Raw genomic sequence first — 275000 nt, forward strand, 5'->3', positions numbered from 1 at the left:
GGGAAGGGACTGCGTACACATGGGGGGCACTGGGGGAGGGACTGCGTATACACACGGGGGCACGGCATACACACACAGGGGCAACAGCATACACACAAGGGGCACCGGGGACGACGACAGTGTGCACACGGGGGCTACTGGGGGGGACAGCATACACACGGGGGCACAGGGTACAGCGTACACATGGGGGGACAGCATACACACGGGGGGCACAGGTACAGCGTACACATGGGGGGACAGCATACACAAGGGGGCACAGGGTACAACGTACACACGGGGTCACTTGGGGGCCGCATACGCACAGGGGCAGCATACACAGGGGCACTGGGGGGGCAGCATACACACGGGGGGCACTAGGGGGGGACAGCGTACACACGGGGGGCACTGGGGGGGGAGCGAACACACGGGGGAGGCACTGGGGAGACGACCGCGTACACACGGGGGGCACTATGGGGGGGGCGACAGCGTACACACGGGGGGCACTGGGGGGGACATCGTACACACGGGGGGCAATGGGGGGGCAGGGTACACACGGGGGTACAGCGTACACATGGGGGCAATGGTGGGGGCAGCATACACACGGGGGGCACAGGGTACAGCGTACACACAGGGGCACTGGGGGGGCAGCATACACACGGGGGCACGGAGGGGCAGCATACACACGGGGGCACTGGGGGGGGCAGCATACACACAGGGGCACTGGGGGGGCAGCACACAGGGGCACTGGGGGGGAAGCACACACACGGGGGGCAGCATACACACGGGGGGCACTGCGGGACAGCGTACACACGGGGGGGCACTGGGGAAGGGGACAGCGTACACACGGGGGGGGCACTGGGGGCGAAGGACAGCACACACGGGGGGCACTGGGGGGGCAGCGTACACACAGGGGGGAGACACTGGGGGGGCAGCGTACACACAGGGGGGGGCACTGGGAGGGGGGACAGCGTACACACAGGGGGGGGGGGCACTGGGGGGGGACAGCCTACACATGGGGGGGTACTGGGGGGGACAGCATACACACGGAGGGGGGGCACTGGGGGGGACAGCATACACACGGGGGTGCACTGGGTGGGACAGCATACACACGGGGGGAGGGGACTGAGGAGGACAGCGTAAACACAGGGGGGCACTAGGGGGACAGCATACACACGGGGGGCAGCGTACACACGGGGGGCACTGCGGGACAGCGTACACACGGGGGTGGGCACTGGGGAAGGGGACAGCGTACACACGGGGGGGCACTGGGGGGGGGAGGACAGCACACACGTGGGGGGGCACTGGGGGGGCAGCGTACACACAGGGGGGAGGCACTGGGGGGGGGGCAGCATACACACAGGGGGGGCACTGGGGGGGGCAGCGTACACACAGGGGGGGGGCACTGGGGGGGGACAGCCTACACATGGGGGGGCACTGGGGGGGACAGCATACACACGGAGGGGGGGCACTGGGAGGGGACAGCATACACACGGGGGTGCACTGGGGGGGGACAGCATACACACGGGGGGAGGGGACTGAGGAGGACAGCATAAACACAGGGGGGCACTAGGGGGACAGCATACACCTGGGGGGGACAGCGTACACACGGGGGTGACAGCGTACACACGGGGGGGACTGTTCATATGGGGGGCACTGGTGGGGACAGCGTACACACGGGTGCACTGGGGGGGAAGCGTACACTGAGGGGCACTGGGGGGACAGGGTACATACAGGGACAGTGGGGAGATGGAGTTACCTGAGTGCAGCTGCAGTACAGGGGGGGACAGAGTACACACGGAGGGCACTGGGGAGACAGCATACAAACGGCGGGCACTGGGGGGGACAGCGTACACACGCCGGGCAGTGGGGGGACAGGGTACATACAGGGACAGTGGGGGGGACAGGGTGTGCACAGGGATAGTGGGGATAGGGGACAGGGTACACACAGGGACAGTGGGGGGATGGATTTACCTGGGTGCAGCTGCTCCTCTGATGGCCCGGGTGGCTGCTTTCTGTCTTCTGGATGGCGGGGCTTCACCAGACAGTCTGGCCTGGGCTTCACCAGACTGTTAGGCCGCAGGCTGTGGAAGTGCCTGAACCTGGTCCCGACGAGTCCCGGCGGCAGCATGGTGAGGACAGAGTCTGGGCAGGAAATATAACAACAACAACAACAACATCAACAATGCGTACACACGGGGGGCACTGGGGGGGGGCAGTGTACACACGGGGGCCAATGGGGGGGGCGGGACTGCGTACGCACTGGGGGCGGGACAGCGTACACGGGGGGTACAGTGTACACATGGGGGAGCACTGGGGGGGGGGTTGGGGGACAGCGTACACACGGGGGGCACTGGGGGGGGCAGCGTACACACGGGGGGCACTGGAGGGGGACAGCGTATACACGGGGGCACAGCGTACACACGGGGGGGCCTTGGGGGGACAGTGGACACACGGGGGGGCACTGGGGGGACAGCGTACACACGGGGGGCACTGGGGGGACAGCGTATACACACGGGGGCACAGCGTGTACACACGGGGGGCACTGGGGGGACAGCTTATACACACGGGGGGCACTGGGGGGTCAGCTTATACACACGGGGGGCACTGGGGGGACAGCATACACACAGGGGGCACTGGGGGGGCAGCGTACACATGGGGGGCACAGCATACACACGGGGGGCACTGGCAGGGGAAAGCGTACACATGGGGGGGGCACTGGGGGGAAAGCGTACACACGGGGGGGGCACTGGGGTGAAAGCGTACACACGGGGGGGGCACTGGGGGGAAATCGTACACACGGGGGGGGGGCACTGGGGGGACAGCGCACACACAGGGGGGGCACTGGGGGGACAGCGTACACACGGGGGGGGGGGCACTAGGGGGACAGCGTACACACGGGGGGGGGCACTGGGGGGACAGCGTACACACGGGGGGGGCACTGGGGGGACAGCGTACACACGGGGGGGGGCACTGGGGGGACAGCGTACACACGGGGGGCACTGGGGGGACAGCGTACACACGGGGGGCACTGGGTGGACAGCGTACACACGGGGGCGGGTGGCACAGCGTACACACGGGGGGCACAGCGTACACACGGGGCACACGTACACACGGGGGGTACTGGGGGGACAGCATACACACAGGGGGGCACTGGAGAGATAGCGTACACACGGGGGGCGGCACTGGGGGACAGCGTACACATGGGGGGGGGCACTGGTGGGACAGCATATACACGGGGGCACTGAGGGGACAGCGTACACACGGAAGTGCACTGGGGGGGGACACAGTACACACGGGGGCACTGGGGGGACAGCGTACACATGGGGGGCACAGTGCACACGGGGGGCACAGCATTCACACGGGGGGGCACTGGGGGGACAGCGTACACACGGGGGCACTGGGGGACAGGGTACACACAGGGACAGTGGGGGGACGTATTTACCTGGGTGCAGCTGCTCCTCTGATGACCAGGGTGGCTTCTTTCTGCTTTCCCGGTGGCGGAGGCATCTCAAGGAAGCGCTTCAATCTGGTCCGCAGGCTGTGGAAGCGTCTCAGTCCCGGCGGTACCATGGGGTGGTTTAATATTAAAGGGCACAGTGTTCACACGAAGGGGGGCACAGCGTACACACGGAGGGGGGGCACAGCGTATACGGGAGGGGGCACAGCGTACACACAGGGGGCGAACAGCGTACATACGGGGGCACTGGGGGGCGAACAGCGTACCCACGGGGGCACTGGGGGGCGAACAGCGTACCCACGGGGGCACTGGGGGGGGGCGAACAGCGTACACACAGCGTACACACGGGGGCTAACAGCGTACACACGGGGGCTAACAGCGTACACACGGGGGCTAACAGCGTACACACGGGGGCTAACAGCGTACACACGGGGGCTAACAGCGTACACACGGGGGCTAACAGCGTACACACGGGGGCTAACAGCGTACACACGGGGGCTAACAGCGTACACACGGGGGCTAACAGCGTAACAGCGTACACACGGGGGCTAACAGCGTACACACGGGGGCTAACAGCGTACACACGGGGGCTAACAGCGTACACACGGGGGTTAACAGCGTACACACGGGGGTTAACAGCGTACACACGGGGGTTAACAGCGTACACACGGGGGTTAACAGCGTACACAGGGGGCACTGGGGGGGGGGGGCGAACAGCGTACACACAGGGGCACTGGGGGGCTAACAGCGTACACACGGGGGCTAACAGCGTACACACGGGGGCTAACAGCGTACACACGGGGGCTAACAGCGTACACACGGGGGCTAACAGCGTACACACGGGGGCTAACAGCGTACACACGGGGGCTAACAGCGTACACACGGGGGTTAACAGCGTACACACGGGGGTTAACAGCGTACACACGGGGGTTAACAGCGTACACACGGGGGCTAACAGCGTACACACGGGGGCTAACAGCGTACACACGGGGGCACTGGGGGCTAACAGCGTACACAGGGGGCACTGGGGGCGAACAGCATACACAGGGGGCGGACAGCGTACACAGGGGGGCGGACAGCGTACACAGGGGGGCGGACAGCGTACACAGGGGGGCGGACAGCGTACACAGGGGGGCGACAGCGTACACAGGGGGCGGACAGCGTACACAGGGGGGCGGACAGCGTACACAGGGGGGCGGACAGCGTACACAGGGGGGCGGACAGCGTACACAGGGGGGCGGACAGCGTACACAGGGGGCGGACAGCGTACACAGGGGGGCGGACAGCGTACACAGGGGGGCGGACAGCGTACACAGGGGGGCGGACAGCGTACACCACGGGGGCACAGCGTACACACGGGGGCACAGCGTACACACGGGGGCACAGCGTACACACGGGGGCACAGCGTACACACGGGGGCACAGCGTACACACGGGGGCACAGCGTACACACGGGGGGCGGGAACAACATACACACGGGGGGCGGGAACAGTGTACATGGGGGGGAGACAGCGTACACACACGGGGGGCACGGGGGCAGCGTACACACGGGGGCTAACAGCGTACACACGGGGGCTAACAGCGTACACACGGGGGCTAACAGCGTACACACGGGGGCTAACAGCGTACACACGGGGGCTAACAGCGTACACACGGGGGCTAACAGCGTACACACGGGGGCTAACAGCGTACACACGGGGGCTAACAGCGTACACACGGGGGCTAACAGCGTACACACGGGGGCTAACAGCGTACACACGGGGGTTAACAGCGTACACACGGGGGTTAACAGCGTACACACGGGGGTTAACAGCGTACACACGGGGGCTAACAGCGTACACACGGGGGCTAACAGCGTACACACGGGGGCTAACAGCGTACACACGGGGGCTAACAGCGTACACACGGGGGCTAACAGCGTACACACGGGGGCTAACAGCGTACACACGGGGGCTAACAGCGTACACACGGGGGCTAACAGCGTACACACGGGGGCTAACAGCGTACACACGGGTGCACTGGGGGGGGGGGACATCATTCACACGGGTGCACTGGGGGGGGGGGGGACATCATTCACACGGGTGCACTGGGGGGGGGACACAACGTACACACGGGTGCACTGGGGGGGACAACGTACACACGGGTGCACTGGGGGGGACAACGTACACACGGGTGCACTGGGGGGGGACAACGTACACACGGGTGCACTGGGGGGGACAACGTACACACGGGTGCACTGGGGGGGGACAACGTAACACACGGGTGCACTGGGGGGGGACAACGTACACACGGGTGCACTGGGGGGGGACAACGTACACACGGGTGCACTGGGGGGGGACAACGTACACACGGGTGCACTGGGGGGGGACAACGTACACACGGGTGCACTGGGGGGGGACAACGTACACACGGGTGCACTAGGGGGGACAACGTACACACGGGTGCACTGGGGGGGGACAACGTACACACGGGTGCACTGGGGGGGGACAACGTACACACTAGTGCACTGGGGGGGGACAACGTACACACTAGTGCACTGGGGGGGGACAACGTACACACGGATGCACTGGGGGTGACAACGTACACACGGGTGCACTGGGGGGGGACAACGTACACACGGGTGCACTGGGGGGGGGACAACGTACACACGGGTGCACTGGGGGGGGGGACAACGTACACACGGGTGCACTGGGGGGGGGACAACGTACACACGGGTGCACTGGGGGGGGGACAACGTACACACGGGTGCACTGGGGGGGGACAACGTACACACGGGTGCACTGGGGGGGGGGGACAACGTACACACGGGTGCACTGGGGGGGGGGACAACGTACAGTACACACGGGTGCACTGGGGGGGGACAACGTACACACGGGTGCACTGGGGGGGGACAACGTACACACGGGTGCACTGGGGGGGACAACGTACACACGGGTGCACTGGGGGGGGGGGGGGACATCATTCACACGGGTGCACTGGGGGGGGGGGGACATCATTCACACGGGTGCACTGGGGGGGGGACATCATTCACACGGGTGCACTGGGGGGGGGGACAACGTACACACGGGTGCACTGGGGGGGTACAACGTACACACGGGTGCACTGGGGGGGACAACGTACACACGGGTGCACTGGGGGGGGACAACGTACACACGGGTGCACTGGGGGGGGACAACGTACACACGGGTGCACTGGGGGGGGACAACGTACACACGGGTGCACTGGGGGGGACAACGTACACACGGGTGCACTGGGGGGGGACAATGTACACACTAGTGCACTGGGGGGGGACAACGTACACACTAGTGCACTGGGGGGGGACAACGTACACACGGATGCACTGGGGGTGACAACGTACACACGGGTGCACTGGGGGGGGGGGACAACGTACACACGGGTGCACTGGGGGGGGGACAACGTACACACGGGTGCACTGGGGGGGGGGGGACAACGTACACACGGGTGCACTGGGGGGGGGGGACAACGTACACACGGGTGCACTGGGGGGGGGGGACAACGTACACACGGGTGCACTGGAGGGGGGGACAACGTACACACGGGTGCACTGGAGGGGGGACAACGTACACACGGGTGCACTGGAGGGGGGGGACAACGTGCACACGGGTGCACTGGGGGACGGGGACAACGTGCACACGGGTGCACTGGGGGGACGGGGACAACGTGCACACGGGTGCACTGGGGGGACGGGGACAACGTGCACACGGGTGCACTGGGGGGACGGGGACAACGTGCACACGGGTGCACTGGGGGGACGGGGACAACGTGCACACGGGTGCACTGGGGGGACGGGGACAACGTGCACACGGGTGCACTGGGGGGACGGGGACAACGTGCACACGGGTGCACTGGGGGACGGGGACAACGTGCACACGGGTGCACTGGGGGGACGGGGACAACGTGCACACGGGTGCACTGGGGGGACGGGGACAACGTGCACACGGGTGCCCTGGGGGGACGGGGACAACGTGCACACGGGTGCCCTGGGGGGACGGGGACAACGTGCACACGGGTGCACTGGGGGGACGGGGACAACGTGCACACGGGTGCACTGGGGGGACGGGGACAACGTGCACACGGTGCACTGGGGGGACGGGGACAACGTGCACACGGGTGCACTGGGGGGACGGGGACAACGTGCACACGGGTGCACTGGGGGACGGGGACAACGTGCACACGGGTGCACTGGGGGGACGGGGACAACGTTCACACGGGTGCACGGGGGGGGGGGACAACGTACACGGGTGCACTGGGGGGGGACAACGTACACACGGGTGCACTGGGGGGGGACAACGTACACACGGGTGCACTGGGGGGGGACAACGTACACACGGGTGCACTGGGGGGGGACAACGTACACACGGGTGCACTGGGGGGGGGGACAACGTACACACGGGTGCACTGGGGGGGGGGGACAACGTACACACGGGTGCACTGGGGGGGGGGGGGACAACGTACACACGGGTGCACTGGGGGGGGGGACAACGTACACACGGGTGCACTGGGGGGGACAACGTACACACGGGTGCACTGGGGGGGGACAACGTACACACGGGTGCACTGGGGGGGGGGACAACGTACACACGGGTGCACTGGGGGGGGGGACAACGTACACACGGGTGCACTGGGGGGGGGGACAACGTACACACGGGTGAACTGGGGGGGGACGACGTACACACGGGTGCACTGGGGGGGGGGGACGACGTACACACGGGTGCACTGGGGGGGGGGGACAACGTACACACGGGTGCACTGGGGGGGGACAACGTACACACGGGTGCACTGGGGGGGGGGGACAACGTACACACGGGTGCACGGGGGGGGGGACAACATACACACGGGTGCACTGGGGGGGGGACAACGTACACACGGGTGCACTGGGGGGGGGAGACAACGTACACACGGGTGCACTGGGAGGGGGGGGAACGTACACACGGGTGCACTGGGGGGGGGCAACGTACTACACACGGTGGACGGGGACAACGTGCACACGGGTGCACTGGGGGGACGGGGACAACGTGCACACGGGTGCACTGGGGGGACGGGGACAACGTGCACACGGGTGCACTGGGGGGACGGGGACAACGTGCACACGGGTGCACTGGGGGGACGGGGACAACGTGCACACGGGTGCACTGGGGGGACGGGGACAACGTGCACACGGGTGCACTGGGGGGACGGGGACAACGTGCACACGGGTGCCCTGGGGGGACGGGGACAACGTGCACACGGGTGCACTGGGGGGACGGGGACAACGTGCACACGGGTGCACTGGGGGGACGGGGACAACGTGCACACGGGTGCACTGGGGGGACGGGGACAACGTGCACACGGGTGCACTGGGGGGACGGGGACAACGTGCACACGGGTGCACTGGGGGGACGGGGACAACGTGCACACGGGTGCACTGGGGGGACGGGGACAACGTGCACACGGGTGCACTGGGGGGACGGGGACAACGTGCACACGGGTGCACTGGGGGGACGGGGACAACGTGCACACGGGTGCACTGGGGGGACGGGGACAACGTGCACACGGGTGCACTGGGGGGACGGGGACAACGTGCACACGGGTGCACTGGGGGGACGGGGACAACGTGCACACGGGTGCACTGGGGGACGGGGACAACGTGCACACGGGTGCACTGGGGGACGGGGACAACGTGCACACGGGTGCACTGGGGGACGGGGACAACGTGCACACGGGTGCACTGGGGGGACGGGGACAACGTTCACACGGGTGCACTGGGGGCGGGGACAACGTACACGGGTGCACTGGGGGGGGGACAACGTACACACGGGTGCACTGGGGCGGGGGACAACGTACACACGGGTGCACTGGGGGGGGACAACGTACACACGGGTGCACTGGGGGGGGGGACAACGTACACACGGGTGCACTGGGGGGGGACAACGTACACACGGGTGCACTGGGGGGGGGACAACGTACACACGGGTGCACTGGGGGGGGGACAACGTACACACGGGTGCACTGGGGGGGGGACAACGTACACACGGGTGCACTGGGGGGGGACAACGTACACACGGGTGCACTGGGGGGGGACAACGTACACACGGGTGCACTGGGGGGGGGGACAACGTACACACGGGTGCACTGGGGGGGGGGGACAACGTACACACGGGTGCACTGGGGGGGGGGACAACGTACACACGGGTGCACTGGGGGGGGGGACAACGTACACACGGGTGAACTGGGGGGGGGACGACGTACACACGGGTGCACTGGGGGGGGGACAACGTACACACGGGTGCACTGGGGGGGGGGACAACGTACACACGGGTGCACTGGGGGGGGACAACGTACACACGGGTGCACTGGGGGGGGGGGACAACGTACACACGGGTGCACGGGGGGGGGGGACAACATACACACGGGTGCACTGGGGGGGGGACAACGTACACACGGGTGCACTGGGGGGGGACAACGTACACACGGGTGCACTGGGGGGGGACAACGTACACACGGGTGCACTGGGGGGGGACAACGTACACACGGGTGCACTGGGGGGGGACAACGTACACACGGGTGCACTGGGGGGGGACAACGTACACACGGGTGCACTGGGGGGGGGACAACGTACACACGGGTGCACTGGGGGGGGACAACGTACACACGGGTGCACTGGGGGGGGGGACAACGTACACACGGGTGCACTGGGGGGGGGGGACAACGTACACACGGGTGAACTGGGGGGGGGGGACGACGTACACACGGGTGCACTGGGGGGGGGGGACAACGTACACACGGGTGCACTGGGGGGGGGGGGACAACGTACACACGGGTGCACTGGGGGGGGACAACGTACACACGGGTGCACTGGGGGGGGGGACAACGTACACACGGGTGCACGGGGGGGGGGACAACATACACACGGGTGCACTGGGGGGGGGACAACGTACACACGGGTGCACTGGGGGGGGAGACAACGTACACACGGGTGCACTGGGGGGGGGAAACGTACACACGGGTGCACTGGGGGGGGGCAACGTACTACACACGGGTGCACTGGGGGGGGGGACAACGTACTACACACGGGTGCACTGGGGGGGGACAGCATACACACAGGGGGGGCACAGCATACACACAGGGGGGGCACAGCATACACACAGGGGGGGGCACAGCATACACACAGGGGGGGCACAGCATACACACAGGGGGGGCACAGCATACACACAGGGGGGGCACAGCATACACACAGGGGGGGTGGGGGCAAATCTTACACACGGGGAGGGGCACAGCGGGGGGAGGTGTATGGTTAGGGTGTATGTAGTAGCTACTAACCTGGCCCACTGTGCTTCAAAGGAGGCTGCTTTTGGGGGACACTCTGGATGATTCACCTCTCCGCAACTCTTCATTCATCCTGTCCGGACCTCTGCTTCCAGGTTCCCTGCAGTCTTCTTTCCCCTCCTCCGCTCTTCAGTGCACTCTCCTGAGCTTCATAACCTTCTGCTGCTGACACCGCACGGTTCTCCTCTTCTGCTCTCCTCCAGCAGCCAGCGCCGGGACTGGAACGGCACAGAGCAGCACACGTGTCCTGTGCAGAAGTAGAGACAATGAAGAAAGGGGGACACAGCATACACACAAGGGGGGGGGGGGGCGTACAGCGTACACATAGGAGGGGGCACAGCGCACACATAGGAGGGGGGCACAGCGTACACACGGGGGGACACACAGCGTACACGGGGGGGGGGGGGGACACAGGGTACAAACGGGGGGGGGGACACCCACGCACATATACACACCAGGGGCACACAGACACACCCACATACATGCCAGGGGTACACAGACACACCCACATACATGCCAGGGGTACACAGACACCCACATACATGCCAGGGGTACACAGACAAACCCATGCACTCATACATAGCAGGGACACAATGACACAAACATATATATATTGTACATATACAAGGGGTACACTGACAAACATATATATTATACATATACCAGGAGCTCTGGGACGCAGACATACTGTGTAACCCTTTCTGTCCCGCACGGAGAGTACCTGCACATTACTCATAAGCGTACACACGGGGGCACAACGTACACACGGGGGCACTGGGGGGGGGACAACGTACACACGGGTGCACTGGGGGGAGGGACAACGTACACACGGGTGCACTGGGGGGGGGGGGACAACGTACACACGGGTGCACTGGGGGGGGGGGACAACGTACACACGGGTGCACTGGGGGGGGGACAACGTACACACGGGTGCACTGGGGGGGGACAACGTACACACGGGTGCACTGGGGGGGGGACAACGTACACACGGGTGCACTGGGGGGGGACAACGTACACACGGGTGCACTGGGGGGGGGGGGACAACGTACACACGGGTGCACTGGGGGGGGGGACAACGTACACACGGGTGCACTGGGGGGGGGGGACAACGTACACACGGGTGCACTGGGGGGGGGGACAACGTACACATGGGTGCACTGGGACACACACACACACACACACACAGGGACAGTGAGGGGACGGACACACACACACATCGGGACAGTGAGGGGGACACGCACACACATCGGGACAGTGAGGGGGACACGCACACACATCGGGACAGTGAGGGGGACACGCACACACATCGGGACAGTGAGGGGGACACGCACACACATCGGGACAGTGAGGGGGACACGCACACACATCGGGACAGTGAGGGGGGGGGCACACACACACCGGACAGTGAGGGGCACACACACACCGGACAGTGAGGGGCACACACACACCGGACAGTGAGGGGCACGCACACCGGACAGTGAGGGGCACGCACACGGGACAGTGAGGGGCACGCACACGGGACAGTGAGGGGCACGCACACGGGACAGTGAGGGGCACGCACACGGGACAGTGAGGGGCATGCACACGGGACAGTGAGGGGCACGCACACGGGACAGTGAGGGGCACGCACACACATGGGGACAGTGAGGGGCACGCACACACATGGGGACAGTGAGGGGCACGCACACACATGGGGACGGTGAGGGGCACGCACACACATGGGGACAGTGAGGGGCACGCACACACATGGGGACAGTGAGGGGCACGCACACACATGGGGACAGTGAGGGGCACGCACACACATGGGGACAGTGAGGGGCACGCACACACATGGGGACAGTGAGGGGCACGCACACACATGGGGACAGTGAGGGGCACGCACACACATGGATACACACACAGGGACAGTGAGGACACACACACGGGGACAGTGAGGACACACACACGCGGCCCGGGTCAGGTGCTGCTGCTAGATAGACGTGCTGGTGCTGAGAATGCTGGGACTTGTAGTCCCGGCTCCCTCCCCCCTCCCGGTCTATGCGCCGCTCGCGCCCGCCCTCTCCCCCCTTCAGTGTCAGTGGTCCTGCTGCGCTGTGCGCGCCCAAACAAGGTGCCTCCCTCCGTCCCCTGGGGTGGCAATCCCCACACAGTAGGAGTGAGGCACCCGCTCTACACCGCCGCCAGCCGCCCCTCGCAATTCGCCCGGAGCACCGCACCGCACACACAACAGGGGGAGAGCGGGGCGGGTCGGCATAGCATGATGCGCAGTGCGCATCATGCTATGCCGACCCGCCCCCCTCTCCCCCCACTGTGTGTGTGCACTGCGCTGTGCGGCCCGGGTCAGGTGCTGCTGCTAGAGTGCTGGGACTTGTAGTCCCGGCTCCCTCCCCCCTCCCAGTCTATGCGCCGCTCGCTGCCCTGGCTGTCTGTCACTGAGAGTGACTGACTAAGCCGGGGCCCGAGACTCAGAGCACTGGGTGTCACCCTAGAGACTGGTGACACCCGGTGCGGCCCGCACCCCCCGCACCTGGGTAGGGACGCCACTGCCCCCACACACAGGCACCGGTAACCCACGCTGTGTGAGCCTGAGGTACTTACTTACGCAGCGCAGCGCCGCTCCTGCGCCCACTTCTCTCCTCAGCAGACCTTGCTCTGTCTGCACTCTGCACGACCTCCTCTGCGCCCCTTATATCAAGTCCTATTGGGCGGGAAAACTTTACTGCTCCTGTCTCGAGCGCACAACGTATTGATTGCCTGTCTGTGTACTCCCCCTGCTGCTGGCAACTATGTACTGCGCATGCGCAACAAGTTGGAGCTCCTATCTCTATAATGGGGCATGTTTCACTAAATTATAAAAAAACTGTACCTATCTGAAAATCCTCAACCCCAAAAGGCACTCCACTGGGACAATATCTACCTAATAAAACAAACCCCAAGTCTCAATTGTTCCTCTACCCTGAGTTATGCCTTCCCAAAAAAACACTCATAGACTAACATGGGTGACAAGTTGTCATTTCTGGAGTGTCAGAAAAAAACTGACAGTTGGAAGTTTAGATCGCTCCCAATTGGTCATTTTTTAATATTTCGCCCTGAAATTTGGCACGCAGCACCGGTTGACGATTCTACGCGTACGTGCCAAATTTCAGCTCAGTACGTCCAGTCATTTTTGAGGTGCAGTCCCTCAAACACCATGCCCCCATCCGAAAAGTTCCCTATGGGAAAAATCCGTTCGTTGGATTCAGCCTTAATATAAGGGCACGACCGTGCCCTTATAATATATAGGCATAGGCTCTGGCACTCACAATCCACACAAACATGCATACACACACACACACACACGAACATGCATACATGCACACACACACTTAGAACACAGACAGACACACATAGATGTAGTGCACACACTTACTCTGATAGGAGGGAGGAGAGCAGCTGTCATTGATGCCAGGTCTGGGCAGCAGCCTTCTTTAAGCCTCTGAGGCTCTGACCCATGGCTTAAAAATCGCGCAATTTGCAGGTCGATTGTGAGGGGGCAGGGCCAATATGACAAGATTAAATGACAAGTGTGTCACTTAGGCTCCACCCCCTCACCGCCGACCCGCGAATCACGGCAAACAGCCGCGAGGGGGCGGGGCTACAGAACCACGACTGTCTGCAGAGTGCAGACTGTCAGTGTAAAAATAAAACAATTGTTTGCCTAGGCCATCGGCTGGGCAGCACTGCAGTGCTGGGGACTCGGAGATGAGTAGCCGTGCGGGCAGCAGAGCTGGAGGGCGGAGCGACCGGGCAGCAGAGACTGCGGGGATGCGGTGACCGGCCAGGCAGCAGATCTGGGGGGCTGAGCGGCTGGCTTTGGGGCCCCTGAGATCATCGGGGCCCAGGACGACTGTCCCCCTTGACCCTCCCTGTCGCCGGCCATGCTGAGCTGACCTGTTGATGCTGATGATCATCAGGCTGAGGCCGACAGGGCAGGCGGGTGGGAGTGCCGTGCGCAGTGACATCTATGGAGGCGGGGCTGACCTTGGCAATGGAGCAGCACTGCAGGTCTGCCCCACTTCACCCGGCTGCCGCGGCTCTGTTTTGCCTTTGTATGTGGGCTGGAGGGCAGCGGCGGCGGGCAAGTAATACAGTCCTGACCACCGCTGCCTGGAACAGGGTGCTGCTGCGGGATTTTACATTAGATTACTACATTTTGCTCGCAATCGTGGGGGTCATTAGGAGGTGCCTGTGCACCCCCGGCACCCCCCGTGCGCACGCCTATGGTCACATATTAATACTGTACTGTATTCCATACACATTGTATAAAAAGACCAATGTTCAGGGTCGTTACTAGGTTTTTCGACTGCTCACTACAGACTCCTGCACTTGCTCCAATGTTCTGCAGAGTGCTAGATTGTGGACTGCATTTGGAAACCCCCTCTAGAAATCCTGTGTTTGCCACTGCACAGTGCAGAAACACGTATTTTACTATTAATGAGCTCAAAATATTATAGTGTACAATAGATTGGGAGTCACTTGCTGTCTCAAATTATATCTTGAATGATAATCTTTATCAGGTGAGCTTTTGCTTTGAAACTGGAAGCATACCCTGTTGTTTCTTTTAACGTTTTCTTAGTAAATAACCTAATACACAAAAATATTGCATTTTACAAAATCCCTAATGTTCACAATTCTATCACCCCATCCAACAGTCAGCAACTTCGGATTTGCATGTAGCAGGACGGCAATGGTGGCTTGCACGTAGGCAAAATTGGATTAATGGTGTGTGGTCCAGGGGCAGATCCAGGAGAAAATGACAGGGGGGGGGGGGGGGGGTGTTAGTGGTGCCAGTGTACATGCTCAGAGAGCGGTGAGAGAGAGGAGGAGAGCAGAGAGAGGGCGAGAATGGGATTAAAACTAGGCCCTGGCACTTAAAGTACACAGGCCCACCATGGCTTTGAAAGTGAAGGGTGTAGTTCTGCGTGCACCGAAGGTGCGCGCTCTGGAAAAGGGTGTGGCCACTGAAAAGGGAGTGTGTCCTTGAGTGTAGTGTACCACACCATATACCACTTCTACACATTATGCAACAAAATACTAGACCCCATTATACATGCCCCTTACACATGATGCCAAACTGATTGAGCCAAAATTCACATAATGCCACATGGATTGAGCCAAAATTCACATAATGCCCCACAGATTGAGCCAAAATTCACATCATGCCAAATGGATTGAGCCAAAATTCACATCATGCTACACGGATTGAGCCAAAATTCTCATAATGCTACACCGATTTAGCCAAAATTCACAATATTCTTAATAAACAGGGACATTGCATGCCGAATGTGCGCATCAAAAATTTACACCATAAATCCCATTACACGTTAAGCCTCACACCATAATGCCTATTAAAATTATGCTACATAAGTGCTGCTTACCTACATGCTCGTTGCCATGTCGGATTAAATGCTCGTTGCCAAGGAGGAATACATGCTTGTGGAAACTGGGGGACAGCCACTGCCGGGCAGAAGTGAAAGCGATTGACAGCCGGGCAGAGAGCAGGGGGCTGACGGCTGTATTCAGAGCACTGCAGGTCCCGGCTACTTGAAATATAATACCCCTTTCCCACCAGAAAATGCAGGGTCTTACCCGGGAATATGGTGGTCCCTGGATCATGCAGGGACATTCCCGGGCTGACCCATTTCCCACCAGCCTAGTCCCTGCATTATCTGGTGTTAGGAGGGAGAAAAAAACACCCCACCCCCACCCCGTCCCCTTTAACCAGGCTATAAATTTAGAACCAATTAACCCATTTACAACAGTCCCGTGAAACTGGGCTGTTTGGTTCCTGAGAAATCTGCCCAGAGAACATAAACAGCCATGAAACTACATTTCAGAAATAAAAAAATCGGTTTACCTGCAATAGTTCTGGAATCAATTGAACCACATGGACTAGCCTGATATCAGATTGAAGGCCTGGCTATTTGGGTTCGAATGAGATCAACCACAAACTTCTGTGATGCCGGGGGAGAGGGACCAGCAGCTGTCGGAACCAGATGCTCCCCCCTGAATCCGCCACTGGTGTTTGGGCAGAATTGTGAGCTATGCTGAATTGTGTACATGCAGAGATTTGTCCAATTTCAGGCACTTCTTTTTAACCAGGTACTGTACAGGGTTGGTACAAGTGTGCACTAATAATGATTATGGGCTATGGGAACAAGCTGATGGGTAGGGGCTGTGATGCCTCTGTAAAGCGCTGCGGAATATGTATGCGCTATATAAGAAACTGTTAATAAATAATGTTTTACAGACAAGTACAGTATGCAGACACACTGGCTCTGTGTATGTGGTGCAATTGCAATTACTGTCACCTAGATTGTGACAGTTTACAAATGTGTCATATGAAATACAGACAATGCTGATGTGAAAAGCAAACAAGCAATATTTTCAGATAAATGAAAACAAAGTGACATGTACTTTTGGCACTAACTGCTTCATATACTGTGGTGAGTATGACAAACCAGGCTTCTCTATGAGGGTTCTCTACATGTTGCTTAAAAATAAAATAGGTATGTCGTTTTAAAAAAAACACATCACTAATTCGGATAAGTATATAAACCATTCATCTGTATCTTATCACCATATTATTTGCTATATTGGATGTATATCTCCATTTATTTTTTATTTTTTTATATGCTTGCATATATCACCCCCTAGTGTTCTACAGGTTAACTACAAGATTAAACAGCACAAACACATTACATGTTAGTGACAACCCTGCACTTTGTTACTGCATGTATACAACATTCTGTAATAGTCCTACAACAATATGTAATAGTTATTATACCGGAAAACATCATTACCAGGTCCACTCAGGAGAAAAGCCCCCAGAAAGAATCTTCTCTTTTTAACTAGATAAATGGGAGCAATTCTCAACTCTTTTAACCTGCTGCAGTGTACGGGAGAAGACAAGTCAGCTTTGGGTTGGGATAATTTGGTCTACACCATGATGGTCGACACCATTGGGTCGACATGGGAAAAGGTCGAAAGGTCATTAGTTCGAAAGGTCGTTAGTTCGACAGGTCATTATTTCAACAATGGTCTAAGGCAGGCTTTCCCAACCACGGTCCTCAAGGCACACCAACAGTGAAGGTTTTAGTGATATCCAGGCTTTAGCACAGATGGTTTAATCAGAATCACTCAGGTACTAATTGAATCACCTGTGCTCAAGCCTGGATATCTACAAAACCTGCACTGTTGGTGTGCATTGAGGACCGTGGTTGGGAAAGCCTGGTCTAAGGGTACAAGGTGTAGAAATAATAGACGTTACCCCAAGGGGAGGGGACAGATTTAACCATTTGGGCAAAAAAGAAGCGTATTGGATTTTTGCTTTAAGCACATTGCACCCTGCTGGTTTAAATGAATGCATTGAATTGAATAATGTTTTTTGACTGGATTTACATATATGTTTTTCTTTATCTTTTTATTTATATTTTCCTTCATTATTATATGAAAAAAATAAAATACCCCCCCCCCCTCTTTTTTCCTATATGGAGGTGGGGTGGGTATGATAAGTTTGGGATGATTAGTAGAGAGGAATCTGAAAACCATATGAAAACAAGATTATTACACTACATATGGGAGGGTGGTAGGGTTACCACCTAGACCTAATTCCGGACACATGTTAATTACACAGGTTCTGTGGCAGTTTAAAATCAGGTGAAGTGGAGTCTTGAAGTCAGCCAGCCACAGAACCTGTGTAATTAATATGTGTCCGGAATTAAAGGGACTAGGTGGTAACCCTAGAGGGTGGGTACATAGGGAGGGGGGGGGAGGAGGTTAGGGTATAATTTGGTAGCAATTTGAGGTGAGGAGGCGTTCTGCCAAAAATTGATTATTCCTCCAAGCATAAATTATCAATTGAAATAATAAATACACTGTTTCTATCCCTTATAGAAATGTAGAGAGTTTTTTCATGTTACCCAAACTCTGAGGAGGAATGAGTTTTTATAAAAATCCCCAAAAATTTCCCTTTCATATGTACTACAATGTTTTGCATTCAATCAACATAGAAAATAAAAGATAAAAACAACTAAAATTATATCTCTTGTCCTTGCTGGACTAGAACCCACAGTGATGATGGATCTGTATAAACTCAAAGGCCAGCACCTTACCATCTGAGCCACAGCTCCCTATGTAATGGTAGAATAATTTGGTGTACTCATTCCTCCATGAGAGGTGGTTTAACACTAGTAGCGATGCCATTTCTTGTATATTTGTTCTCTTTTTAAATATCTGTTTATAAATATATGTATTATCTATAAAGTTTGTACATATTTTGTTTTGCATTATGAATTTATTATGTTTTGTACATTTATGCTATACTATAATTACCTTCAACTCCGTGGAGTTAAACACACATCTGTTCTCATTAATCTACTTTGGCAATTAAGCAATGTGAGTGGCCACAATGCTGTTTAAATACCAGAGTCTTTTCTCTATTACCATACTACATTCCTTCTGAAGAAACCGCCATCTGTTTGCAGCGGAGAAACGCGTCAAGGAACTTTTCTGGGCACCCACTACCCTAGCTCCCACTTGATACAACCTTTCACCACCCCAAGAGACCGCACAGAAGTGCCTACTATCTCCAGCACACAGCCGCACATCGCTTAACAACAAGCGCCTGCAGTTTCCGGAGCTGGACACGGAGGACCTGTTCACCATATACAGGTCAGTGAGGCTTGCGTCATACAGCTAGAGCCTGAGCAGGTAGAAGCGAGCTCACTTGCAATTATCTCCCAGGCTATTGCAGGTATTGTGCCATCTATATCTAAAGGAGACACCGCTGACTAAAAACGTAAATAGCGCAATAATCTCTTGGGTGTTTGAAAATTTGACCACTTTCCAAACTAACAGTGGATCCTGTCACTTATATCCTAAAGGGAATAGAAGGACAATTATTCCTTTCACCAACCCTAATTTCCCATACTTTGATGGATAGAGATCTTTTTTCATTGACTTTTTTTGACAACGGAAGGTCTGGTCCAGATCTATTAATTTTAAGTAGTCAAGTGACCCTGAGCAGGGTAGAAGTATTGTAAATTGTGTCACTGATAATTGTGTGATTTTTGCCCTCTAATTCATTTTCTCTTTATATTTGGCATGTCAATTATACATGTCCATTGTTTATCATTTTAAATATTTTAGATAATAAATTGATATCATTTTTTGCAGATGTGTGGTGCTCTCTTGTATCTTGATTTAGTGAAGCGCATATGCGCATAAACCTAGTTTCTACAGATTACCCACTATTATTTCAACAATGTCTAGGTTGACAGTGAAAAGGTCGACATGGGGTTCTCACAGTTTTTTTACCTGAATGTCAACACAGTCGACATGGACACAGTTTAACCCCTTCCCGACATTTGACGTACATTTACGTCATGGCCGGGATGTACTTCCCGACACATGGCATAAATGTACGTCATGACATTTAACTGTCACCGCGTCTATAGACGCGGTGACAGTTTAAACATGTCTGCTGTCCCTGACAGCAGACATGTCCCTGCATGCCCAGGGGGGGTGGCGATGCCTCCCCTCCGTCGGCGATCGCTGTGATTGGCTGTTCAAATGTGAACAGCCAATTACAGCGTTTTCTGTGTACCGGCGAATAACGTTCGCCGGTGACACAGGGATCGGTGGTGATTGGTGCTGTAAAGTACAGCACCAATCACCACGGGGTGTAAGGGTGACACTGGTGTCACCCCACCTCACCCAACCCGCCCCCAAAGGCCGTGATTGGTTCGCCGGACCGACGGACCAATCACAGCCATGGAGGGTGATTTAAACTAACGGTGACTGCACTGCAGACGCCATTCCTATCTGCCGTGATATACTGACCTGATCCTTGCAAAATACTTACCTGATCACCTGATCACTGCTTGTAGCGTGCTGGATGCTTCCTGGATCTGACTTCTTGTGACTTCCTGCTGCTGCTGCTGCAGTGTGATAGAGTTATAGATAGATAGATAGAGAGAGATAGAGAGAGATAGAGAGAGATAGTGACAGAGTGTGCTATATTTTGTGTCTACTACCCCCCCTTTTTGGGGGTGCAGGTTTTTTTTTTTTATATATATAACTGTCAGTGCTGCTGCTGCAGTGTCATAGAGTGATAGATAGTGATAGATAGTGAGAGATAGAGAGATAGAGAGAGATAGTGATAGAGAGTGCTATATTTTGTGTCTGCTACCCCCCCTTTTTGGGGGTGCAGGTTTTTTTTTATATATATAACTGTCAGTGCTGCTGCTGCAGTGTCATAGAGTGATAGATAGTGAGAGATAGAGAGATAGAGAGAGATAGTGACAGAGAGTGATAGAGAGTGCTATATTTTGTGTCTGCTACCCCCCCTTTTTGGGGGTGCAGGTTTTTTTTTATATATATAACTGTCAGTGCTGCTGCTGCAGTGTCATAGAGTGATAGATAGTGAGAGATAGAGAGATAGAGAGAGATAGTGACAGAGAGTGATAGAGAGTGCTATATTTTGTGTCTGCTACCCCCCCCCCTTTTGTGCTGATCAGTATATCTGTGCTGATCAGCAACTTTTTGGGGGTGCAGGGTTTTTTTTTTATATATATACCTGTCAGTTGCTGCCAGTTGCACTGTCAGTTGCACCAAAGGTTGTGCACCTGCTGCCCCTCACTGGTAATCAGTGTCGCATCACTGATCACCTTTTTTTTTTTTTGAGGGTGCTGTGGGGTCTTTTTTTAATTTTTTTTTTTACACACACTGTGATTTTGTGGGTGTCCTGTGGCCACTGTGCGCTGATCAGTGACGTACATCACTGATCAGCTTTTTCGGCACAGGGTTGATCTATTTTTTTTTTTTTTTATCAAATTCCTGTTGCCTTTGAGCGCTGTTCAGTGACGGACGTTACTGACTAACATCTGTGCTCAATTTTTGGCGCAGGACCTTTTTTTTTTTTTTTTTTTTTTAACCCCTTCAATTTTTTTTTTTTTTTATTGGGATCAAATTCCTGTATAAAGTATTTTTTTTTTCTGCACTACATACACACTACACACTACATACCCCCCATGTTGAAATAAAGTTTGTACCCCCCCTACACTATACACGTGTTGAAAAATTTCACTACCAGAAACACAAAAATAAAAATGGCATCCCAAATGTCATCCCAAATGTCATCCCAGTCATCCAGAAGAATGTATTCAGCGGAGGAGGCATATGCCATGCTTGCCTCTGACTCTGACACAGCCAGTGATGCAAGCGGGGAATTTGAAGGATTCATCTTAAGCTCCTCTTCCTCCTCTATTGATGAGGGACCCCCTCAAAGACGCCCCCGTAGAGCAGCTGAGACCCCCCCCCCCCAATAATTGATCTCGTATGGACCCCACCACCAGACAATTTTGAGCCCCAGGTTCCTGAGTTTTTGGCCATCCCAGGAATCCAATTTGATTCCACAGGTCTCAGAGAAATTGACTTTTTCAAATTATTTTTCTCTGATGATTTTATAAATTTAATGGTGGACCAAACTAATTTATATGCCCAGCAGTTTATTGCTCAAAACCCCACGTCATCATTTGCTAGGTGGACCCCTGTAGATGCAGTAGAGATGATGACGTTTTGGGGTCTGGTGTTTCATATGGGCATAGTAAAAAAGCCAGAAATTAGGCAATATTGGAGTACAGATGTTCTGTACAGCACCCCACTTTACCGTATGGCCATGACCCGGACTCGTTTTGAGTTAATCCTTAAATTTTTGCATTACAACGATAATGCACAGTACCCACCCAGAGATGATCCCACCTTTGACCGGCTATTCAAAGTCAGGCCGGTCATTGATCATTTCAGTGCCAAATTTCCAGAGATGTACATCCCAGATAAATTCATTTGCATAGACGAGTCCCTTATACATTTTAAAGGAAGGGTTAAATTCCGCCAGTACCTTCCCAGTAAGAGGGCAAGGTATGGCATAAAAATGTATAAGCTGTGTGAAAGCACCTCAGGGTACACTCACAGGTTTAGGGTATATGAAGGGAAGGATTCAAGAATTGAACCGCCAGAATGCCCCCCCTCCCTCGTAGGTGTTAGTGGAAAAATTGTCTGGGATTTAGTGCACCCCTTCCTGGATAAAGGTTATCACCTCTATGTGGATAACTTTTACACCAGCATCCCCCTGTTTAAGGCCCTTGGTTCAAGAGGTACAGCAGCTTGCGGTACTGTGCGCAAGAACCAAAGAGGCCTCCCAAAAACGCACATTGCCCAAGTAATGAGAAGGGGTGAAAGCAGGGCACAATCCACCGAAAATATGTTGTTGGTCAAATATAAGGACAAGAGGGATGTCCTTATACTGACAACAATTCACGGAGACAGTACCACCTCCGTCCCTGTACGAGGTACCAGTATCCACACCTCAAAACTTAATTGTATCCTGGATTACAATAAGTACATGGGCGGAGTGGATCTTTCAGATCAGGTACTGAAGCCGTACAGTGCCCTGCGGAAAACAAAAATCTGGTACAAGAAGCTGGCCGTGTATATCATCCAGATGGCACTGTATAACGCTTACATGCTATTCCGTTCTACCAGCCAGAGGGGGACATTTATGCACTTTCAAGAGGAAGTCATAAAGAGCCTAATATTTGGGAACCAGCAGGCAGAGGGCCCCAGTACTTCTAGTACTGGCCCCCGTATTGTACCAGGGCAGCATTTTCCTGATGAAATCCCCTCCACTGGAAAAAAGGGCAGGACACAAAAAAGGTGCAAAGTTTGTTATAAAAAGGGAATAAGAAAGCAAACTATTTTCCAGTGTGACACTTGCCCCGACAAACCCGGCCTATGTATAAAGGAGTGTTTTAAAATATACCACACATCTATGGATTATTAGGTTCATCATTTCACCGTGCTTCGGGGGTCTTGCTAATGCCACATAGCACCCACCATTCATTCCACCAGAATCTGAGCCGCAAAATCCAAAAATCACTCCTTCCCTTCTGAGTCCTGCCATGCACCCAACTGATATTTTTTAGTCACATGTGAGGCATTGCCGTACTCGGGAGAAATTGGGGCACAGATTTTGGGGTGCTTTTTCTCCTTCATACCTTATGAAAATGAAAAATTTTGAGCCAGAACTGCATTTTTGTGTAAAAAAATGTAATTTTTCATTTGCACAGCCCAGTTGTATCAAAATTGGTGAAACCCCTGGGGGTTTGAAATGTACACTGTACCCCTAGATGAATTCCCTGAGGGGTGTAGTTTGCAAAATGGGGTCACTTGTGGGGGGGTTCTGCTGTATTGGTGCTTTGGGGGTCTTGCTAATGCGACATAGCACCCACCAAAATTCCACCAGAATCTGTGCTGCAAAATCCAAATATCACTCCTTCCCTTCTGAGTCCTGCCATTTTTTGGTCACACATGAAGCATTGCCGTACTCGGGAGAAATTGGGGCACAGATTTTGGGGTGCTTTTTCTCCTTCATACCTTATGAAAATGAAAATTTTTAAACCAGAACTGCATTTTTGTGTAAAAAATGTAATTTTTCATTTTCACTGCCCAGTTGTACCACAATTGGTGAAACCCCTGGGGGTTTGAAATGTACATTAGGTACTCTTTACTTAGAAGGGCGCCCACGATTTTGATCGTGGGCATCGTTAGTAAAAAATCTCGGGCATCTCGGGCATTGAATGCACTAAAAAATCGGGTGCGATCAACCGACGAGATGCCCGCGATTTCCCATAGGGAACCATGTTAAATGTCTCAATTGACCCAATTTTCCTGTTCAATGCCTCAATTGACCCGATTTTTCCATAGGAAACAATGTTAAATGGGCCACAGAGGCCAAATAGGCACCCTGAAGTGTATAATGGCCACCCAAATTGTTAACGCCACCCCACGATCAACGTCAACCCGATGCGTGGCGAGCGCAGCGAGCCCGCGAGGGGCGGCGGTACGCGTCCTACGACCTTTTCATACCCCCACTATCCACGTCGGCGTGGAGTTGAGAATAGAAAGTGTGGCGAGCGCAGCGAGCCACCGAGCCCGAAGCGTGGCGAGCGCAGCGAGCCCCGCGAGGGTACGCGGACAGCTGTGAAGCCCGCGAGGGGACGCGGATACCTGTGAAGGTATCCGCGTCCCCTCGCGGGGCTCGCTGCGCTCGCCACGCTTCGGGCTCGGTGGCTCGCTGCGCTCGCCACACTTTCTATTCTCAACTCCACGCCGACGTGGATAGTGGGGGTATGAAAAGGTCGTAGGACGCGTACCGCCGCCCCTCGCGGGCTCGCTGCGCTCGCCACGCTTCGGGTTGACGTTGATCGTGGGGTGGCGTTAACAATTCGGGTGGCCATTATTCACTTCAGGGTGCCTATTTGTCCTCTGTGGCCCATTTAACATTGTTTCCTATGGAAAAATTGGGTCAATTGAGGCATTGAACAGGAAAATCGGGTCAATTGAGACATTTAACATTGTTCCCTATGGGAAATCTCGGGCATCTCGTCGGTCGCATCGCACCTGATTTTTTAGTGCATTCAATGCTCGAGATGGCCGAGATGGGCGCCCTTCTAAGTAAAGAGTACCGTACATTATACCCCTAGATGAATTCCCAGAGGGGTGTAGTTTGCAAAATGGGGTCACTTGTGGGGGGCTTCCACTGTATTGGTGCTTTGGGGGTCTTGCTAATGCGACATAGCACCCACCAAAATTCCACCAGAATCTGAGCTGCAAAATCCAAAAATCACTCCTTCCCTTCTGAGTCCTGCCATGCACCCAAATGGTATTTTTTGGTCACATGTGAGGCATTGCCGTACTCGGGAGAAATTGGGGCACAGATTTTGGGGTGCTTTGTCTCCTTCATTCCTTGTGAAAATGAAAAATTTTGAGCCAGAACTGCATTTTTGTGTAAAAAATGTAATTTTTCATTTTCACTGCCCAGTTGTACCACAATTGGTGAAACCCCTGGGGGTTTGAAATGCACATTATACCCCTAGATGAATTCCCAGAGGGGTGTAGTTTGCAAAATGGGGTCACTTGTGGGGGGCTTCCACTGTATTGGTGCTTTGGGGGTCTTGCTAATGCGACATAGCACCCACCAAAATTCCACCAGAATCTGAGCTGCAAAATACAAAAATCACTCCTTCCCTTCTGAGTCCTGCCATGCACCCAAATGGTATTTTTTGGTCACATGTGAGGCATTGCCGTACTCGGGAGAAATTGGGGCACAGATTTTGGTGTGCTTTGTCTCCTTCATTCCTTGTGAAAATGAAAAATTTTGAGCCAGAACTGCATTTTTGTGTAAAAAATTTAATTTTTCATTTTCACTGCCCAGTTGTACCACAATTGGTGAAACCCCGGGGGGTTTGAAATGTACATTATACCCCTAGATGAATTCCCTGAGGGGTGTAGTTTGCAAAATGGGGTCACTTGTGGGGAGCTTCCACTGTATTGGTGCTTCGGGGGTCTTGCTAATGCGACATAGCACCCACCAAAATTCCACCAGAATCTGAGCTGCAAAATACAAAAATCACTCCTTCCCTTCTGAGTCCTGCCATGCACCCAAATGGTATTTTTTGGTCACATGTGAGGCATTGCCATACTCGGGAGAAATTGGGGCACAGATTTTGGGGTGCTTTGTCTCCTTCATTCCTTGTGAAAATGAAAAATTTTGAGCCAGAACTGCATTTTTGTGTAAAAAAATGTAATTTTTCATTTGCACAGCCCAGTTGTATCAAAATTGGTGAAACCCCTGGGGGTTTGAAATGTACACTATACCCCTAGATGAATTCCCTGAGGGGTGTAGTTTGCAAAATGGGGTCACTTGTGGGGGCTTCCACTGTATTGGTGCTTCGGGGGTCTTGCTAATGCGACATAGCACCCACCAAAATTCCACCAGAATCTGAGCTGCAAAATACAAAAATCACTCCTTCCCTTCTGAGTCCTGCCATGCACCCAAATGGTATTTTTTGGTCACATGTGAGGCATTGCCATACTCGGGAGAAATTGGGGCACAGATTTTGGGGTGCTTTGTCTCCTTCATTCCTTGTGAAAATGAAAAATTTTGAGCCAGAACTGCATTTTTGTGTAAAAAAATGTAATTTTTCATTTGCACAGCCCAGTTGTATCAAAATTGGTGAAACCCCTGGGGGTTTGAAATGTACACTATACCCCTAGATGAATTCCCTGAGGGGTGTAGTTTGCAAAATGGGGTCACTTGTGGGGGCTTCCACTGTATTGGTGCTTCGGGGGTCTTGCTAATGCGACATAGCACCCACCAAAATTCCACCAGAATCTGAGCTGCAAAATACAAAAATCACTCCTTCCCTTCTGAGTCCTGCCATGCACCCAAATGGTATTTTTTGGTCACATGTGAGGCATTGCTGTACTCGGGAGAAATTGGGGCACAGATTTTGGGGTGCTTTGTCTCCTTCATTCCTTGTGAAAATGAAAAATTTTGAGCCAGAACTGCATTTTTGTGTAAAAAATGTAATTTTTCATTTTCACTGCCCAGTTGTACCACAATTGGTGAAACCCCTGGGGGTTTGAAATGTACATTATACCCCTAGATGAATTCCCTGAGGGGTGTAGTTTGCAAAATGGGGTCACTTGTGGGGGGGTTCCTAACTTTTAGCATCTTATGGTGCCTAGAAACCTACATGGTGCCTAAAAAATAATCTCATAAAAAGGAGGCTCCAAAATCAAGTAGGTGCTCCTTCTATTATGAAGCCTGTGGTTTGGTCAACGTGCACACTAGGGCCACATATAGGATATTTATGAAAACAAAAGAATTGGGGGAATCAATTTTTAGTCACATTTCTCTAGTAAAATCTACTGTGTTCCTTAGAAAAATGTATTAAAATTGCAAATCTGCAAAAAAAATGAAATTTTGAAATTTCACCTACACTTTGTTTTAATTCCTGTGAAACACCTAAAGGGTTAACAAACTTCCAAAATGCTGTTTTGAATACTGTGAGGGGTCCAGTTTTTGAAATGGCATCATTTATGGGGGTGTCTCACATACAAGTCCCTCAAAGTCACATCAGAAATGAACTGGTCTCTAAAAAAATCAGTGTTTTCTTGAAAATTTGAGAATTTGCTATTCATATTTTAAGCCTCCTAGTGTCCAAAAAAATTAAAAGGAGGTTGAAATAATGATGGCAACATAAAGTAGACATATGGTCTATGTTAGTTATTAACTATTTTGAGTGGTATGATTATTTGTCTCACAAGCAGAAAATTTAACATTTTGAAAATTGCAAAATTTTCCATTTTTTTACGACATTTTGGTATTTTTCACAAAAAAACACAGACTGTATCGACGAAAATTTACCACTAACTTGAAGTACAATGTGTCACGAGAAAACAATCTCAAAATCACTGGGATAAGTAAAAGCAAAAAAAAGTTATCCCCACTTAAGTGATACCTGTCAGATTTGAAAAAAAGGGCTCTGTCAGGAAGGCAAAAACTGGCTGCGGCGGGAAGGGGTTAAAGTACACTGCATCCATTCGCTATGCATCGGGTACGGTGCCTCGCTACGCTCGGCACACTATTTTATTTTCCCACCATGCCCTAGTGGATGGTAGGGCATGAAATACCGCCTGTCAGCATATGTCGGCTAATTTTTTTTTTTTTTAAACCCATGTCGACCTTTTGACTGTCGACCTAGACATTGTCGAACTATTGACCTGTGGAACCAATGACCTGTCGAACTAATGACCTGTAGACCTAGAACCATGTCAACCTTTCCCTATGTCGACCTAGACCCATGTCGACCTTTTCCATGTCGACCTAATGGTGTCGACCTAATGACTGTCTAACATAATGCTGTAGACCAAATGACTGCATCCCGTCAGCTTCATGTTATTATCATCAAGGGTTAGGGTCCTGTAAAAATGAGACCAGGTCCCCACTCACAACATTCCCTCTATCCCAACTCTCCCATGGGAGAGGCACTGATTAAAACCACATGGGCCCTTTTTTACATCCCGGTATGAGACCTTCTTTACCTCTAGTCTTTATAGAAAACTGCAGGCAGAGGTGGCCCCATATCTCAGTGCTAATAACCAGTCCAAATAATAATATACAAATGTGACATGAAATAATGTCCAAAAAGTCCTAGCGAATCCACAGTTGGGGGACGGCAGTAGCTCGTACAGATCATACCAACTCCAAATCTGTAGCCAAGTGTACAGTAATTGTTGGAGATCTGTGGTGAATTGTAATAGGGTACAATTTTTAGAAATGCGATTTAGTGCCATTATTAGTAACGAAAATGTGCTATTTTTAGACATGTTTGATTTTTAGTACTGATAATGTGCGATTTTTTTTTTTTAGACATGAAAGTGTCTGGTATTTAGTAAAAAGGGGTGTGGGGTCCCCGCCCTGAGCATAACCAGCACCAGACTCATTGAGCTGAGCCTGGTTCCAAAAATATGGGAGAAGCGTAGGGGTCATTCTTTTTACGGGTGAACTAGAAGTTTAAGAGGGCCCTTTAATGCCCCGCATGCCAGGACTTGTGGTTTGCTAAGTCCCAGCATGTGGAGGAGGCCTGCTGAGACTTGTAGTACGATCGTAAAAAGCAATGTTTTTTTTATTGTCATTTTATGCGTATCAGACCTGTGTCCACCGCTCTGGGATGCTGGGGACGTACCAGCCCTGGATGGGTGAAGCCTGGTGGAACTCCTTTATTGGGGGTCCCCACTCCTCAAGGTACCCCGTCCAGCATGACACCGCTGGCTGTTGGAGCCCGGTGCTAGTACCAAAATATGGGGGATTTACGTCCCCCATATTTTTAGAAACAGGACTGGTCCAAGAGCCTGGTGCTGGTTTCTGGAAAAAAAAAACGGGGGACCCCTACACTTTTTGTCCCCTGTATTTTTCAAACCAGAACTGGTTCAATAAGTCCGGGGCTGGTTATGCTCAGAATGGGGGACACCATTTGAAAACATTTTTTTCACTTTAACACATTTTTTTAGACAGAACCATGCACAGATCTCACTGATCTGTGCATGGTTCTGTCAAATTTGCCAGCCTGAACTTGGTCTATTTGTTTTGCGATTTTTTTTTGGTAATGTTTACCAAAAATCACACCCTATTATATTTACGAGTTGTATACTTTATAATGGGAAAACATCTGGATGAAAATTGAAGTATGTGAAAAAAAATCAACCGGCCAAAATATTTTGCGGCAAAAAAAGTGCACTTTTACTGCAATTTGCATCATATTATATGTGCGATTTTCTGAAACTTTGCATATTCAGACGTATTCAGTTTTTGACCAAAAATCGCACATGTCTACAAAATTGCACTCGATTACATTTCGCCCCTGATCTCTTTTTTATGGTGTAGTCCTAGTGGCTACAGTGAGAGATATAGCGTGGGCTGGATACAATGCATGATACAGTGCGGGCTAGATATAACGAGGGTTGCAAATTAGATATTTTGTGGGATACAGTGAGAATTGGATACAGTGTAGGTTGGTTGCAGTATGGGTCGTTACAGTGCGGGACACATTGTGGGTTGGATACAATGTTGTACAGAGTGTCAGCTGGATACAGTGCAGACCAATAAAATAAGAGGGGGTTTAATATTCTGTCTATTGGTGCTATAAATATCAGACTGAGTAGCTGCACAATTACAAGTCCCAACATACCAGCCTATGCTAACATGGTCTGATGGATCTTGTAGTTTCACTACTGTTATGTAGTGCAGGCATGTCCAAAGTCAGGCCCGGGGGCCAATTGCGGCCCGTGCTGTCATTTCAAGCGGCCCGCAGCCTCCAGCTGGAAGCGGGCAGAGCATCAGATGTGGGAAGCACAGGACACTAAAGGTGGGGCCCCGGCAAGCACGCCTTTACCGTGCTGTCTGCTGCAGTGAGGAGGTGCTGGTCGCCAGAGTCAGATGTGTTTAGCGTCCTACCCCTGCTGCTGCAATCGTATATCACCCTCCTCCACAATTACAGTGACAGCAGTGTTTGGGGAGGGGGGCAGCAAGGGGGAAGCTTGCTCCCGTTACATGCACAGCGGAGAATGGCAGCAGGGGGAGCTCAAGCATCTCCTGTCCTTGCAATACCTGCTTTGCCTCTCCTCCCTCTGGCTCACACAAGGGGCTGGGAAACATACAGAGAAGGGAGGGGGCAGAGAGGGGAACATATAGTGAAGGAGGGTCAGGCTGGGGGACATACAGTGAATGGAGGCAGTGATGGCCATTCAGAGAAGGGGAGCAGGGGCAGGCTGGGGGACATACAGTGAAGAGGGCAGAGTGGGGTACATAGTGAATGGGGTCATACAGTGAATGGGAGTCATAAAGTGAAGGAGGGTCAGGCTTGGGGACATACAATGAAGGGAGGCACTGATGGACATTAAGAGAAGGGGGGCAGGCTGGGGGACAGAGTGAATGGGTGCAGAGTGGGTAACATACAGTGAATGGGGGACATACAGTGAAGGAGGGGCAGGCTGGGGGACGTACAGTGAATGGGGGCAGGCTGGGGGAAATACAGTGAAGTGGCAGGCTGGGGGACATAGAGTGAATGGGGGCAGAGTGGGGTACCATTCTGATGTGATTAATCATTCAAAGAATGTCAGGCTGAATGGTCCTCACCCACACATTTACACTTCATCAAATATGGCCCTCTTTGCAAAAAGTTTGGACACCCCTGATGTAGTGCAACCGGATCCCAATTGAGTGGTGATCTGGAGCATAGGAGGAGATCCCTGGCTCCCCAAAGTTCAGGTCGTTCGGATTTACTAAAATCTGAACCGCTCATCTTTAATTTGAAGTATAGGTGCTGGCATGGTGTTCATTAGAGTAATCCTTAAATTCAAGAGCAAGGGTATCATTTCTTGTGGTGAGATTCCAAATATAAAGTGTTTGCTCGAAAACATACATTAAATTAGGAAATGGGGTTAGTGGCCCTAGGGTCACAAATAGAAGCGCTAGTTGCAATTAACACCTATTCACACAGTAAAAAGATTTATTAAGCTGAGTAGGATTCCCAGATTCTATACATTAAATTAGAATTTTTTCTTAAGGCAAACTTGTACTTTTTATATTTTTTGTCAAATGTCACAATTTACTATGCACATATGGCAAATGCATACTGGAACAGATGCACCAAACTTCAAAAAGTGATAAAGTGTAGAGTGATAAACAACCAGCCAATCAGCTCCTTACATTTCTCAAATACAGCCTGTAAAATGTCAGTTAACAGCTGATTGGCTGGTGCATTATCACCCTCCACTTTATCACTTTTGTAGCTTGGTGCATCTGGCCCACTGTGTGATGAATAAAAGTATAGAAATGGGAAGAGTATATGAGAGAGAGAGAGAGAGAGAGAGAGAGAGACATCCAGGAAACTATAATTTCCACAATTAAATGTAAATTTTAATTAAGAAACAAGATAATATATTATTGTAAAGCTATGGTATATCACTACAGAACATTTCAAACACATGTCCATTAGATATTTTTCACAACTTAATCTCATGCAGACAAAAACATTGAGCTACCAACATTGTTTAATAGAGCACTGGACAGCATCTACATTGTAGCCAGTGCGTGTTTTGTTATCCCCTTGAATTAACACATTTTTGTTCATAACATTCTTTTGAATAGGTCTATGTACAATGGTTTCTGCATGTGCCTGTTGTATTTCCTTCTCAATTTTAATTTCGCAATGGCTTCCTTGGAAAATATAGAATTTCTGTTCCTGAAAGCCCCTGTCATCTTTTTGGTTAGCTGGGATTCTGCTTTCACGATCAGCCATCTTGCTCCCAGAAGTTATGCTATTGCTTTCCAGTGGTTCAATAATTATGGTGTAAGAGCGTTTTAGAGGTTTGCGATTTTTAGTCACAATGTTGGCTGAAGTGCAGCGCATTTGGCTGCTTTTTCTACTTTCTATTTTATGACATTGAAGACTGATAGTATCCACACTGGGATCCCTAGACAAAACAGCAGGCCACATCTCCTTATGATTACGTAGAACATGTTGACCTCTTTTTTCACCATACACACACTGAGAAAAATCTGTACTGAATGCATTATTTCCAAATGACAGTTCGTTTCCATGCTGAGTCTTGAGAGTGCATTCTTCACTTTCTATTTTTATATCATTGACGCATTCAGAGTAGTTCTGCTTTGAGTGAATGTCCTCCATAGTGGTGTAATCCTCAGGTACAGTAGAAACTCTAAATAAACAATGTCAATATAATTATATTATATCAAATTTTGCAGACATCATTAAAAGACAAACAGACTTTTCTAAAGGTGCCCATACACGTTACGATAACAGCGTGCAATGCGATGTGTTATCGGGCGGATCGCATTGCATTGCAACGTATGCGTTTTGCATACAATTTGCATGCGATGCGGGAGCATGCATCACATTGCACATTGCTTATCGCAACGTGTATGGGCACCTTAACTGTTGTGCATTAATTAGGATTGCACTGGACACAGCTTTATCAACATTTTTGAAGAATTTCCAATATATGAATAGAAAGTAAATTATTGTTTTATTTATTTATAATATATGCAGCAATCAACTACTTATTCATTTGATTACATCTTAAAAACATTAATGGATCATTACATTTTGAGAATAGATTTTAAATGATGAAATATACTATATAGATCGATATAGGGGTATTCAGCCTATATGTCAGAATTAAATCTTCTGGTTGCCAGAAACGTTCCAACAGTTGGAATCCACGCTGGTTGTCGAATCCACGAGTATTTGGACAAAAAACGTCCAGCAAAAACAACAATCCAGCAGATGTTTTTCACAATGCCGAACTGTCAAATCTGATGGGTCCGATCCAATAGATTTTATGTGCAGGAGGTTGAATCTCTAGGGCCCCACCCAATGCATACGGAACAGCCCATCGGGTCGGATGTGATATCAAACACAAGCGATTTGGTAAATCGGGTCAAATAGGACCAAATTACAGTAGTGTATGGAGTCCTTTATTGTTTGGGGTCAGGCCGCCAAGAAGCGCGTCGGTTCTATTTTCTGGGCATGCTACGGACAGTGGCTGCGTCCTTGGACACACCTTCACTGGCTTCAGCAGTGTTAATTATTTGGCCTGTTATAGTCATTCATAAAAGATATGGTACCTTTTATGGAAGACAAAGCAAACATTCCTGTGACCACCAACAAATGTTGAGGAAAGAAAAAAATTAAAATTGATAGCCAGACTACAATGCTCATTTCCGCCAATATAGTATAGTATATAATATGTATAAACACCTATAAATACTGCAAAGCTGAACACAAGTCAGTTTTGCCTTTGGATCTTTCATGCATTTGTACTGTGCATGCTCCATAGATGAGCCCATACGGTACTTGTGTAGTTTCACGGCGCCAGCATGGCGCCGCGCGTCTGAGTCCCCTTGCGGGGCTCGCTTCGCTCGCCCACGCTGCGGGCTCGGTGGCTCGCTACGCTATCTAAAATCAACTCCATGCCAACGTGGATAGTGGGGGTATGAACTATGGAGTTTAAGTTATTTTATTTTAGATAGTTTGGCAAGCGTACAACCATGCTGGCGCCGTGGGAGAATAAAATAGTGCGATGAGCATAGTAAGGCACTGTGCCCGAAGCGAGGGGACACGGTGCTACGTTCTGTGCCAATGTCAACTAGGTCAGAATTGGGGGGGAGTGGAAAACCCGTTGTCGACCTTTTGACTGGCGACCTTTCCCATGTCGACCTAATGCTTGTGTCGAACTAATGACCCTGTTGACCTAACCCCATGTTGACCTTCAGTCATATCGACCTTCATGCATGTCGACCTAGTCGTGTTGAACTAATGCTTGTCAACCTAATAGTGTTAAGTATAAGTGTATGAAACGACTGTGTTACCGTTGCACTTCATTCTTCACAGTTACTGATTCCACCAGCATTTTTTCTTCCTGTAAGTTATCATCACCCTGAAAATAATGATAGAATACAACACAGAAGATGAGATCTCAATACATGAACCTAATTTCCCATTTCATTCAAATATTATTTTATCTCATTATATTTACCAAAATGAACTACAGCATATTAGTCTTTCTGAAAGCACTTCGGTTTCCACATTCACTTGTGACATTCAGGGACCTTATGGCAGTATCCTATTGCCGGCGGTAATTTTACATCATGCAAAAATGGCTATTATCTTCTTTTTTTCCCTATGTCACCCTGTAGTGCTGTTGCTTTTACTGTCAGCCCTGGGCTATGTTGTCTGGGTGGCACCTTTGTGCTATGTCACACAACGTTTGGGAAGCCTTTCACTGCACTGCCATCATAGGCAAAACTTCTATAGAATTTGATCCATCAGCACCGCAGCCAGCATCTCATGAAGCAGGCTGCCATTGAATTTTGTCTGTCTACAGCAGGCATTCCCAACCACGGTCCTCAAGGCACACCAACATAACAGGTTTTAGTGATATCCAGGCTTGAGCACAGGTGACTTAATTAGTACCTGAGGGATTCTGATTAAACCACCTGTGCTGAAGCCTGGATATCACTAAAACCTGCACTGTTGGTGTGCCTTGAGGACTGTGGTTGGGAATGCCTGGTCTACAGCAACAAAGAGATGTTTGGGACTATTTTAAAGGGTGGGCCTTCAGCCCAATGTTATTCTGGGTAGCATTAGTTTCCTCAATGCCTATTTAAGTAGTGTCAATAGGTGACCCCAACAAATTGTCATTAGGCAGCCCCCTTTGCTACAACACTGTGTTAAAAAGCAAATATGTGCTCATGCATAAATCTACACATCTTATTTTACAATACCTCTATAGTCGTTTGTTTAAAAGAAAAAGTAGAGCAGGTCTCAAAGTGATTCATATCTTCTTCCTCTGTGTAACAATGGGACTTGGCTGGGAGAGAGTGATGTAGGCTGTTTGATATAGCGTTTAGCCGAAATAGAAGCTCATCCATCAGGTCCTCAAATTCATCCAAGTAGAAATTCTTTTAGTAAAAAAAAAATAAGTTTTAAGTTTAGATCATATAAAGGTCTTTCTTCCCTCCTGAGAAGCACTACTATACAATAAAAGCATAGCATAATGAATTGTAGGTGGAGCCCCACTCATCCACTTTAGGTGTATGATTGGTCAGTGCATGATCCTGATGATTTATGGTTCTAGCCTGTATTGATAGGATAGAATGTCACCAGCAAAAGCTGCTGATACCCCATAGAAGCCTATGGGCTTCATACCACATCCCCTGCTGCCCTGCATGGACCCCTGCTGCTCCCCCCTCACCTGCGTCCGGGTAGCCTCCTGCTGTGCTGCCCGAACCAGTTACCTCCTCCTCCCTAAAGGTGCCCATACACGTTACAATTATTGTATACAATATTGTATACAATATCGCATCTCATAGCATATCGGTTTTGCGATGATATCAGATGACATGAGATCTAGTACAAAAAGTATGTGCTGCACATACTTTTTGTACTAGATCTCATCTCATCTGATCTCATCGCAAAACCGATATGCTACGAGATGCGATATTGTATACAATATTGTATACAATAATTGTAACGTGTATGGGCACCTTTAGAACCTTTCAAGTGCAGGGAGGAGGCAGAGCCCCACAGCAGCAGCCAGGGTCAGCATAAGGGGGGAATGTGCTGTTGGGGACCACTCATCCTTCCCATTGGCTGCTTCGCAGAAGGCAGCTCTTATTGTAAGAGCTGCCCTTTGCAATACTAATCCCATATGTTAGAGAATATGTGATAAGGGCAATCCTGCCCTAAGACTTAAATAAATAATACATCCAGTATTTTTGGCTTCAGGATTGAAGACAAACTCTTAGTACACTTGATGATAAGTGAAGGAGAAAACTCTATGGGAAGGGATCATCAGCATGTGCCTCCTTTGATAACAGAGGCATCTTAATAGTGTACCCACTGTGTAATTGTGATTACAGTACTTACACTCCCAGTTACAGGCATGCTGTCCGTGGTCTTATGTGTTTGTCGACTGACAATCGAAAGCACCGATCTTTTTACATGAGAAACAATGTCCCAAAATGTCACGAGGTGTTTGCTGCGATGCACTTTCTTTGAGCATTTTACAACTGAAGTCAGAATTCCTTTTATCTGTAAAAAAAAAAAAGAAACATTTACAAAATACCATATAAGGCAATGTTCTTAGATTACCAGGTAATCAACAGGTAGCAAGCTTAACATTTGCTGGTTGTATGAATGGTCAGCTTTATAAAATATGGATATTCCACAATTTAAGTATTTGCAGTGTAACTTCAATGATCAAAAGAGATGCATTGTGAAACAGAATGCACTTATTTCATCTTACAAAGCCTTCTAGTCTTTGCCACTAGTCAGATACATGGCTGCAGCCCCCACCCCCAGTAAAAGTCTGTCATCACAAGAAAGCCCAGTGATTGCAGAGAGGCTATCTGTTCATCATATGCTGGGCTGTGATCGGCAGATACGGCTTCCAATGGGTAGCCTTTCTGCAATCTCATCTCTGCTTCTAGGGCTGCAGACGATGCAGGAAAGAAGGGAGGCACGATTTGGCATGCACACCCCCCCCCCCCGCCCCCCCCCCCCCACACACACACACACACACACACACACACACGCGCCAGTCGTTAGGTTCTTCTATGGCAGTGGTTCTCAAAGTCGGTCAGAACCACATGGTTCACGTTTTCCAGATCACCCAACAAGTGCACTCATTGCTGACTGACACATTTGAATAGATCCACAGGTGGCGCTAACTATTTCACTTGATTCTGTAAGGAGACCTGCAAAACATGCTCTGTGTGGGGTCCTGAGGACCGACTTTGAGAACACGTGTTCTGTGGGATGAATAGGATGCAATACAAGTCAATGTGCATGTGAGCCACCACTATCAAGGTTTTTTCCCCCTAATACTGTGGCTAGTGAGCATGACAGTGGGCCAGGGGCACAATAGACTTTGGGGCAGATGCATTTAGCCTGGTAAAGAGATAAAGTGGAGATAGAGTAGAAGGTGATAGCACACCCGCCAATCAGCTAAAGTATCTCACTGGCGTGCCGCACTGGGCTTTCTAGCTTATGAGTTTTTGGGATGCCGCACCCTGCACCTAGATATAGCGCTAGGGACCCCCAATATACAGAGAAGCCTTGACATGGCTTGGGGGCATGGCATACACCTGCGCCGGTATATGTAACCAATATCTCTGAATTCTATTATCATGTAGTGTTCAAGATTGGTTACTAATACCACTCAGTGAGCTGGGGGGGGGGGGGGTGGATGTCTTGTTTTACTTAACCAGAATTAACCCCTCCCTTGCATGCACCTGAGTAGTATTACTGAACTAATTTGAGCATCTACCTCTATCTGTATGTATGTATGTTTGAATAATGACAGTTAGGAGTTGATTGTCTGGTGTGTTACTACCTTCCACTTTATCTCTTCACCAGGCTTAATACTTCTGCCCCTGAGTGTGCTGCGGTGCCGGGCAGAGAAGCAGAAGCTAATGGCAGCACCTACAAAGAATACAGGTAGGAGCCACGACTGGCCAGAAGGGCTAGCCATACTGGCTGGCATTCTAAAGAAAGTGGTTCATGCTACTGTAACAACAACATTAATTTAAAATAATTGGCTACTTCGGAAGTCAATGTAGAGGTAATTAGCCAAGATACTGCTTCAGCTATGTCCCCCAAAAGAACCATCATACTGTAGATAGGATTAATACGTCCCTTGAAGCCTTTAAATTTAAATTGCTATATGACTTTATATCAAACAGTAACACCTGGTAAACAGCCAAATAAATGCCTGTAATGCTAAATTAAATAAGTGGCACTGTCAATGTTCCATCACTGCCTTTCATCTTTATATCTTGAATGGTAGTAATTGATTGCCTTTGCTCCTTCTGGAGAAGGTCCCACTTTGTTGCGAAACATTTCTGACATAAGTTAGTAAAGGTAAGGCTGATATGCTGAATGACAGATAGTTTAAGGTAATGAGTTCTTTAAACTAACATTAGTCAACAGTTGAATAAAGTGATGGTGTAGATTGTGCTTGTGTTAATGCCATGCATACTCTTACTCCCTATACTGTATATAGATCTGTATTTATTATGGTGAGGCTAGTGGCTTCTGAATGATGTGTAGGAAGCCTGCTGTGGTTTCCTCATAGAAAACCCTATATTTAACATGCTTATTTACAGTCTGAGGGCCAGTGTTCTGTCACGCTCCCTATAAGGACGCTTCACTGTCAGCCTCATACAGACGGGTATGGGTCATTGGGTCGACCAATATTAGGTCGATATACATTGGGTTGACCACTGAAGGTCTACATGGATTAGTTTGACAAAGACAGAGTGAAGGAGGAGCTTGGGAGACACAGAGTGAAGGGGAGCTGAGAAGCAAAAAGAGTGAAGGGAGGGAGATGTTGAGAGACACACAGTAAAAGGGGGTCAGAGAAATGCAGTGAAGGGGTAGAGGCAAAGTGCAGTACATGAGAAATGTGGTAAAAACTCTGTTTTGTGGGATTTTACAGCAATTCCAAATACTATAAATGTGGAGCTTTGTTGTGGAGGCTAATGCTAGCCGGCATTACACAAAAGAAGTCTGTGGGCTTCTCTCCGCAGCGCTGGTTGAGGGATACAATACCGATCCCTTTCAGCATGCTCCGCGGCCACTGGAGTCTTATCACAATAGCTGTCCTTTGCGGTACTAAACGCATATGTTAATAGTTTAATGCATCTCACCATAAGGATTTAATTCCGCATGAATCGCTAATGTGAGAATTTGCAGCCTCCAAAATATGCACCAAAGTATTGATAATATTGTATAAAATGACCATTAGACTACGTATATAAGTTGTGTATAAAACATAAATGCATTAGGTGTTTAGACTTGTGTTCCATTTCCCAGATATCTCATTATGGAATACATATATTCCAAAATAAGTAAATTTGAAATGTGGTCCAAGGCATTTCAGATATGGGAAACTCAAGCTGAATTTGGTATCTAATATTGTATCATTATAGTATTCCAACTTACCATTCCATTCCATAAAAGTGTAATTATAACAAAGAGTGTTCCATAGAAACAAGCTGTAGGAAAGTGCTTAGATTTGATTTGGCTACGCATAAAGTTTATGTTGTTTGATCCTCGAATTCCAAGCAAATGTAGAAGAATAGTCTGGATTGAATTTAGTGCATTGCTAAATGGGTAGTTTTCAGAGAATATGATGTGACCTACAGAGGAATAGGCTAGCATGCATACAATTCCAATGACCTGTAAGGTAAAATATACAAGAGGTCAATCATATTTTAATTTCATTGCACCAGAGTATATTAGTGTTAATCACACTTTCATTTTAATAGACTATAATATGTAAGTAGTGAAACCAACATTATTTTTTACAGGGAGCCAACCTTGTATAAACTACTTTAGAAGAGTATACAGGTAATGTCACACAAAAACCCTGCATGGAGTTATACGGTATAAAGGCAGCTATTTATTTTTTAAGTAAAAATATATTACCAATTACATTGGGAAGAAAATATAATGTTCAAAATAAAATACAAATGTATTAATAAGATGTTATTTCATTTCCATTTAATCCAAAATAGCAAGGTCTAACAGTAGACTTTATTTTAATACCAAAACACGGTTGACGACAACTTAAAAGGCACCAGTACGTTTGTGTATCACTTGAGCATTTAAAGAGACAAAGCAATACTTTGAAATATCTTGTAAAGATCTACTAGATGTTTTATTCAAACTATATTACTCTTTATAAAGTAGCTAGTACTTAACCATTTCTTTGGTTATTTGGCAACATGATTCCTATCACTCATATTGTACTTGAGCTCATCAAGCAGTATTAGACAATCCACTTAGGTTATGGACTAAGCAGTTAAGACAGACTTATGCCAATGTGTTTTACTGGAGCTATACAGGTATATTGAAAAATATTGGATGAGCAAGTCTTACTTATTTCGTAACCTTTGAAAATATTTAAATTCCAATAATTATATATATGGTCTTGTGGTCATCTCATTTGGTGGGGTAATGTCTTATACTGTACATTAATTACTGTACTTACAGTATGTAATGTTATATGCGCTATTAAAATATTATCCACATCTTACTTTAAGTATAATTAGAATTTATAAAACAAATTTATAACCAGGCAACACACCTTGGTCTTTAACAAAAATCCACTGGTGAAAATGATAAATACAGTAATTACACAAAGACAAACATTTGTTACTACACAAGGGTATTCTTACCAATGTGAACAGTGAGCTGGAGCAAGAGAGCTGAAATATTGCCACAGAGGGAGCCATCATTTTGTAAAATCGTAGCAGTTTTATTAATTTAATTGTCATTAAAAATAGAATGATCCCATGCAAACAACAGGACCACTAAATAAAAAGAAAATGAGATATTAGTTTGGTAAATTACAGTATGTTTTCTATGTTTGATAACACGGATAAGCATTTTTAAATGTTAAGTGTAATAGTACAATTACCAATTAAAGTTTTTTTCTGCAGAGGCATAAATGGGCACCAGTTAATCTAAAAAAAAAACCTAATCTGAGAATTCCTGATTATTTGAGTCGCACCACATCTGATTGTCAGGGTGAGTCATGTGACAAAAATGATGGACCTTATTCTGAGTCACACGCAAAGGTACAGGCAGCAACATCTATTGACATCTGCGAGTTTATGTAAATGGGCTACACATTATTTTCATTGTACATCTATGCAGCCAAATGTGCAATTACTGAGGTGTTCATTTTAATACCTATTGTGGCATTCTTATATGTTTCAGTTGGCCACACCATTAAAATGTGCAATAGCCCTGTGGTGGGTGTTGTTTCTCCATCTGACTATGGTCTCTTATGCTTTCGGTAGCGCACCTGTGAATGCAGCAACTTACATTGAGACACCCTGAAACTTTTTAAGCACACTACTAGCCACCTCCAAGAAGGGGAGCCGATTCACCCTTCCCCGGGACTCACCCGCTGCTCACCGTAGAGGGGATCCTGGCAGTGGCAGCGCCGCAGCGGGATCCCAGCAGCGGATATGCCATCAGCAGCAGGGTCCCTTCGAAAGATGGGAACTAGCAGCGGTATTAATACTGCTACTAGTTCCCATCCGCCGCAGGGACGCCCGCTGCTGACAGCATATCTGCTGCTGGGATCCTGCTGTCGTGGCCCGTGGGTGCTCCTCACTTTCCGTGGGTGCTCCCAATGAGAATTAAAAATGAGATACAGGTTGAGTATCCCTCATTCAAAATGCTCGGGACCAGGAGAATTTTGGATAACAAATTATTCTGTATTTCAGAATATATTTATATTTCAATGATGTATCTTGAGGTATATTGCATTTATGTTGTACAAACACATCAAACACATGAAATATGCACAAATATATTTTATTTGTGCATAAAACATGAAACAAAGTTTGGGTACTACAATATCTCAGGCACTGACCTTAAATGCCAAGCAATCATTCTCTTGCACATATTTAGTACCAGTTACATATCCTGTCCTCAAATGTCCCCAGTAAGTTTTTAGCAAAAAGAAGATTTTACTTTTTTCACTTTCTGGGATGTATGGTTTTTGGAATAATTTGAATAACGGATATTTAGATAAGGGCTACTCAACTGTATTACATTGTATTTTATCCACTAGTGAAAATGGAGAAGTATACAGTGAAGTAATGCTAAGGAGAGTCTTTTGTTCTGCAATTCCAGCACATACTGTATGTAAAAGCAGTTACAGTACCTCAATCCCAGCTCTCTGAAACCATTTAGTAAATGACATTCCTAATAAGTGTTAATTAGATAAAGATGGCTAAAGCTAAGCTGATACAGTATTTCTGAGATAACTGATGCTAGTCATTTGCACTTGTCACCATTAATCGCACACTAAAGCTCATGGCTGCACTGCTTTGAAGTGTCCAGCTGTTAGGATTAATGAATCCTGATTTAGGAAATGTTGTAGTTACAGCCTGTTCTGCAGACAGAATGGAAACAATGCAATGGTAAATAATCTCACCTTTTCGCAAGCAGCAATCAAGCTGAAATTTATAAATACTCCAAAAAATCCTTTCTGAAGATGATCAATAATATCTACTGCAAGCATGAAGTGGTACAGCTGACTGATGTAATAACACAGGCTGGACACAATGATAGAAACCTGTTGACCAAAATATTTTTACAAATATCATACATTACACATTTCATTGAAAGCATGAACCATATGTGATATTATGATGTTAAAGAATATAAGGCCACAGCCCATTTCTTATTGTATACTCGCAATAGAGATACATGGGCCTTATGTTAAGTTGAAAGCTATTTAGGCTAAAAATGTAGCCATGAAATGTGTTATAACATTTGTGCATATGAGGTCTAATTCAGCATGAACCGCTGTATAGAGAATTTGCAATACCAATAAAGGGCCTAATTCAGACTTGATCGCAAAGCACATTTTTCTCAAATGGACAAACCATGTTACACTGCAGGTGGAGCAAAGTTAACATGTGCAGAGAGAGTTAGATTTGGGTTAGGTATTTTTTCTGTGCATGTTAAATACTGGCTGCATTATTTTTACATTGTAATTTACAAATCAGTTTGAACACACCTCACCCAAGTCTAAATCTCTCTGCACATGTTACATTTGCCCCCCCCCCCCCCTGCAGTGCAACATGGTTTTGTCCATTTGAGAAACAAATGTGCTTTGCAATCAAGTTTCAATCAGGCCCAAAATTCATATGCATAGAAGATGCAGAGCAGTCTCAGTGTGACTGACAGGAAGCCAGCAGAGGGGCAGAGACATGGCATTTTCTAGATGTGATTGTGAAAACACAGGTGTGCCATGGCGTTTCTATGTGTCTCTGATATCGGTGATGACCATTTTTTATCCTGGTCCTTTACCAGATTTGTTGAAGCCTTAAACTGATGCAAATGGAAAAAATGTTTTGTTTTTTTGTAGATGGATCTGCAAATGCATCACTATTTGTGATGCATTTCCAGTATACTGTACTGTTGCCTAATGATGTAAACGTAGAGGGACAGAAGTTTGCATTAAGAAAAAAAAGAAGAGAAAAAAAAAGAAACCAGTATTTTGTTGACCCTGACGTAATTATATATGTGTGTGTGCGTGTGTGCGTGTGTGCATGTGTGTGCGTGTGTGTAAGTACCAGACCACCACATTCTGGCAATAATATAATAGACTTGGCACAAATAAAGCATTTCATAAAGATAAGTATGGCAAACCTCTGCCCAGTTCCATGGATCTTGCCAGTAGCTTCTGATGCCCCGCTGAGTCATAGTACTCAGATGTAAATACAAGGAAATTAGTATCATTCCAAGGAACATCAGCTGTAAATACAAATATAATAAGTTACTTAAAAACCATTTTGTAGTTGATTGTGATAATGTTATTGTAACAAAAATGGACACTTGTGATGTCTTTTTTGCAATGTTTATTTTACTCATTGTACAATTTGTAACATTGAAAAACTTCTTAATAAAAATGTGTTTAAAAAAAAAACAAACATTTTGCAATCTACAGTATGGCATAGATAACTAAAATTGGTAAAATGCAACTTCTTTGAAGAATACGCTTTCCCTGCTACATTTAGATCATATTAGATATTTCTGATAAATTTTATAGATAGATGTTTAGGTTAGTTTATGAAAAAGTGGCAAAAGAGGAAAATGCATGCACAAGGGAATCATGACAAAAAAGGGATATGTGTATGAGGACACGCACACACACACACACACACACACACACACACACACACACACACACACACCTATATAAAATGTTAGAGAAAGAAGTTTTCTCATGTGATAGCATTTAGACAAAACTCATTTTTGCATATGTTATAAGGGGCACTACTGTGTAAAGTAAAAAGGGGGTTCTACTGTGTTGTGTAATGTAAATAAATGCCACTACTATTTTATGTAATGTTAGCAAAGGTCACTACAGTGTGGCATTACGATGGGGCACTACCTTGCGGTGTAATCTGAATAAGGTTGTACTACTGTGTGGCATTGAATTGGGTGTACTATTGTGTGGCCATGTCCCTTCCCCATGAGCCAACCCCATTTTCATCCCTATTTATGCGGGTCTGCACATGTGCAAAGCAAGTTTTGCGATATTGCAAACAGACCCCTGGTCCACTAGTCTTCAAAACGGGGACTTGTTACTCAGTTTTGAAGGCATGGTGGGTCCACGGTCTGTATCATCAGAGACAGACTTCATGTGCCAGGGTATCTAGATCTGATGACCAGCATTTCTAAATTGCAGCTCACACAGGTTGGCCTGGGCCTAAATTAATTGTGAATCACAAACAATGGTCTATCTCCTACCAATGCCTCCTGCTACAATTTTATTTTAATAACAAATTGCACAGACACAACAATTCCTTCCAAACGTACATTAGGCCCCATTTACAATTAATTACCTCAAATACCATAATAAAATAATCCAGAAGTATGGTAATGCGGTAGATTCTAACGGAGTCTATAATTGATGATGTAAGGATGCCACCTGATCTTGGCAGTTCTGTTAGCAATGACACCATCGTAAATAGATTAGTTGGAGGGTTATATAGGACAAACTGTACAGCAAGTGCTCTTGTTCCTTTTTTCATCCACTGTTGATTTCTTAACTTTAGTAAAGCTGAATAGGCTTCAGTCCTAGTGGGTCAAAAGAGTAAAGCGATATAGTGAAATGCTGGTGTTGCATATGATAAATAGCTTTAAAAGTAACATGAATGAACTGAACCTTAGTTTACCTTAACCTGCCAAGATTTACAATTGAACCCCTGTCACCGTAGCACTGAATCTGACCACACTGGTAATACTTTTCCTGGTTTTCCCCTGTATTCTGTGTTTCAGACCAGCCTTCCTTTCGTAGATCATATGGGAGTGTACAGTCTGGATATTGTGCTAACACAAAAGAAGGGATCTGCAGAAAACACAGTTATTTAAGGAACCATGAAAACAAACATGTCAGTGCAAAAGATTGTTATGTTGCTCTCTCACAATATTACAAGATTTTTTTTAGCTCATACAAAATTGTCTATACACAGGGTTAATTTTAATGGTACTTAATTAAATTAATGCTATTAATAAACTTGACTAGTCTGTAGAACATTTTGGTAGGTTGCTGGCACATGGGGCATCACTGTAAGTAACACCTTATGTGCTATAAAGTTTGGTGAGTGCACTTGAAAAGGGGGCATGACCTTGTGGGAAGGGGTGTGGCCAAGTCAATTAGGCTCAACCACAAACTTGACCCCAATTGACTTTGCGGTCAACTTCATTTGTTGGTTCCCACCATAGACACCCATGTTAAAAATTCATAACATGTGCGTCTATGAAGCAAATCAGGTGCGGAGCTCCCCGTGAACCCACTCCTGATTGGCTGACGGAATTCCCTATGACTGACGTCACAGAGAATTTCCGCAGTCTCAGGGTGGGGCTTGTGTAAACAGTGTCACCTGGCTGTGGCACTAGCCTTCCGGCTGTTTGAGCCCGATGTTGGTTTGCTGAAATACAGGGGGACCCCTAGTCATATTATCCCCATATTTTGGGAACTAGGGCCAGGCCAAGAACCCAATGCTGATTTAAGAAATACAGGGGGACCCCAGCTTTTTTCTCCCCCCTGTATTTCTGTAACCAGGACCGGCTCTTAGAACCTGAGGCTGGTTATAGCCAGGAGGGTGGACCACACACCGTTTTTAAATGTATTTATTTATTTTTCCTATCTTTTACACTGAGAAGCCTGCAGGGATCTGACTGACCGGTCAGGTTTCAGCAAGATACGTATGGAAAATGCATTGGATATTTCATACGTAGTTTGAGCTGAATTCACATACAAATTCATCTTACGAAGTGTAAGTAAATGAGCAGACCACCGTAGAACTGATGGCCATATATGGCAGAGTTCTATAGATGGTGCAGTCATCCGTACACCAGAATTCCTATGAGCTTGCCATTTGCCGTTGCAGTAATATCCAACGTATGTCACATTGAATGGCTATGAATCGGCGCATTCATAGCCATTTCATTTTAGTAAATTTTCTTCATAATGTTACAGTGCAACATCCAGCTGCTGTCTCTAAAGAGGAGTTATCACTTCAGTGCCACCCCCTCATAGGGTTACACCTGGGTGTGGCCCGCACAACCTAGTGAGGCTGCTGGTGGCATATGATTGGAAATGTGTAATTATTGGCCAGATGTATCAAGCTTCGAAAAGTTTTAAAATGGAGAGTGATAAACAGCCAGCCAGTCAGCTACTGACTGCCATGTCATAGGCTAGATTTGAAAAATGACAGGTCGGAGCTGATTGGCTGGTTGTTTGTCATGCCCCACTTTATCACTTTTTGAAGCTTGATACATCTGGTCCTATAAGAGTTAATGTGGCTAATAATATTATACAACCATACCCAGATGCAATATACATTTAGTACTGTATTTGCATAAGTAATAGTTTGCATGCACTGCTTTTAAATATTTTCATGTCTTACCATGCAGGCAGAGTTATTTGCAACACTTAATTTTCTAATTATTGGAGTTCCAATTAGAAAGAATTTCCCTTCAATGGGTCCAGCCTGAAAATTCATAAAATAAATCATCAAAAAAAAAAGAAAACTTAAGCAAAGAAGCAATCACTGCATGTGTCTTTACATATTTCACATTTTGCATTGAAGCTTCATCAGAAGACTAAGGGGGGATTCATTTGGAAGTAAGGTTTAACCTACAAAAATACCTCACAGGTCTCATGCCCAATTTTGGATTACCGCGGGTATGCGCACTCCTGATATCTATTATATCCAATAAAAAATGTACAGTGCTGATACGTCTATGGTGCAAGTAAAATAAAAACAATATTTGCCTCTCCGCAGGGTCCAGGGTTCCCAGTGGCCTCTCTTACATTGTAACACTGGGTAGGGGGCTGCTGGGAGGTGTGGTGGTTGCTGGTAAATGTAGTACTACCTGCTGTTGCCTGCCATGGGGGTCACACACTAACAAACACACCACACACTCAAACACGTGTACGCACAACTTTGCTGCAGAGCTGAGCACTGGCTTGTGATTTTGGATGAAGGAGACATGCCGAGAGTGGCTTATACAGCGGGACTTGAGGATGCTTGGACAGCCGGCATATGGAATGGATTATGGAATGGATTATCAGCGATACAAAGGGACTGACTACTCTGTTGCACTGAACACAATGAGTATACTTCCTTTATGTCTATAGTGGAACATCATCTACAGATTAGCAGTCATTTACACATCAAGGCCCTTACTCTGGTTCATTTGCAAAGGCAAATTCATTCTCAAATGGACAAAACCATGTGCACTGCAGGGGGGCAGATGTAACATGAGCAGAGAGATTTAGATTTGAGTGAGTTTTGTTTCTGTGCATGGAAAATACTGACTGCTTTATTTTTACACTGCAATATAGATCTCACTTTGAAGTTAAACCCCACCCAAATCTAATTCTAATTCTCTCTGCACGGTTTTGTCTATTTGAACCAGAATAAGGGCCCAAGATATTTGCTCCCAGTCATATATCTAATGCAGTACCATTGTAGATTGTTACTTATACGAGTGATTATACTGATGATCAATCTTTGTTGCTTTTTGCACATCTCCTACATTTTCACAATTAGTGATTTTGGATTAAGCTTATAGTAAGTAGGAATTTGTGCTTCAGCCTACAACAAATTTATATCATGAGTTTGCAACATATGGGGCGAATAAGACCTGTATGCCATGGTCCAATTTCTTTCCCACGGCCAATCGTAGGGGTTGGCGCATGCCTGATAAAATGAAATGTGCAAATCCCCACAGTGAGCGCCTTGGGCATATTTTTTAATTCGCCGGTACACTCGCCGCCTGAGTGACAGGCAGGGGCTGTTCTGACAGGCCTGCCCACAAAAAATGGTGGCTGCGCTCATAGAAATGCTGGACGGGCCCGTCAGAACTCAGGCATGTTTGGAGCGGGTGGCTGACCTCACATGACACCAGTGCCCACCCCCATTTCGTCCATCTCCATTAAGGATAAAAGTAAGTATGCACTTGAGGGAGGAAAAATCATTCGATGGTGAGTGACCATGAAATCATTTTTCCAAATGTGTAAGAATACACATGCACATGGTAGCGCTGCATTCGGCGGCGGGGAGTGTGCGTTTAGTGGGGCGGCGTTTACCTGCTCTCTATGAATATACAAAGCCTAGTGAGCAGGTCTGAATCGGGCTCATACTTTCTTAATTTGAACACTTTAAACTTATGCCCCATACACATCTAGTCAGGCGATGGTGAAGCGCAGGACCGTGCATTGCCATTGCTGGGGGTATACACAAGAAGAGATCAGCGCTTAATTTTTAAGCAATCTAGTCAGATTACTTAGAAATAGGCATTACATCACCCGTGTGTGTGCCCCATTAGCTTGCTACCATGTAATACCTTTTCTACTGTGTATTGGTATAAATTCTATCTGCATTTTATCTAATCTGATTTTAATATAATTTAATATTTATTTAGCTTTGCAAAACTAAGGGCATGTTCATTGCGTCTCAGTTGATTAGTTTACCTCAGTACTTGCAGAAACATTATTGTACCATTTACTCCAGTACAGTCCGTCAAGTAATACGTTGAAGCTCCAATTCCACCAGTGATCCTCTGTGCTGATTTCACCAAATGGCTGTTTAGCGCTCCTAAGAGGAAACACGCACCAAATGAATCTGAAGAAGTGTAACCATATATAAATCTGTAACAAGTTAGGGGGAATCCAGTTATCCATGATCATTGATCAAGGGTTATTGCTTCGCAGAGAGCTTTCCTATTTGCCATGATAAGCTGGCCCAAGCCACGGCTTCTAGAGGATTCTGTTTCCCCTGCTTCAGGCCTGCAATTTATTTATTTATTTATTGTAGAAAAACACCTATAATCAAGGATAAAGAAATTCCTACTATTGCCCAGAAATGCACTATCCCAATAGTTAAGAAACCCAAAAATGAATTTGTCATATCCAAACATGGGGAATGAAATGTAAATGGTCTCTCACACTTTATCTTGTTATATCGTACTGTAGCTCATCTGCTTTCTTGATTATATATGATTGGATACAAGAAAAAAGAGAAGAAAAGGGATTGTACTGTAGGATGCACTCCTTCACATATACTTTTTATAATGTGATTTTTATGATGTACAATGTTTTAAGAAAGTTTTATTAAAAGTGTCACTTTAGTTTTTCTTTTATTAGTTGAAACTTGAGGGCACAAGACGTTTAGACAAGGTGAAAAAAGGGGTTAAAAATCACAAACATTTAACACATACAATAATGGGGTGTGTAGGGAAAAAGATTGAAAAATGGCTATATTGCTCTTAATAGCTCTGTTTTTTGTACAAACAGTTATTCTCTAAGTGGGATTTAGATACTTTTACAAAGAGTAGTAGTCACTTCTATTGAATCCAATGTTGCAATAAGACTACTGAAGTGTCTGGTATTTTGTTGCAGCTTAGTATTAATGGTGTGTACACACGGGTGCAATTTCATGTGAAATCGCTGGGAATATGGTCGCTGAGCGACCATATTGCCAGTGATTTGGAGCGCAGCTGGCGATAAATTGCCAGCTGCGCGCTTCCGTGTGCACTGGCATGCTCCTGCGACCAGCGGCTTTCCCCGGCGATCGCTGTGCCGGGAGGTCAGCGCCAGGGAGATCAGCGTTGATCTCCTCAGCCCCGTGCCGCTGCTCCCTCCCTCCTCCCATCAGTGACAGCAGCAGCGTCTGCTGCTGCTGCGCTCCCTTAGCCCCGTGCCGCTGCTCCCTCCCTCCTCCCATCAGTGACAGCAGCAGCGTCTGCTGCTGCTGCGCTACCTCAGCCCCGTGCCGCTGCTCCCTCCCTCCTCCCATCAAAGTGACAGCAGCAGCGTCTGCTGCTGCTGCGCTCCCCCTCCGCCCCATAGCAGTGTCTCCTTTTCATCAGCGATGAAAAGGAGACACTGAGCAATATGATTGCTGGCAATATATTGCTAGCAATATATCGCTAGCAATCATATTGCACCGTGTGTACACAGCATAATAGAGCAATGTTATATTCATATTGGAAGGGTCTGCTCCGTTGTAATGGATTTAAGCAGAAACTAACCCTTCTTTATCTCAGCCAACTGGGTGCTAAATTTCCTTCTGCTATTTTAGATGTGGATAGCTGCCAGATTGGGCTGATATTTCTGTTAATGTTCACATCACATTCAGAATTTAGATTGTGTTATGTTTATTAAACATTTGAATATGATTTAGGGTTAGAAATCTTATTTTCACACAGAAGTATGTTGATATTATTTGCAGTGAATCTGCACCACTGTAATGGGCTAGGCAGGGGTTAGTTTCTCACTGTCTTTTGCTCTCTTAATGCTAGGTGTCCCCTTAATAGAGGTTCTTACTGGGTTACACAAATATTTCTTTCAGATCTGGTGTTCAAAAGAAGAGGGTGTAATGACCTTGTTTGCAGTAAGTCTGCAGCACTTGGGTCTAATATGCACAATGGGTACAATAACCTTGTTTGTAGTGGGTCTGCAGCACTGTGATTGGCTAAGCAGGGGTTAACTCCTTACTAGTTTTCCTCTTTAGCTACTAGGCTGCCCCCAGCCCCCTTAATAGGGTTTTTTGTTGGGTTGCACAGACACTTCTACTCTGTTACTATTTAAGTCCCATTCATTGTTAATTTTAACAGATTTATAATCAACAGTTTATATACATGTTTTCTCCTATGGCAACAACAGAAGTTCTGCAGGTTCAGGGGGTCCTGACACGTGTTTCACCTATTCTAAAGGCTTTATCAAAGGCAAACCGGTGGCCGTTCCATTCGCCGTATTTATTGGGTCTCTCCCACCAATGGGGGGGCCTTCCAGGTGTCACCTGGGATATCTGCGCCTATCAGGCTCTCTTTCCAGCTGAGTCCGTCGGGAGGGCACTTCCACCCTTCCTCCAACTTCACTGGTCAAGTGGGTAGCATCTGACGCCTGGCGTGCGTCACGTGACTGTTACTGGTTAATGGGTATCCGTATTTGCCGATACCCGGAAGAGGTCATTATATATGATTGGCTCTTTGGAGTTTAATTTACCATTTGACTCTGAGGGGTAGATTTTTTAAGCTAGGTGAAGTGATAAACTGTCTGGTTTTTATCACTGGCCAAATTTTTTGGCCCTGTGTGACAGGGTCGATCCGGATCTTCAACTCCGGGTCTCCGACCCTGCAAAAGACCAGGGTCGGAGACCCAGACTTTAAGATCCGGATTGACCCTTTTACACAGAAGAAAGAGCAAATCTCCAGTTCTAAATTTAAGACCCAGAGATTTGCTCTCATGTGTGAAGGGGGGTCTGACAGCGGTGGTCGATTAACCTGGCATTTCAAAAGCCAGGTACTTGCCGCTAATTACCAAGTTATTCGGGCACCGCTGTTTGAAAGCAGTATTAGGGAGTGCCTACAATGGGCAGTGGCAACTAACTAGAGCCACTCCCTGCTAACCACAACCAGTCAGTCAGTCTAGGTGAGAGGTGTTTTCGACCCCTGGGACTGCCAGCCTGGAAGTGACTTCCTATGAGAAACTACTCCCTGCTATACCATCACACTATCTGGTTTCCATGGGCTGTAGCTAGTACAGTCCATATACGACAGCCTGCTCAGCAGAAGCCCCACCCCTGCTGCTTTCAGACCTAAGCCCTGCCTCCTGGTGACATCAGCCATCAATCACCAAGAGGTCAGGGAATGTTGATCATACGAAGTGGTAAAATGTGCAATTTAACCTATTTATATGACAGGTTTTGTCCATTTTTCAGTGTTTGGGAGTATTGTCATCTGCTCTCATCATTACCAGATTTTTATTCCAACCTGCCAGATTTGATGGATGATCTGTAAGATAATTGTAAAGTGTATGCCTTGCTTTATATACTGTACATGTTTAAAACATAAAACTATGTAGGATCACATACCGTATAAATTCATTCCTTACTGCTTGGTTTAACAAATATTCATTTTGAGAATATTTTCCCATTGTTATGAAAATTAACATAGATGTCATGATGATGTAGACCGTCAGCTCCCTGGAAAAAAAGGAATTACAAATATAAGAAAGAGGACAGGCAGATTTAACCGAAAAAAGAAACACAGGACACACCTGATATGGAAATAAAGTGTGAATGTGGAAAAACAAGCATACAGAAAGGAAGGTATTGTTGCAAGTGCAACACATGCAAAGCAAATATTTTCCTAGCTTGGCCAGGTTTATGTATAATATGCTGGATGCCCTGGTTGTCTATAATTATGGCATATGACCGCAAGTGGCGACCTCGGTGACTTGTTAAGGTAGAGACTAGGTGCCATTTCAGTGAACAGCTAAACTTAATGGTATCCATACTTTTTCCTTCGAGTGCAGAATTATGAAAATGACTTTGGAGGGAGAGCCACAAAATATTTTCTCATAGTTACACTAACAAGCAATTAGGTAAGGGTTCATCGCTGAGTAATATTATTCTAAGAAACTCTAAAATCAAGGGTTAAACATGGGGGGGGGGGGGGGTTGGAACTGAGTACCACCACCTGTTATGGTGAGGTAGAACTAGTTCAACCCTCATCTTGGCCTTGTACAGTGTAATTGTAACAGAAAAACTTTATAGTTTGCAGGGGAGTGCCAAAACCCTACCACGGACCCTGGCTCGGTCTGATGGGGGATGGGGGGGGGGGGGCTATTGGATGACAGAGGGAATAGAATACAACACCTCTCCAGGACCACTTTAGGCCCTGATTAAAATCATAACTTGCCCCACCTGTGTTCCTGCACAGTCACTCCTCATGGTTCCATACAGTAAATAGCTGCCAGCACTCTGATTGGTGGATAGCTCCAGTAATCAATCAATCAGCATGCTGACAGCCATTCATGGTCTGGTGCCTCCCAGCAGCCTCGCTGATTCTGTAACCTCCACTTGTTTCAGTCCTGAGAGCTCCCTCTTGCATTCATAGACAAACTGAGAGCTTCTATTCCCACCCCACATCTGCCTGTCTCCAAATGACTCCTAAAAGTACCAGTTATCAGCCTGCCATAAGCCTCTTCACTGACTCTAGCTCCCTTGTCTTCTATATTGGAGAGCTGGGTGGACTTTAGGCAAAGCTCTACCACCTCCAGACTATGGTCAGTGCAAGAAGATTATATGATTAGTTAAACTATCCTTAACAAAGTTCTCTACAAATGTGTTAATATCTGAGACAGCTGAAAGAACTTTAAAGCCTTGAGTGCTGGTTAACAGCAATGAAGGGTTTTAATGGTTTTATTATGTTATTGTGCTAATTTTCCTGGCATATTTCAACGGCAAAGTCAATGCTAATTGTTAACTAACAGCACTGAGTAGCCTGTGTTCTGTGTTTGGCCATTTATGTCCTAACGGTAAATATGCCTTCCAGGATAACAATGCAGGCATTCTCAGAAACAAAAATGATGAACGTGATGCTGATGTTATGGCATGGCCTTCTCAGACAGCAAATCTGAACCCAATTATGGATTTAGGAGAGATCCTGGAATGACACCTGGGACAGGATTTTCCACCACCATCAGCCAAGCATCACTTACTCTCATTTGTGAAAGGACTGTGCTATATCCCGACTGTACAAGTTCAGATGCTGGCAGATGGTGGCGCAGACCATAGTGGTGCAGGCCCAATGCTTTTTTAAGTAATTTTATTTTGGTACCTTCATTTTCTAAGATGCTAGCAAACCATTGTACGCACAACAAACATGCACTGGCATGTACTTATAAGCACAAACTCTATGTAAACAGCAATGGGATGTTCAAAGAACAATCGTAAAATTGCATTTATAATACTTATACATACAATACAATAAAAAAGAGTAAACACTAAAAATAATGAATTTTAGATCTTATTCTGTGTATTACCTAAATATTTTCTGAATAACTGTTTTTCTTCTGAGTTTGTCTTTGACTAATTTTAGCTGAGCAGGAGTTGGTGGACGAGCAAGTTTCAAATATCGAGCTCTTTTCCGGGCTGCAAGAATCTGTTTAAAACAAGGAATTAAATAAGGGTGTAAAAAACATATTGCATACATAAAGATTATTTTAGTTCATTAAACTCTGAGATACATATTTATAATTTTTTTTTACCTAACCCTAGTTTTATTTTTTTTATAGATGTTCTTGGAGTATGTACATTCATGCCTAAATAAGTATGCGATTGAAATTGCAAAAATATTTATTTAAGAACATATACAGGTCGAGTATCCCGTATCCGAGTATCCGTTATCCGAATTATTCCGAAATACGGACATTCCAGAAAGTGAAAAAAAAAAATTTTTTTGCTAAAAACTCACTGGGGACATTTGTAACAGCATCACTGGGAACATGATATGTAACTGGCACTATATATGTGCAAGACAATGATTGCTTGGCATTCAAATTCAGTGCTGAGATAGTACACACATTTTGTTTCACGTTTTGAAACCTTGTTTTTTGAACAATTAAAATATATTTGTGTGTATTTTATGTGGTAATAAAATATATTTGTGTGTATATTATGTGTTTATACAGCATACATGCAAGATACTTCAAAATACATCATTGAAATATTAAAATATTCCGAAATACGGAATAATCCGTTATCCAAAATTCTCCTGGTCCCGAGCATTTTGGATACGGGATACTCAACCTGTATTTATGTCAAATATTTAAATTGAAAGCATTGGCACCGGCAACATTACCAAATACAAAAAAGAATATCTCAAATATTTTACCCTCCAAAAAGTGGTTTACCAGACAGATTTATAGTATTTTGTATTTTACCTTTTCAAAAGTTGAGGTTCCGTGACTACTCAGACGAGAGCGTGCTGTGAAAGTCTCTAAAGGTTGACATCGCTCATCAGTAATGCACTTGACATCTTCACTTAATGCTTCCAGAAATAAGTCAGTTCTCTCTTTCTTCCTCCAGGCTACATATAGTGCTATGAGTAAAATCTGCCAAAAAATTCCCCAATAATAATTCAACTTGCAAAGATTAATTACCATTTTTACTATCTGTCATCTAGTGCAAGTGGCAGCTTGCTCTGTTGTCTTGACTAGTAGTATGAGGATTGATAGACCATATACCTTCAGAACCTACAGTACTATCAATTGGTGGGATTGTTGTGATTTCTATTATTCTGCTTATTGTTACAGTATGTAGCTTTGTTTCTTTTGTTGTTATATGTTTTTATTGTGTGTGAATATAATATATATATATGTATAAAATAGTCAAACAGCGTCATATCTTCCCTGGGTGCCCCCATGAACACACTACTGTGTGATCCAATATTGAATCCTTGTATATGTGGCACTCACGTGACTCTGCAAAATGACAACAGTGACCCCTGTATATATCTTGATATATACAGGGGTCACTGTTGTCATTTTGCAGAGTCACGTGAGTGCCACATATACAAGGATTATATATTTACAAGTCTGTGCCTCACATGCAACCATAACCTCCACCCCCCCCCCCCCCCCCCCCCCCGGGCTGGCGTGCAGGACGAGGAAGGCGGGGGATGTTCCAAGCAGAGAAAAGAGTGGAGAAGTTCAAAGTGGAGAACTAGACCATAGAAACCAACCAGCTTGATAAATGCTTGCTTGAATCTATTTGGTTGCTATGGGCAACTTCTCCACTGGTCCACTTCTTTATTATTTCACTTCTTGATACATCATCTACACAGTACCAACCAATCTGCATCTAACTGTAATTTTTCAAACATGGCCTCTAAGATGACAGCTAGGAGCTGATTGTCTCGCACTTTATATCTCTCCAAGGGCGAGATGTACTAAGCCTTGAAAAGTGATAAAAGGAGTGATAAACCACCAACCAATAAGCTCCTACTTGTCCTTTTTTAAACACACTGTGACATGGTAGTTAGGAGCTGATTGGCTGGCGGTTTATCACTCTCCATTTTATCACTTATCCAGCTTAGTATATGTGGCCCAAGGCTTGATACGTCCCCTCCTTTGAGTTATATACATACAGTACATGTCATCCCCAATGTAACCACAGACACCAAAAATGAGCTTACATTCTGAAAATTAAAAATATAAGCTTCAATAAGAATGCAATTCCCTAGTAGCATACTGCACATAGGTCTCAATCTGAGGATTTGGCCTGTTTTCTTCAGATTTGTCACTCAGATCCATCGGAATCTGAAGAAAACAGGCCAAATCTGACTAGTATATGGGGCTAGATTTTGTAGCATAACATACATAAAATCGCTTTTCCCAGAAACTGGCTGTGTCCAATATGTGTCCAATTGTGTGATGTGACATTTATGTCTACTTGCACCTGGAGAGGTGAGATGGAGGATAGAATGAGTGGAATGACCTAGGTAGAGTAGGAAGTCTAAGGGCAGTATTCAATGAGAAAAGTTCTCCGTGTTTTGTGGAGAATTTGTGCTTTGTTCGCCTTGGACGGAACATTTTGCTCTCCAAAAGCGAGCAACCCTATTCAATGTGAAATATTCTCCGTCTTTTTAATTGATTTTCTCCGTCTCTCTCCGTGTAGCAATTCTCCATCTTTTGATGGAGAGCTGGAATGTGAACTTTTGAACGTAAAGGTTTTTTTTTTAAATTTTGGTGTAAAAAAATCAGGTTTTTTTTCCTGTGAAGGGGCATGTTATTTTTATTCATGTGCTTATAGCACATGAATATATATTTAATTTAAAAAAAAAAAATGTTTACATTTTTTTTTTTTTTTTTTTACACAGTGCAGCCAGCAGGGGGCCCGAGCGCTCGAGCCGCTCATTAGATATTCATATATTCACTGCACCCGAACGTAACTATGCACGAACGGTGCAGTGAATACTGGGTCCCCCGCTGGCTATAGGGGGGTGCAGCCTGGGTCCTGGAGAGCCCCCCTCCCCTCCACAGTCCTCTGGAGCAGTCAGGGAGACTTTAATCTCTCTGGCTGCTTCCGGCTCCCTGAAAGCTCCCTGCTCCCTGCAGGGGTTAAGACTCGCCGCGAGTGGCGGCGAGTCTTAACCACATTGAATAGAGGGAGCAGGAGTGGCAGCGAGCCCTCCGGAACACGGAGAGTGCATGGAGAGCGAAATAAAACGCTCTCCATGCACGGAGAACTTTTTCATTGAATACTGCCCTAAGTGACAAAACACGTTGGATGCTGCTTTAACCTCCTTCTACCTATAAGATTTGCCTGCTCTTAGCCTGCATCGTAAGCATGGCAACTGAAGCATGAGTTTGACTGGAGTTTGGACTGGATTTGGACTTCACCCGCACATGGCATCATTTTATTTTTCACCAATTACCATCTCTCTCAGCCTCTAAGCTGATGAAAGCTATGTATTTTCTTTGTTTACTGTCTCTTTACAATGATTTGTACCATGTACCTCTGTAACCACTGTTTGCAAAGCCTGTATGCTGTACCATCACTAGTTGCACACCCTTTGAACAACAAGCTGGCAGGGTGTGCCAGCTTTGGAAGAAAAGTGCTGCATCCGGTCGAACTCATGCTTCAGTTGCCATGAAAATAATATTATTACTGCTGCCTTTGAGCAGCATGATCAAGATGGCGCCGCTGATGGCTGCCTAGGAGCTGTGCAGCTCAGCCAAATATGTTCCCTGTGTGATAACTGTACTGTCTCTCTGCTTGTATTGTTACCTACCTGGCTGTTTCAGCGACCAGTGGCGCCGCTGATGGCTGCCTAGGCGCTGTTCAGCTTGGCGGGTATGTGCTCCCTATGTGATAACTGTACTTAATACTACCTACCTGGCTGTTTCAGCGACCAGTGGCGCCGCTGATGGCTGCCTAGGCGCTGTTCAGCTTGGCGGGTATGTGCTCCCTATGTGATAACTGTACTGTCTCTCTGCTTGTATTGTTACCTTCCTGGCTGTTGCAGCGACCAGTGGCGCCGCTGATGGCTGCCTAGGCGCTGTGCAGCTCGGCAGGTATGTGTTCCCCACATGTAATGTCTTAATGTAATGTATGTAATGCCTTCACCCCCCCACCTTCATCCCTGCTTGATGCTGCACTGTAAATCCACAAAAAATTCCTAGTGTGCGCAAGCACACATGGCCAATAAAGTTGATTCTGATTCTGATTCTGATTCTGATTCTACTTCATGGTCCAATTTAATACTCTTTTATTGTTTGCAATTTCATTTTTTAATATGTACAATTTTATCCTCCCCTAAAATATTTTTTATTTTTATCCATTCCAGCTGTATTCACTATATGTGTATTTTTTTTAAATATTTGTATTATGAATACATTTTCTATTTATTGATATACCTGTCCTCTATATTTATATACATCATAGTATATTTTTATATGTACCATCGTTTGCCTCTTACCAAGGGGATAACGGACATCTTTTATATGCAAAGAGGTGCCTTTATACGGACATTTTACTGATTTTTTACTAGTGTCACTAATATTGGCAGTTCTAAACATTGCACACAAGTGGCGCCCAGCATCCATTTCTTCTACAGTAAATATGGGTTTACGGGCACAGAGATGTATAATATGGGGTTGTCCTGTTAGGTGGTTCCTGTTGATAGGTCTACAGTCAGTAGGTCAACCATTATTGATCAGCAGGAAATAGTTTGACACATTAAAAAGATTGACTCACAACTGACAAAAGGTCGATATTGTAGTAGACGATACATGAAAAGGTCAACATGAGTTTTTCAACATTTATTTTTTAAACAACTTTTCTAAATGAGAGTCGCTAGTACTAGAAAACTGCTTGTGATTGGATGATTATTAATGCACCACTAATAATTATAGTCTAGTTGTATCCGATGCCAAAAAACATTGATGTATATGTGCCTTAGGTAATCCTGGCATATATGAACCTTGAGCCCAATTGGTAAATGCCTGCTCTATGGCTGTATTATGATTTGGGGGTGCCATATTAGTGTATGTTGCTTTGTAGTGGTATTAGACACTTTGTATTGGCTAGAGTTAAAGTTATTTACAATTATTTATAATATACAGGTTTTATTTATTGCAAGTATCGAGAACAAGAACAATAAGCTATCGCATGTCTTACCAAGAAAGGCTGAACAATAAAAATGCAGTAGATCACCGAGAAAAACACTGCGTGAAGCCAGAGCACACACTTGGTGGGACCAAAGCTGAGGAGGGAAACACACATTTATTTAATAGTTATCTTTCATAGCAGAGGCAGAACTCTGGGAGGCAATGGAGTCATCTGCCGCCGGGCTCCTTCTCCCAAGGGGGCACCTCTCCTCCCCATCAAGTTTGAATCAATTAATTGAAAGCAGTTGATATTGTTCATGTGGCTGACTCTCCCTTCTAACATCATTTTTGCAAGTATCACACCCTGTATTAGATTCCATGACCTTACTGGAGACAGACATTTTACTGATTGAGCTATTTGGGGGGGCACCAATACTTATCTTGCCTCCGGGCAACTTGGATGAACTTACGCCACTGTTTCATAGACCTATTCTTATCACATAAATTTCTATATGGGATCCTGCTTTCTGGGCCAGGTCACATGCTAATATACATGTCTACTTATAGTAATTTTACAAGCAGTCATTTGTTATAAAACAGACAATTATCAATCAGTAACTGGTAAAGTTAAAAATAAGACCAAATTGGTATGTAGTCATAATGTTGACGACATTGTCAGAACGATGACAGACGATTTTGGGGTTAGGTTTTAGGCTATGGTTAGGGTTACACTGCAAATAGGGTTTTAAGCTTTCATTCAAACAGCGGGATGTACTAACCTAAAATTGCGGTAAAACCCCCAAAAGGTAGCGATACCCCATAGAAGCCTTTGGGCTTTTTTTCGCCACCCGCCTCCTCCACCGCAAACCCACCGTCTGCGCCGACACCCCTCTCCCCCTCCCTCCGGCTTACCTTGCTGCAAGGGAAAGGTAAACCCCTTCTCCCCCTAGCAAGGCAGCCGGACGTCGTTCCGGCGGCAGGGGGAGGAGGAGACACCGGGGACAGCCACGCTGAGCTGTCACGGTATGAGGGGAGCAGGAGGCGGCAGGGAGGTGACAGAGATCCCCCCAGCACACCACATTACAGGTATCGCGGGGGGCCTCCATCACCGCACCGCAATGCCAGCCGCATATTCTAGTACATATGCACTGGCATTGCTGTGGCTGGGCAGCGATGTATATTAATACATCCCACCCATAGTGAGAGCATCCCCATGAAATCAAATCTTTATTGTCAGAAACGGCCGCGGGATTGTGGATTTCCAACATTCGCCACCTCATTTTGCCAATGCTGGGACATTCAGACTGTTGGAATACATTCCCTACAATTCCCGACAATCGGCAAAATAGACACCACATTGAATAGGTTGCATAACATTCGACCTAATAATGTCCCCCCAGGACTGAATGAGTCCCCTACTGTACATATATCGTTATGTCTAAATACAATCCATGGACAATGGGCGGGATGTTCTAACATCCGCAGCCCCCCTCCGCCACCCTTCGCTTCCAATTGTCGCATATGATATCATTATGGCAAAGGCCAGTTCTTGCGTTAAAAGCTGTCCTTTGCAGTGAGTCAGCGGGTCCCAACAGGTCCCGGTGGCTCCCCCCTCCCTCTCTTATCCAGCACTGGTGCTGCTGCTGTGGGGGGCTGGATCTCCTCCTCCTCCCTGCAACCGGAAGAGGATCATAGTGCAGGGAGGAGGAAGTCACATGTGCAGATAGCACAGCTTTGTGCTGCCTGGACACAGGTGGGGGGGTCGGTACGGGGTGGCGGGGGTCGGTGCGGGTGGCGGTGGGTCGCGGTAGAAGCCCATAGGCTTCTATGGGGCATCGCCAGCTTTTTCTGGCGATACCCCCGTCGCGGTAACCGGGCGGGGGATGTTTAGAGCATCCCAAAATGCAAGTTCTGAAGATGCCATAAAAGCTTAGGTGGTAAAAGTTACCTGATGCCAATGGTTACTGTGGTGATCATGCAGATCAAGCTAAATACTGTACAAAGTGTCCAAGCAATGTAGATGCTCCACGAAGGAAGAACTTTATACCCATGAAGAACAGGAGATTCAAACAAACTGTGATCTGTGGAAAGAAAATAATGGTTCAAGAACCCCTGTAAAATGCCAGGAGCAAAGAAAGAATCATGGGGAGCAAAGCAATAAAGCCAAGTTACTTTGTATCTGGCACAAATCAAGAGCAATGCAAGGGAGCAAATATATTAATTACTTTTATGCTGTAATCCAGAAAATATCTGACTAATACGCTATGGAGCAGAGCCATAATTAGATATTTTGGTGTCCTGTACCAGAAAGGAAATTGGTTCCCCATATACCCAAAATACGCATTACGCACCAAAGGTGTGCAACATTTAGGGCATACCCTCCAACATTTCCAACAAAAACCGGCACAGGGGGTGTGGCCATAGAAATAGGGGCGTGGTCTTCGGTAAAGGGGGCATGGCCTCGACTCTTCCACTACATATTCCATTACATGGTCCATTTTAAAATAAATGCTGCCCTAGCTGTCCCTACCTGGAGCAGTCAGTCCTGCCAGCTGTGCAGGGTCTTCCTGGAAGATTGGCCGCTGTTAGTCCACGCTGCCTGCGGGGTTCTCCATGCTGTTGCACATTCGGTCACCCGCTGGTTATGTTACGCCGGACACTCTTTGAACCCGGCGGAGGCTTGTGTTATAGCAGCTGAGTGTGGTGTGGTGAGAGAAATCCAATTGGCCACACAGTACGCTGTGACTTGTCTCCCCCAACCGCAATCTCTACCTGAGCAGGAGGAGGCGGGACTGCTACGTCCCTTCACCTAGCACCCTGGGAGATGTAGTCCTGGCCGGCCGCTCTCTCACGATCCCTGGGGAGCAGTCGGCGGTGTTATGAACTACATCTCCCAAAGTCCCTCAGTCAGCAAGAGCTGATGTTTAAAAAAAACGGTACAATCATTACAGTTTATTTTAGCCAGTACAGACCGTTAAAAAACTGTACTGTACCCGCTAAAACGGTACAGTTGGAGGGTATGTTAGGGGCGTGGCTTAACACGGAAGAGGCATGGCCACATATTAGTAACAATTCACATTACACCACACATTAGAGTCCATTATTCACATTACATCACACCATGCCACTTGTACACATTCCACTGTAGCTGCACGCAGGGTACACCGCACTGCAGCACACAAAGGGTAATACCTCTTGCAGTGGCACACACCCAGGTTTACACCACACTGCACTAGTAAAAACACAAAGTTACAGTGTGCATTAGATACAGTGCTAGATACAATGGTGAATAGACTGTTGGTCAGATACAATGTCGGTTACAGTGCACGTGGGATACAGTGCATAGCAGATGTAGTTTGGATACAGTGCAGAGTAGATATAGTTTGGATACAGTGCGGATTAGATATAGTTTGGGATACAGTGATGCTTGGATATAGTACTGTTGGATACAGTGATGTTGGATACAGTACAGTATATAGAGAAGTAGTCTCTGCTGGGGCCACTTCTTTCTAATTTATTTATTAATGACCAAGGCATTGGTTCTAATGAGCAAAGTTTACATTTTTGCAGATGACACTAAACTATGTAAGATAATCAGGATGTAATATCTCTACAGAAAGACTTAAATAAACTGGAGAATTTGGCAGCTAAATGGAAGATGAAGTTTAATATTGATAAATGTAAGCAATGGCATCACTAGGGCAGTGCGGCTCGCACCCAGGTGTCACCAAATGGAGCTGCACTTACACCCGCACCCCCGTGCTGCTCTCCGCACATCCCCGTCAGCAAATTGAAACATACAGGTAGGTGAAGCAAAAGCACTGGTGTTGACAACCTATTTATATATTAGTACAGTAAATATTTTCCTCTATTTCTCATTGTGTTCAATGGGACACGGCAGACATTTTTAAGGCGTTTTTGTCTCCAATTCTGAAAGGGGACATTTTTTGATATACAGGTTAATACTAAAATAGAAAAACAGCCTGTTCTCTGCCACATATAAACACTGTTAAGCATAGGCGTGCACACAGGGTGTTCATTTTGTGCCCAGGTATACCCTAATGGGTGCCGGACGGGGTCCCGACAGTCGGAATTCTGACAGTCATTTACCCGACGTCAGAGATCCCGACTGTTAAAACACCGGCAGCCGGGTTCCCGACGGCCACCGGCTATTCTCCCTCATGGGGGTCCACAACCCCCATAGAGGAAGAATAGAATAGGTGGCGAGCAGTGGCGTAAGTTTATCCAAGTTGCCCGGAGGCAAGATGTATATTGGTGCCCCCCCAAACACTCACACACAACGTTATATAAAATATATACTGTATATATGTCTGTTATGAAATAAATATCTATATATATATTTCAGGATTCAGCCACAGAAGCGATTTTGATGGCTTTCAATTAATGAATTTAAACCTGCAGGGGAGGAGAGGTGCCCCCTTGAGAGCAGGAGCCCGGCGGCAGATGACTCCATTGCCTCCCAGAGTTCTGCCTCTGGTGGCGAGCGTAGCCAGTCGGGATCCCGACGTCAGGCTAATGACTGTCGGGATCCCGACTGTCGGAACCATATACCACACCCCACCCTAATGTCTGGCATCCTCATCACCAGGGCCGGCATTCTCCCTGCTGTTGTCCTGTTTCTGCTGGCGCTGTGACTGTCACAGTGTCTGACAGGCAGCAGCACCGGCAGATAGAAGCTCCTTGTGCCCCCTGTGACAGAGGATTCTGAAAATGGGTGTAGCTCATACTTGCCGACTTTTCTGTTGTCCCCTCCGGGAGAAACCTGGAGAGGGGACCCGATAATGTTATGTCAGGGGGGCGGGGAGAGGCTGACGTCACAAGCCCTGCCCCCATGGCAGTGAAAGAAAGCAATTTGCGGGTTCGCGAATTGAAGAAGGGGCTAAAATGACGCAAAATTACGCAATTCGCATCATTTTAGCCCCGCCCCTTGCCGCGGACCCGCGAAAACCGGGTATTTTATCAAATTTAGTACAGCATGGAAGGGGGGTGCGTGGGCTGCGTGAGCAATGCGGGAGGATTGCCCACCTTCCCGGGCGGGAGGGGGACCCGATTTTCAGGAGCCTCCCGCCAATTCCGGGAGGGTAGGCAAGCCTGGTGTAGCTACCGGAGACAGAGGGAGCGGATCTTCTGGCAGCAGAAGGAATGCATATTATGATCCATACACATTCGCAGTCAATCAATAATTGGTCGCCGTGTGAATTCCCACAACAGCGATCAGGTCTGAATAACCTCCAATGTGCAGAGCATAATTGTGTGGAGCTTACTGTGCGGGGAATAAGGGGCCTAATTCAGACTTCATTGATTTTCGGGGGCATCTATTCACCACTGCTCGGAGCAGTGGTGAATAGATGTTGTCAGCATGTGCATAGCGTCTATTCAGAGGAAACAGAATTGGGGGCATGGCCAGCAGCTCACAGAGTGGTGGGCATTCCCCTATATTGACAATAATGGGGGAGCGGCTTGCAGTCAACATTCCAGTGAGACTACTCTCGCTTTTTTAGGAGTGTGCAGCTGAGCGAACATGGAAGTTCCGCTAATTGGATGTACAATGCTGAGAGGTACGGGTTTGGGAGCTTCTACATAAGTCACAAGATGCCTTTTTACATTTCAGCAACTTTATTTGGATATAATGGCTATTTCAAGTTTCCATGTTGTTTTTTGACTCAGAAAGTAAAAAAGTAATCAGAAAATGTCAGATTAAAGTTGTCCGCACAGTATAAAAAAAAGCTCCAGGATATAATTATTGATTTAAGCCCTTTTTCTACATTTGCATCATTACAGTAACAGAAGTAGAAAGTGTCAATTCTGATGAAAAGAAACAGTTATTTTACCACTGCATACCTCCCAGCTGTCCTGCTTTCCGCGGAAACGTCCCAGTTTTTGGGGACGTTCCCATGTCCTGGGGCGGGGGGAAGTTGGGAGTCCCCCCCAGCCTGAAGGGAATAGACGTAGCATCTATTCAGCGATGCAGAGGGGCAAACAATGAGGGCGTGGCTCGAGGACACATCATCCCACAAGGCCATGCCCCCTTTCCATAGGCCATTTCCACTTTTTGGGCGTGCGCCTCCGCGCATAAGTGTCCCGATTAGCGAGATACAGATGTTGGGAGGTATGCCACTGTCTTGTTTGTAAATGCAAAAACCATGTAAAGTGAAAGCACATTCATAGCACATTATATAAAAATTTGCTCCTGTTGACAACTATAGTGTGAAAGAATATATGAAAGTCCACTTAACCATTGACAGCCTGTTGTATGGATTTTACTATATACCTGAGAAATACTGTGAGCGCGTCACATTTGTGCAGTCCTTGAATTCTTTCAGCCCAGGCTTCTGATCACAGTCTTGAAATCCACTTGAACTTTGATTGGAAAGCGATGGGCATCCAGTTTTGTTTGTCCTGCTGCCATTTCCACAGTGAATGCTTGAAGCAGATATATCCCTCTAAATTACAGAGGAGAAAAGCAAAACTATGGAGTTATAACTGGTAGGCTATGAAAGGACACATGATGAACTTGAGAAAGGGGCCTAATTCACATTGGCTCGCTAAGCAGCAGTCGTTTACTGCCTAGTGAGCTCATAAACGCTGCCTGCAGCCTGACCAAACGCCCCCACCACCAAATCCCCTCGGTACCATGCGAGGGGATCACAGACAAGGAGGAGAGAAATCATTTGATGTTCACTGATAACAAAATGATTTATCTCCCCTATGGTAATACAATTTAGTCTAAACTGACTTTATTTCAGTCGGCCAAAGAGGGGGTGGGCACTCATGTCATGTGACGTCAGTCACCTGTCCCAAGCAGGCATCATCACGCCTGCTTCTACAGGGGATCGCCCAGCATTTTTATAGGGACGCCCATAAAATGCTGGGTGGTCCCTTGCACGCCCCCCTTTGTCCCCGTAGCGAACCACCCGGCGAGTGTATAACTCACCGAAGCCATTTGCTTGCACATGTGTGTGATTGTAGTTAAACAAGCTGATCAACATATCACACATTCATTTCTAAATGTCAAAACATGAACACGATATGCATTACCCATTTTGTGAACAAACTTTACAAATAATGAGCCTGAAGATTAATTTGTCTTCTATCCCCTGAAGATTAATTTGTCCTCTGCACCAAACACACTGCTGGCAGTCTTACGCCCCATACAAAGCAGCACTTTCAGAGAAGTGGAGGAGGCCCGTGTGGATCCCACTCTGTTCAAGTCCGCTCCTCTCTTCCGGCTACAGCGGCGACCCAGCATGCAGCACAGTGGAGTCTGAGCATTCGAGGGCTCAGACTCTACTGCATATGCGCGGACCTTGGTAAAAAAAAAAAAATTCCATTTCCAGCAGTGCTGCTGCCTTCATTGCAGGTCTCCATACCGGTAAGTATAAAAAATGGGTGCAGTGAGCGGTGTGGGGCCCCCTGGGACTCAGGGGCCTGTGTGCACCACTCACATATCCCCCATTATAAATATGCCACTGCCTGTACACAGTATGCAATTAATGCAGATGACAATAACAATATCGTTAAAAAATACTATTGTGCATATCATTCAGTGTGTACGAACTATAATAATGCTCAGCTCCAGCCACGATCAGCCTGATTCTATTGCACAGGCAGTAGAATCAGGCTGATTCATCCCTTTAATTTGGGACACATATTAATTACACAGGTTCTGTGGCTGGCTTTCACCTGGTTTTAAACTGCCACACCTCAAGACTCCATTTCACCTGGTTTTAAATTGCCACAGTCCCGGATTAAAGGGATGAGTTGGTCACCACAACAGGCAGAGTAGGTCCTGGGTTACGCACAGGCTGCACACACTGGGAAAATCATGTGATGGTGAGTAAGTAGCCAATGAATTTGCAGCTATTCACCGATCTGTGATATTTTTTCAAGCCATTCGCAGCAGGGATTTTTATACTTGCAGGGCAGCAGCTATCTAATCGCAGTATGCTGCAATTTCGCACAGCCACGATCAGGGCTGAATTAGCCCTATAGTTAGCTGCCTTTATCGCAAAGTGTGTATGCAGCTTTACTGGGGAAACAATTGGTATGCGGTCATTAGGTCGACAGGCAATAGGTTATGGGTTGACAGGCAATAGGTTGACACATTAAAAAGGTCAACATGCATTAGGTTGGCATGCGCAAAAGGTCAACATGAAAAAGGGTAGACATGTTTTTCTTTCTTCTTTTTTTTTTTAAGCCGACTTGATCACACTATACCATCCCAGTGGGCATAGAAGGAGAAAAAAGTGTGCTGAGCGCAGCAAGGCATTGTGCCCAAAGTATGGTGGGCGCAGAGTGAAGAAAAAGCATGTTCACCTTTTGACCATGTCTACATTTTTTCTGTATAGTGGTCAACCTAATGACTGTCGACCTATTGACCCACACCCAAGCAAATCTCACAGACAGAAACAGTACTGACTGACAGTCCACTAGAGGGAGCTAGCAAATTAAACTGTTGATCACTAATCAGCAATATTTATTCATCTTGGAGAAAGGTAAGGTTCTAACAAATCAGATTCTAGGTTCCCCATGCAAAAGCTGGGCATTCCCCTGGGAATGGCGTTTCCTGCTGGGGGCGGGCGGATGATCTCACATGACATCAGCCCACGCCCCCGTCATCGGCAGACCATGCCAGAAATAAAAGTCAGTTTTGACTGACTTTTGTTACTGAAGGGGAGAAATATAATTTGATGGTCAGCAACCATTAAACGATTTCTCTCCCCTTTGGCCGCATGCAAGGGGATGTGTTCAGCCAGGTGGCAGGCGGTATCAAGCAGCTCGCTAAGCAGCGAACGACCACTGTTTAGTGAGCGGTAATGAATTAGGCCCATTGTTCACCGGGACCCCTGCTGAACATGCAGTTTATTGGCTACATAGCTAAAATTGACCTGCATGTTCAGCCAATGAGAGGGGGGAGGTGTTAGTGATATGCAGGAGAGTACAGTGTTAATGATATTAGGTTACATTTACCAAGATGGGAGTTCTAGTAAAGATGGGATATTGCTCATAGCAACCAGATTCCATATAGTGAAGATGGGATGTTGCTTATAGCAACCAGATCCCATTTCATATTTGTTTAACACCTTCTAGAAGATAATAGATATAATCTGTTTGGTTGCTATGGGCAACATCACATCTTCACTAGAACTCCCATCTTAGCAAATGTACCCAATTAAGAATATATACTACACCTTTTTTAAAAGATATCTCTCTGAATGATATCTTTTTTTAAACAAAGTGTAGTGTGTAAAGGGCTTAACACCTTCATCCATTCGCATCTTCATGTACATTTTATATACTGTATTTAGCAGAATTTTCCCCTCACAAAATAAATTTACAGGGTTATTTTTTTTTTTTTCTAAAAAGACAGTGAACCATTTAACACAAAAAACTACATGTTCAATACCTCATATTTTTTCTTCCAAGCATCATAGGCCCAATACTGGAAGTGATGCCAGGTCAAATTGGATTCAAATATGGTGTCTGCTGCAGATACAGAACGTAGATGTCCTACAATTTGCAAAGAGAAACTGGTTCTTAATAGCTAGCTCATAATGAGTAACGGGATTTAACTGGGGCAAGTAATACTCATTTAACAACAATCATACTATCCATGTAGACTTATTTGCTGTAAAGTGAATAATATTCAAAATTGTTTAAATAATCTTATCTGAAAGGTTTAATTGTTATTTTAGTTTGTCATATAAATAGAATACTTACTATCCAATGCAGATGCTTTTGTAGATAGTATACTGTACAGTTGTGTTTTCTAAGATGTGTAAGATTTTTTATTTTTTTATTTAATGGTTTAAAGCAGTGGCGTAACTAGATATTCACAGGCCCCATAGCAAAGGGTCATAAGGGCCCCTATTTAGCTGCTGACGGTGATAAATGTATGTAAAACATATTACTTAGACTCACGATTGCACAATATAAAGCGGTTTTAAGCACATTTACATAAACTGGCACATGCACCACAACAAACGAGTTGTGGTTGTACTTGATTGTAGCCATAATGAGTATGGCTACATCTATATGTGCTTTTTTTATCTTGGTGGGGGGCCATTGTGTTTAAATTGTATTTACTGTTAAGGATAATTAATTTTATTTTTTCCTATTGGGGGCTATGTGAGTTTTTTTCAGACCATTGTGTTTTTTTTTACTATTGGTATGGTCTGATATGGTAGGAGGCCCTTTGGGGTGACAACAAGCATTACACGCATTGGGTTATGCTCACCCCAGTGATCGCACTAGAATGGTCTCTATAGTATTGTATAGGAATCACTAGAATGGTCTATGCTTTGTTAGATAAGGTTGGTAGGCTTTGTATTTGTTTATAGTATTTTGATTCAATTTTCCATTCATTGGTTAATGAAACCACTTTCACATTAGATAGATAACTCCTACAATTTTATTTTTAAGTTGCCAGCCAGTCCCTGAGAATAGGTGCACTATGAGAGAATCAGACTAAAGGTGCCCACAGACGCATCGATCCCGGCGTGCATTCTGTGCTTAACTAGCACACATCGCATCGCATCGTATGCCTTATGCATGCGATGTGCATGCTATGCGATAAAAAGCTAGTACAAAAAGTATGTGCAGCATATACTTTTTGTACTGTGCGATGAGGTGCCACGGGAGGGCGCACCCCATCGCATAGCATCGCACCGCCTGGATCGGTGCGTGTGTGGGCACCTAAGAACAGTCCGGTGCAGTGATGTAACTACAATTTTTGTGCCCCCCTCCCTCTGCTGGTACTATGGGGCTTTCCAGGTCATTGTAAGGGGCCATGTTAATTGTCAGGTGATCTCCCACCCTGGCCGCCATGAGTCGGAGTCCCAGCAAGGGCCACTGATCGCACCTTCCCTCTTTAAACTATTGAAAATGTGCCACCAAAAATATCTGCTACTTCCTCTAGCATTCTTTCTGTCTTCTCTATAGCGGTTATCATTTTGGGAGGAACATCACTCCCACAGTGCTGCTCTTCATGCCAACAAGTTCTCTCTGCTGCACTGACAGTGGCGTGGTGGCCTAGGACACAGTGGGTTGCCAATATCACCACTGCTACTACTACTGCTGCTGGGCAGCTTCTCATTGCAACTGCCATCCTCTTTACCAATGGGTCTTCTTTTGCTGTATGAACCCAGGTGCTGTAAAGTGAGCTTCTGCTTTGCAGCATCCCTTTCCTGCAGCGGCTTCATACAGTAGCACAGGATGAGCCGGTGGCTGGCAGCCCTCAGCAGAGCATCAACCACCAGTAACCTGGCTGTAGCTGACCATGATTTTTTTTGTTCTTTTACAGTGATAAGCTTTTGTGTCCAATGATTTTTTTTATGAAAACTGCAAAAGCCCTTTAATACATTCAGGTGATGCTAAAATAATGTGAAATGGATTGTGAAAACACCCTGTTTCACATTATTTCTGTTAAAAAAAATGTAATAAATCAGCCCATATATATATATATATCTATATATATAGATATATATATAGATATATATATATATATATATATATATCACTTTTTCTCTCACCTTCAAAGGGTTTCACACCTTTAAATCTTTCTTCTCCAGGATCTTTTGTCAACGTTTTCTACAGTGAAATACAAATGGAATTTTTTTTTTTTTAATAATTTTATTATCTGTATATATCAGGATGTCTGGTACCTATATGTTAGTTGGGCGCCCACGATAGTTAGTACGCTCATACCCCCACTATCCATGTCGGCATGGAGTTGATTTTATATAGTGTGGCGAGTGCAGCGACCCACCAAGCCTGAAGCGTGGCGAGCGTAGCGAACCCTGCAAGGGGATGCGGAAAACTAAGCAAATAGCTTAGTGGGCGCCCAACTAACATATAAGTACCGGATGTCTTTATGTTAATAATAGTATAACTTATGAAAAGTTTATTTCTGATCAAAAATATTTCAATTATATTAGCTATAAAAACAGCTTACCTCACTGAACCTAAAGAGAAGTGATAATAACACGACAATTGGATAAACAGCCAGAGTAACTTGTAATCCAGATATCATGGAAATTGTAGAGATGTCAATAAGACCAACTTCAACAGTATACTAAAATTATACAGAAACAAAGAGTTAATACTTGATCAAGGCAACCAACATGTCAGAATGGAAGCGGTACATCTGTCAGAATGAACTTAGGTCTACAGTCATTAGGTCGACCCCACTAGGTCGACTGGCAGGAAGGTCGACCTGACTTAAGGTCGACATGGGCCAAGGTCGACATGACTTAAGGTCGAATTTGCATAAAGGTCAACGTGAGGAAGGTCGACATGGGTTTTTCACTGTTTTTTTTTATACGAATGTCGACACAGTCGACATGGACACAGTTGGCAATGAGAATCGGACCCTCGCATCGCTCGCTTCGCTCGCGATGCTTCGGGCATGGTGCCTCGCTGCGCTCGGCACACTATTTTATTCTCCCACCACGCCCTAGTGGATGGTAGGGCATGAAATACCGCCTGTCGGCACATGTCGGCTCAAAAAACAGTGAAAAACCCATGTCGACCTTATGACCAGTCGACCTTCCTCATGTCGACCTTTATGCAAATTCGACCTTAAGTCATGTCGACCTTGGCCCATGTCGACCTTAAGTCAGGTCGACCTTCCTGCCAGTCAACCTAGTGGGGTCGACCTAATGACTGTAGACCTAAGTTCATTCTAATAGATGACCGCTTCCCGTCAGAATACTAGTCAGAGCAACTTCACAGAATGCTTCATTCATTCATAAAAATGTGACAGCAACGCCCAGTTCAGGGATACTTGGTTAGTCTGCCGGGACCTATAAAGCTGTCATGGCGTCTCAATCCTCTTATCCTCCCCCTTCCTTGGACTTGCTACTCCTTTTTCCCTCTGTTATTTATTTATTTGTCTACTTTCTTTATGTAGCCTAAATGTAAGTGGTATACTTGCTCTATTTCCACTTAGAGTGATCCGGAGTGTTCCCTCTTCTACCCCCTTCCCCCTCCTTATCTCTCTCGCTTTCTCTCTTTCCTCTATACTTTCATTCTACGAGTTCTTTTCAAATTAGACTGGTACAATTTGATGCGCGTATGTTTTGAACGCATTGTAACAAATGACAGTGAAACCAAAGAATGTCTATGCACTTGTATTTAAAACCAATAAACTCAGTTTGAACTAAAAATGTGACAGCATACAGATGTAGCCTGGTTATTGAAGCTCCGCCATGTCGCACCCGCTGCAACGCTCGTACGTCTACTTGGCACCCATGGCTCATAGAAAAGCATTAGGCAGAGTATGGCGCAGAATTGTGATTTCATAGCAATTTCATGCCACGTGTGACTTGCTGAACAAAAAGGTCACAACGATCAGCGTGGCTATATCTGTAAAGACATTTTATAAACACAAACTATATTTCCTTTTGGTAACTATAACATTAACATCTGGATATCATGCCAAAGCAGAATGAAAGCTACAGCATGGTATAACATTAAGAATACACAGAAATGAGCAAAATTAGGGAATAAGTGATTTCTACACACCTAATCATGGTACAATAAAATATATATGGGAATACTTCATTGTGTATACAAGAATTGTGTTAATATGCTGTTGTTGCTTTATCTTAACTGCAGTGCTAGAAGATTCTCATTTCATCCCCTACTAATACCTCTTTCGGTACTTGTGTACTAGCACGGTGCCCATCGCATCGCAGACCATATCGCATGCGATGCGACGCGATATCGGCCGATATTGACCGATGTTGTACAATGGCATACATTTTTTAAATTGTATGCCATTGTATATGGCATACAATGCGATGCGATGCGATTATAAATTGTATAAGCACCCTAATGGGTGCTTACAATGCTTAAATGCACCCCCACGCCACCCCCAAGTATAAACATGAACCCGAAGCGTGGCGAGCGCAGCTAGCCCGTGAGGGGTGGCGGTACGCGTCCTACGACCTTTTCATACCCCCACTATCCACGTTGGCATGGAGTTGAGAATAGAAAGTTTGGCGAGCACAGCGAGCCCGAAGCGTGGCGAGCGCACGCGGATACGTTCACAGGTATCCGTGTCCCCTCGCGGCCTTCACAGGTATCCGCGTCCGCTCGCCAGGCTTTCTATTCTCAACTCCACGCCGACGTGGATAGTGGGGGTATGAAAAGGTCGTAGGACGCGTACTGCCGCCCCTCGCGGGCTCACTACGCTCGCCACGCTTTTGGTTCACGTTTATACTTGGGGGGTGGCGTGGGGGTGCATTTAAGCATTGTAAGCACCCATTAGGGTGCTTAATGGGTGCTTATACAATTTAATATCGAATATGAGTTAAAATCGCGTCGCATCGCATGCCATCGGGTGTATGGCATGCGATGCGATTTGATTAAAAAATCGGCCGACTAATTATCGGGGCGCCGTGCTAGTACACAAGTACCCCTCTTTCATATCAGACAAATGACCCGGGTCCAACCTGGGTTGTTGCCGGGTCAACCCATGTCAAAGTGCGGTGCGAAAGGGCTTTTTTAAAATACCCGGGTCCAGCAACCTGGCATTCCGACTGAGGTCAATGGGACCCGGGTTACTGTGCAGTGTGATCGAGTAAACCAGGTCGAGCGCTGCCTCCTCCCCCACCCCAGGTGACACGCGACCGATCTGCCCCCTTTCTGACATCAGTGACCCGGCATATTCCTAGGTCACTGTGGTGGCTCAACTCACAGATGCCGGATCGCAGCTGGGATGGACCCGTGTCCAAATCCCGAGAGTGACCCACCATTTGTGATGTGAAAGGGGTACAAATCACAGTAAGGACCAGATGTATCAAACTTCAAAAAGTGAGGAAGATAATCAAGTGAGAGTGAAATTAACCAGCCAATCAGCTCCTACCTGTCATTTTTCAAACCCAGCCTGTAACATGGAAGTTAGGAGCTGACTGGCTGGCTGTTTATCAATCACCATTTGATCACTTTTTGAAGCATGATACATATGGCCCTAAGTGAAAACACTGGGAAATGGACAAAATCTGTCGGTCAGATACATTTGTTAAATCATGGACGTAAGCTATGTGTAACATGAACTACAGTTTTTCAAAATTTTTCCGTGTTTGGGAGTAAATGGTTAATTGTCATTCGATCTCATTCATTATCAGATTTTCATTCCAAGCAGCCAGATCTGTCAGATCATTTTAAAGTGTATGCCCAGTTTAAGAATAGGGCCTCCTCCTTAGAGGTACATATTACATCATCATACGCAAATGTATTATAGATGACATGACCCATTCTCTGCATTCACAGCCCTACATGCGTAAAGCAATACCTGATCATCTTTCTGGTGGATGAGGACAATGTTGAAGCACATATAACCCACAAGTAAGATAAAACATGCAGTGATTCGCTGTGTATAAGTAAACCAACTGTAAGAAGGTCGGCTACAGACTGAGCCCCAGAAGTGGAAGTCTTCCAAATACTCCGTGAATTTGCAGTAGAAGAGCTGGTATAAAAGACATAGAAAATCATTATAATATACAGATTATTATTTAAATTAGAATATGCTAAACATCCATTCCTAATGCGGCAGGGATGTTCACACGGCAGCAGGGGCCAGGCATACGCTCGCCAAGCGGGTGGCGTAAGATGCCACTCTAAGCAGTGAATTTACGCTGCTAAGCGAGTCAACCTGAATCAGGCGCTATGTCTGTTCATGCTGGTACTGTTCGCATTTTAAACTGAATGCCTTTCTTTTTCTAATTTATCTTCCAGTGCTGGTTTCTTTCTATGGATTATTCGGTTTGTGAAAGGAGTATTTTTTTCTATATGTCTATATATAGATAGATAGAATAATATATATATATATATATATATATATATATATATATATATATATATATATATATATATATATATATATATATATATATATATATATATATATAGGAAAGAATAGAAGTGCGCTACTTTTTCAACCCTTTAGCATCACAAACAGTAAGCGGAATTAAAAAAATGTTTTTATTTGAATTTTTAGTGCAGAAACATTTTTTCTTTCAATAAAAGCTTTACATATGATTAAAATAATTGATCCAATGGATGATCCAACACAGAATGAAATTCTCACAGATATAACCCTACGCGTTTCGTCCACTAGGACTTCTTCAGGTATGATCTGAATCTAAACTTGATTAAGTACCTTTTTAGCCTGTACAACCACCAAAGGAGGAACAGGATGATGTAGAGAAAGGAGGAGGTGAGTGGAAAGTCCAGTAAAATATTCCTAGGAACTCAGGGGTAGATTTACCAATGTACCAAGTTTGGAAGTTTCACCTGTCTATGAGCTGTAAAATTCCTGTTTTTAAGTGATACCCATCAGATTTTTTGGTATGTGTACCTTTATTTATTGTGTATGAATTATTTATTAATTTATTAACTAAAAATTGTACTAGGCTGGTATAGATATGCTCACTGGGACTATATTCACTTATAGGGCACATAGGAGCCAATTCCTTCTGTATGACAGAGTACGTTTACAAAGTCTGACGTCGTCAGTTTTTACTTCAAGTGCACTAGCTCATCTTCATAAACTAGACTGGGTATGTAGAATTCTTATTCACATTTTTAAGCACACATTATTCTAAGGGACACAGAGTTCCTAGGAATATTTTTTCTGGACTTTCCACTCCCCTCCTCCTTTCTCTACATCATCATGTTCCTCCTTTGGTGGTTGTATAGGCTAAAAAGGTACTTAATCAAGTACTCTTTCATTATGATTTTATTTACGGCACATTTTTTCACCGTTTAGATCCAGATCACCCCTGAAGAAGTCCTAGCGGACAAAACGCGTAGGGTTATATCTGTGAGAATGTCATTCTAGTGTTGGATCATCCATTGGATCAATTATTTGAATCATATGTAAAAATTCAAATAAAAACTGTTTTTTGATTCCGTATACTGTTTGTGATGCAAAAGTGGTGAAAAACTATAGAGCGCACTTCTATTTTTTCCTTTTTCTATTCTTATTCCCAGAACCTTCATTAACAGCAAGGTCCTATGGAAGTGCTGCCTAAACGTCAGTGCGGAGAAAGGTCATACCCCTTTTCTTGATTGATATATATATATATATATATATATATACAGGGAAGAAATGGGCACTCGGGGACTCTCAGTGTAGCGGGGAAGGAATGACAAGGTTTATTCCAGGTCAACGTTTCGGGGTCTCCCCTGTCGTCAGGACAAACAATAGTGGATGTAACCTCCAAGGGGTTACATCTGTGAAATCCTCATTTGTAAACATCAGTTGATGTAGGATCATCATATATGTCTAATTGTCTTCTGGATTGTAAAATCATCATTTGAAATGTAAATCCATGTACCAATGTGTTGAATAAAAATAACCTTTTAAAAGTTTGTGTAAATGCTGAGGTGAAAAAATAACCTAGGCGAACATCTATTCCTTCTTCTCTCAACGGGTGTTATATCAGGAGCTGCCGGTCACACACAGACCAGAGTGCAGGAATCTTGGAACTTAGGTTTCAGCTACAACCCTATTTGGAATTGGACTTTTGTGGGACTTGCGCACTTATTTCTGTTTGTGTGTGTGTGTGTATATATATATATTACTATTTACCTCTCCATCCCGCTGACATCAAATCAGATATGCTTCTACTGTTTTCATTTTATGTGTGTATTGTTTCAATAAATTAATTTTTTTAAACAATATCATGCTATGAGCTTTTCCCTGGCTCGGAGAATGTTTTGGTTTTAAGGTTTCCTGGAGGGCACCTGCTGGGAAGTTCACCTGAATGTGATCAATTCTGGGGTGAGTTGCATTTTTTATTTTTTCATTTAATGTCACGGGGTGATCACTTTTTTACACCAATTTAAATAAGCAGCCACAAGGTGGCGTTGAAAGTCTAATTCACTTATAACTTAAGCACTTTCAGTGTGTGAACTGGTATAAACTTGCTTTGCAATTAAGTGCACACAGAAGGTAGAAGACAGTACAATTGCTGGGTGCAATGAGATGCGCGCTCCCATCACACATCTCATCGCACAGCTCAAAAAGTAAGTACTGCACATAATTTTTTTACTAGATCTCATCTCATTTCATCTTTTTGCATTGCAAAACCTATGCAATGCAATGTGATCTAGTCCAAATTGTATACAATAATTGTACCGTGTTTTGGCACCTTGAAAGGTGCCCATACACGTTACAATTATTGTATACAATATCGCATCTCGGTTTTGCGATGAGATGAGATCTAGTACAAAAAGTAGGTGCAGCATATACTTTTGGAACTAGATGTCATCTCATGGGTTTTGCGATGAGATGCAATATTGGGTACTTGTTTCCTAGCACTGCCACACCGATTTGTATCGGGGTGATCGGGTCGGAAAAATCGTGTCGGTCGCATCGCATGCGATGCGATCGACCCGATTTTTACATTGAATCAAATGTGAATAGGGCCCCTGGGACCCTATTTTACATTGGATTCAATGTAAAGTAGTCCCCAGATCCCAAATATGTCCCCTCGCTGCGCTTGCCACACTTTATATTCTCAACTCCACACCGACGTGGATAGTAGGGGTATGAAAAGGTCAGAGGACGCACACCGCCGCCCCTCGCGGGCTCGCTGCGCTCGCCACGCTTCGGGTTGGTGTCAATCATGGGGTGACGCTCAAAATGGGGTTGCTTAACTTTTTAACGATGACAGGGCCATATACAATGTGAAATGGGTCATATTGGCCCATTTCACATTGTTTGCTATGTAAAATGGACTTAAAGTCCATCTCATCTTGTGCCATTATAATGGCACAAGACCAACGCGATGCTCCCGATTTCAATGTTCAAAATATTTTAACATTGAAGCCTATGGCAAAATCGCGTTGGTCACGTCGTGGGCCATGTTAATGCACGCGACCGACGCGATGGTCCCGATTTTGCCTTTGCCGGCAAAATGGACCTGATTTCAAAGGAAATCGGGTCCATCGCGTCCATCGTGTACCTTTAACTTTAAGGTACACGATGGACAAGATTGTAGCCGTGCTAGAAAACAAGTACCCAATATTGTATACAATAATTGTAACCTGTATGGGCACCTTAGGTATCTTCCGGTCTCCTTTGCTAGCTCTCATATAACACTGAGATGTAAACTAGTACATTAGCTGCATAGTTTCTGAAATACAAATACATTTACCCTTCTGAATCCTAATCCATGTCCTACAGATGTGAATTCACGCTCCACTTTTCCATCTCCCTCATCAACTGCAAGCCAGCACTCTGCATAGAAAAACCAGCTGGTTCCACTCTGAAGATCTTTAATAACCACATGACTAATATACAAGCTTGGGGAGTGACCACTGTTGTTATGCCAAACATGGATCTTCCATAGTGGTCCAAGACTGTCAGGTAAACTGTGAATATAAATAATACATGGTAGCCAAACATACAGAATAACAAGAAAAATGATAATAAATAAAATATGGGACATTAATCCATACAGCAGACCCTGGGACTGGTACTTCCCTAGTCACAGGTGAAAATGGCAAGTTCTTAATAAAGCACATTCACAAATGTTAAGTTACACTTTTGTGTGTATCTCCATCCTATTCCAATGAAACGGACCTTGGCCAGATCTGTAACGTGCGTGGGTGGATGTGAGGTAGGTGGTGGGCTGAGCCCTCAGCCGGGACCGCTGTTTAGAACGGCCACGGCAAAGCCCTACGCTGACTCTGTTGGCCGTCCCGGACCAGTGACCGCGGGCTGCAAGGTGCTAGGCTTCGCCTGTAGCCGCCGCGTTCGAAAGAGTCAGTTAAGCCGACTCTAACCCCGATGCAGCCAGGTGTTATGTTGGGACAAACCCACGACGACCGTCAGGGACTCGGACCAAGAGGAGGAACTGGCTAATAGGGCCTAGCTGGAAAGAACACCCTATCTCGCGGCACCAGACCAAGGACGGGGGGTGTGACCAAGTCACAGACACCAGAGCCAAACGAGACGGGGTATACCAAAGACACCCCTACAATAAATGATACAAAAACCGATACCCCAAAAACGGGCGAGTACCCCCTAGCATGCGCCTTTCCTAACTTCTGAGAGGCCAGGCATAAACCAGGAAAGAACAACTAAAGAATAAGGGCTGCTTGCCCACAAATAAAAGAATAATGAACCAGGCTCCACTGGAGCACTTACACAACCGGATCGGAAACACCAGCGGCAATGGATGAAGAAGTGCACGTCTCGGCGGGACCAGAAGACACGGCTGCTGACCACGGAACAACCGCAGGACCGGCGGTATGATGCAGCCGAGCAAGTGGCACAGGAGGCGGCACAGGACTGGTGCAGGGTGGTCAAAAGAGCAGGGACCGGGACACCAGAGAGTAACTGACTCTCCACAAGAAACAATATCACCGGCGGGGCTGAGTTGGGCCAGCCCCCTTAAAAGGGTGCTGCTGGCCAATCAGCCTCCGCCGTGAGATCCGGCCCTCACCCTGTTTTAATTTAGCCCCAGCTGTCTGGGCGCGCGCCGCCCGGCGTCCCCTGGTTGCCTGGCAACCACCGGGTGACGCGGCCAGACTTTCACTACAGTCCCCCGGCTGGGTGGAAGTGACGCGCCGCAGCCGGGCGGACGTCGCGTCCTTCCCCCTGGACTCACCTGGACTTCTAAGGGCGCCGGGAGGCTGCTGCGGCGGCACCGCAGCAGCGCGCTTGTCAGCGCTGCTGACAGTACCCCCCCCTTGAGGAGAGGTTTTGAAACCTCTACCCCCAGGTTTATGGGGAAACTCCAGAAAAAATCTTCTCTTCAGGTTTTGGGCATGGACATCCCTATCGGGGACCCAGGACCTTTCTTCTGGCCCAAACCCTTTCCAATGGACCAAAAAGTGAAGGGCACCACGGACAAATTTGGAGTCCATAATTTTTTCAATCAAGAACTCCTGCTGTCCCTGAACATCCACTGAAGGAACCCCTCTGATGATCTTCCGGGGAAATTTATGAGAAAAGAAGACAGGCTTTAAAAGAGACGCATGGAAGGTATTCACAATCTTGAGGGACTTAGGCAGCAATAAGCGAAAAGCGACCGGATTAACCCTCTTGATGATTTTATATGGACCAATAAACTTGGGCCCAAGTCTTGCCGAAGGTTGGTGCAATTTGATGTTTCGGGTTGAAACCCAGACCCAGTCACCAACTTTAAATGGGCAAGGGCGTCTAAATCGATCCGCCAACACCTTCTCTTTCCATGCTGTCTCCTTAAGAGCATCCTGAATCTTTTTCCACGAGGTCTTGAAGTGAAAGACCCGAGATGGAACTGAAGACGGAGCCTGAGCAAAAGAATTGGCCTGAGGGTGGAAACCATATACTGCGAAGAAAGGTGACACCTTAGAGGCAGAATGTACTGCATTATTATATGCAAATTCTGCCATGGGGAGATGCTCCACCCAATCATTCTGCAACTTAGAAATAAAACAGCGCAGATACTGTTTCAAGGACTGGTTGAGCCGTTCAGTCTGTCCGTTGGACTGAGGGTGGAAAGCGGACGTCAGGCTCAGTTTGATTTTAAGAGTTGCACAAAAAGCCCTCCAAAACTGTGCTACAAACTGCGGACCCCTGTCTGAAACAATGTCAGTGGGCAATCCATGCAGTCTGAAAATATGCCTCAGAAACAATGAAGCCAACTCCCTGGCTGACGGCACCTGCTTAAGGGCTACAAAATGTGCCATTTTAGAAAACCTGTCAATGACAACCCAAATGGTTTGACAGTTGGCAGATATTGGTAAGCCTACCACGAAATCCATGGCAATGTGGGACCATGGCCTTGCCGGAATGGACAACGGCATGAGCTCACCAAAAGGCCTAGACCGAGGCACTTTCTGTTTGGCACAAATGAGACATGATCGCACGAAGTCCCTGACATCCTTGGACATTCCTGGCCACCACACAACTCGGGCCAATAAGTCCCTGGTCTTATGAATCCCGGGATGCCCTGCAGTCCTGCTATCATGAAAATCTGTGAGTACTCTTCGCCTGAGAGTCTCAGGGACAAATAACCGACCTCTAGGAGTCTGAGCAGGGGCCTGGTCTTGGGCCTGGCGAATGAGCCCTTCTAGCGTCAACCTGAGGCCGGCCCGTATGCAGGAGGCAGGGAGAATGGGGACCACCGAGTCTTCTGTGGAATGTTGTGGAACAAAACACCGTGACAGGGCGTCCGCTCGAACATTCTTCGGACCGGGTCTATAGGAAATGATGAAATTGAAGCGAGTAAAGAATAACGCCCAGCGGGCATGCCGGGCATTAAGTCTCTTGGCTGCTTCAATATACTGCAGATTCTTGTGGTCTGTTAATACCACTACTTGATGATTAGCACCTTCTAGCCAATGCCTCCATTCCTCGAAGGCCCACTTGATGGCTAACAATTCTCTGTCACCAACATCATAATTGGTCTCTGCTGCAGAGAATTTCTTAGACATATAGGCGCAAGGGTGCAGAATCTGAGTTTTGGGGTTGGTTTGTGAGAGCACTGCTCCTGCACCCATTTCCGAGGCGTCCACCTCCACCACAAAGGGACGCTCAGGGTCCGGGTGCTTGAGAATAGGAGCGGACACGAAGGCTTCTTTGAGGGTTTGAAAAGCCTGTTTGGCTTGTAAGGACCAATTCCCTGGATCCGAACCCTTCTTGGTAAGAGCAACCAGAGGAGCTACAATAGAGGAGAAAGAAAAAATGAAGCGTCGATAGTAATTGGCAAATCCAAGAAACCTTTGGATTGCCTTAAGATTGGTTGGTTGTACCCAATCCACTATCGCCTGGAGCTTCTTAGGATCCATGCTAAAACCCTCAGCTGAGATGATATATCCCAAAAATGCGATTTCGGGAACTTCAAACTCACATTTTTCGAGTTTGGCGAATAAATTATTCTCCCGCAACCGTTGGAGAACCTGCTTCACCTGGGCTCTGTGTGAATCTAGATCCTTGGAATAAATCAGAATGTCGTCCAAGTAAACGACTACAAAACTTCCCAAAAAATCTCGTAAAACATCATTGATAAAGTCTTGAAATACGGCAGGGGCATTGGACAGCCCAAAGGGCATCACTAAATACTCGTACTGCCCAGAGTGTGTGCTAAATGCCGTCTTCCACTCATCCCCTGCTTTTATTCTAATGAGGTTATACGCCCCTCTGAGGTCAATTTTGGAGAAGACCGTGGCGGACCTCAATTGGTCGAATAAAACTGAAATGAGGGGAAGGGGATACGCATTTTTTATGGTGATTTTGTTTAAGGCCCGAAAGTCGATACAAGGACGTAGGGACCCATCCTTCTTGGCCACGAAGAAGAATCCAGCGCTAAGAGGAGATTTAGACAGGCGGATACACCCCTTTTCTAAACTTTCTTTTATGTATTCATTCATGGCCTTGGTCTCCGGGATAGACAAAGAATAAAGTCTCCCCTTAGGTAAGGAAGCGTCGGGTATAAGCTGAATGGCACAATCATAGGAACGATGGGGCGGAAGCTTATCCGCTTTACCCTTTGAAAAAACATCCGAGAAATCTACGTATGCTGGCGGTATAGCTGAGAGTGACACAGAGGCCTGAAGAAAAGAGGGATTTATGCAGGAATCAAAACAAGAGGAACTCCACCGCACAATGTCCCCTGTTTTCCAATCAACCTGCGGGCTATGGAGGACCAACCAAGGATGACCCAGAACCAGCGGGACGGCTGGACACTTGACCAAAAAGAAAGAAATCTCCTCCTTATGAAGTACCCCAATAGAAAGCCGTACTTTGGGAGTACAAAAATAAATTTCCCCATTGAGCAGAGGACTCCCATCCAGTCCTCTCATGGTGATCCTATGACTTAATGGGATGGCGGAGATACCGAGACTCTCGGCTAACGCAGAATCCAGAAAATTACCGGCAGCACCACTGTCAACGAAAGCTGAGCAATTAAAACAGCTCTCTCCATAGACGAGGGTCGCAGGGATCAATAAGGAGTTATTTGAGGAAAACAGCTTCAGGCCCAAGTGAGTCTCCTCTTCTCTCACTTGGCCTGATCTTTTACCGCTCTATTGGGGCAGGCGCGATATTGATGACCTCTACGCCCGCAGTAGAGGCATAAACCAGCGCTGATCCTGCGCGATCTTTCTTTGGGAGTGATCCGAATGGACCCCAATTGCATGGGTTCCTCGGTATCTTCCGAGGATTCTGAAACGTATGGGATGGGATTAGAGAGTGACGCTCTCTCAGCTCTGCGTTCGCGGAGTCGGCGGTCTATCTTAATAGACAACTCCATGAGCTTATCTAGCGAACCAGGGACTGGGTATTGAATCAAGCTGTCCTTTATAGTGTCGGATAACCCACACCGAAACTGACTGCGCAGAGCGGGGTCATTCCAGCCACAGTCGTTCGCCCAGCGGCGGAACTCTGTACAGTACACCTCCACTGGACTCTTTCCCTGTTTTAATGCTCGTAAGTGAGACTCTGCAGACGCCTCCCGATCCGGGTCATCATAAAGTAAACCCAAGGACTTGAAAAAATTGTCCAGGACAGGGCTATCAGGAGGTAAGCCAAAAGCCCACGTCTGTGGATCTCCCTGTAACCAGGAGATTACCAGACTCACCCTTTGGGCCTCCGAACCGGTGGACCTTGGTCGGAGTCTAAAATTGAAAAACTCCTTCCTATTACCAGAAAACCGGTCAGGCATATTCATTTTGGGTTCAGGAATTGGCCCCGGAGATGGACGAGGTGCTCTCTCTTGATTAGAAACCCGGAGTGACAATTCCTGCACCATTTGTGTTAGACCCGCAACCTGGGCATCTAACGGGGGGGAGGTAGGATTCATAATGAGAGCTCTGCTCACCCAGAACCACCCACGGACAAAACAGGTATATTATATAAATGAAATCTATATAATCTGTTTTTGGGCCGGTGATAATGTAACGTGCGTGGGTGGATGTGAGGTAGGTGGTGGGCTGAGCCCTCAGCCGGGACCGCTGTTTAGAACGGCCACGGCAAAGCCCTACGCTGACTCTGTTGGCCGTCCCGGACCAGTGACCGCGGGCTGCAAGGTGCTAGGCTTCGCCTGTAGCCGCCGCGTTCGAAAGAGTCAGTTAAGCCGACTCTAACCCCGATGCAGCCAGGTGTTATGTTGGGACAAACCCACGGCGACCGTCAGGGATTCGGACCAAGAGGAGGAACTGGCTAATAGGGCCTAGCTGGAAAGAACACCCTATCTCGCGGCACCAGACCAAGGACGGGGGGTGTGACCAAGTCACAGACACCAGAGCCAAACGAGACGGGGTATACCAAAGACACCCCTACAATAAATGATACAAATACCGATACCCCAAAAACGGGCGAGTACCCCCTAGCATGCGCCTTTCCTAACTTCGGAGAGGCCAGGCATAAACCAGGAAAGAACAACTAAAGAATAAGGGCTGCTTGCCCACAAATAAAAGAATAATGAACCAGGCTCCACTGGAGCACTTACACAACCGGATCGGAAACACCAGCGGCAATGGATGAAGAAGTGCACGTCTGGAGGATCTCGGCGGGACCAGAAGACACGGCTGCTGACCACGGAACAACCGCAGGACCAGCGGTATAATGTAGCCGAGCAAGTGGCACGGGAGGCGGCACAGGACTGGTGCAGAGTGGTCAAAAGAGCAGGGACCGGGACACCAGAGAGTAACTGACTCTCCACAAGAAACAATATCACCGGCGGGGCTGAGTTGGGCCAGCCCCCTTAAAAGGGTGCTGCTGGCCAATCAGCCTCCGCCGTGAGATCCGGCCCTCACCCTGTTTTAATTTAGCCCCAGCTGTCTGGGCGCGCGCCGCCCGGCGTCCCCTGGTTGCCTGGCAACCACCGGGTGACGCGGCCAGACTTTCACTACAGTCCCCCGGCTGGGCAGAAGTGACGCGCCGCAGCCGGGCGGACGTCGCGTCCTTTCCCCTGGACTCGCCGGGCGGAAGTGCCCGGACCGCCCTTCTAAGGGCGCCGGGACGCTGCTGCGGCGGCACCGCAGCAGCGCGCTTGTCAGCGCTGCTGACAAGATCTATCTCTCCGTATAAAAGGGTGCTTTAGGTTGGGAAAAGGGTGGTGACAAAGTGATTGCACATAACCACCTAGCAATAAATGTGTCAGTATGATGTGCACAAAAAAACCCAGGTCACATGTGCCACCGCACCTTGTGCAATTGCCACAGTTGCTCTTTGGTTAATTCAGTACTCTATGTGGTATAATGGGAGTGTTGCAGACATGTATCAATGTGAGGAAAGAAAGCATGTTTCTAATGGACCTCTTAGGGGCTGGTGCAAGAGCCAATACTGATGATATTGGTTGCGGTGGCTGGAATAAAATTATGGGTGGCACAGGATTACAATTGCACAGACCACCACATTACCCCTAATGATACTCACATTAGCATATAGTAGTATATAGACTTCCCACAGCTGCCTGCACTACAGTTACTTTGTATGTCATTCAAAATGAGCCCCTCTGTATTTAAACATGGTGCAAAAAAAGATTTTTAATAGTTTATTACTGTATTACTAATTTCTAGTTAAACTAGTAATAAAGTATAACAAGCCAGCATTGACTGTAATAATTTAAATACAGTATTTCACAGGATTAGATAGCGTCAACTTTGTATGTATGCAAACTATCATTTCACTGAGACTATAATTCTATATGATTTTGAATTACCTCATGATAAATGTGTGACGTGAATTCCTTTCAAACAGAGACTTGTCTGGACAATATAACTCGCGTGTTTCAGATACACCATCTTCTCCATGCAAAACAATGTGAACCTATGAAAGAATATTTAAGGAATTTAAAGGTCTGAGTTTAAAGTAAATGCCCTGGTATTGCATGCTGGGAAATTGGGCCTAATTCAGACCTGGTCTCAGGACAAATTTGTACTCAAAATGGGCAAAACCATGTGCACTGCAGGTCGGTAAATGTAATGTAATGCAGAGAGAGTTAGATTTGGGTGGGGTGTATTGAAACTGAAACCTAAATTGCAGTGTAAGAATAATGCATATTTACCATGCATAGAAACAAAATAACTTACCCAAATCTGTCTCTGCACATGTTACATCTGCCCCATCTGTTGTATCCATGGGGGCGATTCAGACCTAATAGCTCAGGTTCAAATTCACCCTGGTCCCGAAGGTCAGGGTATGCCCATGCCCAAATATGCGCATGAGCAAATCCCGAGAGATTTGGCAAGTTTCACACTTAAAACATTGTTTTAATTAGTGTTATATTAGTTTGCATCAGGCTGGGTGGGCATGGGGCGGATGCAGGGGACTGCCCATTGTGTTATGTGTGTGCCTACATAAACAAAGGGCGCACCCATGGAAATGCTGGGAGTACCCCTGTGAACGCTCCATGATGTCAGTGCCTGCCCCCAATTAGGCGGATAGTGGGCATCTAAAAAGTAAGTATAGCCTTACTTATCAGAGCGAAGGCTAGAGAAACTCATTACTTTATTACAGTAACCCAGAGACCTGCCTCCATCTGGGGATGGTCTCCTCTGTGCTGGGCATTCTGGGAGATGACATCATGAAGTCTTGCCCATTCTCCAGTAAACTTTACAGACAGAGCAGCTTGGGGTTGCTGGTACAGCCGAGTACCCGCTTGCCTAATATCCAATATGACAGGTGCTTATTTAAAGGCATTTTCAATGTCTTCAATAGTTTTATTGATCTATTTATAAAGAGACATTTTTCCCTCTATATAAGCATAGCAATGTTACAGGTTGTCTCAATGCTTATTCATCCACTAATAAGGTGTTCTCCTCCTTGTCTCCTACAGGGGGCCAAATGTAAGACGGTGGGAGTTTCAGAAAGTGAGAGATTTTGAAAGAGTTTTTCCCATTTTTTTAAAGCAGCAATCATTTACATGGCAAAATCAACCTGGTTTTGCAGTGTAAATGATTGTCACTTTAAAACCAATGGGAAAACTCTCCCAAAATCTCTCACTTTCTGAAACTCTCAGCCTATTACATTTGACCCAGTGGGGGAAATTTACCAAAATGGATTCGTAGAAAAAAGGTGTATTCGTAGGGAGAAATACACCTTTTTTTTACGAATTTGTATTTTCGGGATTTACAATCCCAAAAATACAACAATTCGTAGTCCTAAAGATGGAACATTCGTATTTGTAGTTACAAATACGAATGCCCTACACCATCGATAGGATACGACAGAAATCACCATTCAAAAGAATGGTGGTTTCTGATTTACTAAGCAGCCGTACTGACAATACGGCTGCTTAGTGGTGTGAAACACCCACGCAAATACGACAGGAAAATAGAACACCATTTTCCTGTTCTATTTGCGTTTTAGCCTGCACGGATCAGTCAGATCCGTGCAGGCTACAGTGTAAAAAAATAGAAAAATAAATAAATAAAAAAAAAACCGGCGTGGGGTCCCCCCCACAGCCGAAACCAGCACCAGGCTAAAGGAGCCGGGGCCGGTAATTAAAAATCAGGGAACCCGACAAATAGGGGTTCCCCGATTTTTAACAACCAGCCCCAGGCTCCAGGTCCGGGGCTGGTTCCCAAAATACGGGGGACAAAATGAGTAGGGGTCCCCCGTATTTTAAGAACCAGCCCCAGGCACAACCAGCCGGCAGGGTAATGTCACAGCCGGGGGACACTTATAATATAAGGTCCCGCGGCCAAAACATTCTCCCTACCGACCAGTCAGCCTGGCCAGGGGCCCTGGGGGAGTGGGGACCCCCCCAATGAAGGGGTCCCCCCCCTCCAGGACTTACCTGACCAGGCTGAAGCCTGGTGCTGTCCTCGATGCCCCTGGACGGTGGGCATCGAGCTGATAAATGGTGTAAAAAAAAGATGAAACTATTGTTTTTTACTGTGGCACTACAAGTGCCAGCAAGCCTCCCCAGCAAGCTGGGACTTGGAGAACCACAAGTCCCAGCCTGCTGGGCATTAAAGGGCCCGCTGGCACTTGTAGTTCTACAGTTAAAAAAATAGTGCACAAAACACACTGACACACTTTTAAAATAAAACTTTATTACACACAAAGCCCACACATACTAATACTTACCTATCTTCTTCCCATAGGTCGCCCTGGTCCTGTGTCGGCGTCTTCTGGTCCTGTGTCGTCTTCTTCCTCCATGTCGACCGTCGCTGTCGCCGTCCGGATCCGACGAAATCCATTTGGGAAGCTGTGGAAGGAAACCATACTCACCTGTCCCAGCGCGACGTAGTCCAGGTAAGGGTCTTTGCAAAAAAACAAAACGAACACCCCGAAACCAGACCGGACTGACGGAGACGCACGTGTGTTTGTTTACATCGTGCGGCTCCGCCTCCCGAATGCCGCTATTGGCCGCCTTGCGGCCTAGCGGCTCCTGATTGGCCGCTAGGCCGCAAGGCGGCCAATAGCGGCATTCGGGAGGCGGAGCCGCACGATGTAAACACCGTGCGTCTCCGTCAGTCCGGTCTGGTTTCGGGGTGTTCGTTTTGTTTTTTTGCAAAGACACTTACCTGGACTACGTCGCGCTGGGACAGGTGAGTATGGTTTCCTTCCACAGCTTCCCAAATGGATTTCGTCGGATCCGGACGGCGACAGCGACGGTCGACATGGAGGAAGAAGACGACACAGGACCAGAAGACGCCGACACAGGACCAGGGCGACCTATGGGAAGAAGATAGGTAAGTATTAGTATGTGTGGGCTTTGTGTGTAATAAAGTTTTATTTTAAAAGTGTGTCAGTGTGTTTTGTGCACTATTTTTTTAACTGTAGAACTACAAGTGCCAGCGGGCCCTTTAATGCCCAGCAGGCTGGGACTTGTGGTTCTCCAAGTCCCAGCTTGCTGGGGAGGCTTGCTGGCACTTGTAGTGCCACAGTAAAAAACAATAGGTTCATCTTTTTTTTACACCATTTATCAGCTCGATGCCCACCGCCCAGGGGCATCGAGGACAGCACCAGGCTTCAGCCTGGTCAGGTAAGTCCTGGAGGGGGGGGACCCCTTCATTGGGGGGGTCCCCACTCCCCCAGGGCCCCTGGCCAGGCTGACTGGTCGGTAGGGAGAATGTTTTGGCCGCGGGACCTTATATTATAAGTGTCCCCCGGCTGTGACATTACCCTGCCGGCTGGTTGTGCCTGGGGCTGGTTCTTAAAATACGGGGGACCCCTACTCATTTTGTCCCCCGTATTTTGGGAACCAGCCCCGGACCTGGAGCCTGGGGCTGGTTGTTAAAAATCGGGGAACCCCTATTTGTCGGGTTCCCTGATTTTTAATTACCGGCCCCGGCTCCTTTAGCCTGGTGCTGGTTTCGGCTGTGGGGGGGACCCCACGCCGTTTTTTTTTTTATTTATTTATTTTTTCTAATTTTTTTTACACCATGCAGCCTGCACGGATCTGACTGATCCGTGCAGACTGCTAGAAATAATTCGTATTAGCGGCCGTATATACGGCCGCTAATACGAATCATTACACCATCGGAGGGTTACAAAGCAGTCGTATATGACTGCTTTGTAACTGATTCTCCGGAACACGACTTTGCATACGACTTAAACAGTCGTATGCAGTCGTAGGGAAAATACCAATACGAAAAACTAGGTTTTTCATATTGGTAAATTTCCCCCAGTATGTCTACACAAGAGCTGCTGATCTTTAGCAAGTATTGGTAAGTATTGAACTCCTTCCTGTACCTATTAATGCCCAGAGGTAAGGGTGATCCCGATCCCTTGAGGTTCCCCCATTAGGGATTTTTTTTCTCTACTGAGTGCTGAAGGATCACTATTGGTTCCTCCACCCAGAGTGCAGTGCTCTGTGGGTGGCATGGCCACTGCCCCACTAGTGTTAGCACATGTTGATGTTTTACCAAAACACCTGTCATATTGGATTATAGGCAGGTGGGTACCCATCAGTACCAGCAACCCTCTGCTGCTCTGTCTATAGAGTTTACTGGGGAATGAGCAAGACTTCATGATGTCTTAACATCCATCAGCTCATCCCCCAGGATGTGCAGCACAAAGGAGAGCATCCCCAGAGTACAGCTGTTAGTTAGGAGGCAAGTATTTGGGTGACTAATTAAATAAGGAGCACTCAGCTCACGTATGTTGCCTACATTAAAACTGTAATTTCTAGAATTAGCCTGGAGATTAGATGCAAGTAGCCAATGTGGAGGACAGGGCAGGGTTGTTCACCACTGTGCCCTGATCCTATTTTTGAGCTTTTGCCGTATTTCCCATATGTACTAAGCCTGACAGTGCCAGGTGTTACACATTGTGCTCTAGATGGGTCTGATCGGATCTCTTCCCACCCATTGCAGCCACTGTGCACCTCTGCACATTCGCAGAGGGACTTTAGGGGTTGAAAACAAAAAGTGCCGGCATTGCCAAGGGCAGCTCGATTCAGAAGAGATGTCCTTTGTGGTACTAATCGCATATGTACTTACATTACTATCACTATGATGTGTGGCAGGATGTACCGCAAAGACTTGGAGCATTCCATCCTAAATGTGTGCTATAAAATGATACATAGCAGGTGAATGGTCGCTATGGGTAAATCCTCCACTGGCTTAGTTATTTACTCTTTTTACTGCTTCATGAACAAACCTGGAAATGTGGAACTTGTAGGCATTGCTCTGCAATTCACCCAACCTGATATTTCAATATTTCATGGTAGAACTTACCTTTCATTTGATTACCATATTGGTAATTAATAAGGGTACTTCTTTACTTTCACGGCGCCACTCTAGATAGGACAGATAGGATACTAGATAGGATACGATTTGTATGCGATTTGACATAAGATATCGCATAAGATATAGGATAGGACAGATAGGATACTAGATAGGATACGATTTGTATGCGATTTGACATAAGATATCGCATAAGATATAGGATAAGATTTACTATCCATTTCATTACCCCACTATCCACTAGGGCGTGGAGTGAGAATAGAATAGTGTGGCGAGCGCAGCGAGCCACCGAGCCCGAAGCGTGGCGAGCGCAGCGAGCCCCGCGAGGGGACACGGATGTTGTTTGAAAGCAAGTCCCCAATATCGCATGCCATTTGCATGCAATTCCATAAAATACATTCCGTGTCCCCTCGCGGGGCTCGCTGCGCTCGCCACGCTTCGGGCTCGGTGGCTCGCTGCGCTCGCCACACTATTCTATTCTCACTCCACGCCCTAGTGGATAGTGGGGTAATGAAATGGATAGTAAATCTTATCCTATATCTTATGCGATATCTTATGTCAAATCGCATACAAATCGTATCCTATCTAGTATCCTATCTGTCCTATCTGTCCTATCTGTCCTATCTAGTGGCGCCGTGAAAGTAAAGAAGTACCTTAATAAGTTATATAACAGTACCTTAGCAGTTGACTGTGGTCTAGATCGGAAGCCTATGTCAACCATAATAGCGTATTTTTGCTGGTCATTTGGAGAATTGTCCTGAAGAAAGACTAAGCCATCCTTTTGGTCTTCATGTTTGTCTTTAGTTTTACCAAAAATCACCAATAAAATGTATTGGAAAATGCAAAGTGCAATAATAACACATGGAACTGGGTTTGTAGTGGTACTGGAAAAAATAGAAATGCAATTTTCCACAATATGAGTACTAAGTATTAGATTACATATAATTACATATAACAATCAGAATATACTGACATGGATGGTGTAGTGGACGGTATTCATAAAAAAAAAAAACAATTGTGCGGCAATAGTGAACAAATATTTTTCAGCAAAAAATAAATGGGCAAAAAACACTTTCCATTTTCATAACAATCCCTAACTAACTACAGGTGCATTCTAAGCCTAGATGTCACCTTCCTATCTCCTCTTGCTTCACTTTATGCACTGCTCCCATATTTCATTAAACTTATAGAGAACAACGTGCTTTATTCTCACTTCTTAAGCTCCATACACACTAGGCAATATTGTGAATAATATCTCTCCGAAAAGGCTTTCTGAGCGATATTGTGAACAATATTGCCTATTGTGTACACTCAATAGTGTTCATGATGTGCGCTCCAACACGTCGTTATCGACCCCCCCCCCCCCTTCCCTCATCTTGCATTTCCAGATGAGGGGATCCTCAATAATGATGGGCATGCTGCAGCATAGCCGCTGCTTCCCCTGCCACCGATTTCTTCCAAGCCAACATCGTCATGTGTGTATGTACCCTTGATGTGTTCCCGCCGCCACCGCCAATATCGGCATAAGTGGGGATCGGCTAATGTGCAGGGGGCTTTAGAAGCATCTGAACACTTACTGACATTTTTCAGGTGCCCCACCTCTAAACTCTGGCCCCTATCACAGTTCACAGAAGGGGGGAAAACATGTTATATAAATTAGCTTTTTAGTGAAACTAAATCTTGTAATTGCCAGTTCTCTGACAGTGGGGCAAGCACAAAGAAGCCCCCTGCAAGCTTGGTGGCTCATTCAATGCATAAATTCATTAGCAATTTATTAGCAATTATTTATACAATATTTGTATATGAACACTATGTTGCAGTTGTGTCAAATATCTGTGTGCGAATGTGTCTGAATCTGTATAGAGTAGTGCTTTGCCCACATGGCATGGGGGGCGGCATGGTCATTATCCTGTGGCTACAGCTGCAAGAGTACCATGATTTGTGGGTATTTAGGGGCGGAGCTTAATGCCTTCGGTGTGCACAACAGTACTCTATGAAATGTATATCTCTTTTCATTTTCCCATACCCCCACTTCAAAATTCCCACTTTGACCACTGTATGTACAGTATGTATGTATATATTTCTGTACTTACAGTATAAGCTGTATATGTTATTCATACTCAATAGAATGTTGCACAACAAGCTAATTCTTGGAAGAAAAAGCCCCCGGGTCACTAGAAAGGCTGGCTTTAATAGTATTTTATTGTCTGTTATATAAAAGAATAAAGCAGAAAAATGAACATTACCTTAAAAATTGTGATACATCTTCTATGCTAAAGTAGGAAGGCACTTGTTGGCTCGCAGTGGTGTATAGCCCTAGACGTGTACAGCTACAAACCAAAACATTATGTCAGTCCTGTCAAATAACATTGTAACATGCTAATCCTCATGCATGCATCATATAGAAATATGAATAGTCTTAAACAACATAGAAAATGTACACACGCTCACATGTACACACTGAAACACTCACATATACACAGACTCCAAAGTAGTATTAACCCCTTCCTGACAGAGCCAGTTTTTGCGTTCCTGACAGAGCCATTTTTTTTCAAATCTGACATGTTTCACTTAAGTGGGGATAACTTTTTTTTGCTTTTACTTATCCCAGTGATTTTGAGATTGTTTTCTCGTGACACATTGTACTTCAAGTTAGTGGTAAATTTGGGTCGATACAGTCTGTGTTTTTTTGTGAAAAATACCAAAATGTCGTGAAAAAATGGAAAATTTTGCAATTTGCAAAATGTCACATTTTCTGCTTGTGAGACAAATAAACATACCACTCAAAATAGTTAATAACTAACAAAGACCATATGTCTACTTTATGTTGCAATCATTATTTCAACCTCCTTTTCATTTTTTTGGACACTATGAGGCTTCAAATATGAATAGCAAATTCTCAAATTTTCAAGAAAATTTTAAACTCTGATTTTTTTAGGGACCAGGTCAGTTATGATGTGACTTTGAGTGACTTGTATGTGAGACACCCCCATAAATGATGCCATTTCAAAAACTGCACCCCTCACAGTATTCAAAACAGCATTTTGGAAGTTTGTTAACCCTTTAGGTGTTTCACAGGAATTAAAAGAAAGTGTAGGTGAAATTTCAAAATTTCATTTTTTTTGCAGATTTGCAATTTTAATACATTTTTCTAAGGAACACAGTAGATTTTACTAGAGAAATGTGACTAAAAATTGATTCCCCCAATTCTTTGGTTTTCATAAATATCCTATATGTGGCCCTAGTGTGCACGGTGACCAAACCACAGGCTTCATAATAGAAGGAGCACCTACTTGATTTTGGAGCCTCCTTTTTATGAGATTATTTTTTAGGCACAATGTAGGTTTCTAGGCACCATAAGATGCTAAAAGTTAGGTACCCCCCCACAAGTGACCCCATTTTGCAAACTACACCCTTCAGGGAATTCATCTAGGGGTATAGTGTACATTTCAAACCCCCAGGGGTTTCACCAATTGTGGTACAACTGGGCAGTGAAAATGAAAAAAAATAATTTTTCATTTTCACAGCTCAGTTGTATCAAAATTGGTGAAACCCCGGGGGGTTTGAAATGTACACTATACCCCTTGATGAATTCCCTGAAGGGTGTAGTTTGCAAAATGGGGTCACTTGTGGGGGGGTTCCACTGTATGGGTGTTTCGGGGGTCATTCAACCAGAATCTGTGCTGCAAAATCCAAAAATCACTCCTTCCCTTCTGAGTCCTGCCATGCACCCAACTGGTATTTTTTGGTCACACATGAGGCATTGCCGTACTCGGGAGAAATTGGGGCACAGATTTTGGGGTGCTTTGTCTCCTTCATTCCTTGTGAAAATGAAAAATTTTGAGCCAGATCTGCATTTTTGTGTAAAAAAATGTAATTTTTTACAGAAAAATGCAGTTCTGGCTCAAAATTTTTTATTTTCACAAGGAATGAAGGAGACAAAGCACCCCAAAATCTGTGCCCCAATTTCTCCCGAGTACGGCAATGCCTCACGTGTGACCAAAAAATACCAGTTGGGTGCATGGCAGGACTCAGAAGGGAAGGAGTGATTTTTGGTGGTGGAATGAATGGTGGGTGCTATGTCGCATTAGCAAGACCCCCGAAGCACCAATACAGTGGAACCCCCCCACAAGTGACCCCATTTTAGTCACCAGCTTTGGGAGGGGGGCTGGCGCTGCGGCTGGCGGGGGGGTGGGAGGGGTGCTGGCGCTGCGGCAGCCGGGTGGGTGGGAGGGAGGGGGGCTGCCGGGTGGGAGGGGGGGGGGGGGGCTGGCGATCGGTGGTAATCGGTGCGGTATACACACACACACACACACACACATATATATATATATATATATATGTGTGTATATATTATATATATATGTATATATATATATATATATATATATATATATATATATATATATATATATATATATAAATATATTTTTTCAGTGCATATATTTAATTTTTAACTTTTTCTGCAGCTTGATGCTGCTGCTGCTGCTGCGGGGGGGAGGGGGGAGGAGGGCAGCGCTGCGTGCGCTCCAGACGCTCCGGGGGAGCCGGGGGAGCTGCTGCTGCTGCCGGGTGAGTGCCCGGCGGGTTCGAGGGGGGGCTGCACATCGGTGGTGATCGGTGCTGTACTTGACAGCACCGATCACCACCGATCCCTGTGTTACCGAGCGGCTTAGCCGCCGGTAACACAGGAAACGCTGTGAATGGCTGTTCAGATTTGAACAGCCAATCACAGCGATCGCCGACCGGGGGGGGCACCCTGCCCCCCCTGGGCGGCGAGGGGGGATGTCTGCTGTCAGGGACAGCAGACATCACCTAACTGTCACTGCGTCTCTAGACGCAGTGACAGTTAGAAGTCATGACGTACATGTACGTCAAATGTCGGGAAGGGGTTAATTGCCTTTTTACAACAGCACCCAGACTTTGATTTCTGACACCCCGATTACTATTAAAATGTTCTGTCCACTGTTCCTTATATTGCATGTACTTGTCCTACAATGTCTTGTACTCTAAATCATTGTTTTCATTTTGTCTTGCTCATTTGTTTATGTGCTTTGTTAGAGGCTGCGGAACCCTTGTGCTGCCATAGAAATAAATAAATAATATTAGTACAATAAAGGCTTTATAAAAGACTTGCTAATGTAGGATATATTATATGAAAATAGCTATTGGTCTGGATGTGAGAGAAAGTACTAATATACGGGCAGCACGGACGGTGTAGTGGTTAGCACTACTGCCTCACAGCGCTGAGGTCATGGTTCGATCCCCACCATGGCCCAACTGTGCGGAGTTTGTATATTCTCCCCGTGCTTGCGTGGGTTTCCTCCGGGTACTCCGGTTTTCCTCCGGTTTCCTCCCACAATCCAAAAATATACAGGTAGGTTAATTGGCTTCCAACAAAAAATGAACCCTAGAATGTCTGTGTGCGCATGTACATGTGGTAGGGAATATAGATTGTAAGCTCCACTGGGGCAGGGACTGATGTGAATGTTCAAATATTCTCTGTAAAGCGCTGCGGAATATGTGTCCGCTATATAAGAAACTGTTAATAAATAAATAATATGTAGCTGTGTCTGTAGCTTCTGATTGGTTTGCACAGTTACACTATCCTCTGCAACATAACACAGTATTTCAGTATTTGCAGTATTTCAGGTGTGACTGAGGCAGAGGGCTCCGGTTAAGGGAGGGTGAATATAGAGCTATTCAAGAATAAATAAACCATACATTTATTACAATATAGGATGGTGTATACTGTATACTGTATATTGATGCGGAACAGTTAGATATTGCACCTACTAATAAGCTTGAGCTTTAGTCAATAGATAGCTTTGTCCATACACACACACACACACACACACATGAAAGACATATATTGATTGCATTGGTTGCTTGGGAAGCACTTTACCTGCAAGTGAGCATTGCTGCTGTGGTTCCTTTCTGAGGAGAACAGTCTTCTATATCCCATTGCCTGTTCTGCCAATATAAACACTGTGTCCACTGCACATAAACTGTATAATTTATTACTTTGGATATATATTTATTTTTGGGGTGCCTTTTGAAGTCTGCATCCATCAAGGCCAGGTAACTAGATCCTGTGTCTAAATGTGCACAAAGAGATATCATCCTGATTGTATATTTTTTTCACATTAAAAGACAAATACATTGATCACTCTACACACCAAACCACACATTTGTGTCTACCATTATGAGTGACAAGTCTCATTCTTTCATGACAAATACAATGTACCCAAAGTCAGGGCCACAGAGACAAACTGGGCCTGGGAGAGACAAGAGGTATGTCCTAATTCTGAGGGGAGAAACCACACCCCTTCAGGAATAAAAAATACTAAAGGCCCTCATCCTCGTCCATCCTCTTGGACGAGGTCTCATGTGCTACGACAAACATTCATGGCAGTCTGTCAGATCTGCACTTGAGATGCAAGGCGCATGGGAATGCACCTCGCATTGCATTTGCAGGAAAAGCACCTGCGATATGACACTTTTCAAGCAATATATTGGAATCACATAACAAATGGCCATATTGCACAAGTGGATGGGGGTCTTAAAAGGCAGATTTTGAAGGAGGAGAAATAACCAGCTGCTGCTGAGGGGGACGTTTCTCCTCCACAGAAAATATCAGTGTCTGCTTTCCCTATCCCTTTGTACCTTTTCCAAAATGCCTACGGCAATTAAATATTATTTTTTTTCCTATTTGGGACAGTTTTAGGCATCTTGAATGAAATTAATGCTGCTTTCCCACTGCAGACCCGTTTTAGTTTACAGGTAATCTTAAATGGTATTTAGCATTCCCACTGCAGCAGATTACAGTTTCAAATGCCATTTAAGTACCATTCCCATTGCAGGTAAAACGTTTTAGCTCTTCAAAACGTTTAGTGCCTGTGACAATGGGTCAGGCCTGTCTTTCCTTGTTGATATATATATATATATATATATATACAGGTATATATAGATCTATATATATATATATATATATAGATTATAGATATATATATATATATATATATAGATCTATAGATCTATGTCTATATATATATATATATATATATATATATATAGATCTATATATATATATATATATCTATATAGATCTATATATATATAGATAGATATATATCTATCAACAAGGATAGACAGGCAGCTTGGAGGGGGTAGAGGGGGGAAGCTGTCCCCGGGTGCTGTGGGGGTAGAGGGGGGAAGCTGTCCCCATGTGCTGCGGGAGGAGGGGGGTCCCTGCTGCTGCTGAGGGGAGAGGGGGTACCTGTCAGCCTGACACGGCGCTGCCGCTGCTGTATCTCCCCCCCGGCGGCCGGTCCTTGCGGCGTATGTACAGTCAGTGTCGGCGGTCCCTCTGGCGCAGGGGAAATAAGTACTATTTCCCCTGCACCAGAGGGACCGCCGACACTGACTGTACATCCGCCGCAAGGACCGGCCGCCGGGGGGGAGATACAGCAGCGGCAGCGGCCGCCGGGGGGGGAGATACAGCAGCGGCAGCGGCCGCCGGGGGGGAGATACAGCAGCGGCAGCGCTGTGTCAGGCTGACAGGTACCCCCTCTCCCCTCAGCAGCAGCAGGGACCCCCCTCCTCCCGCAGCACCTGGGCACATCTTGCCCAGCGCTGCACGCTGTGGACCGCCATTTACACGGGACCCGTGTAAAAGGTGTAAAAGGGGTATAACAGGACGGGGGCGGGGGGCAGCGGGGCGTACCGCCGGGCTGAAAGTGGTTAATCTTTCAGCCCGGCAGCGTACACACACGGAGATGATTGCTGAAAAAAATCAGCAATCATCTCTACCGTTTAAAGATGCATTCCCATTGCATCTTAAACGGTAGATTACCGTGCAAAACCCTGCTCTGAAAACGGGTTGAAATACCGTTTAACTTTAAACGTTATTTCAACTCTGGCGCTTTCCCACTGCAGCCTTAAACGGTATTTTGCCCTCAAAAATCGGCAAAATACCGTTTTAAGGCTGCAGTGGGAAAGGGGCATAATACAATATGTACAGTATATGCTAGTCTAGCAATGCATGCAGTTTTTTCCCAAAAAAATTATTTGGTTGTGAACGCAATTAGAGTGTAAATTACCTAATATTTTCACAGCAGCCTTTGCAGTACAAAAGTAAATGTAACAAACCTCTAATGGAATCTGCAGGAATAAATATAACAGCAGAATCTTCTTCCCAAGAATGTATTTGCTTTATGTTAAAGATAGATGGAGAAGGTTTTTTAGAGTGCCTGTTAAAAATAAAACAAATATGTCAGATTTTTCTTACATTTCTAATATTTATTAGTATTTTAAATTTAGCTTGAAATCTGAGAAGAAAATTTTTTTTTTTTTTTTTTAATGCTTACCATTAGAAATGTGGGGTATAGAGGGCGCTGGTGTTGTAGCAAAAACTGAATGTAAACTTGTAACAAGTTTGTATTCTAGCTCCTCCCCTCTATACAGTATGCCCAATTATTTTATAGCTGAAACAGATCATAAGTAACAAACTAACCAATTAATCAAGATCAACTCCTGACCACAATCCAGCTATTCTCTTACACTGGGGGACAATGATAGGATATTTTATGGATATTACACTGCTGTAAACACAGTTATCACAAACCCTTCCATGTTTTAGGATAACAAAGATATTAATCAGTGAAATCGTATAAAACTTTGTACGAGGTTTATGTCCATCACAACAGAGGCTCAATGTCTTGCTGACCTGCTAATCTGGTAGAGTAGCTGTTATGTTATCAGAAATAAGAATTCTCCTGGAGATATACAGAAAACCTATAGATTTATGCTGTAGCTTTATCTTTCCATTATTTTTTTATTGAAAGACATTCTCTCTTGAACATGTCATGGGCAGTATTCAATGAAAATATTCTCCGTGCATAACGAGCGTTTTTTTTCGCTCGCCATGCACTCGCCGTGTTTTTGCTGAGATTCTCCATGTTTGGAGATTCTCCGCCACGGCACTTTAGATAGTATTCAATGTGGCTGATACTCGCCGCCCCTCGCGGCGAGTATCAGCCAATCCAGCTGATACCCGGGAAAGCCAACAGGGGGCCGGGTATCCAATCCGGCTGCTACCCGGGAAAGCCAACAGGGGGCCGGGTATTCACTGCACCTGATCGTGCATATGTAATGATCGGGTGCAGTGGACCACAATAAAATGGCCGCCCTATAAAGCAGACAGTTCTCTGAAACTGTCTGCGTTATGGGGGCGGCCACTTTATCGTGGTCCGTCTGCATAGAATTATTAATTGAAGCCAGGAGGGGAGCCGGGACGCGCAGACCGGTAAGTCTGCGGCGACGGGGGGGCACCGGCGGTCGGGGGGAGGCCAGTGGGGAGGGGGGGGAGGCGCCCCCCCATTAACGGCGGGGGGGGGCGCCCCAAACCAAGCTACACCACTGAAAGAGAGATAAACATCCAGCCAATCGCATCCTAACTGCCATGTTACAGGCTGTGTTTGAAAAAAAGCCAGTAAGGAGCTGATTGGCTGGAAGTTTATCTCTCTTTATCACCCTTGCATTTATCTCTTGTTAAGGCTTAATACATCTGCCCCATTCTCTGTAAAGTGGCCCATGGCAACCAATCAGCACTGAAGTAACATCTATCATTTGCATAATATAAAATTATACAGAGCAGATGATTGGTTGCCCTGGGCCACTTCTCCTCTGGCCCACTTCTCCTCCCTTATCACTGTTTTATACATCTACCCCTGAAGCACAGAATACAGGAGGCCCTTCCCAGGACATAACGTAAGAAATATGAAATGTGGGGCCAAATGTAAAATGAGTGTGAAAATGAGAAAGTGAGAGATTGTGGGAGAGTATATGGAGTGCTGTCCAGCCCCCCCCCCCCCCCCCAACCCTCTTTCCCCAATAATTGTGTATATATTGTACACTTGAAGGTAGGGCTCCTTCATTTTGGCACTGGCACCCCTCCCATCTACCCTCAGTTGTTTTAATTAGCACAGGTTCCTACATTGCTGACTACATGTTAATATGGGCTCTATTTGAAGGTAAGACCTAGATAAATTTATAGAATGTGTTAGTATTAGAAATGTTAGGGACCCATCTAATGAAGTTCAACTGGACGTGGTGGATGGGCCCACATATTTGCTAAGTACTTCAATTATACTCCATGTTAATTGTAAGAGTTTATCAAAATTATTTTTACTATCAGTGTTTTTAGCACCTACAGTGTGCATCATTATTGTTCTTTTTTTCCTGTAAGGTACTAGAAGCCTTAACTTGGTAGCACGTTTCATTATGTTTAAAAATATGGTGTGCAGTCCAGTCCCCCCCCCCCCCCCCCCCCCCCCCCCTCTACTCCCATTTTTTGTAAAGCGGTGATTAATTACATGGAAAAATCAGTATAAATGATTACCGCTCTCACTTACTGATTCTCACACCCTATTACATTGGGCCTGTGATCTCCTTTCCTCTAACACCGAACTACAGTATGTAGGGTATTTATACCCTGATGGAGCTCAATGTCAGCTGTGACTACACATGAACTTAAAGGTAACAGATGGAAAACTAGACATAGCACAGATTTTACTGCCCATTTGATTTTTGTTTAACTTTAATTATATTCAGTTAAATGATGAGTATTTTAATTGTGTTATTGTTTTGAAACTTATTTTAAAAACTTTATAAAGAAATGTTCAAAACTAAAATGATATAATTACACCATGTACTGTATGTTACAATGTTCTAACTAACATTGCACAACTATACAAATTACAATAGTACAAGAAATGTTTTACATACTGTACCTTATCAAAACCAAGACAGGAAATGTTCTGGATTTGGGCTTAAAAAACCTAATTGTTATTTGCAGTGCTGACTGTTTGTTTGTAACCGTTGTATTGAATTGGTGGAAATTAATTTTGTCACGAAACAGCACAAATGTTGTTTTATTTACATTTTCATCCTGCAAAACAATATGTAAAACAAAAGTACTTTGATTAAATTAGATGTTTCCACATTATGCTGCTGTAGTCATTATTGAGTTTTTCTATATCTATAGTGCACACAAGTACAGTATATAAGTTACACGTGTATTTAAATCAATAATGCAAACATTTAATTACCCAATCATTTGCCAGCAAATCAACTCACAAATTACTGATTCACCTGATTTCTGTTGTTTTCAAACTCCATTTTGAATGGTGTTAAAATGTCTCGAGTGCTGAGTTTCCTTCCAGTAAAACAGTCGTAGAGACTGAGACTTGTAAAGTAGCCATTCAGCTAATAAAATATAAAATAGGTCAGCAAATAACTTACATTAAAAGTTATGCAAATTAAAGATAAGAAACTGAGTAAAGCAACTTGCTATATAGAGAAAAAGTATACATTGACAAGACATATCAGTGAAGATTGTTTCTAGAAATATGATATTCTAGAATTCATTACAGTTAGTGGTAGATTATAATAAATACATGTATAGCTTCAGCCTATGAGCTTCTTCTCCTCCATGTATTGCAGCAAAACAAGTGACTACTAACAAAAAACATTGTCCTTGCAAGAGATGGGGGGGGGGGGCATATTTTTCATAATTTAAATGAGATTATAATTTTATAATATGCATTAATATTGAATTGCATTAACAATGAGGGGTACTTGTGTATTTTGGCGGCGCCCATCGCATCGCATACCATAACGCATACGATGGTATGCGATGCGACGCGATATCGTTCGATAGTGTACGATGGCATACAATTTTCAAATTGTATGCCATTGTACATGGCATACAATGCCATACGATGCGATTAAACATTGTATAAGCACCCTAATGGGTGCTTATACAATGTTAAGCACCCTAATGGGTGCTTACAATGTTAAATGCACCCCCACGCCACCCCCCCACTATAAACGTGAACCTGAAGCGCAGCAAGCCCCGCGAGGGGACGCGGATACCTGTGAAGCCCGCGAAGGGACGCGTTTACCTGTGAAGGTATCCGCGTCCCCTCGCGGGGCTCGCTGCGCTCGCCACGCTTCGGGCTCGGTGGCTCGCTGCGCTCGCCACACTATTCTGTTCTCAACTCCACGCCGACGTGGATAGTGGGGGTATGAAAAGGTCGTAGGACGCGTACCGCCGCCCCTCGCGGGCTCGCTACGCTCGCCACGCTTCAGGTTCACGTTTATAGTGGGGGGGTGGCGTGGGGGTGCATTTAACATTGTAAGCACCCATTAGGGTGCTCAAAAGCACCCTTTAGGGTGCTTATACGATTTTTCATCGTATAGGGGGTCAAAATCGCGACGCATCGCATGGCATCGGGTACATGGCATGCAATGCGATACGTTCATCGTACGATGTACATCGGGGGCGCCGCTATAATACACAAGTACCCAATGAGGTGGCAGGGCAGAGCTTGCTCTGTCCCAGCAATGTGTATACATCAGACTTTCACAAAAGAGAACACATTCCCTAGATTTTTATAATAAAAAATAAATTAAAATAAACTAAACTGCACCCATGGATCTCTGATTGGTGGGCTTCTGTTATAACCCAATTAGCTGATCTGTGTGGTTAGCTGAGGTGCCAGTCAGGATTTTCACTTGCAGCCTGGTTTTGTTTAACTTTAATGACATTCCTATCAGACAAAGATTGCTCATAGAAGCCGGCTCTGGTATCTGACTGTCCGATGTCAGGAAGAGCAGAGCAGAATGATGGGAAATGGATTAGGGGGCAGATTTATTAAGATGGGTGAAGTGATAAAGTGGCTGGTGATAACACAGCAGCCAATTAGCTCCTATTGGTTAAAATATGACTGGGTTTTAAAAATGACAGAGATGATTGGCTGGTGCGTTATTACAGGCCACTTTATCACTTCACCAGGATTAATAAATCTGCCCCTAATGCCTAATCTAATAATCTAATCTAATAATGTCATTTAAAGATGGTGTTACCTTAGAAGTGCTTGATCCAAGCTATGTCACATCAAATATTATCAGCATGTAGAATGCAACTGTAAATCTGGCTGATAATGCTTGACTATGTAGAGATACAGTGTAGACATTTCCTTTCAGGAACAATTTGTAGATATTGTACAATAATACACAATGTTGTCATTTTTGCAAAAGCTGACACAAATATGTATGGACCTGAGAATTCTGTGTGAGTTAATAGTATACTGTAGATAGGTGAAGAGTTCAACAAATGTAATATTTAAGTATATAGTAAATTTACAGATATTAATAGAAACACAAAACATACTTACTTCTGAGGGCATTGTGGCCAAAAAAGAAGGCTTTTTCTTGAAATACTTAATTATGCTAATGTAACATGTTATACTTGTGTTTTTTCCTCTGTTGTTATTATTGTCTAATAATTGTGGAAGGTAAAATTTTGATAAACCAATGGTTTGGACATTAGTATGAGAGTTTTCATGCATGGTGGAATGAAGGTCCAGTAGAGTTGTGTTAATGGCAAATTGTCGCTCATTGTTAAAAGTAATGTACTTCTGTTAAACAAAAATGAAAAAAATAAATGAAAATAAAGCACTCCAAAAAGTAAAAAAAAAAGATACATCCTAATATTAAAGCAATGCAAATACTAAAGTTATAAAATAATAAATATTTTTACTAGTTTACTACTTCTATTAGATATGTTATGATTAAATAAAGCAAATTTGATATAAACATCATATGGCAATTTTAAACCTAAAATTGGTGAAAACAACTAATACTGGCTTTGAACTTTGGCTAAAAATGTACATATGGTTCCAATTATTCAGTGTCATTTCATAAAGAGAATCTTGGAAATTTGAACCACATCAACAAAGTTAACCAGAATTGAGAGTAAAATGCAAACCAAACAAACTAAAATAACATTTATTACAACTTAGTAATAGCTAATATAAATATATTTATATTTTTTAATTTTAGATTGCTGCTGATTTAAGTTAAATCTACAACACATAAAATATAACCTCAAGATAATTATAACCAAAGTTCAACTTCTGATTTCTTTTACATGCCAGCACATTCTCCACCCAACAGCACAGTAATGAGAAACAGATATGAATGGACTGCTGTAGCTCAGTTAAGGGGCTTACATACAGGGAGATGCAAAAGTGTTCTGAGCGATGTTAGACCACTCAGAATGTTTCAGCATCAGTAAGATCGCTCAGCACACAGCAATGTGTCAGCGCTGTGTGCTGAGCGATCCGTCAGGGCCAGTGTTCTCCGGTGTGAACACAGTGGCCATGACACCGGCGATTATGGAATTATCCAGCATGCTTGATATTAATTGTGTGGCTATAGTGAGGCGCGGAGCCATGCATCGCTATCGCTATGGCCCCTATACACGGAGCGATGTAGGGACAATCATATTTCTATATAAAAATGTATAGCAAATTTATTTTATGTGTATTTAATGCTTATGTGTTTATTGTGGGTCCATAGCCTTATACTCATCCAGCCTTTGAAACAATGCACTTCAGTGCAATATAAGCAAATATAGGTTGTTTCCCTTAACCGTATATTCAAAAACCAAAATATTCCGTAAAAAAGTGTTTTTTCAGAATATTTGCACCTGCATCTTTTTTCATACTTCAATCCCCCTGTGTCCACAGCAACCATTAAAATCCTCTTCAGCGGCATCCCCGGTCCCAAGGATGCATTGCGCGGGTGCGCCAGTGATGTCACAGACATCACTGGCGCACTGGCGCAATACAGCCGTGTTACCGGGGATGCCGCTGAAGAGGATTCTGATGGCCGCCATGGACGTAAGGGGACCACTGCACCAGGGGACTAAATCTGCAAAAATCCCTTATCCAAAATGCTCGTGGTCCTGAGCATTTTGGATAAGGGATAATAGACCTGTAAAGTGCTATTGAGTGAGATGAATCAATACATGCATCCAATCCTGCCATTGCCTTAAAATAACCCTAACTCATATGATAGAAAATATTATTTGAATAATAACACATGATGCTGCTGCTGCTGATGATGATAATAATAATAATAATAATAATAAGTACAAGATGGGCATAATATTAGCCTGTAGTAACATAAAAAAAAATCTGCAAAAATTTTGAACTTACCACCATCCATTCGCTGATATATTCAACTCCATCCATGAATGTATTTTTCATTTCTGTGGATTTGCATAGCACATCCATTGCTCTGGATATTAGTAAAATTACATTTTTAGCTAGTTTCCTTTTTAGTTCTTTGTTGTCAAATCTCCCTCTCACAATTGATTTTGTATAATTAATGATAAGCACTGCACTCTGTGCTGATACCTAGTGTGAATGGAAAATAAGTATTTACAATGATTTAATGTAAAAATAAATGATTTCAAGGGTTCTTTCAACAATAGATGATAACACTGATAACTTTAGCTAAGATACAATAAAACAATAGTTTTCTTTCAAAGTTTCCATTACAATCCTCATGTGCACAATTACAGTGTTACATTGATTTCGCCGGCGGAAATAGCGTCACTCGCCTATTCAATGCTGCCATTACCGACAGCATTGAAGGCCGTCAGATCCGTTTTTAAAGTCAGATCTGTTTTGTCGGAAATGGCTGCAGATTGTCGAATTCACGTCTGTTTTCGACAATCCGTTTCTTTTTTTGCTGATCCACGGACTTTCCGACACACAACAGTCGGAATCCCGGATTGAATAACCCCCCCCCTGAAAGTAAGGCTTATGAGAGTGGTGTTACGGTGGATGGATGCTGCTGCATTTCAGCATTACATGTTACATTGTTGCTCAGTAAGATGAAAATAAACTGATCCATTTCAGGGCTTGGTCATATAATGTTTTAATGATACTGTAAGTGGTCACACTTGCAAACACATTTGTGTATATCCCTCCTCCCCACCCAGCTGCTGGAAGCTGAGAGAGGTGAGCAAGAATTAAGTGCTCCCAAACACAAAGGCATAACTCCCAACATCCGGTAGTCCCAAGTAAGGACTTTTCCTGGTTGCCTCCGTTGAAAGGGGAAACTATGTTTCCACAAGATCATGTCACCTAGTGTATGACAAAAGCTGCAGTCCATGCTCCTACTTGTTCTAATGCTAGCTTATGGGTAACACTTTTTATCCTAGTTAGAATTTTGTAAATATTCACTTAAACACATAGAAGCAAACTTATTTATAAAAGATAGAATATTGCTGGCTGCACCCCCACATGCCTAACACCTACAGCATTACTGAATAACAGGTTATAAGGCTTTATGTGCTAAATAATTAATAATCATATATATATATATATATATATATATATATATATATACACAGTATATATATATATATAGAGAGAGAGAGAGAGAGAGAGAGAGAGAGAGAGAGAGAGAGAGAGAGAGAGAGAGAGAGAGAGAGAGAGAGAGAACAGACTCCTGCTTCGCGCCACAGATTTTGGAATCACTATGTCTGGGCTGCCTGTTGGATGGGGAAGGAAGGGAAAGTATGGGTAGCAGTTGTAAGATGGCACCACCCTTGATGATCTTAGTAATTAGATCAATACAGCCTTATAATCAATCTCAAAACAAGCAAAGTAAAGTCTAAAATTTATAAATGTTTATTAAAAAGTCTCTCTTTCCACGCTATATTGATGGCTGTTCCAGACTATTAAAAGGTTCAATAGTATCTTTGTTGTATTTCAGGAGAGCAAACAAATGTTCCCAACGCGTTTCGTCCCAACACGGGACTTCATCAGGAGTTCTCGGAAATCACTATAATAAATTCCAACGGTTTTTGTAGGAAGACAATGTCTACCATGGGTCCTTTTGAACATTCAGGGGTGCTTAATTACTTGATAGTATAGTTTGACTATGAAGTTTAGCGTAGATGTCTCTCAATTATCACAAATAGTTGCTCCTTTATAGAGTTAGGGAATTTTGTAATAGCTCCATATTATTTAGAATAACCCATTGGACCGTTTTTCAAAGATCTGACGGTGTTCCATATTGACCGCTATGTCTGAAGAAAACACTGCTGAAAAAATGAGTAAATAATACTCGGTACAGAGTCTGGGATTTTTCAGAGTACAATTCTCGCCTTCTGGAGATCTGCACACTGGGAAGGCTCTGTAGGAGTGAGCTCACATTGGTTGCACCCCCCCAACCTACCAACACCACCAGCAACCCCAAAGTAAGGACACCCCTGCAACTCCTGCCCTGCCGATGCCCTAGCAGTATTGACATCACCAGCACTCCTGCATCGAGGACACCATTGACACCACCTGTGAAATTAATTGCATTATTACTGTATCTGACCCACACTGTAGTCAACCGTATCCAACCCACACTGTATCCTGCACAATATCTGACCCATATTGTATCCAACCTGCACTATATTCAACTTACACGGTAAATTTTGTGTTTGTTATTGTTGTCTATTGAAAGTAGTTGTAAGTTAGTTGGATTGGTCATTGGTAATACATTTTTTAAACTGAAATAACTGCCGTCTGTTTCTGCCACTGCTCTTTTGCTTAGTTTAGGCAGCGGGGACAAAAAGGATAGGAACCCCCCCATATTTTTATAACCAGAACTGGGCTACAACAGCCAGCAGTATCATGCGACAGTCAGCTAAAGCATGATCACCCTGGACAGACGGCCCTGGACAGTTACCTGGGGGAGTGGGGACCCCCATAGTAAGTCCTAAAGCCCGGACTGTCCCCAGCACCCCTGGGTGGTGGACAACGGGCTGATGCCATTAAAGTGCAAAAAAAAATTGAAATAAGGTATTGGGTTTTGTAGTGGTGGGACTTGGAGAACCACAAGTCCTAGTGTGCAGCATATTAATGGGTCTGCTGGGACTTGTAGCCCCACTACAGAATGAATACCCAAAAAACTGACCCACACACATAATAAAGTATAATTTTATTACACACTCCATACATACTGTACATACATACTTACGTATCTTGATCCCATAGGTTCAGTCCTCTTTTCCAGTAGAATCCATAGGGTCCAGTAGAATCCATAGGGTACCATAAGGTACCTGTCATATTTTGTTACCTCTTCGGTAGCCAAATATGAATGAAATCACCATTGGAAAATACTGATGCTGAGAATTCAGCATATTAGTAAATTTGACTAATTCTTAGGTCGTATTATCGGGCCGATTACGGACGGTGGATCGACGGTCACCTGAAATCTTAGTAAATTTCCCCATAAAAATAAGTTTTGTGTGTAAGTACACTTTCCTTTCTTCTTTTGTGTATATGTGACACCCAGGTTGCTTTTATATACATATATGATAGGTGATGCATGTTGCATGAAATTTACAGTGTGATCTTTTAATATTTTTCTATTTATCTTTTATCAGTTTTTATATTTTTTCTAACATATCTTTATTTTTATGATAAAGTGAGCATTATAAAGGGGTTTTATCCACTTCATTGAGGGTGCAGCAGCGTTTTTTTTATTGTTTTGTATTGAAGGAATCAAAACAAGCAGAAATGGTCCAACACAGATACTGATACTGTTAAACACAACTTTCCATGACTTTTTCTTGGTCATTGCACACAATGTTTAACCATACAAATGTGTTCAGGCTACTAAATCCGGCTACAGGTACAGACATTTTCACCAAAACAATTTACACAAATAAAAACACCTTAACTTCCAATTTTGTAACTTTCATTTAACGTACCTGGTTGTAAACATCCAAAAGTTCTTTTAGCATTGACACAATATCAGTGAGTTCATCCTGCATATAAAATGTTAATAAAATATAAACATTAAAAATTCTAATATAATCAAAAGTGTTTTTTTTTATTAAATTGCATGATTACTTTAAATCCATAACATCATTATGTATATGTTTAAACAGACATTGTAGGGGCTCTGCACACACTAAATTAACTGATAATAAATAGTGGAGATTTGGTTCATGAATTGATCAATGCATTTAAGCCTGCAGCCCCCTTCATATATATATATATATATATATATATATATATATATATATATATATTTTCTTTATGCCGGCACTCCACTACTATAGCAACTGCCCCGGTGCCATAACAAACGTTGAATGCAAATGTCCAGAAATGAAGGCATTCGGAGACTGTATGAAATAAACAAAGTTACATCTGTATTTGAGGTTACCTTGAGTGCCTTCATTTCTGGACATTTATATATATATTATTGCCTGAAAAACCACAAGTTATTTTCAGAAAAGCTGCTTCTCTCAAGAATAGATTGGCGCCCAGTATGTTAAAAGGAGTTGATGACCATAAAGAAGGTTGGTTAAAAACTTGCAATGGATTTTTTCCATGCAATAAATGCAAAGTTTGCAAGTTTGCTGATAAAGAAAGATCCATTTTCTGGAACTCCGAACACACTAAATCTTGGCATATTAAGAGCAGGATGTCATGTCTTACTACACACGTTATATATATGCTTATGTGTAAATGCGGCAAAAAATATGTCGGAAAGACTAAAAGGGTTTTAAAATTACGAGTGTTAGAACACACTAGGAGTATTACAAATAAAGTGTTAACACACAGTGTCCCTCGACACTTTGCTACCTGTTGCGCTTCTGATCTACAGAATTTTTCTTTCAGAGCATTAGAGCACATCACATCATAGTGTTCAATGTTACACTTTGAACACTATGTCTCCTATGGGTTTAAATGAGGGGGTCGACATTGTACCCTTTCTGCACTAATAGGTTTGATGTGGGGCGCTTACACTGGCTCCGTGTTGTTGTTGGGTTTTTGCCCCTTCACGGATCCTTTAGTGCGAGTGTACCGGCATCGCTCCTGTGCAGAACAATGTACTACCCCCTCTCTGTTATATTGCACTTTATTGTACGGTTTCTTTATATTTGATAAGAATCCCGATATATATTTAAATTGATGTCTCTTTTATGTTATGACGGTTTATGGGTGGTTATAAATCCACCTATTATATACATATATATTTTTATCTGTTTATACTCATTATCCCATTATTGAGGTTGCTAACACTATTCTCCTCTCTCGTCCCATTTCTCTATTAACTTTTTGTATTTTTGTATGTTTGTGTTTTTGTACGGTATTTCTCCTTCCCTATAATTGTTCATCTCCGTATCTGAGCATTAGCTATGTATTTTTAATGATATATCCTTATACATTTATATGCTGTTTTTATCTTTTGTACCTTTATATTTTTGTATTTTTGTACTTTTATACTTGATTATTATATATATATTTTTTAATATTTATTAATAAATGTTTTGAATTGTTGTAATTCCAGCTGGGGCGTGTATATGCTTTTGCTGCCAGTTTGGATACTGTTAAATTAATTAAATTGAATGTTTGTTCTTTCTCTCTGCGTGCAATCTGCACATTTCACTTAATTAGTATATGCTGTTTACTCATTGAGCTCAATTAGCTGGCTTATAAAATACCCTGTCATACTTACCTCTGACACGCCTCCTGACGAAGTCATCAGTGACGAAACGCGTTGGGGCGTGGTCACCTGACGTATCGGATCGTTGTTACTGTGGTTCCCGTCTGATGTGCAGTCCTCGTGTTTTGAACTCCGTCCTCGCCGCAGCTACTTCCATCTGCCGGTTTTCCTGGATGTCCTCCTGGTGCCCGTGTTATGAAGCTGACGTATTGACGGTGATTCTCACACAAGCTGAATACTGCTATTTTAATTGTATGTGAGCCTACACTTTTTTCAAGTAAACGCTGTATGATTATACTCACCTGTGCGCTCCTCCTTTCTTCTGTTTTATACATTTACCGTGGCCGTGACAAGCCTATTTGGAGTGAGCAGCACCACATTCTGGAGAGACGGAACCTACATATTATGTGCTAACCGTGCGCAGATCCTCTACTTGTATGTATCTTTGTTGTCTTTTTCTGGATTTGCTGCAGGTTTCATTATTACCTGATAAAGTTTGTACAGGTTGCTATTTAAAGTTGTTATAAAATTGATCTGATACTGTCACTATTGAGGTAGTCTGACAGTTTTTATAATGGAGAGAAATTCTAAACGTTTAGAAGATTGTCATAGACGTTTTAATAATGTTTTTGAGACCAGTCATAAGGTTGTTACTGTGCCTGGTACTCAGAATGCTAATGATTTGGATGATTTATGTTCTCAGATTGAGAAATTAAATATAAAGGAGATGAAAATTAATTGGGAAATTACTACCCTGGAGAATTACATTCAGGCTAATAGGATTCCCAGGGGATTGCGACTCACTAAACATCCCACTTTCGGCAATGATAAAAAAGATTTTATTGATAACTGGTTTAATATTTTAGACGAGTGTTCTATGCAACTTATGAGACTGATTATTAGGGAAAGAAAAAACGAAATTGCTGTTATAGGTAATGAAATTGATGCCCTTGAGTCTAAACTTACTCCGGTAAAAGATCTAAAGGAATATAAGGACATTATTGCCATGAGTGATCTCAGGTTTAAAAAAATTGAGGATGATATTGTTGATATTAAGGTTAAAAAATTTAAACGTGATCTTAATGATTATAAAGAGGGTAATATCCACAAATGGCCACAAAACCAAACTTTTAGACCTGATAATCAATCAAGATATAATAGTAATAAAAGAACTTCCCAATATAGACAATCGGATAATAATTGGCAGAGAGTGCCATATAGAAATAAAAATAAAAATTGGATAAGACATTCTGATTCCCCTAATCATTCGGATAGACCCCAGTCTGAAACATATACACATAATCGTTTTCAGGTGCTCAATACTCCTAATAGGAACAGACAGGAGGTTTTTCAAGAACGCCCTCAATGGAGGAACTACAAGAGAGGCGTTTTGGATGCAGAGAACAGTCCAAATATCTCGCAAAAAAGAAAACAGGAGTCTGTAGACGTGGGAAAAGAGGGGGAAAGAGGTCAAAAACAAAGAAAATACAATCTGTAGAGTGTAACATAGGTGTGTTTAATTTATCAGACCATCCTCTTACTAAAGATGAAAAAGATGTTTTGAGCAAAGGATTATCTTTTGCTCCTCAAAAAGGCCCTGACCCCTTTGAATTATTTATAGATGCCAATAAATTCGTGCGTACTCTCACTTTAAAACGTCACTTTGCTAAGATGAATAAAAACAATGACGTTATGGAGACAGAGAGCACCCAGATTACCAGTGAGACTAAACTTAAACCTAAATCTAGTTTCTATCCTATTGAGTCGCGTGGCAGCAATGTGGAGACCTTCTTTAATCTAATAAAGAAAGATTTTGATAGATTATGTGATGATAATAATAGCCACACGATTAGAGATAACCTCAAAAAACATGAAAGAGCAGCCATTAAAAAATTGGAGGATAACCATAATATAGTGATTAAATCGGCTGACAAGGGGGGTGGGATAGTTGTCTTGAATCGCGATGATTATCTTGAGGAAGCATATCGGCTCCTTAATGATGAGAACACCTATCGCAAGTTGGCGACAGATCCCACTCCCCTTGTCATTGATAAAATTAAGGAACTTATGAAACATGGTATCGAGAATGGCTGTATTACTATTGGCGAATCTAAATACATCATTAATGAAAATCCACCTTTAGCACTGTTTTATTATATGCCGAAAATACATAAACGTTTGATAAAACCCCCTGGGCGACCTATTGTCGCTGGAATAAATTCAGCTACCGCAAGTCTTTCTGAATTTATTGACATACATATACAGAAATATGTGGTGAAATTGGATTCTTTTACTAAAGACTCTACACAAATTCTCATGATGCTTGAGGAGTTCGAATGGAAACACACATATAGATGGTGCACTATTGATGTAGAGGCACTTTATACTTCTATCCCCCATGAGGGCGGCCTCCAAGCTATTAAATATTATCTTGATGGTGATCATACCCTTAATGACACTTTTCGCAAATTCATTTTAGATAGTATTCGGGTGGTCATGAGTAACAATATTTTTGTGTTCCAGAGTGAATACTTTGTACAATTATGCGGGGTTGCTATGGGAACGCCTTATGCTCCCAGCCTCGCCAATTTATATTTAGGACAGTGGGAGGAGTCTAATATTGAAATTAACTCTATCTACAAGAAAAATATTGTTAGTTATAATCGTTATATCGACGATATTATTATTATTTGGGATGGTGAGGAGAGTCTTTTTAATGATTTTGTTAGAGACATTAATATCAATTGTCATAATCTTCGTTTTACATCAAAAAACGATAAAAACAAGATTGAATTTCTTGATTTATTCTTGGACACCAGCAATTGGTCAGAGGATCATAAATTCATTGAAACCAGTACCTATATCAAACAAGTTGATAGTAACAGCTATGTACACTATAACAGCTGCCATCTAAAAAAATGGGTAAACAATATTCCCTATTCACAGTTTGTGCGAGTGCGTAGGAACTGTGCTAATATCGATAAATTTGAAGAACAAGCTGATATATATAGCGGCAGATTCCTCGAAAAGAAATACCCTAATGAATTGATTCTTAGTTGTAAAGAAAAGGCTCGTAAACGTGATAGGAAAGAATTACTTCAATATAAAGAGAGACCTCATAATTCCAACACTATGGTCCCGTTTGTTACTAAGTTTAATAGCGATAGTAATAAAATTAGACAGATTCTTACCCAACATTGGGATGTATTATTGCTTGATCCGATTTTAAAACCCTTATTGCCTGAAAAACCACAAGTTATTTTCAGAAAAGCTGCTTCTCTCAAGAATAGATTGGCGCCCAGTATGTTAAAAGGAGTTGATGACCATAAAGAAGGTTGGTTAAAAACTTGCAATGGATTTTTTCCATGCAATAAATGCAAAGTTTGCAAGTTTGCTGATAAAGAAAGATCCATTTTCTGGAACTCCGAACACACTAAATCTTGGCATATTAAGAGCAGGATGTCATGTCTTACTACACACGTTATATATATGCTTATGTGTAAATGGGGCAAAAAATATGTCGGAAAGACTAAAAGGGTTTTAAAATTACGAGTGTTAGAACACACTAGGAGTATTACAAATAAAATGTTAACACACAGTGTCCCTCGACACTTTGCTACCTGTTGCGCTTCTGATCTACAGAATTTTTCTTTCAGAGCATTAGAGCACATCACCCTCGATGAGAGAGGTGGTGATATCCTCACAAAGTTGAGTAAAAGAGAGACATTTTGGATTTACACTTTGAACACTATGTCTCCTATGGGTTTAAATGAGGGGGTCGACATTGTACCCTTTCTGCACTAATAGGTTTGATGTGGGGCGCTTACACTGGCTCCGTGTTGTTGTTGGGTTTTTGCCCCTTCACGGATCCTTTAGTGCGAGTGTCCCGGCATCGCTCCTGTGCAGAACAATGTACTACCCCCTCTTTGTTATATTGCACTTTATTGTACGGTTTCTTTATATTTGATAAGAATCCCGATATATATTTAAATTGATGTCTCTTTTATGTTATGACGGTTTATGGGTGGTTATAAATCCACCTATTATATACATATATATTTTTATCTGTTTATACTCATTATCCCATTATTGAGGTTGCTAACACTATTCTCCTCTCTCGTCCCATTTCTCTATTAACTTTTTGTATTTTTGTATGTTTGTGTTTTTGTACGGTATTTCTCCTTCCCTATAATTGTTCATCTCCGTATCTGAGCATTAGCTATGTATTTTTAATGATATATCCTTATACATTTATATGCTGTTTTTATTGAGTATCTTTTGTACCTTTATATTTTTGTATTTTTGTACTTTTATACTTGATTATTATATATATATTTTTTAATATTTATTAATAAATGTTTTGAATTGTTGTAATTCCAGCTGGGGCGTGTATATGCTTTTGCTGCCAGTTTGGATACTGTTAAATTAATTAAATTGAATGTTTGTTCTTTCTCTCTGCGTGCAATCTGCACATTTCACTTAATTAGTATATGCTGTTTACTCATTGAGCTCAATTAGCTGGCTTATAAAATACCCTGTCATACTTACCTCTGACACGCCTCCTGACGAAGTCATCAGTGACGAAACGCGTTGGGGCGTGGTCACCTGACGTATCGGATCGTTGTTACTGTGGTTCCCGTCTGATGTGCAGTCCTCGTGTTTTAAACTCCGTCCTCGCCGCAGCTACTTCCATCTGCCGGTTTTCCTGGATGTCCTCCTGGTGCCCGTGTTATGAAGCTGACGTATTGACGGTGATTCTCACACAAGCTGAATACTGCTATTTTAATTGTATGTGAGCCTACACTTTTTTCAAGTAAACGCTGTATGATTATACTCACCTGTGCGCTCCTCCTTTCTTCTGTTTTATATATATATATATATATATATATATATAGTTTGCGAAATGCTGGCACTCTACCTTCCTGTGTCGATTACCGCGGTGCAGGAGAAACAGGTATCACAGAAAACGAATAACCCGCACCCACTCAGACGCCATAGGCTTTAAGCAATGTTTCGGGGGTTTATTCCCGTCCTCAGGCTTGTTACAAGCCTGAGGACGGGAATAAACCCCCGAAACGTTGCTTAAAGCCTATGGCGTCTGAGTGATTATTTATGCCATAAGAAATCCGATGGGTGCGGGTTATTCGTTTTATATATATATATATATATATATATATATATATATATATATATATATCTTGAAAAGAAAGAAAACGGGAATATGAGAAGTCATCATACATGCATAGAAAGTGTAGTATATAATTCGGTACTTGTTTCCTTGTACGGCGCCACCGATTTTTATTGTATCCATCAGGTCGGAAAAATCGATCGCATGCCAACCAAATTGCATGCGATGCGATCGACGCGATCGACCCAATTTTTACATTGGAATCAATGTAAAATGGTCCCTGAGACCCAATTTTACATTGATTTTAATGTAAAAAGCCCCAAAACCCCCCATTTTAATACCAAACCCCCTCATGTTTCAAAGGCCCCCCCATTGTTAACGCCACCCCACTATTGACGGCAAACCAAAGAGTGGCGAGCCCTTCAAGGGGCGTCCTCCGACCTTTACATACCCCTACTATCCACGTCGGTGTGGAGTTGATTTTATTTAGTGTGGCGAGCAGTTAACAATGGGCATTAAACATACTTTTTAACCATATTCAATGTGAAATTGGCCATATTGGCCCATTTCACATTGTCACCTATGTAAAACCGGGTTGATCGCGTTGATGGCATCGCGGGCCATTATAATGGCCCGCGACCGACGTGATCAACCCGATTTTCACTTTAAAAATAATTTATCATTGTTCCCTATGGGAAAATCGGGTTGATCGTGTCGGTCGCATCGCGGCCCCTTATTAGGGGCCGCGATGGACACGATCAACCCAATTTTGTCTTTCACCGGCAAATTTGCTGGTGATTGACACAAAATCGGGTCCATCCCGTTGATTGTATGCCTTAAGTGCCTTAAACTTAAGGCATACAGTCAACGAGATGGACGCCGTGCTAGGAAACAAGTACCTATAATTCTACCCATTTACTAGTGCCAATTAGTTCTACACCTTTATTTCTTCTATTTGAGAAGGACATTTTTTTTTTTACATGACTAAATAAAAGGTGTAGATTTTGCCATAACACTCCTATTATCTAGAACATACAGTGGGAACATGTATAGAATGCACGAAACAGTTGGTGTAATGGCATTTATACATATTAATTTCATGTATATAATTTATTTCCATTTAACCTTTTATTTTTCTGTGATCCTAAATAAATATAAGGCCATTTTTGACACCATGTACAACCTGTTACATGTATGCACAAATGAAGAGTTAATTTACCTGGTTACTGAAGGATAATTTCTGAACAGTAAATATTAGTTCATTTCTCATTTGTGACTGTTGCTCGAAGACCATTTGTGAGTCCTCTGTAGATAATCGATTTAGGATTGTGGTTAATAAGACAACATAGTTTCGAATCTCAATGTGATTTCCCATTAATATAAGCATAGAAAGATTTTTTAAGCTGTCGTAAAACCTACAGTAAATAAAGTAGATGGTATTAATTGTGGTAATGAAATCATGATGTACTGTAGACACTTCAGACGATGATAGACTTACAGTTCCCGTTCGAGTAAGGCGTTACTACCTGTACTCCCAAAGACAATGGGTTGTACAGTCAGATTCAGAGGGCATGGTTGTGTTTGTGATCCATACAGATTTGTAATTTGGGTAAAAACGGTAACTGAAATAAAAAAGGACATGTTACTTTAGGAAATCTAACAGCTACAAGATCTAATATGGTTCTTACATGTGTCACAAAGTTAATAAAAGACATAAACCAAAAATTATATATTAATACATAAAGAACAAATAAATAACAAAAATCCTAGATTACAGCTGAAAATAATGCTTCTTTCACATTGCCTAAACGTTTGAGACCCGGTATTTTAAAACGGTATTTAAAACAGTATATTACCACTTTAAACCCCTTTCACACTGCACATAAATACCAGGTCTCAAGCAGGTTTGCAGTATAAAAGTATATGCACATATGTAATGAGCGCAGTGCACATGAATGAGTGGCTCATTACATATGAGCACATGTAATGGTCGGCTCATTACATATGCACTGCGCTCTCATAGCTACTGCCTGAGTCCTACTGTATATACCGGTTCAGAGCCGTTCACACTGCATAAAAATGGCTCTGAACCGTGTAGGACTCTACTTTTTACCCATTTGCAAACACTTATTTGTAAATGGTAAATGCAGACTGGTGCTTTCACACTGCAGCTCTAACCGGTTTAAAAGGCTATACCGTGCATGTATAAGTACATGATGTTTATGCTTTCAAAACACTATTATTATTATTATTATTATTATTATTATTATTATTATTATTATTATTATGAATATTATTATTATGAATAATAATAATGCATGTTTTGCTACTATTATACTATTTTCAATATGTACTGATATTTCTTTATAACTGGGAACAAAGAACCTAATCCAAAGAAGTAATCAAAACTCAATGTTTTTGTAGCCATCAGAATTAGCCCCATAATATCATTGTACCAGATCTATAAACCAAAATAAATATAAGGTCTTGATGGGTTGTTACTATTTTATTTTTAATTATTATTATTATTACTAGTAATAAGAATACTAATAATACTACTAATAATATGATAAAATAATTATAAAATGTGGGATTTTTAGAAACTATAGTTACCTATATATAAAATAAAACAAAATTGTTTGTTTACTATTAGTATAGAATGGATCAAAATTAAGGTGCCCATACATAGTGTGACAGGGCAGTGTGATGAGATGCGCAGTCCCGTGCACATCCCATCACACAGCACATAAAATGGGATGCAGTTATAATCCCGGCGGTCTGAATCCCGGTGTTCAAAATCCCGACGCCGGAATCCCTACACTTTCTCCCTCTATGGGTGTCCACGACACCCATAGAGTGAGAGTAAATTAGTGTGACGAGCGTAGCGTGGCACTGGGCCCACTGCGCGGCGAGCGCAGTGAGCCCACAAGGGGGGAGGCATCCACGTCCCCCTCCAGCCGGGATTTCGTATCAAACCCCATAAAATATGTGCTTCCCATGCTTTTAGTACTAGATTGCATTGAATCTAGCACAAAAAGCATGGTGCTGTAGTATATTGTATGTTTTTTGTACTAGATGCAATGCAATCTAGTACTAAAAGCATTGAGTTCATCTCACCGTGTATGGGCACCTTTACCAACTAGAAAAAAATGAAACTTAGACTATAGAAGTATTTTACTAGTCAGGCCCAAACAATTTTAAAGTCATCTTAAAATGCAAAAATTATTTAATATTTCCTTAAACATATTAAGCAATAAAAAAAAATATTAGATTATTATTTTTTTCTTACCAAGATTTTAAAATGATATTATTTCTCAAAAAGGCTTGTGCTAAAATAGTACTTTTAAAGAAATTGTAAACATCATATAACTGTGTGTGAATTCAGCCGAATAAGTTTACAGAGATATAACCGTAGAAAACCTATGTTATGAGTCTTCACCCATAACTTGATTTCTCATGATCTAGAAAATCCTCAACAACCATTTTATTTTACCTTGATATCCAGCAGCTGGGTCACCTGAAGGCAAGGTAAAATAATACTGAATATCTCTTCCTTTATACAGTGTCTTCCGTGATAGTTTTCCTACTTGGTAGCTAAATTCATAATATAGGTCCTGGAAAGCAAAAAGAAAAAATATGACTTTACAGTATACAAATGATATGAATCATTTAAGCCTCAAGGGCTTTGTAATCTCATTTCCAGATTTTATCATGTGTCAAAGACTGTAATAATAGACCAAAGTCAGACTGGCCCACAGGTGTATAGGGGAAATCCCCAGTGGGCCCCACTCCCAGTAAGGCCCCAACCCCTCCTTTGGGGGTCCACCATCATGGATGAACTTGGGTGCTTGGCTTGTTTCTATAAAATAAATATAAAATAAACCAAGATTTTCTCTCTTTTCAATCATAGTTGGTAGTTCTTCTGACATACCCCTGACCCATCCTTTATAAAGGAATCCTGTTGTTTGCATGTCCTCTTTAATGGCTGGCCAAGTCAATGAAGTGACTAGCTACACCCTGTAGTTTGGCGTTTTTAGATTTATTTAATATAATAGGCAGGATGTGAAAGTCCATTATTCCTACTGTATATGTATGTTTAAAAGAGAAGCAAAATTTTACTTTTCTGCTACTATATATATATATATATATATATATATATATATATATATATATATATATATATATATACAGATGGAGCCGGCTCCATCATTGCTGGGGCTGGTGGTGGATTCGCCACGCGCCAGCCCCTGGCAGACTTCGCCGCCTCACTGCTGCCAGGTGATTATAATGGCACTGCACACGATTCACAGATGGCCAGATGCCTGATGCAGCAGGACTGAATACTGCTCACGCCTGTGGCTCACTATCCTGCAGAGTGCTGCCAGCTTTAGGGACCGTGGACCTTGCACACTGGGGCAATGTCTAATTTTCACCAATAGGTGATAATTCAGACTCTGAGGCCAATAGTGCCGAGGATGACCTCCATATATGCCCAAAGTTCATTTTAAAGGCATGTCAGGGGGATGAGGGTGCATAGGTCTGCGTCTAGGAAGGATGGAACTCATCTCATCTCCTTCCTCCTAAGTCATCATGTCCAGGTGCAGGAGAGTTACTAGGACCTTGGTTCATCACAGCCTGAAGGTGAGAGGTTATGGTGCCAGGTAAGTGGTTCAGCTACACCTGCACAGTAACATGCACCACATTGCCCACTGAGCCCCTTCACACTACTATCATTGTGTCTCCAATATTTTCTATGGCTCTAGATAGTTTCAGAATAAGGCCCTACTATGTCTTGCAGAGCACCTTCTTCTATTATGGGGACGCTCCAAGGTAGGTAGATCTTAGTTTTATATATATATATATATATATATAATAAATATCCAGGAATCGGCCCTCCCAGTAACGTGCATGTAGCTTGAGCCAGTGCCCTCACCGGTGACAACACCTTCTTTAGGAGGAACAAACCCTATAACAAGAAGGGCCTCAACCGATTTTACACTGATTCCTCACAGGAACGTGGCAGTTCTAACAGTTACATTGAATCAACCCGTGCTGAGAACATCCCTTTAGGGGTGACTACCCGCCATGCCAAAGACCCCACACTCACCACCGCAAAAGGAGGAGCACCAGAAGAGGCCACCAAAATAAAAGGCAAAAGAGGGCGCCCCCCCAGCCAACAAGAACAACTAATCATCAATTTATTGTCTCATGAACTGTTTTGCCAACAATTCACCAAACACCACTCCACCAGTGCAGGTGCCACCGGCCATTAAGAAGTTTAGTGCCAAATCCACCTTTGAGCCTATATCTACAAATGCCAGCATTAAAACTTTCGCCCGTATTATTGACCAAGAAATTCCTGAGGCGATTGCTCAGGCTGTAAGAACTCACCCCAACCTGACTAAAGATGAAAGAATCGCCTTGAGCAATTTGAGTAACAATTCTAATTTAATAATCCGTCCGGCGGACAAAGGTGGGGCCATTGTCCTACAGGACATACAGAACTATCACATTGAAGTAATGCGACATCTATCTGACTCCACCACGTACCGTAAGCTGCCTCGCAACCCCACCAATGAAGTCAGGAAGATGTTAACTAACATTCTACAAAGAGGCCTTGATTCGAATGTCATCGCATCTATTAAAGAGATCCTGTCACCAGCGTTCCCTACTACACCAATCCTTTATACGTTACCTAAGATCCATAAGGGGATCAATCCCCCTCCGAGTCGTCCGATTGTTTCTGCAGAGGGATCCTTGCTACAGCCTGCCGCAACCTATTTGGACAGCCTTCTTCAACCTCTAGTCCAGGTACAACCTACCTTTTTACTTGACACTATGACTCTGTTGAATCAATTACAGAAACTTACATCTTTACCTGCTCACAGCTTGTTGGTAACCATTGATGTTGTCAATTTGTACACCATGATCCCCCATGCCCAGGGGTTAAATGCCACAAGACGTTTCTTGTTGCAGCATAGTGACTTTTCAAGTGATAAAATTGACTTTATAATTTCTCTACTGGAGTTGATTTTGTGCAATAATTTCTTCATCTACAACAATGATTATTATTTGCAAGTTCAAGGCTGTTTAATGGGTTCATCAGTGGCACCGGTTTATGCCAATTTTTTTATGTTTATGGTTGAAATCGATGTTTTTTTCTCTGACATAGCTGTTTCTAATGAGATAATATTCTTTAAACGCTTTATTGACGATCTTTTTGTAATTTGGGGTGGTGACTGTGAGACCCTGACTAATATTATTGAGGACCACAATAAGTCTCATAGCACTATTAAGTTTACTTATGAAATCAACGCAGTACAGGTACATTTTCTGGACGTTAATCTGAACAAGAGAGGTGATAAACTTGTCACAAGTGTTTATATGAAAGAGACCGACAGAAACACTTTTCTGCAACCCCAGGGCTGTCACCCTAAATCACTGGTTAGAGGACAGCCATACTCCCAGATGATTAGGTTTAGACGGATCAACAGTGACGTATCTATGTGCTCTGACCAAATTGATGACCTCATTGGCAGACTATGTCAGAGGGCCTATGACTTAAAACACTTACAAGCTTGTAAAAATAGAGTGATGAACATTGACTGTATAACACTGCTTACCCCTAAAATCAAGGTTGACACTACCAATGCTGTCATCCCTTGGGTAAATAAATTCAATGTCAACTCTTCTGCCATCACCAATGTTGTTAAGTCTCAGTGGCCTATTGTTCAAAAAGTTTAAACTCCACCATTCTCTAATAAGCGCATCATGCGCTGCTTCTCGAGAGGCAGCAACCTGCGCAATAAATTAGTGAAGACCAATGTGACATACCAACCTGAAACCCCTGACCGTAACTGGCTGGCACCTACCAGGAAAGGGTGCTTTAGGTGTACATGTGTCACATGTCAGTTTTTATTAACTGGTGACACATTCAATCACCCACACACTGGCCAAAATTACAAAATCCATCATCATTTCACCTGCACATCCTCATACGTTATATACCAAATTATTTGTCCGTGTAGCCTACAATATATAGGCAAAACCACACATATGTTCAAAGAACGTATGGCCATGCACAGGTGCTCCATTAGACAAGCTTTGAGCTCGGTTAAAAGCGAACAAGCCGTTGCAGAGCACTTCGCAGAACACAGACATCTCGTAGCTAGTCTGAGATACCGCATGATAGATTGCATCCCTGCGTCTATCAGAGGCGGTGACCGTGCTCTGAAATTGCTTCAATGTGAAGCCCGCTGGATACACCGGCTTGGTGTTATCGCTCCCCAGGGTTTGAATGAGCAAATCTCTTATTCAATTTTCCACTAAATATGCCTTTAGGTATTTGTCCGTTGGATTTCCTCACGTCATGTCTGTATTTGCATTTACTTGATTGTAGTTATATATTTTTTAAATGCATCTTTATTAACTGTCACTGCACGTATATTTATTGTTATGTACCTGTTTCCACAGTAACCATCACGTCACTGTCTGCCGACGCCATTGTGTATGACGTCAGCTCCTATCATTGGGAGGGCGTGTTTCCACACCCCTTTCATCCGACACGCCGTGATTTGTACCTATTTAAACTCACTGCTGTTTGCTCACTGTATCCTGATACAATTTTTCTCATAAAATTGAAACGTTGACCACACCCTGCCTAAGTGTGTCTTATTATGCCGAGAGTGCCGCACCACACCTGGTATATATATAAGTAAGGATCAACTATCATGTGGCTCCTTGCTGGTTAATCATAGACCCAATTTTGGGTAACGGTGGTGTGGGGTGCGGTGCCCCTGGACTGGTTGGGCTGGATGGCTCTAGTGCGGCACGCCCTTACATTCTATTAACACTATTAACAGTTTCAGTGGAGCTTACAATCCATATTCCCTACCACATGTACACGCACACACAGACATTCTAGGGTTAATTTGTTGGGAGCCAACTAGCCTACCAGTATATTTTTGGATTGTGGGAGGAAACCAGAGTACCCAGATGAAACCCACACAAGTACGGGGAGAATATACAAACTCTGCACATTTGGGCCATGGTGGGAATCGAACCCCTGACCGTAGTGCTGTGAGGAAGTAATGCTAACCATTACACCATCCGTACTGCCCCATACTGCCTATGACCAGTCTGGTTCTAGAAGCTTATAAAGGAACCACACTTGGGGCCTTATTCTAGTTCACTCTTTCTGACAAAATCCTTCTTAGATGGACAAAACCATGTGCACTGCAGGGGGGCAGATTTAAAATGTGAAGAGAGAATTAGATTTGGGTGAGTTATTTTGTTTCTGTGCAGGGTAAATACTGTCTGCTTTATTTTTACACTGCAATATAGATCTCACTTTGAAGTAAAACCCCACCCAAATTTAACTCTCTCTGCACATGTTACATCTGCCCCACCTTCAGTGCACACGATTTTGTCCATCTAAGAAGGATTTTGTCAGAAAGACTGAACTTGAATAAGGCCCACGGTTATATGCAATATGTAGTTGAAATAGCTCTAGCTACAATACAAAAATACTCACGAATTTCAGCAACCAGTTATATTCGCAAAAGTATGGAGGAAGCCTCTAATTTGAAGGAATTCAATGGGCTTTATTCAATGCGGCCGGCAAGGGGGTTAAATGGCAAATCTAGTGACCCTCGACATTTTACTCCTGTGCTGGCCGCTCACCGCATTCAACATTCCGAGGGAATCCTCACTGTCAGAGAACAGACAGGATTCCCCCAAATGGTGAGGTTCGCTGCTGACACAGGGAGCCTGCTGCATTTAGCCACGAGCAGGGGTGGATTGGCCCGGTGGGCCGGCTCCTTTATGGTCAATTGCGGCCGCTCACCCTCCCTGCTGGGCCGCTGACCACCATCTATGCGGTTAGCGGCCGCAGCACTTTGCCCTTACTCAGCATGGCCGCGGCCAGCCCCAGGTCTCCCAAACATAAAATGGCCGCGGGAGAGCTGGTGTGCATGCGCGGCTGCACACAGCTTCTCCCGCGGTACTTGGAGGCAGGGGCATAAGGAGGAACGCTCCAGTGGAGCGTTAGCCCCAGGAGCCGAAATCTGTAGAAGACGCCGCGCTGGTTCCCCTCCCATCACAGCGCAGCAGCAACAGTCACCGGCTTCTCTCCTCACCCTCCTTTCCCGACCAGAGCGCAGCGGCAGCTGCTGCCATGAACACTGGCTTCAAGGCAGCACATTTTAAGTGCAAGCTCAGAGACTGACGGCACCAGGGTCTGCAGGGGCCGGAATCCAGAGCAGCTTGGTGGGCACTGGCAGTGAGTACTACTAGGGGCACATAGTTAGAGGCACCAATGGGGGCACTAGTGGGGGCACAATGTGAGAGGCACCAGTGGGGGCACAGTCACTAGTGGGGGCACAATATGAGAGGTACCAGTGGGGCCACTAAGGGGACATAATGTGAAAGGCACCAGTGGGGGCACTATGTGAGAGGGACCAGTGGGGGCACTATGTGAGAGGGACCAGTGGGGGCACTATGTGAGAGGCACCAGTGGGGGCACAATATGAGAGGCACCAGTGGGGCCACTAAGGGGACATTATGTGAGAGGCACCAGTGGGGGCACTTTGTGAGAGGCACCAGTGGGGGCACAATGTGAGAGGCACCAGTGGGGGCACTATGTGAGAGGCACCAGTGGGGGCACTATGTGAGAGGCACTAGTGGGGGCACAATATTAGAGGCACCAGTGGGGCCACTAAGGGGACATTATGTGAAAGGCACCAGTGGGGACATTATGTGAGAGGCACCAGTGGGGGCACTATGTGAGAGGCACCAGTGGGGGCACTATGTGAGAGGCACCAGTGGGGGCACTATGTGAGAGGCACCAGTGGGGGCACTATGTGAGAGGCACCAGTGGGGGCACTATGTGAGAGGCACCAGTGGGGGCACTATGTGAGAGGCACCAGTGGGGGCACTAGTGGGGGCACAATATGAGAGGCACCAGTGGGGCCACTAAGGGGACATTATGTGAAAGGCACCAGTGGGGACATTATGTGAGAGGCACCAGTGGGGGCACTATGTGAGAGAGAGAGTGGGGGCATTACATTACATTGGAACTAAGATGTGTCAGTAAAATACCATGGGGTAGGACGGATGGGGGGGTGGGGGTGGCCATGTGAGCTTGCTCCCGGTGCCATGGCTTCAGGCTACACCTCTGCTTGGAGGAGGACGGATGACGCTGGCTGGTGGCTGCGCCTGCTCATGTGATCCCCCACCCCAGCAGGCAGCATGCAGCGCACTGGATGGGGATCCATCTGATGGGCGATGGCGGGTGGAGCGTGAGCAGCAACCTGGCCTGGGTTACAACAGTACAGTGAGTCAGTATTAATCCAGGCTGTGCTGTGTGTGTATATGTATACAGTATATTTATATGTAAATAAAAATATATATAAATATAGATGTGTGTATCAAGCAGTCAGTCTGGCACTCACAGCTACCCGGGTGCCCTCTGGGGGAACATGTAGTCACTGGCGCATACACAGGCAGCGACACTCCGTGGGATTTTTCAAATGGTGCTTTTATTTCCCGACGTTTCGGGGTAGGAGAACCCCGTTTTCAAGGTGAATAAAGAACCTTGAAAACGGGGTTCTCATACCCCGAAACGTTGGGAAATAAAAGCCCACGGAGTGCCGCTGCCTGTGTATGCGCCAGCGACTATATATATGTATGTGTGTATATATATAGTGGTGGGTAGACGGACTGGCACTCTCCTTTCCTGGGTCAGCCGCCCTGGTGTTTGGCTAAGCAGTAGTTAGATGGGTGGACGAAAAAGCAGGCACTCCAGGGACTTGGTGTAAAACGTGTATTGAAAAATCAACAATGGAAAACAGCCAACGTTTCGAGGCAACAACGCCCCTTTGTCAAGGCAATATTATTAGTGTAAAACAGCAATATATATATATATTCAATCCAGAGAGACGGGCACAATCCAAAACAACATTATCATCCACCACATATATACGGTAAGCTCATTTGTACATTGTTTATGCTACTGCCTGACGAAGGACTCATTAAAGCCCGAAAGTTTGCTCACCACCTCAGTGTCCTGAGTGTGTTTATCATTTGTTGAAAATAAAGGACTCATTAAAGCCCGAAAGTTTGCTCACCACCTCAGTGTCCTGAGTGTGTTTATCATTTGTTGAAAATAATCCGCATGTGCTGGTCCCTGGAGGTGATTATATGTATTACCTGCAAATAGCGGGGTGTGCAATGGGGTCCTCGGTGGCCCCATCGTACGCCAACGCATTCATGTATGCAGTAGAGCAGGACATGTTCTATATCGGAGGTACCTTAATACCAGAGGTTCGATTATATCTTCGATTTATCGACGATCTCATTATTTTTTGGGAAGGTACTAAAGAGAAGTTATGTTCCCTATTGGATGAACACAACCGCACAGATAGTGTGGTTAAATTGACCTATGATGTTAGTGATAACAACATCCATTTTTTGGATATTGATATCAGCAAAACTAATGGCATTATATCTACTTCCATTTTTGTAAAACAAAGAAAAAAATTACCCAAAAGGCAAATCAGGCGCAAAAATTAATATATGTAGTATATATGTATTTTATCTATATGGTAAGTATATATGTATTTTATCTATATGGTAAGTATATATGTATTTTATCTATATGGTATTTATATTGCCTTCCAATGATTGGACAAGCTACCTTTTTATACCTGGGTTGATCACCTACAGACCATCTTCTGATGAAACCGTCAGCAATAGGAGGACGGAGAAACGCGTCAAGACGTATCTTATCCCGACCGTGACCACCATCCAGATTGCCTTAATTGTTCACATCGTGCTTCTTACTGCCGGACTGCTCCTAAAAACAGCTAAAGGTGTACTGTTCCAGTGTCCTCAGCTCAGGTGCGCACAGACGTCCATTTCATCTGACCGTCCGGGTTTTTGATTCACTCTCCAGCCGTGTCAGCTCCCAGCGTTAGCTCTCTTCACATCAGAGCCACGCTGGTTGCCAGCAGACCAGCTGAGACCCGTCTAAGACGCCTGCTCCCGGTACCGGCTCCCTTACCATCGGAGCAACACCGGTAGTAGCGGGTGTCCGTATGGAGACAAGATCACCGCCGCACCTACCCCCAGGAAGCAACTGGTAATATAATCCATTACTTACACTAAGGAGTACCGCTTCACTGTAAGCTATCAGCGTTTCACCAGCACATATCGTTAAAAGGAACTGTTATACTGACTTTTCAGGAACTGTTTCAATTTAAGGCTCAACTATCGAAACTGGTTAACCATCTAAGGTTCATGGTCGGATGTTTTAATGATTGTTTAGTGCTCAATGCATATTTTTAAACTTATTGTTTGTCTGTTTTTTATAATGTATTAAATGAATTGTCATTAATTAAGTAAAAATATAAAATTGATCAACACAGTGTGCTCTCTTATTTTTTTTATATATTTCTCATTTTTGTAAAACCCACAGATAGGAATACTATTTTAAAATCTAATAGTTTCCATCCCCCCTATCTCAAAAAGGGACTCCCATATTCACAGCTGCTCAGAGTCCGACGCATAACCTCTGACCCAGCCCAGACGGAGATAGCGTTAGAGCAGATGGTTAACAAATTTGTAGAGAGGGGCTATGATAGGGAAGAATTGGGCCACCTAAAAAGGAAAGTATTAGCCATACCCAGACAAAAAACAATGGAAGCTAGACCTACCAAAAATATGGGTAAAGTAATTCCATGGGTCAATAAATTCACCACAGACACGGCACCTACCATCAAGAAAGCCAAACGATGGTGGCCGATGATTAATCAGGATCAAGATCTGCCCTTACTACAAAATAACAAATTGCTACCCAGCTACACCAGGGGTAGAAACATACGGGACCAAGTGGTGAAATTAGACATAACTCCACTATTAAAGAAACAGCATACTCATTTCCTTACCCAGAAAATGGGTTGTCACAGATGTCTTGGGTGTACAACCTGCAATACCCTAACTCCCAGTAAAACCTTCAATCAACCCAAAACTGGAAAACGGATTAAAATCTTACATTCGGTGACATGTACTACCACCTATGTTATTTACATGTTAACATGTCCATGTGGCTTGTCCTATGTGGGCAAGACACAGAGACAGTTCCGTGAACGCATGGCACAACATCGGAGTGCAACTAAACAGGCACTCGCCAGCGGACACAGTGAACAACCCGTCGCCAGACACTGGGCACAAAACAAACATACTATACCCAGTATCAGGGCCATAATCATTGATCATGTACCATTAGCCGTGAGAGGTTGTAACAGGGATAAAATTCTTTTGCAGAGGGAATGCAGATGGATCTTTTCATTGAACACCCTGGCACCCAAGGGGTTAAATGAAGCCTTGGGCTTACAATGCTTTTTGTAGGAGTATGTAGTTGTGCATATCGTCATGTATCTCTGCTTTCCAGCAGTGCCCCATTCGCAGTCACATATACGCTCCCCTGTCACCTCGAGCATAATATAATGCAGGTTAGCAGGATACTTATGTAAATTAGCGGGATAATTATTATACATCAGAATCGAATATTGGGATTCTGCTTTATGGTAGCAATGTGTGTTTTTATATGTTTTTATTGTGTGCATTTTTAATATTTTCCACAACCAGCCTTATATAAGCCGTATAGTTATATGCGCTAATTCTGTGTTATTGTTTCTCTTACCAGCCGGCTGCAGTGGGTTGCTTGGCAACCAGGTTGTGTTGTGTGATGATGTCACAGCCCGGCGCCGCCGTCCAGCATCACTGACGGAGACACCCACATGGGAGACTTCCGGAGCGGGCGGCGACGCCGGACAGGTGAGATCAATTGTTTTAATTGTATGTCCATTGTTCATGCTATATATACCGTGTATGTGAACATTGTTTTTAAGCCACTAAGCCCCTGAAGACGGGGGAGAGATCCCCGAAACGCCATTGGGCGCAATAAAGGATTTTTATTCACCTTTGCAAGACTTCTGAGTGCCGCTGTGTGACCATCCTATATCCAGCCTGTGTTACAGGCATTCTGAGGGCACCGCAAGCAAGGTATATTTAGCAGCTAAAGGAGTGCCGGACCAATTGAAAATTGTATTCCCTGCCCAGGTACATTGGAGGTACCAAGGGGAGGTCAGCCAAGGCACCCACTCTGCAGTTGTTTCTAGCATAAGTGGCAATGGACATTTGAACCCTCAGTGTTTGGGTATTGAAAGGTTCATTTTTTATTTGCATTTAAAGTGACAGCGCAACCGGCGCACTGCTGCGATCAGCAGTGACATGACGGACACCACTGAGGCGGACCATACATTGGAGCTTATCCAATCAGATGCCAGAGAACGCCTAAGCTTTTCAGATGTTGATGCATGCACTATATTGGTGCAACAAAGATTGGAGGATGACGCCGTTCCACCCACGAGTGATCAACTGTACAAACAGTGGTTAAAGCTAAAACAGAAGGAATGCGATTTCCAATACCATGGCATCAGCTTGTCTGATTATTATCGCAATAACCAAATACCACGTGGATTTAGGATCCACAATATGCCCACCATCGGCAGATACAATGTCAACTTCTGCCGACGGTGGGTAGCGATACTTAATAAGTGCTCCATGGATCTGTTATTATTAGTGATTGAAGAATTAACACGCGAATAAATAATATCAAGGAACAATTGACTACTTTTGAGGTGGCACACAAACAGACACTGTCCGACGATACCAGCGACCAATGGATACAAAAATTGGAGTCCCAGATGACCCAATATAAACGCGAGTTGATTGATTTCAAAAAAGAAAAATTAAAGAAGGTACAGCAGGATTACGAGCAAAGGAAAGTCTATGCCTGGCTGAATAATAGTCAATCACGCCAGGAACGTCGTTATCCTGCAAGAAACCAGCGTCAGAGATTTCGCAGACAACCAAGAGAGGATTCAAGTACCTCCTACAGCGAGTCTGACAGCCAAACCTCCACGTCAAGACAAGGTATTCCCCCTTTAGGGGTTGGCGCCCGCACAACGCAAGTCCCGACAATAACAAGAGGACGCGGCGGGCGAAGCAATGGCGGAGGCAAGAGAGGCAGAAGGTATCAAAATTAGACAAATCTGACCTGGTATTTAACCTTTCATCAAAACAACTGTCACCATTGGAAACAAAAGTATTGTCATATGGTCTGTCGTTTGTCCCAACCACCAGAGCAGACCCGTTTCAGCATAAGATTGAAGTGTTCAAGCTAAACAGAACGCTGAAATTAAAGGAACACTTCGGCAAGTCGACACAAATGACGACACAGACAGAAACGGACATACCACCACAATTAAAGAAAATTCTGCCAAGATCCAGATTTGATCCACAAAGTTTCAACCCAACGATCAAATCATACATCAAAATCCTTGATGATTCTTCCACATCGTCGTCAACATCTCATCCCAGCACCGCACACTCCAATTTGGATAAAAGCGAAAAACTGGCACTCAAGTCCCTGTCCGAAAGGACAGATATTGTAATTCGAGGGGCTGACAAAGGAGGGTCAGTGGTAGTGCAGGACATTGCGGACTACCATCAAGAGTGCACTAGACAGCTCGCTGACCCAACTACCTACCGCCCCCTCCCCAAGGATCCCACCAACATCTATAAGAAGGATTTGGAAGCGACATTGGACACTGCCAGACAAGCAGGACACATTACAAGTGAGTTATGCTCAGCTTTGAAGGTGGAACATCCACGTGTCCCATTGTTCTATACGGTCCCCAAGGTCCATAAGACATTAATCAGGCCTCCGGGTAGACCTATAGTGTCGGCAGTAGGCTCCCTATTCCAACCAGTGGCTGTTTACCTGGACGCTATCCTGAACCCTTGCATACAGAAAATCCCTTCTTATATTAAGGACACTACAGCAGTCCTACATGCACTTGAAGGGTTGGGCCAATTGCCAACACAGTCTCTCATGTGCACAGCCGATGTGACAAGCCTCTACACCTGCATCCCTCATGGGGCAGGTGTGGAGGCAGTCCGCCGACTCGTTACTGATAATGCAAATTATGTGGGACCTCCAGTACAGTTGTTTTTAGAGCTGCTAATGATGGTTTTGATGCATAACTATTTTTCCTACAATGGCAGGTATTACCTGCAAATAGCGGGGTGTGCGATGGGGTCCTCGGTGGCCCCATCGTACGCCAACGCATTCATGTATGCAGTAGAGCAGGACATGTTCTATATCGGAGGTACCTTAATACCAGAGGTTCGATTATATCTTCGATTTATCGACGATCTCATTATTTTTTGGGAAGGTACTAAAGAGAAGTTATGTTCCCTATTGGATGAACACAACCGCACAGATAGTGTGGTTAAATTGACCTATGATGTTAGTGATAACAACATCCATTTTTTGGATATTGATATCAGCAAAACTAATGGCATTTTATCTACTTCCATTTTTGTAAAACCCACAGATATGAATACTATTTTAAAATCTAATAGTTTCCATCCCCCCTCTCTCAAAAAGGGACTCCCATATTCACAGCTGCTCAGAGTATGACGCATAACCTCTGACCCAGCCCAGACGGAGATAGCGTTAGAGCAGATGGTTAACAAATTTGTAGAGAGGGGCTATGATAGGGAAGAATTGGGCCACCTAAAAAGGAAAGTATTAGCCATACCCAGACAAAAAACAATGGAAGCTAGACCTACCAAAAATATGGGTAAAGTAATTCCATGGGTGAATAAATTCAACACAGACACGGCACCTACCATCAAGAAAGCCAAACAATGGTGGCCGATGATTAATCAGGATCAAGATCTGCCCTTACTACAAAATAACAAATTGCTACCCAGCTACACCAGGGGTAGAAACATACGGGACCAAGTGGTGAAATTAGACATAACCCCACTATTAAAGAAACAGCATACTCATTTCCTTACCCAGAAAATAGGTTGTCAAAGATGTCTAGGGTGTACAACCTGCAATACCCTAACTCCCAGTAAAACCTTCAATCACCCCAAAACTGGCAAACGGATTAAAATCTTACATTCGGTGACATGTACTACCACCTATGTTATTTACGTGTGGCTTGTCCTATGTGGGCAAGACACAGAGACAGTTCCGTGAACGCATGGCACAACATCAGAGTGCAATTAAACAGGCACTCGCCAGCGGACACAGTGAACAACCCGTCGCCAGACACTGGGCACAAAACAAACATACTATACCCAGTATCAGGGCCATAATCATTGATCATGTACCATTAGCCCTGAGAGGTGGTAACAGGGATAAAATTATTTTGCAGAGGGAATGCAGATGGATCTTTTCATTGAACACCCTGGCACCCAAGGGGTTAAATGAAGCCTTGGGCTTACAATGCTTTTTGTAGGAGTATGTAGTTGTGCATATCGTCATGTATCTCTGCTTTCCAGCAGTGCCCCATTCGCAGTCACATATACGCTCCCCTGTCACCTCGAGCATAATATAATGCAGGTTAGCAGGATACTTATGTAAATTAGCGGGATAATTATTATACATCAGACTCGAATATTGGGATTCTGCTTTATGGTAGCAATGTGTGTTTTTATATGTTTTTATTGTGTGCATTTTTAATATTTTCCACAACCAGCCTTATATAAGCCGTATAGTTATATGCGCTAATTCTGTGTTATTGTTTCTCTTACCAGCCGGCTGCAGTGGGTTGCTTGGCAACCAGGTTGTGTTGTGTGATGATGTCACAGCCCGGCGCCGCCGTCCAGCATCACTGACGGAGACACCCACATGGGAGACTTCCGCAGCGGGCGGCGACGCCGGACAGGTGAGATCAATTGTTTTAATTGTATGTCCATTGTTCATGCTATATATACCGTGTATGTGAACATTGTTTTTAAGCCACTAAGCCCCTGAAGACGGGGGAGAGATCCCGAAACGCCGTTGGGCGCAATAAAGGATTTTTATTCACCTTTTCAAGACTTATGAGTGCCGCTGTGTGACCATCCTATATCCAGCCTGTGTTACAGGCATTCTGAGGGCACCGCAAGCAAGGTATATTTAGCAGCTAAAGGAGTGCCGGACCAATTGAAAATTATATATATATATATATATATATATATATATGTGTATGTATGTATATATATATGTATGTATGTTGCGGTGGGCCGGCACTCACTGTCTCCAAACGTGGGGTACGTCAGCTTGCCTGGGCGCCTGCTCCTGTATTCCGAGGCATACAAAATGTAGTGCTTGCAAGGACTTGTGCAAAAGTGGTAAATTTATTTCGTCAACGGCATTTCGGGCCTCAGCCATCAGTATGTCCTGATGTCCCGAAACGCCGTTGACACAATAACTTTACCACTTTTGCACAAGTTCTGGAGTGACGCTTTCCTTGCAAGCACTATATATATATATATATATATATATATATATATATATATATATATATATATATATATATATATAGGCCGTTGGGAGACACCCTGTCACCCCCCCTGTCTCTATCTCCCCAGCCCCTCAGGCTGCAGAATAGACGCTGTGCGCATGCGCCTATTCTGCAGCCTGAGGACATAGCCAGCTGCTCAGAGATCCGCTAGCCATGCCAGCATAGCAGCGGGCGTGGCCTTGTTGAAATAGACCACACCCCCTCTCCACTAGGCCACACCCCCAAAAAAATTTGGGCACGCCTGCGGCGCACAACAGCTACCCTACCTACCTATAAGGGCTGCTTTGAGATCTTTCCCGGGCTGGTTTTCATTCCCAATCCGCCCCTGGCCACGAGCCTCAATGTTTTGGTGGCCGCACATGTTTTAAATGTGTGAATGATTTAGTAAAAGTCAATATAAGTTAATGATGTACTATTTACATTCGTTAGTATTTTTTTAAATAGGCCAGACCATATACCTCTTTTCCTGATGTGCAGAAAATGCTGAAGATGGTGAAGACTTCAATACCATCTTTGGGTTGAACCTGACAGGTCATCTTCTGTGACATTTCATTGACTGTAAAGTATAACTGTGATCTTCCAACCTCAATTTTTTGTGATACTAAAAAAAAAAACAAAAAAAAACACAGCATTAATATTTGCGGCACCATTGGCTGGCTGATATGCTTTTAAATACACTAATATATATATATATATTGAATGGTATATACAATTCTATAAACATCTTAAAGGATTAAGTTGCGATAAACTACTTAGAGAAAACCTTGTGGTGAGTCTTGTACTTATGGCATTGTGCTACCCTGACATCACTCATAGATACGGTTACTGGTAAATATATATATATATATATATATATATATATATATATATATATATATATATATATATATATATATATATATATATATATATATATATATATATATATATATAAATCCTTCCAACTGGACATTGCCAATAATTTGCACTAATATAAAATTTGGTGATTTTTGGTAAATGAATAGTATCTTCATCTTGCATATTTTTTTTTTTTGTTAAACAGTTTTTATTAAATTTTTCAATTAGTTAGTATATAAAAGGTAAACAGTGTGAGACATTTACACAATATGTGAAAAACAAAACAACGTTCAATGAACAATTTGTTCAATTCACAGGGTATACTGCGAAGCAGGGAGCAGAAAAAGCAAAATACCAGGAATCCAGTCCGCAATGCCACGCCGTATTGCTATCACATTTCTATTGTATTGCGTCATTGTCCAGCTTTCTGTCAATTTGAATAAATCACATGTGATCACATCTTTATTCTCAGTATCTTGTTTTTCTTTCCCTCTCAGCCCCTTTAGTTGGGGAGTATCCATTATGGTTGGTTTAAACAGTATTCAACCAAGAGTTTTAGGGAACAGTTTGGTCTCACAAAATATCTAAATTTTAATCTATCAAAAAGTATCAAAAGGTATAACAAGGTAAATGGGGAGGATGGGTGAGAAAAGCGGGGGGGGGGGGCAGACGACAGACAAAATCAGAATCCATTTTGAAATTCCTTATCTAGCTTTTTCCTTCTGAGCCTTCAAGTCATTCAGTCTAATTATTTATCTTACATAAAAGAAGTCCTATCTATCTCAACACAAACAGTCACCTCAGTTAGATACTTGTCTGAGAAGTGGTAGATTCAAATATTTTTTTAATTCGGCCCTGTGTTAACTGATCTAGGCTATTAATATACCATCTTGCATATTTTAATCTTTCATCTTTTTTCATATTTTATGTGTTTAGTTTATTTTTTTCTTCATTGCTTTATCTTTATTGTTGGTGTTTTATTTGTTTTATGTACACGTATCAGATCCCCGTTAAATGCAGATTTTATTGATTGCATAGTACTGTATTTACATTTTTTAGTGATTGCGTTGTGTTGATTGCTGTCACCATAGCAACACATGCTGCCTCGGGCACCCGGGGTGCGTAGTGGAGTTAACGTGATGATGCACACGGTGTGCGCGGACGTCGCTGACGTCATGGTGCCAGCGGGATGTGCTGTGAACGGAGCTGTTCTGATTCTTGGGGGGCACCTGGTGGTATGTATAAATGTACTATCTCTGTGTATTGTATTTGATGTCCTGAGGAAGAACCCAGTAAAGAGGTGAGTGCCGCCGTCTGTCGGATATATATATATATATATATATATATATATATATATATATATATATATATATAGTATACCTAGAGGAGGCACTCCCGTGGGCTGTGGCGAAGGTACCAGTATGATGGGTAGTCAGCAGACAACGGTGCCTTCCTAAAGCAAATGTAATTTTGCTGTGTATATTCTCCCGGAGGCGGCACTCGTACACAATAACGACACCAGACTGTGGCTTGCTTTCGACCGACGTTTCAAGGCCGTCTGGCCTTTTTATCAAGGTGCAAAAAAGAGATACATACAAATACAAATACACAACTTAAATACCTGTGGATCTTGTTCACGTCTCCCGCCGCAGCCCAGCCGGGCGTCTAACAGTGACGTCGGTGACGTCACTGTTAGACGCCCGGCTGGGCTGCGGCTAGCTGCAGTGGAGTAAGCATCTACACTCCTCTATTGCGGATTTTTACTACTATTTTTAACTGATTGAGAGAACGGAAATCCCCACCTTCAAACCTGTAGGTTTTTCCCTAATCTCTGGATCTCATACACTGGGCTACATACAGCTTTTTTTGTATTGACCTTTGAAGGAAGTGTCTTGTGAATACCTGGTCTTGGATTTTCATCCTTGGTTATCATTATTTTTTCGTTTCTACCTATTCGGATTTTAACTGACTATACGTGTAAAAGGAAAATTGTCCATTACTACCATTACTCTCTGGATTTCTGGCCTGTATTAGGCCATGCCATGCCCCTGATGAAGTCGTGTAGACGAAACACCTTGGGCTTCCAATAAAGAATTGGTTTTTATACTCGAGGTCTTCGGTTTTATTTATGAAGTTCATGAACATTCCGTTTGAATACAAGTGACTCCAGGAGCACATTGATTTGGGACTTTTAGTCTAGCTCTGTGGCTAAGTGGTATCATTTGAGCGCACTCTGGACACCCCCCCTTCCATATATATATATATATATATATATATATAAATCCTTCCAACTGGAATTACAAGTCTTCTGTTATATTGGATGTAAAGACATTGCCAGGATTACAAAGACGCTGGCATACTATGGGGTCAATCCTATTAACCCCGAAGGGTGCGGCTGATTCGCTGAGTGCGAATCATCACGACACCCGGGATACTTTATGGCAGGCCGAATCCGCTGAAAAGTGCTCACACCTCCATAGGGGTGCAAGCAAATTTCAGTGAATTCGGCCGTGCGAAGGGTGCGAGTTAGGGTTAATTTGGTTGTCATTTTCACCGTAAAAAGGGCACCTGAATGGGGTTAATAGGATCGACCCCTATATTTGCGGGAATGTTTACATTGCTTAAAAGGAACCAAATGTACTCTACTACTATATTTGGGCCCACTGGGCTGATCAGTAAAGATTTGGGACATTATCTCTGAACATTCTAAGTTAGGACACTGAGTTTATTGCCAAAGTATTGATAATACAGTATTTACACTGAAATGTTCATTTACATGTTGTGATGTGAGTATTGATTACTAATGCAATTATTTGTCTAGTCAAAGAAGGTAATTTTGAACATTTACAGTTTCTAATGTAGAAATGCATAGCTGAGATTATTTGCACAACTGTGTTCTATGGTAACTGTCAGGGCCAGACTGGCCATCTGGCCCTTCTGGTGAAGGCCAGAAGGGCCGATGGCTTTGTGTGCCGATTTTGTACAACTACTGCCCAAAACAGGCCACCCACCCCACTCAGTCATCCTGCCAGCTGACGGTCCTGCCAGCTGATGCTCTCCTCTCCCCCCTCAAATTGCAAACCAACAGCTCAGCTACCCGCTGCGTGCACACTAGGGTTAATGACCATCACCCCCCCCCCCCCCCCCCTCAAGCTCCGCTTGCTGCAAAATTAATTGTGCACTTTTCTAGCTGTGCGGGCCAAGTACAGCGTCCGTCGCATCATGACGTCACGCAGCCCCGAGTAGCGCTCCCACTCATCTGTCTGCACACACAAATATTAGGGCAGCAGTCTGCAGCCAGCACAGCGTCCAAAAGCAAGCCAGAGCCACTCCACAGGCAAACACTTTTTTTTAGTATGGGGGTGGGGGGTTTATCTGCTGTATTATATGGGTGAGGAGGACCTATGTACTGCTGTATTATATGTGGAGGGGCTATATGCTGCATAATTATCTGTGGGGGGAACATATGTAATGTATTATATGGGTGAGGAGGACTTATGTGCTGTGTTATAGGTGGAGGGGCTATATGCTGAATAATTATCTGTGGGGGGGGGCCTATGGGCTGTATTATATGTGGTAGGGACATATGTTCTGTTATCCTGTATATACTGTGTAATGGGCATTACGGTGTGTGTCACCAGCTGGTATTGTGTGCCCACAGCAGATGGGCCAGTGTGGTAAAAATTACAGGGCCGATTTTTGGTCCAAGTCCGGCCCTAGTCACTGTGGTTATATTTTTAGTTATTCTACTGTCAGAGCAGTTTGAGGTAAACGTGTATGACTATTGAGAGCCTATGGATAACCAGCTTATTTCATGAGAGAACTGTTAGAAAAATCCTGAGATTGCAAATCCTCTTCAAATAAACCAGTTTCCTGTGAAGGCGACTTACACTGTGTGGACTCCTTACCCCAATGAAAATGAAGAAGAGAACCTAAACCAGGTACAGAAGAATTAATCACCAGGTAAAATAGAGTGCAATTATGATAAGTTACAATACCACTATAGTGGCACATACCTGGGTACCACATTTGTCAGTCAACACCATACAAGACACACCTCTAAATGTAACAATGGGGTTTAGGGCGAGATGTACTAAAGGGAAAATGCGTTAAAACCCCCGTTTTACCGCATTTTCCTATGTACTAAAACTCGTTCGCAGCGATATCGCAGGGCAGGGTATCGCCACCTTTGGGTGGTGATACCCTATAGAAGCCAATGGGCTTCTTTTCGCCGCCCGCCACGTCGCCGCAACCCCGCCGCCTCGCCGACCCCCCCTTTCCCCCCTCCCTTGGGCCTACCTTCTTGCAGGTCCTCCTGGACCCCGGAAGGTAAGCCCTTCCTCCCCCTAGCAACGCAGCCGGACGTCCTTCCGGCTGCAGGGGGGAGGAGGAAGCGCCGGGGACAGCCTGCTTAGCTGTCCCCGGCGTGAAAGCAGCAGAAGCCGGCTGGGAGGTGACGGAGACCCCCCGCAGACCACAGTACAGGTATCGCGGGGGGGCCTCCGTCACCGCATCGCGATGCCAGCCGCATATGTTAGTACATATGAGGCGGCATCGCGGCGGGGGGGGGGGGGGGGGCGCGAAGGGCGGCAATGTATTTTAATACATACCGCCCTAAATGTGAAAAAATTATCTATAACTCTTTCTCCTTATTCAATGATAACAGGACTTACCTAAAGTAACATCAAGCATATACATTTTGCTGGGCTTCAAAACGTAAGGATTGAATGTTATCATCTGAGAGGAAATACCTGATAAAAGAAATCAAAAGTACAAAATTAGGATGTTTTCTCAGGTTCTATCAAGAGGCAGATGTTTGGGGGGGACAAGGCAGTGGCACAAAGGGAGTGGGTGAGGGGTTGGGTTTCCCAGGGAGGCTTAGCCACATCCTCACGATGGTGCATGCACGCCCTCCACAGTATTCAGACATAGTGTGAAACCTTCCACAGGTGAGTATCTTGCTCTCTTCTCTTACAGGTGTTTAGGTAAGTATTCAGAATTCCGCTTTTCTTTCTTTTATATGTATTCAACAAGTTTATTAAGTACAAACAGAGGAATCATATAATGTGGGAATATGCAATCAACAGTTACATCACCACTGACACAGGAATTACAGGTTTTATTAAGCTGGACCAGTGAGGGTCGCTCCTTCATGGGTTTCCTCTTCTCGCGTGTTTCTTCCTGCTACCAGTGCATATACAACTAATCCTACCTTATGTGCTAAAATCTGTAAACAAGTTAATACAAGTTATCAATCAATTGTTATGCAGGCATACCCAATGAGAATTCGGGTATTAATCCTACTATTATTATTATTGCGCAATAATGTAAATCAATACTGTGACTAACGTTAATATATATCCTATTCTATTCTAGATACAACAGAAGCGGTGCATAAGACTCTCCCTCTGCACATGACAACTCGGTAGGCTAACAGGTAATAATAACAATAGACACCAAATACCTTTTTGTACATCAAAGTCCTTCCCAACAGTCCCAAAATCCTAACTGTCCCGTAATAGTTTAGTGAAGTTCACTGGGTATAAGAGATCCTAATGGGAGTCTTTACTACAATGAATGTCGTACTGTTTTCCTGGCCGACACAGGGTTAGGATTGCGCCTATATCTGTTACTTCAATCCTGTCGGTACTGACTCACTGTCTGGCTGAAGTAGAGTTAGTAATCCTGGGCTTCCCCTGGCCTTTAGCCGGGTTTAACCCTTAAGTAGCGGGCTTACTAATTGATCGTGAGAAGTCTTGCCTGCTCTTGTATATTTCCTGCGATTCTATCTATTTCACGCTGACCAGTAGAGGGCGTCCCCTGATGCTTTCCTCATCGGGTTTAGCCCTATACGCTGACTGCAGATGTGGATATTTTCCGTAAGCGTCCCCTGACCTCTAGGGAGTCGGGTTTAGCTCAATACCTCTATAGGTCTATGGCAGTATCAGTGGTTGAAGCGGTATGACTGTCCCTTTTCACAACCTCTGGTTTGTAACTGTCCCTTTCTGCTTTACTTTATCCTATGAACAGCCTATGGGTTGGGGGAATATCTTCTCGCTTCTATGTTCCTTCTGGCTACAGGTAGAGCAGGGTTTAGTCTTTCTTACACAACTTTCATTACAACGTCCCTCTCTATGCTTCTCAGCTAAGATGATCCAATTAGGCACACTCTGGCTGCAGGTTATGCTGGGGTAGGGTGACACTGCGCAGTTATGTGGCCTGGGGCTGAGTAACACAGCTGGGAGTTCGTTATCAACTGTCAGCACAATTTATGGGGCGGAGAACTGCACTATGTGGGAGGCTGGGCCTTGTAAATTGGCACAGGGGGCGTTGCAGCTGCCTCTGTTCCCCTAGCTTGGGTCCGCCTCTGGGTGGGGCTCGGGCTGCCTTGGGGGGGGCTGACTTCACTCACCACTCCCTTCTCCCTCCGTCTCTCCAGCCATCAAGCCTGGCCGAGCACCGCCTCCGGAACCGCCTCCTTGCTGACGCCGCCTCCCCGATGACGCGGCTTCTTTGATCTACGGTGTCTCCGACTAGCTGCCGGAGTCGCTGACAGCCGATCCCGTCGCTGCCTGGACGAAGCAAGGCCCTGCTGCCGTCTCCCACGTCTCCGGTAAGTAAGTCCTTTCGCCCAGCACCGCTCTCCGCTCGCTGCACTGCTGCGTAGCTCTGCTGGTTTTCCTCTCCTCCCTCGATCTGCGCCACACACCAACGGATTCTTTCCTTTATATCCCCCGGCGCCCGCACACTGTCCTGCTCATTTTCTCCACGAGCCCCAAAGCTTTATCAAGCACAGGCTGCGTGGGGCACACAAGTTATCACATTCGCACAGGCTGCGCGGGGCACACAAGTTATCACATTTTTCCGGGGTGGAATCTTGCATGTCCTCATGCATTTTACTTATTTCATTACTAACAACACAATACCATTACTTATATACTTTTAAATCAGGATAATTGACATTTCTACCCTTAACTACTTTCTTTTAAACAGGTTGGGCTTAGTCTCTAAACCGAAGAGGTTTAACACCCCTTGTACTCCTGACTGGCCTTTCCGGCCTCTGCTCTGGAGTGTTTTGTTCAGGGAATGAGTCAGGGCTATACGGTTGGCTTAAGTCTGCTGCCATCTTTTCACTTGTGCGGTTCGCCGTGACTTTGTGTATTCCGCCATGTGGAATAGCACTATCCATAAACAGTAACAAGTCCATTGGGTCCCGCATAAAGTCTTCGAAACTTGGACTATGATTCTTGGTGTCTGGAGGATGCATTTCCGGCAAGTCTGGTTCCCTCCGAGCTTTATAGAGTTTCAGGTTGTTACGATGGATCATTTTGACATTGCTGGTTCCTTCTCCCTCTTTCCTTATTCCATACACAACAGTCTCCGTTGATGGTAGATGAACAATTTCATATGGCGTGGCTTCCCAGATGGGGTCTAGCTTGCTGCTCCTCTGATTATTTTTCTTTAAAACTCGATCTCCGACTTTCAAAGGTTCTGCCTTGGCGTTCTGATTATAGTCACTTTCCTGTCGATAGTGAACCTCTCCCATTCTCTTGGTGACCATCTCTTTGGCAAGGTCCATTCTCTGTTTATGTTCAATCACCCAGTCGGTTTGAGGAGAGTTTACATTTTCAGTGAAGGCATTGAGTTCTAAGTCTGCTGGCAGTTTCCCCTTTCGCCCAAAGAGCAAATAATATGGGGTATGTCCGGTGGATGCGTGCTCGAGGTTATTGTATAGATACGTGAACTCGGGTAACAACGAGGGCCATTTCAGTTGGTTTGCTGGGGACAGGGCCCGGATCCTTCCTAACAGGGTCTGGTTAGCTCTCTCACAAAGTCCATTGCCCTGTGGATGATAGGGCGTAGTTCTAATTTTTTTGCATCCATAGGTGTCACAAAGTTCTTTGAGCAGGTGTGCCTCGAATGCTGGACCCTGATCCGTAAGGACCTGTTCTGGGAACCCGTAGGGACGGATAAAGTTCTTTAGAAAGGTCTCCGCTGTGGTCTTAGCGGTCAGGTCCCTGACGGGGACCGTCACCATAAATTTTGTATAGTGGTCTACTATCATCAATGCGTATTGATATCCTGCACTGCTGGGCCCCACTTTGACGTGATCTAACGTCACGATTTCCAGCGGATAGTTACTTTGGATGGGTTTCAATGTTGCCTTCTGATTTGGTTGCACATTTCTCTTAATCGCACAAGCGGAACACTCTTCAATCCACTTTGCGACATCAACATGGAGTCCTACCCAGAAAAAGTTCTTTCTTATAGCATTTTCCGTTTTCTTCGTTCCAAAATGCCCAGATCTCTCATGGTAAGCTCGTAGAATTTGAGTTCGCTGTTCTGCTGGAACGAGTATTTGATTCAGGTGATCATGCGTGCAAGGGTCGATGCTACTCTTAACCAACACCCCGTTAATGAAGCTTACTCGATCTCTGTATCTTAATAGTTGGATCAGTTCAGAAGGAAGTCTTTGCCGTTCTTCTTTGTTGGGGACTTTCTGGGTGGCCAGGAGGAGTTTGAACTGTTGTAGCACATTGTTTTTGTCTTGCAAGTCTCTCCAGTTCCATTCTTGGTGACAAGATGCGTCCTCCTGTACAGCCGACAAAATAATCTCGGTGTCTCGGAGAGTAACTGTGTGTTGCTTGATGGGCATGGGACCAAATAAGGGAATCTCTACTTCTTCCCATTGGTCTTCCTTTTCTGATTCTGCCTCCTGGGGTAGTCTCGAGAGAGCATCAGCATTAGAGTTCATTCTTCCACTCCTGAATTTTATTTTATACTGGAAGTTCTCTAATCGGGATACCCATCTTTGTTCCAACGCCCCTAATCGAGCCGTTTGCAGGTGTGCCAGTGGATTATTGTCGGTATAAATAGTGCACGGAGTGGCGGCGAGATAGTCTTTGAATTTCTCCGTTACTGCCCATATCAACGCCAATAGTTCTAGTTTGAAGGCACTATAGTTCTGGTCGTTCCTTTCAGTTTTCCTCAAGCCCCGGCTAGCATACGCTATGACCCTTTCTTTGCCGTCCTGATCTTGGGCTAGCACAGCTCCTAATCCTAGGTTGCTGGCATCAGTGTAGACCTTAAAGGGAAGATCATAATTTGGATATGCCAGCAAGGGGGCCTCGATGAGTAGATTCTTTAGTGTCTGGAATGCTTCTTCCTGTCCGCTACCCCAGTTAACAACGGCGTTCCCTCTGACGTCCTTTCCGGATACGCTTCTCAGGAGTTCATGCAAGGGGTTTGCAATCTTCGCGAACCCGGCTATGAATCGCCGATAGTATCCGACGAAACCTAAAAATCTTCGGACATCTTTTACAGTGACGGGTGTTGGCCATTCCCGAACTGCTTTTATTTTTTCGGGGTCTGCGGTCACTCCTTCTGAGCTGACAATATGTCCCAGGTATTGAACACTAGTTTTAAGAAGGTGGCATTTCGAAGGTTTTAGCTTGAACCCGTACTCCGCAAGCCGTTCAAAGACTTCCTCTAAGTGTTGGAGATGCTGATCGTAATTACTGGAGAAAACGATAACGTCGTCTAAGTAAATGAGCAACGTATCAAAGTTCTTAGAGCCCAGACAGTGCTCCATAACCCGTTGGAAGGTGGCTGGAGCGTTGGTTAATCCGAAAGGCATCTGATTGAACTCAAATAACCCCATTGGGGTGGTGAACGCAGTCTTTTCTATATCATCTGGAGCCACGGCGACTTGCCAGTACCCGCTTGTTAGATCGAGGGTCGAAAAGTACACAGCCGATCTTAGAGCCGTCAAGGATTCTTCTATTCTAGGGAGTGGATAAGCATCCCTATGCGTGACTGCATTCAGTTTTCTATAATCAATGCAAAATCTTAGCTCTCCGTCTTTTTTCCTGACCAGCACTATCGGTGCAGCCCACGGGCTATAACTGTCCCTGATCACTTTGGAGGCTTTCATTTCCTCTATCATCTTTTTCACGGGCTGGTACAACGCTGGGGGAATCGGACGGTGACGTTCTTTGATGGGAGGAGCAGATCCAGTTGGAATGTGGTGATAGATGTTCTTGACCCTTCCGAAATCGTTAGCACTTTTACTGAAGGTTTTCTCGTTCTTCATCACCAAGCGCAACACTCCGGTCTTTTCTTGTTCAGTGGTGTTCTGGTCCCCAATCTGCAGTTTCTCCCACCATAGGGTTTCTTTTTGAACTGCCATTTCGTCTTGGTGACTTATTGCCTGTTGAAAGTGGGGTTCTTCTGCGTCAATGATGTCCTGAAAATTGACCTCATAAACTTGTGCCAAGGCTTGAAATCTTGGTATCTTAATAGCATGGTTGTGGGGATTTAGGACTCTTACAGGCACTCTCCCTTGTACCACAGTTACTAAGGCTCTGGCCACTACGAATTGCTCACCCCAGGCGGTGTGTCTTCTCTGGATAACTGCATCATAGTCTTTTCCTTTGGGCCCGATCTTAGTCTTGCACCACAATACAGTTTCCGAATTTGGAGGCAAGAGTACCTTCCGCCGCTCGGAAATACGGACACTTCCAATTTCTCCTCTATCGTCCACAAACCTTTGGTGACACTTCAGGAAGCGGATGGTCTGTTGTAGGGGTCGTCTTTCAGTAAGCGTTCTGGTGGATAATTCTTGTCGAAGGGCACTAATCAATTCCTCTGGGCAGTTCCTTAGGACATTCATTCCAATAATTATTGGTGGTAAACATTGATCTTTGACAGCTGTGACTAAGCATCCCTGACTGAGGAGCCTAGCTTGTCCGATCTCAACCTCAGCCTCACAATACCCACAGCATTCAATACTCTGTCCATTGCTTGCTAGTAGTTTCAACCAGGCCGGTGGTGGGGCTATGATAGTGTCCTCTCTCCAGTGCTTAATAAACTCGCCCCACTGAATAGTGGTCACTTGCGACCCAGTATCCAACAAGGCTGGCAGGTTAACTCCATTAACTTTAATTTCAATTATGGGACAACACCCGACGAATTTTGGTGTCCATTCTTGTGATATGGGACCTTCTACTGCGGAGTCTCCCGACGGTTGGTCCCTGCCCTCGGGATTTCCTCGTTTAAAGGGTCAGTGCTGCGGCAATTCCGTTCTATATGCCCACTTCTCTGACAACGTCTACAGATAGGCCTTCCTTGTTCGTCGAATTTGTCCGTAGGCAGCCGTCTAGAGCTCCATGAGGCACTTCGCCCTGCACCACCGTAAGATGGTTCTCTTCCCATCCGCCATGATCTCTGGGGTGTCTGTGTCTCTTTCAAGGTTCTCAACTCCCGACATAGCTCAGTCATTCCCTGGGTCAACTCAGCAATTTGCCCCTTCATTTCCGTGATAGGGTCTTTAGGGGTAGCCGATTGGATTTGTTGGAGAGTGGTTTCAACAGGTGGGTTTACAGTTCCTTTCTTGTGTTTATCACCTAATACCTTTCTAATCAGCTCTTTGAAGTCCGAAAAGCTGATAGGTGATTCCTGTCGGTATAGCATTTTTACTTGTCCCTTGATGTTTACATCATAAATGCCGTCAAGGAATTGATTGGTTAGAGTCTCATTTTCCTCAATAGGTTCTTTTGGAGCACACAGTTTTATATCTTGTAACGCCTCCTGCAACACTACCGCATATTCTCTGAGTGTCTCATGCGGTTGTTGTTTCCTGGAATAAAACTGTGTTTTCAGTTCTGATAGAGTTTTGGTATCGAATACTTTTGCCAGCTTGTTCAATATAACTGTTGCTGATTTTCTTTGACCTTCTGGCCACGACTTCACTTCTCTTTTTGCGAACCCCTTCAGCTGAGCTAAAAGTATCTCTACTTGTTGCTTTTCATCCAATCTGTATACTTGAAACATGGTTTCAATCTGTTCTCTGAAGTCACGGAACACATTTGTTTCAGTCGTCTCACTCTCTCCGGTGTAAGTGGGGAGCCATGGTGCCCCAAAGTAATAGGGCATGGTTATCGATGCCGGTTTGCGTATTGTAGAGCTTAATGTCTCCGTTGTATCATCTCCTTGGCCCTTTTCACCAAACATATCCTCTTGCTCCTCTTGAACGTCGTCTCGAGACATTTTAACTCTCGGTTGGGGTTTCTTTCGCTTTTAATGTACGGATCCTGTTCGTCGGACGCCAAATGTGAAACCTTCCACAGGTGAGTATCTTGCTCTCTTCTCTTACAGGTGTTTAGGTAAGTATTCAGAATTCCGCTTTTCTTTCTTTTATATGTATTCAACAAGTTTATTAAGTACAAACAGAGGAATCATATAATGTGGGAATATGCAATCAACAGTTACATCACCACTGACACAGGAATTACAGGTTTTATTAAGCTGGACCAGTGAGGGTCGCTCCTTCATGGGTTTCCTCTTCTCGCGTGTTTCTTCCTGCTACCAGTGCATATACAACTAATCCTACCTTATGTGCTAAAATCTGTAAACAAGTTAATACAAGTTATCAATCAATTGTTATGCAGGCATACCCAATGAGAATTCGGGTATTAATCCTACTATTATTATTATTGCGCAATAATGTAAATCAATACTGTGACTAACGTTAATATATATCCTATTCTATTCTAGATACAACAGAAGCGGTGCATAAGACTCTCCCTCTGCACATGACAACTCGGTAGGCTAACAGGTAATAATAACAATAGACACCAAATACCTTTTTGTACATCAAAGTCCTTCCCAACAGTCCCAAAATCCTAACTGTCCCGTAATAGTTTAGTGAAGTTCACTGGGTATAAGAGATCCTAATGGGAGTCTTTACTACAATGAATGTCGTACTGTTTTCCTGGCCGACACAGGGTTAGGATTGCGCCTATATCTGTTACTTCAATCCTGTCGGTACTGACTCACTGTCTGGCTGAAGTAGAGTTAGTAATCCTGGGCTTCCCCTGGCCTTTAGCCGGGTTTAACCCTTAAGTAGCGGGCTTACTAATTGATCGTGAGAAGTCTTGCCTGCTCTTGTATATTTCCTGCGATTCTATCTATTTCACGCTGACCAGTAGAGGGCGTCCCCTGATGCTTTCCTCATCGGGTTTAGCCCTATACGCTGACTGCAGATGTGGATATTTTCCGTAAGCGTCCCCTGACCTCTAGGGAGTCGGGTTTAGCTCAATACCTCTATAGGTCTATGGCAGTATCAGTGGTTGAAGCGGTATGACTGTCCCTTTTCACAACCTCTGGTTTGTAACTGTCCCTTTCTGCTTTACTTTATCCTATGAACAGCCTATGGGTTGGGGGAATATCTTCTCGCTTCTATGTTCCTTCTGGCTACAGGTAGAGCAGGGTTTAGTCTTTCTTACACAACTTTCATTACAACGTCCCTCTCTATGCTTCTCAGCTAAGATGATCCAATTAGGCACACTCTGGCTGCAGGTTATGCTGGGGTAGGGTGACACTGCGCAGTTATGTGGCCTGGGGCTGAGTAACACAGCTGGGAGTTCGTTATCAACTGTCAGCACAATTTATGGGGCGGAGAACTGCACTATGTGGGAGGCTGGGCCTTGTAAATTGGCACAGGGGGCGTTGCAGCTGCCTCTGTTCCCCTAGCTTGGGTCCGCCTCTGGGTGGGGCTCGGGCTGCCTTGGGGGGGGCTGACTTCACTCACCACTCCCTTCTCCCTCCGTCTCTCCAGCCATCAAGCCTGGCCGAGCACCGCCTCCGGAACCGCCTCCTTGCTGACGCCGCCTCCCCGATGACGCGGCTTCTTTGATCTACGGTGTCTCCGACTAGCTGCCGGAGTCGCTGACAGCCGATCCCGTCGCTGCCTGGACGAAGCAAGGCCCTGCTGCCGTCTCCCACGTCTCCGGTAAGTAAGTCCTTTCGCCCAGCACTGCTCTCCGCTCGCTGCACTGCTGCGTAGCTCTGCTGGTTTTCCTCTCCTCCCTCGATCTGCGCCACACACCAACGGATTCTTTCCTTTATATCCCCCGGCGCCCGCACACTGTCCTGCTCATTTTCTCCACGAGCCCCAAAGCTTTATCAAGCACAGGCTGCGTGGGGCACACAAGTTATCACATTCGCACAGGCTGCGCGGGGCACACAAGTTATCACAATAGCATATTCAAAGAGAACCCAAAGGGGTATAGCCATCCCTCCACACACCTGTCCACACACCCACCAAGTACCCTGTTCTGCTCTCAATGGTCGTGACCTCAAGAAAATTAGAAAAACTTAATTTTTTTAAAGACAGAGTGTAAAATAAACATCTAAAACCTTGAATGTTGAGTTGCATTGATGACTGCTTGATAACCACTGACATACAATAAAGACATTTTTTTTGTTTGCTATGTACGGCGCTGCGGACACTTTGTGGCGCCTTATAAATAAACGCACTACTACTACTACTACTACATTGACAGTTTTTTGTTTTGTGTTTACGAGCACAAATGCTATACAAACCTGGAAATAAACTATTGTATTTAATAGGCTATTATACAAATCTGTTTCAAACTTGCTGGATATGGAGAGAGGAAGCTGTGAAGACAAAGATTAGAGGTAGGAGCAGATATGGACTGTGGGTGGGGTGGTGAGTTTGTGGGCTTAAAACTGTCACAGCTCAAAGTGAAAGTAAAAACTGTCACAGCTCAAAGTGAAAGTAAAAAAAAACGGTCACAGCTCATAGTGAAAGTTCATTGCAGAAGCCATCATTTTGATGGGATTTTAACTAGTAATCAAAATAAATGATGTATGATGGGGTAGTACAGATGGTGTAATGGTTAGCATTAACCATGCGAGGTGATGGATTCAATTCCCACGATGGCCCTAACTGCGGAGTTTGTATATTGGGGCAGTACGGATGGTGTAATGGTTAGCATTACTGCCTCACAGCACTGAAGTCATGGATTCAATACCTACCATGGCTCTAACTGTGCGGAGTTTGTATATTCTCCCCGTACTTGCGTGGGTTTCAACCGGGTGCTATGGTTTCCTCCCACAATCCAAAAATATACTGGTAGGTTAATTGGTTCCCCCCCCAAAAAATGAACCCTATAATGTCTGTGTGTGCGTGTACATGTGGTAGGGAATATAGATTGTAAGCTCCACTGGGTCAGGGACTGATGTGAATGTTCAAATATTCTCTGTAAAGCGTTGCAGAATCTGTGTGCGCTATATAAGAAACTGCTAATAAATAAATAATAAATAAATATTGTCCCCGTGTGTGCGTGGGTTTCCTCTGGGTACTCCGGTTTCCTCCCACAATCCAAAAACATACTGGTAGGCTAATTGGCTCCCAACAAATTACCCCTAGAATGTCTGTGTGCGTGTATTTGGGTTGCCACTGGAGGTCGGTACTGAGCCGCCAAGGAGAGATCCTATAGAGGGAGCAGGTAAGACAGTGAGCTTCCCTCTCAACCCCCCCCCCCCCCCATCCCGCCCGTGAATCAATGCTGAACCCCCCCTGGACATGGGGGGTGCGGGCGCCACGCTGCAGTATCGCCCGCACACACACACACCCCGTGGCGCAGTATCGTCCGCACCCCCCAGAGCGAGTGTACTGCCCGCCGAAATCTCCCCAACCCCCTTCCCCGGAGCATGTGGGGGTGGCAGCGGGCGGGGGATTTGCCTTGGGCTTGCACTGGCCCTGGTCGTAGGGAATATAGATTGTAAGGTCCACTGGGGCAGGGACTGATGTGAATGTTCAATTATAGTATATGACTGCGCTATATAAGAAACTGTTAAAAAATAAAATAAATAAAAGAGTACAGATCTGTAGAAAAATGATCAATGACAAAAATATTTACAATTATTTACAATATTTTTTAATACATACCCCATATCACATGAGCAGTATGGAAAAAGTGATGCACATTTACAAGCAAAATACTGGCATATGTTTATATTAACATGTCAACTTCATTATTTGTGGCAGAAAAATAAAACAAAAAGAAGGGAAAACTCTTGTACAATTGTCAAATTGTTCATCTCTCTATTACAGAGAATCCCAATCTTCCACATTAATATGTGCATAAAGTCAACTATTAGGATTGAAAGTGAGATAAACTGTTAGATATATGAAGTATAGAAAGCACAGAAATAATTTAGACTCTGAGCTTAATGTAAGAAAGAGATTAGATTTAAGCATAAAGTGCTAAAGTCAGATATCAGAAACACATATGTAGACTATGTAATGTGTGATGGCATTAAAAATATTTGGTTTAGACATACCTGACGTGGTATAACGACTAAATACGTCTTTACTAATCGGTAATTTTAACCAGTTCACTAAATGTAGAATTGTAGATGGTGTATTTGGCAGATCCACAAGATTATGACCATCATGCGTGACCATCTCTTCATCTGAATAACCATCCAAAGAGTATAAGTCACCTTGAAAAAGATAAAAATTTATATTTTATTTGAAATAATATGCCACTGCTAATCCTAATGAAATGTAAAAAATTATAGTACTTACCCTCTGTCCTTGTTCCAGAGCCTCCAAAGCCTTCCTCAATATTACCAAAGAAATGGGTTTCAAAATCTGTGAAAATTAATAACATTATTGAATAAAATTTTTAGCATTGGTATTTTTCTTTTGTTGCTTTATTTAAAAAAGTATAATTTAACATGTGCACACATTGGGGCTGATGTACAGATGGCAACATGTACCACAATAGCATGTGTAAAAGCCATTCACTAGAAAGCCCACAAGTGTGAGCATATGGAAAGGTGAATGTACTGTGTACCATACTTACAGCCTTGGCTCACCCACTTGTGATCTATTGTGGTTTGCTGTATATGGGGGTTGGAGGGGGATGTGTGAGACTTGCCTGCAGTTCTAGATTCCGGGAGCGCATCCTGGTTTTTTTTTGTGCCTCCCAGCTGTTCCAGGAGGGTAGGCGAGTATGATTGCACTAATTATATATTTTCATATATACTTACATCCATCCATATATATATATATATATATATGTATATATATGATAACAGCATGCCCCGGTGTCCTTCCCCTTGGAATGATCCATAACAATATATCAAGAAATACAGCAGTCGGGAGGCACTCGTGGGTCTTATCAACAGCAGCAAATAAAGCACAGACACGGTGGTCTAGTATGAAACGTTTCAAACTTTTAATGCTTGTCCTCAAGCTCAGTGTTATTTATTGCTTTTGATAAGACTAACGAGTGCCTCCCGACTGCTTCCAAAACCTGATCTTTTTCCTATAATTATTAAGGAACTTTATTAAGCTTTTGGAACTTTAGCAGAAAAGACCCCTCCTTCCCATTTGTCAGCCTGCGAGGAAATATGGCTCATGTTGCAAGCCTCTACCAACAATGGGCAGTATCAGATTAGCTGCAGTAATGTACATCAGTTAATCGATTACAAGGAGCTTTGCAATGAACCGATAGTCGGCATTTATCGGAGATTATGCATCGGGTGCCTAGGTACCCAATGCATAATCCACAAAAAGCAGCCCATTTAGTCATGAGTACACATGGGATTGGAAGTTTGTCCCAGATCCCATGAGTTATCACTTACACAAGGGCAATTATTCGGCCAAAAAAAGTGCTGTTATTTGAACACCCCATTATGACCATCAGGCTAAAATCATGATAAAGGCATTTTGGTTTTGGGGGGGGGGGGTTTGGACAAAAAATATCTGATTGAATATCTCTAATACCTTCTGTACATTGCTAAAGTACTGTGGATATTTGATTATTGTTTGGGAAAACAGATTCTTCCTTATATACATATAATTTATTCTTTATGGACACAACTTCAGATATTATCATTGTAGAAAACTTCTCCAATTAAGATAATGGGTGGGATTCTCTATTATCCTCCATCACACATCGCCGACATTCACATTTTTAATAATCACATATGTACTAACATATGCGATTATTAACGCAAAGGACAGCTCTTGCTATAAGAGCTGTCCTTTGTGTTGTGGCCAGCGATGTGCAGCGGCTCCCCCTCCCTCCCTGGACCCTTACACGGCTGCCAGGGCTCCGCTTCCTCCTCCCTGCACCTGGAAGAGGTGCAGGGAGGAGGAGGTCACTGATCCAGGCAGCACAGCAGGAGGCTGCCCAGACACAGGTGACAGGGGTGGCACGGAGTGGTGGGGGGCGCGTAAGGCGGTGGGGGGTGCGAAGTGAAGCCCATAGGCTTCTATGGGGTTACGCCACCTTGAACTGGTGTAACCCCCCGCAGCGAAGTCCCGGCAGTGGAGCTTTGCTGCATATGAAAATGTGCTAAAAGCCCCAAAAATTGGGTTTTTACTGCATTTTTTGTTTGGAGCATCTCGCCCCTGGAGTTGGATTCATAGGGGGAAATTTACTAAGATGGGAGTTCTATTTCACATGGGACATAGCAATGGCAACCAATCAGAATGTACTTTTTATATATTTAGCACCTTCTAGAAGATAATAAATAGTACCTGATTGGTTGCCCATAGCAACATCCCATGTGAAATAGAACTCCCATCTTAGTAAATTTCCCCATTGTGTACTTTTAATTTCCAGAATTTCACCTTTAATTCAATTAGTTTACTTGTGTATGTAACTTTATTGCACTTAAGCAGGGTTTATAAAAGAGTTCATTGTTTCATTTACATTTTCAAACTGTATTTATCAGTAATCACCCTGATAAGATCAGCAACTATTAGCATGGTGATAGTGTCAGTATTTGTATTACTGTAACTGTAGAAGTCCCATATTTGGATTTTGCCTTTCCCTAGACAGAAAATTACTTATGGATTGATAGGAGCCACGTATGCGGGATGCAGTCAAAATCCTGACGGTCAAAATCCTGACGGTCAAAATCCCGAATGGGTCAAAATCCCGACATTTAAAATCCCATCAGGGTCAAAATCCCGACATTTAAAATCCTGACAGGGTCAAAATCCCGACATATAGAATGTACAGGTGAAACAGTCTACATGACTTTCCATCGACAGGTGCAAGGTCGACATGGGTTTTTTCACTGTTTTCTGAGCCGACATGTGCCGACAGGCGGTATTTCATGCCCTACCATCCACTAGGGCGTGGTGGAAGAATAAAATAGTGTGCCGAGTGCAGCGAGGCACCGTGATCGAAGCATTGCGAGCAAAGCGAGCTATGCGAGGGGCTGCGGTTCACTTCCAACTGTGTCCATGTCGACTGTGTCCACATTCGGGTAAAAAAACAGTGAAAAAACCCATGTCGATCTCGCACCTGTCGACGGAAAGTCATGTACACTGTTTCACCTATACATTCTATATGTCGGGATTTTGACCCTGTCGGGATTTTAAATGTCGGGATTTTGACCCCGTCGGGATTTAAAATGTCGGGATTTTTACCCTGTTGGGATTTTAAATGTCGGGATTTTGACCCCGTCTGGATTTTAAATGTCGGGATTTTGACCGTCGGGATTTCATACCAATCCACGTATGTATATCAAACATGTGTTTTAGTGATTTTAAGATACAAAATAGTGTGAGTAAAAAAGAAGGATAACTCACCATTATGTGTCTGATTTCTTACATGTCTATATATATGAATTCCACCCTGTCCGTCTCCACTTATGAGGCCACTTCCTTCATCGTATGTGTGCATTTCTTGATTCCAACAAAAAGAATGAAATCATTTTTATTCTATTGTTTATTTAAATGTATCTAGATGTTAAAGTCAATAAAAAAATTATTCATATACAGTACACTACATCAGCATTATATTTACGTGTTTCTGGATTTCATTTCAGAGCAAGCAGCCTCAGACTTCTGGAATAGTATAAATATGAGTGGCATTCCCCAGCTTTTCAAGAAAAGTAACCTCTCAGCACATGCTGACCCTAACCAATGTTTGAAATGTCTATCACTATTTTCAGTACGGAAATATATAAGTGTTGTTTCTCAAATTTCTTGTGGTCTAATTAGCTCCTTATGATGTTTCTGAATTTTTTTTGTGTGACACCTACCAAAGAAAGTTGTGGTATCCTCACTGTGTGGTCTTGACAAAGGGCTGACATCAGCCCGAAACGTCGACATGCAATCATATGAAGACTGGTGAGTGCTCTTTTTTGGAAACGATATATGTTGGCTATACCCCTGTGACTCTTTAGCCTAAGAACTGCACCCCAGCTGCTGGACTAAGAGGATTGCTAGTGCTAGCATCCTATACATCGTTTATATATATATATATATATATATATATATATATATATATATATATATATATATATATATATATATATATATATATATATATATATATATATATATATAGTTTATCACAATTGTAGCTCTGTTATAAAGAGCAACTTATGTAGAATTCATGGCTTCGCAAAGTTTCCATCTAATCAGCTGAGAAAACAAAAATCAACATAATCATTTAAATTAATTTAAAGGATGAAGAGGGGAATCCTATTGTAACTGTAATGACAACTGAGCATTCATATTGGATGTGGTACAAAATGTTGACATACAGAATGTCGACATTTAGATTATCGCCATGAACAATGTCAGCATTGACATACTGTTGACATTGCCAGAATGCTGACATTATGTATATTGACAGTTGGCATATAGACCATGCGGTTTTGCCTTGGCAAGGTTAGTATGCCTAACCATAATAACAGCCTAACCCAAAGGCTTAACCTAAACCTGCCCCCCAAAAATATCTTCACATAAGAGTGGAATGACTTACCTGGAAAATCAAGATCGGAATTTCCAGATCTGTTCTTCGTTGCCCCACGACCCGGAAGTTCTCTTGGACCTGTTGAGCCTTCTTCTAGCAGGTCTAGATGTGGTTCAGGTAAATCCATCATATAGGAATTGATTATTGACTCTGTATTTTCAGTATTATCATGATTCAAATCTGGTAAGACATCAGATTCAATTAAATATTGTTTTGGGAATTCTTTTTCTGTAGCGGCTGGTGTAGGGTACGTTTTGTGCACTTCCATAGATGTTCCATTGTATGAATGATCTGCCCCAAGGGAGCTTGGAACTCCCATACTTTCTTTTAACCTGCAAAAGGGAACTGTAAAAAGCATTCCATTAATTTGCATTGCTGACTATAGTTGGTAACTGTTGGTACATTTATTTCATTTTGGTCCCCAAACAGAAGCTTTGTAAATGTAAAAAATATATATTTTCTGTTAACTAGCTGCATATGATTGGATGCAGGTATTTAAACTTCCCAGCTAATACTACTTAGCTCATTATGTTTTTTTCTTGAGTTTCTATACACATCTATATATATAAAAAATTAGTCTGTCTGTTTGCTTATATTTTGTTTGCCTGATTGAGATAAACTCTGAAACTACTGAACCGATTGTGATGCTGTTTACCGATTGCATACATTATTTTCCAAGGCAGGTTTTACACCGTATCATCACCATTGGCTATTAGGGGGCTGTGGTTAGGGACTATATATGTGTGTTATGACAGAAATTCCACTAACATGATTGGACACACCAGATAGCGTACCGTTCATTTTTCATAACAACTGAACACCCAAAACCCCATCACAGAGTTATAGCTGTATCACTACTTGGGATCGGTATGAAATCCCAGCGGTCGGAATCCCGGCGGTCAAAATCCGACGACGGAATCCCGACCACCGAAATCCCAACAAGGGGGGGAATTGGATCGCCCCCCCTCCCCTGGTGGGCTCGCTGCGCTTGCCACGCAGTGGGCCCAGTGCCTCGCTATGCTCGGCACACTAATTTATTCTCCCTCTATGGGTGTCTTGGACAACCATAGAGGGACAAAGTGCCGGGATTTCTGCGGACATTATTTCGGCGGACGGTATTCCGACGTCGGAATTTCGACCACCGGGGTTCCGACCACCGGGATACTAACTGAATCCCCACTACACAACTGTAAACACTAGCATTGTTCACATACAAACTACTGATAGAAAAGAAGCATGCCACTGCCTCACTGACAACAGTAAATACCCTTACATGTTGCGAATAAATATTTTGTAACAACAAGGACCATTTTATAACCACCAGATATATCACTCTTGGTTATGCGGTCACGCAATGAAGTAAGCATGCCTTGGAGAGTTGAACACAATCAGCTTTTGGCATTATCAAAGGTTGAGCTTGAATAAGAATCACACTGTTTTGAAAAGTTTCTGTTTGCACAATAAACACATTTCTGCATCTAAACTTGAGTAACCAATCCTTATTAAGAATAATGGACTTTAGTATTTGGATCTTTTTAATAATTTATACTGTAAATATGCGAGAGGAAGCCAAGTACTGCAGCTGGTTTATTATATATATATATATATATATATATAGGTGACAATTGTAAGATGGCGCCCTTTTTTATGACCTCAATAATTGGGTCAATAGTGCCTTGTGTTCAAACGTTAAAACAAGTAAAGTAAAGTCCAAAGTTTATAAACATTTATTAAAAAAGTCTCTTGTTCCACAACAGTGTAAGTGGCGTTTCCAGACTTATTAAAAAGGTTCACGATATTCCTTTTATTTCAGGATAGCAAACAGAATGTTCCCAACGCGTTTCGTCCCTACGTGGGACTTCATCAGGGGTTCGCGGATGTCATTATAATCAAATCCAACGATTTTGGTAGGGGAAGTGTCTACAATGAGTTGGTTTATTTGTTAGGTCCTTATAAAGAATTTGTTCGAGGGTACCTAGTGAAAACAGTACATTGATATGAGGGGAAATAATACAAATTACCCTCCAATTCCTAAATCCATATCTATTTTGGATTTTTATTTATAATTTGTTATAAATCGGTGTGGAAATTTAAATTACTTACTCTATCGCTTTTTTCACTCATAAATCAGCATAAGAGCCTCTCAATTTACACACAAAGATACACCTATACATAGGGACAGATTATGGCACATAACTAGATGGAAATCTGATTAGGTGTTTACCCTTAAATTACCATACACTCGGATTCGTACCTTAATTAGGTTGAAAATTTAACAGCTCTGTTTCATATAAAATGGACCAGCTTGGCCGTTTCTCCAAGATCTGCCGGGGTTTCCCAAATAGACTGCTATGTCTGTTAGGGCTGAATTAAACAAGGACTGTCTGTTTTAGGATACCTTATTCACCATGTTAATATCCAATTAATTTAAATATCTTGTAGTATGGGAAAGTATACATACCAATGTTGGAAATGAATATAAAATCTCAATACACAGTCTGGGATTATTCAGGGTACAGTTCTCGCTGTTTAACAAAAAGAGATTAAATTATACTAAATAAAAAAAAAAAAAAAAAAAAAAAAATGCTACAATAGAATAACACTACTTTTTCCCTTATTGGCAAATTTCAATGGATGCTTAGTTTGGCTAGACATTGTATAAGTAAAAATAAGATGATGGTGGCTTACCCTTCAGGAGATGTGCTCTGTGTGAATGCTCTGTAAGAGTGGAGCTAACCTACTCTCCAGCCCTGGTTTAAATAGGGCTGATGTGTGACATCACTTCCTCTCACTATATTAGCATGCCAGATCTCTTTTTTTTTTTTTTTTTTTTTTTTTTTTTTTCTCTCTCTCCTGACAGCCGGGCTTCCCAGCCTGCTTTGCGGCTGTCAATCCGGTTCTTGAGGAAACTAAGTGGCTAGGAACCTTTGAACAGGTTCCTAGTTAAGAGTATCTAAGGGCTCATGTGTTATTAATGCTTTTTCAATTGGTCATAAGTTATTATGCTTTAGTAACTCTTGTGTCATTAAGTGTTTAAAGTGATGGCTGTATTAGTTAGTTTGTTTGATATACTTATATAGGTGCTATTAGGTGTTTACTGTGTTCAATTAAGAAAACTATCTATATTGGTATTTTAATTAATTGCTATACTTGCTTAAATACTGTGTTTTTAAATAATTATTTTATTATTTGTGTTATTAGTGTTTATTATTTCACAAGTGTAAGAGTTAATCTATATTTTTCATATATGTGCTAATAAGTGTTTTAATAAGTGCTATTAATTATATTGTGTTATTATGGTTTTTTTTTTTTTTTTTTTTAATTAGTGCATATCGATCACTCATTTAGAGACTAAATCTGATCCTTCATCTATCATATTATTAATGAAATTACTTAATTGTTCTAATTGATTAACTGATAGTTTTTTTATTATTTTTGTGGGAATAACGCTTGTCCTAGTAAGAGACTCTTAGTGGCCTATTTGAGATGACAAAATATCAGCTATATTATTTCTTTATGGTGGAGTATGTTATCTCCTTTGTGTTGTAAGCTTAAAATGTTAATAAATTTGCCTTCAAAAGAACAATGTGACCCAAACTATACATTCATTGTTACAGTGATATGCCAATTCACAGTCTAGGTTGAAGTAGATACATTTATATATTTTATCCATAAATATCCCATTAATCAAGGAAAAATCTTTTTTATGGATCAATGTAATTTGTTATCCTTAGGGTAATTCTATTCCCATGGGTTAAAGGAGCAAGACTATGACCAAACAGATTAGAGAAATGAAACTATGTCTATGTTTTCATTTAGGCCCTTCGGACTTAAAGTGTCCAAATGGAATATCCAATAGGATTCTCTCCTAGATAGGAAGAGGTCTCTATCCCCTCCCCTATCGTCGGGTTTGACATGTTCTAAAACCATGAATTTTAGACTGTCAATCTTAGATCCGTGGTTGGACTGGAAGTGGCGAGGGAGGCTATGGTTTTGTACCTTATTTTTGATGTTCCTGAGGTGTTCTTGAATCCTCAATTTGATGCTTCTCTTGGTCTTCCCAATGTACATCATATTACACTCACATCTAATCAGGTATATCACATAATTGGATTCACATGTGATGGCGTCCTTCACTTTAGCTAGAGAGGTGTACTTTTTCTCCTTCTCTATATGCTTGCAGCATATACATCTGTTACATGGAGTGATTCCTTGTCTTCTTTGAAGAAACCCACTTTCTTTCTGTGTTTTCTCTATGGGTTTCAATCTACTGGGGGCTAAAATGTTTTTGAGATTCGAGGCTTTTCTAAATGTTACCATTGGTTTTTGTGGTAGATGAGGGCCCAGGATGGGGTCTTTGAGTAGTAGGTGCCAGTGTTTGTGAAGGCATCTCTTTATTTGCTGATTTTCTTGGTTGTAATTCGTAATGAATGGTCGCCTTTGGTCCATCGTGGAAGAGATGGGTTCTTTATCTTCAAGTAGCGTAACCCTTGAAAGTGTGGAAGCTCTCTCTTGATCTTGCATGATTTTCTCTTCTTTATACCCTTTGGCTTGAAACTGTTCTCTTAATATGTTCGATTGAGCCCAATAGGTTTCATTAGAGCTGCAGTTTTTCCTAATCCTTAGGAACTGGGAGTAGGGGACATTTTCCTTCCAGAGGGGTAGATGGCAGCTATCTGATGGTATGTAACTGTTTACATCTGTTTCTTTGAAATGGGTTTTTGTGGTGATGGTTCTGTCATCTCCAATTTCGAAGACTATGTCCAGGTAATCTATTGGAACAATAGATTACCTGGACATAGTCTTCGACGAACAATAGATTACCTGGACATAGTCTTCGAGAACAATAGATTACCTGGACATAGTCTTCGAGGAACAATAGATTACCTGGACATAGTCTTCGAAATTGGAGATGACAGAACCATCACCACAAAAACCCATTTCAAAGAAACAGATGTAAACAGTTACATACCATCAGATAGCTGCCATCTACCCCTCTGGAAGGAGGGCTGGAGAGTAGGTTAGCTCCACTCTTACAGAGCATTCACACAGAGCACATCTCCTGAAGGGTAAGCCACCATCATCTTATTTTTACTTATACAATGTCTAGCCAAACTAAGCATCCATTGAAATTTGCCAATAAGGGAAAAAGTAGTGTTATTCTATTGTAGCATTTTTTATTTTTTTTTTTATTTAGTATAATTTAATCTCTTTTTGTTAAACAGCGAGAACTGTACCCTGAATAATCCCAGACTGTGTATTGAGATTTTATATTCATTTCCAACATTGGTATGTATACTTTCCCATACTACAAGATATTTAAATTAATTGGATATTAACATGGTGAATAAGGTATCCTAAAACAGACAGTCCTTGTTTAATTCAGCCCTAACAGACATAGCAGTCTATTTGGGAAACCCCGGCAGATCTTGGAGAAACGGCCAAGCTGGTCCATTTTATATGAAACAGAGCTGTTAAATTTTCAACCTAATTAAGGTACGAATCCGAGTGTATGGTAATTTAAGGGTAAACACCTAATCAGATTTCCATCTAGTTATGTGCCATAATCTGTCCCTATGTATAGGTGTATCTTTGTGTGTAAATTGAGAGGCTCTTATGCTGATTTATGAGTGAAAAAAGCGATAGAGTAAGTAATTTAAATTTCCACACCGATTTATAACAAATTATAAATAAAAATCCAAAATAGATATGGATTTAGGAATTGGAGGGTAATTTGTATTATTTCCCCTCATATCAATGTACTGTTTTCACTAGGTACCCTCGAACAAATTCTTTATAAGGACCTAACAAATAAACCAACTCATTGTAGACACTTCCCCTACCAAAATCGTTGGATTTGATTATAATGACATCCGCGAACCCCTGATGAAGTCCCACGTAGGGACGAAACGCGTTGGGAACATTCTGTTTGCTATCCTGAAATAAAAGGAATATCGTGAACCTTTTTAATAAGTCTGGAAACGCCACTTACACTGTTGTGGAACAAGAGACTTTTTTAATAAATGTTTATAAACTTTGGACTTTACTTTACTTGTTTTAACGTTTGAACACAAGGCACTATTGACCCAATTATTAAGGTCATAAAAAAGGGCGCCATCTTACAATTGTCACCTATACTCTCCCTACTTATCCCTATCCAACAGGGGATCTTGTAAGTCAGGCAGCCCTAACATAGTAACCAAAAAAAAAAAAAACCCGTGGCGCGAAACAAGAGTCTTTTCTCTATTCTGCCATATATATATATATATAAAGGTGTGTAAAGGTGTTACTCCCACCCTAAAAATATCATAACTGAATTGTCACTATAAAATAATGGATCAAGATATTATTCACGCAAAGAGCCTGTTTTGCAACTTTCACATCTTAAAGGGCTGCGACACTGGTGGATCTTTATTGAAATACATAAATAGACATCAGTCCCACAGTGTCAAAATCTGGAAATATTTTTCAAATTATACAGCAATAAATAACTTTCCAAAACTAAGGGTTAGATTTAGTCAAATTTCGAAACTACTGTATAAAATTTGCATGTTGCCCATATCAGCTAATCAGCAAACAATATTTTAACTATATCTTTCTAAATGAAACCAATGATAGCTAGAATCAGGTTGGTTGCTTTGGTAAACACCTACAATTTTCCATCTTAGAAATGATAGTAGATCAGCAGCCCAAAATTACAGTCTGTCGGCATACAAATGCAGATTATGATCGATATTAATTTCTAACATAAATAAAAAACAATACATCACTTGGACAACACTTTTACTTTGCATTATTTAATGTTAAAATAATTGTGTTTGACAAATGTCTATAACTTCGAGGGACCAACCTGGGCTTTAAGGAATCGTGCCTGGAAGGAAATATCCCTGTTTTTTTTTTTTATTTACAAAAAAACAAATCAGAATGAAACTTGTTTGCCAAAGAATAAAACCCTGAATTCATAAGGAATGTAACGTTAAGAATTTAAGCTAGCACTGTCATCATTTTCTACGTGACTGGTGGTGGTGTCCATCCAGCAGCAAGTGGCATAGCACTCATGTCATGTGCTCTCTCCTACCTTCTGGAGCACTGCTTTCAGTTGCATTTATCCAGTAGAGTTTCCAATGATATAATACAGCATCAGTGTTATCACAGTCTGCACAAACCGCATGTACAGAAAATGGTTTGTTCCAATTAACAGAAGACCCTTTACATCCGATACAATTAACTTCAATCAGCCTAAAAATTGTGAAAAATAAAAATGAACAAGCATATTATAAACATATGAAGGCAATACACACATACTATGTATAGGCAGTACTATTTTTCTAGGTCCAGGACCTCCGGGACTGGGGGTAGATTGATTAATAAATAAATATATATATATATATCAAGGGCAAAATATTCGGTCTTTTCAAGAACTGCAAATCGAGTTTGGATTACCAAAACACATGTTTTTTAGATATCTCCAGATTAAGAGTGCTTTGACACAGTACGGAGTGGGTACCAAGGTGCTCATAAATGAGTCACCCTGCAAAAAATTTATTAAACAAATAGGTGGAGGGAAAAAACTTTCCAAAATTTATAAATATCTTAACCAGTTCAGACAGGAAGAAGAGTTAATAACACTAAAGGGAAAATGGGTAGTGGATATTCCCCTGGTGAGAGATTTAGAATGGAGGGAAGCGTTATCAGCCCCTAGCGAGGCCACAACCTCGATTCGAATACAACAAGTGCAATTTAATATCTTGCATAGGAGCTATATAACACCAGTTCTAATGAAAAAAATTGCAGATACTAATTCGGATAAATGCCCTAAATGTAAAAAGGAGATCGGCTCGTTTAGACATCTTTTGTGGGATTGTAAAATAATAAGGGATTTCTGGGAAAAGATTATTGGTATTTTGGTAAGCTTAGGGGTTCCTAGACCACTCTTATCAGAACTCAACCTTACAATGGGAGTATGGGAAGGTGGCGAAACTGCAAGAGAATGGAAACAGTTGGTGAGGAACCTAGCAGCAATAGCCAAGGTAATAATTGCCAGATATTGGCTATCCCCGTCAGGTCCAAAAGTACAGGAATGGTTGAATCTAACAAATAGTACATGTGCACATGAGAGATTTGTATATGCCACAAGGGGCTCAGGTCCAAAATTCATTAAAATTTGGGGACAATGGAAACAATCACAGTGGTACGAGGGGGTAGACCGGAACAATAACTAAAGAGTAGGGTCTTCATTAGAATATATGTTTATGTATATTTTTTTTTTTTTTTTTTTCTCTCTTCTATCCCCTTTCTCGTCCCATTTACCCATGTCTCTTTATTCTCCCAAGATAAGAATGATTATAGGAATGCACGTAAAATAGAGTGGATAGTAGTAATATAAAAATACACAACGGTAAAGATGGAGGGGAGGGGGGCGAGTGGGAGGGGGGGAAGGGAAGGGTAAAGTGTAAAGAGTGATGTGTAATATGGATAAGCACAATTTGAGAAAGTAATGTAACACGAATTGACAAGAATATATTAATAAATGTAAAATGGGGAGAAGGGAAGGTAAATAAATAGGTCACGACAGTTGAATCAACGATAAATAGTAAAAATATAAGATAAGATGGTAGGCTCACTGCTATAAAGAGAAGATGAGGGAGGAGAGGGAGGGGGAAAGGGGAAGGGGGGTGAGAATATATAGTTATAAATATGCACATATGGAAACCCATGTTGAGGGGTGAGAAACGCACTTTTAGATTCATTATTATTTATTCTTCTCTTTTTTTTTTTTTTTTCTGGTTTATAGTAGTTAATAGAGCGTGTTAAATTATAAATTGTAAAGAGATGGGAGAAGGTATTAATTCACGCCCAAGCCCGGAGGATAGAACACTTTAGTAGGTTAGGTTAAGGGAGAGTGGGAGGGGGAGGGGGGAAGAGGGGGAGAATGGGAAAATTGTATTAATTTAGTCATTCTTATGTTATTTATGTTTTTTTGTTTGTAGACCTTCCGTCTCGATCTCAGTCTAAAATATAAGAAAATAGGGAATAATAAATAAGAAACGTATCCACTCCGGGAGAGAGATGGGCGGTTTAATGCCTTGCCTCATGCCTAGAGGAAAATGAAAGCTAAGGGCAACATGAATAGATGGGTAAATAAGGGCCAAATGAATGTAAGTCTGTATGTTATGAGTGTGGGGGGGGAGATGATATTATATTGTCTCGCCATGTACATGTCACAAACTTTGGAAAAAAAAGTTAAAAGCACTATGTTATATATAAATGTATGTGGAATTTTTATACTTGAATAAAAAAAACTAAAAAAAAATAAAAAAAAATAAAAAAAAATATATATATATATATGTATATATATATAGAGAGAGAGAGAGAGAGAGAGAGAGAGAGATGTATATATTGTACTTAGAAACAAAGGCAATCATAGGCGACTTTAAAATAAAACTAATCTTATGGGGACGCGTAATACATGTAAAGTATTACGCGTCCCCTCGCGGGGCTCGCTGCGCTCGCCACCCTTTGGGCGCGGTGGCTCGCTGCGCTCGCCACACAATATAAAATCAACTCCACGCCGACATGGATAGTGGGGGTATGAAAAGGTCGGAGGACGCATACCGCCGCCTCTCGTGGGCTCGCTGCGCTCGCCACACTTCGGGTTGGAGTTGATAGTGGGGGTGGCTTGGGGGTGCATTTAACATTGTAAGCACCCATTAGGGTGCTTATACAATTAAAAATATTATAGGGGGGCCAATTGACATTGAAAGCACCCATTAGTGTGCTTATACAATTTAAAATCTCATCTCATCTCATCGTATGCCATATACAATGGTATACAATTTTAAATTGTATAAGATCGGGTCCCATCGCAGCACATCTCATCTCATACCATCTTTAAGGTGCCCACACATGCACCGATCCCGGCGGTGCAATGCTATACGATGGGGTGCGCGCTCCCGCGGCACCTCATCGCACAGTACAAAAAGTATGTGCTGCACATACTTTTTGTACTAGCTTTTTCTAGCATAGCATCGCATCGCATGCACATCGTATGCACAAGGCATACGATGCGATGCTATGTGTGCTAGTTAAGCCCACAACGCACGCCGGGATCGGTGCGTGTGTGGGCACCTTAAGCCTTATGGTATGCAATGAGATGGGATGAGATGGGAGCCGTGATAGTACACAAGTACCTAAATTTTTCCCCTCTTACATTACGAGTTGACACAAAGATACAGTGGGCCAGATGTATCAAGGTTCAAAAGGTGATAAAATGAGAGTGATAAATAACCAGCCAATGAGCTCCTAACTGCCATGTTACAGGCAAGTTTTGAAAAAAGACAGGTAGACAACAGCAGAACCACTTATTCTGACTAGAAAGAATACATAGTAATATTGAGAAAGTAATTTTATTATATAGGGCACATACCTGAAGTTTGTGTGGGGCCTGATGGACAAAAATGTTTCAGCATTTGAGGATTTGCGATCTCCATTGGACACAATTAAAGTAAAATGAAACTGATCGTAATTGCCATTGAGCAAAGCAGTTGGAAACAATATAATTTTATCACTGACATTATGAAGAGGGTTAGGAACATTTGAGTCGAAACATACATTTTCGTGTGCAGTTACTGGAACACAATTCCAATGGTACCTTGAAATATAATTAAAAACATGATTAATAAGGTTTAATTATAAATGAAAAACATAATTAATGTAGGCCTCAAATATCAACATACTGTAATGTGCAAATATATTGAAAAGCATTTTATAGTGAGAGCTTATGCTTACTACATCTGTACCAATTTTTTATTTTACAACAGAGACGTTGCATTTGCAATGATATAAAATGATATTCTTTTATTAAAATACAAAGCACAAAAAAAGACACACCTGAGCATCCATGATGAGGGTATGAAAAGGTTAATCAGAACCACATGATCTACTTACAAATTACAAAATGGTATCTTGCAAATACTATTAAACATAAATGGGGAAATTTACCAAAGAAAATACGCCTGAATTTGCCATATTCTTAGGCAGTCATATGCATGGCACATTCATATTCATATTCCCGCATGATGTATACATCATCGAATGATGATTCCTAATATAAGCGGACGTATGTAATATACGTCCACTAATTGCCACAAAAATAAGCCTAATTTTTCAGGCGTATTTGGCAGAAGCATGCACAGATCAGTAAGATCCGAGCGGGCTTCAGTGTAAAAAAAAAACATAAATAAATAATGAAAATCGGCGTGGGGTCCTAGTTTTAAAAAGCTCAAGGGCTGGTCCTGATTCCCAAAATATGGGGGACAAAATGAGTAGGGGCCGGATTCTGATTGACATGCTTCCCTGCGCGTTTGCACAAGGGAGCGATGTTTAGCAACTGAGCATGTGCATAATATTTTATGTGCATGTGCAGCTGCTTGGTGTGAGTGGGGAAATCGGCGTGCGAAGGGGGCTGACAGTTGTGCGGGCGGTGTTTAAATAACTCAGAAAGCTGCAAATTTCAAGCAGAATCTTTGAGAACCAGCACCAGGCCCAACCAGCCAGCAGGGTAATGCCACAGCCGGGGGACACTTATTATATAAGGTCCCACAGCCGAAGCATTATACCCCCTGAACGGTTATCCCGGGCAGGGGCCCTGGGGGAGTGGGGACCCCACAATAAATGGGTCACCCCCTCCAGGATTAACTTTGCCCGGGCTGAAGCCTGGGGCTGTCCCCGATGCCCCTGTGAAGAATTATGAACTTTTGAGTTCTGCTGTGGAACTATGAGTCCCAGCAAGCCTGGGCCACATTCTGGGATTTGGAGAACCACAAGTCCCAGAATGTGGACCATTAATGGGCATGCTGGGACTCTTAGTTCCACACCAAAATCAATAGCCAAATAAATACACACACACATGAAAAGTATAACTTTATTACACTCATAATGCCACAACATTATCTGCTATGTCCCCCTTACGGTTGGCTAGGCGGCAGTGGCTTAGGCGAACCAGGGTCATGCCACAGCATAGGATTAGTACACGGTCCCCTGGGAACGCCGTGGGAGGTGCGGCTCTGGAGGCCCCTGCCACTCCGGCACCTCCTGGGACGGGGGGTGAGGGGATGCAGCAGTTTATGGCGCTACTGACATCCATTGTGAATCGGGCTCCCCCGGCAGCCCCCAGCGGGGCATCCCCCTCTGTCACCCCCACTCCTGCTCCCCTAACATCAAGGGACGTGGTGGCTTCGGGAACTCTCCCGGTGGGATCGGTGGTCGCACCTGTGGATCTGAGCCTCGTGCCGACGGCGGGCACTTCAGGTGGGTCCTCAGCTAAGCGCAAACGCCGTAAGCATAGAGCCGCGCGGACCTCCTCATCATCCAGCGAGTCAGATTCTGGGTCCTCGGGTGAAGAAGGGGGTAGGAAATCCCGTAGGAGACGCAGGAATAGGCGCCGCCGCAGGCACTCTAGCTCAAGCGGCAGTTCTGGGTCCCCTCTCTTCCCTAGGGGTCAGGTAGTGCAATGCAAAAACACCGCTGTCCTTAGGGGTTTGAGGCGCAGTGTCCAGGACAGAACAAAGGAGGGCAAATACGTGAGCTTCTTCACAATGACCACGCAGGCTGAGAAGGAGTATCGTGCCGCGAAGCGCAAAGGGGGAATTGGGGAGGAGGCCTATTGCACCTATCCCCGGTGGCAGACGGGCATGTTCATGTTCACCGCGTGTTACCTGGAGACTAGGCCGCAGGAACACATGAACATGGTGCGCTACATGCACATGATTCATGGGATGTTCCTGTCGGAGAGCGACTCCTCCTGGCGATCCTATGATGAGAACTTCCGACGTAAACAGTCGGGGTTGAACATCATGGATTTTGAGTGCAAGGACGTGGAAACCTGGATGGGCCCTAAACCATCCGCCGCGACTACTGCGCCAGGCGTTGCCCCTACAACCCGCAGGTCACAGGCCCCCTTTTCGAGGGAGGGCGGGGGGCGCCCCCGCCGGACACTGCTTTGCCTTTAACGGAGCCGGCTGCGCCCTGGGTGCCAGTTGCAAGTTCAAACACGCCTGCGCAAAATGCTGGGGTAACCATTCCTCAAAAGAATGCAGGAAGGGAAAGCAAGGTGGCCCCTCCCAGGCAGCAGCTGCCGGAGGTCCCCCTCAGTAAGGCCCCTTCTCCTGTTCGGGTGGACCGCATGGCCGCATGGCCGGATGGCTGAATGGGTACCCGCAGGGGGGAGGCCGAATTCTTGGAATCCGGGTTTCCGTTCGCGTTTCATCCTCCCTATAAAGGGGGAGGTTTCCACCTCCGCTCCCCATAATTTAAGGGCTGCTATCCAAATGTCTGGGGTTGCCTTAGAGAAGGTTGTCAAGGAAGTTAGCTTAGGCAGGATGGTCGGCCCTTTCCCATACCCGCCCATACTGGGGCTGGTCCTATCTCCGGTGGGGGTGGTTCCCAAAAAGGCCACGGGTAAGTTTAGGCTTATCCAGCACTTATCCCACCCCCCTGGTAGCTCGGTTAACAACGCAATCCCAGAGGATTTGTGTCGCGTCCAGTACCAGTCTTTTGAACAGGCTCTTGAGATGGTGCGTGGCCACGGCCGGGGGGCTCTCATGGCCAAGGTGGACATTGAGTCCGCCTTTCGCTTGCTCCCCCTACACCCGGAATCGTTTAGGTTCATGGGCTTTCGCCTCCCCACTGGTTTCTATGTGGACAGGTGCCTGCCGATGGGCTGCTCGATTTCGTGCACATATTTTGAGTGCTTTAGCAGCTTCCTGCACTGGTGCGTGGAGTCGGGATCCGGGATAGATGGGGTGGCCCACTATTTGGATGATTTCCTGTGCGTGGGCCCCGCAGACTCACCTCATTGCGGGCTATTACTGTCTTACATGCAGGACCTTTTTCAGCAGTTTGGGGTTCCCATAGCGGCGGACAAGACAGAGGGGCCGGTGTCATGCCTCTCCTTCTTAGGCATCGAAATAGACACGGTGGCAGGCTGCTGCCGGCTCCCCCTTGACAAGCTATCGCGGTTGCGGGGGGGGGGCGTCTCACTGGCCCTCGCCGTTGGCAAACTACAATTGCGCCAACTCCAGTCACTGCTAGGCCTGCTACACTTTGCCTGCAGGGTTATGCCCATGGGTCGAGTTTTCTGCAGGAAACTGGCAGGCATCAGGCATTCCCTTCACTATGTACGGCTGTCAGCTGAGCTGAAGAGGGATTTGCGAGTATGGCTGACCTTCCTGGAGCAGTTTAACGGAGTCCTGATATGGCCCTCCCCCACCTGCTGAAACGCACAGTTGCAATTGTTTACTGACGCTGCGGGGGGCATGGGTTTCGTTGCCTATTTGCATGGGTCGTGGTGCGCTGCACAGTGGCCTGTGGAGTGGGTTACGACAGGGCTCACAAAAAATCTGCTCCTCCTGGAACTGTTCCCCATCGTAGTGGCGTTGGAGCTTTGGGTTGGCAGGCTGCGCAATTCCAGTATTGTTTTCTGGTGCGACAATTTGGGAGTGGTGCAGTCAGTCAACCGGCTGGGGGCAGCCTCTCTGCCGGTGGTTAGGCTGCTGGCGCGTCTGGTACTGCGATGACTACTGCTCAATGTGCAGTTTGTGGCAAAACATGTTCCCGGGGTGGAGAACTCCGTGGCAGACGCTCTGTCCAGGGTCGACTGGGTTAAGTTCCTGGCCCTGGCACCCGATGCCTCCCTTGTTGGTGAACATTGTCCCTCTTATATTTGGCAGATGATCAGGCCGGAATGGAGGGGCTAGCCATGCGGGCTATCGCACCAAGGACGCTCCACTGCTATCAGGCAGGATGGCATGAGTGGGAGCAGTTCCGGCTGTCCGCTCCCCAGACAGGTAAGACACCTGAGGCAGCCATGGTGGCCTTTGTTTGGAGTTTGTACTCCAGGGGTCGCTCTGTTGCCTCCGTGCGCAGGACCCTGTCAGGGGTGTCTTTTTTCTCCTCATTGCAGGGTAGGGCAGACCCCTCCCGGACATTTTTGGTGTCCAGGGCGTTGCGAGGTGTGCGGAGGGCCACACCGGCTCTCCCGGACTGCAGGCGCCCTATTGATATGTCGTTGCTTCCAGCTCTGCTGGGCGCCCTGGGGGACATATGTTGGCCTTATTATGAGGTCCTTTTGTTCTGCACGGCATACGTGATGGCCTATCACGGGGCCTTCAGGGTCGGGGAGTTGGTGGCGCCGTCAAAAGGTGCCCCCTCACCATTGGCCGTGGATGACCTGGTGGTCCAAGCAGATTCGGTGCTATGTCACCTGCGACGTTCTAAGACGGACCAGGCTGGGACGGGGCGGTGGCTGTCCTTGCTCCCGTGCACAGTGGAAGAGGCGTGCCCAGTAGCATTGGTTTCGGCCTTCGCACAGGTGCGCCCGGACCTACCTGGAGCATGGCTGATGCATGAGGATGGGTCGCCGCTCACCAAGTGTCACGTCTTGGGGCGGGCGCTGGAGGCCACGGGTCTCGATCCGAAGGAATTTGGGTCGCATTCCTTTAGGATTGAGGCTGCTACCTCGGCAGCTGCGGAGGGCCGCTCCAACGCAGAGATTCAGTCTCTGGGTCGATAGCGCTCGGCAGCATTCCGTAGGTACATTCGGCCTACTCTATCTGTCACTTTTCACCATGGCCGACTGGACGCATAAGCGCTCGCCAACTTCCCGTGGGGGCCTTGAGGTGTTTTTTCACATTCACCTGGGGGCACAATTTAGCTTAATTTACAATCTGGCATGGCGTACTTGTTAGTTTACTCCAGGCGGTGTGTTTTGTGCCTCAAGAGCTGGTCGGCCATGTTTTTTCCTTTATCTCTCTCTTAACATGTATGGTGCTTGAATGCGGTGTGCCAGCATGTCGACAGCTCTAACCTCTCTATACATATTTCAGGTCGACAGGACGTTAAGTCCGTGTGGATGATGGGCCATTAATTTGTGTTTTGGGCCTCCAAGGCGGCCATCGCCTCTGATTTATGTGTGTTTCCTCAGGCTGGGGAGGTTAGGTGGCTGGGTGAGAGAGGTATGCTGTGGAATGGACTGCAGGCTGGGCTGATTCGAGCCCTGCGGAGATTCGGAGTCCCGAGAATTATTATTTTCCACCTGGGTGGTAATGATTTAGGGCGGGTATCCGCTCTTGAGCTACGCTCAGTGATAGTCCGGGATCTCCATATCATTGCGCAGTGTTTGCCTACGTGTAGATTAGTGTGGTCCTCCATTATCTCCAGGAGAGTGTGGAGAAATGCTGTTTCCTGCCCCAGCCTGGAGCGTTCACGGAAGAAAGTGAATGCTGCAGTTGAGAGGTATCTGCTGACCAATGGCGGGGGTGTTATTCGCCATGACACCATCGGCTTTCAGCGGATTGCGCTGTGTAGAAGCGATGGCGTTTATTTGAGCCCGGAGGGCGTGGCTCTGTTTTTGGGCGATGTTTTTGGTTGGTTGCACCAACAGTGCTGAGCGTTTTGTGTTTAGTGGTGGCAGTGCTGCGGCTTAGGGCCTAGCTTTGGTGGTAAAGAACGGTCATCCTTTTAAGATCTTGTGTGTAGATAGTGGGGTGCGCTCTCCCTTGGCATCGCCTGCCATCGGCCATGCTTCTGTCTGGGGGATGGCCAAGCCATCTGCCGAGGTGGATGACCTGGGAGAGTGATCACCAGCGATGGTGTGTATGTGGCGTCATCTATAACTTTCCTATAGTGACCGTTCTTTGGTGCCGCCACCAATCATAGTTATAGTTAATTGTCAAAAATAAATTTGACATTCATTTTTGAAACGCCAGCACTTTGTGTCCGTGTCTTATTTATTAGTTAGAACTTAAGTGATAAGCTAAGTTAAGGTTTTGTTTGGTTGAACTTTAAAGTGGTCCTGGGGATACCAGATGGCGAGTTTATGAAAATATGATCAATGTCGGTCGTATGAACCCCGCAATGGTTGTATTTTAGGACCTTAGTAACTTTTCCCCAAAGTCTTGTCACAACTAAAGTATACACTTTTATAAAAACTTTAGGTACTCCCTGACTTATACTAAGATGGAATGACAACCTAATTTACTTAATATAAAGCAACTTTATGAACAAAATGTAGCATTGTGAAAACTAGGCTTATCTAACGTAAATTATTTAAGAACACAAAGACAGAACATTATACAATATGGTTTGATATGAGACAAAGTCACAATGCATAGTGAATTAAAATGGTGACATTTATAATATAGACAATAACAGGATATATCAAAAATATGAATACACACAAAAACTACACTTGCATACTTTACAGGTAATGTGCTGCTTGAAAGTCTAAATAAGTCCTGACCACCTGTGGCTCTTCAGCTGTTGTGTAACCCACCACAGTTTTAGCATTCCCTAATAGCAAAACTGTGTTGAGGCATGCTGGTACTTGTAGTTTCATAACTAGAGTCACAGGTTGGCCAGGCTTGGTCTAGACTCTAATGGGTGGACAGATGCATAGTAATCAATTTAACACACAAACTCTGTCAATTTCAACGGTTATTTAATCAGCTTTTAACCTTCCTTTACCCAACCCCTTTCTCTGTAACATCATGATAAGAGGAATGCTCTTATTCTAATGTTTTATTGCCTGTTGTTCAAAACCAGTTCTAGTAATGAGTTATACATATATTTTATATTTAAACTTTTTCTGCAACACAGCTGAGATGGGAGAATACTTTAGCTAAATATTTCATTATTTACATATATAACTTGATCATCTTACATTAATTCTTTAAAAAAATACATTATACCTAAAATGTTCCTCATGGCGATGATATAGACTATATAGACAAAAGTATTTGGATGCCTGACCATGACACAGACTGGGACTGTAATGCCATTGTATTTAAATACATATAAATTAATATGAACCTGGTACTCTTTTTGCTATTGTTTGCAGGTGGGGAGGTACCTCCCCACCTGCAAACAATTTGTAACCAGAGCCTGGACCACTCTAGGTCTGCAGCCCCTTCGCTCAGAGGTAATTCGAGCGCTACACCAATCCTGTTCAAGGATTACTCTTTTTGGTATAACAGCTTCCACTCTTGGAAGGTTTTCCATAAGATTTTGGAATGTTTCTGTGGGTATCTGTGCCCATTCATTCTTTAGACCATTTACAAGGTCAGGCACTGATATTGGATGAGGCTTGGCTCCCAATCTCCATTCCGGTTCATCCCAAAGGTGCTCAATGGGGTTGAGGTCAGGGCTCCATGCAGGCCAGTCAAGTTCTTCCACAGCAACCGCATCTAACCATATTATTATAGTCCTTGCTTTGTGCACTGGAGCAGAGTCATGTTGGAATAAAAAGTGACATTCACCAAACTGTTGTCACAGAGTTGGAAGCATAGCATTGTTCAAAATGTTGTGGTATGCTGAAGCATTAATATTGCCCTTTACTAGAAAGATATTGATGGACATCGGGCTGGCAAATGATGATTTTCTTCCTCTGGCAATCATCCTTGGGGCATGGCCTAGAAATGTTCCACCAGGATTCCGACAGTTACTGCTAAATCTATGTGCTATTGCTAAGGTCATTATAGCCCGCGGTTGGATGGCCAAAAAAGGTCCAGGGATTCAGGAATGGATTGCTTTGGTTTATACGAATATGGTACATGAGCGGTATGTGCATTCTTCCAGGAACTCTATAGATACATTTTTTGTTATATGGGACAAGTGGTATTATTCAAAATATTACACTATCAACAAATAATAGAACCTGAGTCTTTATTCTTGTCTGAGTCTGTTTTTTTTTTTTTTTTTCTCGCATCCCGGTACACTGTCCACTATCCATAAAATGCTATCACTGCACCAGTAAATGCACTTCTAACTTGTATAGTTTTTCTATATGTCCACTCTTCCGGTTAACATAACACTGCTTTGCACAGATGTAATCTCTATTACACTGTCTGGTCGAAGTTAGATCTGACAAAATCACTTAATATTTAAACGACTGCTGCTCCCAATTTTGCCCGAAATGATATTAAGAATCCTAATCACTTTAGATTCGACACTAGGAGCCTTCTGTTATTTGTAACACTTGACTCTGTTTTAGTTGCACTGTTATATACCGTCTATCAACCGAACACGACATTATAGCACTGGAAATTTTGCTTTAATTAATACAGGCTTCGTATTCGCTTATTACTCTGGCTCCCGGAACAGCCTATTCTTGTACAGATAGAGTTCCTAATATGCCGCTTGATTAAAACCAACTCTCGATAGGACAATTAAGGGTGAAACGCTCCCCCTCCTGTTCCTGGAATAATGCTTATTAAATTAAGGCCCTGGTGACATGCCTGGCACTAGTTATAATCTGAGAAATACAGCGCTCCACAATTTAATCTATTCGAATTATGAATGTAACAGAAGCATATTAACATTTTATACACTACCTATGTCTATTGTATGTCAAACGTGTTGTCTTGTAACAATTGTATTTGTAAAAAAAAAAACTTTCAATAAAGATTTAATAAAAAAAAAAAATATTGCCCTTTACTGGAGATAAGCCTAGGCCACACCCTGAAAACAGCCACATATCATTATCCCTTCCCTACACAACTTCAGAGTTGTCATAATGCAGTCAGGCATGTTCTCCTGGGATCCACTAAACTCGGACTCACCCATCTGACTGTCAAACCGAGAAACGTGATTTATCGCTCCACAAAACATGTTTTCACTGATCCAAAGTCCATGTGCTTTGCATCACTGCATTCAATGCTTGTATTGGACTTGGTGATGTTAGGCTTGCCTGCAGCTGTCCTTTCATGGAAACCCTTTCCATTAAGTTCCACACAGTTTTTGTGCTTACATAAATGCAACTGGAATTTCGGAACTCTTCAGCGTTGGTAAGTTTTACACCAATGCTCTGGGATTTTACATTGTCTTCTGCTTCCTGGCTAAGTTGCTGGTGTTCCTAAATGTTTCTACTTTCTAATATTACTTACGTTTGGCCACGGAATATCCAGCAGGGATGAGTAAACGTCTTATTGCAAAGGTGACTTCCAATCACAGTACTACATTACTATAAGTCATTGAGCTCTTCAGAATGACCCATTTTGAATCACAAATCTTTGCAAATGGAGACTGCATGGCCGGGTACTTGATTTTATACACCTGTGGCAAGGGGTCCGATTAAACACCTGGCCAAATACTTTTGTCAATATAGTGTATATTGTTGACACATTTTCTATTGACAGTTATGCAGGTTCAATTCTAAAAACAGGAGAAATGGACGGCAAGGCTCTGATTTATTTAAATTCAATTTGCTACTGTTTTTATAAGGGAATAATCCATGCTTTAGAAAGTACTAGGGAAAAAAATTCACTTCTAAAAAGAGGTCTTCTTAACAATATATTATGGTATAATGCTTTAATGTACCATACAGTATATGTCCTTATAAAGTGTATACACCCAACTTGCAGCACCAACAAACATGATCTTTTTAAGCCATATAAATATCAAGCTTTTAGGATAGGTGGGCCCAGTGGGCATACTCTAGTACTACGTTGAGATACATAGAGTTCTGTGAATGTAAAGTGAAAGCTTTATTTAATTAACTTGATGAACTACCTTAACTGAGCTCCTGGATAATCTGGGTCGAATGACGCTGTACCGTTCAGCCTGAAGAGCGTCACAGTGTCTGCATCTATAAAAAAATGATGGCCATCTGCAATGACACTCACTGGATCGCTGGGGAGAACCTCGACTGCCACAGAGTAATTGCTATACACCACATTTCCAACAATTTGAACCTAAGAGACATAACATACAGTAAATGTAATGGTTTAAAAATAGGTAAGCACTTGCTTGGTGACTGTAAACATGTAATAGGTTAGTACATATATGTATAATTATAGTTAATAAATCTGAATTTTTTTATCATGCGCATAATTCTAATTCAGTACCCAAACCTCAGTCTTTTTATCAACTGCCTGCACCTGCATCTGAGTGACGCAAAGGTGTTTCAGTGGTGGGCACAGGGAGGATTTATTTGGAAAGTGATTGACAGTCAGGTGGGATTTGGGGGAAGTTAGGTGTGGTGGCAAAAGTGCTGGTGTTTCTTTCTACAAATCCAGACGGCTATGGCATTTGCATATTTTTGCACAGTCTGCATAGACATTTGTAGCTGTAACTGCTTTGGGTTATATCTCTGAATCAGGCCCCAAGTGCTTTATAAGGCTGTTGTGTAGCAATACATAAAACATGTAACAACCTAAGCATTGCTTACATACCCGAGCTAGAGCTGTATAGTTCCCATAATGTAGCGTAAATGCTGGTATTGTAATTGTTTGTTTTCTTTTGTTAACAGGAGCTGGTAAGGGAGTAACGCTGCCATCGGACTTCACAAAAGACCAGTGGTATTGTAGTCCTAGAGAGATGTTGCATAGTATTGCAGCTTCAAAGGTCACACCAAGATGTAAGTCTTCATATCTTCGAATCTACAAAAGGTAAAATATGTATTTATTATTATTATTACTAGTTATTTATATAGCACACACATATTACACAGCGCTTTACAGAGAATATATGGCCATTTCCATTAGTCCCTGTCCCAGTGGAGCTTACAATATATATTCTCTACCACATATACATGCAAATGGAAAAATATACATAGATTTACATTCAGGTTTTTTGCAAAACCTGAACAGTGCTGGGTTTCACTTAATAAAAGTGTAACAGTTAAAACTTCCATTCATGAGTAAAACTTTGTGTACACTTGAAAAGCAATATATGCCTCTGACTCCTACCACCCCATGTGCACCTATCATCTCCCTTCCCATACTGAGCACTGCCACCTGCCCCTGTCTCCTCCCCATAGGTCTATCTGATCCCCTCCCCACAAGTGTCTATGCCTAATCACCTCCCCTTTCCATATGTACCTCTGCCCTGTCCCATGAATGCCACCCCCCCCCCCTAATTGTGCCTCTGACAGATATCCCTTTTCCATATATGTGTATGACCTCTCCCAAGCATGTCTCCCAATTCCCTAAGCATACCTCTGTCCTCTTCCTCCCTTATACTGTATGTTCCTCTAACCACCATTTCCATATGGTCCTCTGACTACCTTTTTCCATGTGTTCCACTAATCACCTCTCCCTGTCTATAACTTTGCCTCAGCTACTGATCAGAAGTGGCATGCAGATTATTCAATGACAAAAGGGAGATGAGCAGTGACAATTTTAGTGAAGCAAGTAAAAGAAAAAAACTGTTTTTGAGAGCAGGGATGATCAAAGGCTCAATGCATGGCCGGCTCATGTAAGAGCATGTCTTAACATGTCTTAAGGAGTGATTTCTTTACAAAGTCACTTGGAGTGCTGCACCCACTTTGCCTACTATATATATATATATATATATATATATATATATATATATATATATATATATATATATATATATATAACATAGAAATAAACTGAGATATGTTAAGATTCAAGGGAGGGGTATCCAATTACAAGCGATTAGTGACCGTTGGTAATTGCTTCACCAATTATCCTCTATGAGCTGGCAGATGCCGCAGCAAATCAGAGATTTTGTTTTGTCTCATGCAGGAAAAATCCAATCCTCGAAAGCACCCTTATTTTCAAGCGAAAATGGGCTACAGCTGGTTTCACGGAGCCTGTTCGTTTTTTTGATTAAAAAAAAACGGTACTTGTGTATTATCTGGGCGCCCGATGTTGAAAATTGCATGCCAGTACCTAAAGCATGCGATGCGATTTGGCGCAATTTCCTTTGAAATTCCCTTGAAGTCAAGATCGCATCGCATTGTATGCTATTGTATGGTATACAATGCGACGCGATGCGATGCGACGTGATGCGATTTGGGCTAAATGCCCCCCATTTCTATATGTTCAGCAGGCACCCACAGGGGCAAACGCAGGATTTTCAGAAGGGGGTTTCCAGAGGGGCGGAGCAAAGCATGGAGATGGTCACTTAGGTGACCCAGTATAAAGTATTATAGATAGACCAAACGTATATAAGTAATAATATATATATATATATATTATATACACATATATATATATATATATATATATATATATACACACACACATATATACACACACACATATACATACATATATACATACAGGGCATCAACAGCAGGGTAGACCCCTGGGCATAGCAATGTATTCTGGCCCCTACCGATCCTCTAGCGGTAGGGGTGGGGGAAGCTTTGATGTCCCGTGGGTGGTAGGGGGTATTATATCAACCGCTCAGCATGTAGGGCTTGGATCAGTAATTTCCACTAATTACCCCTTTACTGCACATATGGTTGGAGATGGGGTGGGAGAAGGGGCATTGGGCTGAATGAAGGGGCCCTGATACATAACTTCCAGGGTGGAAGGGTGCAGAGGAGGGGTGTATAGTGGAGTGGGCTTATTATTCAAAATTTTCTGGTGGGAGGACAGCTTGCTTGACTGCAGATATCTCCAATTCCTGGAAATAGATTTCTTAGTTTTTAATGGAATTAAAAACTAGAGAATCCCACCTACCAAATGATATTGGGGACTAGGGGATCAGAGTTCAGAAGGCAGAGCAATCTGCCAATGAGTATATAAAACTACATACCAGGTGTGTGTGGAGCTGGAGCAGTAACCAGCTGCTTGAAGGCTGATATCTCTGGTTCTGGGAACAGTGGAGACAAGTTACTAGTGTCCTTTAAAGGGGGAGAGTCCCAGCTTTTGGAATATACCCTCAGAAAAACTCAGACAGAACCTGAAATATCTGACTGGGAAGAGCAATTAACAGGCTTGGATGGGGACCGCTGCTTTGAAGTCAGATATCTCCGGTTTCCAAGGGCCGATTTTTAAAATTCTTATACCCCTGGAAAGAGGGGACCTCAGCTTTTAGTCTAGGCCCTTAGACCCCTGCATGCACTACTGACCCAGATGCCTGTAAAGTATGTGAAATGGCCCCCCAGACGCCATTTTTAATTGTATACCCACCCTGATGGCTAAATGCCCCCCATTGTTCACGCCACCCCACTATCAACGCCAACCTGAAGCGTGGCGAGCGCAGCGAGCCCGCGAGGGGTGGCGGTACGTGTCCTCCGACCTTTTCATACCCCCACTTTCCACGTCAGCGTGGAGTCTATGGTATATAGTGTGGCGAGCGTAGCGAGCCACCGAGCCTGAAGCGTGGCGAGCGCAGCGAGCCCCGCGAGGGGACGCATATTACTTCACATGTAATTCGCGGCCGCTCGCCACGCTTCGGGCTTGGCGGCTCGCTACGCTCGCCACACTATATAAACTCAACTCCACGCCGACGTGGATAGTGGGGGTATGAAAAGGTCGTAGGACGCATACTGCCACCCCTCGCGGGCTCGCTGCGCTCACCATGCTTCGGGTTGGCATTGATAGTGGGGCGGCGTTAACAATGGGGGGCATTTAGCCATCAGGGTGGGTATACAATTAAAAATGGTGTTATGGGGGCGATTTCACATATGAAACAGGCATCTGGGTGCCTTTACATATTAAAATCGCGTCAAATGGCGTCGCATCGCATGCAATATGAATGTATTCGATGCCATACAATGCGATTTTTAGTTGCGATGAAGAAAATCGGGCGCCCAGATAATACACAAGTACCATAAAAACAAACCTTCAAATTTATATCCAAGAAACATTTGCAACAATTGAAACAAAACCTCTATTTTTTGCTCCCGATGTTTCTTTGTAGCTAATTGGATATCCCTGTACAGACTTTTTTTCAAATCAATCAGGGATTTTTATACATTTTTTTGTATTATTTATATAATGGTTCAAGGGTGTAGCTACCATAGATGTGGGAAGTGAAACTGCTATTGATCCCACAGCTGAGAGGATTCCATTTTCCCTGTCAAAATTACATGTGTTACATACTTGCCAACTTTTCAAATAGCCTCTCTGGGAGAATGGACGGAGCTGAAATCCCCCAATCCATGAAAACGCTGCGATTCGCGGGTCCGTGAGTAGGGGGCAGGGCTAAATTGATGTGAAGCGGTTTGCGTCATTTTAGTCCCGCCCCTTGCCGCAGACCCGCGAAAACCCAGTAATTAGTGCGGCACGGAAGGGGGGTGCGGGAGCTGCCTAGCAATTGCTGGAGGATTGCTGACCTTCCTGGGGGGCTGGGAGGGGGACCCAATTTTCGGGAGCCTCCCGGCAATTCCAGGAGGGTAGGCAAGCCTGGTGTTATATACATTTTTAACCATTGGGTGGTAAATAGGGGCCCTTACAAACATTTTCCTTGGGCTTACATTATACCTAGGTATGCCCCTGGATCTGCTTATTGTAATGTGGTAAAAAAAAAGAACTCAAGGGCATTATTAACTGGAGCACTGTAATATGGGGGCACTGTATTTCATTATATGAATTAGGGGTACTATGATTCATAATGTGTGCTGGAAGCACTACAATGTAACATTACATGAAGTAGGGTACTAATAAACTTCATAACATTAGCTAAGACACTATTACAGTGAGTAACATTAAGTAAGGCATGACTATGGTTCAGAAAATTAACTAAGGTGCTATTATGAGGAATAAAATGAAGAGCTGGTGTGGAGAGGGGTACCTCTAGGAACATTGGGACCTTTGAAAATGTTAATATGTGGTTTACAATGTTATGATTTCCCAATATATGCATGCGTCTTGTTTTATTGATATATTTTTATTTAATTTATTAACTATATTGATTAAAGTTACCCATATGCATTGGAAGCGTTGTTATTGTATAATGTTTACTTATTTTGTTTAGCACCTTTATCCTGGAAGCAGCAGATTGACTGCGGATTCTTCATTTATTATTGCCACAACTTTTGGTCTTAATTAGCACTTATTAGTCTTATAGTCAGGGGCGTAGCTACAATAAAGGCAGCCCCCGCAGCTGCTTGGGGGAGCCGCCTGCGGTGGGCGCCCGGCGTACTAACTAGTGTGCAGGGAGGGATGATTGGCAGCAGCGCCGGCTGTAATGAAAGCAGCAGCTGCTGCTGGACGGGACTCAGGAGCCGGGGCTTACAAGGGCAGCAGCAGCAGCAGAGGAAGTCACTTTACTTTCACTTTCCACGCTGCAGTTCTGAGCCCCGCCTCCTCCCTCCAGTCACTGCTGAGCCTGACTGAGAACAAGCATGGGTTCCTGGGGCCGGAGCTGCTGCATCTTCTCTGCCAGGGGACAATTAAGCTGGCCCCTGCAAACACCTGCTGCTGGACTCCCTAGTGCTGCTGCTGGCAGGCCCTCCACCCAGCGCCAGTGGTATGTACAATATTATTAATATCTTGGGATATATGTATGGATGTCATTTTGGGGACATATGGATGTATGTATGTATGTATGTATGTATGTATGTATGTATGTATGTATGCATGAGGGTTCAGTGTATGTATGTATGTATGTATGTATGTATGAGGGTTCAGTGTATGTATGTATGTATGTATGTATGTATGTATGTATGAGGGAGGCAGTGTGTGTATGTGTGTATGTATGTATGTATGTATGCATAAGGAAGTCAGTGTATGTATGTATGTATGTATGTATGTATGTATGAGGGAGGCAGTGTATGTATGTATGCATTAGGAAGTCAGTGTATGTATGTATGTATGTATGTATGTATGTATGTATGTATGTATGAGGGAGGCAGTGTATGTATGTATGTATCTATGCATAAGGAAGTCAGTGTATGTATGTATGTATGTATGCATGCATGAGGTAGGTAGTGTATGGATGGTTGTATGTATGTATGTATGTATGAGGGAGGCAGTGTATGTATGTATGTATGTATGTATGTATGTATGTATGTATGTATGTATGAGGTAGGCAGTGTATGGATGTGCTGTATGTATCAGGGAGGCAGTGTATGGATGTATGTATGTATGTAGTAGGCAGTGTATGTATGTATGTATGCATTAGGAAGTCAGTGTATGTATGTATGTATGTATGTATGTATGTATGAGGGAGGCAGTGTATGTATGTATGTATGTATGTATGTATGTATGTATGTATGTATGTATGAATGAGGTAGGCAGTGTATGGATGTGCTGTATATGTATGTATGTATGTATGTATGTATGTATGAGGTAGGCAGTGTATGCATGTATGCATTAGGAAGTCAGTGTATGTATGTATGTATGTATGTATGTATGTATGTATGAGGGAGGCAGTGTATGTATGTATGTATGTATGTATGCATAAGGAAGTCAGTGTATGTATGTATGTATGTATGTATGTATGTATGTATGTATGTATGCATAAGGAAGTCAGTGTATGTATGTATGTATGTATGTATGTATGTATGCATGCATGAGGTAGGTAGTGTATGGATGGTTGTATGTATGTATGTATGTATGTATGTATGTATGAGGTAGTCCGTCTATGCCCGCCCCCCCAGTCCTGCGTTCCATCCCAGTGCCTACCCCACTCCCTGCCCAATATCTGTCCCCACTCTACCTGCCCAGTATCTGCCCACCAACTCACTGGATATCCTCTCTCTCCCCCCTATGCCTGCCCAGCATCTGCCCCCCTCCTCTCCCTGCCAACCATCCGTACCCCTTCTCCCTGTCCACCATCCGGCCTCTGTCTGCCCACCATCCGTTCCCCCACTCCCTGCAAACCACCCCCTCTCTCTGCCCACCATTCATCCCCCCTCCCTCTTCCCAGCACCTGTCTTCCTCTCTCTGTCCAATGTCTGTCCCCCTCCATCCCCAGCATCTCTCCCCCTCTCTCTGTCCAGCATCTGTACCACCTCCCTGCCCATCACCTGTCCCCCTCTTCCTGCCCGACATCTGTACCACCCTCTCTCTACCCAGCATCTGCCCCATGCGCACTCCTCAGCATCTATCTGTCTCCCTCTCTCTGCCCAGCATATACCCATCTGTCCCCAGCTAGAACTGTATCCCATGCACCCGGAATGATGAAAATTAATTTGTGGCTCCTGGGAACAGTATTTCCTTGGAGTCCACAACCCGTTGTATTAGACCATACACACTTTTCTAGGAACCTGCACGAAACTGCCCCCCCCCCCCCATTTATTTATTGTAGTGCCCCCACTGTAATTTTTTCTGGATCCCTGTGTGTGTGTGTGTGTGTGTGTGTGTGTGTGTGCGTATGTGTGTATGTATGTATGTATGTACTGTATGTATGTATATATGTATATATATATATATATATATATATATATGTATATATACGTATATAATGTTAGTGGGGGGGGGGGGGGCGCCACAACTTTTTTGGCTTGGGGGAGCAAAATTTATAGTTACGCCACTGCTTATAGTGTGCTTATTTCTGTATAGAAAAAGTTAATACAATTTGTTGTGTTTGTCAGCGGTGGTAACTCTTCTGCGGCACCAGAGCAGAGTGCAGGTGTCTGGTGCACACAGCACTTCTGCCCGGCGGTGCTCAGTCCCGCCGCGTCACTTCCGCCAGCCTGGTGCACGTCATGGCCTGGCCAAGCGACATCACATCCAGCCTTGGCATACCCCTGCAGCAGCCCAGCGGTTGCATGGCAACAGGGGACGCCGGGGATCGCGCGTTCGGCCCTGAAGCCATTAGGGCTAGGGGGGCTGGGTCCCCAGGTGGCAGCTGATTGGCCAGGCTATCCCTTTTAAGGGATTCAGCTCAGCCTCGCCGGTGATATTGTTTCATGCAGTTTGTCTAGAGCATGCTGCAGTCTAGGTCCTGTCTTGGTATGGTCCCGGTCCTGTCACGTCTTGGTCCTGTCTTGGTCTCACGTTGGTAGTGTCCTGATCCAGTCCTGTCCTGGTCCTGTCTTGATCCAGTCCTGTCCTAATGCAGTCCTCTTCTGGTTTGGTCCAGTCCTGGTCAACGTTGCTGTCATCCAGTTTGGGCAGTCGTTCCCGGCCTGCACTATTCCATCCCATGCTGCCAGGGTTCGCAGTCTGGTCACGTAAGTGCTCCAGTGGAGCCTGGTTCTGTTACTTTCTTTGTTACTGTGGGCAAGCTGCCCTTTATCCTTGGTTCTTGTTATTCTTGGTCCAGCTGTCCTAGGTATCGAGAGGCCGACGGTTGTGGGTTTATGCCTGTTTTGGGGTACAGTCAGTTTTGGTGTATCCTGTATTTGTTTTTATTTGGCGGCACCCAAGTGCATTGGTATCTGGTGTCTGTGACTGGGTCACACACCCTGTCCTTGACCTGGTGCCATCAGGTAGGGTGATCCACCCAGATAGCGCCAGTAAGATTAGATCTCCTCTTGGCACTATCTCTGGCGGTCACAGTAGACTTGTCATCATGTAAGACCTGGTTGCATCAGGCTTGGAGCGGGCTTAACTCGCTCCTTCAAATGTGGCGACTACAGGAGAAGCCTAGCAATCCACAGTCTACGGTCACCTGCCCGAAAAGGTCAATTGAATCAGTGTAGGGTGCGCCGTGGCTGTCCTAAACAGCGGTCCCGGCTGAGGGCTCTGCCCACCACCACTCCACACATGTACCCACCACGTTACATTATCACCGGGCCAAACAGATTATATAAATTCCATTTATATAATAAACCTGTTTAGTCCGCAGGTGCTAGTGGTCGTGTGAGTACCCCATCATGAATCCTACTGCTCCTACGTTAGATGCCCAGATTGCAGGTCTAACTCAGATGGTCCAGGATTTATTTATTCGGGTTTCCCACTAAGAGAGGGGTCCCGATTCCCTCCGGTAGTGGTGCCTGAACCTAAGATGAATTTACCTGACCGCTTTTCTGGTAATCGGAAGGATTTCTATCATTTTCGTGAAAGTTGCAAATTGTATTTTTGTCTCCGACCTAAGTCCTCTGGGTCTTAATCCCAAAGAGTGAGTTTGGTAATTTCATGGTTACAGGGGGACAGGGGGACCCACAGACTTGGGCCTTCGGCTTTCCACCTGTTAGCCCCGTGTTAACCTCCATGGACAGTTTCTTTAGTTCATTGGGTCTACTGTATGATGACCCTGACAGGGAGGCCTCTGCGGAGTCCCATTTACGAGCCCTGAGACAGGGTAGGGATCTGGTTAAGGTGTACTGTAATGAATCCAGCCGCTGGGCGAATGACTGTGGTTGGAACAATCTGGCTCTGCGTAGGCTGTTCCATTTTCGGTTTGTCCAATACTATCAAAGATTGCTTAATTCAGTATCCGGTTCCCGGCTCCTTGGATAAGTTGATGGAGTTATCTATTAAGAGTGACCGTCGGCTCCGAGAACGCAGAGCAGAGAGAGGGTCACTCTCTCACTCTATACCATTTGTGATGGATGCCTCAGATGATTCCGAAGAACCCATGCAGTTGGTGTCCATTTGGATCACAGCCGAGGAAAAGGCCCACAGGATTAGCGCCGTTCTTTGCCTGTACTGTGGCCGTAAGGATCATCAGTACTGTAATTGCCCTTATAAGTCGGCAAAAGATCAGGCCAAGTGAGTGAGGAGATTCACTTGGGCCTGAAACTGTTCTCCTCCCATAACTTGTTACTTGTACCCACTACCATCGCGTATGGAGGGGTTAGTTTTAGCTGCTCGGCTTTCATTTATAGCGGTGCAGCTGGTAATTTCTTGGATACCGCTTTGGCTGAGAAACTCTGCATTCCTTCCAGTACATTGGGGCAATGTATTACCATGAGAGGGCTTGATGGAAGTTCATTGCCCAATGGTATAATTTCTTCCCAAACTCCGGTTCTGCAGCTTACTGTTGGTCTTCTTCACACTGAAGACATCTCATTTCTTTTGGTGTCTTGTCCTGCTGTCCCATTAGTCCTAGGCCATCACTGGTTGGTACAACATAATCCGCAGATTGACTGATATCTTGGTGATATTGTTCAGTGGAATTCTCGTTGTCTCGGACGATGCGTAAGCACCTCTATTCTCCAGGCGTCGGTTTTATTGTCCGCAATCCCAGCGGCCTATTCAGATTAGGCAGATGTGTTCTCTACCGCCCCATAGTCCTTACGATTGTTCTATCCAGCTTATACCTGACACCCCGCTACCTAAGGGTAGACTTTATGCCTGGTTGATTCCCGAGACCAAGGCCATGAATGAATACAATCAGGAGAGTTTGGAGAAGGGTTTTATCTGCATCCTAGTCGCCACTTAGTGCAGGATTTTTCTTTGCGGCCAAAAAGGATGGTTCTCTTCATCCGTGTATTGACTTTCGCGCCCTGAATAAAATTACGGGTTAAGAACGCGTACCCGCTTCCCCTGATCTCAGTTTTGTTTGATCAATTGAAGTCTGCCACCATCTTCTCCAAGATCGACCTGCGTGGGATGTAAACCTCATCAGAATAAAAGCCTGCATTTAGTACTCTTGGATGATATAATTTTGATATATTCCAAGGATCTTGATTCACACAGGTCCCAAGTTAGACAGGTCTTGCAAGAATTGCGAGAGAATTGTTTATTAGCCAAACTCAAAAAGTGCGAGTTTGAGGTCCCCCAGATTTCGTTTTTGGGTTATATCATCTTGGCTGAGGGATTCAGCATGGATCCTATGAAGCTTCAAGCGGTAGTAGATTTGGTGCAGCCTACCAATCTTAAAGCAATCCAAACGTTCATAGGGTTTGCCAACTATTACCGTTGCTTCATTCATGCTTTTTCATCTATATTGGCCCCCCTGGTAGCTCTTTCCAAGAAGGGGGCAGACCCATCTATTTGGTCTCCCCAGGCAAAACAGCGAGGATTTGTGTCCGCCCAAATCCTTAAGTATCCTGACCGTCCCTTTGTGGTTGAGGTGGATGCCTCCGAAGTGAGAGCAGGGGCTGTACTCTCACAAAGCAATCCTAAGACCCAAATTCTCCACCCTTGTGCATATATGTAGAAGAAATTCTCTGCCGCGGAAGCCAACTATGACGTTGGAGACAGAGAGTTGCTAGCCATTAAATGGGCTTTTGATGACTGGAGGCATTGGCTGGAGGGGACCAATCATCAGGTTCTGGTGTTAACTGACCATAAGAACTGGATCCCGACTGTCAGGACCCAGTCTGGCACCCACTCCATCTAGGGCCTTTCGTTTTAAGGCCACATGGAGGAAGATACATGATGCTCTGAAGGAGACAGCTTTCAGAGAAAGGTGTTCACTGATAAGTCCAGATGTCCTTGTCCGTTCAAGGTTGGTGATTGGGTCTGGTTGTCGACCCGGAATATTAGACTGCATTAACTCTCGGCAAGGTTGGGCCAAGGTTCATCACTCCGTATTGAATCCTTAAAATAGTTAATCTGGTGGACTTTCGTCTTCTGCTTCCTAAGTCTCTCAAGATTGCAAACACCTTTCATGCTTCTCTTCTGAAGCCAGTCTTCTTTTCCCACATGTTTCCTCATATTTGGCAGCACAGATGGTGTAATGGTTAGCATTACTGCCTCACAGCACTGAGATCATGGGTTCGATCCCCACCATGGCTCTAACTGTGCGGAGTTTGTATATTCTCCCCGTGTTTGCGTGGGTTTACTCTGGGTACTCCGGTTTCCTCCCACAGTCCAAAAATATACTTGTAGGTTAATTAGCTTCTAACAAAATTAACTTTAGAATGTCTGTGTGTGCTTGTACATGTGGTAGGGAATGTAGAATGTAAGGTCCACTGGGGCAGGGACTGATGTGAATGTTCAAATAATCTCTGTAAAGATTATAAATATGTGTGCGCTATACTGTTAATAAATAAATAAGGTCATCAGAGGAATCCCTTCCGTGGATGTTCAGGGACAACAAGAGTTCTTGGTGGAAAAGATTTTGGACTTGTGGTCTCCTTCGGTTCTTGGTTCACTGGAAGGGGTTTGGGCCAGAAGAGAGGCCGTGGGTTTCTGACAGAGATGTTCATGCTCCTAGCCTCAAGAAGAGGTTCTTTCAGGAATTCCCTCATAAGCCTGGGGGTAGAGGTATCAAAACCTCCCCTCAAGTAGGGGGGGGGTGGGTACTGTCAGTGGAGCAGAGTGCGGGTGCCCAGCTGGTCAGGGTGCACACAGCACTTCCACCCGGCAGTGCTCAGTCCCGTCGCGTCACTTCCACCAGGCCGGTGCACATCATGGCCCGGCCAGGAGACATCACATCCGGCCCTCTGAGTTCCCCTGCAGCCGCCCAGTGGTTGCCTGGCAACAGGGGACACCGGGGATCACACACTCAGCCACCTCAAGCCATTAGGGCTAGGGGGCTGGGTCCCCAGGTGGTGGCTGATTGGCCAGGCTACCCCTTTTAAGGGATTCAGCCCAGCTCAGCCCCGCAGGTGATATTGTTTCATGCAGTTTGCCTAGAGCACGCTGCAGTCTAGGTCCTGTCTTGGTCTGGTCCTCGTCCTGTCACATCTCGGTCCTATCTTGGTCTTGTCCTGGTAGTGTCCTGATTCAGTCCTGTCCAGCCAGTCGGTGTTCCCCAAGGGTCAGTCCTTGGCCCTCTCCTCTTCTCCCTCTACACCACCTCTCTGGGCACCCTCATCAGCTCCTATGGTTTTCATTACCACCTTTATGCTGATGATACCCTAATCTATCTCTCCTCCCCCGACTTATCCTTATCACTCCTGTCCAAGATCTCCGAATGCCTCACGGCCATCTCAGCCTGGATGACCCAACGCTTCCTGAAACTAAACATGGCTAAAACTGAACTTCTAATCTTCCATCCCCCAAACATCCCCTCTTCTCCCACTATCTCCATCAGCATTGGTGAAACCGAGATCACGTCCACCGACCAAACGCGCTGCCTCGGTGTTATCATTGACTCCTCCCTCTCTTTCACCCCCCACATTCGTGCTCTCTCACAGTCTTGCCGCTTTCACCTACGCAACATCTCACGCATCAGACCATTCCTCTCCACTGACGCAACCAAAATTCTCATTCACTCTCTTGTCATCTCCCACCTTGACTACTGCAACATCCTTCTCTCTGGGCTACCTCTCACCCGCCTCGCACCTCTCCAATCCATTCTTAACGCTGCTGCTTGGCTCATCTTCCTCTCCCGCCGCTCTACCTCCGCCTCCCCCCTCTGTTTATCTCTTCACTGGCTCCCCATTCCTTTCCGAGTTCTCTTTAAACTCCTCACCAACACCAACACCTACAAGGCTCTCTCCTCCTCCACAGCTCCCTACCTCTCTTCACTGATCTCTATCCACACTCCCTCCCGTCCTCTTCGCTCCATCACTGACCGCCGACTGACCTCTCACCTAATCACCTCCTCCCACTCCCGTGTCCAAGATTTCTCTCGCGCTGCCCCCCTGCACTGGAACAACCTCCCGCCACCCATCAGGCTATCTGATTCCCTTACCTCCTTCAAGCGCTCCCTCAAAACCCACTTTTTTCGACTAGCCTATCCCTCCTCCTAACCTCTTTTGATCCTCCTATCCTGCCTCCGTTCCCCTCCGTTCCTACTTATCCTATTGTATTTCGTTCGTCCACCCACCTATTTTTAGTATGTTAACTCTTATGAGCAGGGCCCTCCTTCCTCACGTACTCACCCTACCTCATTACCTCACCTGTGCTCCTGTCCTGTTCTTCACTTCCTCTACTTCATCTTCAGTCTCCTTGACAATTTTGACACCTACTTCTGAACTGATGCTGATTTTAGTTCTACCAGCTATACCCCTATTTATACTGTATCTTTCAACACACCCTGTACGTTACCTTGTAATTTTTTTTTTTTTGCTATGTACGGCGCTGCGGACACTTTGCGGCGCCTTATAAATAAACGTACTACTACTACTACTGTCCTGGTCCTTGACATTTTGTCAAATTATTTAATCACATCCTAAAAAATGTATGCATGCCTACTGAAAACATTTTAAATAAGTGCATTGCTTATACCTGTAACTTCAGTGGCCCCATATTTTTTACTGGGGGTGGCTGGCATGGCTTCTTCACAACAAAAATCTGCTTGGTAAAGTAGGCAAAGCTGACATTGTTGAAGACTGAAACATTGACCGTGTATTCCCCTTCTCTGAAATAGTAAGAAGATAATGAAAGTGTTATTACGGTTCTAATTGTGCATTAAAGGCTAACTCAGCTAAATCGAACTATGCAAGCACTTCTATATAATAAATAAAAGGATATATTCAACCCAATTGCTTAAAGGGTGCCGGATGACTGACCGGCAGTCGAGACTCTGAGAATCATTTCACAGACGTTGGAATCCCGACTGCAAAAAGCCCGACAGACGGACAGCGGCTATTCTTCCTCATGGGGGTCCATGACCCCTATAGTGGGAGAATAAAATAGGTGGGATGCGTAGTGAACCACTGTGCCTGCATTGTGGCGAGCACAGCGAGCCCACAAGGAGCTTCGTTGCGCTCCTCCCGCTGTCTGAGTAGACGCAGTTGGGTTTCCGACATTAGGCTAATAACTGTCGGAATCCCGACTGACGGTGTGTTATACCACACCCTTGCATATCATCTAGCATCTAGTTATGTGTAGAAATGGCTGAATAAGCCACTTCATATGGGAATACATCACTGCAGTAGGCACATTACATCACACACATGTAATAACCATTACATGTACATTATATATTTGACTAAAATAGACTTCAAATATCTTTGTACCTTTAGTGTAAAGTTTCTTAATTCTGTTTTTATTATTTATATAATATTATATTAAATATAAATGTATGTAAAACAAAAAATAAGATAAGGTTACAGAGTATGTAAAACAAAAAATAAGATAAGGTTACAGAGACATTTGGAGGTTACATAGTTAGATAGCAACCTGCCTATAATGGCTTACAATTTAAGAGGGAGAAGTGCTTACAAGACACAAAGAAAGGGCATTGAAACAGCAACAATAAGTTAAGGTTCAGGTGATCAGTTGTTAGAGAGTTTAAACAGTTGTGGTTTGAATGATCTAAGTGTGATCAGTTCTGGGCGATGGTAGAGAGCTGATATTTTGATGTTGAGGTGCATAGGTGATAAATAGTACTTGCAAACCCTAGGAACAGGGTATTAGTGTGTACACACGGTAAGATTTGGTTTCCGATGTTCCCGATATAGGGAACATCGGAAGCCAAATCGCATGCTTTTTTAGTGTGAGCGCAAATCAGCAGCCAGATAGAGAGGGCAGGCAACACTACATAGTGCAGATCTGCACTATATAGTGTAATTTGTGCCCCTCTAGCATACCGTGAGATGCGAGTCCCGATGCGATCTGATCGCGTCGGGACTGGCATCTCGCGGCACATCCTGCCGTGTGTATATACATTAAATGTGACAAGGAGCTGCTGAGAACTGAGGTTACACCATATATGCTGGGTCCCTTAACTAGTCTAAAGATAATAAAGGAACATAGAGGGCAGATTTAAGACTATTAGGAATAAGACTAAATAGGACAAATGTAATAGGGTGTGAGAATCAGAAAATGAGAGATTTTGGGAGAGTTTTAAAGCGGCAGTCAATTGCATGGCAAAATCAACCTGGTTTTGCAGTTGTGGGTTTTCCTGGGGCAGGAAAAACCGACCAGGGCAGGTTCCCAAAATGGTACCTAGGGCCATAATAGAAAAAAAACTTCTTATTAATCCCAAAGTAAAACTGTGAAGGAAGGTCAGTGAGATCCGTGCTGTGCTTCTCTGTGTAAATTTGTTGAAAGTGTTAAAATGTAGCATTGGACCCAGTCCTATATGGATAAATAGTGATGCATGTCTTAATGCTGAGTAGTTCCGGAACCCTCCCGGTAGCCTCGGTAATTACTATCAGTGAAAATCTTTTACTAAAAAAAAACCCCTTTAAAGTGTAGTTCCCCCACTGATAAGACACTGTGCCCCTTCTCACATATAACTAAAAGTGATCTACTGATAAAATAAATATTAATGTCCAAATGACTCAAATTTAAATAAATGATAGTACCACTGTCGATTGGCTATCTGTTAAGTAAAATTATATTTACTAATTAATAATAACCAGGAAGCAACAACAATTGCAAGACCCTGCTACGGGTACTGGTTGTTAGATGGACAGTGTCTAGGTCAACTGTCAAATAGCTGACCACTATTGGTCGGCAGTCAAAAGGTTGACACATCAAAAAGGTCCTTACCTTGTATACACATGTGTGTCATTGTCCTTTCCAAGTCTTTCAGTTCCATCTCCAAAGTTCCAGAAGTGACTAACATTTGTTCCAGAGTTTATTCTGCACAGAAAGCTCACACTGGAGTTTATTAATACAGATGAACTGGCAACAAGGCGATTGGGAATGACCTTTCTCTGCACAAATATCGTGTGAACATCAGAGATAAAGGTGCTGTCTCGATTGGAAACTTTAACCACCACATTATACCTTTAATAAAGAATGATAAAGAATGAAGAAACTGCTTTAAACAAAGTGTAGCTACATATGTCTGTGTAAGTTTAACCGAATGGTTGTTTAACAAAATTTCAATTATGCATTTGGCTGAGGTTTTTCTTTCACCAAAAGTTATCCAAGTGGCTCAGTCTGACTCTACTTAAGGTTCATTCACCACACTTACCTACGGTTCATTACATAGACACAATTGGTCATACTTAGGCCTTGGGGATCTTTGTGATGCAAGAAACAATCTGGTTAATTTAATACTGAAGATATATACCAGCAGGGGATGTGCACACTGTCATTGGTTCGTTTGTGTGTGATGGAAATTTTCTCTTGCTGTCATTGCATAAAGAGCATTGGTATGCAGAAAGCAGTAGGAAATTGAGATGTTAGGAAATAATCTATACGGGAAGCCTTTGACACAACTGACTCACCCAGCAAACCTTTTCAATACCTCGAACCAGAGGCGTCACTAGTCGGGTGCAGGGGTGGCGGACAGCACTCGAGTGTGGCCAAAATGCTGTCTACTCCTCAGTGACCGGGAGCCTGGCGTTGCACTGTGACATTACCGTGTAACACTCAGTTCCCGTCTGAATCACGGCACCCTAGAAGTATCAGAATATTTTTCAGGGCACCCCTAGGCCAAAAGTTTGTTACCAAGAATAGAAAATAATAATAATTAAATTGTGCTTAAATGTTATCCTTAGGTCCAGTTATGTGGTGAGGAACATGATTCACTTCTGTTTATCCACATATTTTATAATTAAAAGCCACAAGCACTGGTTTTGCCCATTACATAAACAATTTGAATTGGTTCTGGACCACCAACCTGGGGCACCCCTGCAAGTGTTCTGAGGCACCCCAGGGAGCCTAGGCGCACAGTTTGGGAACCACTGATGTAGTGTGTACCTGCTTTAATGGCAGAGAACATTTTGTAAGATGCATGGCCATTTCATTAGAATTTGGGGTAAGGAAAAACTCCAACAAGCTTGCCTACAAACTAGCTGAGAACATGTATGTATAGAGGTAAACAGGAAAACATGATACGGAGGCAGAACGCAATATAGCATGCAGTTCATCTGAACTGGATCTATGGGCCTGAGTTGTATGCTGATGCATTCGCAGCTGCTATTTTGTATGTAGCGTTTGTACATGTACAGTATATCATACTTATCTACTTTATTGTTGTCCTCTCCAGAAGAAGCTCGGAGAAGAGAGGCTGATGACCAGTTTGTGAGGTGGTGAGAGACTCTTGTTGGACATTCCAGAAGATGAATTAATTCAATAACAAACCATATTTATTGAGTATTTCAATATTTAATTACCTGTTACTGTAATATTACATTTCTAAAATGTAATGGTTTACCTGGAAAAAATTTATTAGTTCATGCTTTTAAATCTATATAACCACATGTCTTTACAATAATTTACATTTGCCACTTTAAAATAGGGGAATGAACATGTAAGCACTAATAAGAAGAAATGGTCTCCATGGTTGCAGCTTCTGATGTGTCATTCAGCCCACGCATGGTAGTGTTAACCAATGTTGATTTTCAGTAGGGGGTGTGAGATGAACACAGATCCCAGGGACAAATAACATCATGAAGCTGTCCCTGTGCTCTGCCGAAACAGCAGGGTTGCTGACTCTTATGCAGCCCTGCCACAAGGATGCGATTCAGCAGGAATTGTGTCATCTGGTCCCACCCCTGCCAATTTTCAAGAGTTAGGCAAGTATGTTAAACAGTATACTATTTTTGATAGGCTGACTCACAGTGAGGTGCAGACATGCAGGATTACGCATTCTGTATGAATCTATCATTATTATTATTATTACTATCAGCAGCCTATAAATAACATATTTTGTGACTATTTGACACATCCGTAACTAGGTGTGTGTGCGAGCAGTTCCATGGCATAGAGAGCAGTGTTTTAGGGGTTTCTTCGTTGCTGCCCCACAGTCCCTGCATCTGGTTATCAGGATGCCTGGCGTGGCACCCAGCAACCAATATCGCTACTTCAGCACTGCCCGGAGCATCCTTTGTACACTTCAGACATGTACACTGAGTCTGTACATCCCCACCCACACCTCCCGAGGATGCTATGGGCTTTTGTTTCTGACATTTAGCAGCTTGACATGATGCCATGCATTAAGGGCGTGGCTGGAACGGTGCATTTTAAAGCCCTATTATGGTGCTGCCATATGGTTATTGCAAACACTTTAGAACTGTGTATTACTTATTAAATATTGTACATTTTGTTTAATCACATGAATATCATTATTAAATGTATTACATGCCTGTTTGCTTGAGTAAATCGTTTTATTATGCTTCTCCCGTTTGCTCTCTCCGGTAATCTGCCTTCAAACTGCCAGATGAAATGCAAAGGTCCGCGGTGTTCAGTCACTGCTGTAAAATTGATGAACATGTCCGTGGAGAAGACTGTTGCATTGGTATAAATGTAAATTGCTAAAAAAAAAAGTAAGAAAGTTTTGCAATGACAAAAAAAGATTTATACCATCCAGACATCTACATGTTCTTAAGTTTGTCTAAAAAGAATTGGGCATCAGCTAAAGATAAATGCATTTTACATTCGAAGGGGCTGATTCAAAATTGCATGCAAGTCGGCAACACATACACATTGCGTGCTCATAAATGATTGGTTTGCCTGGCAAAGTTTTATCGGTACTTGTGTAGTTTCACGGCGCCAGCATGGCGTCTGAGTCCCCTTGCACGGTGAAACTACACAAGTACCGTTTTATCAGTTCACCCCTTACCATGTCAACATTCATCATGTGGACATTTTATAAATGACAACTTGGACCCAACATTGGTCAAATTTACTAAGATGGGAGTTTGAGATGGTATGTTGCTATGGGCAACCAACCAGATACTATCATCTTCTAGAAGGTGCTAAATAAATAGGATTCTGATTGGTTGCCCAACTGCAACATCCCTTAGTCATTTTCCACCATTGTCTTCTGATCCCAGTTGTCCGGGATATACTCGCCATCTATCCCTAACTGTTATACCTAACACACCCACTTACGCTTAACACAAACCCCTAAGCCTAACCTTCCCCCAGTCACTAATCTAAACAGTCCCATAAAACCTCATCTGTAAATACCCTGTTTGTTGTATCACTGTCTCCTTTGTAAAGCGCAACGGAATATGCTGCGCTATATAAGAAACTGTTAATAAGTAAATAAATAAAACAAATTTCATATGTCAATATTTAAAATTTCAGAATATATCAATATGGTATCTGTCGACATTTCAACTTTGTGGACATCGGTACTTGTTTCCTATCTGGGCGCCCACGATTTTAATCGCGGGCATCGGGGGTAAAATCGTGGCCATCGCGGCCGATAAAAAATCGGGTGCGATGTGCCAGACGCGATGCCCGCGATTTTCCCATAGAGAACAATGTTAAATGCCTCAATTTACCCGCGATGACCACGATTTACCATAGGAAACAATGTTAAATGGATCAATTTACCCAAATCAGCATAGGAACAATAGTAAATGGGCCAAAAACACCCCTGAACACTGAAATGTCCCCCCAAAAGTAGTTGACGCCACCCCGCCATCAACGTGAACCCGAAGCGTGGCGAGCGCAGCGAGGCCGCGAGGGGCGGCGGTACGTGTCCTCCGACCTTTTCATGCCCTACTATCCACTAGGGCGTGGAGTGAGAATAGAATAGTGTGGCGAGCGTAGCGAGCCACCGAGCCCGAAGCGTGGCGAGCGCACGCGGATACCTTCACAGGTAAACGCGTCCCTTCGCGGGCTTCCCAGGTGTCCGCGTCGCCATGGACACCTGGGAAGCCCGCGAGGGGACGCGTATAACTGTGAAGGTATCCGCGTCCCCTCGCGGGGCTCGCTGCGCTCGCCACACTATTCTATTCTCACTCCACGCCCTAGTGGATAGTAGGGCATGAAAAGGTCGGAGGACGCGTACCGCCGCCACTCGCGGGCTCGCTGCGCTCGCCACGCTTCGGGTTCACGTTGATGGCGGGGTGGCGTCAACTACTTTTGGGGGGACATTTTTATGTTCAGGGGTGTTTTTGCCCCATTTCCCATTGTTCCCTATGATAATTTGGGGAAATTGATCCATTTAACATTGTTTCCTATGGTAAATCGCGGTCATCGCGGGTCAATTGGGACATTTAACATTGGTCCCTATGTAAAATCGCGGTAATCGCGTCGGTCGCATCGCATGTCATTATAATGACATGCGATGTACCCGCGATGCCCGCGATGGGCGCCCAGATAGGAAACAAGTACCTGGACATCATAGCTAGGACTCCCAAAAAGGGACATGGCCTCACGAGAACACCTTGATCATAAGCCACACGCATGCCTCCAGTCCCCCTGACTCCCGTGAATAGATGTTGTGTGCGTGAACACAATATCTATTCACTGCTGCAGTAGGCTAAAATGCAGTAAACATGCACTATGGTTCCGATATAAGACAAATGATGAGTAAGGTAAAAAGGAAAAAGTTTGCCGTGTAACAAACATCGGTACATTGGGTCTTTTTAAGATTAGCTACTGGCCCAGATCATTTGCAACCTATGTAAGTTATATAAATATAAATATCTGGAAATCAACTACCGGTACTTTTTCAACAAAGTATTAACTCTTTCAGGTCCAATGTCTAGTCAGGCTCAACAGCCCTAGTGCTAGTAGCAGATCCAGTGGTGAACCACTTTAAAATAAGAACATTATCATCATTCAACATTCAATGTAGACCATTTTTGAATTAAAAAAAAATTACAATTAATTTAAACATTTAAACCAGACTGTTTGACTTGCAATAAAAAATTGGACTGCAAAGGGTTAAAAGCTTTTTGTGGAAAAGCTTTTTTCATCAAATAAGAGCATGCAATCTATGAAACAATGTGCTTATGAAATAGGCAATGATAAGCAAGGAATATGTGGCAAAGTTTGGGCTATAGAGGAATATATGGTAAAGCATGGTGCACACCTTTCTTTCTGGGCAATACGTTTACAACCTTCCAGGCTTCTTGCCTTCCCATTTCATTCCAAGCTGTGACACTAATGTTATAACTTGCAGTAGTGGGGAACTTGTAAGTAATCGCAGGTCCTAAACAAATGACAAAAATAAAATTTTTTTTAAAAACTTTGCTAAATTAATAAAGATAGATGTAATAAATAATGAGTTTAGTCTTGCCTTCACAGATATAGGTGATCTGATCCCCCATGTTCCACATGTATGACAACTTAGTGCCAGCTGTGAGAGTTGTGTTGAATACAATTGATTCATCTTCATGTACACTGCTGGAATTCATCACCACTGACAAGCCAGACGGGGCTACTGGTGCATAGTAAGGACCGGTCTCTTCTGTCCTGTTAAATAACTCAATAAATGCTGCAGCTCTAGCACTGTGATCACCTACTAAGAAAGGGGAATTAAAAACATTTTTAAGACATTTTAGTAAATTTATTCTCCATCGAGCTAATGTCAACTTGTACACAAGAGGCGTCATTAAGAATTGGAAGTATATGTGTATTAGATGACTGCTATCTTAGGCCAATGATATCTGACTACAATGCCATATATTATTAAGCTTCTTGACTGTTATAAACAGGTTATGACCAGCATATTCATAAGTTATTTGCCTGTTACGATTTAACTCTATTTTAAAGGTGTTTTACAGAACTGACAGATCAACTACAAAACATAGTGGCACAAGATCTAGTAGATGTCTGTAGTGGTGAAATGTGATGAACATACTGTACCTGTAGTATTCTCCATCAAAGTTTCCAAATACCTTGCTTGAATTTGATCAGTGTGAAGGCTTATGTTGGTATTATTACTAGGAGAACCGGAACTGGTGAAAATGGCTACCATTTCTTTTGCATTTCCATATGGCAAACATATAGGCTCTGTACATCTGAATAAATACCAAATAAGAAAATAAAGTAACTTAAAACAGATACATTCAAGTTGTTGCCTTTATGGCAAGGAGGTTATTCATTGCTGTGTTGCGGTTCCTTCATCCATTAGGTGAGGATGTACATATGGCATACATTTCTAGTCAGGGGTGTTGCCAAAACTATGTGGCTTCATAACACCTCTATGAAAGGGCCCATTTCCCAATGCTTCTACAGAGACCCTGTAATACTTTGCCCCATTTTGCCACACTATACTGCCTGCACTTTATATTGCACCTGCCCCAGTTATGTAAGCCGGCCAGTTGATTTTATACCACTTTACAATGAGCAGGGTCAGGGTCATACCTAGATATAATGTAGTTTGTCCTATCTGACAATTGGTAAGTGCACACACACCAATTGTCAGCCAGATGTGTTGTGCCTCATGTCACAACTTGGTGCACAGTTGGGATATCAGTCACTGGCTGATACTGTAGCAAATGTACGGCTTGTCTGTAGAGTACCCGTACACACAGCACTATGGGCCTGATTCTGGTTTGCGAACGCAAATTCTCTCTCCAATGGCCAAAACCATGTGCACTGCAGGTGGGGCAGATGTAACATGCAGAGAGAGTTAGATTTAGATGGGGTTTGTACTTCAAACTGATAGCTATATTGCAGCGTAAAAGTAAAGCAGACAGTATTTACCCTGCACAGAAACAAAATAACACCCATGTCTAACTCTCTCTGCACATGTTACATTTGTCCATTAGAGAGAGAATTGGCTTTTACGAGTGAACCAGCATCAGGCCCTATGTGTCCATACTGTATACAAATATAGATAAAAAAGACTCCAACCCGCACTATTATGGAATATGAGCAGCACCTCTGAGGGAATCCCCTGTTGGAAAGGATTCAAAGTTTAGAAATGGAGAAGGGTAGGTTCAGAGGGCACTAATGCATAACAAATGATTGTTTCAAACACGTTTTTGAAATACTATTTAGTGTAAAAATAGTTTTTAAAACTAAGAAATTGTACTATAAGCATATATTATAAACAATCAGCCAGTCTTCATCAATAGTACAAATGGCGATGAACCGTCGGAGCGGAATCTTAAGATGACGGCACTACAATCATCAAATCGAAAGTACTGTATAAATCCAACACATTTCGACAAAACATGCCTTCATCTGGGGTAGATGTACAGTAGGTTTGATTGAACACTATAACTGAAATCATACTACATAGACAAATATTTTAAAAAATTACTATTAAAAAGAATAATATAAACATATATCATAATGATGAACACACCTGTTAATCATTATGATTTATGTTTACTGTATATTATTATTTTTAATTTTTAAAATATTTGACTATGTATTATGATTTCAGTTATAGTGTTCAATCAAACCTACTGTATATCTACCCCTGATGAAGTCATTTTTTTGCCAAAACGCATTGGTTTATACTTACAATTTGATGATTGTATTGCCGTCATCTTAAGATTCAGCTCCGGCGGTTCATTGCCATTTGTACCATAGATGAAGACTGGCTGATTGTTTGTAAGATTCACGGGCCTATGTACTAAGCCTTAGAGAGATTAAGTGGTTAGAGATAAAGGGTCTTATTCTGTTCACTCTTTCTGACAAAATCCTTCTTAGATGGACAAAACCATGTGCACTGCAGGTGGGGCAGATGTAACATGCGCAGAGAGAATTAGTTTTGGGTGAGTTATTTTGTTTCTGTGCTGGGTAAATACTGGCTGCTTTATTTTTACACTGCAATATAGATCTCACTTTGAAGTAAAACCCCACCCAAATCTAATTCTCTCTGCACAAGTTACATCTGCCCCACCTGCAGTGCACATGGTTTTGTCCATCTAAGAAGGATTTTGTCAGAAAGAGTGAACTAGAATAAGGCCCAAAGTACCAACCAAAGTGCTCTTGTCATATTTCAAGGCGGTTGTAACAGGGCATATAGTAGCTGATGGGCTGGTACTATGGGGTATATTCCAGCAAACCAGCTCCTAACTGACATTTTTCAAGCATAGCCTGTAACAAGGCAGTTTTTTTCTGTCCACTTTATTTCTCTCCAAGGCTTAGTAGATAGACCCCTGAAGTGGGGTACACACTAGTTGATGTGTATCCAACCTGACATCATGTGGGAGGGGCCAATTGACATGTTGCAGAATGTAGCATGTCATCGCTAGTGACGTACCCTGACAGTCCTCCTGCAGGTCCATCGCAACCTGCATGAGTACACATATCATGTAAACACACACTAGACGATGTACCCAATATGCGCAGGATTGGGAGACATACTGTATAGTGTTTACCTAGGTAAGTGGTTATGATTAAAGCATTTATTTTTTGCTTGTCAATTTAGGTCATACTAATAATATTTATATTTTGTGTTTTAGTAATCAAAAAAAATGCATCAATATAGCATTGCTACTAAATCGCTACACGTCTCCATTCTAAGATATTTAATAATCTAATAGTACAGTATTGATTACAGCATTCATATGGCCTCAAACTACTACACATTAGTAAATACACCTATTAAAGATGCATTTAAATGTCACTGGAGTTCATGTAGATTATGTTTTACCAGATACCATATTAATTGCACACAAAATCATGTTCCAGAACTGTGAGGAACATTTCAAGAAGGTTCTGTTGCATAGGGATGACCTTAGTAACAGAATTCCTGCCCTTTGAACTATTGCTCTAAAGAGCAGCTTTGTTCCCTTGTACCTTGTGAATATCTTTTTTTTTGTGTTAGCATTACTATAACATAACATGTACATTATCCTCGTACATTTAACAATGATAGTATTCACAAAATAATTGAACCCTGCGAGGCAAACTTTAATTATGTCATTTTTTAATGAGTAACTGAATTAGAAAAGCTTATCTGGTTTATGGATTAGCATTTATATTTATTGCTCATAGAACAGAACACTGCTTTTTTGTCATTACAAGTTTATATCACTGTATAGCTTGACAAAAAAAAATTCTTAAAATACCTGTTTGTACATTTAAGAAAAATAGATATTATTACTATTTATTCTACTGCTATATAGAGCACCTGTGCGCTATGACAACGTACCTGCTAGTCATAGTGCTACAGCACTGCAGTCCTTACTCGCGGCACCGCTGAGGAGATCTTGGCCACATCACGGGGGCAACCGGGGTTCCTATGTGATGTCAGACGCTGGCTCGTGTGGGGGAGGAGCACCGGTGATCCTCTCTTGCATGCTGGCTGTGCCCCCCCACGTCGCCCAGTGTCTGATGTCACTAAGGAAGTCCCAGCCAGTGTATCCCCCCTGCTCTGTTACTGCACAGCTGGGGGGGCAGGGGGATCGGGCAGCACTGCTGCCATCATCATCATCATCATTATCACAAGGAGCCCTGCAGTCAGTCACTGGGGGGAGATAGCAAGGCGGAGGAGCAGGGCAACCCAGGCAAGAAGGAGAAGGTAAGTGGCTAGCAGAATTATCTGTCATGTAGCCTGGCCCCATCCCTCCTACTCCCGGACATTGGGCCTTATTCTAGTTCACTCTTTCTGACAAAATCCTTCTTAGATGGACAAAACCATGTGCACTGCAGGTGGGGCAGATGTTACTTGTGCAGAGAGAATTAGATTTGGGTGGGGTTTTACTTCAAAGTGAGATCTATATTGCAGTGTAAAAATAAAGCAGCCAGTATTTACCCTGCACAGAAACAAAATAACTCACCCAAATCTAATTCTCTCTGCACATTTTACATCTGCCCCCCTGCAGTGCACATGGTTTTGTCCATCTAAGAAGGATTTTGTCAGAAAGAGTGAACTAGAATAAGGCCCATTGCCCCTCTGCCGGGGTCTGTCTCCATAATGGGCTTATTGCCCTGCTGTCTATACCTGTAACTTGCTTGCTGCAACGTTTCACCCCAGTCATGCCACACAAGGTGTCCTCTTTATCACTTACCCAGAGACACACAGCATGGGAGAGCTACCTCCTGTAGGTACAATAGTGGGATCCTAGGATACCACAGGGGCAACTACAAGTGGTGTGCTACAATACATTCAAAGACACACCCACTTTTGAGTGATCACACCCCCTATTTCTGGAGTGCGGCCCTCAAATATCTGCTGGAAGTATTAAGTGGCCCCCCAGCTGAAATAATTGCCCACCCCTGATATAGAGTATGTTAGAATATTTTATGTTTGCACTCTCCGCATGGATGATATTTTAAACTATTGCTATATATAACTTGGAGTGCTAATAAACATTGATAACACAAAACAAAATGTGTTACATAGATGTATTGAATGAATTACCCATTACTTAGAGTAGTAATTCCAAGGTATTATATAATGTTGCATCTTAAGTTATTCTACAGTACACACATTTATCTCAACAGAAAACTAATACCCCTTTTACACCGCCGAAAAATCCGGGTCAGCGGCGGGTCAGACCCGGATCCGCGGCGGTGTAAATGGGGGGTATCCGTTTCCATTTACACGGGTCCTCTACCCAGGTCCTGACCTGGGTAGAACACGGATAGGACCCGTGTAAATGTCGGTGTAAATGGTCCCGCTGCGGGTGCAGGCACCCGCAGCGGGTCCACAGCGTGCAGCGCTGGGGAAGATGTTCCCAGCTGCTGCGGGAGGAGGGGGGTCCCTGCGGCTGCTGAGGAGAGGGGGGTACCTGTCAGCCTGCTGTGCTGGGGGTACGGGGGTGCTAGGGGTGCTGGGGGTACCTGTCCTGCCTGCGGTCGGATCTCAGCGGAGAAGATGATGTGCGCCGCTGCTGTATCACCCCCCCCCCCCCCCCGCATCCGGCAGCCGGTCCCTGCGGCGTATGGAGTGTCAGTATCGGCGGTCCCTCCAGCGCATAGGAACTAGTACTAGTTCCCATGCGCCAGAGGGACCCCCGCCACTGACACTCCATACGCCGCACGCCGCAGGGACCGTCTGCCGGGGAGGGGGGGGGGGGTGGTACAGCAACGGCGCACATCATCTTCTCCGCTGAGATCCGACCGCAGACAGGACAGGTACCTTCAGCACCCCTTGCACCCCCCAGCACCCCGGTACCCCCAGGTACACCAAGCACAGCAGGCAGGACAGGTACCCTCCGGCACCCCCAGCACCTTAAAAAAAAAAAAAAAAAAAACACTTAACCTGGGTCAGCCCTGATATATATATATATATATATTATATTTCTATATATTATATATTTCTATATATATATATATATATATTTCTATATATATATATATATATTTTTCTATAAATATATATATAAAATATTATTTAAGGCAGGGCTGACCCAGGTTCAGTGTAAATGGTGCAGACCCAGGTCCGACCCAGGTCAAAGTGCTGTGTAAATGGGGTATAAAGCAGGGTCAGACCCTGGATACTCCAGCATTCAAAGACCAGGGTCCGACCAGGGTTTTTGGTGTAAAAGGGGTATAAGTGGTGTAAATGAGTAGAAAACAAACATACTTTTTCTGTAGACAAAACTTGTGGCATGATGGTAAATCTGTCTTGCCAAAAGGAACAGTCTCGTATGTAATATCTTCTGTATTAAGAGAACTCAGATTATAGCAGCCGACATACAATGGATCTAAAGAAATTACATACATGAATTAGTATTGCAGTAATGTAGACAAGAAAAAAACTGAATAGGCTAGTGCAGTGGTTCTCAAACTGTGTGCTGTGGCACCCTGGGTGCTGTGTGCTGTGGCACCCAGTTGTAGGCGCTGCCAGTTGTAGGTGCTGTCATCTGTAAAATATGTGAACAAACAGAAGCAAATCCTGTCCCTCACCACATAACTGGCCATAAAGAAGACATATAAATACAATTTACTTAATCTAACCATTTCTTTTTTCTAAAAACTTTGGGCCTTGGGTGCTGTGAAAAGAATACTGATACTCTAGGGTGCCGCAATTCCAAAAAGTTTGGGAACCACTGGGCTAGTGTATAAGAATAAAAAAGATGTAGAATACAGTCAGCTTTAATCCCTCAATGCTCCTCCAGCTGCAAAAGTGCTACTAGGAGGTAGATTTAGTAAGGTGGCAAGTGGTGGCTTGTCAATTCTCTGTGTATATATCTAAGATTTAAAACTGAAATTATTCCAAGAGCGAAATCTTGACGCTTTCAATTTCAGGGCTCTGCTTAGTAACATGTATCCCTAGATGTTCACTATGTTCACACATTTATGGTGAATAGCAGAGGCATAAGTTCATCCCAGGCACCCGGAGACCAGTTGAAATTTGGTGCCCCTGCCCCCCTTAAAAAAAAGCTGTGGCAATGAAAGGTGGGCCTACATTTAACACTATGCAGCATGAATTGACATCCCATGCATCTCACAGTCCAGTAGCAGCGGTGGGTGCACCTTTGCTTGCTGTAGCACAGGCGGAAAGGTGCTAGGCAGCAGGGCCGGCACCACCACTAGGCACATCTAGGCATTTGCCTAGGGCGCCGGCCACTGGAGGGCGGTATTTTGCCCCCCCTTGCCGCCCGGGTACTTGTCCTGCGGCGTATATGTGCGTAAAAGCTGGCGGCGGCAGCGGTGGGTCCCTGCAGTCAATAAGAAATAACGAGCGCTATCCGCCGGGCTATGCGGAAGCGCTTCAGTTTTGGAAACGCTGGCCGCACGCTGATTGGCTGAGATTCAGCCAATCAGCGTGTGCCGTGCGGCCAGTGTTTCCAAAACAGAAGCGCTTCCGCATAGCCCGGCAGATAGCGCTCGTTATTTCTTATTGCCTGCAGGGACCCCCCCGTTGCTGCCGCCGCCGCCAGCTTTACAGCGCCGCAGGACAGGTACCCGGGCGGCAGACACCGGGGCGCCCCCACCCCGACTTGCCTGGGGTGCTCTGGTGCCTTGCACCGGTCCTGATAGGCAGAAGTTGTCTTGGTCCATATTGGAGTTGTTGGCAGGGCTCCTGGGACAGAGTTGATTACTCTGCAGCAGCAGTGGGTATGCCAAAAAGCTGCAATGGAAGAGCTGCGGTCACACTTGGATCCCGCTGGGAACCACAGAGGTGCTGATATATATGCAGGTGTCCCTTTAGCCCAGAGGAAGGAGACTCCGCTGCTCCTGGGAGTTATGTCCCTGGTGAATAAGATAACTGCATTTGCATAAATGTTTATTCCTTGCTAAATACAATATATAAGCAAAACAATTCACTTAATAAAACTTGTGGTTCTTGCATTTAAAGACAATTTTTGTCTATTTTGAAGCACAACTGTATTTCACTAGTTGACGTCGTTGATATATATTAAATATCAAATTCTTCATCCCTAACTGTCCAGTTAAATATGTAGTTAGTGCTAGTTTCTCCATGTCTTAAGTAACAGGATCATTCATTATTAGGGACTGGGACACCTATTATCCAGCAAACTGGAAGTTTTCATAGTGTGCTTGCGAGGACCCACACCATCTTCACACAGCAATACTTTTATGATCCCTGCTCCTCCCTATGCAGAGGAGGTTAAAGATTGGGAACAGGCATCCGAGAGGACCAGAGTACTGTATACTATGCTTCTTTTGTCTCCAGGTATAAAGTGGCTGTAATATACGGGTATGGGTATACGGTCATTAGGTTGACACTATTAAGGTTGACATACATTAGGTCAACCACTGTAGGTCGACAGGCCTAAGGTCAACACAGACAAAGGGTCGACATGCCTAAGGTCAAAAGGTTGACACAAGCATTAGGTCGACATTGGGAAGGTCGACAGTCAAAAGGTCGACATGGGTTTTTCACTTGGTTTTTTTTAGCCGACATGTGCTGACAGGCGGTATTTCATGCCCAGCCATCCACTAAGGTGTGGGGGGAGAATATAATAGTGTGCCTGAAGCATGGCGAGCACAGCGAGTTTTGTGAGGGGACACGATTATGGTGTCCAAGTCAACATTTGGGACAAAAAGCATGAAAAACCCATGTCGACTTTCCCAATGTCGACCTAATGCTTGAGTCAACCTTTTGACCCCATCAACCTTAGGTATGTCGACCTTGTGATTGCGTCAACCTAAGGCTTGTTGACCTTCAGTGATCGACCCAATGTATGTCGACCTTAATTTGGTTGATTCAGTGACCCATACCCGGAGTATGATATATTCAAAGAATGATAAAAAGCCACACTGTATATTATGGGATGCAGTCACTAGGTCGACCACAGTTAGGTCAACATGCATTGGATCGACGACTAAAGGTCGACAGAGCTTAGGTCAACATCTGATATAGGTTGACATGGCTAAGTTAGACAAGGTTGGAAGGTTTTTCACATGTTTTTTTGTACACTCGCATGGCTCGCTATGCTCGTCATGCAAGTGCTCACTATTTTATTCTTCCTCCACACCAAAGTGGATACTAGGGCTTGCAATACTGCTTGTCGGCACAAAAAAAAACTTACGAAAAACTTATGACTGTCGACCTTCCCATTGTCAACCTAATGCTTGTGTCGACCTTCCAACCCTGTCGACCTTAGTCATGTCGACTTATTTCAAGTGTTGACCTTCAGTGGTAAACCCAATGCATGTCGACTGAATTGGGGTCGACCAAGTGACCGTATCCTGTAATATACAGTGTGGCTTTTATCATTCTTTGAATATATCCTAGAAATTTGCAGTTTAGATGGAAGAAAAGTCTATTGCTGATCCACTACTCACAGATAAGTTTAATTATGGGAATTCAATAGTTTATCCCAGAGACCACCACTAGATGGTGCCCAACAGAGCAATTTAAATGGCACTTTTTTTTTCCTCACCAAAGTTTGGTTTACCCATTTTATGCAGCTAAAACCGGCCTGTCTGGATGCGACCAGTGCTATTAAAAACAAATATTTGTCCAGGGGTCGCACACGGCACACATTGCACGCATCTTATATTACTTATCTTTCTGGAGATACCTATAGGTCACTGAAACCACAGTAAAAATAACAACTATAATGGCCGCAGCACTTGCACAGTAGCGACATTAGCCTTGGGAACATGCTCACAAAGACCTATGAGTACACAGCCTATAGCACTGTGGAGAGGAGACACAGGTTCTGTATGTAAATCTCATGTCTCAATGTATTTATTCATATTTTTATCAGCAACAAGGGTATTTCAAATAAAAGGCTTGTCTGTATGGTACATCTGAATCTTAAAAATATGCATGGTTTTGCACAGCAATTTATGTTTCAGTGCTATTCTTAATGCAGACAGACAGACAGATATCTGTGTGTACTGAATATTTGATTTTTAACACGTGTCAGTTGTAAGAGCAATATAGTCATGAATTATTTACATAGATATCACAGAACAAGGTAGAAAATGTAGAAAATAACAGAATGTGTGCAATGAACAATTTTAAGAATATAATTAAATTTGCATTCTAAGACTGTGCTGTTGTATTACTTTGCTCACAATCGAAAAAAGAATTGTTTATAAGATGTAAATGAGAGGACTGAGCATGTGTGAGAGCACAGCATCCTCCTGGTTTCACTTCACACCTTCACAATACAAGCCCACACTACTGACAGGGAGACGTGCTACATACACTACAACTACAAACACACTATAGGAAAAGTATCAGCTAGACGGAATCCCATAACATATATAAGGGTTATCAGAAGTGGAATTCAGCAAATGGCAAATGAAATGTGAACATGTTACATTTTCATCTGTAGATATAACAAAATATGGTACTTGTTTCCTATCTGGGCGCCCGCTACGTTAATTGCGCACCATGTTATTCTCTGTATAAAAATCGGATCGCATCGCATCGGATACCACAAATGCACATACACGATATTGAACGATGCGATGCGATCCGATTTCGTTCCCGCTTTTACGGTTGGCCCATAGGATATATAGGAAACCCCCCCTGATGGTTTAAAATGCGCCTCCATTGTTAACGCCACCCCAGTATTGACGTCAACCCGAAGCGTGGCGAGCGGCGGCGGTACGCGTCCTCCGACTTTTTCATACCCCCACTATCCACGTCGGCGTGGAGTTGAGAATAGAATAGTGTGGCGAGCGCAGCGAGCCACCGAGCCCGAAGCGTGGCGAGTGGACGCGGATACTTCACAGGTATCCGTGTCCCCTCGCGGGCTTCACAGGTATCCGCGTCCCCTTGCGGGGCTCGCTGCGCTCGACACGCTTCGGGCTCGGTGGCTCGCTGCGCTCGCCACACTATTCTATTCTCAACTCCACACCGACGTGGATAGTGGGGGTATGAAAAAGTCGGAGGACGCGTACCGCTGCGCTCGCCACGCTTCGGGTTGACGTCAATACTGGGGTGGCGTTAACAATGGAGGCGCATTTTAAACCATCAGGGGGGGGTTTCCTATACAAATCGTGGGTTTGCGGGGTTATTACATTGAAATCAATGTAAAATCGGGTCTCAGGGACCATTTAACATTGATTCCAATGTAAAAATCGGGGTTGATCGCGTCACCGCATGCGATGCGATCCGATTTAAAATGAAATCGGATCGGATAGCATCGTATGCCATCGTACATCATCGAGTACCGAATCCGATGCAATGCGATCCGATTTCATTACGGTGCCGTACGTTGAAAACCTGGGCGCCCAGATAGGAAACAAGTACCCAAAATATCATATATACAGACACATTTACAAACCATATAAAATACACACATTTAAAATGGGACATACAGTGTACAGTATTCAGTAAAATGGGACATGACAAAAAGTGTTGTGTAGTAAAGTAAACACTTATCCCTCAACCGGTGCAAATAGGAAATAAAAATTCAAATTATGTCAGCAAGAAATGAAATATGTGTCTTAACAATGTTGTTAGGTATAAACTGTTACTACTGTATGAGCAATAACGAACCTGTCCTTGTAGAGATAACCTTGTAGAGGATGCCTAACAGCAGAAGTAAATGAAACATGTAAGTCTTGCTGGCATAAACAGACATCTCTTCAGCTGCACTCTGATGATGTGAATTCCAGGCAGAAGGGTGACTGATTCTGATGACTGATTCTCTGATGATACCCAGAATGCAGGTGAATGCTGAACCTCATGCTGGCCCACCTCTTTCTTACACCTGGAGGTAGAGTCTTTAGGCAGCGACATCCTGCTACATTTGTAAGGAATTTCTAAAATGACTATTATGTATTCAGAATAAAGTCACATCACTGTTCAGTCTAGTGAAAATGATAATCAGAGGTTTTGCATTGTATACACTTAATATAGTACGAGTAGCAGTAAAGTATTATTACTTTGCCTGAGTTTGTAGCAGGCTTGTTCAGATCTGGGTACCCCCAGCTGTGCACCATGCAGAGTAATATTCTCTTTTCTGACACTTAGGACCTTATTCTGGTCCGTTCGCAAGGACGTGTGCCAATATTATTGCTTTCCCCATGTGCATGCACTGGGTGCGTGCATCCACGGCGCACAAACTGTTCGCTGGGTGCACGCACCCATTCTTTGCGAATGGAGGGTAGGGGATGGCGGGTCCCTCCATTAGCATATGGGAACGCCCAGTGTTTCATGGGCGTCCCCATTAGAATGCTGGGCATTTTTCATGCTAATAGGCCGATGTCGTGGGTGTGGGCAGCTGACATCACCGGATGTCAGCTGCACGACCCACTTCCCTCCAAATGGGCACGCAGATCTATGCTTGCTCTGAGCAACCTTAGATCTGCGTGCACGTTCCACATCATTCGATGGCCGGCGACCATCATATGATGTGGGTGTTCCTCCGCAGGCTGCGATTGGATGTTTATGTAAAACATCCATTTGCAACTAGTGCAAACCTACGCTCATTGCGAATGGTGGGCTGGTGTACTACCCATTGGCGAGGCGGGATCTGGTTCACTCGCAAGGATGCGAATTTGAATCTGAGCGAATGAACCAGAATACCCCCCTTGGATAACACTGGATTGTGATGGGATATTCTCACCCACTGTGGGCAATACTCAGTGCGAGTAATTGAAGACCTGTATGTAACTCAAACTACTGCCTGCCTGTTTGGAGACATGCAAGTTGGCAATGATGATGACTAGTAACGCACCGCACGATGTGCCCTACTCTAAACATAGAAGAAAATATAAATGTTTTCCATGTGACATGCTCTTAAACAAAGTGCACCTGAATTACATCAGCCTCCATAAGTTCTGACAAGGGGACATAATGGCATGGAATTTTGGTGTGTGCCAATAGGGGGGGGGCAAATTGACTAATTTAGACCTGATCGCAGTGCAAATTTTTCTCCAATGGACAAAACCAGGCTGCACTGCAGTTGGGGAGGATGTAACGTGCTGAGAGACTAATGCCCCGTACACACAGAGCGAGTTTAGCTTTATGCTGAGCAACACTAAATCAGTCAGATCGCTCAGCACACAGTGCAGCACCAGCAATGTGAGCTGAGTGATCTGTCACTACCCGTGTTCTCAATACTGGTGATGACACGGGTGATGACTAGATATTACAAGCATGCTTGAAATATCTAGTCTTGCGATATCGATGTGTGGAGCCACGCATCGCTATTGCTATAGGGCAGGGGTCCTCAAACCATTTTGCTCTGGGACCCCACCAGAGAATAAAAATAATTATAGGACCCCGGCAAGTTACTGCAGAAGGTCCTCACATCACATGTGTAATCTGCAGACAGCTCATACATGGCAGCATTGTGGAGGCACAAAATGATTAGAGGAGTCTAACATAACAGACAATTCAACAGATTTTTCAGACTACTTGTATCATTGCCTGAGATTAGAAAAGTCATCAGCCTGATGGTCAGCAAAATGGAGTCGCGACCTCAAGCTGAGAAGGTTGGGACCCACTTTGGGGTCAGGACACACAGTTTGAGAACCGCTGCTATAGGGCATACACACACATACAGATACACACACATACAGACACACAGCGATGTGTGCTTAATTTCTAAGCAATTTAATAAGGTTGTTTAAAAATGGGGATAAAATCGCCCTGCATGTATGCCCCATTAGAGTTAAACTGAAATAAACATTGCAGTGTAAAAATTAAGCAGCCAGTATTTACCCTACACAGAAACAATATAACCCACCCAAATCTAAAGGTGGCCATACACACGCAGATTTATCTGCAGATCTGTCTGGTTGGGACAAAAACATGGTTATGGATGAGAGCAAATGACAGTTGACCATTTGCTTAGAAATGCTGGAAAACTGACAAACTGTCACTCATCCATAACCATGTTTTTGTTCCAACCAGCCAGATGTGAAGATAAATCTTACAAGTGTATGGGCACCTTAACACTCTCTCTGCCCCACCTGCAGGGCAGCATGGTTTTGCCCATCTGAGAAAAAAATTACTCTGATAAAGTCTGAATTAGGCTCATAGACTGTATATAAATAACCATTTTCTGTACAAAGTGATGTATTATGTTGGAAAGATATAAATGATTCATAATAATAAATCCCATTAGTGATATTAAGACACTGCCGAGACTGAGCACACCTCTGTAATTACCATATACACTCCAGTATAAGCCTACTTTTTCAGAACATTTTTTATGCTGAAAAAGCCCCCCTCGGTTTATACTCAAGTGAGGGTCCCACATGAGTCAATACGTTTTCCCAGTTTTTTGTTGTAAAATTAGGTGCCTCTGCTTATATTCGGGTCGACTTATACTCGAGTATATACGGTATATGTATTTTATATTGAAAGAAATTTCGGTACTTGTGTAGTTTCACGGCGCCACCGCGCGCACAGTGAAACTTCGAAACTTGTCAGTCTGCCAGACTCTGTGTTTACTGTGCGCGTGCCGCTCTAGCTGTTCTCAGCGCAGCGCGTGGCTGCTTTCCTTATGTAAGCTACGTTATCAGCATAGTGCTGGGCAGCAGCAGGGCACCCAGCGCTGACAGGTCACTGTGGTACTTGTAGTTCCACAGTGAAATAGGCAGTCCTGCGCACCGCTGACAACCCGGCAATTTAGACGCTAAAGCGTCTAAATCCAGACTCCTGCGCACCGCTGACAACCCGGCAATTTAGACGATAAAGCATCTAAATCCAGACTCCCTGAACTGGACACCCCGGCAATTTAGACGTCTAGATTTAGACGTCTAAATCCAGACTCCCTGCAAACCACTAAGATGGGGGCATCTAAATTTAGACGGTAAAGCATCTAAATTTAGTAGGGTCTAGGGGTACACTATTAAACCTGTTCACAATGACACTAGTCGACGTAACAGCTGTCGACCTTGTTAATTCCACAATCCACGCCAACCCGAAGCGTGGCGAGCGCAGGCGGTACGCGTCCTACGATCTTTACATACCCCCACTATCCACGTCGGCGTGGAGTTGATTTTATAAAGTGTGGCGAGCGCAGCGAGCCACCGAGCCCGAAGCGTGGTGAGCCCCGCGAGGGGACGTGGATACCTTCACAGGTATCCGCGTCCCCTCGCGGGCTTCACAGGTATCCGCGTCCCCTCGCGGGCTTCACAGGTATCCGCGTCCGCTCGCCACGCTTCGGGCTCGGTGGCTCGCTGCGCTCGCCACACTTTATAAAATCAACTCCACGCCGACGTGGATAGTGGGGGTATGAAAAGGTCGTAGGACGCGTACCGCCTCCCCTCGCGGGCTCGCCACGCTTCGGGTTAGCGTGGATAGTGGAATTAACAAGGTCGACAGCTGTTACGTCGACTACTGACATTGTGAACAGATTTAATAGTTTACCCCTAGACCCTACTAAATTTAGACGCTTTACCGTCTAAATTTAGATGCCCCCATCTTAGAGGTTTGCAGGGAGTCTGGATTTAGATGTCTAAATCTAGACTTCTAAATAGCCGGAGGAGTCTAAATTGCCGGGTTGTCAGCAGTGCGCAGGACTGCCTATTTCACTGTGGAACTACAAGTACCACAGTGACCTGTCAGCGCTGGGTGCACTGCTGCTGCCCAGCGCTATGCTGATAACGTAGCTTACATAAGGAAAGCAGCCACGCGCTGCGCTGAGAACAGCTAGAGCGGCACGCGCACAGTAAACACAGAGTCTGGCAGACTGACAAGTTTCAAAGTTTCACTGTGCACGCGGTGGCGCCGTGAAACTACACAAGTACCGAAATTTCTGATTAAACATTATTTCAAATCCATTAATAAAACATTTAGAATTTTAACATTAACTTTCCAAACATTGAGATTAACTTAATTGTTGTGTAGCCAATGCTGGTTATATATTATTTTTAAAAATTTAGTTTTTTTATTGTAGGCTTTTCTTTAGTAGAATAAAGCATGGGATAGCAAATTTACTTTTTGAGCATTATTTCGCTGTTACTATAATGCTTTTTTTGGTACTTGTGACTTATCTGGGTGCCCAATGTTGAAATTGTATGCCAGTACCCTAAGCATGCGATTTGATGTGATTTGACGTGATTTCCCTTGAAATTCCCTTGAAGAGAAAATCGCGTTGCATTGTATGCTATTGTATTGCATGCGATGCGATTTGATGCTATTTGATGCGATTTTAATATGTACAGGCACCCAGATGCCTGTTTCATATGTGAAATGGCCCCCCAGACCCCATTTTTAATTGTATACCCACCCTGATGGCTAAATGACCCCCATTGTTAAAGCCACCCCACTATCAACGCCAACCCGAAGAGTGGCGAGCGCAGCGAGCCCGCGAGTGGCGGCGGTACGCGTCCTCCGACCTTTTCATACCCCCACTATCCACGTCGGCGTGGAGCTGAATTAATATAGTGTGGCGAGCCCGAAGCGTGGCGAGCGCAGCGAGCCCCGCGAGGGGATGTGGATACCTTCACAGCTATACGCGTCCCCTCGCGGGCTTCACAGGTATCCGCGTCCCCTCGCGGGGCACGCTGCGCTCGCCACGCTTCGGGCTCGGGGGCTCGGTGGCTCGCTGCGCTCGCCACACTATATAAAATCAACTCCACGCCGACATGGATAGTGGGGGTATGAAAAGGTCGGCGGACGCGTACCGCCGCCGCTCGCCACGTTTCGGGTTGGCGTTGATAGTGGGGTGGCGTTAACAATGGGGGGCATTTAGCCATCAGGGTGGGTATACAATTAAAAATGGTGTCTGGGGGGCCATTTCACATATGAAACAGGCATCTGGGTGCCTTCACATATTAAAATCGCGGCAAATCACGGCAAATCGCATCGCATGCAATCTGATTGTATGCGATGCAATTTGACGCGATTTTTAGGTGCGATGAAGAAAATCGGGCACCCAGATAAGTCACAAGTACCCTTTTTTTTATATTTTATCTTTTAGGTACTTGTGGAGTATCACGGCTCCCACGACCTGCATCGTATGCAGATCGTATGCTAAAAATCGCGCATCGCATAGCATGTGGCATACGATGGCATACGATGCGATGCGATGTTTTACCGATTTTTGACTATTTTAGCTCAAAAATCGTATGCCATCGCATAACATCGTATGCCATATGTAGTGGCATACGATGTCATACGATGCGATACGATGTTTTACCGATTTTTGAGCAAAAATGGTCAAAAATCGGTAAAACATCGGATAACATCGTATGCCATATGTAGTGGCATACGATGTCATACGATGCGATACGATGTTTTACCGATTTTTGATCAAAAATGGTGAAAAATCGGTAAAACATCGGATAACATCGTATGCCATATGTAGTGGCATACGATGTCATATGATGCGATACGATGTTTTACCGATTTTTGAGCAAAAATGGTGAAAAATCGGTAAAACATCGCATGGCATCGTATGCCATCGATGCGATACGATGTTTTACCGATTTTTGAGCCATTTTAGCTCAAAAATCGTATGCGATCGCATCGGATGCCATACGATGGCATCCGATGCGATGCGATGGCACCCGATTTTGCACTGAAATGCATCAGAATGCATTGAAATGTGTATTAAAGTAGTGAAATGCCCCCAAATGCCATTTTTCATAGTGCACCACCCCCACTTTCAACGTCAACCCGAAGCATGGCGAGCGCAGCGAGCCCGCGAGGGGCGGCGGTACGCGTCCTACGACCTTTTCATACCCCCACTATCCACGTCGGCGTGGAGTTGAGAATAGAATAGTGTGGCGAGCGCAGCGAGCCACCGAGCCCGAAGCGTGGCGAGCGCAGCGAGCCCCGCGAGGGGACGCGGATACCTTCACAGCTATACGCGTCTCCTCGCGGGCTTTACAGGTATCCGCGTCCCCTCGCCACGCTTCGGGCTCGGTGGCTCGCTGCGCTCGCCACACTATTCTATTCTCAACTCCACGCCGACGTGGATAGTGGGGGTATGAAAAGGTCGTAGGACGCGTACCGCCGCCCCTCGCGGGCTCGCTGCGCTCGCCACGCTTCGGGTTGACGTTGATAGTGGGGGTGGTGCACTATGAAAAATGGCATTTGGGGGCATTTCACTACTTTGATACACATTTCAATGCATTCTGATGCATTTCAGTGCAAAATCGGGTGCCATCGCATCGCATCGGATGCCATCGTATGTCATCCGATGCGATCGCATACGATTTTTGAGCTAAAATGGCTCAAAAATCGGTAAAACATCGTATCGCATCGATGGCATACAATGCCATGCGATGTTTTACCGATTTTTCACCATTTTTGCTCAAAAATCGGTAAAACATCGTATCGCATCGTATGACATCGTATGCCACTACATATGGCATAAGGTGCCCACAGACGCTACAATTGTACTGTGCTATGCGTTTTTGACTGTACAATGGTTCTATACAATTTTTCTTCCAGCTTGCTATGAGATGTGCACTTGGATGCATGTGATGAACCCATGTTTGTAATGTTAAATTTCAGATGTAGTCTAAAAAGTACGTGCAGCACGTACTTTTTTAGACATACAATATCGGGCTCCCGGGAACATAAACACCATCCAATAATTGTACATAAGATGCAATTTGTGCTTAAAAAGTACAAAACGCATTCGATAATTGATGCGTCTGTGGGCACCTATACGATGTTATCCGATGTTTTACCGATTTTTGACCATTTTTGCTCAAAAATCGGTAAAACATCGTATCGCATCGTATGACATCGTATGCCACTACATATGGCATACGATGCCATGCGATGGCATACGATTTTTGAGCAAAAATGCTCAAAAATCGGTAAAACATCGCATTGCATCGTATGCCATCGTATGCCACTACATATGGCATACGATGCCATACGATGGGAGCCGTGATACTCCACAAGTACCATCTTTTATTCTTTTTAGATTTTAACTGTGTTCTACTGAAAAGGAAATATCCTTGTGCTTTAATCACAGTCCAGGCAGGGGAGATAAACACTGAGGAGTCAGAGGTAGCCATGTGTTATGTTCCTAAAGTATGTAAGTACAACCAATTATAATTTCACATAAAAACATCCCCCCACCTGAATACTATTTAACTTGGTTTTCTGCTTGATGATTAGTTTCTCATTAAGGTTTGGTAATATGTCTCCTAGGAGAATAGCAAACATAACAGTCTGTTGTGACAGTTACCTAAATGATGACTAGATGAAGATCTCAATGAACTGGAACATGTAGTAACAGGTTAGAGATGTCATTTATAATAATGATGAGAAAGATAACTATTGACGGATCATAGAATAACAAAATCAGATAAATATCATAATTTGCAACTTAGCAACAATGGGAGACAATGATGTCTGTTACTACACATGGTATTTGTGAGCAGCGCAGGGCTAAAATGTGCACTGTGCTCTCATGATAGAATCTATATTCCCTATGTGGAAATGACCTGGATCGGATGTCAGATGAGGGCGTACTGTACATTCTTTGATTGCTTTTATTTAGACTGCTTGCCATGCTTCAGGCCAGGTGTCTTATGAGGCTTACTAGTTATCTCACTTGATCGCTTGGAAATCACTGTGTGTGCGTAGGGGCCAGTGATAGCAGTGCGTGGCGTTATCGCTGGTAGAATAAAGAATGAGCAGGGAGCATAAATATACTCGTTGCCAGTGTTCTCTCACCAGAAAACAGTGGTGCTGAATTCTCTCTCAACACATAGCGCTACACAGCGCTGTGAGTGTGTGCTGAGCAGCGCTGTGTGCTGAGCGATCTAGCATCGCTCAGATCGCTCTGCACACTTGATATGTGTGTAGGCACATCACTCTGCTTTGATCACCACAGGATACTATTCCTAGCAGAAGATTACGTGGATCCAGTACATAATGGGAAAAGTCCCTTTGGCAAAGGGAATGTAGGTGCTACCATCCCCTGTGTGCCTGACATTGTGACATTAGTACAGTATGTCATGTGAAGGAAACACTTGAGGATGCTTTGGAAGTGCTACAGCAAAGATCCTGGCTTCATGGCTGCTGTTCACATATTCCTAGTTGCTACCCTTTTTGTAAGCGTCATAGGAAAGGCCTAAAGGTGTTCTTTCTTATTTTTATCATATTCAAGGGGTTCCCAACCATTTTGAATTACGGCTCCCTAAAGCAGAATAAATATAACACTAAGTAGATATGTGTTCATATGCGATTCCTAGGGTCAGTTATGTGGTAAAAGGCAGGTTTGTTTCTGTTTGTACACATTTTATGATTGCAGCCACCAGCACTGGTTTTGCCCATAAATAATTATCCATAAATAAATGTAATTGGTCCTGGACCACCATCCCAGGGCACCCAAGGGAGCCACGCACAGTTTGGGAACCACTGTCATATTCCGTAACTGTTTATGTATGTCCAAAATGAATGTCTTCTTCTCTAAAAAAGAAAACCTCGTTAAGAAGTGTAAAAAAACATAAACCTGGCTGAGACTTTTTTAGAATCCCATTGAAGTAAAAGAACAGGCATTTTAGGACCATAGGAGCTGATTCAGACCTGAGGCTTTGCAGTGGCCAGCGTCCAGTTAAGCTACCACCCCGCAAGAGTGAAATCCCGCCTTGCAAATCAATGTATAAACTGTGCAAATGTATGTTTACAGCTACAGATCCATTCGCAGCTCATTGTAATAGAATCACCATGAAATGATTTTCACACTGGGCACAAGTCACCGCAGGCGCCGCGTAGTCCTGGACTTACTCTACAGTGTGATGGTCATTAAGGCATATCCGGGCCAAAGCTGACGTCACACACCCTCCCTTAAAATGCTCAGGCATGGCTAGCGTTTTTCAGGCCACTCCCAGCATTTTCCTATGCACACCTGCACTCTCACTAAACAGCCAGTTTCCAGCCCCAGACCTACGCCTACTTTTTTTGCCAATCACCTTGCGAATGGCGTGCACATAGAAAAAGTTGCAGGACTTCATTGCAGGATAGCCTCCAGCACGTGTACTACTTGCTGTATGCATGCGCAGTGTAATGGTAATGAGCTGTTGTGGTCATTCAGGTCTAATATGGGCCAAGAATCCAGCTTCAAATATACTCCAAACAAAACATCTGCAGTATAATAATAATTTAAAGTGTATTCTTATGAATACAATACAATACATTAATACATATAAAAGGTATTGCAAATAAAGAAAGAATTAGGTACTTGTTTCCTAGAACGGCCACAACGATTTAGATCGTTGTGGTCGTAAGATAAAAAATCGGATCGATCGCATCGCATGCGATTTGGTCGCATACGATGCGACCGATCCGATCGACCGATTTTTCACCCGATTTTTTTTTTTTTTCACCTCATTAATTTCAATTGCCCCCACAAATGTTACTAAGTGGGCTAGACCCCACGATAGACGTCAACCCGAAGCGTGGCGAGCGCAGCGAGCCCGCGAGGGGCGGCGGTGCGCGTCCTCCGACCTTTTCATTCCCCTACTATCCACTAGGGCGTGGAGTGAGAATAGAATAGTGTGGCGAGCGCAGCGAGCCACCGAGCCCGAAGCGTGGCGAGCGCAGCGAGCCCCGCGAGGGGACGCGTCTAACTTCACAGGTATACGCGTCCCCTCGCGGGGCTCGCTGCGCTCGCCACGCTTCGGGCTTGGTGGCTCGCTGCGCTCGCCACACTATTCTATTCTCACTCCACGCCCTAGTGGATAGTAGGGGAATGAAAAGGTCGGAGGACGCGCACCGCCGCCCCTCGCGGGCTCGCTGCGCTCGCCACGCTTCGGGTTGACGTCTATCGTGGGGTCATGGCGGGCACATAAAAAATGTGAAATGGGTCATATTGGCCCATTTCACCTTTTTTAACATTTTTCCCTATGTGAGATGGACTTAATCAAGTCCATCTCATCTTGTGCCATTATAATGGCACAAGACCGACAAGATCCTCCCGATTTCAATGTTAAAAGATTTTTTAACATTGAAGTCTATGGAAAAATCGGGTCAATCGGTCGGTCGCATCGCGGCCGATTTTAATTGGTCGCGACCGACCGATTGACCCGATTTCTGTCAATCAAAGTGAAAAAAGTGTCAAAAATCGGCCACATCGTGAGGATCGTGTCCCTTAATTAAGAGCCACGATCACTCACGATTGTGGCCGTTCTAGGAAACAAGTACCAAGAATTATAGTGTAAATGACCACAATTTGTAGGACATACACATCAAAGAAAAGATACACAGAGGAAAGAGATACTAACTGATTTGCAACTTTTGATAGATTCAGTTGGTGGCATCACAAAGAGAAGCTTGGAGGAGACTTGTGTATTCCTGTGTATTCTGAAAATGAAAACATATATGTGCCTGTAACAATTAGTAATTGAATAAAACATCTTCTAAACACTGTTTATAATATATATCATGCCCTATATTATTCATAGCACATGTAATTAAATGTATATAGTTGAGATTACTCATGCGGTTTGTATCAGTAAAGGCCCATACACACTAGAAGATTTTCATTTCAAAAGACTGTGATAGATATATCTTTCACCAAAGTATTGCGTACACACTGAGCTATTTTCCCCAAAGAGAAAGAGATTTTCCGGAGGTGAAAGACTTTGATGAAAATCTTTCATTATAAATGAAAGATTGAGCAGGGCAGGGGGTGGAGCCATCAGGGTGTGTTGATGGGCAGGATAGAAGTGCTATCTGCTCTGTGTTGAGCAGGGCGGGGCCATCAGGCTGCTTAGCCGTCCAGGGAGCAGGAGCAGCAGCAGCCGTCCAGAAAGCAGGTGATGAGCGGGGCGGCGCGGCATGGACCAGCTGGGTGAGTATGACAGGCGAGGGGGCGGGGGGGCAGTCCCCCAGGCTGAAAGTGTTTAAGATTTTAGCTCGGCAGGTGTACATACACGGCGATGATGGATGTAAAACCAGCAGATCAACCACTTTTCTAGCGATGATGTGGGCCATACGCACTAGGTGATTTTCAGCTGAAAATCGCTCAAAACGTCAGTTTTGACAGACTTTCAGCTGAAAATCGTCAAGTGTGTATGGGCCTTAAGTATATATAAAGTATACTAAGAAACAGTGGTCAAAGTGGGCCGGTATGCAGCGGTATGGCATACCGGCACTTCATCCCACTGACCTGGAAGTGTCAGGATGCAATAGGTGAGGGAGTGCCTTCCGCACCTAGAAAGCTGTTCTGCATAGTTGTCCTGTGAGGTGCCGCTGATCCCTTCCCCTGTAGTTACTGCCGCCTGCCGCTGGATCTATTGTTTCCCTGCTTCTGCAGGGCGCCAACCTGGGGTGCGCCCTGGCTGTCATCTCTGAACCGCTTAACGTCTCCCTGCATCTGCCGTGGTCCGACCTGGGATGGTCCCACCTGGGGTGCGCCGCGCCGCCAGGCGGCATCAAGGTAGCAAGCAGGCAGCCTGGACCATCAGAGGAGCAGCGGCTGCCATTAAAGCAACAAGCGACCACCCAGGCTGCGTCAGAGGAGTAGCGAGTCGCCTTTGGACCAGCAGAGAAGAAGCAGCAGCCGCCCGGGGACCAAGCAGCCACAGGGAAGCAGTAGAGCCACTGATACTGGTGAGAATGACACCTGGTGCCTTTCCCCACCCTCTCCTTGCTCCCTCTCACCTAACTTCATCCATTTCACCTCATCCCCTCTTGCCCTGTCACCTCAGCCCCTCTCACTCCCTGTGGCCCCAACCCCTCTTGCTCACTGTGGCTTCACCCCCTCTTGCCTTAGCCCCTCTCGCTCCCCTTGGTCCCAGCCCCTCTCGCTCCCGCCCCACTCGCTCCTCGTGGCCTCAGCAGCTCTTGCTTCTCGTCGCCTCAGCCCTTTTTGCTCATCACCTCAGCCCCTCTCGCTCCCTATCACCTCCACACCTCTCGCTCACCTCTTTCTCTCATTCCCTCTATTTCCATGAAGCTATCTTTCCCTGACAACCCTCTCTTCCTCTTTCTCACTTCTCTCTTTTTTACACTTTCTCCGACACCCACTTTTTCTCTCACACCGCTCTTTCTTCTGTCACTGTATGGGATGTTATAGTGACAACCTGGGTGTGGGGTAGCTTAAAAGCATAATATGTGAGAAGGACCCAGAAAAAGTCCAGTAGGACCCAAACTTTACAAAGTGAGGGGTCCTTGGGATCCAGATATTTTCCACTGACCGCGATCACTGTGTCACTCTTCCTGTCCCCATATTTCCTGCTATCACTCTCCCTTTATTTGTCTGCCGCTGTCATGGTCCCCGTCCCCTATGTCCCTGCTGTCTCTCTCTCTGTCCCTGCCATCATTCTCCATATCGCTGCTGTCACTCTCTCTGTCCCTGCAGTCTCTCTCCCTGTCCCTGCAGTCCCTCTATCTGTCCCTTTGTTCGTGCTGTCATTCGCTCTGTCCCTGAATTTTTGCTCATTCTGTGTGGCATAATTTGAATTTTGGATCATTCAGTGTGGCATTATGTGAATTTTGGCTAATACTGTGAGATATTGGGGGGTATGCAATCTGCCGCCGATATTTCCGACATGGGAAATAGCGGCGGCTCCCTATTCAATGCTGTCATTAATGACAGCATTGATGCGGGATCATGGCAGAACGGGCCCGACTTCAGAAGCTGTCGGGCCTGTTCTGCCGATAACTGCCGTGGATTGTCGTTATCCGGGCCACAGCTCGACAATCCACGGCTGTTTTCACGGCCACGCCCCCTTTGTGCCCATCGGCAGGCGGGACATTGAATCCCATCTGTTGTTATGCGGTCGATCTGACCACAAACGGGCCTGGATCACGGCTGCGGCGGATATCGTCAGCCGTGATCCCAAATTGAATACCCCCCATAATGTGAATTTTGCCTCATTCCATGTGGCATAATGTCTAAGCGACATTAGTACTAGATAGAATAAGGGGTCCTCATGTTGTGGTGCATAATGTGTTTAAAAAGGGGGTGGCTCATACAGCGGATTTGTACATTATACTTAAGAACATGCACCCTTTTGAGTGGCCACACTCCTTTTCCCGAAGCGTGCGATAATTGCAACCTTCACTTTTCCATACCCCCACTTCAAAAATTCCACTTCGAGCACTGGTAAGAAATGTATCTAAAAAACTGATTGTGCTGGTTTGAGCTGCTTTGTTTGGTATAGGCAGAGTTAAAAAGAGAATGTTTACTTAATTAAAAGCAATCAGAACCAAGCGCTTGTATTAGTAAGTATATATACAATCTTTATATACTCACATAGGGAGATTGGTGGTGGTTGCCAGGTAACAGTACACAAGAAGGCCAAGAGTCAGATTTAGTAAAAAAAACATTTGGTATCCCAATTGCACACTGAGTGAAACATAACTACATAATAATCAGATAATACAGAGATTTTGGTTGCGTATATCTGCAGATATAGGGCTAAGCCCCCAGGCCGTACATCAAGGCATCTCTGTCACTGGGGGTCCCTAATACTGGGTATGGGTCTGGGGTGTGGGCTCCCAACATGCCAACACAGGCTGAGTACTCCAGGGCAGCACACAAATGAAAATGACTAGGGGTTAATAAGAAGCACATAAGTGCTATGTAGGGAAGTGAAGGTGTGATTAAAATACAAAATATATACAATGTGATAGGAAAAAATAAGTGTTAATAAAGTGTTAGGGTGTGCCAACCTGGAGCAGACCAGCCCTACCAACACAGTGGGCACCACACTACCAAACCCATCCCATTAGCAGTAACATATATGTCTGGGCTTAATAGCCCAGTGTAAGACCACATGATAATGGCGTATAACATCTGAGAGCCAGCTTACCTGGAGCTACCCCTTGTTTCTCCAATGGCACTCAGGAGTCAGAAATCTGTCCTAATGCTGACCTAAGAGTCAGATTTGTCTGAGGATATCCCAGCCTCAAAGACATAGACATGTTACCACTGTATGTATATAATGAATATTTTTGTTTTATCATTATTATTCCCATAAGATCTAAAGGGATTATTGGGTTGGACTGCAGTGAGGACACTGAGCATGTGTGACAAAATTAGTATCTTCTTGGTTTCACTTTACACTTCACACAGCTGCTGGGCATTTCTTGCTGCAGGAACCAGAGACTGTACTTGGACATTACCTTAAATGCCATTATCACTGCATGGCTAATGTAATAACACTTGCCACGGAGTGCTTAACAAGCATTTAACCTGTTTTGGCCCGGTATCTGAATCAATTTAAATGTTATCAATTTTTTGGGAGGGGTGGCTAATTTTGTCCCAGTTAAGAAAAATCTGGTGGAATTTTTTTTCAATATAATATAATGAAAAAGTATTAAAGCTTTGGGTAGGAAATTACCCACCTGGGCCAAAATGGGATGGGGGTAGTGGCAAGACACTAAATATGCAAAAATACCAGCGGGTTAGCGCCCCAGGGCCAGATTTAACAAGCTTCAAAAAAGTGGTAAAATGGAGAGTGATAAACAGCCAGCCAATCAGCTCCCACCTGCCATGTTACAGGCTGGATTTGAAAAATGACAGGTAGGAGCTGATTGGCTGGCTGTTTCTCACTCTCCATTTTATCATTTTTCAAAGCTTGATACATCTGGCCCTCAGTATGTGTTAGAGTAAAGAAATTATGGTACTTATGTAGTACCAGGGCGCCCAATTTACATACTTATGCTTGCGCAAGAAAATCGCATTGCACTTTCCGTTTTAGTGCCGTGTGATGCATGCGATGCGATCTCAGTAGTTAATATGGATGGAATATGGATGGACGTTTGTTAGTTACCGTAGCTATGCTTTCAGAATAAGCTTAAGCTACGGAAATAGCATAGTCAGTCAGAACTTGCGTAAGTGTTCCCGGTCCCTGTCAGAATCATTCTGAGGTGAATAACTGATAGTGATGGCTGCTTCAGTGAGTGCTCAGAATGTGACAGAGGTGACAGTCATGGGAGGCGAACAACTCACCATGTTCACCTTGCCTAATACAGAGGAGGAGGCTGTGAAGTTTTTTCAGCGACACCAGTTGCTGCCGGTCACACAAAATTGTGTGAACGGCCATCCGATGCAGCTATCGCTGAAGGAGAGCATGTGGCGCTGCCACATTAAGGCCTGCCGCAAAAAGGTCAGTTTGAGAGCGGCGCACTGGTTCCCGGGGTGCCGGTTACCCTTCGTCACCCATGTGAGGTTTATATACTCATTGGTGGAGGAGATGACCAGTGTGCTGTACTGTGAACATGAACTGCACATGTCCATCAAAACCACTGTGCAGTACAACAGCTTGATGAGGGAGGCATGTGTGATGGATTTACTTTCCCAGCCCGAGGCAAATTGGCGGTCCTGGCATGGTGCTGGAGGTAGATGAAAGCCTTTTTGTGAAGAGGAAGAATCATGTGGGGAGGATGCTGCCTCAGCAAAGGGTTTTCGGCTGGATCTGCAGGAAGACATGCCACTACGTTGATGGCCGCAATCAACGTACATGTTGCTCCTGGATCTATAATATACTCAGATTGCTGGAGAGCATACTGTATACTACAGAGCAGCTGCAGCCTGCAGGTTATGATCATGCAAAAGTGAACCATCGCTATAACCTTGTTGACCCCGAGTCAGGGGTGCACACCCAAAATATAAAGCGAATGGAGGAATAAGCGGCATCGAGAAACGTCCTAGCAACATTTGGAGTTTATGTGAAGGAAGAGTCTGGGTGCTGCGAATCCCTTTGCCCCTATTCTGCATGCTTTCACACTCCTGCCCAAGGCAAATTTATTGCCTTCACAGTGACTGATTTTTTATGTTTTTTTCTTCTTGAATTGTGATTATTGTTGTTACTTATCTTGATTACTGTTTATAAATGTCATTAATTATTGTGTTTTATTGATTAATAATTATTAAGTAAATTTACAGTTTATCGCTAACACGTGTCCTCATTACTGTGTCAGATGTATGGTATGGCTTATGTGAATGTGTTCCTAAAACCCCACCACCCCAAAACGTGGCGAGCCTCCACTATCCACATCGGCGTGGAGTTGATTTTATGAAAACATGTAAAGTAATCCGCGTACGGTCGCCACACTTTATAAAGTCAACTACACGCCGACGTGGATAGTGGGGGTATGAAAAGGTCGGGAGGACGCTTTGAATGTTGATCCTTTTGATATTACAAAGAAGGTGGCCAGGGCCGGTGCTAGGCACCGGAGCGCCCCAGGCGGGTGGGGTTTCCCGGCGCTCACCCGCTCCACCAGGGGGGGGGGGGGGGTCCGCAATGTGGCTGCTGCGGTAGCTTTCCTGCTGCAGCTGATGGCCTGCAGCTCACTACTGCCCTCCAGTGGCCGGCGCCCTAAACCAATGCCTAAACCTGCCTAGTGGTGGCAATGGAGAGAACAATACAGCAAAGGGATTAACAGGGGATTAGTGTGACTGGTCTTTCTCAGTTAATCCAATTAAAGGCCAAGAAGAAAGAGGCTCCATCTGTAAATCTAGTGATAAACCATTGCACAGGAATTGTAGGACTTGCCCCAAAGTGGAGCTAGTAAACTTACAGAGGTTGCCCCTCCAAACAATAAACCTTTGCTAGACCTTATAATATGCATGCAAAAAACTTCCTTCCTTGTAACAGAATCTGGATTACTTGCTTTGACGATCCCTTCTGTCTCAACAGGCTCCCTTCAATCTCCAAGCTGCCAAGAATAATCTTGCTGGGTCTTGCTGGTCTGCTATACCTGACCCTGATATAGGTCTGGCATGATTGGTAATATACAGTTTTCCTCACTCGGTATAGATGAATGGATATTGTATATGAGAAGGGTTTAGAAAGGATTTAAAAAAAGGGGATTGGGTAATAAGGCAATAATTTTACAGGAAGGCATTTAGTTCTATGTCTATGTTTAGACCCTTATTTTTGCATGCATGCCTAAATTGCAAAGCATGCAAAAATAATGGACAACCATCTTCTTCAACAACAAAAATAAACTACCTTCATATCTAATACAACAAAGAAAGAATACACAATTAAAGACCATGCAACCTGTGAAACTGAAGGCGTGATTTATTTGTTGGAATGTCCCTGCAAGATGCAATACATTGGACAGACAAAAAGGAAAGCAAAAATACGCTTTGCGGAACATATATACAACATAAAAAGAGGTTTAACAGTCTGTCAAACCATTTTCTAGAACATCATGAAAAAAACCCAACTGGCCTAAAATACACAATTATACAAAAAGTTAACAAACACTGGAGAGGCGGAGACCTAGTAACAGAATTGAAAAAGGCAGAAACAAAATGGATCTTCGAGCACAAAACATTAGATCCTAAGGGTCTAAACATAGACATAGAACTAAATGCCTTCCTGTAAAATGATTGCCTTATTACCAAATCCCTTTTTTAAAATCCTTTCTAAACCCTTCTCATCATATACAATATCAATTCATCTATACCGAGTGACACCGAAATAAATTAAAAATAATTTATTTTAGATTAAATTGTAATCAATTTCTTCCTAGGAAAAATACTCATTAAAAACTCCATAGAGAAACCCTGGGACACATTGGACATGTGCTTCCCGCTTTTATCCTAATCCGGAAGTGATGGAATCAAACACACTTCCTGTACAATTTTAGTATAAATAAAGCGTCCTGCTGTAGTGCAGTCATCCTAGACAAAGTGCCCTGTGAGGCATGAAATGCATTGGAGACTGGAGGAGAGAACCGAGCCGCCCCACTGTTACCCGAAGTGCCCATACGGAAGCCGCTGGCGTCACTAAGCCGCGTCCCTGGACCGAAGCCGAAACGGAGAGATTTCATCTACAAGCGGACAGCGTCCAGCTGCGGAATACCGCTGCCTCCGAAGGTTAGGGTTAGTAGGGACAGCACGGCCACCTCTCCACACACTAAAACATACTCCAAAAGGAGTGTAAACATTTTATAACTAACCAATTTATTTTACAGTTTATGATCCAATCATGGAGCTGTAAGAACTCAATTGCATAACCTACTGTAGGTCCTTTCTCAATTCTTCGGAACTGGCTGCAACCAGGCCAATCTGAATACTCTGCTCTCCTAGATGTGCAATTAATGTAATTAGAACCTTTTGTAAATATTCTTTGGTAGCTAGGCCAAGGGTAGGCAGGTAAATAGGAAGCATTAAGCTGCCCATACATGCTGCGGTCCCGGCGTGCGTTCCGTGCTTACATAGCATCCATCGCATTGCATGCCTTGTGCATGCAATGCGATGAAAAGCAAGTTCAAAAAGTATGTGCAGCACATACTTTTTGTACTGTGCAACGAGGTGCAGCAGGAGCGCGCACCTCAAAGCACACATCGCACCGCCAGGAATCGCAGCGTGTATGGGCGGCATTAGTCCTGTATACAAAAGTGTAGGAACTTCCTGTCTTCTTGACTGTCTGATATATAATATAGTGTGTATATAACCCCTTCCCGCCGCAGCCTGTTTTTGCCTTCCAGACAGAGCCCTTTTTTTCAAATCTGACATGTATCACTTAAGTGGGGATAACTTTTTTTTGCTTTTACTTATCCCAGTGATTTTGAGATTGTTTTCTCGTGACACATTGTACTTCAAATTAGTGGTAAATTTGGGTCAATACAGTCTGTGTTTTTTTGTGAAAAATACCAAAATGTCGTAAAAAAATGGAAAATTTAGCAATTTTCAAAATGTTAAATTTTCTGCTTGTGAGACAAATAATCATACCACTCAAAATAGTTAATAACTAACATAGACCATATGTCTAGTTTATGTTTCCATCATTATTTCAACCTCCTTTTAATTTTTTTGGACACTAGGAGGCTTAAAATACGAATAGCAAATTCTCAAATTTTCAAGAAAATTTCAAACACTGATTTTTTTAGGGACCAGTTAAGTTCTGATGTGACTTTGAGGGACTTGTATGTGAGACACCCCCATAAATGATGCCATTTCAAAAACTGCACCCCTCACAGTATTCAAAACAGCATTTTGGAAGTTTGTTAACCCTTTAGGTGTTTCACAGGAATTAAAACAAAGTGTAGGTGAAATTTCAAAATTTCATTTTTTTTTGCAGATTTTCAATTTTAATACATTTTTCTAAGGAACACAGTAGATTTTACTAGAGAAATGTGACTACAAATTGATTCCCCCAATTCTTTTGTTTTCATAAATATCCTATATGTGGCCCTAGTGTGCACGTTGACCAAACCACAGGCTTCATAATAGAAGGAGCACCTACTTGATTTTGGAGCCTCCTTTTTATGAGATTATTTTTTAGGCACCATGTAGGTTTCTAGGCACCATAAGATGCTAAAAGTTAGGAACCCCCCCACAAATGATCCCATTTTGCAAACTACACCCCTCAGGGAATTCATCTAGGGGTATAGTGTACATTTCAAACCCCCAGGGGTTTCACCAATTGTGGTACAACTGGGCTGTGAAAATTAAAAATTACATTTTTTACACAAAAATGCAGTTCTGGCTCAAAATTTTTCATTTTCACAAGGAATGAAGGAGACAAAGCACCCCAAAATCTGTGCCCCAATTTCTCCCGAGTACGGCAATGCCTCACATGTGACCAAAAAATACCATTTGGGTGCATGGCATGACTCAGAAGGGAAGGAGTGATTTTTAGATTTTGCAGCTCAGATTCTGGTGGAATGTTGGTGGGTGCTATGTCACATTAGCAAGACCCCCGAAGCACCAATACAGTGGAACCCCCCCACAAGTGATCCCATTTTGCAAACTACACCCCTCAGGGAATTCATCTAGGGGTATAGTGTACATTTCAAACCCCCAGGGGTTTCACCAATTTTGATACAACTGGGCTGTGCAAATGAAAAATTACATATTTTTACACAAAAATGCAGTTCTGGCTCAAAATTTTTCATTTTCATAAGGTATGAAGGAGAAAAAGCACCCCAAAATCTGTGCCCCAATTTCTCCCGAGTACGGCAATGCCTCACATGTGACCAAAAAATACCATTTGGGTGCATGGCAGGACTCAGAAGGGAAGGAGTGATTTTTGGATTTTGCAGCTCAGATTCTGGTGGAATGTTGGTGGGTGCTATGTCGCATTAGCAAGACCCCCGAAGCACCAATACAGTGGAACCCCCCCACAAGTGACCCTATTTTGCAAACTACACCCCTCGGGGAATTCATCCAGGGGTATAGTGTACATTTCAAACCCCCAGGGGTTTCACCAATTGTGGTACAACTGGGCAGTGAAAATGAAAAATTAAATTTTTTACACAAAAATGCAGTTCTGGCTCAAAATTTTTCATTTTCACAAGGAATGAAGGAGACAAAGCACCCCAAAATCTGTGCCCCAATTTCTCCCGAGTATGGCAATGCCTCACATGTGACCAAAAAATACCATTTGGGTGCATGGCAGGACTCAGAAGGGAAGGAGTGATTTTTAGATTTTGCAGCTCAGATTCTGGTGGAATGTTGGTGGGTGCTATGTCGCATTAGCAAGACCCCCGAAGCACCAATACAGTGGAACCCCCCCACAAGTGATCCCATTTTGCAAACTACACCCCTCAGGGAATTCATCTAGGGGTATAGTGTACATTTCAAACCCCCAGGGGTTTCACCAATTTTGATACAACTGGGCTGTGCAAATGAAAAATTACATTTTTTTACACAAAAATGCAGTTCTGGCTCAAAATTTTTCATTTTCATAAGGTATGAAGGAGAAAAATCACCCCAAAATCTGTGCCCCAATTTCTCCCGAGTATGGCAATGCCTCATATGTGACCAAAAAATACCAGTTGGGTGCATGGCAGGACTCAGAAGGGAAGGAGTGATTTTTGGATTTTGCAGCTCAGATTCTGGTGGAATGAATGGTGGGTGCTATGTGGCATTAGCAAGACCCCCGAAGCACGGTGAAATGATGAACCTAATAATCCATAGATGTGTGGTATATTTTAACCCCTTCCTGACAGAGCCAGTTTTTGCGTTCCTGACAGAGCCCTTTTTTTCAAATCTGACATGTCTCACTTAAGTGGGGATAACTTTTTTTTGCTTTTACTTATCCCAGTGATTTTGAGATTGTTTTTTCGTGACACATTGTACTTCAAATTAGTGGTAAATTTGGGTCAATACAGTCTGTGTTTTTTTGTGAAAACTACCAAAATGTCGTAAAAAAATGGAAAATTTAGCAATTTGCAAAATGTTAAATTTTCTGCTTGTGAGACAAATAATCATACCACTCAAAATAGTTAATAACTAACATAGACCATATGTCTACTTTATGTTGACATCATTATTTCAACTTCCTTTTAATTTTTTTGGACACTAGAAGGCTTACAATATGAATAGCAAATTCTCAAATTTTCAAGAAAATTTCAAACACTGATTTTTTTAGGGACCAGTTCAGTTCTGATGTGACTTTGAGGGACTTGTATGTGAGACACCCCCATAAATGATACCATTTCAAAAACTGCACCCCTCACAGTATTCAAAACAGCATTTTGGAAGTTTGTTAACCCTTTAGGTGTTTCACAGGAATTAAAACAAAGTGTAGGTGAAATTTCAAAATTTCATTTTTTTTGCAGATTTGCAATTTGAATACATTTTTCTAAGGAACACAGTACATTTTACTAGAGAAATGTGACTAAAAATTGATTCCCCCAATTCTTTTGTTTTCATAAATATCCTATATGTGGCCCTAGTGTGCACGTTGACCAAACCACAGGCTTCATAATAGAAGGAGCACCTACTTGATTTTGGAGCCTCCTTTTTATGAGATTATTTTTTAGGCACCATGTAGGTTTCTAGGCACCATAAGATGCTAAAAGTTAGGAACCCCCCCACAAGTGACCCCATTTTGCAAACTACACCCCTCAGGGAATTCATCTAGGGGTATAGTGTACATTTCAAACCCCCAGGGGTTTTACCAATTTTGATACAAGTGGGCAGCGAAAATGAAAAATTACATTTTTTTACACAAAAATGCAGTTCTGGCTCAAAATTTTTCATTTTCAGAAGGTATGAAGGAGAAAAAGCACCCCAAAATATGTGCCCCAATTTCTCCCGAGTACGGCAATGCCTCACATGTGACCAAAAAATACCAGTTGGGTGCATGGCAGGACTCAGAAGGGAAGGAGTGATTTTTGGATTTTGCAGCTCAGATTCTGGTGGAATTTTGGTGGGTGCTATGTCGCATTAGCAAGACCCCCCAAGCACCAATACAGTGGAACCCCCCCACAAGTGACCCCATTTTGCAAACTACACCCCTCAGGGAATTCATCTAGGGGTATAGTGTACATTTCAAACCCCCAGGGGTTTCACCAATTTTGATACAACTGGGCAGTGAAAATGAAAAATTACATTTTTTTACACAAAAATGCAGTTCTGGCTCAAAATTTTTCATTTTCAGAAGGTATGAAGGAGAAAAAGCACCCCAAAATCTGTGCCCCAATTTCTCCCGAGTACGGCAATGCCTCACATGTGACCAAAAAATACCAGTTGGGTGCATGGCAGGACTCAGAAGGGAAGGAGTGATTTTTGGATTTTGCAGCACAGATTTTGGTGGAATGAATGGTGGGTGCTATGTTGCACCAATACAGTGGAACCCCCCCACAAGTCACCCCATTTTGCAAAGTACACCCCTCAGGGAATTCATCTAGGGGTATAGTGTACATTTCAAACCCCCAGGGGTTTCACCAATTTTGATACAAGTGGGCAGTGAAAATGAAAAATTACATTTTTTTACACAAAAATGCAGTTCTGGCTCAAAATTTTTCATTTTCAGAAGGTATGAAGGAGAAAAAGCACCCCAAAATATGTGCCCCAATTTCTCCCGAGTACGGCAATGCCTCACATGTGACCAAAAAATACCAGTTGGGTGCATGGCAGGACTCAGAAGGGAAGGAGTGATTTTTGGATTTTGCAGCTCAGATTCTGGTGGAATTTTGGTGGGTGCTATGTCGCATTAGCAAGACCCCCCAAGCACCAATACAGTGGAACCCCCCCACAAGTGACCCCATTTTGCAAACTACACCCCTCAGGGAATTCATCTAGGGGTATAGTGTACATTTCAAACCCCCAGGGGTTTCACCAATTTTGATACAACTGGGCAGTGAAAATGAAAAATTAAATTTTTTTACACAAAAATGCAGTTCTGGCTCAAAATTTTTCATTTTCAGAAGGTATGAAGGAGAAAAAGCACCCCAAAATATGTGCCCCAATTTCTCCCGAGTACGGCAATGCCTCACATGTGACCAAGAAATACCAGTTGGGTGCATGGCAGGACTCAGAAGGGAAGGAGTGATTTTTGGATTTTGCAGCTCAGATTCTGGTGGAATTTTGGTGGGTGCTATGTCGCATTAGCAAGACCCCCCAAGCACCAATACAGTGGAACCCCCCCACAAGTGACCCCATTTTGCAAACTACACCCCTCAGGGAATTCATCTAGGGGTATAGTGTACATTTCAAACCCCCAGGGGTTTCTCCAATTTTGATACAACTGGGCAGTGAAAATGAAAAATTAAATTTTTTTACACAAAAATGCAGTTCTGGCTCAAAATTTTTCATTTTCAGAAGGTATGAAGGAGAAAAAGCACCCCAAAATCTGTGCCCCAATTTCTCCCGAGTACGGCAATGCCTCACATGTGACCAAAAAATACCAGTTGGGTGCATGGCAGGACTCAGAAGGGAAGGAGTGATTTTTGGATTTTGCAGCACAGATTTTGGTGGAATGAATGGTGGGTGCTATGTTGCACCAATACAGTAGAACCCCCCCACAAGTCACCCCATTTTGCAAACTACACCCCTCAGGGAATTGATCTAGGGGTATAGTGTACATTTCAAACCCCCAGGGGTTTCACCAATTTTGATACAAGTGGGCAGTGAAAATGAAAAATTACATTTTTTTACACAAAAATGCAGTTCTGGCTCAAAATTTTTCATTTTCAGAAGGAATGAAGGAGACAAAGCACCCCAAAATGTGCCCCAATTTCTCCCGAGTACGGCAATGCCTCATGTGTGACCAAAAAGTGGCAGGACTCAGAAGGGAAGGAGTGATATTTGGATTTTGCAGCACAAATTCTGGTGGAATGATGGTGGGTGCTATGTCGCATTAGCAAGACCCCCAAAGCACCAATACAGTGGAACCCCCCCACAAGTGACCCCATTTTGCAAACTACACCCCTCAGGGAATTCATCTAGGGGTATAGTGTACATTTCAAACCCCCAGGGGTTTCACCAATTTTGATACAAGTGGGCAGTGAAAATTAAAAATTACATTTTTTTACACAAAAATGCAGTTCTGGCTCAAAATTTTTCATTTTCAGAAGGTATGAAGGAGAAAAAGCACCCCAAAATCTGTGCCCCAATTTCTCCCGAGTATGGCAATGCCTCATATGTGACCAAAAAATACCAGTTGGGTGCATGGCAGGACTCAGAAGGGAAGGAGTGATTTTTGGATTTTGCAGCTCAGATTCTGGTGGAATGTTGGTGGGTGCTATGTGGCATTAGCAAGACCCCCGAAGCACGGTGAAATGATGAACCTAATAATCCATAGATGTGTGGTATATTTTAAAACACTCCTTTATACATAGGCCGGGTTTGTCGGGGCAAGTTTCACAGTGGAAAATAGTTTCCTTTCTTATTCCCTTTTTATAGCAAACTTTGCACCTTTTTTGTGTCCTGCCCTTTCTTGCAGTGGAGGGGATTTCGTTCGGAAAATGCTGCCCTGGTACAATACGGGGGCCAGTACTAGAAGTACTGGGGCCCTCTGCCTGCTGGTTCCCAAATACTAGGCCCTTTATGACTTCCTCTTGAAAGTGCATAAATGTCCCCCTCTGGCCGGTAGAACGGAATAGCACGTAAGCGTTATACAGTGCCATCTGGATGATATACACGGCCAGCTTCTTGTACCAGATTTTTGTTTTCCGCAGGGCACTGTACGGCTTCAGTACCTGATCTGAAAGATCCACTCCGCCCATGTACCTATTGTAATCCAGGATACAATTAGGTTTTGAGGTGTGGGTACTGGTACCTCGTACAGGGACGGAGGTGGTACTGTCTCCGTGAATTGTTGTCAGTATAAGGACATCCCTCTTGTCCTTATATTTGACCAACAACATATTTTCGGTGCATATTCCCCTGCTTTCACCCCTTCTCATTACTTGGGCAATGTGCGTTTTTGGGAGGCCTCTTTGGTTCTTGCGCACAGTACCGCAAGCTGCTGTACCTCTTGAACCAAGGGCCTTAAACAGGGGGATGCTAGTGTAAAAGTTATCCACATAGAGGTGATAACCTTTATCCAGGAAGGGGTGCACTAAATCCCAGACAATTTTTCCACTAACACCTACGAGGGAGGGGGGGCATTCTGGCGGTTCAATTCTTGAATCCTTCCCTTCATATACCCTAAACCTGTGAGTGTACCCTGAGGTGCTTTCACACAGCTTATACATTTTTATGCCATACCTTGCCCTCTTACTGGGAAGGTACTGGCGGAATTTAACCCTTCCTTTAAAATGTATAAGGGACTCGTCTATGAAAATGAATTTATCTGGGATGTACATGTCTTCAAATTTGGCACTGAAATGATCAATGACCGGCCTGACTTTGAATAGCCGGTCAAAGGTGGGATCATCTCTGGGTGGGCACTGTGCATTATCGTTGTAATGCAAAAATTTAAGGATCGTCTCAAATCGAGCCCGGGGCATGGCCATACGGTAAAATGGGGTGCTGTACAGAACATCTGTACTCCAATATTGCCTAATTTCTGGCTTTTTTACTATGCCCATATGAAACACCAGACCCCAAAACGTCATCATCTCTACTGCATCTACAGGGGTCCACCTAGCAAATGATGACGTGGGGTTTTGAGCAATAAACTGCTGGGCATATAAATTAGTTTGGTCCACCATTAAATTTATAAAATCATCAGAGAAAAATAATTTGAAAAAGTCAATTTCTCTGAGACCTGTGGAATCAAATTGGATTCCTGGCATGGCCAAAAACTCAGGAACCTGGGGCTCAAAATTGTCTGGTGGTGGGGTCCATACGAGATCAATTATTGGGGGGGGGGGGTCTCAGCTGCTCTACGGGGGCGTCTTTGAGGGGGTCCCTCATCACCAGAGGAGGAAGAGGAGCTTAAGGCGAATCCTTCAAATTCCCCGCTTGCATCACTGGCTGTGTCAGAGTCAGAAGCAAGCATGGCATATGCCTCCTCCACTGAATACATTCTTCTGGATGACTGGGATGACATTTGGGATGACATTTGGGATGCCATTTTTATTTTTGTGTTACTGGTAGTGAAATGTTTCAACACGTGTATAGTGTAGGGGGGGGGTACAAACTTTATTTCAACCAGGGGGGTATGTAGTGTGTATGTAGTGCAGAAAAAATAGTGCAAAAAAAATACTTTATACAAAAAAAAAAAAAAATGAAGGGGTTTAAAAAAAATAAAAATTGAAGGGGTTAAAAAAAAAAAAAAAAGGTCCTGCGCCAAAAATTGAGCACAGATGTTGGTCAGTAACGTCCGTCACTGAACAGCGCTCAAAGGCAACAGGAATTTGATCAAAAAAAAAAAAAAAATAGATCAACCCTGTGCCGAAAAAGATGATCAGTGATGTACGTCACTGATCAGCGCACAGCGGCCACAGGACACCCCCAAAATCACAGTGTGTGTAAAAAAAAAATTAAAAAAAGACCCCACAGCACACACAAAAAAAAAAAGGTGATCAGTGATGCGACACTGATTACCAGTGAGGGGCAGCAGATGCACAACCTTTGGTGCAACTGACAGTGCAACTGGCAGGTATATATAAAAAAAAAAAACCTCTGCACCCCTAAAAAGTTGCTGATCACCTCAGATATAGTGATCAGCACAAAAGGCGGGGGCAGCAGACACAAAATTTAGCACTCTCTATCACTCTCTGTCACTATCTCTCTCTATCTCTCTCTATCTCACTATCTATCACTCTATGACACTGCAGCAGCAGCACTGACAGTTATATATATGAAAAATAACCCCTGCACCCCCAAAAAGTTGCTGGGGGTGCACAAAAGGGGGGCAGAAGACAAAATATAGCAGTCTCTATCACTCTCTGTCACTATCTCTCTCTATCTCTCTATCTCTCACTATCTATCACTCTATGACACTGCAGCAGGTATATATATATATATAAAAAATACCCTGCGCCCCCAAAAAGTTGCTGATCAGTTAATTTATACTGATCAGCACAAAAGGGGGGGCAGCAGTCAGTTATATAAAAAAATATATAGCACGATCTGTCACTATCTCTCTATCTCTCTCTATCTCTCTATCTATAACTCTATTACACTGCAGCAGCACAAAATATAGCACTCTCTGTCACTAGGCCTCTCTATCTCTCTCTCTCTATCTCTCTCTCTCTCTCTAACTCGATGACACTGCAGCAGCACAACACAGCACAACACAGCACAGGATGTCACAAGATCCCAAGCAGTGATCAGGTAAGTATTGAGCAAGGTTCTGGTCAGTAAATGGCGACAGCTGGGCACGGTGACCGCACTGCACGCTATTCCAGACCGGAATGGCGTCTGCAGTGTAGTCCCCGTTAGTTTAAACCCCCCTCCATGGCTGTGATTGGTCCGTCGGTCCGACGGACCAATCACGGCCTTTGGGGGCGGGCGGGGTGAGGTGGGGTGACACCAGTGTCACCCTTACACCCCGCGGTGATTGGTGCTGTACTTTACAGCACCAATCACCTCCGATCCCGTGTCACCGGCGAACGTTATTCGCCGGTGACACAGAAAACGCTGTAATTGGCTGTTCACACTGAACAGCCAATCACAGCGATCGCCGATGGGGGGGCGGCATCGCAGCCCCCCCTGGGCATGCAGGGACATGTCTGCTGTCAGGGACAGCAGACATCGTCCCTCTGTCACTGCGTCTCTAGACGCAGTGACAGTTAGAAGCCATGACGTATATATACGTCATGTGTCGGTAAGTACTTCCCGGCCATGACGTATATATACGTCAAATGTCGGGAAGGGGTTAAAACACTCCTTTATACATAGGCCGGGTTTGTCGGGGCAAGTTTCACAGTGGAAAATAGTATCCTTTCTTATTCCCTTTTTATAGCAAACTTTGCACCTTTTTTGTGTCCTGCCCTTTTTTGCAGTGGAGGGGATTTCGTTAGGAATATGCTGCCCTGGTACAATACGGGGGCCAGTACTAGTACTGGGGCCCTCTGCCTGCTGGTTCCCAAATATTAGGCCCTTTATGACTTCCTCTTGAAAGTGCATAAATGTCCCCCTCTGGCTGGTAGAACGGAATAGCACGTAAGCGTTATACAGTGCCATCTGGATGATATACACGGCCAGCTTCTTGTACCAGATTTTTGTTTTCCGCAGGGGACTGTACGGCTTCAGTACCTGATCTGAAAGATCCACTCCGCCCATGTACTTATTGTAATCTAGGATACAATTAGGTTTTGAGGTGTGGGTACTGGTACCTCGTACAGGGACGGAGGTGGTACTGTCTCCATGAATTGTTGTCAGTATAAGGACATCCCTCTTGTCCTTATATTTGACCAACAACATATTTTCGGTGCATATTCCCCTGCTTTCACCCCTTCTCAGTAATTGGGCAACGTGCGTTTTTGGGAGGCCTCTTTGGTTCTTGCGCACAGTACCGCAAGCTGCTGTACCTCTTGAACCAAGGGCCTTAAACAGGGGGATGCTAGTGTAAAAGTTATCCACATAGAGGTGATAACCTTTATCCAGGAAGGGGTGCACTAAATCCCAGACAATTTTTCCACTAACACATACGAGGGGGGGGGGGGGGGCATTCTGGCGGTTCAATTCTTGAGTCCTTCCCTTCATATACCCTAAACCTGTGGGTGTACCCTGAGGTGCTTTCACACAGCTTATACATTTTTATGCCATACCTTGCCCTCTTATTGGGAAGGTACTGGCGGAATTTAACCCTTCCTTTAAAATGTATAAGGGACTCGTCGATACAAATAAATTTTTCAGGGATGTACATCTCTGCAAATTTGGCACTGAAATGATCAATGACCGGCCTGACTTTGAATAGCCGGTCAAAGGTGGGATCATCTCTGGGTGGGCACTGTGCATTATCGGTGTAATGTAAAAATGTAAGGATTGTCTCAAAACGAGTCCGAGCCATGGCCATACGGTAAAGTGGGGTGCTGTACAGAACATCTGTACTCCAATATTGCCTAATTTCTGGCTTTTTTACTATGCCCATATGTAACACCAGACCCCAAAACGTCATCATCTCTACTGCATCTACAGGGGTCCACCTAGCAAATGATGACGTGGGGTTTTGAGCAATAAACTGCTGGGCATATAAATTACTTTGGTCCACCATTAAATTTATAAAATCATCAGAGAAAAATAATTTGAAAAAGTCAATTTCTCTGAGACCTGTTGAATCAAATTGGATTCCTGGGATGGCCAAAAACTCAGGAACCTGGGGCTCAAAATTGTCTGGTGGTGGGGTCCATACGGGATCAATCATTTGGGGGGGGGGGTCTCAGCTGCTCTACGGGGGCGTCTTTGAGGGGGAAGAGGAGCTTAAAACGAATCCTTCAAATTCCCAGCTTGCATCACTGGCTGTGTCAGAGTCAGAGGCAAGCATGGCATATGCCTCCTCCGCTGAATACATTCTTCTGGATGACTGGGATGACATTTGGGATGCCATTTTTATTTTTGTGTTTCTGTAAGTGTAATGTTTCAACACGTATATAGTGTAGGGGGGGTACAAACTTTATTTCAACACGGGGGGTATGTAGTGTGTAGTGTGTATGTAGTGCAGAAAAAAAAATACTTTATACAGGAATTTGATCCCAATAAAAAAAAAAAAAATTGAATGGGTTAAAAAAAAAGGTCCTGCGCCAAAAATTGAGCACAGATGTTGGTCAGTAACATCCGTCACTGAACAGCGCTCAAAGGCAACAGGAATTTGATCAAAAAAAAAAAAATTATAGCAACCCTGTGCCAAAAATGCTGTTCAGTGATGCGCCCAGCGGCCACAGGACACCCACAAAAGCAACGTGGGTGTAAAAACAAAACCCCACTGCACTCTCCAAAAAAAAAAAAACTGCAGATCAGTGATGCAGTGATGCAACACTGATTAGCAGTGAGGGGCAGCAGGCACACAACTGTGGGTGCAACCTGACAGGGTATATATAAAAAAAAAAAACCCTGGACCCCCAAAAAGTTGCTGATCAGTTAATTTATACTGATCAGCACAAAAGGGGGGGCAGCAGGGGAGCAGCAGTCAGTTGCACAGGCAGCACAAGCTTTGGTGCAACTGACAGGTATATATATAAAAAAAAAATAACCCCTGCACCCCCAAAAAGTTGCTGATCAGCACAGATATACTGATCAGCACAAAAGGGGGTGCAGCAGACACAAAATATAGCACTCTCTATCACCATCTCTGACTATCTCTGACTATCTGTCACTCTATGACACTGCAGCAGCAGCACACAGGAAGTGACAAGATCCAGTAAGCATCCAGCTGCTGGCAGCACGCTACCAGCGGTGATCAGGTAAGTATCAGGCAAGTATCAGGCAAGGATCAGGTATGTATATCACGACAGATTGGCCGGTGACCGCTCTGCACGCAATTCCAGACCGGAATGGCGTCTGCAGCGCAGTCACCGTTAGTTTAAATAACGTGCTATGGCTGTGATTGGTCCGTCGGTCCGACGGACCAATCACAGCCTTGGTGGCAGGTGGGGTGAGGTGTGGTCATCACCGGTGACCCCCTCACGCCCCCTCCCACCCGGCGGTGATTGACACCTGTGTTACCGAGCATCATATTCGCCGGTAACACAGGAAAACGCTGCGATTGGCTGTTCACATTGAACAGCCAATCACAGCGATCGCCGACGGGGGGGAGGCATCGCCGCCCCCCCTGGACATGCTGGGACATGTCTGCTGTCAGGGACAGCAGACATGTTTAAACTGTCCCCGCGTCTATAGACGCGGGGACAGTTTAAAGTCATGACGTATATATACGTCATGTGTCGGGAAGTACATCCCCGCCATGACGTATATATACGTCAAATGTCGGGAAGGGGATAATATAGGGTGTTGAAACTGAAATCTAAATTGCAGTGTAAAAATAATGCATCTGGTATTTACCTTGTACAGAAACAAAATTACTCACACAAATCTAAAGGTGGCCATACATCTACAGATCGATTGTCAGATTGGGCCGGTTGGAACAAACACCTGGTAATATCTGAATGACCGTTTTTCAGCATTTCAAACCAAATGGTCAACTGTCATTTGCTCTCATCTTTTACCAGGATTTTGTTCCAACCAGACAGATCTGTTACATCTGCCCCACCTGCAATGCAGCATTTATTTTGCCCAACAAATTTGTACTGCTATCAGGTCTGATTAAGGGCCATTATGCAGTGTTATATTTCACACAGTGTCACTAAAATACACAAAATTAGATGTATGCTGCTCTCTTTGCAGTGTATATACAAAGATAGACAATCCTGTGTACATAAATAAGAAATAACTGTTGCAGTCTGTTATTGAAAAACAGTAACTAGAACATTGATTCAAAAAATAACAGGTTAATCATTCTATGAGTGGTGTCCAGCAGTACATATATGCCAATCACTGTGTTCATTTCTAGGCAGGATTGATCAGCAATACTTATTACAGCATAATGCACTTTAACGTATTTAACTGTTAATATATTGGCTTATCTTTGGCATAATTATATGCTGCAATGCAGCTGCAGGTGGGGCAGATGTAACATGTGCAGAGGGAGTTAAGGTGGCCATACATCTACAGATTTATTGTCCGATATGTCTGGTTGGAACAAAATCATGGTAATGGATGAGAGCAAATGACAGTTGACCATTTGCTTTGAAATGCTGGAAAACTGACAAAAACTGTCTTTCAGATATTACCAGGTGTTTGTTCCAACCGGCCCAATCTGACAATCGATCTGTAGATGTATGGCCACCTTTAGATTTGTGCGAGTTATTTTGTTTCTGTGCAAGGTAAATACAGGCTGCATTATTTTTACACTGCAATTTAGATTTCAGCTTCAACACCTCACCCAAATGTAACTCTCTCTGCACATTACATCTGCCCCACCTGCAATGCAGCATTTGTTTTGCCCATTTTGAGAACAAATTTGTACTGCGATCAGGTCTGATTTAAGTGCCATTATGCAGTGTTATATTTCCCACAGTGTCACTAAAATTCCATTTAGAGTATTTGTGCTTCTTCTATTATAAACACGTTCAGGAGAAAACACACAATTGTGACCATGAAAACGGGTCAATTATTAGGGATTTTTTTTCCTGCCAAAGTCAGTCACTTTGCACTAGGACAAGCTGGTACTGTTTTTTTTACTATGCTAAAGTATATTAATGAACCACTCTAAGACATCCTGACATAATTATAACTAGATCGGAGCATTTTCACAGTTTTCGTTATTTTCACCTAAAAAGTGAAACTTCAGGCCTCTTGCCAGAACAGATGATGTTGAATCAGATCAAAAAGCTTTTGCACGTTTCTTATTCAGGTCAAGTCACAACTTTCCCACACTAGCTGATTTTGAATTTCTCAAATAAATAAAGGGAACACTTACACAACACGATGTAACTCAAAGTCAATCACACTTCTGTGAAATCAAACTGTCCGCTTAGGAAGCAACACTGATTGACAATCAATTCCGCATACTGTTGTGCAAATGGAATAGACAACAGGTAGAAATTATCGAGGCAATTAGCAAGACACCCTCCCCCCCCTTCCCCAATAAAGGAGTTGTTCTGCAGGTGGTGACCACAGACCACTTCTCAGCCCCTATGCTTTCTGGCTGATGTTTTTGTCACTTTTGAAAGCTGGCAGTGATTTCACTCTAGTGGTAGCATGAGACGATTCTACAACCCACACAAGTGGCTCATGTAGTGCAGCTCATCCAGGATGGCACATCAGTGCGAGCAGTGGCAAGGTGGTTTGCTGTGTCTGTCACCATAGTGTCCAGAGCATGGAGGCGCTACCAGGAGACAGGCCAGAACATCAGGAGACATGGAGTAGGCCAACAACCCAGCAGCAGGACCGCTACCTCTGCCTTTGTGCAAGGAGGAACAGGAGGAGCACTGCCAGAGCCCTGCAAAATGACCTCCAGCAGGACACAAAATGTGCATGTGTCTACTCAAACGGTCAGAAACAGACTCCATGAGGGTGGTATGAGGGCCCGACGTCCACACATGGGGGTTGTGCTTACAGCCCAACACCGTGCAGGACGTTTGGCATTTGCCAGAAAACACCAAGATTGGCAAATTCGCCACTGGCGCCCTGTGCTCTTCACAGATGAAAGCAGGTTCACACTGAGCACATGTGACAGAGTCTGGAGATGCCAAGGAGAGCGTTCTGCTGCCTGCAACATCCTCCAGCATGACTGGTTTGGCAGTGGGTCAGTAATGGTGTGGGGTGGATTTCTTTGGGGGCCACACAACCCTCCATGTTCTCACCAGAGGTAGCCTGACTGCCATTAGGTACCAAGATGAGATCCTCAGACCCTTGTGAGACCATATGCTGGTGCAGTTGTCCCGGATTTCCTCCTAATGCAAGACAATGCTAGACCTTGTGTGGCTGGAGTGTGTTAGCAGTTCCTGCAAGATGAAGGCATTGATGCTATGGACTGGTCCACCCATTCCCCAGACCTGAAACCAATTGAGCACATCTGGGACATCAGGTCTCGCTCCATCCACCGTCGCGTTGCACCAGACTGTCCAGGAGTTAGCAGATGCTTTAGTCCAGGTCTAGGAGGAGATCCCTCAGGAGACCAGCCACCCCCTCATCAGGAGCATGCCCAGGCATTGTAGGGAGTCATACAGGTACGTGGAGGCCTCACACACATTACTGAGCCTCATTTTGACTTGTTTTAAGGACATAACATCAAAGTTGGATCAGCCTGTAGTGTGTTTTTCCACTTTAATTTTGAGTGTGACTCCAAATCCAGACCTCCAGGGGTTAATAAATTTGATTTCCATTGACAATTTTTGTGTGATTTTGTGGTCAGCACATTCAACTATGAAAAGAACAAAGTATTTAATAAGAATATTTCATTCATTCAGATCTACAGTAGGATGTGTTATGTTAGTGCTTACCTTATATTTTTGAGAATATATATATATATATATATATATATATATATATATATATATATATATATATATATATATATATATATATATATATATATATATATATATATATATATATATATATATATATATATATATATATAGCACTTGGGGCAGTATTAAATGCTCCCGATTCAACAGTTGTTGTTTTTTTAGGCGAATCGGCCTGTTTTAACTCCCTGTGGTCAATCTTTGAAATCTGATTCACCCTATTCAATGCTCACTGTTCACCGAAAGCGAACAGTGAATGCCGGCCAGTTCTCCGTTTCATGCTCGCTGCAAGTCGCTGGTGTATTTCGATGGGGTTTTCACTGTGATTTGCAGAGAGTTTATTCAATACTAGAATGGAGAACTGCTTTAAGCATGATTTACCGTTTTGCATTCGACATCTTTTTAAGGTGAACTGGAATGTGATCTTTTAAAATAAAGGTTTTTGGTGTAAAAAAAAAAAAAAAAATCAGTAATCTTATTCTGTGAAGGGGCATGCTATTTGGATTCATGTGCTTGCAGCACATGAATATATATTTAATTTTTTAAAGGAAATTCTCCATTCTCCTTGCTTGTTATCCAAGTTCTTCCATACCTTGGAGATTAAGTGAGAAAGGAGTTAATGAGGAGTTAATGAATAGGAAAGTCGCCACCTTCTTAAGACCTATATAAAAATAAAAAGGTCTCAACATTCTCACGGATTCACCGTATCTTTATAATTTATGGTTTTACAGAGCCATAACTGGAAATTCCTATTCACCAAAAAAAAAAAAAAAACCCAGCACCTTCATAGTTAAAAACAGCCCAGATCTTGACCTCTTATAAGCCTACAGCTCCAATGCAATAGATTAGGTTGACTAGACACAGCTGCAGGTTATTCCTTCAGAAAATACTTGCTCACAGCTACACAATCAGAGAAAGGAGCTGTACTTCTCTTTGGTGCAGAGGCTGCAGGCCCACTAAGAAGGATAACAAAGATAGCTGATCACGAGCCAGCAAAATAAAACACACTAATGCCCTTAAAACAGGGCTTGCCTAATCCAGGCATTTTCAAGCTTGTGGGGGTACTCCGGCTTCCCCCCACAATCCAAAATATACAGGTAAGTTATTTGGCTTTCAAAAAAATTAACCCTAGAATGTCTGTGTGTGCATGTATATGTGGTAGGGAATATAGATTGTAAGCTCCACTGGGGCAGGGACTGATGTGAATGTTCAAATATTCTCTGTAAAGCGCTGTGGAATATGTGTTCGCTATATAAGAAACTTAATAAAATAAATAAATAACTAACTAAAAGGAAAGGGAGGATATCCCAATGTTATGGCTGCCATGGGGACCATAGAATAAATTTATATCTATCTATACACACAAAAATAAACATTGAGAGTCAGAATGAATGAACAAAACCGCAGACTTTATATAAAACATACACATTCAAGCATATCATTTATAGTGAGGCTCAATAGGAATTCAACTTGTCAAAACATTAAAACCAAACAAATATTTCAGCTGACACTGGGGATGATATCTATAGTATAGTTTTTTTTTTTTTTAATAGAACCAATAATTTAATTGTGATATAATTATACACGGGAACACATGACTTTACTGTGCTTGAAATTAGGTGTTAACAGACTGGATAATCTATTGGCATAGAAGCATAGTAGTCGATACACATTTAAAAAAAAGGTAAAAATATTGTTGTTATTTCACATTCCTTATTTTGAGCCAGATACAACAGACCAAAAAAGAAGAAAATCCAGACTGCTATTTTTTTCAGTTAAAAGAACACAATATATTTTTCCTATTTGACAAATATTAACCTTTTACGTTGGTCATCAAAATATGGACTTCTTCTATCCAGGGAGAAATACATATATCATAATGACCCAAAAACATGCAGCCTCAGTCAAAACATGCATGGTAAACTGAAATAAGGGTGCAAGTAATTCCAACAATGATGCAAAGTGCAATATCAGATGTCAAGATATTTCAAGCTTGGGTTTCCGTTGTTCCATTGCTAGTTGTTTAAGATTTTGAATATTGCAAGTATGTTGCAAATCTCATGTAAATAAGTGAAACGGAATGTCGGTGACTTTATATGCTAGGTTAGGATAGCGTTATGGAATGTTATCTATTATATACAGTCAACAAGAGCTTCGGTAAACCAAAGTCTCAAACTCAGAGGAATGCAGTAGTCTCTGCACAAAAGGCAGTCGTCGTAAGCAACATTACCAGTTTGGGAAATTCTCTCCCTTTAAAACTTACAGTTTTACAATTCTCTTGTAAGAACTCCAATCTGGCCATATAAAATAAAATGATGTTGGAAAACAAAACTGAGAAGAATGCTGTGGGAAACATCTTTCAAAGGAAACACATTGTAATATTTTGGCAATGTAGACGGTATAGCGCCTGGAAAAGGTTAACCGCGGCATTCAAAAATACTCATTGATAATTTCACTAGTTTCTTCATTTGACGCCATATCTTTCAAGTAAGAGATATAAGGAAGTCCATATGAAGGAAGTCTAGTTTATATGTGGCTTCCGCTTTGGTTTCTCTTCATAGGATTCTCCATATTCATTCACTCTAGTTTTATCCACAGGATAAAGCCTAAAAAGGAGAGAAAAAAAAAGGAGCATTAATGGAGAGTTTGGGACAGCATCACTGAAACGTGATTTTATTGATAATGTGTAACCTGAATACAGAAGTTCAGAGGTTTATTATACATCTTTAATTATGCTTCTACTTAGAGCAGTGATGGGGAAACTTCGGCCCTCCAGCTGTTTAACTACACATCCCAGCAATACTATTTTTGGTACTTGTTTCCTAGCACGGCCACAACGATCATGATTGCGGTCCCCCCTGAGCATTGACATGTCCCCCCAAAAGTACTATACGCCACCCCGCGATCAACGTGAACCCGAAGCGTGGCGAGCGCAGCGAGCCCGCGAGGGGCGGCGGTACGCTTCCTCCGACCTTTTCATACCCCCACTATCCACGTCGGCGTGGAGTTGAGAATAGAATAGTGTGGCGAGCGCAGCGAGCCACCGAGCCCGAAGCGTGGCGAGCGCAGCGAGGGGACGCGGATACCTTCACAGTTATATGCGTCCCCTCGCGGGCTTCCCAGGTGTCCATGCGCTCGCCACACTATTCTATTCTCAACTCCACGCCGACGTGGATAGTGGGGGTATGAAAAGGTCGGAGGACGCGTACCGCCGCCCCTTGTGGGCTCGCTGCGCTCGCCACGCTTCGGGTTCACGTTGATCGCGGGGTGGCGTGAACTACTTTTGGGGGGACATGTCAATGTTCAGGGTTTTTTTGGGGGGTTTCTGGCCCATTTACCATTCTTCCCTATGATGATTTGGGTAAATTGACCCATTTAACATTGTTTCCTATGGGAAATCGCGGTCATCGCGGGTAAATTGAGGCATTTAACATTGTTCCCTATGGGGAAATCGCGGCCATCGCGGGTGGACCATTTAAGCATTTTTGGCCGCATACGACCCGACCGACGCGATTTTCACTGTTTTCAATGCATTTCAATGGAAAAATCGGGGGCATCGCATCGGTCGCGTCGTAGGCCACTAAAAATTACCCCCGATGGCCGCGATTGTGGCCGTGCTAGGAAACAAGTACCCTATTTTTTTATCTGACCATGCTAAAACTGTTGCAGGGCATGATGTGATGTGTGGTTTCACAGCTGGAGGGCTGAATGTTCCCCATGCCTGACTTAGAGATATATAGGGGTGTGTGTGTGTGTGTATTACATATACATACATACATACATACATACATACAAACTTGCATTGCATAAAAAAAAAAAAGGGGGGGGGCTCTGGGTTTTAATCCTTAAGCAAATTAATATACTGTAACTGCCTACTTACTGCGTAGTAAACACTGCGATAATGTGCACCAACCCACTGATTCCACAGTAAAACATACAATGAATGGGTTTCCCAGCGCATTTTTATTGCAGACATTTATCCGCAGCTCCTGAAGCTGCAGGGAGAAGTGCACCACTGTGTCTTACACTTGAATTAAACAGCACAGGAAATATTCCTCCTCATATTATAATAACCTCATAACATACACAAAGTTGTCAGGAACCACAGCAAAGCATTAATATGTAAGAAAAAAAAATTGCAGTCAGATCGTAGACACAGAAGATCATATCCTAGGAGGGTGCCGGACAGGGTTCCGACAGTGGGTGCCGGATGTCTCCCCGACAGTCGGGATTTCAACAGTCATTCCTCCAACGTTGGAATCCCGACTGCTCCCTCGTGGGGGTCCATGACCCCATAGAGGGAGAAAAAAATAGGTGGCGAGCACAGCTTGCCACCGTGCCCGCAGCATGGCGAGCGCAGCGAGCCCGCAAGGGGCTTCGTTGCGCTCCCCACGCTGTGCAGTCGGGATTCCGACGTCTGAGTAATGACTCTCGGAATCCCGACTGTCGGGGAAATATACCACACCCATCCTAGGAATGGAGAGAAAACACCCACCACCAAAAGGGATTTTTGGCATCTTAAAAGTACATATTTGTTAAGGTCAAGATTTGGAAAGTAATTCGGGGGAACTTACCATCTTTGATACAAATAAATTAGAAAGACCACATCATCTCTAAAACATGCCAGTCTGTGCGATGTTGGCATGGTAATAATAAAGGCAAATATATCATCAATAAATGTATTAAATGCCTGTTGGGAAAAGAAATAGAAATTACGAAAGAATACAGACAAAAATATTATGGTTCTGAAAATACTTACAAATGCAATTACCATATATTATGGAATAAATTGGAGAATAAGCTGGAGAATGTTATACGCATTGCAGACCGTGAGCCACACATTCGCTAAGACTAAACCATATGTTACATATGTAGTTGTAACTACTGCTTTTCTGACTGCATGTACAAGAGTAGTTATATAGTATTTATTTACAGTTTCTTATTTAGCGCAGCAGCTTCCGTTGCACTTTACAATTGTAAACAGAGATAAAGAAACATGGTAACAACAGACAGACTTGGAGGTAAGAGGGCCCTGCTGCAAGTTTACAATCTGTTGCTTGTGTCCTATGGTCTGAAATCCTTTGCACGGTAAAAGGCCCCTTACAGCAAGCAGAGGTATTGCATGCAGCCTCCCATGCAATACCTCGGCAATTCCCCGCTGTGCAGCTAGAATGCTTGCGATACATCATATGCAGCCCTTTTGCATATGATGTACTGCATGCAATACTACTGACTGTCCCGGCATAGGATGTATCCTTGGTGCAGCAGTGACAATCTGCAAATCCGATGCACATAGGACTGCACATCGGATCGAAGTTGAAAGTAAATGACACATGATTTGACACACTTCACACAATTTATCGGTTCAATGCAGCAAAATTGTGTAGAAAAGGGCCAAACAGTACTAGTGTATGGCCAAATTTAGTCTTTTGCACAGGTTTTTGTTTATTACTTTTTTTTAAAATACTATACAATACAATGCAATACGGACCCCTTGTGGCACCATATAAAGGATAATACCTTTAGAGTGGATAGCCAAAGAAGGATAATCACACAAATGAATCATGTCAATGCTAAGTAAGTTATTGATTATCTGCAAAAAACAAAGTTATAAAACCGCCTCATAGGGCAAATCTAATCTCAGCAAAAACCTGGATTATTAAAACTGGGATTTTTTTTTTTAAAACAACTAAAAACAATTTGTTCTAGTGTTCATAATGAAACCTCTTATATTAAGTCACATTAGAGACAACCCGAGACAGTTCTACCAAATTGGATTATAATTATACTATGGAAATTTCAGTTATTATTTATGAAGACTTCTAAAATATGAAGAGTGTACAGAAAAAATCCCAGATGTGCATAGGTAGAGTAGACACAAACTGACTGGTTGAATTTGAATAAAGTTTTGGAAAAATGCAAAGGCACAGAACCGTATATAAGCAGTGGGCACACTTAAGAAGTCAGCAGAGCTCAACAGAGACTGCGGGATCTTCTACAAGAAAAAAAAAATAGCTGAAAGCAGGAGGGGTTTGACAGACTGCAAGCTGCTTTTGGGATAAAGCAACACCCCGAACCACTGAGCTGTGGCCAACCTGTGTCTGCAATCAAATAGGACAACATTGCTGCCATGCTTGCCAAAGTTGAGGTGGATGCCAGGGTGACCATTCAGAGATAGGCAGCTCATTGACATCTATCCACATGATACTCCCGAAAAGCTTGGCCGTCACACACTAAAAAAAGTTTTTGACATTATCTGACCATATACAACCTCTCCTTTCTCTAACTTTTCCTAATTACTTATGATATATATATTCTACCCAGCGTTTTAGCAGGTAAATGTTTATCTATAGTTATTTCTTTATACTCAATTTTAATATAAACAATTTTGACAAATTTCAAATGATGTAGAGTTCTGGGCCACAACCTGAATGAGATTCCGCACCTAGACTGTTGTAGAAATAGAGATTATATAATTACATGTGCCTGGATCCGCTCTTCCCCACATATCACATGAGCTGCAGAATAGAGCTTTGCTGGTTAACCCTTTATGACCCCATGTCCATTTAAATGGACATAATAAAAAAATGTATTGCGTAGACCAGAGGTTCTCAAACGTGGTCCTCAAGGCACCCCAATGCTCCAGGTTTTAAATATATCCATGTGTGGTCACAGGAACCTAATGTGTACCTCAGTCAATTTGATTTAAAAAACTGTGCTGAGCCATGGATATTCTTAAAACCTGGACCGTTCATGTGTCATTCACTAATGAGAGCAAAACAATACCTTTGAATACTTTGACCTCTAAATGTTTTAAACACATATTAGAAACATGTGAATATTAGAACATAAAATGTATTTAAGACACTGGCCTAGGAACACATCAGGAATTACTGTGGGGATGGGAACCAGATGGTTGTGAAGGTGGGGGAGCTATGGCAGCAGCTCTCCAGCCATTAGCAAGTAGATAAGAGTAGAGACACACCTGCTTGATGACTTACGGACCTGGCTAGAATGTATTGCTTAAGACAGTAAATAGAAATACTAATAAAGGGGATATAGGCCACTTACTTTATATGTGAATGCCTTCCATGGTAAATGTGCCACAGATTTCATCTGCAATTTAAAATACAGTATTAAAATAAAGCCACACACCTCTCAAAACTGTTGCAAAGATCAGATCATGTTAATTTTATGTATACCCATTGCAAAACTTTACCTTATAATTGACAAATAACTGGGGCAACATGAAAAGGAATCCAAAAGCATAGACACCTATAAAAGAAACAGACCAATTCAATTGGTTAATTTATACTCTATGGGGGGGTATTCAATGTAAGAACACGGCTGCCGATCCAGGCCCGTTTGCTGTCAGATCGACAGACGGTATTCAATGTCCCGTTTGGCGCAAAGGGGGCGTGGCCGCGAAAACGGCCGTGGATTGTCGATCTACGGCCCGGATAACGACAATCCACGGCCGTTATCGGCACAACGGGCTTGACAGCTTCTGAAGTCGGGCCCCTTCTGCCGTGATCCCCCATCAATGCTGTCGCTAATGACAGCATTGAATAGGGAGCTGCCGCTATTTCCCACATTGGAAATAGCGGCAGCAGATTGAATATCCCCCATAGACATTGGACAGTACTAATAAAGCATACACATTGTTGCAGATTTTAGCATATGTATATCTCTAGATATAAAGTAACAAGGAAGAAATTACTCAGATCTCACCCAGGCACATGTGTACAATCAGTTGGCATACTATATCTATCAGCCGATGTTTGGGACTTGTGACTCAAATTGATGTCAATCAATAAATTCACTAATACAGTTGAATGGACTAGGTATACTTTGATGTATTTCTTTATCATGAACGGTACATTTAGGGACCTAAACGCTCTATTTAAATATACAATTAAAGTTAAATTATAGTAAATAACAAATTTATATTTTACATACCATTGACAAAGCTGTTGATTAACCAAGAATACCAGCTGTAAATGGATTAACAATAATTAGTGCATCTTCAAAATAGAATAAAAAGTTATATAATTGCTAAAGCCACAAAGCCTCATTTTATGGCTCCTACACACAAACACACACACACACGCATGTGGCAGATTTATGAAGTCTGATGAAGTGATAAAGTGGCAGGTGATAACACCAGCCAAACAGCTCCTAAATTACATTTTCAAACCCAGCCTTTAACTTGCTAGTTATAAGCGGATGGGCTGGTTCTTTATTATTTCCACAGACTGGAATGTGCCCCATGGTAAGAAATTGTGCTGTAGATTTTTTTTTATTTATATATGATTGTATTTTACAACAAAAAAAATTGCAGACTGATGGCATTAATCAATATAACTTTTTGAATCTGTGAAAACTCCACACAAGTCACATGACATAAAGTTTACAGTAGTAGAGAATGTGAGAATAAGTAGCGTTTTTATAGCCTCTGTAATGCTAATGAATACGGAAACAGTGGGGTATATTCACGGTCAGGCGGAGGCAGAATATATTCTGCCAGTTTGCTGATTTAGATCAGCTCGTCTAGTGGAATATATTTTGCCAGTTTGATATTCCACCTATTCAGAATGCTTTCCTGGTGTAAAGCATTCTGGGGGAATACCAAACAGGCATTCCGCCTAACAGCACCCTACCCACCACCTGACACGCTGACAGTAGTAGGTCAGAGCGGGGACCCAGCTCACAGTGAATATTAATGAGCGAATCCCAGCTCTAGCACTGCTGGGGATAGCGGCGCTGACAGCCACATAAGCAATGAGTGGGGACCTGCGCATTAATATTCACTGAGATTCGGGTCGTCACTAATTAATTATGCGTCTGTCAGCACCACTATTCCCAGCAGCGCTGAAGCAGGGACTCACTGAGTAATACTCACTGTGATCCGGGTCCCTGTTCATTAGCTCTCAGCCCCCCCGGAGGGCCCCCCCAGTGTCAGCACCACTGATTCACCCCTCCTGTAGTTCTCACCGCAGCCATAGATCCCGGCAGACAGGGTGAGCAGGAGACAGGGATGTCCCATCCCCCTTTCCCCAGTGGTGGTGGCAGTGGCTACATTTATGCTCGAGGACAGCATGTTCGTGAGTCCCGCACCAGGCGTGTTGTGGAGGTGGCAGCCAGCCACTGGGCCGATGCACTGTGTGTCCTGTCAGTGTTGGTGTTGAGAGAGACGCCAGTGTTACCCTGGCATGCTGCGTGTGGAGTGTCAGTGTCACAGTGCTGGGGAGCGAGTGTTACCACACAGACGCAGGTGCGTCAGTGCGCATGCAGGGGGCATTAGTGTCTCTGCCCCGTTGTGTAGGGACGGCTGTGGCTGCAACTTAGTCCCTGTTACATTGTATTGGAGGGGTGTCAGCGATTACCTGTCAGTCTGTTTGGATGGGGTCACGGTGTCAGGCTTGATATGTGCTACTCAAGTGGGGTTCTTTAGGGGTCTTTTGCACCATGATGTGATATTAGTGCGTGTTGATGTTGGAGAAAGCAACAATGTGTCCCTTCTGGAGACATAATTTGTAAGCAACTTCTTGTAGAAAATATTATTAAAACTTGGTTTGCAATTGAGGTAAAATATCCCATTGGCATTACCAATAAAAACAAATGTGAGAAAAAATATAGTTTTGTACACTAGTCCTGACAGAAAAAAAGGTCTATTTCACACTGTCTAGAACCTGACTTTAAACTGTAGAATCCATTTAGACAGTTTGACACTGAATAGGCTAAATTAGATTAACATTAGAGTTTACTTTAGACAAAAAAAAAAAAGTCTAAATATTGCACTTTAGAAAGGCGAGGCAAACAAAATTAGTTTACAGGCAGAATGCTTTAGACTGGCGAGAAAAAAAAATTACCTTGAATAGGCTAAATAATATTAGACTTTTTTTTTTAGGCAGAAAATATGCAGTTTCCTCCAAAAATAGACCCAATGACCAACAATGAATACCCCCCAGTGGCTTTCTAAGGAAATAACCTGTAGTACGCTGGTAGAAAAAATGAGGAGGTCATTACCATTATTTTCTGGAGAAGAAATTTGTGATATATCGTTTGCGATCTTGCTGCCCATGAAGCTTCCAGGGGCATCGCATTTGACTTCTGCCCTCAGAGAAGTTGCATAATGTATAGGCCCTTAACCCTCACCTCTTCCTTACCCCTGGGATCAGTCAGGATTTTGAAAACATCTCCTAAAGTATTACAAATGAATTGTCTGTGTACTAGCATGTTAAACATATTATACAACTCTCGATCCTTCTTTATCACACAAATTATTGCTTTGTAAGCCACATTGATAAAGAGAACTTTAAGTTTTGTGGTTGCTGAAAGGCAAGGCGTGGCAAGACAAAATGGTTTAGAAAAAAATTACCATCGACATTTGCAGGCGTGGTATTTATTTTCAAAGACAAATATTTTCCCGGTGAAGCATTATTAGATCTGCATCCACTTGTTCCCTCTCAAAACATTTGTCATTATAGGCATTATTGCCATGTGTTAGATAACAATGTGAGTGACTTACCTTTTGTATCTTATATTCAAAAGTGAATAAACTGCCCCACCAACACATAATGGATATAATAAATAAGACAAGTATTTCATAGCCTTAAAAAAGAAAAAAAAACACAACACGTTAATTATAGGTTTCTTCTTTTACATATAAATAAAGGATATACAGATGTAGCCGTGCTTATCCTTGTCTGATCGCCACCACTCGTGACCGTTTGTACCACCAAATCTGTAGCGCAATATCACTGCATAATGCTTTTCTATGAGTCGGAATGAATTAGACACAATAGCTAAAGTGACCGGATCACACCAATTGCCATGCAAGTTGCACATGGCTATTGGCACAGCAACGATAAGCATGGCTACTTCTGCAACCTGTCATGACTAAATAGAAAGAAGTTGCAGCCAAAATGAGCTTTCTAATGAAGTGGTGTTTTGATAAAATAATATACAGACCCCTTTCCACTGCAGCACAGATTTCCAGATTAGCGCTGTTCACACTGCACATTTGGCAGTGCTTGGAGAGGACATTGTCTCTTTGCACTGGGAAATGGTCTCTTCCCTGCAGTGATTGGATGTCAGCTCTGTCAATGCCAGGTAACCCATTTATACTGCAGATCATCCAGGTCCTTGCCGGGTAAAACCCTGCCAGATATCAGGGATAGATACCGTACTCATTGGACCTGGGTGGACCCTTATACATTGAGCAATCGCCCATGTTGATGCACATTTAAATGCAATAACAAAGGATTTAGATGTCAGTGGAAAAGGGGATATTAGGTAGGGGAACCGCTAATGAAGTTGATGGGGAAATGATGTGTGGTTACTATAAAGCAGAAGCTTATAAAGCCAACACTGTCTGCTGATGTTTTAATGGTGTGGAATAGTCAGAATGAGGAGTCAAAGGAAAGTAAATACACAAATACAAATTAGTCTGTAGACACGACTGTCTTCAGCTTATTCAGAGATATCCATGGTGACATTGAATAAGGATAACATGCACTAAAACAGAACACTAACCTGGGTATCATATTCTCCGGTTTTCTTTTCAGATTCACTGCTGGCTCCAAACTAGTAGAACAAACAAGAATAGAAAAATATTACCTTTAAACACAAGAAAAAAAAAAGGGGGGATTTATGCTTTATCATACAATAGGTCTACTGTGAAATGCAGCCTAATGTATTAAGCAGTTTCTTATTCCAGGTAGACTGTATAGGACACTTCACACCCAAAATTGCACCAAGGCGGGACACAGCTTCCATATATTTTGGGCATGCGGTTTTGAATTTTAAATGTGATTATTTAAGGTTTTGTTTTTGATACACAGAATTACATGAGAGCACAGGTCACTCAATTAACAGAGGCAAGATCACAACGATAGCAACAATAATCTAGCAGAAAATTCATAGTATGGAAATAAAACAAAAGTGCAGATTGGTGTCTCATGTGTATGACAAGTTTAGAGAATAAAAAAAAACTATCCACACATTGTAATGTAATAAGATAGGAAAGGGAAAATTCAGTAGAAGCTGAAAAGGGGTGGAGGGGGTAGAAGGAAGGAAGCCCAATCCAGACCCTCAGAATGTAGTTTAGTAGTAAAAAGCTCCAAAAAGAACAATGTAGTAGAGAGAAGTCCTACAATAATGTAAGCCAAAGTCCAAAAAGCCTGAGCTAAGACCTTTTTGGGGTGTAGAGCCATTATAGACAAACCAAGTACAACAAGCCTGGAGGACTGGAGGAGAGGTACTATTCAAATAGGCAGAAAAGTTTCAACCATCTACCATAGCCACGTTTAAGAGTTGCATAGAGAGATTGTCAGCATATTTATCCAATCCTTCCAGTAAGTAGTCAAGGTGAAAAGACCAAGGAGAATTGGATATATTGGTATTTTAAGCACCTCAGAAAGGAGTTTAGTAAGCCCATCCCAAATGTACAGTATACAACTTCAGGCACAACCATCACATATGCAAGTAAAAACCCACACAAACACTGATCCGAAAGTCTTCCTCCTGCTGGAGTTCATGGTTTGATGTGCAGGACTTCTGAGAAAGGTTACAGAGGACGGAAAGACGTCGCTTTAGGAGAGAGCTATGCTACCCATACACTTCCATTTCGACCACATCTGGCCAATAAATCGAATGATTGTATTCACAAAATGTGTACCTTCCAAAGGAATGCGCGGGCACGCCGGTCGAATGTCGGGTCTCATGGTCTTATGTGCTGCACAGAATATTTATCGAATTGCAGGAGCAATCACATGTGGTTTTTCACCACATGCGATCCTCGAATGCAATCTGCTGGTGGGGGGCAGAGGGAGCACTTTTTCAGTGGTGTGGGGATGAGAGAGTGCCGGAGGGACTGCTGGCGGCATGGGAGATGGCGGGCAAAGGGCGGCATTGTAGCTGTAGCGCTAGCGGGGTCAGTCAGCGGTGGCAGCCGAAGTATTTAAAACATTTTGCAGACCTCGGATAGGCTAAGCAATCTCAGCCAATCATAGGGCTGTCCAGTGTTTAAACAATTCTGCTGCCACAGTAGCGCTAGTGGAGGTCAGGGGTGGCGAAAGAATTGTTTAAATACTGAGCAGCCCTCTGATGAGATAGCTTAGCCAATCAGAGGGCTACCCAGTGTTTTAAACACTATTGCCGCCACCGCTAACCCCCGCTAACGCTACTTCTTGCGCTACCTTCGCCGCCCTCTGCCAAAACCCGATGTGCCATCTCAAGATGGCATGCGACATTGGGTGCTGTAAAGGGGGCACTTTTAGAAACACAAGATGCGATCGGTTCGATGGACATCGCACTTCGATGTCGCATTGAATCCGATCGCACAAGTATATGGGAAGCATTAGATAGGCGTGGAGACACAAAGTCAGATCTACAGTACTGATGGAACTAGGTGGAAAAGAATTAAGATATAAAGTAATGAACATAAACAAAAGCACTAATGGTGGGTTCTATCTATAACCCAGCGCAGTGCATCAGCCAGAATTGAGGAGATCAGACACCATCCTGACACCGGACTCAAAACATAGGCTAAAGAGTTTGAATGAAACCAGGGGGAACAGCTGGATTTTGGAATAGGGGAGTGATACAGGAGGGATGAGAAATGTTCTCATAATAGTTTGTGCAAAAGGCTCAAACAGAATTTGAAAAGCAGTTACAGGGTGAATCTCACAGATTCAGTCCTAATCGGGGCAGAAATGCCTAGCCTACAGTGGATGATAGAAGACATTTCACATAAACTAGCTGTTAGGTGTACACATTGGAGTATTCAGGAGGTCGCTAGACCAGTTATAGCTGGACTTAAATGGGTAACAAAATAGTAAAGACTGATGTTGAGAAATCTATTCACTGGGTTGGAGAAAAGATACAATTGTATCTCTAGGGGCGCCAAAATGAAGTTGCCCTGTCAAGCTGCAACCAGAAGAAGGGGGTGTCAACCCCTACATTTGCAACAAAGATAAAGAAGGGGTGTGGTTGCGCTAATAATTAGATAATACATTTATATGGAATAAGGTGGCGTGCATTTATTAATACATATAATAAAAACAATTTCATGCATATAACATTGGTACCGTTAAAAAAATGGGGGGGGGGGGGGGTGTTTCCCATATATTTGAGAAGGAACAGGCTGCACCCGAAGAATAATTGTGATAGTTAAGGTTTTAATATCACCTCAGTTCTTGTATTGTCCCTTACTTTTAGGCCCAAAAGTGCTGATCTTTTAGGTTCACGTGGATCTGACCTCTTTGGTGCTTCCTCCAATTTATACAGGGGTGGCGTACCTCCAGTCGCTGGAATATCTGAAGCTGAAGGGTTTGCTTCTCCCAAGGTTGGCTACCTTTAGAGAGGTGGCGTTCCTCCACAATGTTGTTTAGATGGTGCCTTGGGGAGTCCACGTTCCTTTCTAGACCAAATATTTTGCAGAAGGGTTTGGGTAGTAGTGGTGAAATAAAAGCAGGATGGCAGCCTGGGATTAAGGAGCCTGTGACCGACGCGTTTCGCTGCAGGCAGCAGCTTTTTCAAGGTGACCTTTTTGGGATACAGCTAGGGTTTTTATACCCTCAGTGACAGAAAAACCTAGCACACCTGAGCAGAATCATGTAAGCATACAATGAACTCAAAATAGCAATTAACTTACATATTTATGAGCAGGAGACAGAGCTTTAGTTAATGAATGTATTTATAATAAAAAACAAGTGTTGTAAACGTATTAAAACATTCTATTAGTTAGAGACAGCAAACCGGCGTCATTCTATTTCCGGTTGCGTACTTCCAGAATAGGTGGAACGCACATGCGCTATGGACAACCCGGCTTTGTGGGGCAGTGTACATACTGCCGCTCCTTAATACGACACTAATATTATCTTATTTGTTTGTATGTTTAAATATTGTGATTATATTGGTCGTTTTTATGGCAATAGTAGGTGACTGAAATCTGTGCATCTACTTCCGGCTTCCCCGCCTCGGGGAACACAGGATGTGTCATAATAATCTGCAGCATATATAAGAGAAAAGGATGTGTGCATCCATTTCCGGTGTCCCTTCTCCCTTCAAAGGAATACTAAATAAGATTAAATAAGAAGCTATCAATGAAATTGTCCTCCTAGTTTAGTGTCATGTCTGCCGACTATTCTAGTGCCTAGGCCTCTTTTGATAATCGATAATTACAGTCATCTTATAAGGAATACTTATAATTCCTAGACTTTTTATTTAATATTCTAGTTTTTTTTTTTTATATGTATACTAATTTTTCTTCCTTTGCTTAAACCCTCTGGTACCTTAAACTTCCACAATGGGTGGAAAGCAAGTGCGTTACACATAGAAATATGTCTCCTAAGAATATATATCCTTTGAAGGGAGAAGGGACACCAGAAATGGATGCACACATCCTTTTCTCTTATATATGCTACAGATTATTATGACACATCCTGTGTTCCCCGATGCGGGGAAGCCGGAAGTAGATGCACGTATTTCAGTCACCTACTATTGCCATAAAAACGACCAATATAATCACAATATTTAAACATAAAAACAAATAAGATAATATTAGTGTCCTATTAAAGGAGCCGCAGTATTTACACTGCCCCACAAAGCCAAGTAGTACCAGAAGTACGCAACCGGAAATAGAATGACGCCGGTTTGCTGTCTCCAACTAATAGATGTTTTAATACGTTTACAACACTCCTTTTTTAGTATAAATACATTCATTAACTAAAGCTCTGTCTCCTGCTCTTAAATATGTAAGTTTATTGCTATTTTGAGTTAATTGTATGCTTAAATGATTCTGCTCAGGTGTGCTAGGTTTTTCTATCCCTGAGGGTATAAAAACCCTAGCTGTATCCCAAACAGGTCACCTAGAAAAAGCAGAAATTCCAGCGACTGGAGGTACGCCACCGCTGTATAAATTGGAGGAAGCACCAAAGAGGTCAGATCCACGTGAACCTAAAAGATAAGCACTTTTGAGCCCAAAAGTTAGAGACAATACAAGCACTGAGGTGATATTAAAACCCTAACTATCACAATTATTCTTCGGGTGCAGCCTGTTTTCTCAAATATCAGGTTCCCATTTTTTTGGAACCCCCCCCCATTTTTTAACGGTACCAATTTTATATGCATGAAATTGTTTTTATTATATGTATTAATAAATACACACCTTCTTATTCCATATAAATTTATTATATAATTATTAGCGCAACCACACCCCTTCTTTCTCTATCTGCCACTCAACACTTGGAAGCAGAAGGACGCCCTGTGTTGCAGCCTAGACCAGACCTGTAGTCCACGGACTATGTCCAGCTTGTCAGGCAACTATGGTGGGTATCCAGGGAGCTGCAGCCAGTGTCAAAAATGGTGAATGCTCTTCAATTCCAGTGGCTCTGCAGGCAGTGTGAGCTCCTAAGTGCCTGGCACACTGCAGTTTGTTAAAGAGACAGACCAGAGAGATCCAAGTGGATTCCAGCACTACGTGCCTTATAGGTCAGTAAATGAGCCTGGGAACACTGGTCTAGGACCCTCCTGGCTTTAAGAAGTAGCACAAATTGTGGGCACACAGTGGGGGAGGGCAGGAACCCTATTTGCTGGTCATATATTGTCCCTGATGGATGCATCCCTGCCTCTGGAAGCTGTCACCAGGAAGCAAGTTGGGAGGCAAGCGAGTTGCGCTTCTGGGAACAGGAGTAAGCCAGATAAGTGGAGTCTTTTGTTGGGGCCACAGAAGGTATAAAGCATCAGTTTATCAGGGAGCCCTGATGGAACTATATTAAATTAGTATCCGTCATCTTGGCCTTTGAAGCCACACCCCTATCGTTTAGCAATTTAACTCAATAAGGTCTAGAATGGTCATTTTCCACTCAAACTGAAAGAGTCGAATTATACTCACCGATAATTCCTTTTTCTTCCTAGAGATCCCATGGCAGCCATACATTGGGATATTCCCTTCCCCCATCAGAGCAGACAGGATTGATTTCTCTTGGGACCGCCCACCTTGGGTATAATAGACCCCTCCTCCACCTCCACTGTATCTTTTGAGTGTCTCCGTACCAAGGTCCCTAGAGAAAACACATCATAATACAAGGGAGGGTAATCAGTGGCTGCCATGGGATCTCTAGGAAGAAAAAGGAATTATCGGTGAGTATAATTCGACTCTTTCTTCTACGATCCCCATGGCAGCCATACATTGGGACATACCCAAGACAAATAAACGGGAGGGTAATGTTATGCATGAATATTTTATTTATACAGAGGTATCCGCAGATACTGCCTCTTGGAGAACATGCTTCCCAAAGTGGGCAAGAGAAACATCAAGAGCATAATGTTTTACAAAGGTGTGTACTGACGACCAGGTAGCAGCTTTGCAGATCTCGGTCACTGAAGCTTTGGCCCTGTTCGCCCATGACTCCGAGACTGCCCTTGTGGAATGTGCCTGTACTATGGGAGGTACTTTCTTGTTTTCCAGTTTGTAGGCTGCCACGATCGTCTCTCTTATCCATCTGGATATGGTTTGTTTTCCTGGTTCCTTCCCCTTACGGACACCACTCGGGATGACAAATAGGTGTTTGGTCGATCTAAGGACTTTAGTTCTTTCCAGGTATATTGAAATGACCCGGACAAGGTCCAGCGTATGCCAACTTTGTTGTTCCTCATTTTCCGGTTCTGGGTAGAAACTAGGTAACACAATCTCCTGATTGAGGTGAAAAGAAGATATTACCTTAGGTACGAACTCAGGATGTGTTCTAAGTACCACTCTATCTGGGAAGATAACAAGATAAGGCTCCTCTATCCATAGAGCTTGGAGCTCACTTACTCTTCTGGCCGAGGTGACTGCGACCAAGAAGACCGTCTTCCACGTTAGATACTTTAGAGGACACTCTGTTAAAGGTTCAAAGGGGTGTTTAGCTAATACCGCTAACATAAGGTTTAAGTCCCACGGTGCCACTATAGCCTTGACTGGCGGTCTGATCCTCCTCATGGCTCTATTAAACCTTTTTATCAGCCTTTCTTCAGCCAATGGCCTATCTAATAGTACTGCTAGGGCAGAAATCTGAGCTTTTATTGTTGCTGGGGCAAGACCCATTTGAAAGCCGTCATATAGAAACTGCAGGACTCTACCTGTTGGTATCGATGAGAAGTCACCGTTGAACTGACCCCATTCCATGAACTTGCTCCAAGTTCTATAATAGGATAAGGACGAAATGTTCTTTCTGGCCTTCAGCATCATTTCCACAACCTGGGATGACAAGTTATGCCTACTTAATATGCTCCGCTCAATCTCCATGCCTTTAGCGACAACCTTGCTGGCTCTGGATGATATACCGGACCCTGATGCAGTAGGTCCTGCCTGTTGGGAAGTGACCACGGTTCCTGCACCGCCATCTTTAGAACACTGACGAACCAGGGCCTTCTCGGCCAGTAGGGCAGTATCGCCACTACTTCGACCCGATCTTCCCTCAGTTTCTTTAAGACTCTCCCGATCATCGGAAAGGGGGGAAATATGTAGCCCAGTTTGAAGTTCCATTTCACGGAAAGGGAATCCATGGCTAGGGCTTGCGGATGAAATGATTTTGAGAAGAAGTTGTTCACCTTTCTGTTCCGAAAGTTGGCCATCATGTCTACTTCTGGGGTCCCGAATATTTTCTCTATCTGAGAAAAGACTTCTGTATTCAGCTCCCACTCCCCTGGCGATATCACCTCTCGACTCAGGAAGTCTGCTAGTACATTCCTCTTGCCTGGAATATATACTGCTGACAAGGACTCCAGATTGTCTTCCGCCCAGCTTAGTATCCTTTCTGACATCTGCATGAGTCTGATACTTCTTGTGCCCCCCTGGTGATTTATGTGGGACACTACTGTCACATTGTCTGACATTACTCTCAGATGTGAATGGCGAATGTCTTCCTTTAGGAGTTGTATGGCCTCCCAGACTGCTTGTAATTCTCTCATGTTTGAGGAGTTCCTTGCTTCTTTCCTTGTCCAGGAGCCTTGTATAGACCTTCCCTCTATATGAGCTCCCCACCTGGACAGACTGGCATCCGTAGTTAGTATTCGGAATGTAGGATCTTTTAGACTGGTACTCCTTTCTTCTAGACCCTGTTGCCACCACTTTAGGTCTTGTCTTACCTCTTGACTTAGCCTGAACCGGTGATGATCTGCATAGCCATTCTTCTGTAATGGGATGATGGCCCACTGAAGTCGTCGCATTCTCCACTGCGCCCACGGGATGATCCTGATACAGGATGCCATCATACCCAACAGCTGGATAGCCATACTCAGAGGGCAGTCGTCCTTCTGTAACATTAGACTTGTTAGCTCTTGGATCTTCAGACATCTTTCGGCCGACAGGGATATCTGAAACTGGACTGTGTCTATCATAGCCCCCAGAAACTGTATCTTCTGTGTCGGAACAGTCTGGCTTTTTTCTGTGTTTGTCACCCAACCTAGAAGTTGTAGCAGATCTATAGTCTTCCTTACATTGTCCTCTGTTTCTCTCACAGAGTCTCCTGCAATGAGTAGGTCGTCTAGGTAGGACCATACCTGAATCCCTCTGAGTCTCAGAGCCGCAATCACTGTAACTAGTACTTTGGTAAAGACTCTCGGAGAAGTTTTCAGCCCAAATGGAAGACAGGTAAATTGAAAATGACGATTGGCCACCGAGAACCTGAGAAATTTTCTGTGTCCCTGATTTATCGGGATATGATAATACGCATCCTTTAAATCTATTGATGCAAGGTAATCTCCCCTTCTTATTTCCATAACTATGGAACTCAGGGTCTCCATCTTGAATTTTATTTGTCTTATGTAGACATTTAGATCTCTGAGATCCAGGATAGTTCTGAACGTTCCGTTCGGTTTCTTCACCAGAAAGAGATTCGAATAAAAGCCCTTTCCCTGTTCTTCTTTTGGAACCTCCTCTATGGCCTCCGTCTGTAGGAGTTGCTCTAATTTGAGAAGTAGGGCTTTCTTTTCTTCGGGTACGCCTGGTATCCTTGATCTTAGAAATCTGTGATGGAGAGGTGCTGTCTCGAACTCGATATAGTAGCCGTGATGGATTATATTCAGCACCCAAGTGTCTCTTATTATCTCTTCCCAGGTCGTCACGAACCTCAGTAGTCTGGCGCCAATACAGTTCTTTTGGAGATAGTCATAGTTTTCCTTTCTGGTTCCAATCCTTTTCAGGTTGGTATCTGCCACGAAAGTTTTGACGAAATGCCTGTCTAGAGGTACTCGTACTTCCCCTCTTGTAATACGTCTTTCCCGGACGATATGTTTTTGCTTCTCTGTACGTTTGTCTTGTGGAGGCGGGAAAATTAAACCGATTCTTCTTCTCTTGGGGTAAGCGGACAGATTTTCCCCCTGAAATTCTCTGTATCATAGAATCCAGTTTGGATCCAAATAGAAATTTTCCCTCAAAGGGTAAGTTTGCTAGTTTATTTTTGGAATTAGCGTCAGCATTCCAGGGTTTTAGCCAAAGCGCCCTGCGGCCTGTTACCCCTGCCGCCATAGTCTTAGCTGCAAAAGAGACCCCATCAAGAGAAGCTTCACATAGGAAGTCAACGGCCTTCTGTATAATGTCCAGATTTTTGATAAGATACTGTTTAGATATCTTCTCCTCCATATCTGTCTTTAGATTAGAGGTCCACAACCTAATCGCCCTGGCTACTGAGGCCACCGCAACATTAGTTTTCAGGGAACCCGCTGATGCTGAATGGACCTTGCGTAACGAAGTTTCCATTTTTCTATCCATGGCATCTTTAAATGCCGCCGCGTCCTCTACCGGAATGGTGGACTTCGAAATAATTTCAGCCACCGCCGCGTCTACTTTGGGTGTAGTGCACCAGCCGAGAAATTCTTCATCTTTGAACGGGTACATTCTTTCCACCCTGCTCCCTAGGGTGACTCTCTTGTCAATGCTGACCCATTCCTTAAGTATCATTTCTCTTATGACTTTATTTACAGGAAAGGTTCTGCCTCTTTTGTCCCTGTCTTCATATAGTGGATCCTTAGTCTCAGAGGTAGATGCAAGCTCTTTAAAGTTCATAGCCTTGTATATGTGTTTTAACAGGTTTTCTACCAGATCCAAATTAAATGTTCTGACTTCTTCTAGTTCGCCTTCCTCCGACGAACCCTTATCCTCACATTCTAATTCCTCTGAAGAATCCTCCTCAGGTGTAAATTCAGCCTGCATTCTAGACCTCTTTACTGACTGGCTCTGGGTAAACTCATTTTTAGAGACAAAGTTCTCTTTAAGCCAGGCCATTAATTCCTTAATGACCTCCGTGTGTTCTGATTTCTTTAACACTTTAGATTGTGCTATTTCACATATATCACAAATTGCCTTCTTCTGTGCTGAAGCGAAGGATTGATCACATGTCATGCATATGGACTCAATGAACTTCTTCTTAGCTGTTCTTTTCTTATGCACAGGAGAGACAGGCACACTAAAAGAGAGAAGCTACACTCAATATCTATCTTAAAAATAAACAACTGATGCCCAAAACCAAAGGGCTTACCTCACTGGGGCATCATCAGGCTTCTGGGGAGAAGGCGCATCCATGGTAGCAAATACAGCACACAGTGAGGCACTCCACGCTGAAAACCACCTTACACGCCGCTGAACTGGCCATTGCTGCGGCCATTTAACCCCTGAGTGGCCGCCAAAACTTGCGTGTGCGTCAGGATAGCCGAGCGGAACCAATTCCCCCGTCCCGTGTTACCAGGGGACTGAATTGTGAGACGCGCTACCAGCGTCTATGGGCGGAAGTGACGCGAACCCGGCACTTCCGCCCCTTCTGCCTTTAGATGCTGTCGCGTGCAGCCGCGGCTTCCAGCGGGGCTGACGCTGCGGGGAGAACACACGTGGGAGTCCTGCTGTCCTGGCTGGAGCGTCTACTCCAGAATCCTCCTTCTTGAGCCCGCGGCAGGGTATGTGTGCACAAGGAGACAAGTTAGACTGGTCTCCTGCGCCCTCTTCTCCCCGGGGAGCCACCCCTTCAGCTCCATGCTGCCGAGGTAACCCTGCTTTAAACAAAAAATAATTGCCTACTCTGTCTACTCTAAACACGGAGACAGGAAAAAAAGATACAGTGGAGGTGGAGGAGGGGTCTATTATACCCAAGGTGGGCGGTCCCAAGAGAAATCAATCCTGTCTGCTCTGATGGGGGAAGGGAATATCCCAATGTATGGCTGCCATGGGGATCGTAGAAGAAATATTGCATTTTTACACCTCGCAATTTCCCATGCATCACTGGTCCACAACTGGCCACATTTTAAGAAATGCACAAACTGCCATAGTAAAGAAATGGAGAAAACCTCTGAATCCTTCTATTGCTAAAATTCAATGCCGCTTTGTAATGGGGACTGATTGGATTTCAGATTTCCTTCTCTGCTTACTCAGCTAAGGGGAGCTGTAGCAACCTTAACCTTTTTGAGTGCCACTAGAAAGTCAAAATAGGTGTGAAAATTGGCATAATTCGACCATCGAATGATGTGGAGCGTGCACTCAGGTGCCTTAGCTTTACGCCCTGTGCGAGGACAGGGTGGGCAGCTGTCAGCCTGTTATGTCAGCTGCCAGCCCCCGGCAGCTGCCTCACTGCCTCATATCCCTGGGAACTTTTTCATGGGAACACCCATGAAACGCTGGCGTTCCCATGGGCATGTCTAGCCTGCACTGTTTGGTACGAATGGGATGGCGAATTTGCAGTTCGCTATGTCCGATTGCACTTGGCGTCTGCACATGCTCAGAAATGCACAGAACATTGCTCCCTCCGTGAAAATTTGCAGGGGCGCTAATGGACCAGAATAAGGTCCTTAATATATGAGCTATTAATCTTTTACTCTAGAATTTTTCAAAAATAAATAAAAAAAAAGCTGCATACAAATACACCCTATTTACATATAAATAAATCGAAATACGCACACACACACACAGCCTGAGTGCTACCTAACTACACAATTTTCTAAATTAATGAGTGTGCATCAATATTTTAAGAAAGCTTAAAATCATTTTAAAACCCAAATATGTAGTAAGAAATTGATTAGCAATAGGAAATAAGCTTATTAAATTAAAAACAGATACACATAACCGGACAGATGAACAAAAACGTAAAAATCATAGTTCTAAAGTTGGAGAAGCCTTTAATCATGGAGCAACAAACCACGGACAATAAACTAACTTACCTTGATTACTGGAGTCAGACCTCGGAATACAAAGGTTATTTTCAAGGCTTTCTTGACCTTCCAGACCTACAAGTAAAACAATACATTGTTTTCATCCAAAACCAGCACGCTCTAGCACTAAACCTTAGACTTTCTAAACCAGATGTAATAGAGTCCGAGTTCAGCCATGCGGGGGTGCCAGCCGAAAGCGTACATGTTTTTTTTTTTTTTTTTTTTTAAAGGGGCTATAATTTACAAGGCATCGTTTTGCATTGTACAGGATTGTTCCTTTCAAGAAACACCTGAGTTCGGCTTGCATCCCGCACCGCCGCTAAACAAGGACGCAATTACATATCGTCCTCCTGGTAAAATGGAAACTGAAAAAAATGTATAATCAGATAGTAAGTTTAAAGCCAGTGAAATAGAAAATGGCAGCATATATGTAACTATATCCACTGGCAGAAAAAAAAACGGATACATTTTTCTTCATCAACATATTTATACTGATATGGTGCAAAGCATTCAATAGAACACAGCCAGAAACTACCACAAATTATATGGCTATTAGCTAGAATAGTGGCTATAAATCTTTCTCCGTCACATTGGCATCTACAAAGTTGGGTGCACCCTAGTTTGAAAAAGGGGAGCCCTCCCATAGAAATTATGGGGCTGATGTATTAAGCCTGGGAAGAGATAAACTGGAGATAAAGCGAAAGGAGATAAAGCACCAGACAATGAACTATGTTTGAAAATGACAGTTGGGAGTTGATTGGTTGGTTGGTGCGTTCTCCTTTCACTTTATCTCTTTTCCAGGCTTAATACATCTGCCATAATGTCTGGTAATCCAAAGACAAAAGCCCCTATACACTCAAGAGCACCTGGGAAGTACAGGGATAAAGGGAAGGGGATGCGGTCAATTTGCCGGCGGTCGGGATCCCGGCGTTCAGAATCCCGACACTGGAATCCCGACCGCCGAAATCCCGAAACTTTCTCCCTCCGTGGGTGTCCACGACACCCATAGAGGGAGAATAAAATAGCGTGGCGAGCGTAGCGAGGCACCGGGCCCGCTGCGTGGCGAGCGCAGCGAGCCCGCAAGGGGCCCGGGGCGATCCACGTCCCCCCCATGTCGGGATTACGTATCGGATCCAAGGGAAGATCTCTCATTCCATGGAGGCCCATAAATAAATGGAAGCCAGGAAGAGGCGAGAAGTAATATAAAGTTCCATAAATAAGGGATGGCACACAATCCACACTTACAGTGCACCCTGAAAGTATTCACAGTGCTTCACTTTTTCAACATAATGGGGCAGATGTATTATAGCAGCGCTTAGCTTGCCACTATAATACTTCCTGCTTCACCTTATTAACGAGGTGAAGCAGGAGGGCAGAGTCACAAGATGTATTAACATCTTGCCCGCCGAAGCAGGGTAGCGTAAACTCCCCCCCTCCGGCGATGTCCCCCTCCTGGAGACATTGCATGCGCGAGTTCTTGCTATTTTCACGAAAAAATAAAATAATCAATTGTCACTTGCCAGACGAAGCCCATGCATAAAAACAATTATTAGAAAAAATGTTTAAGAGAACTTGTGTTAAACTGCGTATGTTTTGTCAAGATTCTGAATTTTGCCATGTTAGAACAAATTACTTCACGTAGACAAAATCCCTTGCAAGCAAAATGGTGGGTGAAGGTATAGAACAGGTAAGGGGCTTGCTGGACAGAGCTAAAATGGGATCACTGGAGGCTGCTTGATCAGAGTATGAGAAGTTTTTTTTTATAGAGGAGCAGTTCGGTTTTACTCTGTTTTTATCAGCAAATTATATTGGATTTTTCTATTGTATACCGGCGGTCACGTTTTGGATAGCCAATAAGGTCCCACTTTGAGATCCGAGTAAAACCGAACCTGCTCATCTCTAGTTTTTGTCATTAATTTGTGGAACTATAATAGTTATTGATAACGCTGTGCTCCCTATTTTATGGCATATCTACAGAAACAAGAAAGTTCATCTGATGTACAATGCCATCTGTCATATTTCCACAGCCAAATTGGAGTATGAGACACACTTGTACAATGTGCATGAGATTTTGACTCTATAGTCAAAATCTCACCTGGATCTCATGCAGATTGCACAGGTTTTAACCCTTGCGATCCCGATGCGTGCTCCCATATCGCAGCCAGAAAGTCTTGGCTGCATAGACTATATAGTGCATATCTGCACTATATAGTCTACATTGTATGCAGATAGTCTAAATTGTACAAGTGTGTACACACCATTAGAAAGATTTTGGGAGTGTAAATGATTGCCACGCAAGAAAAAAAAAAAAAAAAAATTATATATATATATATCTCAAAATCTCTCACTTTCTGATTCTCACACCCTATTACACTTGGCCCCAGGTCTTTACCCAATTGTGCACTTCAGGGATGAATTGGAGTAACTAGTGCATTCTAGGCAGACTCAACCGTCTACAGTGTCACAGATGGTCACTGTACGAAATGGCAAAACATGCCACCCTTCTGTTGTCCAGGAACCTGTGGTCAGTTAGCCAAGTAGTCTGCAGTAATCACTGTGTACATAGGCAAAGGGGAAGCGGTCATCTATTAGAATGAACTTAGGTCTACAGTCATTAGGTCGACCCCACTAGGTCGACTGGCAGGAAGGTCGACCTGACTTAAGGTCGACATGGGCCAAGGTCGACATGACTTAAGGTCGAATTTGCATAAAGGTCGACATGCGGAAGGTCGACTGGTCATAAGGTCGACATGGGTTTCTCACTGTTTTTTGAGCTGACAGGCATATTTCATGCCCTACCATCCACTAGGGCGTGGTGGGAGAATAAAATAGTGTGCCGAGCGCAGCGAGGCACCGTGCCCGAAGCATTGCGAGCGAAGCGAGCGTCCGATTCTCATTGCCAACTGTGTCCATGTCGACTGTGTCGACATTCGGATAAAAAAACAGTGAAAAACCCATGTCGACCTTATGACCAGTCGACCTTCCTCATGTCTACCTTTATGCAAATTCGACCTTAAGTCATGTCGACCTTGGCCCATGTCGACCTTAAGTCAGGTCGACCTTCCTGCCAGTCGACCTAGTGGGGTCGACCTAATGACTGTAGACCTAAGTTCATTCTGACAGATGTCCCGAATCCAGGCAAAGTACAGTAAGCATATAAAGGGTAGCACTTGCCAAAGGGAAACATTAAAAGAATAGATAACCCACATTTAAAAACAAGTGAAAACAATACATTTACACTAAAACATACACAAACATTTATTACATTAGTGTACAGGTAATATGAATATATTACATTTTTTAACTCACTTCTATTACAGCTCCAATGCCTGCTGGTATCAATACCAATAAACTGGTTTGTTCATCCAGTAGGAAAAGGAAGATTACCACAGTACTAAAGCATCGCCACAATACTGCAAAAGAAAGTACATATTTACAAATATACAAAGCATTATATTCATGTGTGCAATGTTAAAATGCATTAAATAAACACAACCCTGGCATATGTGGCGAGGGCACTAAACTAAGACTGGATTGGGGAGGGGTATAGAGAGGGAGAAGCTGACACTACCAAAAAACTTGAAGTGCCGGCTCACAGTTACTTCACAATCTATACCCACTGTAAGGTCTATTCTAGTGTTCCCTGCTGGATGAAGAGGGTTTGGCAATTTTTTTTTTTTAAAGCGTTTCTTTTTCAACACTGCTTAACTCTTTGAGTGCCAAGGGAATTTTTCAAAGTAGGTGTGAAAACTGCCACGCAAACCTTTTGATTAACACTTTGAGTGCCAACGTTGCTGTGAGAGATCCTTAAAATATCCATTATAAATGCCAGCACGGCTCACAGTCCTTAGTTAAAAGGGACTTTTTAACTAACATTAATAAAAGTGAAGTTTTAATAAAGGAATTATTTCTTCTAAGGTGTGCGTCCAACATTGGCAACTCTTTTTTCTTCTTTCAGTTCTTGTACTCCCTACTCTGAAATGCCCACAATTCCATTTACATGACCTCGCTAGACTATGCCAACATGCAATGGAGTTTGATCACCTGTAAGACGCCTATGCAGTGCAAAAACACGAAAAAACAGACCCACTTCACCCTTCTCATGTGCCCTATTGTGTGCAGCTAATGGGTGATGGCACATAAAGGTTCATAATAAACTAATTCTTATCAAAAGTGGGGCAAAAAGAGCCACATTTGCTTAACACATGCCTGCTTTTGTTGACATCCCAACCATATTTTTCTTCTTTTTCCAGAAACTAATGTCATTTTTAAATGCAAGAAAGTCGAACAGCAGCTGCAAAATAAAAAGCAATATATTACAGATATATGCAAAACATAAATCAAACAATAATGAACAACTCTAAATTCCCATCTGTTAGTGAGCTGTATATAGCCATAAGAATGATTTTATATAAACGTTCTGTGTAAGTACAATGTAGAGGGCTAATATAAATGTCTAACTTATTGCAGCTCAAGTTATCCATTTGAACTAATAACTTTGTAACTGGATATGCTGCTTTTTGTCTTTAGTTTTGTGTCTAGTTTTTAACCTGTGATCTGGCAATATACTATATGATGAACGCCTTATATTTATTACATATGAATTGCATTTCCAATACAAATCAGTGAACCTGTTTACACTGGGTTTAGATGCAGTTATTATACAAGAGATAATAGAATGGTAGTGCTGTGCTCCGCTCCTTAAGAGGTGTTTAAATAACATTCTCGCTATAGTACAATAGTTAAATATTTATAATGTAATTATTATTGTATAGACCGCAAATTATCTTACATGAAATGCTGCCACAAAGAATGTGAGCGCTAGAAAATAAAGATTGGTATCCACAAATATTCCCTTTACTTCATCTGCGTCTTTTTCTGAAAAGCCTGTTCGTGAAAAAACAAAAATGACATTACTGCTATTAGCAAGAATATCAATGTAAATTAATCCATTGGCAAGGTCTACTGAGGGGTTTTTTTTTTTTTGGGGGGGGGGGGGGGGTGTTATAACAGTAATTCATCCCCAAACTTGCAAAGGCCGCAAGTTGCGCCTTACCTCACCCCCCGTGCAGCATGTATTTGCTTGCTACCCTACGAGGCTGGAGGTGGAAATCCTCAAAAGCAACCGTACTGTAAGTTCAGTTTATAACCGCACTTACTCATGGGGAAAGGACATGGCTCCTAACTAAACTGCACCAAAAGAATACTTACTCCTTATTCACTGTCTCCCCCTGCTGTGTCAACCTTATCTGCCCCTTCATTTTAGAATATAATCTCTCACAATGGGATACATATGGGTTACCGGCGCTTAGGATGCCAGTGTTCAAAAAAACGATGGCGGTATCCAAAAGGAGGGAATACCAAAAGGGCTAGGATAAGTATACTTACCCTCCACCCTCAAACCCTTACCCTCCCCCTAGTGCTCAAACCCAAATCACATACTCTGTTGCGTAAACCTAACCCCCCACTCACACTGCAACCCAGCGCTAATGGAGGGGGCTCCACACAGCCTAACCCTTATTCCCCCCAGTACCTACAACTAACTCCCCCCCCTTCCCCAGCCAAACCCAAACATGGCCCAAGAACAATATTATTTGTAATAATTGGCACAGAATGCATTATGAAAAACAACATACCGAACTGCTGCAGAGAGTAGACCGCGTCTTGCATGTGAATCCAGAATCGAAGTTTTCCTAATGATATCTTGTCATATGAAACAGTAAGAGGAAGCTCTATTGTGGAACGGTTTATCATCTACATTAAAGAGAATGTTACCATGATCAGATTTGAAATAAGAAAGACAACACAGAGATTAACAAAATACAAGACTCGGATATAAATTATGAATTCTAGTAATCAGTTATAGTAATTCTAGTAATCAGTTATAGTAATCTAGTAATCGTAAGCACTCAAACATAAGCAGATAAGTCCCACAGTGTTGCACAAGACTGCCGGGACTGGAGTCCGGGGGCGCCGACAGAAAGGGGGCCCGTTAGTCCACCTTTCCCTTCCATGGTAGATCTAATTACAAACAGGCAGAACTGTGGCTGCATGATTATGACGGAGGTTAGATGGCTGTCATTCTGTACAGGACGGGCAGAGTCAGAGGGGTTTATTTACGAAGATTGGGGTTCTATTAACGATGGAATGCTGCTTTGGTCAACAAATCAGTTTCTATTTATTATATTCTAGAAGGTGCTAATTAATGAAGAAGTTAAATTGGCTGCTATAGGCAACATCACTTCTCCAATTGAACTCGCAAAGTTCGATTGGAGTAGTAAATTTACCCCTGAGAGAATCCCTTGAGCTGCCACCCCTGGTTAAGTACATCTCCTAAGGTGCTGATACCAGGAAACAGACAATGTGTCTGTTCCTCCTGCCATGTACAGACAAGATTCCCTAGGAGGACCTAACCCAGGCAGTGCTGCAAGTACCCCTATTTAGTCCTGTGGAAGGAGGTATTAAAGTATGTATGTATGTATGTATGTATGTATGTATGTATGTATGTATGTATGTATGTATGTATGTATGTACCTACCATCAGTGCGTGTGTGCTGTATAGCCGTTTAGTTTACCCTATGTGTGAGCTAATGCTGTGCAGCCCCCAGTAAATCC

The 275000-nt window shown here is 44.2% G+C and overlaps 2 protein-coding genes across 3 annotated transcripts in view; both read right to left on the reverse strand.

Moving 5' to 3' along the window:
* Positions 1–32131: 32131 nt before the first annotated feature.
* Positions 32132–199742, reverse strand: PKD1L1 (polycystin 1 like 1, transient receptor potential channel interacting). Its single transcript, XM_083145173.1, has 52 exons — positions 199727–199742; positions 199158–199379; positions 198951–199070; positions 196263–196431; positions 193715–193954; positions 191501–191633; positions 178013–178219; positions 177351–177532; positions 167212–167436; positions 163864–164024; positions 156795–157130; positions 155612–155707; positions 152585–152650; positions 152338–152499; positions 140859–140936; positions 135807–135949; positions 120411–120531; positions 118416–118539; positions 118137–118332; positions 110045–110101; positions 106482–106682; positions 104655–104897; positions 102568–102681; positions 102207–102364; positions 99565–99665; positions 97319–97511; positions 93660–93743; positions 92090–92297; positions 86436–86542; positions 78936–79152; positions 75065–75238; positions 71720–71839; positions 71298–71355; positions 69173–69276; positions 66038–66209; positions 61694–61826; positions 59816–59900; positions 55576–55746; positions 54676–54794; positions 52721–52831; positions 49318–49441; positions 47246–47329; positions 45509–45681; positions 45176–45410; positions 43977–44081; positions 42754–42894; positions 40979–41113; positions 39741–39977; positions 36663–36827; positions 35519–35695; positions 34604–34671; positions 32132–32931 (listed from the first exon to the last, which is right to left on the reverse strand). Exons 1-52 carry the CDS (start codon positions 199740–199742, stop codon positions 32250–32252), a joined length of 8253 nt encoding a protein of 2750 aa, XP_083001299.1. The 3' UTR covers positions 32132–32249.
* Positions 199743–246589: 46847 nt separating this feature from the next.
* CLPTM1L (CLPTM1 like) overlaps positions 246590–275000 on the reverse strand; it is a 48583-nt gene continuing 20172 nt past the window's right edge. The window contains exons 7-18 of one of the 2 annotated variants that reach the window (XM_083188138.1): positions 274022–274139; positions 273178–273272; positions 272595–272679; positions 271695–271798; positions 268395–268460; positions 256740–256790; positions 255733–255815; positions 253161–253195; positions 252421–252476; positions 252273–252317; positions 249776–249891; positions 246590–247807 (exon numbers count right to left, since the gene is read on the reverse strand). In XM_083188138.1, coding sequence (XP_083044264.1) covers positions 247723–247807; positions 249776–249891; positions 252273–252317; positions 252421–252476; positions 253161–253195; positions 255733–255815; positions 256740–256790; positions 268395–268460; positions 271695–271798; positions 272595–272679; positions 273178–273272; positions 274022–274139 — 939 coding nt within the window. In that variant the 3' untranslated portion in view covers positions 246590–247722. The remainder of the gene's footprint in view (positions 247808–249775; positions 249892–252272; positions 252318–252420; positions 252477–253160; positions 253196–255732; positions 255816–256739; positions 256791–268394; positions 268461–271694; positions 271799–272594; positions 272680–273177; positions 273273–274021; positions 274140–275000) is intronic. The other variant, XR_014474932.1, reaches the window with a different exon arrangement.

Source organism: Crinia signifera, chromosome 5, assembly GCF_055691185.1.
Source record: "Crinia signifera chromosome 5, ASM5569118v1, whole genome shotgun sequence".
Lineage (NCBI taxonomy): Eukaryota > Metazoa > Chordata > Amphibia > Anura > Myobatrachidae > Crinia > Crinia signifera.

Bases quoted from the DNA above. Each gene is read 5' to 3' on its own strand.
- PKD1L1 (XM_083145173.1), bottom strand. The intron at 102,682-104,654 runs GTAAGTATGTTT...ATATTTTATTAG, and splicing joins TGGCCACAATGCCCTCAGAA to CTGAATGGCTACTTTACAAG. The intron at 61,827-66,037 runs GTATATAGTAAA...TTCTTTCCACAG, and splicing joins GCGCTCACAGTATTTCTCAG to ATCACAGTTTGTTTGAATCT.